Raw genomic sequence first — 213,525 nt, forward strand, 5'->3', positions numbered from 1 at the left:
TGTATGTGTGTGTGTGTGTGTGTGTGTGTGTGTGTGTGTGTGTGTGAGAGTGAAAAGAGAGAGAGAGAGAGAGAGAAAAGGAGGAAAAACACGATTTATGGAACAAACACTTAAAACCTTGATCTCTGGGGTAATGGGACTAACCGCTCTCTTCGTTTTAGTCGAGATTCTAACTTAACGTGGCGTTATAGCAGAATCTGAGGTTTGTTTAACGGTGAAGAGCGTTTATTCCCCGGCACACTCTACGAGGGTACAGTAATTCCTCCTCGGCGGGAGTTATCAGCTACAGTTCAACACAACTTTCAACAATATCTTGATCAGTGATATTCTTCACAGCAGCACATACACTGTAAAAAAGTACAGACCCATTTAGTTATGTCCACTTATTTCTTATTTTTAACTGAACACGCTTATACAAGTTTTGGATTTTGAACTCAACTTTATGAGTTTTTGAAAGTTAAACTTGCATTTATTCATTGGGTCCACTATTTAAATTTTTTATCAGATATGTATGTGTTGATTGAACTTGGGTATGTAAGTTATCAGTTGAAAAAAATTGTGTGTGGGTACACAAAAAAATGGTTGCCTTTCGATTTTAAAATAACCTGTCTTCACAGCATAGTTAAAGCATGGACAGAATAAATTGATTATACACCGCAGATAAGTGATGTAGCCTATGCAAATTTCTACTAAAATATAACAAGTGTTGTGGCAAACAACAAAGCACTAGTGGGAGGAGGGAGTACCTGTCAAAGGCTTGTGAATTGTGAATTTGGCATTTCACTCTTCTCATATTGAAATGTACTTGAAAAGTACTTTTCAAAAGTCAAACAGCCCGCACACATTTAGCCCAACCCCAATCTACATACTGCAGTCAGGTGCAATTGGTTCATTGGCTGGTCAATTCCCATGATGCAAGGCGGTAAATAGAGTTGTGTTAAAATTTGCTGAAAAGTTTGCAATTTGTTTGCATTTTGTTTGAATTCGCGTTATTAAACGTGTGCTTGAATGTAGTGTTTTGTTGCCTGGTAATTGTCATTGTTGTGCTGGTTTACATTTGTAACCATGAGTTAAGTGACTGTTATGTTTGATAAGAAGAGCTGGAGTATTGCAGCATTAGACTTTGAGCAGTAATAGGCTTCCTTCAGCTGTTAATTCGCCGGTGTGACACTTCACTAGCCCAAGTGACGCAAGATCAGAGGCTTTAGAGGGACCCCTATTTTGCATGGGACCCTGGGGCGGCTGTACCCAAGCACCCACACTATCTCCACTATAAATGTGGTTATGTTATTATAACTTTAAACCGTGAGTTGTAATAGAGCAGAAAAGTATGTCTGTTATACTAGGCAAGGAAGGTTTCTTGCATTATTAAAGAAAGTAATTTATTTGTTTTAACTTAAAGTATGAAGTTAAACTAAGTAATTAAAAGTTAAATCAACTAAAATAACAACTTTAACAAAACTAGAACACTGTAGTTACATCACCCTCATTAACTTTAATTTCTAAGTTGAAACAAAAGCAGTCTTCAAGTTGAGTGAACATTCGATTTTCAAGGCTGAAGGTGAACTTTCATTTCCAAGTTAAACTACCATGGAATTTATTACAGTGTGTGATCTTTTAGTAAAAACATTAGTCTGCTTAAGTTGAAAGTATAAGTTCAATTGCTGCCTTAAAAACATGAGTACACCTAACTTGAAAAGACAATTGGTATGAATACAGTTAGTTGAAATTAAATGTAAAATTGTATGTTTGTTTAACAAAAAGAAGCAAGTTTCCTTGAATATACAATGTAAGATAGATGGTTGTTTTAACTCACAGTATCAAGTTCTAACAATAAATTATTATTAATTAAACATCTTCTCTAACTTACCTTCGTGAGTTGAAATAGCATACAATTGTATTTTTGCTTGACAAGAGGAAAGAAGTTTCCTTGAGTGGACAATGTAGTATTGATAATTGTTTTAAATCACAGTATCAAGTTCAAACAATAAATGATCATTAGTTAAACATATTCTATAATCTAACTTTGTGGGTTGAAACAACACTATTCTTAATGTTGGCTTTACTCACATTTTTAAGGCAGCAGTTGAACTTAAATTTTTAAGTAGAACCACCCTGATAATTTTTACAGTGTAGGACGCAGCGGTCCGATCACATATTAATGGTAAACAAAATAGCAATACCTTTTACTCATTAATAAACACCCTAGTTCTCGCGGCGAGTGGTGCGTTCAAGGAGCCGCGGCCAATCATAAATCCCGAACTCAACGAAGGTGTGAGAATTCGTCGTTGCAGTTCTCAAGCCCTCCACCAGTCTGCCATTTTCCTCATGTCTTGGAGGTACAATCTCCATTTTGGAGACTCCTTTGTTAGGAGTGAGGGGTCACAGGCTGGTGACTTCCCTACAGGCCGCTCTTTGACCTCAGGGGAAGCTTCAGGCCTCGCAGAATAGTCTTGATCATAACTGTTAGGTTCCAACAATAGAACACAGAAAATTTTTTGAACAGATAATCGATCACTATAAAATAGAACTATAAATTACTCCTGGTGTGGGAAATTAACACACATTTAAAATGCAATGTTATGGAAGAACCATTTCCTTCTTTTCACATCCAATATCCAACTAAAAAAATAAAAAAACAGGGAAAACAGGTAATGGCAATAAAATAATATATAAATAACAAATAAAAATAAAATAAATATAGCCTTAATGCAGTATAAAGATATTTCTCAAAACACACACATGCATCCCCACTAACCTGGAAAGTGTTTTAAACATTAACGTTAATACAGCGTGTCGGAGGAATACAGCTTCTCTGTTGTTGTTTTGTTTTCTTTTTTTTTAACACAGCGTCTCCTACAGCGGCCAGCGGGGCGTCGGAGGCAGAGGGACCACAGCGTTTGCTAACGTTAGCTTCTTGTCTCATCTGGGGTCTGATAAACAGTAAATTCATCAAAGTCAGTGTGCCCAACGCTATTTTCCGATAAACTGTAGCTGTCAAATTTCACGGGACCCGCGTGAGTGCGGTTTTCATGTTCCAGTTTTTCAGCCTCAGAGGGGAGAGAGAGAGCGGCTGACCGTTCGCCAGAGTTCAGTAGAGCAGACGGCTCTGCAGAGCCGTGTATAATTATGACTTTATGACATTTCATAAACAGCTGATTGAGCGGCAGTGTGCCGCTGCTACATGCATGTAGCGCAAACCCTGCATGTGCATGTGTGGTGCTGATGTTGCGCGATGTTAATCATGCGGTGCCCGAGTGAATTTGACCGGCATAAAGTCGGCATATGTCAGACTGACCGGCCGGTCGCCGGTCATGGCCGATGACGTGAAAATCGGCCAATTCCGGTCACCGGCCGGTCTATCAGTGCATCTCTAGTTGTCAAGAAAGAAAACAAAACGTCTTGCACCGTGCTACTAACAAGCTAATGTTAGCTCATCGGTTAGAATGGGCAAGTGTCTGAATATCTGGCCAGAGATGTGGACCAGCTGGCGGACGAGGCTGAGAGCAATGGGGCTGAGGTTAGCACAAGCAAGCGGATCGGCGTGCGAGTCAGTCTAGCGCTAATGAAACGGGGAAGCTGGAAGACCCGCCTGCCGTTCCTGATCAGCTAGCAACGGAGAGAGGGTTGTGAATAAGACGATGATCGGTGTCGGCAGTGCTCCACCTTTGGTAGGGTATGTTTGAAACGCAGACAACATGCTAACGCACATTTGACGGTATCACCGGGGTGAGAAAAAAAACCCGGAGCCCAACTCTTTATTCCCGCTGCTATTAAGCAGCCTTTAAGCAGGACGGGATGAAACAATCACTGAAGCAATTGGCATTTACATTGGCATATTATATTACATTATAATGTCTTATCTAGCCAAGGTGGAAGTGACACCTCCATAATGCACACATTTTATTTTTTATCATCCTATTTATTTTGTTTTTTTTAAGTTTCATAGCATAAGAGTGATTCATGCATTCATCTTTATTATTTGATATTATTAGATTACAAACATGCCTTACAAAGCTATTGTGAACTAAATATGATTGTTGAGTATTATAATAAAATGTCATTAGGTAAATCATTCTTTTCTCAGGCCTAAAATCCACACTGATTTTTCATTATATGGCTGTGAAGTTTACATTAAATTTCATCCTAGGTGGTATTATAAAGGTCTTAAAAAGTCTTAAATTTAACTTGAAGAATCCTGGGGGTACCCTGTATAAACCGTACCGAATGCAATTTATTATATATGTAATATGTCCACAATCTTTCACAATTTGAAAAGGGAAGGTTTTGACTGAGCGTGTTAACATAAAATAATAATAATAATAATAATAATAATAATAATAATAATAATAATACAATCATGCAATAGACTAATTTTCATTATTATTATTACCGTTGTGTAAGAGGGTCAATTGTGTTTGTGCTATGACGCACAGACAGCCTTATAGCCTATTTAGGTTTCACTTTTAATGACAGTAGGTTATGACTGTATGTTGACATAAAATAATCATGAGATTAAAATAGTCAACTTATAACTTTGCTATAAAATATTATTAATTTATAGCACAAAACCTGGAACCAGTTTCCTCGCATATTAGCGTCATGATTTGTGTGTGTCTAATGGTAACCACTATTTGGCAAGACCACTCGCCATCATTGATGCGTTGTTGCTAACAGAAGGCACAGACGTGTCTGAGATAGATAACACAGTGTTTATTTATTGTTATTGTAAAAACAAATTTTTTGTTTGAATTTAAATAATTAAAAAAGCTTTCACTGAAAAGTTATACGTGTTTCATTATTAGTAGACCTTGAATAAAAACAGTGAAGTCTTGCTAACTTGATTTTATAGATTTGACTTGGTGTTGGATTGCATATTAACAATAGAAAAAATTTCCCTTTAAACGCTTTTGGCCTGAAGTAATTACTGTGAGGTAAAGCCTTTTTACAATATGATTGCTGCAGTACAGCAATGGTTAGTCGTGGGATGGTACTGAAATATTGTTTTGTTTATCAGGAAAAGAGAACACTCGCAATACTCCCTTTACTTTGCTGTTTGCATCTTAATTGTACATTAAAAACCAATAGGGCGCGGACGCAGAAGGGGTGCTATCTGTATAGGTAGATGTGAACAGCTTATGATTTGGCCTGAAAAAAAGTTCAGTTAAAAGATTTTTTTTTCACTTTAATCCCTGTGTTCAGACGAATAAATGAAAAGGCTGAATAAACTTTACCGAACAATTGCATTTTTGATGACACGTTCAAATAGCAACCAGTGTAAAGTAATAGGAGCGCACACTTTATAAATGCGGCAAACATGGGGCGCCCTGTTAATTCACCTGGTAGAGCGGCACCACATGTACCACTGCTCAGTCCTTACCGCAGTGGCCCACGGTTCCAATCCGATGGATTGGTTCCAATCCGATGTCTTCCCCCCCTGTCTCGCTCCACCATTTCCTATCAATTAAAGGCCAAAATGCCACACAAAATTGTCTTTTAAAAAAATGCAGCAAACATGTCTGCAGTTCGGAAGCACTGTCAAGACTGTCAAAAAATGGCTATATATGTATATTCTCAATGGACCTTGAGTCTAACAATAAAGCAATCTATCTACAGTACTTCTCTGCTCCATGCAAGCATCAACAGCGAGAGACTGTTTTATCTCATGTCATTAATGAGAAGAATGTTGCATCACCTTTTCTGTTTTGGGTTCGAAGACAGCTTGGGATGCCGCAGTATTAAGAACAGATGAAGCCGTGTCTTGAAGCTTGTTGTTTTATTGTTTACTGTTAAACCACTTTACATCGTCTTTGCTATGTCTTTTTTTCTCTCTCACTTTTCCTTCACTCAGCAGCACACGTACGTTAGTTACTCCCCCCTCGCTCTGCTTGCTTAAAGTGATGGTTCGGAGTAATTTCACCCTAGGGTCCTTTGCACCATGACCTCGAGCCAAACAACCCCCCAGAAGCTTTTTTCACCTGGGTCAAACTTTGGGAGAGTTAGCGTGATCAGCTGAATAACTTAGTGCAGGGGCTAATGGATCCACGTTTGTATCTCGTAAATGACCCCACTAATAATGCCTGAACTAGTGTAGAAGATGGGTATCATTTTGGGCATTATTAGTGGGGTCATTTATAGGGCTGGGTATCGTTCAAAATCTTTCGATCCAGTGCCAATTTTGATAACTCAGTTTCGATGCCAGTCCCTAATGATATTTTTTTTGATACCATATGTTTTAATATCCATTTCAACATCAACAAAAATACATTAAACACAAAGCTTTTATTTTCCACCTTAACAGTTATCAAAATTAAAATAATTCTGGTAAAACTGCTCACTCAGAGTAACATTATTAAAAGTGCCTTGCCAACTCAGCCTGTCAGTCAGTCGTCAGGGCAGAGAAACCACCGTTGTGCCTGCTTGTCTAGTAAGAGGAAGTGTAACGTCAACAGCACAGCGACCGCTTTCGGCTCGCCATTAATGTCATATAGCAGCAAACGCTGTCTGCATGAAGATTTGAAAAACTGTAACTACACTTGAAACTAACCGTGACTCTCTGTAACTTCAACAAAACTGTTTTTTTTTACAGTTTACTCCGTCCGCACCACTTTTGGAACCAAAATTTGGCACCAAAAGATAAATAATTTTTCGATACTCATAGGATGGACTAATTTTTTCGGTGCCAAAAGTATCAACGTTCGATACCCAGCCCTAGTCATTTACGAGATACAAACATGGATCCATTAGCGCCTGCACTAAGCTATTCAGCTGATCACGCTAACTTGTCCAATGTTCGACCCAGGTGAAAAAAGCTTCTGGGGGGTTGTTTGGCTCGAGGTCATGGTGCAAAGGACCCTAGGATGAAATTACTCCGAACCATCACTTTAACACACTCACTTACCCCCTAAACGCACCTTGCCATTCTTGATATACGCTACTCACGTAACGAGGAACCGACTTTCATGTGAGAAGCTACTTTTCATAAAGAAGAACCTGCCACTTTTCCTGAAGAAGTAGGCCAGGCTTACGTCTAGGACGATTATTTATCCATCCAATTTTTTTGCACTCTTTTCAATGCACTTTTTGTTGTACACGTACAAAGTACGTTACATTCTTTCAGCAGTCAGTCATAGGCCTAATGTAGTTTGTTCAATAAGAGGGGGTCAAAGATGGCCAAATAAATATATTTTTTTATTTTACTCATTGTTTTTTAAGTTATTTTGTGCTTTGTTGGTATGTATGGCATGTCTGCTGGAATGTTAAAAACATGTTCATTGTTAAATAAATATATTTCGTAAATTGTAGTTTTGTAATTGATTTTCTTGAGCCTCTGAAGCCTCTGAACACTCATCCTTCATTTATTCATCCTTTTCTCAGGAAAGCCAACTGTCTACACAGGTTTCTTACACTTGATTAAAGGGACAAGGGATGGTTACAGCCAATTCTAAGTGTATTTTCTACAGTAGTATTGTACCTCTAAATCCATTATTCACAGCCATTTACTGAAAAGTTTCCTTTTGTTCTTTGGGGACCCTGTAGTGTAGCCGAAGAAACACTTATTACTTATTGATGTGGCTAAATACATTTTTACATTGGTCCATAATGGGAGAAACATTGAAAAATTTACAATATTTTTATTTAACCATTTCCTGTTTTTCGGCTTTGTAAATCTTGCTGCTAAGCAATTAAAACGGCAGGGCCCTCTGTTTGTGTGTATGTGTGTGTGTGTGTGTGTGTGTGTGTGTGTGTGTGTGTGTGTGTGTGTGTGTGTGTGTGTGTGTGTGTGTGTGTGTGTGTGTCCGGCTGTCTTTTGAATATCTCAAACGGTTCATCTGATCTACTTCACACTTGGCAGGTGTATTCCTTGGTACCCAATGAACTTGGTGTTTGGAATTTGGAGCAGTTTGAACAGCATTGGGTATTAATAAACTCTGAATTGTAAACTAAGTTGACCGCACAATAAAGTTTGAGTAAAGCATGTCTTCCGCAGCGGACTACCGCCAATTTATATGCCTGTTTGGAAAAGAATACCTCCATTAGTCACCTTTGTGTTTCTGACAGCTAGATAGCCTACTAACCTTACAACTGAGATTTTCTTCACTTCCCTCAACGAGTAGGGTTGGTTACCAAAACTTTTTTCCTTTTTCGTACTCTTTAGAGGTTAGGCGGAAAACACAAGACTTTCATAGAAACAGGTGTTAGTGTCCCAGGAGTACTGCTGAAAGGGACCAGTGTTTTAACCCAAACCACAAACTTTTATTTATTTATTTTTTATATAGAACGGGACCAGACCCAGACTCAGTTGCTAACTACCCGCCTTTTAACTTCTAAATCTACTTGGGCAAAACTGACTAATTTTTAGTAACGCTACATTACTATAGGCTTATGTAAAATATACTTATAATTTTATATACTTATAAATAAAATATAATTTGATATTTTGAATTTGATGTTGCATGTGGATAAAAGATACTATTTAGCTGTTGTTTAACCCTGTCTAGCATGCAGTATAATGTATTCACATGCACCTTTAATATACATTCTGCATGTAAAAGGAACCTTTATTAGCCTAAGTGATAGTTATTAACGATGAACTATAATTCAGCAGAGATTAATTTTAAGGAAACAACCTTCAGTGGCAAATTAAAAGCAGTGCATTATACAACATTATGAGAAAATACATCAGATAATTTTAATGCTCACTATGGGGCAACATGAACAAATAAACTTTGGCTTCAGTTGAAAAAATATTATACAATAAATCCAACAGTACCTGTATAGTGCGACAGAAGAAGGCAGTAAGCTACATTATGAGTAGTGAATGTGTGCAAACTCCCTCATAGTTTCTTAGCCAAACAGGCTTTTTTTCTGGGAGCCACACCATCACTGCAGGGGATGAAGTGAGAGCTCATCTTTGAGCAGTCATAAACTTCAGACACACAAATCACACAAAAAGTTTTAAAGATAACAGAGACATGTACTGTGTACAGGGAATTTATATGAGAACTCAACAAAAGTTTTACATTATTGCCTGCATAGCTCTTACAAATCAAATCATTACAAAAACATTTCATACAAAATATGGAATAAAATGTGCTTCAAAGGATAAGGAAAACACCATAGACTGTATGGAAAACACACATAAAGACAGATGCTAGAATTTGGAACATCAAAAAAGCAGAGAGGATTTAAAGTTATTGAGAGTAAATAAATTCCACTCATATGCTACTTTATAGGTAAGGTTGAATAAAATGTTTGCAAGATCCAGGTTTAAAGGTTTCTGGTTTTCGTTTAGGTGAAAGGCTGGTGTATGTTCCTTTTTAAATGAAAGTGAAAGTATTTCAGTTGAACACAGCCACCCCCTGTTGTGTAATCTCAACCAAGTGAAGAGAGATCGAGGAAAGTTTACAAACACCACAGAAATGGTTGTGAAGGTTATCGTTATAGGTCTACGTGGTGAGCGCATGGAGCTCCACCTGTGCGACACTGAGGAGCAGTTGAAGAGCATCACAGTGTTGCAGCTGAAGGAGAAGATAATGGAGAAGGACAGTTCCTCTGAGCCTAGGTAGTACCATTTTGGATTAGCCAAGCGACATACACATGTTGAGGATTGAAATAACCACTTGACACTAACAGGTTATAATGCCTAAATCATACAGTTACCATTAACGTTAAGTTGCTATCCATTAAACAATGGGTATCGGAGCCATTATGTGGGTAGGCCTACGAGTCCTACCCCCCTTTTAAAATTAGTAGTTTAGACCCCCCCCCCACACACACACTTTTACCATGTTTTTGTCAAACACATCAAGAACATTGGTCTTTTTGTGTCAGGGCTTCCTTATGAAATCCATTCCGATTGCTTATTGAGAGAATGCCCAAATTAATAAAACTCAATACCACATTTACTCTCATACCAGCGCGCATACATACACACACACACACACACACACACACACACACACATACACGAGCAACAGAGTGCCACGGTTTGAGAGACACAGAGGGAAAAGAAAGTGGAAAGTGTACTACACGCAGTGTTTCTGAGTTATTTATAGCTTTCGACCCACCCGAACCTGTGATATGTTTTAGTAAGCTGAATCCGCCTGATAGCAGTGTTATGTGTGTTAAAAAGTGTGTGTAACAAAGTCGCCAAGATAACGGGCTATAACATAATCTTTGAGACATGGACCTCAGGTTCTGGTGATTCTAAGTAGTAGTAGAAATGGTTGGAAGATGAGTGTAGTTTATTGGAGCATGCATAGGGGCACTTTGACTTTGTTCTCTCTACTTCACTCATTGATTTGATAACATTAAAGAAATGAATTGTAAGTTTGTAATTAATTGTGTGTGTGTGTGTGTGTGTGTGTGTGTGTGTGTGTGTGTGTGTGTGTGTGTGTGTGTGTGTGTGTGTGTTTGTTAGACTTGCAACTGATCTTCGAAGGCAAGCTGCTGGACGACTCCGTTATGCTGTCTGAATATGGACTCAAAGACCAGTCAATCATTCAGTACAGTTGACTATAAGACTTCGGGGAGGAGGTTGCGACCCAGCAAATGATGGAATGGGTGACAAGGGAGGCAAAAACCGAAGTATGGAAGTACTAGTTAATTGTAAAGAGGAAAGTAAATGCAGAATCTTCTGACTATTGTGCCAACATCAGCAGGTGTTAATGATAATATAAATTCCTTCTGTTAAATATAATTTCCAGTGCACATTCTGTTGCTCTGCCATAACATCTTCCAGTACGCTGGAAATGAAATGTTTGATATATTGAAATACCGTAAGGATTACAACGCTGCGGATTAGGTTTAACCACCTAAGCCGGCCTAATCACGACATGTTAAACAGGATTGTGTTCAGGTGAGGCTGTTTATTAACATCCATTTGAAATGTAAAAAATAAAACAAACCTACTGCACTTCTGGTCTGTATTCACTTGATGCGTGGGTGAAATGATAATAGTACTATAGCTTGCAGCAAAGTCCAGCCATTTGTCACCTCACTGTTGTGCAGTGTCACCAGCTAGGTTGCTAGAAGACTGTATGGATGTGCAGTGTGTGGTTGTTAGTTATTAAACGCACTGACAAGCCCTTCTTGTTGTCCTGTCTGTGGCCAGTTGGTTTTGTGCGTTTGTTGCGGTGGGCAGAATGATAATACAGAAACGTGCGACTAGAGGCTATTTGCTGGAGCTTATCAGATGACTTGTACAGACTGCAAAACCTAGGTTAAAAATCGCAAGAGTCTCAGGAAAGACACATTTGGCTGCATTGTTTTACTAGACTAATCTCAGATATTCTAGAAAAAAGTAACATATTTGCAGAGTGTACATGAATGCTAAAACTACCAGTGGGTTACCAGTGGGTAAAAAGACAATGACCAATGTAATTACCTGGAGTGTGTTGTCAGCCTCATTACTGCATGGGCTCAAGGAATTAACAATCACCGCTTCTTTTGGATACTTTTTTTTTGTTTTGCAACATTATACTATAACTACTTTAACCAATGATGATAATAATAATAGTAATGATTATCCAATTTCCATAAGATGTAGCCAACTTACTAAATAGATGAGAATTCTGGATAGTGTAGTGCCCCAAATCTTAGATAGTGTTGATCCAATAGCTTTTACATATCAGCTTTGGTGATATAAGGGTGCATAATGCTTTGTGACAGCTATGAAATAAAGTAAACCCAACCCTGCTGTGAGCAAGTATTTATCTATAAAGCCTTACATTTTGATGGCACAAACATTCAAAAGTGATGACAAGCGCTCTCTTTTTTTCATCTTTAACAAAATATAATTTCATGCTGGATTAACTACATATTGACCAGGAGTAAGGAATAATCTATGGGCACAATTGAAGCCCCTGGGCTTGAAGATCTTCATCAATTCAGAGAGAGAGAGAGAGAGAGAGAGAGAGAGAGAGAGAAAGAGAGAGAGAGAGAGATTGACTTGTGACCCGAGGACTGTCACATGCCTAATCTAGACACATTACTTCTGACATTGCAGTATACATTGCCTCAAATTAAATTCCACTATTTTACATTTGAATTGCTTTATTACCATGATAATTCAGAGTGTAGAAAAGACTTACAGGTCTACAATGGTAAGACATCCCTGCATAAGCTCCAATGTAAGAGCACAGACAGCTACAACCAGGGCGTGAAAAGAAACCTGCAATCATTTAGCCAGTCCATCTTTTAGTCAGTTCATCAAATCATCTACTGTCACATCTACGTATGATATAATATAGACCAGTGCTTGTGACTTGGACTCTGACTCGTCAGACTGCTCGCTGTAACACTTTGCATGGGACTTTACTTAACTTATATGTTAAAGGCAAAAAGTTGATGAGATTTGGTAGCCCAGAGCAGTAAATATCAAAAGTGCTGCACATGCAGGTTTGCTGTTATGAACACTGCATGAAAAATTTATATTGTAATAGGGATGGACATGCCAATGTTTCCAAGGCCTAAAAATAAATGGTCGCATGTGCACCAGCTGGCATCAACTCTAAATTCAGATTAGAGAAATTAGCCTATCGCTATAGAATTAATTACATAAAATGAGTAGCTTAATAGTTTTTCTGCCTTTATATACAGCAAATTAATGTTACTCCCTGCAGCCACACTGCTGATTCTGATGGATCTGACATATTTTTAATGTATGTGGTTCAATATGGTTGCAATCTTATATTATGGTACCCAGGATTATTAGAAATACTATACTGGCAGCACTTTGTTATACCAACAAGTGTTGCCAATGTTGCCAAAGCCTGATATTATCAAGGCTTACATTAAGATATTACTTCTTTAGTCATCTTGCCCAGCTCTACCAGTGTGTTGTATTGAGCTGGAAATGAGCCATGAAGTTAATATGCACACACGCGCTGTAGGCCTGGACGGGGTTTGTGCTTGTTTATTTTTAAGGGTGTGCAGGATCGACCAGGCGGGCATGTGTTGGGGTAGAAAGCCAGGAGCAGTGACACACTGCTGTGTTTCAAACAGACAGAAACACACCACTGGGCTTTATGCACCATTAAATCTATTTAAACATTTGCTTTCAGAGTTCTCAGATGATTACTTGACAGAGAAAAATACATTGATTTATAACTCGGATTTGCCACTATTGACATCAAAACAAAGTATTTTGTGCATTATATTTAGAAGGAAGTCAACATTAATAGACCCATAAAGCTTGTTTTTTGACTGATGATTTGATAATGAAGACTAAGAATAATTTGAGACTTGTCTTTTATGACTTGACTTGAAAAATGTAAAACTGCTCTGATATAGTGTACTGTAGACCAAACATTTATTCATTTTTTGTCCTCAGTGATATCCTCGAGGTACTGAGAATGAAATCTAATGGGCTTTGACTTCACTGTATTGGGATTTTGGCGAGGGTATGGCAGCTGCCATGCAGGGTGGCATTGTTTGGAGCTTTCTGTCTATGTTGTGTCTAGAGAGCTCTGGCTCCCGGCCCAGAGATGCTCAGCACAACCTGAGCAGTGTTGGTTGGGGTTCCGGGGGGTGACTGATTGAGCACAGATTGTATTTATACTCAACCACAGCATGCATGTACAGGAGCTGATGCTTCAGCAACTTCAGGAGACGGACAAAATGAGATAATTTTTCATTACTGAAGTTAACAACCGGCGCCTCGTTTCCATAACAAGAAATCCATTTTGGTAAGAAACACTTTTAAAGACATAAAAAAATGACAGAATTGGTTCTTTGAAATGTAACATCTGTATTGTTACTGGCATTTTAGCAGTTTTGAATTATTCATGTCTAAATTTGAGGTCAGGCAAGCAGAGAGCACAGTCTCTTAGCCATCTGCAAAATGTTGCCCTTCTGATTTAGTTTGGTTTGGTGATTTAAATTTAAGAAAAAATGAAAATAAAGGAAAATTAATTTAACTTCCCCACTTGATAATTATTAATCAAATTTGTTTAAGGGCAGCCTCAAGAGTTGTTTGTGTGTGGTGATGGTGCACAATACTGAGTAAGGCTAATCTAAAATGACATACTTGGCTTTGATAACTGCTTTTTCTACCCATTGCATTTATTTTGGCTTAAAACTGCTTTATTGTAATGATGAAGTGTCTTATTAACAGCAGAAAGTAGCGCTACTCGTCTTAGTCGATTAGTCGACTAATCGGTCTAATCAGGGACTAACATTTCTTTAATCGATGAGTTATTGTTTTATGCTTTTTTTATGCTGAATGATTTATTTACAAGAAACGTATCGGCACATCTCTGGTCAACACCAGATTGAAAGTGGTGCTATTGCACAACCTTTTGTGGAGAAACTCAGTTTGACAGGTCAGTGGATTACTAATCGATTAGTCAACAAAATCATATAAATGTTAGTCGACTAAGAAGTTCTTGGACAGCCCTAGCAGAAAGCCATCTACTTAAGACATAATTTCAATGCCAAGTTTTTTGTTGCTAAAATATAACCCGGTCCAAACATGACAGGAAACAAGAGATGTTTGAGTTTGTCTTCACAAACTTGCAGAGAACAATTTAATAAAAGCAAAGCACAATTCTCTTTTTAAAGATCTGTATTTTATGCAAAAGAAAGCACTTGCCTCTGCTATTAAGCATGATAGACAATCAGGCTGATTGCAGTGCTACAGAACATGCTATGCTGCGAATTGAGCTATCTCAAGTTCATAATTGCTTCACTATGACATCTGAATTCATCACTTCTTTATTGACATGTTCTGTTACACCTCTCTGTATTCCTCTGCATCCGTGTGGTTGCACAAAATCATGTTGATAGCTCGAAGTCTACAGACATTTTGCACAGTAACTGATCATGACTGGTGATGGCACCGCAAGAAGATGACGAATATGGGCAATTAGCATACCTCTACCATCACAGCAAACAATTTTCACGATCACCAGCTGCTGCCTGCTCGCGCGTACACCTGTCTAGCTAAAAGTCACACGCATGGTGTAAGCCACAGTGGCAGTCCGTGGCTCTGTGCCCTCTGATTACGCCTAGTTATCCCTGGGTTTCTGCTGAGCTGACGGGCAAAACACACAGGCCAGATGGTCAGGGCCCCGAATCAGGACTTAGAGTTTACAAGGCCACTTCCAGAGCTACTATACAATGTTAATAAAATGGATCATTTATTAGAAGCTGTCTGTTTTGCATCAAATTAATGTCTAATCAGTCCCAACACTTACACTGTTAAATGGTATTCCCTTAATATCATCAACATTACCTACATCCATTATTAATAGTATTGTAAAACTATAAGGAGTTTTTTATTGATCAACCGATTGTTACAGGCTTGAGCAAGGATGGTATCAGATAAATCTTTTTTTATAGACGATAACATAAATATTTAGTTTTATTAGTGTCAAGGTGAGCTATTATTCTGCACTCTAGTCACTCTGCTGTTGTAAACTCCTCTAATTGGTTATAATGGGAAAAAGATGGTTGCCTAATCAAATTTATGATAGTATTAAGTGGGGGTCATGACAAAGTTCAAGTTCTAACCAGTTCATTAGAGAGTAGAAAAAGGTTGAATCCTCTGTTGACTTTACATCACCATGCAAAAAAGCAAAAAAGTTCAATTATCACAATTTATCTTTAAATACTTAATGTCTTTTATTTGCTCTAATAACTCTTACAAGCTTGAAAACAGAGTTTTCCTCTCAGATGTATCAATAATGGAAGAACCATACAGCAAGTCTCTCTCTCCTGACTCCAGAGACTTGAGACTGCTTTCCTTGAGAAATAAAGGAAATCATTGGCATCTAACAGCCCCGGGTCAAACTCATCAACACGTCCTACATTGATGAAGGGGGATCTGAATGCTAATGAAGGTGTCCTTGACTCACTCACATCTAGTTAGGTTATCTGTCCTAAGATCATTTAAGAGCAGTTTGACATCACATTTGCCAATTCAATGCAGCTTTCTTTAGGAAGATTTTTCACTGCCCTGTTTTTTTTTTTTTTTTTTACCTCCTGTGCTACATTTCATTTTCTGCTGTGTAGTAGGGCTGTTGGAACGAATTCCGAAAGTCTAACATAATTCGAATAATAAAAAAAATGAATATTATTCGAATGCTGAAATTACTATTTGAATGTGATTTTTTTTTTTTAAATAAATATGTTGGTTAACGTTAGCTAATCTGCCTCTTCTCGCCTTGGCCTACCTTTTTTTTTTCTTTTTTAAATTGAAATTGTTTATTTAAGAGGATAACCCCTTGAGATGAAGCATCTCATTTTCTATGGGATTAGTTTTGTGACTTTAATTCCAAGCAAAACTTCTCAAGTATCAAACAAAAAACACTAACTCAAGCAAAAAAACTGTCACCTCAAAGGTAAAACTTAAAACTTGCAAACAAAACATTTGTGTAGTTGTAAACTATTGGTCTTTTATTTGTTTGATATTATGTCCTTTTGTTTACAGTTCCCTCTGATTCTTTCTCAATGATCAGTCTTTTGCTCTCTCCATCACGTTTGCAGTCATGCTCCCAGCTTTCTCGTTTGCGCTCCCTGACTTTTTGCTTGCGATTCTGACACAAACATCTCGCGTGGGCGGGTCTTACAGGGGTGCGTCCCCATTGGCTAATGAGAGTTAAGGCGAAAGTTTGAGTGACAGCTCAGCCTCGGTGCAGGTAAACTAACGTTAGAGACAGAGGGCTAGATTTACTAACACTAGCGCAGTTTGCGCTGCGTCCGTTTATGCGAGTTCGGTAATAGCGCACGCTATGCTTCCACAGTTTGCGTAGTATTTATCAACCCTGACACCCATCAGGCAATCAGCGTCGTAAATTGCGCTGTAGCAAAGCGGTACTTGTGCTATGATATGGCTGAGTGCAGACTGCGATATTCCCACTGCTGATGCTATGACTGTTTGAAATGATCCTGATGCCAATATTTGTAATGTAGCGAGGAGTTTAACAACTGCTGGAATGGGATGTGAACGCTGAGTGGGAGATTCAATTTCATCTTTGATTTCTTCCAGTAATTCTAATATTGCATGTCTGCTTGATCTGTAACGCTAAATGATGTTGTGTTCACTGACAAAGTGTGATTCTTCTGTTAAAAATATTTTCAGCCTCGCCTATGTCTTCGTCTTGCTCAAATTGCTGTTGCCATTTCACCAGCGGCATAAAGGTCTACGAGGAAACTCGATTGCGGCTGGTTTAAAGAGGCGGAGAATTCCCCCCGCAGAATAGAGGCGCGCTCTTACTGACAGTCTTTGTAAATACCACGGAATATATAATTAGGGGCACTTTACGCTTATCCTCCCACCTTTTTGGGTGGAACTCCCACTTTCCCCACGACCCTCCCACGAACGCATATTGAAAGCGCAACTTGTCTCTTCTCGCTCATGTGGCAGACAATCTGCGATTTTACCCAAGTGCGCCCTGTTTGTAAATAGCCCGCATCGGTTACGTCCGTCTTTGCGACCAATTAGCGCCTGGAAACAGGCGCAAACGGCTTGATAAATCTAGCCCTCAGAGTCTGGTCTGGAGGACACACAAGCCACTCCACGGGGGATTCCTACAAGATTAATAAAGTGTAAGTATTATTAATATATATATTATCTGTGATCTACGTTGCAAGCATGGTTACTAGACATTTGTTGTTTCGTTGTGTTAAGTGACTAGCTAGCTAGCTAGTAAAGCTTTTTTAAGTTAGCATTTAACATTAGCTATAGGCTATACTGCTAACGTTATCTAAAACTTGTAGCCACCGGCTACCTTACTGAGCTAATAATTTACCATGGGAATCATGTATTCTTCGTGAGGCCTTACTCAATGGAGCTGTATTAATTATCGTCTTCTCTCTGTAGAGACCTGCAGGACCCGAGCAGAGCTACGCTCTCCCAGGTAACCTAAAGGTTAGTAACGTAGCTATATTATGGTCTATTAGGAAAAATTATTATCCAGCTAACTACTAATTGTTGGGGTTGCTATTGGCCTGATAATACACAATGCTAGGGTATTGGTTAAGTTGTACAATGTAGAAGCTGTGAATGTAATGTATTATATCTAGAGGTTGACACATACTGTACAGTACAAATGCAGTGTTAGCACTGCTTAACTGGTTCATCTTTATAGTTTTGTGCTCATCTGTACTTTCCTAGTTATGACAAAGACTGGCTATTCTAACTCTAATTACATGTCTTCTGTTGCATTTGCAAGCAGGTCAGCATAAGGAAAATGTTCATAGTGTTTTTAAAGCCTACACATTTGCTAATGGCTACTTAAAAGCAAGTTATTTTAATGGTAAATCACACAACCTTGGAAGCCTCAGTTATCAGTAAGAACTTTGTTACCATTTGATTTGTGTAAGAAACTTTGTTATAATTTTCTATCACAGCTCACATCGGGCAGCAGGCAGTCCAACCAGGAGGACGTGGAGCAGCAGAGGGAGAGGAGCCTTTAGTCTCTCTGTGGAGGAAACACTGTGTGCGTAGGCTTCAAACAGCCAGGGTATAGACCAATAGTGTATGTATTGATCATATTTTGCTCAGATACTCAGTTAACACTTACAATAACCTTTTTCTTAAGTTTTCATTGGTGTACTTATAGTTTCTTAGTCCATTGTATGCCAATATATATCCTACTACAGTATACTGTCCTGTAATTTAATTTGTGTTTACATTGTCTTACTGTAATTATATTTTAAAATGCACATAATATATATAAAAATTTTTTACATTCACCCTTGTCTGTTTGGTTCATTATATAAAACAGGAAATAAGGCTGAGACTATTATAATGCTTTATTCTTAGTCCAATATAAAACTTCACATACATAATGGATATTTGAACATATTTAGCTGGGGCTCCGGTGGTAGAAGAAGCTGGAACTCAGTGTCAGTCATTATTTGCAGTACATCACAGGTCAGGGTCAGTTTTTCATCACCAACAATACACAAACATACTGAGTAATTGGGTTATGTATATATTTCACATATTCAGTTTCACCTAAGGCAAGCTGTATTTCTCTGCTGACTTGTGTCTGCAACAACACTTCTGAGGGTGGTGCAGGAATATCACACACAACTCCTGGATGCCTGCGATCATCTGGTCTCCTGAGCTCACTGATGGCCCACCGCTCCAGTCTGGACAACAGCCTTTTCTGCAGGACAGTTCTCTGAAGGGCTGGGATGTGGCTGTAGTCCTTCACTTCCTTGACTTCTTATTGTAAAGCTTGAAGTACCTTATTGGATGATAAAAAAGTGTTTGAAATTAGCTCAATAATAAATAATTGTAATAAAGCCTGCACTCTAGAAACATTTTTCTAGCTTTCTGAACACTACTGGAACACTTATTTCTGGAATATTATTGATCACACTTTCTAGATTCCTACCTCCACGTTGACTACATGTGTAAAGTAAGATATGGCCAGCCACCAGGACACATGCACATCACATCAAACCATAAGGATCACTAAGCAAAGTATTTGTCAAGGGCCTGGTGTGTTAGTTAAAGTACATAGTTTGGACAGTAGTAACACTATGCATTAATTCTAAATATTGTTGACATTTACAGCGCTAAAAAATACAAAAAATACGTCCGTTATCTGCCATCTTAAGGTAGTGCAAAGAAAGAACAGTGTGTACAGATGGAACATTATCTAATGTATGTGTCGAACACTATATATATTACATTCACAGCTTCTACATCGTACAACTTAACCAATACCCTAGCATTGTGTATTATCAGGCCAATAGCAACCATAACAATTAGTAGTTAGCTGGATAATAATTTTTCCTAATAGACCATAATATAGCTACGTTACTAACCTAAGGTTACCTGGGAGAGCGTAGCTCTGCTCGGGTCCTGCAGGTCTCTACAGAGAGAAGACGATAATTAATACAGCTCCATTGAGTAAGGCCTCACGAAGAATACATGATTCCCATGGTAAATTATTAGCTCAGTAAGGTAGCCGGTGGCTTTTAGATAACGTTTGCAGTATAGCTAACGTTAAATGCTAACTTAAAAAAGCTTTACTAGCTAGCTAGCTAGTAACTTAACACAACGAAACAACAAATGTCTAGTAACCATACTTGCAACGTAGATCGCAGGTAATATATATATATATATATATATATTAATAATACTTACACTTTATTAATCTTGTAGGAATCCGCTGTGGAGTGGCTTGTGTGTCCTCCAGACCAGACTCTGAGTCTCTAACGTTAGTTTACCTGCACTGAGGCTGAGCTGTCACTCAAACTTTCCCCTTAACTCTCATTAGCCAATGGGGACGAACCCCTGTAAGACCCGCCCACGCGAGATGTTTGTGTCAGAATCGCAAGCAAAAAGTCAGGGAGCGCAAACGAGAAAGCTGGGAGCATGACTGCAAACGTGATTGAGAGAGCAAAAGACTGATCATTGAGAAAGAAGCAGAGGGAACTGTAAACAAAAGGACATAATATCAAACAAATAAAAGACCAATAGTTTACAACTACAAAAATGTTTTGTTTGCAAGTTTTAAGTTTTACCTTTGAGGTGAAAATTTTTTTGCTTGAGTTAGTGTTTTTTGTTTGATACTTGAGAAGTTTTGCTTGGAATTAAAGTCACAAAACTAATCCCATAATTTTCGAGGGGGTCCTCGAAAACAATGAAAACAAAATGCACATGAAAACAAAATGCTTTTGTCATGTCACGTCTGATGAACAATAAGTTAGCGGGAGTGAGAAACACAAGGCACTGTGAGGTCTTAAGATCACGGAGCAATAACTTTAGTACGAGGGGGGGAGGGGGGTTACAGGCAGCGGCTGGAAATCTGAAGAAGGATGGGAAATGGTTTAAAGGCACCGACACACCAACCCGATTATCGTCCGTTGGACAGTCTGGCGAGGTCAGTGACTCAAGTCTGTTCGGTGTGTTCCGTGCCGTCGTCAGTCGAAGGAGCCGCCGGCCTTCATTTGGGCCGATTTGACTTGTTGAATCAAAGGCGGGCAGACAGACTCAATGACCAATCTGATTGGTGGAGTGCTGACCCGGAAATGACAAGCGGGATGAGCATAACTAACTAGTAACTAACGCCTCTCAAAATCTGACGAAAATATTTTAAACTGACCTTTGTCGATCTGAAATGAAGACAGAGTCAGCAACTGCACGGCCTATTTCTTGCTTAAAATGTTTTCAGAAACACGTTTCGGTGAATTATTTTCGTAAAATATGAGATCATATTATGAACGAGCCGCCACTATGGTCTGGCTTTGAAATTCGTGAGAACCCAGACCCACGTGACGCGTTTGTCCAGTCAGCTGCCGGTTTTCATTTTTTGGGTGACAATGCAGATTAGCACCACCTGCTGTTATGGAGACGTATTACGTCTCGCGCACGTGCAGAACATACTCTCAATTCGGAGTCGCTTCGGTGTGTTCTGAGGCACTTTTTTGACCAACTCGGGGAGTCAGTCCGACGGCCTTTTCTGACAAAGGTTGGCCGTCGGGTTGGTGTGTCAAAGCCTTTACATGACTTTAAAATCAACATCCACAGAGCCATGCTTACGTTATCATTAGTTAGCTTGTTCTTGTTTCCTAACTACATGGCAAGTTATAGTAATGTTAGCTTAGCTGGGAGCTTCATTGAGACATGTTAGCTGCCCTACAGCCGTCAGAGTTACCTTCTAACAGCTGTATTCTCAGTAACGTGACAATCTGCAAGAAACAGGTTGCTTATATATCACTAATATAGTAGTGACAGCACCATTTGCTTAGTTATTAATGTAGTTAACATCGTGGCTAACACTATTGTTTTGGCTGTGCTTTCTAAGATGATGTCATTGTGCCACCTGAGCACAGTTATTCTTTACAACAGAGCCGCTTCAATACAATACAATTCAGTTCTCTGTTGATTTTGGTTTGTCGCTGTGTGTTCGTGGTGGAAAATGTAAACACAGCGGCGTGCCAAAAATGAAATGTGCCATGAAGTAGATCCCCTTCAAGGCCAGGCTAATGTTGGAAGTCCCTCTAGTGGACAGAACGTGTAACAACAACCACATACTGATAATGGCATTGACAATGTATAAGCATGAGTAGTGTAGTACATATTAATAACAAATATTATTGTTGTGTTAAAAATAACACATGGAATTCGAATGGTATTATAGAGGAAGATTGACGGCTCTACTGTGTAGACCTAACTCAGTAGTCAGATCTAAAAATTTTGTTCACACTGTTCAAATGCTTCAGCACCAAAATTGCAATTTGATGTTCAAAACACCGAAACAGTTGAAACAGTTGCATACAGCATGTGTGTTCAAACTGAATTGTATTTGAGCATAGAACATTGTTTTTAGCCTTGCTAGCTGTGTGGCTCTATGGATGGCAGTGTTAGTCTGCTGGTCGGTCAGTTGGTCTGAAATGTCTTTTTTTTAACTACTGTATTGGTATGGATCGCCATGCCAATTAGGAACAAGATAACTTGTACTTAGTACAAGTGACTTAGTGATGACCTGACTTTTTTTTTCTAGTGACACCATGAGGTTGACATTTTTGTTATGTAGTGAAATACTTGGACAACTATTGGATTGCATGGGACTTTGACTTTCCATGGTACTGAGCGAATACATCTGAAAGACTTGTGATCCCTTGACCCTTCCTCTAGCACAACAAACAGGCCAATATGTTAACTTATTCAATTAAAATATCTTGACATCTGCTACATGGATTGACACAAACTTTTGTGTAGCCATTTATGGTGCTTTACATTAGCATGTTAGCATTGTCATTGGGAGCATGTTAACATGCTGATGTAAGCATTTAGTTTACAGTGCCACTGGATTGGCTTAGTCTCGTTAGGTTACAGTCCTTTCAAAACCTCTTTACACAATCATTTCAGCTCTTTAGCTAGTACAGTAGATGTGTGGAATGCTTTTAACATCCGAAGCTTCTTCGTAGGCATGTGCTTACAGTATATTCCTACACAGTCATCTATCACACTTGCCATAAACTGCACTCAGGCACACTTAACTATCCTCAAAGACCATATGATGCCCTTCATCTGGGTTGTGTTTCCTGTGTGTCCGTAAGGAATGCCCATCTCTGGAGAGCCACTCAGACGATTCTCTGTGCAGGAGGCCAGCAGAGCGTGTGATATCTCCCTGAGGTGCTTTGTCAGAGAGCTATTAATAGGTTCAAGGGACATCCACCATCCCCCAACGCCCAGCACTCCCACCAACCTACGCCCCATTCGCAACTGTCCACACATGGGCGCACCTCTCTGTTGGCGTGCCCGGTGAAAAGGCGATGGGCAGTCAGGCATGATGCTGTGTTTAGACGAGAAAGTCTCCGCATGGTGAGAGACGCTATGCTCCTTCCCTTCAGGCAACAGGGCTTTTATTTTCTCTTCAGAATTTCAAGAGGCTGTTCAACATACAATGAAGAGATAATACAGTGTAATATATTACAAGAATTATCAGGTCTATAATTGTGGCCACGTCAGTGTAATTTACTGTATTTCCTATTAAACAGTAAATTGCTCTTACCGCTCACACAGACTATTAACGTTTGCGGATCTAATATCATCGGTCAGACTGATGATACAGCACATACAGTATCTCTTGAAATATGGATGTCTAATAAAACATCCCATTTGATCACTTCTGTCTCAGTGTTCAAAAATTGGTATGCAGCCCACAACTAATGTAAAGCAGGAAATAAACTGATGACATATTCCCTTTTCTCACAGTTTGTACAGTTCCCCTCAGGCAGGTAATATAGTTTGTCAAGAGCCACTAAGGAAATCAAGGTCTGTGTCCAAAATGCAGTGCAGTTTTTGAATTCCCATAACTTGTAATGTAATGTGCAATATAGCTGCGTACACATTCTTCCTGCACCATTCACACTTTTATTTTTATAATTTTTTTTTTTTTCAGTTATTATATTTTCATACAGTGTTCACTGATATATCTGATGCCCGTGTGATTCACGTCTGTTATGTGTCATGAATACGACGTCTATATGTTTAACATCTGTTATGTGTTTTTTATATTGCCACAAGTAGCCAAAGGCAAAGCTCCACATGTGTGGCTCATAAACTTTTCCAAAGTCCACTGACGCAAACATGTTATTAAGTGAGTACGTTATTTCCATTGCACCTATTTACCAACAACAGCAGCTTGACTTAGCTGGGTAAGTAAATGTTTGTCTTTCATTTTCAATGTCACCACAACAATAGCAAATAAGGCACCTGAAATGCCTTTTGAAATAGCATTAAAACTGATAAACTGATGAAGGTTTCTAGACACAATTTCCCCGGGAGCCCCCCTCCCCTGTCTATGTAAAATAAAACCGCTTGCAGTCAGTCAATTGTTGAAACGTGGTCAAACCATGAGACAGAATGGATCCATAAGGGGAATTACTGCAAACAGGATGAGGGATAAAGGCAAAAAGTAAGAGAGGAGTGAAAGATTAATCACGGTTACCCTGCAGCCTTTTCACCAAACCAGCCCAATGGTTAGCACTGTGGCCTCACAGCAAGAAGATTCTGGGTTTGAATCCAGGTCGTTCCGGGCCTTTCTGTGTGGAGTTTGAATGTTCTCTCGATGTTTGCGTGGGTTTCCTCCGGGTGCTCCGGTTTCCCCCACCATCTAAGTACTAAGTTCTCCAGTCAGTGCCCTTGATCAAGGCACTGGCTCAGATCTGGAGTTGGTGCCCGGACGCTGTAAATGTCTGCCCACTGCTTCCTTGAGGGATGGGTTAAATGCAGAGAATGAATTTTGCTACATGTATGTGTATGTGACAATAAAGTACCTTTACCTCACCTTTAACCCCCCGCCCCCCTACCCTCTGTCCCCCTGGACCCAAGCTAAGATCAGTGCGCTCAGTTTGCATTTCACCTACCAAAACCCACACATCACTAACTTCAGCCTAAAGCACATCAAGGTCAGTCTATGTAAAGGCTTTTAGCATCTCCTCAATGTGTTTCCATATGTCAGTAAAACATTCAGCACCTTCAGAGCTTTCAGCTGAAATCATATAACATACCCTAAATATCAGCCGTGCCATTATAACTCTTAACTGGATGTCCCTTCAATAACACAACAAATGTCACCCTGAGTCATCTGTTTACAAAGTTAATTTATTGACCGTAACATTTCTGTTCTGTAAATTTCTGTTCTGTAAATTTCTGTTGTGCTTTGTAAGAAAATTCTTTCATTAAATAAGAATTGATTGGATGTCGCTTCTGTTACTACCTGGCATTTTAGTTATCAGTAGCCATATGACTCATAATCTATGAAGTGGTATTCAACTGTCGAGGGACTCCATCCCAGACTTGTTATAGTTGGCTCAAGAATATATCTAATTCATCAGAAAAATGATTGGTAATGCGATCAGGAATTTGTATCTATGAAATCTGGTGTTTCTGCTTTTCCATAATGCTGCATTCCATTATAGTGTTATCCTGTGTGTGTATCAAATCTATAAGATAATACATTTTATATTACCTTTAAACATTATACTGCTGTGCAAGACAACACAATGAAATTATGATGGCACTCCCTAATACAAAAAATCAATAAGAGCAGAACTCAATGTGCAAATACACAACAGCAGCATACAATCCCACAGCAACACAAGCTGCTAACAAGTATTAGTAGTAGTTTGAGAAAGTAGTATAAACAAGCACGCCATATGGACATATTGCACAAAAGCGAGTTCAGTTAGTGTGGGAATGGTATGTATATACTGTGTGTGTGCGTGTGTGTGTGTGTGTGTGTGTGTGTGTGTGTGTGTGTGTGTGTGTGTGTGTGTGTGTGTGTGTGTGTGTGTGTGTGTGTGTGTGTGTGGTCATGGGTGGGTGGGGTAGGCATTGTTCAGCAATTTGACAGCTTTAGGGAAGAAACTGTTTTTCAGTCTTGTGGTGCATTAATGTATTGTCCTGTATCTCCTGCCAGAGGGGAGCAGTTTGACGAGGTGGTGGGCAGGGTTGGATGATGTTGGAGGCCTTGCACAGATAGATGTCCTTGACTGCCGGTAGCTGATGCATCCAATGATGTTTTTATCCGTCTTGATGACCCGCTGCAGAGCTTTCTGGTCTTTCCTGGTGCTGGTTCCTGGCACCCGTAAAAGTTCACGAAAAGGTAAAAGTTCATAAGAATTAACCTAAAGAAAACGGTTCATCACTTTCCAATAAGACATGGGCAGTGTATTCCAAACTACAGTAGGTTGAAAATTGTCAGATGGGCCATTAAACTGCAGATAAAGAGGTCCTGCAGGAGGCGAGGTGTTCAGTCATTACTCATATTTTTGGAGTTGTGCTGTATGTTACTTTCTTTACTTTGGAAATGCATGAACATATGTTGAGTTACTGTGTTATTTTGTTTTGCCTTAAGGCCCTGGTAAATCTGTGCCAACTACCTTCGCCTGAATCCAAATTTAATTGAGCAAATTCTGGCCTCATTTCCTGTGAAATCATGTAGTCTCATATGGTACACACCACTGTTTAAGTCAGTGCCCAAAAGCAATTACTGCTGCTTTTCAAAGGCAAAATATTTCTTCACGTGGAAATCATAAAATCAGTTGTGATGCTGAGCAAAGCGAGAGGAAGATGTATAGTTCTTTTAAGTAAGTCTTTCCAAGAACGATCTACATAAGTGGATATTATCTGAATACTAATGATACATTACGGTGAACCCATGGAGCACAATGGAACACGACTCCTTGACGCGGTCAGTCCACACGATGATGAAAATCAGCGACTCAATAATTAAGTGTATCAATAACACAATAAATCAAAAAATATAATTAAAATAGTCCATTGGAATACAACCATCAGTTGATCATTGCATAGGCTAAGGTTAGCCTAATTTGTCAGTGAGAATCTGTCAGTAATGACAATATTAACCTTGATATGCTCTTCTCGAAGTCCAATTAAGTCTGTGTGATTGCTCATATTGGTACTGCATGTAAATCAGTCGGCGCTTTCTCTGCTTCAGTTTTTCATACTCGTGTGTGGGTGAAGGACATTGTAATTACAATCAAACTGTATTGCATCACACTTGGGTTTCATGACAAAACATAATATCTGAATAATTTTTCATGTATTGTAGAGTTTACCTCAACGTTTTCCCAGATTGTTGTGTACCACAGCTCAGGTCAAGTACTTTCTAAATGATATCATCACATATATTAAGGGGTGGGACGCTCCTTAACCTCGCCACTGTAGACTGGTGTGTTCTGGCTTGTTTTGGTTGAGCTTGACTACTCTCCTGAATGACACTGTTAACAGCCATGTTGCCATAATAAGCCACATTTTTCCTACATATTCCTCCTCAGAGCGAGCTGGTCGCTGTCTATCTGGTACCTGTCTGCTCATCAATCTGTGCCTCTGTAGTTATAAATCAATCTTCCGTCTGCAGAGCACAGACACTGAGCCTATTGGAGGTACTGCTAAGATTCAAACAAGTCAAGCAAGAAGCATGGCCTTAGTTTAATAATGTCACTTGTTTGAAAAATAAATGTCTTTACAGGTTTTGTCACATAAAACAAGCTACTGTAAACAACCAGTGTCAAAATATGTAATGTTTGATGTGATGATAAGATGCTTTCACTACATCATACCATCTCATGTCAGCAATTTAATTTAAAACGCATAAAGTTGGAGGAGTTAAACAAAACAATTTGGTCAAAATTGAAGCAGCTGAGGTCGTACAGCAAAAACACTACCCTTCCCACAATGCAACTTGATAACATCTTTTCATTAGACCCTCCCTACTTGGTAAATGCCAGGGCATATCCTCAGTCTCCTAATAAAAACAAGTCATTATATTAATGGAAGCCAATTGTTGCTGGAATTTATAATTACTCAAAGATGATTTCACTTTATTATCTCTTTAAAGAAGATCAGTTGTACATTTATGTAGTGGTATTGCTTGCAGTTGAGATATGGGAACGGATCTGGAGAAGCTGTCCGTGTCTATTGCGCCGATGGTGTTGCATAGACCAGCAATGGGATGGAATCCTCTCTTGGCTGGGACCTCTTCTGCAGGAATTTTACGAAAAACACTGAAGAACAGTAGTTACTGGATGTAACGTTATTCAGTTCTATGAGTAGGAGCAAGTTATACGGGGCCTGGTCGCGGGCGTCGGATGTGACCCATGACCAGATTATCATAGTTCATAAAAAATGCAGCGCAGTGACAACACAGACATTACATACACCAGACGTACGGTATGTAACACCGATGACCTGCCAATACGCAAGTGTGCTCTTGAGTATGCCTAGATTTTGTTCTTACCTAAGAATAAATCCCAAATAAGAAAACATTGATGAATGTCAGAATCTTTGAGAAAACAGCGCAAGTGGGTTTTAAGAAAAAAATGTCTTCTCAAGAACGGTTGGTGAATGAGGCCCAATGACTTTTCTTTGTAATCCTATGAAAGGGGAGCACTATATCAAGGAGAAAATGAAAGACGAACATGAGTCAAAAATTGTGAAATTGTGGAAATGGTCTCAGGAATAAAGGGGTTGACAAAGGGGGCATCCATTTCAGAATAGGCCCTGCTATTTTCATTAATGTCTAAAGAGGACAGATTGGTAGGTGTGAAATGGGAAGGCACGGGGCAGCTTCATGCACGTTTCCATTCCCATCACTCTGTCATGCTCGTTTCATGGCAGACTGAGGCTCAAACCCATCAGCGCATTATCATTCAAGTATAGCTGCTGTCTGAATCAAGGACATGGGCATTATCATGAGAATGAATTGCCAGCTGACATCAAAGAAACACAGAAATTTTTCACCACCAACACGCAACCTTTCTCACTTTTCCCTCTTTTTAAAAAAAAAACGTGTTTCATGAGGTTTTGCTTTTTATACTGTGGTTTCAGCATTGGAAATTGCAATACTTGTCCCAAATGACATGCACTTACTGGAGAGGCCACACCAGAGTTATTCAATCACATGTGCAGTAATAAAATCTATTCCACATTTAGATGGATGCAACTGTGGTATTACTAAACCTATATACCATCATTTGGCTGAAGAGATGCTGTTTGATGAAAAAAAATGTATATTGGGCACCCTGGTATTCCAGCTATGTGGGTGGGAAATGCTCTTCTCTGCTTTCAAGCAGTTTCTCTCTGAGAAAATGCACCCCTGTGCTGTTAGACATGTAAATGTAAATTGCAGGTAGGTGGTTATGCTTTTCAGTCCTCTCTAGCTGCACACACTCCATATTAGAAGACCACTGCCACCTAGTGGTGTGATTCAGATCAAAAGTCCCAACTTCTGTGTTTGCTGCATGAGTGGCTCAGCTGACTAAAGCTCAGTTGATACATAATTATCACATTATTAAAGTCAATTTAAAATGAGGCTGTGCATTGCTTTAACAGTATTTTACATCTACAGTAGGGTGTAGTAGTTAAGGCTGTACATTATAGTTATTTTAAATGGTCTGCTGTGTTTTTGTTAGTACAATAAAGAGCATTATTTCTTAAATACACCAATACTGTTCTGCCTATCTGCTATTGTTGCCTTGGTACTGCAGTAATATGACCATTTCATAATAGTTCTTGACAGAACATGTTTTATAGGGTATAGTGCCATAAAAGCAATAATGTTTAGGGTCAGTGCTTCAACTCTCTCCCCCCTCACCGCCTATATCTCTGCGTGGACGTGAAATAAAGAGCTTGGGTGTGGGTTCATGACTCTACAGATTTGTGAACTCAGGAAACCACTCAGCCTTTTATGTTCATCAGAGTAATTATGTTTTGTTGTGCCCACAGAAGTGACTCACAAAAGAAAAGCTGCATGTGTTTTAGCAAAATTCAGGCACACAGGCGCACACAAAACAGACGTGCACATCTGTGCTCCATCCAAATTATTATATCAGGTCAGGCAAGTGTGAGTGTAAAACAAACAGCAGACTGAAAGTTACTAAGTATGGAAACATGTATGCAAAACATAAAATAGTTTGATTCTCATTCATCTCTGTTTAGTGAAGATATAAAGAAGTATTTAGAAATAATGTTTTGAAAATGAGAATACAGATCAGGGCCCTATAGAAATAGCAGTACATTGACAAATACAGTACTTTTATACACTGCCAATGTATACAAAAACACACACCGAAATCCTTTAACACACTGAGGCAGGAATAAAAAAAAATAAAAAAAACGAGAAGCAATATAACTTTGCAAAGACACAACTCATAAATTATACATGACAGGTTATTTCCTTTCATATTTTAACTACTCTGTTGACACTTCACAAGGTACAGTAGCAATGAGTTGGTTCAGTGGCTAGCAACAAAAATGCTTCAGCTCTCAACTACAAATTGTCTAGGAGTGCAAATATTTTTGATGATTACATTTCCAACTATTGAACATTGTTCAGTAAAGTGCATCTGCTCAATAGCACAAAACATATTTGTCAGTAAAAAGCTTAATAAACGGAAGAAGCGAATTAGAAACTACGGGTGCACATTTGATCTCTCATTGAGAAAATAAAGGTGCAAATGCATCACTCAGCAGAAGAGTTTCTACTGTGAGCGAGTTCAAGGCTTATGCTTGTTGCTGAAAAGAATGTTCTAAATGAGGAATTGATTGGCCATTATGAGAAACCAGCACTCTTAATTTGCTTGTAGAAATGTGTCAGAAAATAGATTTGCATATATATTACAAAAGCTTCAAGATACAAGCAGTTTGGGAAGAATTCAAAGCGGCACAGCTACAAGATTGAATTACGTACTAATTGAATCCATCAGTTATTTTGGAATAGTCTACATGAAAGATTGTATTGTGTTTCTGAGTGGCCATGAAGTTGATGAAATAACTAATTTTAGACCCTTTCTGGCTGTGCCTTAGCTTTTGGAGCTTCCAAAGGCATCTTTTGGAATTATTATAGTATTTGTTACATTAGTATTTTGTATTGTTTTATTAATGGGATTACAACAGATTTTTGCAAACATCTGAGATTCCTTAGTTTTGACAGAAACGATACAGTATCTCTCCCTCCCTCTCTCTCTCTCTCTGACTCTTCTCTCTTTCCATGTTTCTTATCATGCTCTCCACCACGCACTGTATTGTTCAGCTGATGATGAATGACCATGGCGCTGGAAGCCAGAATGAGCTCTCGCTGAGACCACACGAATGCCACACTTTCAGTACCTCTCCAGAAAGATTCATTACAGTAATTAAAGTTCTGTTTTCTCACATTCTTGCACAGAAGTCACTCCTCGCAATCATTCCAGATTCTCAGCAGAAACAAAGCCTGCTGTAGTTCTCTTGGCGTAAGAAGTGGGTGGCTAGACTGTTTTTCTATTTTTATGGTGGTGGACATCACCATCTTGGATAATCAACTCCAACAGATTGCGCTCTGAGGAACAAATTGCTTCATTTAAGCATGAAAATGATTGAGCAAAAGGGTGACAAACACAGTGGAGTGCATTTATCAAAGCTGTTTACACAAGACACAAATCACGGCTGCTGGATCCACTTGAAAATTGCTTTGATATAGTTACAATTTATCATTGACATGTATTTACTGAAAAACAAATCTGTCAGATGGTAGTCAAGATAGATTCAATATGTCAATTATTACCACAGAGTAGAATTACTGAGAGGTCTCTTGTGTGTTCTGCTCATACTCTAGCCTTATAGTTCAACGCATAAGTTCTCCACATACAGTAATCAACACAAGTTTTGAGAGAGAGCTGCATTACACCCACACCCAGCTGGATATCAGTTTAATTTGACATGTTCTGTATTTGCACACAGATATTAAATGAAGAACCTGGATAAATAAGTGGAGATAATATAACGTGTTCCGATGAATCAATGCAGGGTAAGAGAGAAAATCAAGAGAAAACTACTGTAAGCATATAGATATATATACAGTATATATTTTTTTTCATCATTCAGAAATCACAGCATTGAGTTTTACTTTACTTTTTTACTTTTTATTTGTCATTTTGTTTGGATGTATCCATTGTCGGCTCGACTTAGCCGCGGTGCCCCGTCCTCCTTTCTCCATTGCAGATTTAGTACCGACTCACGCGTGAGGCGAGCGTGGCTGGTCGCCAAAGCGATGACGCAGGAAACTGCCGTGACCTAACACAACACACACACACACACAGAACGTCGAAGGTTCATTGTTTTTGACACATTTTGGCTAAACACACGCAGGCTAAACTATTTAAAAATGGCGCGTTTGTTCAGGACACCCCTGTTTGTCGCTAGCAATGATGATGCACTGATTAGTGACGATTCTCTCTGACCAATCAGTAGTCTGCAGGTTATCACGTCACCTTTTGGTATCGACTCAGCTCGCTTGGAACCTCGACGGAGGTAGCGGGTAGGGAGTTAGCAGGTACCAGGGACTTTTTTTCATAATGGAAAACCAAAAAAGGCGAGTAGAGTCGAGGCGAGTCGAGCATGTACCATGTAATGAAAAAACGCAGATTTCTTGCTATGGGGCCTGCATGTCGGTGGGCCGACGCATTTTTTGTCTCAGTGCAAGTAATTAGGTTGTTTTTTGTTGGCTCACTTTTACTCACAACATGCTAACCGGCAACATCGGATTCCATTCACTACGCTAAGCTAACTAGCGGCAGCACTGCCGGTGTTGCACCGGACTAAAACAATGCATGCACAAAAAATGCGTTGGCCCACCTATCTACAGCTAGAGGAGACCGTGATAAGCCCTATTTCAACAAACGGTGGCGTATCCCTTTAAGCTCTCATGCAATCGTTACGCTTAATGTCCTCGTTATCAGTTCGAACTTTAATACTGCCCGTGACAAAACCTGCATGAAGGAAAGTGTGTTTGCCTATTACACTTTCGTCTTCAGATTGTATCTCGGGGTGGGGGATACCACTAGTTGATGCTGTGATTTTGGTAAGGTGTCTACAATCACTCTAATTGTTGTAAACATATAAATACTGTGGTGACCCCCGTGCGTAATGCTGCATGATGGCACTGCTGGCCCTGCATGAGGAGTATGCTAATGGAAGAATCAGGAGAAAAGGAGACTTCAGGGACCATGATGATGACTGGCTAATATGCCGATTTAAATTCCCTAAAGTTGTGCTCTTGGATCTATGTACTGAATTGGGTCCAGTAGAGTGGGCAACGCGCCAGAACCGTGCCATCCCGGTCCAAATACAGGTACTCGCCACTGGGGCAACTGGCTGTTTCCAGAGGGAAATGGCAGACAGCTAAATGTTTTTTTTATATGTAGCCAGGTGAACAAGGGTTACACAAGGGGTTTCTCCTTAAAAAGTGTTATGCAGTTTGCTTGTGGGATTAGTACTGTAGTAGCGTTCTTTTTCCCTCAAGGGGGCATTGTTATGATATGAGTAGCGGGTAAGGCAAATCGCGCGTTAGCGCCTACTTTTGCCGAGACACCAGAAAAAGGAAGTGGCAGTACCAGTAGGTGACTGACTGCCGTGGTGTGTATTTCTGTTTATGTGTAAGGTAAATATCCATATAAATTTTGATAAAATATGGAAATGGTTATAAGCGTTAGCAGATGAGATAATGATTAATTTAGAAGACTTAAGGTTGATGAATGATGATTTTGTATTCCTGACGATTTCTGTAGATCTGTAAATGGGTTTTGTGTACATATCTCGGCCACGCTGAGGTCAACACTGAACAGCGGGGTTAGCGTGAGTAATGCTAAAGTACATGTATAAGCAGAATTATCTCATAACAATGAGTTTAAATCAACTAAATAAGCTATGTCCATTTTTATGTTTTCTGCCTAATTTAGAGGGGAGATATATACGTGTTGAAATCCAGGTGTGTGTGTCTTGGAGCACAGGCTGCACACTGGAGTGAAAGTGAGTTAATTATATTTTTCTGAAAATTGTTTCTGAATTGTAAGAATGTTTGTGGGAGAATATGTGGTTAATAAGGTATTTTTATATTTCTCATGGAATTGAAGTATTTTATTTAGAAGTGACTATGAGTTGTGTGGCTTAACAAATGTACTTAACAAATGTTTTTTTTATTTTCTTTATTTAGAGAGCTGTTGTCTAGAGTTAGCTAACGTCTGAGGTTCAATGAAGTTGAGCAATATAAGTTTGAGCCTGAGTACTGTTGCTTGGGGTAGCCCCTACCAGTGTTCATCAGCTGCTAAGGAGAACTGTTAAAGCTGATGGTTCTGTCAGACAAGGAAATAGGAAAAAAATTCTCATTCTGTTTGGTTGTAATTAGGGCCCGAGCGCCGACAGCGACAGCGGCGAAGGCCCTATTGAAACTGAAGGAATTGTTTCTTTCTTTCTTTCTATTATTTTCCCGTCAAATGAATTGGCTTTTTGAGGGGCTTAATATATTCAAAAACTCACCAAATTTGGCGGTCGCATCAAGTCTGGTGAAAATTTACGTATTTTAAGGGCTTCGGGAATAGGCGCACAAAAATGGCTCGCTAGCGCCCCCTAGAAAGTTAAGAAAATTGAGCCCCTGCAGTGCGTTTAACGTAGACTCACGAAACTTGGTACACATATGTAACATGTCAAGATGTACAAAAAACTTCATTAGAGACATACCCTAAACCCAACAGGAAGTCCGCCATTTTGAATTAAATGTTCGAAATTAGTGCGATTTTGGCCATTTCCACATGTCGTACTTTAACGAACTCCTCCTAGAGATTTCATCCGATCAACTTCAAACTCGGTCTGTGCCATCTTAAGACGTTAAAGATGAAAAGTTGTTAAAAGAAAAACTTTTCGTCATGGGACGTGGCCGTGGCGGGGCGGCCATTTTGTGCGTTTCGCCGCCGAAACAGGAAGTGGGTGTAACTCGAGTGTACATTGTCCGATTACCTCGAAACTTTTCAGGATTCATAAGAGTCCAACCCTGAGGACAAATAAAGGGTGATATTTACTTAAAGTCATAGCGCCCCCTAGTGGCAACAGGAAGTAGGTCTAAAAGTCAAATTGCTATACTTTAACGAACTCCTCCTACAGATTTCATCCGATCAACTTCAAACTTGGTCTGGACCATCCCAACACCTTAACGATGAAAAGTTATCAAAAGAAAAACTTTTTGTCAGACGGTGTGGGCATGGCGGTCATTTTGAGTGTTTAGCGATGAACAAAGAAGTTGTTGTAACTTGAGTGTACGTTGTCGTATCTGCCCGAAATTTCTCACGATTGACAAAGGTCCAGGCCTGAGGACACCTACAGGCAAAAATTAACTTTTGGTCATAGCGCCCCCCGCTGTCAACAGGAAATGCGCCTTATATGACAAACATCATCCGATTTACATGAAACTTATAATGTGTGGTCTACATGTGATACTGAGCAGCCCCCTATACTTTAACCACGCCCACTTCCTCAGGCCACGCCCCCTTTCATAACATTGAAACCGTTTAAGGTATACCCTTGTGTGAGGTATCATTGAACTCAGCAGAGAGTTCCTTATACATTGGTCATGGTTTGGCCCGCCCCTCTGTGCTTAGCCACGCCCCCATTTATAAGTAATGACCCGTTTCATGTAGACCCTTGTGTGAGATATCATTGAACTCAGCACAGACTTCCTTATTCATTGGTGATGGTTTGGCCCACCCCCTATGCTTAAGCCACCCCCCCTTTCATAAAACCTTACCCATCCAAGGTAGAGTCTTGTGTGATGTATAATTGAACTCAGCAGAGAGTTCCTTTTTAATTGGTGATGGTTTGACCCGCCCCCTATGGTTAAGCCACGCCCCCTTTCATAACTTTTGACCCATTTAAGGTAGAGTCTTATGTGAGGTATCATTGAACTCAGCACAGACTTCCTTTTTAGTTGGTGATGGTTTGACCCACCCCCTACGCTTTTGCCACGGCCCTTTTCACAGCTAATGAACCGTATGACGTAGAGTCTTGTTATTAAAAGAAAAACTTTTCGTCAGATGGTGTGGGCGTGGTGTGGCGGCCATTTTGAGTGTTTAGCGATGAACAAAGAAGTTGTTGTAACTTGAGTGTACGTTGTCGTATCTGCCCGAAATTTCTCACGATTGACAAGGGTCCAGGCCTGAGGACACCTACAGGCCAAAATTAACTTTTGGTCATAGCGCCCCCCGCTGGCATCAGTAAATCTGCCTTATATGACAAACATCATCCGATTTACATGAAACTCAGAATGTGTGGTCTACATGTGATACTGATCCGCCCCCTATAATATGACCTCACCCACTTACTCAGGCCCCACTCCCTTTCATAACATTTGAACCGTTTAAGGTAGAGTCTTGTGTGAGGTGTCATTGAACTCAGCAGAGACTTCATTCTTCATTGGTGATGGTTTGGCCCCCCCCCTATGCTTTAGCCACGCCCCTTTTCATAGCTAATGAACCGTATGACGTAGAGTCTTGTGTGAGCTATCGTTGAACTCGGCGGGGAGTTCCCTTTTCATTGTTGACGATTTGCAGTGTCTGAGTGCCGCGCGAATGCACGGTTGCAAGGAGTGGCGTCCGCCGGTAACCCCGACGCGCGCAGAGGCGCTCAGGCCCGTCCATCACTGCTCGCAGCTTTAATTGTAATTTTATTAAATCCTCAAAGATAAGAAAAAACTCAGTATTAACGTTGTTCTTTATCAAATTCAGTCGGGGAATAAAAACCCACAATAAAAATATTTAGGGCCCGAGCACCGACAGCGGCGAAGGCCCTATTGAAACTGAAGGAATTATTGTTTCTTTCTTTCTATTCTTTTTCCGTCAAATGAATTGCCTTTTTGAGGGGCTTAACATATTCCAAAACTCACCAAATTTGGCGGTCGCATCAAGTCTGGTGAAAATGTACGTATTTTAAGGGTTTCGGGAATAGGCGCACAAAAATGGCTCGCTAGGCCCTAGAAAGTTACGAAAATTGAGCCCCTGCAGAGCGTTTAACGTAGACTCACGAAACTTGGTACACATATGTAACATGTCAAGATGTACAAAACACTTCATTAGAGCCATACCCTAAACCCAACAGGAAGTCCGCCATTTTGATTTCAAAGTTCGAAATGTGTGCGATTTTGGCCATTTCCACATGTCGTATTTTAACGAACTCCTCCTAGAGATTTCATCCGATCAACTTCAAACTTGGTCTGTGCCATCTTAAGACGTTAAAGATGAAAAGTTGTTAAAAGAAAAACTTTTCGTCATAGGGCGTGGCCGTGGTGGGGCAGCCATTTTGTGCATTTCGCCGCCGAAACAGGAAGTGGGTGTAACTCGAGTGTACGTTGTCCGATTACCTCGAAACCTTTCACGATTCATAAGAATCCAACCCTGAGGTCAAATAAAGGCCGATATTTACTTAAAGTCATAGCGCCCCTAGTGGCAACAGGAAGTAGGCCTAAAAGTCAAGGTGCTATATTTAACGAACTCCTCCTAGATATTTCATCCGATGGACTTCCAAACTTGATCTGTACCATCCCAACACCTTACCCTGAAAAGTTATTAAAAGAAAAACTTTTCGTCAGATGGTGTGGGCGTGGTGTGGCGGGCCATTTTGAGTGTTTAGCGGTGAACAAAGAAGTTGTTGTAACTTGAGTGTAATGCGTCGTTAGCTCTGCCCGAAATTTCTCACGATTGACAAGGGTCCAGGCCTGAGGACACCTACAGGCCAAAATTAACTTTTGGTCATAGCGCCCCCCGCTGGCATCAGTAAATCTGCCTTATATGACAAACATCATCCGATTTACATGAAACTCAGAATGTGTGGTCTACATGTGATACTGATCCGCCCCCTATAATATGACCTCACCCACTTACTCAGGCCCCACTCCCTTTCATAACATTTGAACCGTTTAAGGTAGAGTCTTGTGTGAGGTGTCATTGAACTCAGCAGAGACTTCATTCTTCATTGGTGATGGTTTGGCCCCCCCCCTATGCTTTAGCCACGCCCCTTTTCACAGCTAATGAACCGTATGACGTAGAGTCTTGTGTGAGGTATCGTTGAACTCAGCGGGGAGTTCCCTTTTCATTGTTGACGATTTGCTGCATCTGAGTGCCGCGCGAATGCACGGTCACAAGGAGCGGCGTCCGCCGGTAACCCCGACGCGCGCCCGCGCGCGAGGGCCCGTCCATCGCTGCCCGCAGCTTTAATTTAATTTGTGTTCGGTCTCATCCTTCTTGAGCAGGCCACATATATATATATATATATATATTTATATATAATCTTCACCTTTATCACTAAGGCTTGTTTGGATATAATATATAGTTCTGTTAAATCTTATCATATAGGTCTGATATATCGAAGCTGTCCCGAGTGCCGTAATGCCTGCCGTTTTGGAAGATATTATTAATAAAGGTAGTCTATAGGTCAGGTTTCCCTACACTGTGCGACAACAGGCTGAAATTATAATACAATTGGCAGCAATTCCCGAGCGTCTGAGAGTTTTTTTGCTTTTTCTCCACCAGTCGTCATGAATCACCAAACACATCAGAGATCGGAGTGTGCTTTTGTACACCTCAAATCACATTCAGGGATCAACAGTGATGTCACAGGGTCCTGTAATACCCAGGTATGTCACTGCAGAAAGGTGAGAAGTTAAACCATTGGAAGTCAGCAAAAACAAATATTTCAGGAGGTGTTCAGATACTCCTTAAAGAGACTGTCCTCAGGAAAACATTGGTCTTTCGTTCAAATGCTTAAAACCATTTATGTTGCATTTTCCTGGAAAGCTACCGTGTTGCCGATAACGACTGTACTATACCCAGAAACCAGCAACTGTGGATTACTGACATGTGTTTACTTTCAGTAACAAAGGCAGAAGGAGAATGTATTGGTATACCACCACAACACTCTCGGGGAGGCGGTCAGGGTTGATGGTTTGGTCAACAATGTGTATGAACTTGGGTAGACTTTGCTTTCCATCCCATTTCTTACCAACAACAAAACATCAACAAAGGCTATTGTTACCCATAAGGATGCTTTCCTAACCTTTACCACAACATTTTAGCTGTCTAAACTTTGCCATAGAGGTAACAGAACAGAATGTTTTCTTTTCAATGCGACATTTTTGGAATGGTCATATACTGTAGACAATGAGGGCACTGACGGTCTACAGTTGTAAGCTCTTATATCATGAAAGAAGACAAACCCTTGACAAAAAGCTGGACAGATCATTGATCTATTCCCTTGCTTTAAAAGGCGGCCTTAACACCATGACAAGCCCAGTGTGATCATTTTCCCATTATGGCTGCATTAAGTCCCATCAACCACACATCTTTCTACTCTCACAGTATACAGTAACCATAAAAATCGTTGGAGGCCATCTCAAATCAGAGATGATGGTTTAATCACTGGAGAATTTAGCCTGCTGCTCCCCGTTTGTCTTCGACCTGATCGTCACGCCACACAATTTTTTTTATCTGCAGTTGGTACACTTGAGAGATGATTATAAAAATGTGTGAGGAGTCTTGGTTTCTTCTACCTGCCTTTGTCCTTGAGGTTTCCAAAGGTTTTACCGCCAGCCCACACAGGCAGACAGCCCAGAGCCTGAATCCATAAGAATTTACATGCCAGCTATAGAGACGCTGATGAAATGAGACTGAAGGTTGAATGAGAACTGTGCTGCAGTGAATCTGCTTTAAGGGCAGAGTTGCTAGATAGATTCAAACATTTCAACCAACCGAGACATCTACAGTTTGCAACAGCACCAGTACACATTACTGAGTCTGGTAATTGCTGTCGGACAAGGACTCTTCTGTCTGATAATTAGTTCTTTCAGTGGGACAGGAGATAGGGCGGCGGGAAAGAGTATCTGGCTCCAGTGCATTGGGGAAAAAAACATTTAGGATAATCTATATACTGTATTGCACAATTCAGTTTTGTGCATTTCTCAGTCATAAAAATCCACACAGAAAATACATTTCATCCATGTATTCCCTTTGACTTCACTACGATGACCATATCATGTGGTCCACTCACTTAAAAATCGATATCAGTTTGATGCAGTAAACTTTCTTGTTTATCAGAGCTTTATTGAGAATTTACGACCATCTTCTGCTCGAGTGAGATTTCATACAACATTGGCTGTTGGGAAAAACAAAAGCTTAGGAAATTGGCAAGGAGATCAAAGAATGAAGTCTGTGATTTGAAAAGTAGTGTGTATGCTTGAGAGATTTCCGCACAAGTCTCTTCATTTCCCTGGAAGCAACATTAAATCCTATTCAGCCAGGCCAGACGTATTTTTGGGATTTTCGTCCAAACAAGAATTTGGAGACAGCCCAATAGTAACCCTCATCAGGATTTATTGGCTCTCAGCCAGTTAGTTTTAAGGTGCAAGATGATAATCTACTCATTAAAATTAGATTCATCGTCCCAGACACCACAGATGGCACTAAATGCACACAGTGCTAGTTTCTTACATTAGAAATGCATAGTGTTTTTTTCCCTACAGCCTTTTTTTCTCTTATGGGGTCTGAATGTTTTGGGCTGATTTAGGGTAAGGATTAACTTATGATTTATTCATACTTAACAGCACTCTGGTTATATTGACTTTCATGTTAAGTTTACTTCAACTATAGAGCACAGCAGTCATACTGTGTAGCAGCCTTTCATTAATAAACTTGTGGTATTAATATATATATATATATGTGATTTTCCTGGATAAGAGTGATTAATAGAGCTTGTAAGTATATTGACTGTTAGAGGAATGTCTTAAGTCTTCAAGCATTTGTTCACCACTGTTTGCCTGCCTTTGAGCTTCTAAGCTAGCCTGAACTTCTTATGCAAGCGGCATGTTTTCCACAGAGTGTTAATGGGCCTCAGGTAGAAATCTACAGGCCTGACACAGTACCATTTGTTGCCGAAAATATGTGACACTGAGCGAGACTGTGTTTCTCTCAGACCTCCGTTGGCTTAGCTATAAATTGCTTTTTGTGAGACCCAAGCTCCATTACCCTCGGTGGAAAACTATCTCATGGAAGGAGTTGTCACCTTGAGGCCGATCTGTTCTCGCAACTGACTGACAGCGCTCCCTCTCTCTGTTTGTCTCTATTCCTCTATCTCCATTTTTCTATCACTTCAACCCCTTGCTCTGCAGTCTGTTCAGATCAAACTGCTCCTGCAAGCATCTCTGATTTTCAATCAATTTCAGGAACAGCACTTCTCACTGTTGTATGCCTGTCTGTCAGTCTTCAGAGCACCCACTGCTGGAGGGAAATAGAAGCTCAATCCATCAGAGACACACTGATGGCATTCACCATTTACATACAAGTTGGAATAATAACACTTCAGGACCACTGCCATCCCTCCTCCCACTCAACGCTATTTTAAGTATACTGTATTTCTATCTTGGTTGAAAACAACTAAAAAGCAAAGCAACTGATATGAGTGTTTGTATAATGAGAGGAATTCATCCTCTTGTGTCTTCAGCATGTATTCACTTATCACTGCATGTGATATGAAGTTGCAGCAGTGTCCAGCTCTGTCCGCTCAGTGATCACATCTCTCCTGCAGCCTGATTAGATGCCATGTGAAGAGCACAGTGGCCCTTGATGCATTAGACAGGCCTGTTCATGCTGACCAATTATCATTATCAGATCGCCTGCTGGAATCAGTCAGGCAGCAATGCCAAACAAGCAAGCAAACAAGCAAACCCTGATGAGACTCAAAAAGCACAGAGAATTTAAACAGGTTCATAAATTGTACAGGTGTATTAATCAGTCCCTCCAGGATTCCGCAGCCTTTTTTTTAGATTGTTACGGCCCAATATGCCTGCCGGAGCTTTTGTAAAAAGTTGCGATAAAAGTTGCGATGTCTTTTGTATGTTTGTTGCAATGAAGCTGCAGGAGACAGTGAAAGTTGCAAAAAAAAGTTGCTTTTTTTTATATAGTTCTTTAAAAATGAAAAATGAAAATTGTTTTGGGGAGAATAAAATTACTCTGGGCTGAGATTTCATAGTAACCTTACCAAAAAGGCTCAGGATGCTGCAAATGTTGGTATAATATGAAAATGGCCGCGCGACAATAACGGGATGGCGAAGGTTGGGTTAAGGAAAAAAACAATGGGGAAAGGACACCTCACACGCCGGGAGATGGCCGCAGGGAACGTGCGACAAAAGTCCAGAATTGTTTGACCCATCCACCACCCCAACCAACCTCCTTATGCGGATTTTCGGCATTTCATACTACTCACTACCGTAGTCGTGCTGTGACCACGACATATGCTTCCCATTTAAATACATTAGTTTACATTTTCGTGCTGGCCACCACGACAAAAAATGACAAAAACGTCCCCGTGAACACGTATAAATAGATTTCATAACGTGACCATTTCACAAGCTGCCATGAGACTGGGTTGCTGAACCGGGAGAACGAACCGACTCACTCCTGTGTTTTTACCTCATTCGTGCCGGCAGCGCTTTGCTCAAGCTGAGTGCGATCGGTGTATCCTCCATTGTGTGTAGCTGGTCTTATTCTGCTACTGTGTGTGTAGTAATCTAGCACATTAGCGCCTCCACTGGAGTGGTGGTAGAATCAATCAGAAAATGGGTTACCTCGAGCAGGCTACACGTGTTTTTTTTCCCATTGAAAACGTAACTCCAAGTTTTCCAGAAGACCGCTGTTCCCAGCAGCAGCAGCAGCCATAAGCCCGCCCACCGACTCTATACACGATGTGATTTGCCTGACTAGAGTTGTTTTTTTTTTCAGCTCGCAAGCCAACGGAGAGTGCCTAGACCCCTCTGGCTGCAAATTAAATTTGCTGCCACTAGGGTGTGTCTAGATTTCTAGGCTATTGCAAATGCAGATTTTAAATAGAATTTGAGCAGACTTTTGCCATTTGTATTATGTATTGCCCTCTCCACCTGTGTCAGAGTCTGCAACAGCATGCACAGTGATAAGTAAATACACATTTGCTCACACATGACAGCAACATCATGCACTGTAAATGCATTAAATCCAACACCGAATCACACATTTAAATATCACTGTGCTCTTGTAATGGAGGCCATTTTTATATGTTGCTTTTAGGTAATGTCAGAGTAGTTAGCTACTTAATCAACCAGACTGTGTCACATTAATAAAGCCCCACAGAAGTAAACACATTAGTTTTCCACTCTCATTAGGACTATTTCTGCACTGGTAGAGCGGGAGGAAGCTGCTGGGTAATGACTTGTAGATCACAAGGTAATAAATTAGACACAACCTAGAATTAACAAACCGCGATATTTCATGGACAGAATATTATCACTGAAGGGTGAATACATATCCCAGTCTCATCAAGGTATTTGAGCAAAAGCACCTTGTTTGTTTTAAGGAATGAACAAGAAGATTGGTGATGAGGCGTGGGGATAAGATATGAATAATTACTAGTTAAAACATAAATGCTGAGGTTGGAGAAAGCATAAATATAAAATGTTATAAAAGCAAAAGAAAGCACTGTATAAACACTGGGAAAGAAGAGAAATATAAGGTCATGTCCCATCCATTTGTCAAGTTCGTGCACAGTAGCTAAAGATTTTAAGTTTTATTAGAGGCTTTATAATGAGAGGAAAGGGATTATGAACTGAATCCTTAGTAATTGGGTCCACTGGGGGGAAAGTCTTAGAAACAATAAACTTCCGAAGAAGCAAAAGTCAAGGTGATTGGACATTGATGTAAGACAGGGGAAGAAAACATGTTTACATGATGAAGGGATGATGCTGCATTTCACATGTTGCACAAACTGTATTTCTGTCCCTGTTACCCAAGAGCATTACAGGTTTCCCTTTTATAGTAATTTGCAACGCAGAGGAAAGTCAGTCCTCCCCTCTACCTTTGCCAACACCTTGGTCTTTACTACCCGTCTGCCATGAATGAGACGTCCTCCTCCCTGTGCGTAGTCTCCCTCTACCTGAACCTTACTGCCTCCTCTAAAGTTGTGCTTCTGGTCCCTGGCTTTGGCTTGAACCTCATCATCCTGGTCTCCCTGGTGTCCTGTCTGCTAAGCCGGCGAAGCAAAATAAGGAGCAACGTGGCAATGTTCATCCTCGGAAGCACCTGCTGCAACCTCGTCAACCTGTGCCTGTGGCCCATGACCATTCACTGGAAGCATCACAGCCACTGGCTGCTTGGCTCTCGTCTGTGTGAAGTCATGGTGAGCGCCAAACACCTGACGAGCTTCGCCGCCTTCCAGTACGTCTCCTTCATTACCTTCTCTCTTTACCTGACAGTGGTATGTGACTGCAGGCACCTGGTAAACAACAGGGTTTTCCTGTCACTGCAGCTTCTGTTACCTCTCCTTCCTGTGGGGCTGAAGGACCTGACCCTCTGGTTCCTGGGCCGCCACGTGTATCACTTGGATCCTGTCAACCTCACTTGCTTCTCCTTCATTAATGATGAAATCATGAGGGTCCTTTTGCTGGTCAAGACTGCCGTGTTTCTGCCCTTAAGCCTGTATTTCTACGCCCACATTCTACACACAATCATCCAGAGCGCTAACATGATGCACCGGAGCCAAAAAGTCAACGTGCACCTGGCCAAAGTGTTCAGCCTCATATCACTCATCACCTTCACAGCACATGTACCTGGTAAGGAATTGTTGCTTTACAGTTTCTGTGGGGGTATCTTTGACTCATAAGTTTGACGTAAAGGATAGGTTCACATTTTGAAATCAGTCAGACAGCAACACAATATTCACATGTCCATATGTACGTTAAAAGAGTTAGTCGCTGTGATTGTTCGTCTGTGCTTGCCGTGAAGAGATCCCTTCTTACAATAATGTCCAGATTTTACTGCTGAAACCTAATATTAGCTTCAGTAAATTAAGTCCCCCATTACATACATGAAAATCACTTAAGAGAGAAGTCTCTTTAAAGCAAGTTGGTGAAGAGGGCAAATCACAGCAACCAGCAACTCTTTCAGTTTACATAAATGTGAGTTTTGAGATTGACTTAAATAAATGCTTTAACAATAGTTTCTAATTGGAAACCTATGTGAAGCAATTACATATTTGGAATACTATTCTGAAATTAATTAATTAATTAATTAATTAATAACGTACTGTATACATACAAATGTTGCACTACTGTATTTACCTTTAAGTGCACATTTTGTAACAACACAACTCCTCAAAGACAGCTTTGTATATATGTGTATATATATATATATATATATATATATATATATATATATATATATATATATATATATATATATATTTACATATATATACAAAGCTGTCTTTGAGGAGTGTGTTGATAATATATATATATATATATATATAAAACTTAACTTGTTAAACTGACCAGGTTTGGAGGAAGTAACTAAACTCTAATCTCTAACTAATCTCTAGTGATGAGATGCAGAGCTTCCTATGTACAGTGGGTTGTCTTTTCAAAAGCCTAAAGGCTATTTTCAGAAAAATGAGCTAGGACTTAAGACTGCAGTTTGAGACATGAGTTCGATTTTTATTTTTATAAATGATTGAAAAATTTGATTTTGTGTAATTAAAAATACGCCTTTCCGCTGGCTGGGTAAAGCAAATCTGAACTAGAACACACACCGTAACTTTGATTAGTTTTTCTTTTTTTTCTTCCTTTTTCTAATAAAGGGTGCTTAATTATACTATTATGAAAGGTGATACAGGCCTTTACAGTGTATTAATATACATTTAAAGATTACAATGGTTTTGAAATACTTATTTGTGGTTCTATATCACAAAATATAAATATAAACATTTAAGACATTGCAATAATTACTAACCATTGGAATATCATGCTTAATGTGCTATAGGTGCTGTGTTTGCGCTGATGGAGCACCAGTCTGTGTGTCAGGAGATGGTCAGAGATTTGCTGCTGGACCTGCCTTTACTCTCCAGCCCCATAATCCTGCTCTGTATGAACAAAGAGCTGAGGAACCAGTGTCTGCTACTGCTGCAGCGCAAACACACCGACCACCATTTAGACAGAAAATCAAGCAGCAAGACAGACGAGCAGCACAAGAACCTGTCTACGGGAGAAACTGACACCAGTCACTACTAATTCGGAAGATTTTGATTGAAAGGTTTATGAAGTCAAACTGTTCATGATATGCTTAGACTACTTTATATGTTTACATATGGAAAGATGTTGAGATTTTGTTGTTCCCCATTAACTTGCCTTCCAATTTTTAATAGAGATGGATATATGTTGAAGTAGAAAAGAGAAACTGCAAATAAATGTATCAAAGAACAAGTAAATACACCGTTTTTTGTATTCTGTGTGTGTATGTCTGTCTGTGTGTGTGTGTCTTCCATATTTGTTTGCCCGTGTTTATTGGTGTTTGTGTGTATCTGTTCGTCTGTCTGTCTGTGGGTGTGTGCGCACGTGTGTGTGTGTTTGTGTGTTTGTGTGTGTGTGTGTGTGTGTGTGTCTTGACTGTAAATTCACCTCTTTTAGAGTCTCAGTGAGAGCAACATTACTGCCCACGTGTCTGGGATCAATATATCTGGGTTGTAGTGTTTCATATGCTCGTGCCTGACCAATGGTTACACAGTGACATCTCGTGGTGATTCACTAGATTGCATTAAGTTCAACACAGGAGGCGTTTGATAATGAGTAATGGGTTAAACAATTCAGAAAAGTCACTTTGTTCGCCTATCTTTTTCACCAACTGACATCAATTTCCAATATCTACAGCAGTTGCAGCACCATTAACTTGAATGAATGAATGAATGAATTTATTGGTCGTAACCAAAGGGTAGGGTCAGAAGCTTCAGCTTATATCAGGCCCCCCCTTCTCACATGTTTAAGAGTAACAAAGAAATTGTCAAGGAAAAATTGACAAGACAAGAAAAATATAAAATAAATTATACAAAAAAACTAAAGAACATATACACTTACCCAGATAACTTTCTACATACATGCATACATACAGTGTGTTTGTATATACATACACATACACTTACCTACATATATACATACATGCATACATGCCTAAATATACCCATAAGGGTCAGTACGTATGTACGGTACATTGCCACCATATGGTGAATAATATCCTAAATAATGATGATAACCATAATGATAATAATGATGTTCATCACCATTATCAACATTCTCACAGAATAATACTACTCAATGTCTATACTTATCTAATGTCATGTCTTTGAATGTAATTAGTTTCAACCTGTGATCAGGCTGGACTTTATTACTTTGAGGCTATGAAAATGATGAAATATAGAAATTGTGGCTAAAATTAGCATTGCATCAACAGTAAAAGTGTCTTTAAACAATTCAAAAAGGAACCTATATGCTGGATAAATGCAATTGAAATAGAATGTGATATTCTTCAAATAAGCAGGCTCATTTCTGCTGTTGAGTACCGCTTATAGTCAGTAGGTGATGCTGTCTGCTCACATTTGAAATCTGATCACAGTAAACCATGAATGACTGAATAATGTTCATTAATCTTCATGATAGATTCAGTAAGAGGGATGCAGCACTCGATAATGAATATGCATATGAGCTTTCTCACCCATGATTTAGATAATCTAAGCACATATAAGTTATGTATTTCCCGCAGCCAGTTTGCCTTCATTTCCAGGAAGCATCTCCAGGTCAGCCACAGCATGGAGCTCCCACCACTCAACCTTTAACCCTGGTAATTTCCCAGGGGTCACCGCTGCACGGAAGAAGCATATAGGAAATGGTAATTACTGGTGTCTCAGGCTACCCACATATTATGTTAACTAGATGAATCACAATTAACATATTACTGAAATAGTCTCATGTTTTGCACAGTGGATATCTGGTGCATTGCAGCATTTTTTTTAACACAAGCAAACTAATATGACAAAAAGGGACGGCTCATGTATCGGATCATATTTACTGCATGTAAATGTAAATGTATGGAAATATTGTGGGATAATTAGCATGTTTTAATAACACTTGAGTCACATCCTCATAATGCATTGATTTTTCTCTGACCTTAAACAAAGCACCATCTACACACATGAACTCATTACCATGCATTAAGCTATATGTTAATTACTGTTATTGTTAAGTTAGTCATTATCATAAAGTGTGTGTGTGCATACAAGTGTTTTTTTTTATTTATTATTTTACAATTCCCCTTCATAACAGCAAAACTACTTTATGTAAAAGTAACCAACTTGAACAGAGATGCATTTTCAGTAAAAACTTTCATGTTAAGTCAACTCATGCTGCTATCGACTATGTTGTCCCAACTAATTACTAAGACCGTTTTTAGGCAAGTATATAATTAAATTAAATTTCTCCCCTGTAAGGCATTATATAAGATCTTTCCTTGAATCAAAGAATCATTTCAGTCTGCAGCAAGTGTCTTCAGTTGCCTAGCAACACCAGCCCTGGTGCGGACTAATGCTGTCTGGTGTGTGGAGGTAAATCGGGGGGCAATCTGATTTCAAAATAGGTTGCATGTAGGCGGGGGTCAAACTTTGCTGGTGCTCTAGGATAGTTTTCCCAATCGGTGCAGAATTCTTTTTGTGCTGTTCATCTTAAAAAAAGGGGGAATGTGGCTCACTAGGGGAAGTGCACTGCAATTAAAATAAGATTAAGAGAATATAGTCCAAGGACAACAAAACAGATAGCATCTAGTGATGGGAAAGTAATGTTTAGCTGCTGACTATGTAGGCTAAAGCTTACAAGTTCCCCCAAATGGTGAAATTAACCATGCTTGCCACCTGAGCTGCCAAGTCCCCAGGCAAGCTGTGGCTCTGTTCAAAGCATGGAAATTTGCTTTGTGGATTGCAGCCATGTCCTTACTCAGTGGTATGTATAATTGCAGAGGTGGCTCTCCTACATTCACATGTGAAATGCAAATGCTTCTAGCGATTGTTCTCCCAGGTTTCCTGCTTCTTGTCCGTTACGCTTCGCTAAAACAATTCCACATTGCCTTCAGCAAATCAGCTTCTCTTTCGCACTGCTCCCTCTGTTCTTCAGTTCATTAAAGTTTCATGCCAGATTTTTTACTTTGATAACATATGCATATTGTATGTCATGCTGCTGAACGCAGGTAGCATCACAGGGGCTGAAACAGTCTGAAAAATGTCCACATCCCTTACACCTGGGCTTTGTAAACTGTCATATGTTTCTGCAGTTTCCTTCATATCTTTACAGATGTGCCACTGCAAGTCATGACACACTTTGACAGCAAGAAGAGACATTTTATTTTGATGTTAAAAGTCATCCATCCAACCGATCAACCGTAATGAAAGAGCCTGTTATCGGATACGCTGTTTGAATTTCCATAGGTTGTCATACTTCCCATCCTATCTAGGGATGACAGGCTGCATTTCTAATGTACATGCAATCTGTGATGTACAATCTCAGAGTTTTGATGACGAGAATAAAGTATGAGGAATTCTATATTTAAACAGATGGGAAATGCAATTTCCCCCACTCGACAACCGTATGTTCAGCGTTTTCCGTATAGATTTCTAATCAAAGACTCAACTAGAATTGTATGGGTGAAGGACCATCTTATGAAAGTGGTTGCACCTCCCAGATCATTTTCAGGAGTGGTAGCAGAGTTCTGGATAGTATTTAATTCACGGTTACCCACTACAACCCACCATCTTTGGCTTTATGAACTAAATTACAGCTGATTTACATCAGTGACACAAATCAATACAAAAATAAAAGCAGACCACATAAAAATATAAGTTTTTAATAATACAACATTGTGCACATCTCTAGACTTCCCAGTGTAGAGGAAAAGTAGAGCAGTATTGAAATGGTTAACAGCACCCTGAATGTTTAATAATTAGATAAAATAAATTGGTGTTTATCAACATATCGGAGGCGAGGCCTGACAGGATAAGTAATTTGATGCTGTCGAACTCAATGGGAAGAGTCCCAGCCTCGCTCTTCTCTCAGTCTCACTTTATTATCTTTTTTCTAAAGCTTTCTGATGCATTTGCGGGTTCTCTCTTCTTGCCCCGAAAAATCACTTTGTCACATAGCGACGCATCATTTCACATGCTAAATTTTTAAAAAGTGGAACTGGAAATCCTTTCTCAGCATGCAATATCCATTAGGGAGAAAATTATTCATATGATTCCCCCTGCATTATTTATCGCTTAATGAAGAGAAATATGTGCCCCTCACGCTCTCACCATTGTTATCCGCCAATACTTCTCAGGATTTCAGGTTTTTCTCTTTACAGGATCCCACTGGGCCTCCACTGGATAATCTAAAGTGAGAAACGACTTTTGATCACATAGTAATGGGATTTAAAGTGCCCTCATTCCTCCATCACCTCTGGAAGATTCACTTCATGGAGGTCCCATAAATCTCCTCTGTAGAGGTTGCTGGGGTCTACGTCGCTGCTTTTTACTACGCATTTGCTTTTTTGTGGGATTGTGGGGAAGGTTTCTTGGCCGTTTGGTCGGCAGACACGTGAATAACTAATACAGTACCAAAAACCTACACTCACCCTCTCTACTCTCCAGATCTCTATGTGCTGCACCATCTCTTACTGATGCACTGCAGACCACCAGCTTGAAGAGTTGAGATACAATACAAAACACGGGCAGAATGTCATTTGCAAAGACAGAAAAATATCTTAGAGCAACATCGGATGCATTTATTCTGGAGATAATTGCAGTCGCTGACAATAACTGCAAAGCATCAAGCGGATATCTGTATCAAATACAAACTATCATAGGGTGTTACAGTCAAGGTTGGCTTGACTGTGTGCTGGTTGGTGGAGATTTTTGTCGTTGTGCTGTGCAGCGGGAGCAGATGGAGCCTTTGCAGGTGGGAGAATCAAGCTTCTGTTCTCAGTAGAAGCAGGGAGAGGAGGGCCTGTATGTCTGCTGCTTGTATCCAGCCCCTCCAGGGTTCCCAAATATCACAGTATCGAGGGTGATAAATGGATCTGCAATCATAACACTAACCAAGTTCACGGTTGAATGATTTGGTCACTCATTTTTTTTTTTGCCCTTTTGTACACATTTAAAGCTTTATTGTGTAAGAATTTCTCCCTTTCTAGCCCCTCCCATTCCGATCGTGTTTTAACTCATATGGTGGCCTTATTATTCCAACAAGTACGACTTCGTCCGTATGTTCATTCCAGTGTAATAATAGTTTTACGTTTTCGTTATTTTGGTACCATTTCATTGCTAACATCAGCTATAAGGTTCCCAAAAGAATGCAAGCTAATGTTGGTAAAGTATCAGCGTGATCCAAAATCTTCAACAGGCTTTCAAATCTGCCAGCAGTCGCGTATAATCTCTCCCTGGCATTCGTCACGGTGCAACTGAGTGTAAAAGCGCGAAACGCAGAGGTATGTCCCTCTTTGGCTAATGTATTTTAAAGATGGTGGCGCCACATGGTTCATGATTCTGAATTATACATATATATATTATATGTATAGGTATGTATGTGTGTATGTATGTATGTGTATGTGCATATATATATGTATATATATGTGTGTGTATATGTATATATGGGTACATACTGTATGCGTATATGTATTTTTTAGTTTTGTTCGAAATAAAAATAAATGAAATGAATTGAAAATGGCAGATTCTACGCTTACGAGAATACTTTGATTAGTTGGTGGAAGTAATTACACATGAATGAGCACATATTGGTGAAAGAACAAAGTTTTTTTGCTAAGAATCAACTCAAAACATTACACAATGGAGCTTTAAACAGACTAGATCATAATTCTTATACAGGGATCCTGAGGCTCTTCTTTTTTTTAAATTGTGAATCTTGTGTAAATGACATTTTACGTATGCGAACACAGGGCTGTATATGTTTGTAACGCATTACAGTTAATGCAATCAAGTTTGACTGCTTGTGCTTACATGTTTGCAAATTGAGGTAAATACCAGAGACGTAAATGTGCAAGCACTGACCTTTTACCACAAATAAACAATGCTACCGATGCTGCAGGGTTCTCCACGGCCCGCAGCTTTTATGGGTCACAAGGAACACTTAAATCTGTATACACATGTAGAAAACACTAATGCTTTTGGCGGGAGTGTGTGGTTAAACAAACAAAAGAAAGATGAATAACTTTAACTCGGTTAGAGAATGACTAGGTTTTATTTTGTGTCAAATTATCTAATACATTCTATATATATATATATATATATATATATATATATATATATATTAACTGTTGTGTGGTTGTGAGTGCTGGACGTTGCTTTATAAGCTGGCCTCTATTCGCCCTGTCCTTTTCTTTTTCCAGCACCATCCTGTTACCTTTGTTTACGCATCAGCCCTTGTGGTTTTTTTCCTCACTTTGATAAATAATTGACATGCTCTTCTCCTTTGATATGTACTTTAATGCTTTTTTTTCACCAACCTTGTAAAAGTCTGCACTCATAGTGCTCCTTTTCCTACTGACTTTAGAGTGCACATCCGCACAGTCACTGATTCCATGGTGACAGCCTCTTTAATTTAATATTAACATACAGTTCAATCATGTTTTTATTTTCAGAAAGAAAAAGATAAACATGAAAACACAAATTGCGTGCCTGGTGTGACGCGAGTGTTGCTAATTTCCAAAAGCAACAGTGGATAAGTGCCTTTCTCTTAACTTCCATTTGTACCTGGTACACACATTATTGTCGGTACAAAGGCCTTTTTATGTGGTTGTTTCGTAGGATGTTGTTAAACCACATACTGCACATCTACAGCTCATAACATTTAGTGTATTGTTGACAAAAGTTATTGCCTGCTCACCGGAGCCTCATTTATTGTATGCTCCAGGCAAGAAACATTTCAAAGGGAGAAATTGTCTTTTAGAAAAAAAAAATTCTTTCTTTGCTCTGGCAAGTTCTGTATTTTTAATAGAATCGCTTGACATACACACTGCATACCCTCAAAACGGTTTGAGTGCAGCATTTGAAATGTTTAGATTTTCTCATTTTAAAATCACATTAAGGTTTCAGAGTCTGGGGAAGAATGTATTATTTAATTAATATCATAATAATAATATAATAAGAGTTATTCAGTATTATGTGAATCTATCTATACTGTACGCACAGACATTAGTACATTTCTACGGGTTTATTTAGCTGTTAACTGCATTTAACTGCTGAAAGTATGGCAACAATATTTTTTCTTTTTTTTTTTTTTAGAGAAAGCTGGCCATTTAAATGAGTAAACAATGGAAATAACCAAAGTGAGAAAACGAAGTGTGAGGGACTAATGCTTTCTCTCTACTTGTGAGACCTTACTTACACTCGTCAGTTGGCAGCACTGACAGGAAACCTACTAATTACTTCCCTGTAAAGCTGTCATTACTACCATGACTATGATAAAGGGGGGGAGATGGGGGGGCCACACAGCGGATACAATGCTTTATTCTCCTTTTGTATGAGGAGAGTTGAGAACCCATTTTGAACATATGATTGAGTTTTAATTCCTCGTACAGCAGAAGGAGACCTACGTTTAGGTCCGGAGAGCTATTGAATACCCTCAATGTATTCCTGTTATCTGGTGTTTAATGAGGAATATAATGCATTCAAACATGACATTGCACACTTGAGGAAATCGCCGCAAGAAACAAGAACGCCAACTTGCAAAATTTTAGGAAGTATAATCGAAAAGAAAAAAAAAGAACTGCTTTCCACTGGCATCTTTTTCTGCTTATTACAACTCAATGAAGACAATTTGACACAAAAGTGATTATGCATCCAGGCTAGGAAATGTGAAATGGGAGCACCAACGGGACGCAGATTCATAAACAGGCAGTGAAAAGTGATATTCTGTTGAAATGCAAATTCTTTGAGGGTTTTGTTCCAGAGGCATGCAGGGTGAAATTGGCCTTTAAACACATTGGCATACTAATGTCTTGAGGAGCCTCCACCTTCAGCCCGCTCGGAATAACCATGGTGCTATAATTGACTCGTAGTTTACAATGGCAATGCATACATATTCATCAGAAAGAATTAGACATTTCTGTGCTGCAAGGTGTGTCTAAGAGTGTGTGCAGGTATGGAGACCAAAGATAGACTGCATGGCATTATGCAGTGTTAAATGAGGGTTAAACTTTGAGGATCTACTGTAAGTATGGTGGCGGCAGCGCTGCTAACCCCTGCAAGGTTCAGGTTAGTTTACTTTGACCCCCGGCTGTTTGATTTACTACACATGCTGTTCATTTCCCCCTTTTCTTTCTCCTACCTTTTTGTTTTTCTTGTGAGATAAGTTCTATGTATTAAATGAAATCAAACAGAAGAAGTCAAATGGTTCTGTAATTTACAAGAAAAAAAGAAAAGATAAGAGGGAGGTCAAAAAATACAAGCTTAACTTTGTGTAGGATAAAGAATAATCATCATGCGACCGCTCAGATGTATCTTCTAGCTTTGGGACCACTGTTTTGATCCACAAACATTAACCTCATGTGGACCATCTGGTTAAGTCAGTACTAGTCTATATCCACGACGTTCCACTTCCGGGATTGCTCTGGTGCTGCCGGAAATTCCCCCAGATCACGTTTTTTTCGGCCGGATGTCCGTTACCTTCCGCTTTCTTTGTGTTGGAATTTTAAACTCCGGTAGATTTATGAGGACTATGGTTAAAGGTGCCATAGGTAGGATTGTGAAGATCCAGGACTTAGCCAAAAAATTTGAACATCAACAACTTCTGAGTCCCTCCCCCCTTTCCGCTAAAGCCCAAAACGGTCTCCTAAGCCCCTCCCCCCACAAGGGAGAGCTGTGCACGATAGAGCGCGTGTGAAGAGGGGGGAAGGGGAGGAAACCTATTTGCAGCTCGTGCGCGGGGAAGGGCTAGAGGAGGAGTGTGCCTGAGCAGTGATTGACACGCAGTTAGACACCCCACCCCCCCAGCCCTGATTGGTGCATCTGAACAGGGAGCTGTGGATTTTTGAAAATCACACTACAGGCTGTAGGTGGTGCCAGAGGAGCCAGATTTTTTTTTTTAATTACCTGCTTCATGTACTGTAGTTCTATTCGAACGTAGGGTCAGTTTCAGCAAATATGACAGAAAGTTAGTTTTATAAGTCTTACCTACTGAATCTTTAACTGCACCACAGATCTCTGCAGGGTAAATCCAGACAGTTAGCTAGACTATCTGTCCAATCTGAGTTTTCTGTTGCACGACTAAAACAACTTTTGAACGTACATTTTCCACCAAAACAAGTTCCTTCCCGAGGCTATTTTGCAGCGGCACCATGGCTCTGCCAGGTGCTTAGCGCTGCCCAAGACAATTGTGATTGGTTTAAAGAAATGCCAATTAAACCAGAGCACGTTTTTCTCCCATCCCGGAATGCTGTGTGGACTGTGGAGGAAGGTCTGGCAATGCGAGACTAAGTCAGTACTATCTTTTAAATTTCTTCCTTAAACATACTTTTAGCTGAGAGTTTCTCCTTATTTTAATTTAATTTTTTATTTTAATTTTATGGTCAGACATTTGTTTTATTATAATACTGAATGATTATATAATTTTTTGAATTTGCCACCTGAATCATTTGTTAACTTTGGTTTTGAAGAGTGCTCTATAAATACAGATTATTTTTGTTGTTGTTAATAACACAGAAAGAACAGGGTTTTATCACCTTTTGAGTGCTGACACAGTGAGCTACTTATACCATACCATTTAGCTCGAAAAGGTAGATGTTAATCAATCAAGTGTCATACACTATGGGGTCTGTGTTGTAGTGTGCAGGCTGCAGATGCATATTTGTTTCAGTGAGTCAGCTCTACGATTGGCATTCAGTTGAACTCCCTGCAGGATTTTAGGCAATAAATATGGAAATCTGAGCATGAGAGCCAAGCTCTTGTCTAGCTGCTTTTGCCTATTGCACAGTTTAGTCAAGTATCACTTCAGCATAAACAGACCGATAGCAAACAGTAAGATTGGAGCTTTCTCAACTGGCAACAATTTACTTCAGCATGATCACTTGGAGAACATTTTACACATACAAAATTAAACATTTCCAATTTGCGCAATCCTGGTCACCTTATTTTTTCAGTAATTATACATAGCAGATATGATGATAGGTACAGGAGACAGTGAAATCATCTGTGCACAGTATTTAGCATATTAGATTTAGCTCCTTTTAAAGACTTGTGTAAGGAAAAGACCAACAAAGCCTGGGGCGCTTGGCACAAAAATATCCCTAAATCCCCTCTCCCACCCTGAGCAGTGACACATGCTGTGACTAACCCTTTTTCCCGCGATAATGGCTTAAAGATTATTGTACAGAAAAGCATGCCCTAATAATAAATACAGTGGGGTAGTAAACCAGTGAAAAGTGTGTCTGATGAAGACATTAGTATTAAAAGCAAGCATCAACAGCTTGATTAAAACTCTGTGTTTCCTCGACTATTGGGGTCCCGGGGAGATCTCCTGATTTTCGAGGCTACCTGGGAAAGTGCCTGATGTGGCACGCTGTAATCAGCCTCTGCCTGAGACCCAATCACTGCCAGAGGAGACTATCAAAATACCCTAACTGTGTTCTGAAAGCACAAAAAGCAGTTCAACCAAGTTGAAAATGGATGTTTACGAGTTTATGATGAGAGCGAGAGATGTACAATATACGCAGGGGGACTAACGTGAGTTGATTGTGGACATGAACTGTGAGTAAAACCTTGAAAGTATACCAACGCCATCAAAATCCCCTGACTGCCAAGCTGAATTTTCTGACATGCCTCTTTATGCAGTTTGGAAGAGAGGATTTGAATTTGAATCATTAAGCTAATGTTTTTTCTTCTTTTTAACCTTGCTATCTTAGGATAATTTAACCACCTTATTTTGAATTATGCACTTTTCCTGTGGACTGTTAATAGATCCTTAACATTTCATGTTTTTTGTGTGTGCCTTTGTCTGCGTGTACTGGGCTGTCTGACAGCCATCGAGATAAATTAACAGACAACTTTTTCAGCCAAGATTGTTGGTCAAAGTGGAAATCTTGGTTAGTTTCACAGCGAGATAAGGATGTAATATGAATAAAGTTCTAATCGTTCAAATTCATGACAGGGACAGTGGTTGCCTAAAGGTTAGAGACGCAAGCTTGTGACCGGGAGGTCGTCGGTTCAATCCCCAGACCGACAGGATAAAATCTGGGTGGGGAAAGTGAAAGAGCAGTGCTTGTCCCTCCCTCATTACCACCACTGAGGTGCCCTTGAGCAAGGCCCCTCCAACCGCTCCAGTGGAGCTGGTCAGTGGCCAGCGGATCAGACTGTGGTTGTACTGAGCAGCTTCCAGGTATGAATGTGCAACAGTGTGAATGTGATCAAGGTGTTCCTGCAAAAGAGAGGTTGCCTCTCAGTGAACCTGCCATGAATAAATAAAGGTTAAATAAAAAAAAAAAATCTGCCCCCTTTTCACTTCCTCTTTTTAATATTCGATCTGCAAACCAAAAGTTGAAAGGTGCTGAGTAAATTGGTCACGCTCTGACAAAGATTATGGTGTTGATCTTCTGGGTTATGCTTCAAAAAGGGAAATAAACAGGCTGCAAATTACTCAAAAGAAAACAGGAAGTATTTTATAGTTCCCATATGAGAACTAATGCTCTGCACTGGACAGCTGTTCCAGATAACTGACAGAAGCACTAAACCGAGCAGATCAGGAGATCCTGATTAATTTGTAACCGGTTCAACTAAAAATACATGCTGCTAAATTCTGCTCTGGCTTTCTGTGCAGTGATTGATCCTGTAAATGACCTAGTGTGTACATTTGTGACTTTTTATGAGTTTGTCAGTGTCATTTGTGTATCATAGTACTTAACAGTATTGGTTGTACATCGTTCTTCATATGATGTGCTTTGAGTATGTTGCATAACCATTGAAAAGAGATATGAGATAAGATATCATTCTGTATTACATACAGAATGATATCTGCAGTACATAGTTCCTATAAAACGTTGTCACTCTTCTTGTTTTACAGCATTGAATTAAAGTAAATTTAATGTGGCTTTTTGGACACCGATCAACAGAAAAAGACTCTTGTGTGTGTGTGTGTGTGTGTGTGTGTGTGTGTGTGTGTGTGTGTGTGTGTGTGTGTGTGTGTGTGTGTGTGTGTGTGTGTGTGTGTGTGTGTGTGTGTGTGTGTGAATTACATATAAAAACAAAATACATGTCTGCATAAGTATAATAGAACACACCTAAATCATCACTGGTGCAGCCAATGGGTTTAGAAGTCACAACATTCAAAGTAAATGGAGATCCACTCGGTGTATCTGGAACGCCTCGTGCCTCAAGCAATGATTCAATGTTGTAAAACATTAAAATAAGACTTCCAAGGTGGGTGAATATGTTTTCTAGGCGCTGTATCTATACTGCAAACATTTAATACTATATTGTGCAACTGCAAAATACAGTAATAACATCAATAAAACTAGTTGACCCAGAGTTCTATGGGGTGGGTTGCACATTCTGCCATAAATACTATTTATGAAATCCATTCCTTTTTTTACCCAGCGGCATCTGTTAGCTGTCTGTTCGAAGTTAGCTGTGCCTCGTTGCCCTGTCTTTGACAATGTGCCCCACAGGCACTGTCCACGCCTGTCTTTTTTTTTTTGAGTATGACTGTTACTTGATTACTTTTGGCTTCCCTCTATATGTGGATAAAACAAGGCGCTAAACTACAGGCTTCAAAAGCAACAACAAATGGACATTAAATACAGCAATGAAGTGCCTCGATCAGTTGTTTTAGCATTAAACAGTGTGAATGAACTGTGAATGTGTCACCTTCCAGACTCCTGTCTCTCCTCAGCGCTTTCATCCCTACACAGAGCCTCTCTTCGTCTTTGGGGATTCAAGATTTATGATTGTATTTTTGAGAACCCATTTGCCCAAGTCCTTTGAGAGCACCTGACCACAGAACAGCGTGAGCCAAGGGCTTTATCTGTCATCACTGGCAATTTAAAGCTGCATTCTCCTGCTCATTATGGGCCTGCTTATCAAACATATTAATCGTTTCACAAGAGATATCGATTTTAATGATTTTATTAGAGTACAAGCTGAAGTAAATTACGAGCTTCTGGGGAAAAAGGAGTTTCACGGAATAGACCTACCAGAGGCTACAGTTCCTGTACCTTTATTAATATATTGTTTTTCACAATGTTGCGGTAAAAGCCACATTTAAATTGCTGTGCATGAAAATGTATACTTTTACGAGTCCTATCAAGGCGAAGCATTTTTCTATTAACAATTGAGGACACCAGCACAGAGAGACACTGAGGCAGATAGATGTTGCAAAGAAAAATGCTTACTCAAAGCCACAGGTGTCACAAGACCCAGGCACAAGGCCGAGCTTGAAACAAAAAACTCTGTTGCTAGATTAACAGGCCAAACTCTGCAGGCCTATGCTGTAAATGCAAGAAGTAGCAAGTGTAGTCGTAACCCTAACAGTGATTCTAGGACCAAATAAGTCTGACAACAAGTAGACAAGGAGCTCAACCAGAAGGCATTCTCATAAACTGAGATCAGTTTTTGGGGTTATTTTGGTGTCACGAAAGATAGCTCGCTTTTAAAGGGGTTGATCTCTATGGTAGTCTAAGCTGCCTGGCCACTTAGCTTAGGTGAGGTAGAACAGAGACCAACATATAGGAAAAGCCTGCTTTCTATCCAATCAGTTCTCCAGAAAAACTTTATAATTCCCTCAGGACTCTTTTATGGATCAAGGCACTGCATTCACATTAAAGTGACAAGAAGCCTAGAGCACTGCGCATTGTAAAATACAGCATGAGAATCACTTTGCTTCCCATGATAATTCATCAGGGATGTAATAAATGTCAGATCAACAGGCCCACTCTTACTATAAAACATGTGTTATGCCCACTGTTGCCTTAATGATGGGAAGTAATAAAGTAGAAAATGTTTTTGTTGATTAAAAATACCACGGCGTTTTTTTTTCTGTTGTCGTTTCTGGTTTCCCCCACTAGATGTCCACTTCAGTTCTGTTTGCAATTCGGGTTCAACTTAACCAGACTCTCTTTTGCGTTACCTGGCTTTATTAAACCAGACATTGTGATGCTAACAGCCAGCTCTGTCTGGCTCGTAGGCCAGTTTCATGAAAAAGATTGGGGAGGGTAGCAATCACATGCAGCATTACCGGTTGAATTATTGATCCTCTTGTGAAAACATTGTTGTTTCAGCAGCTGGAGAAATAATATGACTCAGCTGGGTAAATGATGAGCACATAAAAACAGAAGAACAATAATAGTTCAAATGAATATGCAGAAGTAGAGAGGTAATTGAAAGCTGTTGCATATCAGGTAAATGGGATTTTTTTTCGTGATTTTTTTTTCCTTTCCTTTACAGTGCAGCTGAAATTATTCTTATTAGCTTATTATTTATTATATAGAGTCATGGTCATCAGGATGTCAGGTATCTTCTTCACTGTTCTGCTGACTCTCTCGTCCTGCTGGCCTGTCTTATTTATTCATCTTCCCCTTCTTGCATCTTGACATTCCTCCCTTAATCTTGACTGTACAGTATTTGACAGCTTTATTTTTATTTTTCTTGGTGCTCTGCTTTTCTACTCTTCTGTTCATCGTGTAGTCTGTGTTGCTATGTACCTTTTATGCTTCACGACTAGTGTTGCCATCATTTTTAACACACGTCATTTTTATGTACTTTTTAACATCTGGCCAGAGACAACTGAACATATTTGCCATTTAGGTCTTGAGATAACCACCTTGTTTGCATTTTTATTGTTCATTAATGGCCATTGTCCATAATTAATAAGTTAAGAAATTCCTGGCAGTGTATCCTTGTTTTGTGGCGTAAAAATACTTAAAGGTAGGAGCAGTTTCACATCAGTCAACTAAGAAACTAAATCATTTTCAGATATACTCAGTATTGCACCCTAAAAAGTGTTTTGTGTCAGTTCCACCTGTTTAAACTATTTTACCCTTATGGGTTTTGTGTGCAGTAATGTTGATTGATTAGACTTTATTTAGCAGGCTATTTATTTTCTTTCCTTATAAATCAATCTTCCCGTATTCCACTTAATAGTTTTCTGATCCTCAGATGTGACTGTTTTCTTGATAAATGTGAAGATGGTGGTATTTTCCCACTGATTCATTTACCACATGTGGGCAAATGGATTTAGGCTTCATGTACAGCAAAATGCAAACTTTGGAAAAAAATAGAATTAAGGCGCCATTCCGTGTTTTTAAGCCTACATTTTGACATTGTAATGCTGCTCACACTCACTCCTATTATTCTCCAGCATGCTTTTGACCGAAGCCATCCAGTCACCTCAGGCACAACATTCATCTGTTTGCAACTGAGCTGACACTCTCCTTGAAAGAAAAATGGACTTTGTGAGTATGAGTGACTCGCCTGTTTCCACCTGTAAAACTGCACACACCCTGTGTATCCCGCAGTAGGTGTTAAAGACCACTTTTAGATACTCTTGCGCTGTTCGTTTGGTTAGTTTGTTGTGTGTGATTATGCTGAGTGTCTTGCTGCTTTCAGACAAAGTTTGGCTCATTATGAATACACAAAATACAGAATCTAGCTAGCAAGTTCATTGAGCCTCTTACTAAAAGATGTATTATGGCTGCCTTGCATTCAGGTTTGTATCAGTGTCTCTGCTTCCTTTATGATCTATTTTCTACGGGTGAGTGTTAAATGTCAGCTCTAGCATCAGTCCCTTGCTCTTCAGTTGTGACACTAGTTAACATTGAAGTTAAGTGGTCTTTACACAGAGTGCCATGCACAGGCATATAACGTATATGCTGGTTTTTATAGCTGCATTAAATTACCTCTATTTAGACCTCAACCGGTCACTTATTATTCCTTATTTATTGTGGCATTTATTTAAGCTGCAAAGCAATGATGTTATTTGCATTTCAACTCTCCTCAAATGCACTTACTTTATTTTAATCACGAAGAGCTTTATTTTCACTTGATCTTGATAAAGAATGTGTTAACGATGAGGCACATTTAAAAGGCTGCTATTCAAATTCACAGCGAAAGTGGTGTCGACTTTACTTATAGAGGACATTTCAAAACATATACTGTTGACCAAAGTGCTGCACAGCTTCAGTAAACGGATGAACACATAAAAGACAATATAAACATGAGGACACAAGGACAACAGAGGAGCGACGCAGGAAGACAAAGCACTGATGATGCAGTATTGATCTCAATTGGATTTGAAGGCCAAGGAGAAGAGACGGAATTTTCAACCTAGATTAAAAAAATGTCAACAGAGGGAAAAGACTTACGTGGAGGGATAAACTGTTCCATAGCATCATACGGCTACCGTGGCTCTTAAATCACGTAGAGTCATAACATAGCATTCCAATGAACACACTGTAAATCCACATTCGCAAGCATTTGAGATCTGTTTGCATAAAAACAATTTCATTAAGGAGTTTCAGCTGTGATTATAACAGCATAAGGTAAGCTGTGAATAAGGTTTAATGGGGACTGCTGCAAAGCCTGATGAATGAAGCTCAGCTCCTGTTTTAGTCTCTCAGAATGCACACAGGTAACCACACTAATTACACACAAGTGTAGTTAAGTGAATGCCCTCTTTATTAGGCTTACATATAATCATTTCATCAAATGTTTAAAACCCCTGATTGTCCCTCACAAAAGTGCATGTGTGATCTGTTTATAATAGCCTATAAGTAAACTTTTTTTTTATAGGCTTAGTCTTCTTTCAATAAGAGTTGATTGTTAATGGTCATGTCACACCGGCACTTATATTTCTTTCCATTACTTTGTTGGCTCGTAGAAATCAAATAAAGGTTGTGAAGTAGCTTTAATAGCCTTGAGGTAATTTATTAAGTGAGAAATGCAAGATCAACCACATCCCTGCAGAAAAACGATTCTTCTAACCAGCCTATTCAGCATTTAAGGTAATTTTGCATTGCCTCTTCATTCATTACTTTTATCCAGCCTCATAAAAGTCCCTGCTCTTAACAGTTTGTTATTTTTGTATCTTAGTAGAATTTATTGTTTTTTAAAAAAAGGAGATTCCTAGATAACCCAATTTAAAATGGTCCCCTAGGACCAAGCTCCCCTATGGAGAATGATGCCTTTTTAATAGGATGATGTTTGTGAGAGACAGTGAGGTGTGGGTGGAAAAAAAGGCTTTTTGATGACCTGTCAAAGACGGCAGAGCAGAGTTGGGAGGCATAAATCTTCTATCGGCTCCTTCTCATGTATGTGCCCTTGGTTACCTAGTAACTCTCCTCTCCATCTCCAATCGGCGCTCCCGAATATTCAGCAGGGATCGCGCCGCGCGCTCCCGCGAAGCTCGTGTTGAGCCGGAGAGTCCAGGCAGAAGCATCAAAACGCACCAGGACTAGGAGAGCTTTCCGCTGGAAAAAAAATAAAGCAACAACCCAATAACATGGAAGAAATAAATTAAAATGAGAGCGGAGTGAGGATGATGAGAGACGGCACCGCTTCACAGGAAGGTCATTCCCGAAAAACATAAGCAGTGCGCACACTACACATTGTCCCGGCTTTCTATTTTCAGAAAAGCAAGGCATGGAGGGATTTACATCTCGACAAGGCAGGTGAGTCATTTCATGATAGTTGACGAGCAGCTGTGTGCGTGGTTGAGTGAGTTATAGTGGGGATGCAGGGGAGACGGGCACATATCGGGCTACTTGGACTCCAATTATACGACTTGTATTCTTTTCTGTAAAGATGAAGAGTGGTATTTTTGGGATGCTACGTCGACGCAGCGCAGTACACCGGCACGAAGCACGTATACTTCCAAAACGCATTTGGATTTTTGTGACTTGAACGGACTACCCCGAGTCTCATTAGAGGCAGGAATGTGGACGCTGGATAATTGTTTGTGTGTGTGTATGTGTGTGTGTGTGTGTTTCAGTGCCGTATGTAACATGCAGAAAATAAATAATGTGATAATTGTTAAGGGCACTTGTTACTTGGGTATAAAGACATATTGTGTGCGTGGAGCAGTGAAGCGCAATCTCTCTCTCTCTCTCTCTCTCTCTCTCTCTCTCTCTCGCTCTCTCGCTCTCTCGCTCTCTCTCTTTCTTTTTGCACTCCCTTTAACGCAAATGAAATAGCCCGGTGACTTTAACGGAAATTAAACAGAAGAATTAATGAATCAAATGGCCTAGGATGACGTAGGATCTTGTTTTTTATAATGCCAGTCGGATCTGGCACTAATTTGTAGCAAGCTATGTCCATCTGCTGTGGAGCAGGATGATCTGCCACAAGCATATGGGGATCCCCATTTTCCTTTTCTTTTCTTTTTTACGTTTTGCACATGAATTGATTCTATATAATAAAGCTCGCTCAATTTGGATGCTTAATTATAATGCTTAAAGTTCAATTGGAGTTTGCCTGGTCAATTAAGGATATTTCTTTCTCAAAAAACAAAATCTTTTATTAATTTGGTGCTTCTATGTATTATTTTCACTGAAATTCTTTCTCCTATCTATAAATCTACCTCTTTTCATCATTGATCTTCTGACCTTTTCCATGACTCTGCTAAATTCTTGTAGTAAACAACCTCACTTTCCCATCTCTGCAATTCCAGTGACAGCTGTAGAAACCACATGCACAAACTGCTTGTGGAAGACGAGAGTGTGAATCCAAAGTGCTGTGATGATCCTGCTGGCCCCGTGTGTCTACTTTCTTACCATCTTGAAATTCCTGGACACATGGCAGACGCTTAAAGATAAATAGTGTCACAATGGTAGAGAGAATAATTAACTGTGAGAGCTGAATCCCAAAAAGGGACGAGGTAGTGAAAATGTCAAGCAGGAGTTGTCATGGTGATAGGTTGAATAAGCAATGTGTCCCTGAAACCAAGCATTTAGGAAATGATCCAGAATTTTATTTGGCATGCAAACCACACTATTGATGAAAACAGCCCTTAATGGGTGATAATAACGCAAACGCATAGAATTCCTAGTTTTTTGTTGCACGCATTTAAAGACCACCCTATGAAATTTGATTAGCACTCTTTGGATTTTGACTTGCAGGCAAATTGCGTTCATTTATATTGTATGTGTGTCTTCATGATGAGAAGGATTATGCTGCTGCTGTGGCTGCTGGTGAATCCTCTCTCTGGCCCTTTAGAGCTTTTATTCCAGTCCAGCAGAGTGCTATTTTTCAAGTTTCCTGCTGTGTTAATATCCATTCTTCAATCGTTTTCTTTCTAAAATGTTCTTGGCTCATGCTTGAGCTGTGCAGCCATCATGGCAGCTAAAAACAGAGTTTTGTGTTTCAGCTGTTGGGGAATAATCACTAAGAACGCTGCTTCCTCAATGTGTTCATTAGCTGGATGTAGCTTGGACTTGAAGGTCTTTGGGCCATGGAGAAGTGGTCGACAATCACTGACATGCGCACACACAAACGCACAGCATTTCAAAGTGCAACATTGAGTCTATTGTTTACCCTGTGAGTCTCAGGACTGCTCAAGAAAAGCTCCATGAGACTCTCTGTCTGCTGAAAAGGTCAGCAAGGCTTCGTCCTGACCTAAAGTGAATACACCTGAGTATGTCTTGGCCTGACTTAACATGGATGAGGCGCTCATTGGCCCGAGAGGCCTCTTGTTCTTTAGCTTTCAGCTCCTCTTTCCGCATGCTCCCGTTATTGCTCTCACATCCAGCCCCGTGGACGGGAGGTGTGCGGGCGCGCGTGCTCCTCTGTGTATATGCAGAGGTGTGTTGTTGCACATATGAGAAAGGCTGCGGAAGGTTATTTTTGTTTTCTAATATCCTTCATTGTGTTTGACGTGTTGTCTTGGAGCAGCAGGAGCAGGAGCTGAATAATTTCCCAAATGGATACCTCTGACCTTCTGAAAATATGTCCTATCGCTGCCTATCCCACACCCGAATAAAAGCCTGTCATTGTTCTAGCACTGCTTTCACTGCATCGCAATGTCATACACAGGAAAAGAAAAGTAGTTGTGGGGAACTTGCATTTGATGTATATTAGTTGTCACTACATTACTAAGCAAACAAGGTACACAGTGACATTGGCCTTGATGGCTGATGCTCTCAAAGACACTGTAGCAATATCTTACAAAGCAGACTTCTTATAAACTAGACATGTTCTGATAAAATTTTTTCGATACCAGTGTGTTTAATATATATATATGTGTGTGTGTGTGTGTGTGTGTGTGTGTGTGTGTGTGTGTGTGTGTGTGTGTGTGTGTGTGTATATACACAACCGGTCAAAAGTTTGGGATCACTTAGAAATTTCCATTCCACTCCATTACAGACAGAATACCAGCTGAGATCAGTTGCATTGCTTTTTTAATCAGGGCAGCAGTTTTCAGATTACATTATGTTTTTACATAATTGCAAAAGGGTTCTCGACTGTTGTAGAAAGAAGTGGCTGATCTTTAATGCAATATCTACATTGCCCATTATCAGCAACCATTCATCCAATGTTCCAAGGGCACATTCTGTTTACTAATCTGATATCATTTTAAAAGGCTAACTGATAAAACATGGGAGAACTCTTTTGCAATTATGTAAGCACATAATGTAATCTGAAAACTGCTGCCCTGGTTAAAAAAGCAATGCAACTGATCTCAGCTGGTATTCTGTCTGTAATGGAGTGGAATGGAAATTTCTAAGTGACCCCAAACCTTTGACTGATAGTTATATATATATATATATATATATATATATATATATACAACTATTTTTTTAACAGCTGTACACTAATAACACTGTATGGATGTAATATGATTACTATCATTGGGAATGAATACCATAGAACTTTCTTCTATTAGCCAGTCAGTCATAATGGAAAAATAACTACTTAGAAGTATATTTTTTTTCAGGGCTAATATTTGTGGTATCGGATCATACTGTACATAGACTCACATACTCGCCGATACCAGCATTTTAGGCAGTAAGGGAGGCATTTCCCGATACTGGTATCGGAACAACTCTGCTATAAACTATCTATTCTGTTGGTGCAAGAGAAGAGGTTCATTTAATGAAAGAAGTCAGTCGTTATTACTACTTAAAATGTAAAGGATTTAAAGTCCTTGAAGTTTTTAATTAGCCTGAACAGTCTTAGTGCAGAGAGCTCTGAAACCTATTGGGGCTGTACTTTAAACCCAAGTCAAACTATGTGTCCTGACGTGTCAACTAGGGGTGTGCGATATGACGATAGTAGATCTTGAACAATTACAATGTCTCCACGATATCTGCCTTTGCAGATATATTGTTAGTATTGTGCTACAGTGCATATTCTATCAGTTGCAACTCTAAAGGGCCGTCCACACCAAGAACGATAACTATAAATACGTGGTTTTAAAAATCGTTCCAACTCAAGTGGATGGTGGAGCCCACACCACAACTATAACGACAACGGCAGTGGAGAACGATATCGTGGGGATCACTTTCAGAGCGATTTGATGAACGATAGAAACGCAGAGAGCCAATAAAAATCCATCTGAATTTACAACACGGCACGGCGGAGGGAGTCACTGCGGCCAGATTTGTTTCACACAGGTGGTTAGTGGCGTGACTTTTCCCCTCGGTGGGGCTACGACCCTTTAGCTCTGTGTATTATTAAACATAAGTACTTTGAAAGTATTTCTCATGTCACAGAAACCACAGAGAGTGAATCTTGTGTTTTAGATGTGATTATCATACTGTCGCTGTTTTTGTTCCAGTGCTCTGCACAGATCTGACTCTCCGCTCTCATCCCCGGCTCTGTGGGATGCAGCGGTGTCGGCGCTCCGGGGACTTTTTTGGATCATAAAATGTACCCAAATTCACAAATACGTAGGATATTACTAAATACATTCCTGTAATCATACGTTGCAACGTCTGCTGTGATGTATTATTATCAGCTTGAGCGTGCAGTGCGCGCTTGACGTCGCTGTTTGCGGAACGTTATCGTTTAACAGTGTGGATGCTCACATCGTTAGAGTTATGGTTATAGTTCTCGTTCTTGGTGTGGACGGCCCTTAAGGCTCCAGTGTTTCCCCTGCTATATAAAAATCTCCTCAAACGCAAAAAAAACTCACCATCTCTCCTTTAAGCAGCCAGAGCCGGGGACGAGCGTGGATTATAGATTGAACACCCCCAGACATTGCCACCGCTAAGCACTCTGTTATTGGTTATTGGTCGTTTGACAACTTGTGGTTTCTGTACTGTTCAGTAACTTTCAAAATAGCCTTAAAAGCCAGCATGAAAAGAATCGTGATAAGTACGTGGATCGTGATCCTGCCTAAAAAACAATCGTGATATGATCTTTTTGTCACATCTCCCTCCCCTTGTGTCAACTTGGCTCCTTCCTGCACTAGCTTTCCACACACATTGTACAGATGTACAGTGACTAATGAAAGAGGATACACTTGTCTATTCATATTTGCTCAGGAGGATGCGCTTTCATCATCATTAAATCACACCTTTTGTGACAGAATTACTGAAAAACACCCAAAACAAGTGACAATTCACTAGATACACTTGTGTCATATTTGTTTTTAAAATTAATAAGACGTATTTGATAAATCTGTGAAAAGATGAAAGAGTCTTTGTTTGACTAACTAAATGGTTTTGGCCTGAGGCACAAAGATACGCCTCAAGTCTACCGCACATAACGTGTTTAACAGAGATTTTACATTGTTCATGGCCCAAAAACATCTCCCCTGACTAACAGGTTTTCTTGCCAAAGACCAATGTCTGCTTAGTAAACAAGATTATTTTGGACATCGCCATTCTAACTACAAAGCAGATGTCACACAGTATGTCTCCACTCACTGTCTGCCAGAAGTGATCTGTTTATTATTTATTTATTAATTAGAAAATGTACACTCAATAATACACAGACATAGGGCAAACCCTGCTGAGTTAAAATCAGGGAACTGAATATGCAGCAGCAGTGGGGAGCTATTTTCGATTGTTTTCCTTTTTAAAAATGCATCGCGTTGAGAGAGACAGCGAGAGGTGGAAGACTGCCATGATAAGAAGAGATGCAAAGCTGTACTTTACACTTACAGTACATAAGCTTAGATTTGGGATGAAGCTCAGTTCATTCATTCATGTGGAACATGCAAACCACATGAATGACCTTTTCAACTCTGGCGTACTGGAATCAATCCACTGAAGCTGTGTATGCAAGTTTGTTTGCATTCCGTTGATTTTACTTTGTGAAAATGTCACACTTATTTGCAGACTGTGATTTTGCATTCTGCGATGTCATTTGCTTTCCACGTGCACATACGGTACGATATGACAACGAACGCTCAGATTAATGTATAGATTTCTGTGGTCCTGCTGCACTTTGTGTCCTCTAAAAGTCCACATCTGCACTTGCCAGCTCATTTGAATTTTGTCATTCTGTCCTTACTTTGTAGCTGACAGGGGTGAAGCCCTGCCCGTTTGTTTTTGAAAAGTTCACCTTAATCCATATGATTCAAATTGCATTTTACTCCGCTTAATCCACCCTGAGAATAGACAAGTGACAGGGAATCAACAATTTATAATCCCGGGGATGAACGTTACTGTCCAGGTAAAGTGAATGTGGCAGAGTGTGCCTTTTCCCCCGTCAATTCCCCAGCTTCTTATTCAACCAAGCAATCGCTAAGCCCCTTTCTCTCCTCATTTTCTTAACATGGATTGAGTATTGTGTGGGGCTGGCAGGACACAGAAGTGAGGGCCCGTCTAATTCATGGGGTAAATTAGTGAAGATAAGGCCTGAGTCAGTACCTCCAGCCTACCATAGATCCCCCGGGGGCAGGCTCTTAAGGAGCTTAGTAAAAGCCTGTCGTATGAAGACATGACATGGAGCTGGCTAAATGGCCTACGTTGGAGTGTCTTCCATCAACCTAATATTCATATATGGGTCACTGTCGTTCAAGCTTTAATCCCATTCAATTTATTCATTTTTGGTTTTTAATTCACAGTTTTAGGAAAATAATGTAAGAAAGGGGACATAGGGTGTATTAGTGAGGCTCTAATGCATTGCGCACTGAACTGACAAAACACTTAGGCCCACTCATAGGACCATGTTGTGTAAAAGTCTGTGCCACCAAATCAATAATGAATGCTGGTTTACCCGTAGTAAAAGAACAAGGAAGAACTCCTCCAGAGTCACTGGGTCACATACACTGGGGGAACAATTAGAGGCTTCCTCGCGCATGTTTTGTTCTTTTTCTTTTATCAGCTGCGCACATTTCCCTTAATTTTTCTCTGGGGTCCAGCAGCATGTCTGTACAGCTGTTGAGAATTTACAGACACCGGTCGCAAAACTCTTTCTCAGCCAGAGCTATACAAAAAGGCCGTGTCAGGTCCTGGTGATGTATGTTGGGCCACGTGAAGTGGAAAGCATGGTGACAGATAGGACACCAGTCTTGCGGGTGTGTGTTAACCTCATAATGCTGACAGATTACAGATTTAAATATTTTAAATCTCACAGAGCACATGCTGCTGGTGATGAAGAGAGTGGAAATGACTGCAGTAATGCAAGAGATTAATAGAGATCCTTCCTCACTCTCTCTCTCTATCACACACACACATACACACACACACACACACACACACACACACACACACACTCTCCTCTGAAACTATTTGGCCATCGTATACTCACAGACCCATGCGCCACAAGTAGACTCTTGAATTAAAGTTTCTTTATACTCATTTGTATAGTCACTTCTTTTCTCTCTCCTCTTGCCTTTTTCACACACCCACACACACACACACACACACACACACACACACACCAATAAACAAAGGCAAACGAATATGGAAAATTTTTGATTATATCTAGATTTAGCCAAATTAGTGCTGACATTGAGTCCAGCGTTTATTTCTATCCTCTTTTTTTATCTGCTTTAAGGCAGACTCTCCTCTTTTCCACTTTTCACCTGTATTTGTGACAAATGTGAGTTGTTGAAAGCTCTGGCTGACTGAGATATTGCCTATCAAGGTTTTATTTTTCCATCTCACTATTTTAGTTACTTAGGATCCTGGGGACCAAATAAAAAATATGAAGTGTATCATAAATGTAAAGCACAGGATTGCAATGTCTCAGTCAGCCAAAGGGTCATTGGTTTGTCCCTGTCCCCTAGGTGGACTATGTTGTTTTTTACACAAGGCCATAGCCAAAGTTTTAGAAATACTGAGGCAATAAGTCCAAATTCTCCCACTGCAACCTGCACCCTCTTAGAAAGTTTTGACAAAAAAAATATTAGTTATTTTCTTCTGCATTTTCTTTCTTTATTTGAGTATTTTCATCTATTTGAATGTTGTTTCAATACCTTCTTCCTAATGCCAAGGGTACAATTGGTGGAGAAATACTAGGGTTTTAGAAACCCCCAATTCCCCAAAACAATAGATAGGACATGTCCTTGGTGTCCTCAGTTGTAGCTACGTCTCTAGCTTTACTGATGCTCACATTTCCTCCCACATACATGCAAAATAGACTGACTGGAGACTCTGAATTGCCTGCAGGTATGAATGTGAGAGTGTGTGGATGTCTGTGTGTTAGCCCTATAATGAATGTCCACCATATCCTGTGGTAGTTGTAGTCTCCAGTAACCTTAATAGGGCCACGTGAGTATAACAATATATGGATCAGTGAATAGTAAGCATCCATATCTAATCAGAGTCTTTTAATAGAACTGTGTTGTACAATGTGGAAGCTTTTTTTTAATGTGCCTTTATGACATTGTAAACCATCTACCTTAGTAGTACCTGCTTTGGGATTGGTTTATTTTGGTGCTTACATGTAGACCTGCTCCTGACTGTAGTCTATTAATATCTTGCCAGCTTGGCAATGCTTCCCGATAGCCTTTGAGGAAAGAGAAATTCCTCCATCAAACTCAGGGCCCATCTGTGCTCATATTCCTCCCAAAAGGAGCCATCCTCCACAATTATAGCATTCTTCCAATGATACCATAATCATGCCATCACTCTGTGTAAGAACAGGCTCCAGGAAATTGGCTTGCTATTAATCTGACAAAATTACCAAGAAAGGAAATTAGACTGGGGAAGTTTTTTTTTTTTCTGGCATTGATTGTGTTTTAAAGGCAATATGCACACGTTGCATGTCTCTTGGAGCGTAAATAATAGAACATTTAGCTTATTGATTACTTTAAATATGTGAGCGTACATGTCAAGCTTTAAAACCCATGCTCAAAAAAGTTTATTTGACCTAATATGTTCTCTTTGAGGTGCTGCAGTTCATTACATTGATACGGATCCAGATTCACCTGAAAATCTGGGTCACTACAGAAATAGCCTTGTGGCTTACTCTCCCAAGACGGAAGCTCTGATAAATTGGTGGCTGTAGGTCACTATGACAATGGTTTGAGTGAGAAAGTGAGGATGAGAGCATGAGCTTGACATTTTGATGAGGTTCTTGTTAGTTTTTAATCTATAAACAGTTTTGTTTCTGAGGAGTTTGATGATGTGGGCGAACACATAAGACTAGAGGGATCCTCTAGGCGTTTTTCTGATCCTTTAAGTAGCACAGATTTGAGGGGTTTTGCTAAAACTGCACAAGTTATGCGCTCAAAATTCATAATCGCATATTATTTGTAGAATGCTCTTACTATGTGGGATGCAGTTTGAACCGTGATTATTGGTATACTGTATTTCCATGGGCTAAAAGTACTTGTGACATTTTAAATACAACTTGCTATATTTTTTGGGGAATCCTGCAAAGTGACACGTGTTTTGTGTCTTGAGTCACTACAACAGGAAGGCAGATTTTGGGACGAGAGTCTTTAGAGTTGTAGTTTCTCTCATAGGTCCTTTTAGCTGCACCCACTGTGAATTTCGGCCTAGTTTAAGTACAGGTGTTGAATGACATAATAGTGGTGGGCAGTTCAGTCCTGAAGCTAAAGAGTGAAATGATACTGTTGGATAGAAATGGTTCTCTGAGAGTAGCAGGAATGGAGCGGGGATCAGAGAGGATAAGAGCAAGGACAGAAGGAAGAGTAGAGATTGAAAGAAAACAAGAGGAAAACGGTTAGGTAGGAGAAAGGTAAGCCCGGATAAGCCGTTTGACATGTGAGCTCTGGGCTGGAGAAAGCCAGTCAATGAAAAATCTGCCAAGTTTGTTTTATTCATGCTGTGGACAGCTACGGCTTCACCATCCATTTTTTTTACAGCCAAACACAAACAAGGAGAATACAAAAGCTACCAACTTGTATTCCGTGCTCCCTCTTTAATGAGAAGATGTTTCTATTGAGGCAGATCTCTCTGCCATGTTGAATATGACTAAATGATTCAAGCTTTTCTGACACCCCAGAATTTGCTGGCATTCTCATCTCTTATTCTCTTTAATCATATCCTCTTTCTATCCAAACCTGCTTCACACACATTGCATGCATGCATTTAAAATTCTACAGAAGCCCCAACTCCAAAGTAAACAGCGACAATAAGCATTTATTGTTGAAGCTTTTTGGTAGCCTGGCACCAAGTAATATGTTAACTAATGGGATGTCGAATGGAGTTGTTTGCTATTGCTGCTGAAGAATAACAATTCACCAAACAGGATATTGAATATACATTCTTTGAGCCCCTTCTTGATTTGTATGACCAAGATATCTCCCAAGTCTACATCTGAAATAAATTATTGAAAGGAAGACCTGTCTATTTTACATTGCAAAAGGCATCAGCACTGTAAAATACATTTCAGAAAGACTGTCAAACTGCCACACATAATTTTACTTGATACTTGATGATTGGTTGTAGAAAGAAATACCAAAAGGAAAGTCATTATCCAGTATGCACACTTACACGCTGCACCCAAAGACTCCTCAGGGTTGATTCTAATGATACCCATGTGATTTACCCAGCAGATCCATGATCAGTGGGTAAAAAGGAATCCACAGCTGACCTAATAAGCCATATCTTTGCCTTTGTTTCCCACTGTGCTTTTGGAAAGAAGACATTAGGAACTATGAATGAGGAAACCTTATCACAAGAGACGTCGGAAATGTGACATATTTCCTGGGGGATAATTGTGCTTTATGTCTCGTTGGCCCACTTTTCCTTCATATTGATGCTTTGCTGCACACGAATGACAAAACAGCTGTATCCCATGTAAAGGTCTTTTTTAGTCAAATCCATTAGCAAAGGTTCAGAGCAGAGGACTTGCGAGCAGAATATCCTCCATTTAGGAGATGTTTACTGTTTGTGTTTAATTATTCGGCACAGTGTGAAAGGACTTGTCGAACTGGGTTAAAATGAAGATCCTCAGTTTCCCTTTTAATCTGAGACTTGCACCCTATACCCACGCAAAAACACAACGCTGCTAAAGATAAAAAGCGAGCAATACAGTAGAGCACGGATATAGTGGTGAATGGCTCATAGAGGATATTTATGTAATCTTGGGGCACCAGGGCTGACTCAAACCCGACTCAGAGCCGCTGTTGCAGAGAGAGGCCCAAGGACAGTAGCACATTTTCTAAATCCCTGGTAGACACAGAAAGTTAAGACAAGCAGTGTTGCAATAAAACAAAGCCCAACCCATTTATCTGAGCATCCCACACAACCCCTGGCCCAGATTTACAGCCCCGGGCATCCAGAGCTTCCAAATCTTCTGGCAGCCACTGCCGCAGATATTGATAGGAAGAGCGAGAATCCCACCAAGGAATTCTGAGCTGGAGGGGCTAACTTCCCAAAACATGAGCTGTCCCTTAATGGTTTAGAATCAAGCACCAAACGTGTATGATATAAAATTTTATGTACTATAATCACATTGTAAATTGGGATAAATTGCCTCCCATTGATTTTTGCTCTTTCTCTGAACTTTTCTAGCAAGTATCTTTTGCTATGTGGCATTAAGAGTTTATAGATTGTTTGATAAAGCCAGGTCTTTGATGAGCGTTTGTACCCTGCGGAGACAGAACACAGCCGCTATTCCATCAAGCAAAATGCCTGTTTGAAAACAAATAAAAACAGACCCTTTCTCATCATTAGATCTAAAGCACTTAATCCTGCACAGAGTCGGCTCTCCTCTTCAACGAAAAATCTTTTCTTTGTATCCATCACATATGGATTTCCTTCATGGAGAATGTCTGCATACCAAGTTGCAGATGCTTACCTCTGGAGTCTTCATCATGATCAGGATCATGACCCTCTTTAGGTCACCCCAAGGGTGTGTGTATACAGATACTTTTTAAATTATTCACAAGATCAAAAAGGTAAAAAAAAAAAAAAAAAAAGGATTCTAGCGCTGAGATAGAAAAGAGAATTTGTCGTATTAACAAAGGCTTTTGTTCCTGAAAACTTAAAGCATTGCAGTTTGCTTCTGCCATACAGACAAGCTTTGAATAAATAGCCGGATTCTATTCCTCCTGAGTGAAAAATTTCAAATGATTTATCTCACCATTTTTTCACTGCCAACTCATAAAACATGAAAAGGATAATACAAATCACCCACACACACACACATAAACTGGAACTGAGACACACCTACACAGGCCAGTATTTATGATAGCCAGGCTTTCTGTTCACCACAGGGGTAAATATTGGTACTAGTTGACGTGCCATTGTGGCTCTGGGGGCTTTGCTTTTAGTGGGTATAAAAAATGCGGGAAGGCCTTGTTGTCACATGAAATTTTACAGCAGGCATGGAGGCACTTTCATTGTTGCGTTTGTTTCTCTCAGAAGCTCCAAGGCTCTTCAGCTAGAAAACAACAATGGCCTCGTTGTTCCGTCTCATCTGCGTCCATGCCTGGTAAAAGGAACATAAAAGTCTCTTTCCCCTGCGAGCCCCTGCTAGTTGCACTGGTATCGGCACAGTTCAGGCACAGAGGAATAGTTTTCAAAGTGTCACCGTTTAGGGCATGGTTTGGATGTCAGCAGCTAAATGAATAAATAATGTGCCCTCAAGTTACGTTTGATGTAGTGGGATCTGATCTGATGTGACTTTTCACTCAAGGTAGCTAACATCCAGATGTTCGAGGAAAACCCATTTTTTCCCCCTCAGGTTGCTAATGAAACATGGAGAAGGGAGGATGTTTACAGTCGTTCCACCGACAAAAACATTACAAGGAATCTTGAAACGAGGCAAATGAGAGAAGTTGTTTCGTCAGAGCGGAATTCATTCAGAAATGTTGCACCATGTGTAAGTCTGGATGCATAATCATGGGGAGTATGAGTACATATACTGTGTCTACAGTATGTGTTGTCATTGTTCTGGGCTCTTTTGCTGCAAAGTAGGCCCAGAATAGGAAGAGAGATACAGTAGTTCACAGTGTGTGCTGTGTGCAGTTTTTGAGGAAGTGCAGACAACCCGAGGCCAAATTGCCTGCAGTGTTTGGACATGGCCTACTTCTAAGTGTGCAGTCATTAATGTGTTCTTCTACTCTGTTTAAAGTACACAAATGGGATTTTAATTCACGCCCAGAGTTCCGTATGCAGAGTGTCTGTACTGTGTATTTCCATCCCACTAAATTCAGTGCTGTAGTTCACCATACAGTAGTGTATATACTAGGGGTGTAAATCACACGTTTTATCAATACAATACAATACAATATTGATTCTTAGGACAACGATACATTCACTGATATCACAAAGTCATTCAATTCAGGGACCTGTTATCAATACAAGGATATTAGCGCATTTAACAGTCAGTTACATTTATATACTGTACAGTATATTTATAAAAAAAACAACTAAAACTACTCTTTTTAATAAAAAAGTGGAAATTTCAAAATAAACATGCATCTTAAAGATGGCGATATCTGAGGATTGAAGCGATATATCGATCCAGATTGATTTATCGTTACTCCCATAGTATATACAGTACATATGATACAATGTCATGGATGTTTAGACAGTGGTGACATCCTGTATGTGTGGCGCCTTGCTGTGTAACCTTGAGTACCCTCAGTAAGCCGCAGTGTCTGAGGATGTGTGTGTGTGTGTGTGTGTGTGCGTTTTGTACCGTAGTGGCCTACTCTTGTCTCATGGACTTTGTAGAGCCTGTGTGTGTTTGAATAATGTCCTGCAGGAGACACTCTAAGTGCAACGTCTAGGACTCAGGCGTCAGCAGTAATATCAGGGCAACCTCTCCTCTTTGTGCATTGGCATGGGGGATATTACAGCATTAGAACTCATGAATTATAGCCATAGTGTTAGCTCAATGTCATGGGACATACAGTAGAAGTGTTGCTGGTACCACCAAGGCACCAAACAAAAGCTAGAAAAGGAGAAATGGGGATTATGAAATGTGTTTTAAGTATATCCCTGTGCATAGTGTTTTTGGACTGTTGTGATAAATTTAAGCCAATTTCACTGAATAATGCTGTATTGCATTAGGATGCCACATTTGTCACAAACTGTTGTGAGCTTAAGGCTGCTCTCCTGTTTGATCTGAAGGCTGCTGTGCTATCACAGTGCCAGGTTCGACTGAGTATTCTGTATCATAGTAAAAGGATCTGTGTGTTTCCCAAAGACAGGAGCAGGAAAAAAGAGAAACCGGTGCAATAACAAAAGATGCATTACCTAATAGATTTGGCAGAAATACAGAGTTCAGGGCGGTCTGATAAAGCTGGGTTACAGTACTTTAATCAATCACTAAGAACACAAGCCAATTTAGGAAGAAGCCTGACATTCAAGATAGGCTTTCAGACAGGATTAGAAATTCTGAATGGAGAGTAGACATATCTGCCAGGGTGAGCCGAAAGGACTGTTGTCAGGGGACAGTGTTCCCTCCTCCATGTGTGATATTGAGGCATGTCTCTGTCTCACCCACTCACACAACCAGTCCCACCCCCCTTTTATATTTGAAAAGTCACATCCTGTCTTCCTGGCCTTGCCCCTCAGTTACATGAATGCAGATGAGTATTCGTAACAAGACAGCGTTGGTCGCCTCTGTTGTTTACTCTCTCCCTTCAAGAAAAGGCACTGTCATTTAAAATGTCCCTCGGAGCTCATCATCATCTGGAGTCTCCGGTCTTGCTAATAATATCTAGAATGTTAATGTGAACATGCAATGAGCAGAGGCTGCTTCTCTAAACAGACAACTGGGAGAGTCACTGGAGGAAAAACAGCTGCTTTCTTTGCCTACAGGACATCGTTCTGGTGTTGTTTTTTTTACCTAGCTGCAACAAAAATGTTGCCTGTTTATCTTATCTTGAACACTCAAATATCTGGACACCACAATCTTAGTTGAAATGTAAGGATAAATCTGACTCTATCCTCAAATTTTGAGATGAATGTATCTATTTTCCAAAGCTTAAGGATTCCCTGAAGGGACAACCTAGCCTTTAGCTTCAGCTCTGCAGCCTGGAATCAATGGGGGAAACAGCCAGGGGCTGTGATGCTGCTGGATAACTGTGGTGATTGATATCACCTCACTAATCCCTCCACATCTCCTCTAAATCCACCTGGCTGTTGCTCTGAATGAGCCTGTAATGTGATGACTTAAAATGCTCAAAAACACATTTACATTTCCGACTGTCATATTATTATTTAAATTTAGATTATTTCTTATTGAAATGAAAGCAGTCAGGATTATATTTTTATTATATTTGTGATTAACATTCTTAGATCTGTATTCAGGCTTTCTGATGCCATACAATATCCTGTGTTTAAGATCGGATTACATTTCACAGCAAATATTTCTCTTAAATGTCAAATAATGTATGCCACATAGTCCTTCTGGATATTAAAGTGCTATTTATTTCTTAAACACCTCTTATTAATGGCTGATAGAGGCCATGTGGCGCGGCATGTGTTTGTTTGGTCTTTGTTTACGCTGAAGATGAAGGTCACCCCCTCATTAGTGCAGCAGCATCTTTTTTGATGTTGTGATATACATAGTAATCAAGTGTGGCTCACTTCGCTGTTTACTGTTGACCTTTACTTTAAAGCACATCACTGTTGGGTCACTTTGAAACTTAATTATGCTACCATGAAACTCCAGGCATCATGTACAGTGGACAGACCTCATTTAGTCTGTTGTCATTAGGCTGCAGTAACCCTGTGCTCCCTCTGTAAATAGGGCCCACACCATAATGTTTATGAATCCATTATGGCTTTTTTTTCTATGTAAGAAAATACACGCTGAGGGTTTTGCTGTGTCAAACTCACTCGTGTACATCCCGGCTTTCAGCTGTGTATTCAGAAATCCTGCTTGTCACACAACAATACAGTTTGGCACCTCTCACTTCTCTGCAACTGCCATGCATTTGCATGTCAATAGCATCAGTCTACCACTGTGCTTTCGGCATTTGTGAATACTCTGAAAGGAAGCCAGGTAGTGGAGGTCTTTGAAAAACAAACATCAAAATAATGTGTTGGGTGTTGCTGCCTTCATTAACACGTTATTTTCTCAAAATCCATCTTAGCTCATTTGATCATCAATCACAATTAAGGACTCATTTAGAAGTACGACTCAGGACAGTTTTAAAAGTACATGCAGCATTTTAAAGCACATCCCTCACGGGAAAAGGCTACACATTGTGATACTTTTAGATCAGATCAAATTAATTAATTCCCGTTCTTACATTGAGTTTAACACCATATTTTACCTGAATGTGGAATATCTCTGTGTTTGCACATTACTGTAACTGCTGCAAATGCTAAGGCACCTAATGCATTATTAGCTCATTAATTTTATGGGCAGCATCTGGGTCATGTCTCTGCTTGGTATATCTATTATTCTGTGGAGCCCTTTCAAACCAAATGATAAAGTTGATCTTTCATTTTTCCCTGGGAACTGCAGCCTACTTACCTTAAATTAAAGCTGTTATTTAGCTTAATAGGCCATGGAAAGATTCATTTTCTCAGCGTACTTACAGCACATACTGTACATAATGGCACACACACATAAGCACACAAATGCACGAGGCTATTACATTTTGCAGTCAAGGCCCAACAGCTTTCATTTTATTGTTAAAAAATAAAAAAGGAACAAAATTAATTCACATTCTTTTGGACAAGTTGATCTGAATTTTTAATCTTCTTTTAGTCTGCAGAAACATAATTCACAATGCAGTGGATGAAAGTGGTGAATTACATGCACTCAGTGCAAGGCTTCACTGCTTTTTGAAATGGTGCATAGCTAAGTGTTGTCCTCAGGATGATCAGCTCTTCAAAGGCCTGGCGTTGTATGGTTGATGAGGATACTTCTGTTTGTGTTTTAGTTTCTGTGGGGGGTGGGTGGGTGGATGGCAGGGACATTACAATTGCAATAATTAATCTTCTGCATTCCTAGCAGTATATGTCCACCAAATTGTCACATTACTGCATGTAAATTACCCACATAATCCCAGTTTTAGATACACACTTTGTGCTATTCACTGCAAAGGCAATGAAAATCCCATTATCATGAGATCCATTTCTCTGGCCCAGAGGAACTCTTTTGTTCTGTTTAAATAATTGCCCTCCAATGTGGGTTACCCTTAGTTGCATATCTACATTTGATATCGGCTCTGCAAATGATTATTCAGGCCAAGGACAACTGCATGCTCTCTTTAACCCAGAGTAAAAGGGTCAATACTAGCCATAGGAGCTGATCCATCTAAGATTTTGTAATGCCGTGCCAATGAACTTGGAGCCCTGATTGTGAGAGATCAACTCTCTGTTGTAATTACCAGCCAGACCTCAATTAACTCACAGCAAACCCTCAGTTCAACTCTGTGTTTTTTTAAGTGTTAATAACTGCCTTAAGAAAAATGTTTCCCCCACTCCCATCCCTGTCAGTTCTTTGCTGTTGTCAATTCAGCTGATCCACTTGGATCAATGTTCAATGCGCTGCATATTGTCAGATACATTACTTAAAATTACATACTTTAAGCATTAAATACAGAGTTTAAATAGGAAATAAGCCATTAATCCCAAATGGGATACTCTCATTAATCTCAAACCATAATCAATCAATGTAAATGTTAAGCGAGTTTTCTTCTCAGGCAGTAACTCTAGATAACTGGTGGGGAGCTCCATGACAACCAGCATTTCGACCAAGGAGTACAGCAGGAGTAATACACAGCAGTTCCCATTTGAAGTCATTGTCATAAACTTTGATTTGCTTTATATACGTAGTGCCATGCCAGCGCTGTTCAGGTTCCTTGCACTTGCCTGAATTTTATTAGGGATGCATCCCAGAAGGCTAAAAATCCATCCTCCTTTCAACTGTAAGCCAGAAATTGATGTTAGTGCTGCCATGTTATACGTGCTGTCCTCACAGTGGAGGAGATGAGAGGAGCTGTTTGAAATATCTGCTGAATTCTCCTTGGTATGCTCGAGTGTATCCTCTCTAGGAATTCAATCCTGTTTCACATGTGCTCACCAAGTCCAATCAAATGACATGAGGTGAGGGAGCAGATGAGGGATGATATGACCAACAACTAGGAAACACAACATTTAGTAATGCGTACATGGAATATCTGATTCAGCTGATCACTGACACTTGTGTGATAAAACGTGATGAAAATGCTCTTTTGGATAATTAGCCGGTCATGATGCTGAAACACAAAGAAGCCATAGAAATTCTGGACTACTCTTCTTTTCTTTTATTCTTTTTCCCCTCTAGCCTCTTATGAGCAATAATTTTGTAAAAGTGGTGTCAAAAACAAAAAGAACAGAAAAGGAAAACAAGACTAAGAGTCACTACAGCCATCCTAGTGCCTCTGTGAGTCTGTACTTTAGAAAAAGCGGTATTTTGAGTTAAATGCTATAACTCAGCATGCTAATGCATGTTAGCAAACTAACATTTGCTAAAAAGTACAGCTGAAGCTGATGAGAATGTCATTAGTTTTGCAGGTATTTGGACATAAATCATAAAAGCACATGCAAATATTGGACGAATCTAAATTTTGACTTGATGATCATGCTAGATAAAAAGTCCATGATCACTAAAGTTATTACAGTTCATGTGGGGAACACAAATTTCGGTGCCAAATTTTCATGGCAATCCATCCAATAGTTCAAGATATTTCACTAAAACATTTTACTGACCAGACTGGCATTGCCACTCTGATAGCCACACTGGTAGTGTGGCTAGAAAAAAAAACACCAAAATTCATAGTATATGTTTGTGTTATACTAATGCTGAGAACTAGGCTGACTGAGTATCAGTACCGAAATAACCCAGTACCAAAAAACCAGTCAAACAATACCTGCATTTAAACCATTAAGCATTTTGTGCCCAGATCTTTAAAAAAAGACTATTTGTGTTCATTTGGATAGGGAGGAGTGGTGGTGGCATTTTACGCACCTGAATGCTTCCATTTACATGAAGGGTATCAAATGAAGTAGGAAAAAAAGGTATCAAATAGAGTACTCTATTGGTATCAAATGAAGTACTCTATTGGTATCAGTATCACTTTAAGGGCCCTATTTTAACGATCTAAGCACATGTTTAGGCGTGTTTAGGGCGTGTCCAAATCCACTTTTGCTAGTTTGACGGCAGAAAAAAGGGTCCGTGCGCCGGGCACATGGTTCAAAATGGTTGTACTTAGTGTCTTTATTAATTCATCGTTTTTTTGGGAGCGTAACATGCAATAAACCAATCAAAGTGTCATCTCCCATTCCCTTTAAAAGCCAGGAGCGTTTGTACCTTGGCGCATTGCTGTTATGATGGCGGATTTGCACAGTAATATTTTTATTTGAAATCTTTTGCATGTTTGTGTGCTGCTGCGCTTTCTTGTGTGTGAGTGTGTAACAAGCATAGTGTGCGCGCTGTGCATAAGCCTAGGCACATTTTACTAATTAGCTGTTAAAATAACAATAAAATGCTGCGCTATTGACTTTAGACCAGGTTTTTGTTGGTCAATGGCGCGATCACTTCCTACTGCCTCAAGATAGCAATACGCCAAGAATGCACCTGAACACACCTCCCTGTAAGACCAGCACACCCATGGGCACAAAGATTTAAGCAGGTGCATTTGCTATGTAAACGACGTGGACGCTGGACGGGAAAATGACAACTGTGTTGGTCTTAAACTAGCAAAGACACTTGTGTCGGGCTTTGCGCTGCGCCGGGTGCAAGATAGGGCCATATGGGTACTTGTATCGTAATTTTTTAATTGATACCCAGCCCTACTGACAAACAAAATTGTAACAACATAGGAAATGGTCTGTAATGGATGATTTGAGAGGCGTAGAATATTGCCAAAATTGCCCTATTTTACGTAGACTTTCCTTTTTTATGGTCAGTGGTATGGTTATTTCTGCAAACACAACAGAGGCCATCCTTGACTTTGGAGCTGTGTTGGCAGGGTGATAGAAATTGCATACAAAACACTTTGTCAAGAGAACAGATCCTACCCTGCAAATGGCATCCGTGGGAGGGTGGATAATGAATATGCCATGTGTAAAGCCTTGATGTGTTTACATACGACTAGATTAGAGACAGACCCAATACTTGCCCCTGCGGTTTCTCAAAGAATCCCTGTGGGCTACTTGAGCGATTAGCTACTTTGAGTATTTTTCAGTAGGAGTGTCTAGTGGGACTCTGCAGTGGATCAATAGGAGTTAGGATGATGAACTGTTGGGGAAATTTCTTTATTTATAAGTTTTTTTTTAAATGTAAGCTCCCCAGTCCTTTTCCATCTAATTGAGTCAGTTTGCTTGATTAATATCCCTATACCCCCACAAATTGTTTCACATATCGTATTACTGCCTTAACTGCATCTGACACTCAGAAGCATGCACACCCAGTCAAGAAAAAAAGAAGCAATATAGATGTCGGGATGGGCCCACTGCATCCATTTGCAGCTTACTTCTAGCTCAAAACTGTCCCTATCATTTTAGTCACAAAGAGCAAACAGTTGTTTCAAGCACCGTCAGCAGTTAACAGAATGGCCATTATTTATTTGCTCCGCAGCCACAGTATTCATCTCAACATGTACTCACCTGGAATCTGTCTTTATTTGGCCTGCCAAGCTCACCTCTCCATGTTTCTTTGGCCGTTTGGCTGGTAATGATACTCACAGCAGCATTTATCCAGCAGCCAGGAGATGGGGTGGAGACACATGGCTTAGCAGGCGGCCACAGCAGCAGCGCCGTCATTCCTCACCATCTCCCTTTTGCTCTTTAGAAATATGTCAGCATCACTGCGGTGATTAGCAGTCTGAATGTGCTGCGTCTTTGTCCTTGATTTAACGCCAAATCTCCTAAGTAATAATGACTGCACAGGCTCTGTGTCTGACGAAAAAAAGCAAAGGAAACGAAGAGTAGGCCCTCATCCCTCACCGTAATAGTTGTACTGGTTCCCAGCAGGAGCCTTATGAAGCCGCAGTTTGGTTTTGACATTTTTTTTATGTTGTTTTTGAAACATGCCAATCTCCGTGATTTAATATGGTGGGCTGTTGTGCGTCAAGCCCCGGAGCTTATATACAGATCATGCATGCGAGAGGAGACGTGCAGTATGTGTGTACATTCATTATTTATTTTGCTGTGTTGAAATCCATGTTTACCTATGTGAAATAAACACGTGCAAGCAGACAATTTATAGATTTGTTTTCCACATTATTGACACGCAGAGGCCAGAGAGCAATCCTATCATAAGCTGAGCCTTCGCACTGATGTAGATTGGTATCTTTCTGGAGCACAAATGGAAGGTGAAGACACTAAATTAAGTTTTTTGCCGTTGCCTCTCACATTTTAATGAGTTCAGCTGAGGTAACCGCCCGGGTACATAGGTTTCTGTCTTCTGCTTCCTGTCTCGTTGCCTGTCTCTTATCGTTTCTATAATGGCACTCTCAGCCTTTGTTATAATGTAACAGCACCAGAAGCATTTGTAATCAGTGATTACACTCTCTCAGGTCGGGACGGCTCACTTCATTTAAAGTTAGATGTTCCAGAGGACTAATGCAGCTTTGTGAATACCATTGTTGCAGTCTAGCTACTATAATAACAGAGTAGGGAGAGTCAGAAACTCTATCTACTCAGAACTGTTATTGGTTCCTTTTTTAACAGAGTCCATTCAGCCTCTCTCTAAGGGATGTCGGGGCGTAGGAGTACATTTGGCTCTGTGCTCAGACTTTTATTGCGATGCCGAGATCTCTCCGGTGTAGGAGAACAAAGGGTCTTCTACAGTAAGCGTACATGGCTGTGGGCTCGGACCAAAATAAAGAGGAATAAAGTCTATATATTTTCTTCTAAATATGGGATCTGTATGGGGACAACTCCCATGTTGTACTGTTGGGGTGCTTTTGAATATTGATGAATAGGGATTGGACTGGCAGAATTCAACATGTCCTATTAATCTGGGACCGGAGAATTGGGGAGGGTGGTGTTTAACGGCTTGTACCTGGTGAAGTGCCGTCTTGCATTAAGGGCTAATAACGTCCCTTAGACTTAGCACAGCACCCCTCTCTCCTCTTCCTCCTCCTCCTCCCCTCCCCCCCGCCTCCATCACCCCAGTTGTATTTATTATGGGCTGCAAGGCCACGGTGATGAGACGATCAATATTTCTGGGATGATGAGGGAGAACTCATGCAGTCTCTCTCTCTTTCTCTCTCTCTCTCTCTCTCTCTCTCTCTCTGTTCCTCCCTTGGCAGTGCTTCAGCAGGTAGAGAGATCAAAGCAGAGAGGACCTCTGAGATGCTGTTGGAGGGGAGACTGATGAAGTCCTCTGTGCTGTGTGTCCTCTAAACACATACACTCCATCACACTGTCCTATGTCCTTGCTATGTCCTGATTACAAAGTTTGACCTGATGTATTTTATCTCGGCAAGAATTAGTGTTATCACACTTATTCTGCTGCTGTGTGCACAGATCTAAACATAAATGGCCTCAGTTCAACTTGAAATTCAAAATGTTGTATCTGTGGGGAATAATAAGGAGCCCTTTTGAAAACTTCCTTTCGGGCAGATATCTTTCTCTGTTCAGTGAATAAGTATGTGGAACTTTCTAAATGGCTAATAAATGTGATTAGTTTAAGATGGTTCAGTAGGGCTGGGTATCGTTAAAAAAATGTCTATACCAATACCTTGACTTTGATACCGGTTCCTAAACTATACTTTTTTCAATACCAATTTTATTAAACAAAAATAAATTATAACATTACATATTACGGCACAAATCTTTCAATTTATTTTTCAGCTCCTACTATGTGAACTCTGTCTCTGTGTGCCTCCATGACCTGTAACGTTAGACAGCCAATCCCAAACATGATTAGATCTTGGTAGAAGCATGCTGGGTGCTTATTGGCTCACTGACGCTGATGAGATTTACTCCTTAGGTATTGTAAATTGGGTATTGAATGATGAGGCATTTTTTTTCAATTCTCAATACTTTAGAGGCAATTCGGTCAGTGCCTAAAAAGTATTGAAATCGGTACCCAGCCCTATGGATCAGACATGTAGGCATAAATCATCAGGTGCTTGTTTATGGTACTTTAATTTTCTGACTTCTTTAATTTTCCAGAAGTGTTTTCCCCCATTCTGTGTTCTCATTTTAAAAAAAAATTTTAAACTATATCCTCAATGTTACTGAACATAGAAACAAAGGACTCTCTCAGCTTATGTAATGATGCCTTAGGTTTATGTTATAGCCATCGGTATTTTAACTTTGTTTCTGAGATATCATGTTTTGTCTGTAATTATGGCATAGCGGACAGTTCTAAATACTACAATAACCAAGATTTTCCGCCGCCATTGCCATGGAGAAGAGGCAAGTCTGAGGCATGAATCGGAGAAGTAGCAAATTGGCGTTACAGTGGAGAACAAAACACGGCGCCATAGTTGCGTTCAACCACAATTAATCCAGATGTTAAAAGTGATTTTTTGGTATATATATATATATATATATATATATATATTTTTATTGGGGCTTTTTGCCTTTACTGGATAGGACAGCTAAAGACAGAAAAGTGGGAGAGAGAGGGGGTCGACATGCAGCAAATGACCCGGGTTCGGAATCGAACCCGGGTCACTGCTGTAGCAACTGAGCATTGGTACATGGGGTGCACGATCAACCAGGTGAGCTACCAGGGTGCCCCAAAAGTAAATTAATTTAAGATTCAGATTGTTTTCAGTTTTCAAGACTGTAATCATTAGCTTCCACCCCCATTAGCCACATACTGTACATAACAACATTTTAGGCTTATCAGTTTTACTGATCTACCAAAAATAGGTTGGACAACATTTCTATTTATAGAAATGGAGAGGATGTCAATGGGGTGGGCGAAATATTAGAACTACTTCTCAGTATAATGTAAAATAATTTAACAGCACAACAAACTACAGCCTCTGAAATGACAATAAAGTTTAATCAACAACTCTAAAACATTTAATGCATGGCTGTTAGCCTATATTAAACAGAATTAGGTTTAGCTAGGTGTAGTTAATAAACCGGCAACTGAGTGTATTTTATGACTGGTTGTGGTGTGTGGTGTTTGTAGGTGTTTTCTTGTTGGGCTGTGTGTATTATTATAAAGGTCCATCTAGGTTTCACTCTAGCTTGGGTTATTAATGTTGTGGTACTGTATGTAGCACTGGTCGATGCTATGGTCTTGTATAAAAACTAAACAGGAATGAACTTTTAACAATATAGTTCATATAGTCTTTGAACTACGACGGCATTAACATCTGCTAGGTTTTTCGGCTCATACTACAGGGATCCTACTGAGCAGGGAGGGACTTGTCAGTGTGACTTTTCGGCATTTCGAAGCCTTTGCCAGCCCTTGGCGCCCAGCAATACATGGCTTTTAGTCCCTAGATTGGATATAGATGGCTTTTCATGCATTATCATTTAGCAGGTGCTCGCTGTGCTGGAGTCTCGAAGCAGAATTGTCCACCACACACATTTCATTTGCACAAGTATCAGTGTAGGAGAGCTCAGTATTTACAAGATGTACTGTATGTGAGGGTTTCCATGTACAACTATCACCGGCAGGCTTCCCGTTGATACACGTCTGCAGCAAATGGGAAAGCTGCCTAGTGATAACAGCACCTCCAGGAACGTCAGGATTGCTTTTTCTCAGTGGTTAGTGGCCCTCCGGCGGCTGCTGATACATTATAAATCATTTACACAGTCATTTTGGAATGCAATATCCTCCTCTAAATGCTGGCTTTTCTTCTCCATTGTTATTAGAGTGAATACTGCAGTAGGCGCACAAGGCAGTAGGGGACCCTAAGCCACCGAAATTGAAAATTGATCAGGCAGTGTGAGAAGTTGTTGTCACTGGCACCCCTGGATCACCATGGGACTGTTGATTAGCATTTACAGCGCTGTCACTGGAGGTACCTGTACTGCCTGTAGCTACATCCTCCTTTGGCCCTTCTCTTGTTCATCCCGAAAAGAGATCACTTGTAAGAGCAAACAAGGAAGATGAAATTTGAATTCTACCTTCTTCATGTCTGTTCAGAAGGGAGTTACCACACATGACATTTTTTATCATATTATGTGCCTGTGTATGACTACTGTTGGGTTTTAGCAGTGCTTCTCCATTAGATGGCTACATGTTTTTTCAATTGAAATAATGGGGGGAAAAATCCACAGATCCTTTCTTTGCATATACAATTCAAAGTTTACCTGAAGCTGATATGAAGGTTCTGCACTCAGAATTAGTCAAATCAAGGGGGTATCTTCCAAAGTCAGTCTTTTAGTAAAAAAATCCCTCTTTTTGTTACAATCCTTCACTTCCACTGCAGCATAACAATGAACCACTGTCTATTAAAAGTGAAATTAAAAAGACTGTAACTTTTGACCATACCCACTTGATTTGACTCAATCAGACTGCAGAAACCTCATATTAGCTTTAGATAAACAGATACAAGTTTTTTCACAGCCCAAGGACTGTGGATTTTGTGCCCCATCACTTCCATTTGAAGCATATGAGGGGATCTTTTAATCAGTATGAATTGTGACAACAAGCAAAAACTGCATCAGGGTTTATGTGGGCACATGGCATTTAACCTATCATTTAATTATTAATGGAAACGTTGGCCTTTGAAGTAGAGAATAATTACCTACTGCCAGTTGATACCTTTCACATTTTACTTGTTATATTAGCATTATTAGGCACATCTTGAAAAGTTGCCCAGCAGTTAATTGCAATATCCAAGTCAAAGGCAGGTTCTTGATTATGTGGATTGATGATAGCACTGAGAGCTCTGTCATCTTTATGTGATCTGTTTTATGTCATACCAGAAAGGGACTCCACAAGTCAATAAAAATGACTTGACTAAAAATGAGAGCAAACTGGTGGGCTGTCAGGGAAATGTCATTAATTTTCCTGTCGTCTTCCCTTGCAGTACGGGATAGAAGATCTGACGAACGGAGAGAGGACGGTGAATAAGGACCTCGCTGCAGAGAGGAGCTGCGCAACTGTGACTGTTTCTCCTCGTCTGTAAGCCGGCGGGCTCCGGTATCACAGCTGATGACTGTCCCTCAGGTGGCTGGACTGCAGGGCTGAGTGGGAAGTTTTTGCTGTGGGGGGTTCCCCGGCTTGTATGTTGGTCACTTGCAGTTGCACTCGCTCACAAGGACCATGTGGTTTTCTCCAAGGAGAAGTCGTCTCCCCTCGCAGAACTCGCACGGTGCCCACAGTTGCACTTTCAATTTCAACGTCTCCTTGTGGGTGGTCAGTTTTTGTTGGTGCTTCGTGGCTGTGAGAGGTCAGAACTACCACCCCACTGTGAACACGCAGTATGGGAAACTCCGAGGGGTGAGGGTGCCCCTGCCTAGTGAGATTCTGGGGCCGGTGGACCAGTATCTGGGGGTTCCGTATGCCGCCTCCCCAGTTGGAGAAAAACGCTTCATGCCCCCTGAGCCTCCTTCCTCCTGGTCAGGGATCAAGAACGCCACTCACTTTGCTCCTGTCTGCCCCCAAAATATTCACAACGCTGTGCCAGAGATCATGATGCCTATATGGTTCACCTTCAACCTGGATATAGTTACTACATACATACAGGATCAACACGAGGATTGTCTTTATCTAAACATCTATGTTCCAACTGAGGATGGTGAGTGCGTCGAGTAAACAGGATGAAACCAAACCTCTCCTCCTACTATTCTGTCTCTGCCTCCTTCCCGCTCTGTCTTTCCTCTCAAATGTTGTGTCACCTCTGTACTTTGCGCGGAGCATGACCTGTTGTCTGGCGCATGCTGTGTCTGTGTCCATCATCTCAACCTCCCATCTTGACTTGATCTTTCATTTAGTCTTTTCATCAACTCTCCCCTTCCATGCCACTGTTAGAGGTTCCTCTTTTGATGACTAAATGACTTATTAATATGAATAAGAAAAAAAAAAAAAAAGAAAAAAATCTAATCATACAAGAAGCAGATTGGAAATACCTGGTGCACCTTCCTCACTGTCTTGACTGTTCTGGGGATATTAGCCATTAGTGATTAGTAGCCTGCCTCATAAGTGAATGATCTACTACAGTAGGGTTGGTGAAATATTCGGTCTGGTACATGAGAGGCCTGTGGCATCAGCCTGACCTATGTAAGACCCTTTACTCTTCTTGCTTTATCCTGTTTGTCCTTGCACAAAGCTAAAAGCAAGAGCAGGTTTTGTGCAAAAGGTAAACATAGATTGGGCTCCACCATGACTAAAAGTCTCACAAGTTTTAGATTTCTAGATGTTGACTCTTAAATAGCCCCCATTATTTCACCACTTGAAGGAGACCCACACAGGACAATTAATGGGCTTGACATGTTAAGTGCTCTGATAATCAAATGGGCAATGTCAAATAACACTTTCACTTTTCAGATTACAATGTGAACTGCAAAACTTCAGAAAATCTAGCCTATCTGCCTGCTGTGTGGCTGTAATGGGTCTTAAATAGAACTGCATGTGAATATGGGCTTCCTGTGTCCCAGAATGCAGCAAATTCATTCCACCATTTTGGAATATTTCTGCAGCGACACCCCAGTTACTTTCTCAACAGGTCCTCTGTTGTTCTTGTTGTTGATGATGATGATGACCGGGAAGGGGGGAGGAGGAGGTGGAGGGAAAGAGGGTGAAGATGGGGGTCTGACTCAGTCTGAGTTGTTGCATGTCACGTGCAATCTTTTCCCAGAGCTCTCTGTTATTTTGTAGTTTTTCCATTCATTTTACAGTCAAAAGAATATCCAAGGAATGTGCCAGGAAACCCAACAAGAAAATGTGTAGAAAAGGAGGTATGTAAAAACAAGAAAAAGAAAGAAAGAAAGCCAACACGGAACGAAAGAGGATTTGAAAGAGTGAAAGAGAGAGGAGAGTGATGGGTGCATCCTTCCCAAGCCGCCAATATCACCACCTATCAACTCCCAAATCAAAGTGATAATTGGGATGAACGTGGGACTTGTGACTCAGATCAACCTTGACATGAGTGTGAGAGATGAGTGAGTGGTTGTGTTGTGGTGTGTGTGTGTGTGTGTGTGTGTGTGTGTGTGTGTGTGTGTGTGTGTGTGTGTGTGTGTGTGTGTGTGTGTGTGTGTGTGTGTGCCGAAGTGTGGTGAGAGAAAGTAGTGAAAATGCAGGTCCCTAAATAAATAAATAATGACGCTTTGGCAAGCAAGTGTTCATGATGTCCAAGAATAACGTATAAAATATATAATTTTTTTTTTTACATGATTGTATGAATTGTTCATGTTCAAGTGTAATACTCTTCAATTTAAATACAACTGTAGATTAAATCAGAGGCACGAGTGCTGCTTTGAAATACTAGACGATAAAATTTGACTTGGTATGCAAAGAACTTTAGTCATGTTTCAGACGGCTCTGACAGCACTTAAGACACCAGCTTATTGGAGGTATTTGTCAAACATGACACCTGAAAGCGTCGGAGCCTCAGCCGTTGATTAAATTTACACTAAAAAGTGGAGGGCCACCTCTCTCTTAAATTTATGATTCACAATTGTTCAAATAGGGGGTGGTGGGGTGTTTTATTGGCATGACAGCTTTCATCCATCCATGTGGCAAGTGCGCAAACACACAGCCACGGGGAAACGCAGTCCAATTTCATTAGCAACAGCTAAAATCTCACTGTTGGTAACAACAGAGGGCTCATTTTCTAAGCCTGCCTGAAGGCACTAGAGGACCTTACGAGTAGCCTTAAGACTGTGATCATGAGCATATTTCACTCCACATTCAGTTTCAGCTGGGAAACCTCTTCTGCTGATTTCCATGGAGGCAAGAGGCAGCTATTGGCCTCACTCTCTGTGCTCGTACATTCTGCTTTGCTAAAACCAATTTTGTTAGAGACAGACTGGCCCTTCAGGCACTTCTGCTTCTGAATTAGTCCCAGTTGTGGAATATACACAGAAATATCTCTTTAATATTCCCTTTCCACTTGGAATTTTTCAATTATCTTCCCCATATTTGGTAGTAAGAAAATGGTTTATCATAATCATCATTTCATGTGTTGGTTTTGTGACACATTATTGTGCAGAAAGATGATTGTTGCAGAGTTCCTCTGTTGCTATGCAAACTGTTTTCATTTATTTCAATTGCACCGTTTTTTAAACTGCTTCTACTAATCTTGGCTTATGTTGAATTAGCAATGCAAACAAAGCATAATGTATCTGTCTTAGGCAATGTAGAAAGCAAGCTCTGAAGCATACTTTGGTTTTGGTTAAATGTTTCCAACAAATAAGTGAAATTTAGAGTTAGTACAGTTTAACAGTTAATCACTTTCCTCATTAAATATTTTAATTAGTGTCATTTCAATGGTTAAATCTCTACCATAAAAATTGATAATCATAATAATAATAATAATAGGGGTGTTTTCGTTTTCAAGTTTTGCAGTGCTTTCATTTGAGACCTGTATAATGCAGTAGAGTCCTACACACCGTGCATATTCAGAACTAATAACACCTAAGAACACTACCAACTTTACAATCTGTATCTCTATGAATGTGCTTCCTCTGAAGGAAAGAGTGATTCATTTTAAAAAGAAGTATGGCATTTTACTCTTGATGAAATGGTTGTGTAATTGTTGCCAAGCAACAGTGTGCAGTTGTGACAGGAGCAGAGTAAATGGTCCTCTTACCTAGCATGAAGCACCTTTGTTGCTTATACACCTGTGATGCTTATCAAGTGAGAAATATACGTCACCCACAAACTTTGTAAAATGCATCACACGTGATCTGAGTTCTACCCTTTTTCCACCAAAATTATGGTGTATATGCAGGTTTTTTAAACTGTAGTGTGCACCAGCTAAAAATAGGCGATAGACTCCTTTCCCATTGCCAGTAGACGAGTATGCTTGTCTGTTTTGTAGTGTATCATGTTCAATGTCATGAATGCGCCATAAAACAGGGTTAGTAAGGGACCGTTCGGTATTTATGGAATGGACCACCAGAGGAAAATAGGGGAGGGTCATGTCTTTTTATTCTTTGTTGAGGGGAGGGTCATCCAAAAATTTTTAGTCCAGAGAGGGGGTTACCCAACTTTTGTATTCATAGAAACAGCAACATTTCAAAGTGGCTTGTTTGGTGCATATTTATCCATGTAGCTCTCAGTCTCGGCCCCACTACCAGATGGGTCTGAGTTTGCTGGTGGCTGAAACGGGTAATTGCATTGTTTAAAAAATGAGTGGAATAATTATGCCTGGCATGACCAGATATTTTATAAATATCTTAGCTATATAACACAAAACAACTAAATGGTGGTAGGTAATACATCTGATTTCATATGCTGCTTTAGTAAAAAAAAAAAACATTTCCTGGCTGACGATGCGAGCAGCAGGACGTAAAAAACGGAAATGAATGTTGCTAGTCTGGACATCTTACCATGCCAAGGTTGCAATAAAGGTTTCCTAAATGCCACATTTTTATGTCAGCTTACTAATTGATTGTGGGTTTTGTAGATTTGGACTTACGTTTATTCCACTTTGTTTAAATGGCGATGGAGGAAGCCTAGTGACGAGTCCATAGCAACCAGTTTGTGTGTTGAATGTTACCCAGAGTGCTTTGCTGAATGGTCTCAATGTTTTATTGTTTTATTTCATGTGAATACTAGTTTACTAGAGGAGTAACTTAGTATTTGAAGTAATGCAGTAATGCAGGAAGTGTGCATTTAGTTTCCATGCTTATTGTGTTTCCACAACAACGTTAGTGAGTAAATCTACTGAAATGGCCACCACACCATAACAAAGGAGTGGGATGCGTCAGATGAGAATGCAGAGGTTTAATCACATAGGTCATTGTATTGTCATTGTATATTTTTGCCAAGCGCAAACCAGTGCAGAAGAATATTTTGGGCGGAAATCGGCAATTTATGCGGCGAAAGTGCGGCATATTTGAAAAACTGCGGCCCCCGCATGAATATGAATGCAGATTTTAACCTTTCCCACTAAAGATAAAAGCCAGATGTTAGTGGGTATTGGTGGTTCTTTTGGCCATTGGGAAAGGGGCTCAAGATTCTTCTGTTTTATGACAAGATGCTGGTATGTGATGCTTTGTACAGTGTATAGCTTGTGTAAATCTTGAACACAATCTTAAGTGAGTTAGCGCAGTATAATTCTGTTTTCAAGAAATAATTCTCATCTTACAAGAGATTGAGAATTATTGAGTTAAGTATGCCCTATAGATCCTGTGCCATCACGATCATACTGCAATGTGCAAGGAAATCACTTAATGTGCTGATATCAAAGATGTGGCTCATTTTCCTACATTAAAGTGGAGGAAGGCCCTTTAACTGAACAGTAGTGCCCTGACAAAAGATCAGAGACGGGCTCATTTAAAAAATAATGGAAGGCTCAAGACAAACTAATAGCACATGCTCCTGTTTTCAGAATGGTTGTTATTCAGAGCTAGGTTGTTGTGCGGCTAATTTTGGCTGTGCAAAATCAACAGAGCATTGGTCTTTGTTCAGAAACAAATTGATGTTTACACTGACTAAAATGCAATTTAGAGACCGTCCCTTCTTTTACTAGAGTAGTGCAGCACTTGTCCAAGATGTCCGAGCAGGTAGTCTATTGTGCAAGATCAGCACCGTAGGCCACTGCTCTCTCTAAAGTGGCCTTACAGTGTGCACACAGGGCACAGACAGAGCAGCAGATATCGGCGCCTTGGTTATAGCACTCGGTCATTTTCTCTTCTCTGACTCAGAGTGAATGGAGTGAAGAGGGATAATGGTGTGCAGGGACACAGCTAAGCACTATTCAGCCTCAAAGTGCTAGATTGGCTTGAGATGAGTCAATTTTGCGAGGACAAACCCTGATGAGGTCAACCTTTATCTTTAAAAGAGGTGTATATTGTTAAATTGATTGTCAAACTTTAAAAGAGATCTGTAAAATCATCCTTTTGATGAGATCCTCATTGAGGCAGAGTTCTGGTGATAAGGTGTGCTGCAAGCTGCCTGTTTATACAATATGCACATTATTGTTTACGGGGTTTTACAGCACTCTCTTTCACCGATTGTAACCCACTTGTAAAAAATGTCCTCAGAGTCCTTTACAATGGTCTCTCAGAATAACACAGCTTCTGAGAGACACTCTGAGATCAACCTCCCTGACTCCTAAATTCCTCCCTCATCATGAGTCATTTGAGATAAGTGCAGTGAAATCTGTTGTACATTTTGGCTTGATTTGGACCACTCAACTATCATTCTTATGCAGCCCTCACAGGCAGCAGGCTTCCATGTGTTACGCAGCCCGGTGCCAGTACTGAAAAGCCCAATCAGTTGCCAAACCTGTAGATTAACTACCCCAGCAGAAACATTTTTTCCTCTTACCAGATGACCTCCATATGCTGGAGAGCTGTGAAAACTGCGAAAGAGCCCCAATCCTGGTTAGACTGCGTCTGGGCCATGACAGACAGTAACACGCCATGGTAATCCCGTTGGTTGGCCAACTCAACCCTGCCTAGGGGAAGGAGGGACTGCTCCCTGAGTGCTGCCGAGGAAATCTGTACGCCAACCAGACAGCACAAAGACTTTCCAAGAAGACAGGAACAAATATTTGGCTTGTGTGATTTGAAAACAGAGTAGATGTCAGCTTTTGTTTACTTTTACTTCCATGATCTTCTGTGGTCATCTATCTAGGACAGTTGATGACCCCAGCGAGTGAAGGCTGTAAAACCAGCTAGAGGCAGATCCAGTCACACTGACTTGAGATGCAAGACGCGACCTAAGCAGGAAGTCCCTATTCAGAAGCCTCCTGCTGCTGTGCTGCCCAGCTTCCCCAGTCAATCCAAGGCTCAAAATCTCTGTTCTGTTCTTTGTTTATCCCAAACGAAAAAGGGATGAAGGACACAGCCTGTGGCGTCTTAAAGCCCCGTTAAAGAGGAAAACACAATTTATTTTTTGCTTCTGGTATCTCTGTTTGCTTAGACCAAGGCTCTTGAACCCTTTAAATTTCTCCTTTAAGTGGACTTAATCATTCAAACCTGTGTTTTTATCAAGCGGCAACCTCCGGTGCTGAAAAATTAAGCCGACACAGAAGTGCCAAAAACTTCCTTAAATGGTCTCTTGAGGCTGTCTCCAAAAGCCAGTCAATCCCCAAGGACACACTAGTAAAAAACTTTACAGCAGAAATCAACATGTTTTACAGCCTGGCCGCAAAGATGGTTTTGTTTTCGGGGGTTGAATTGTTTTATAACTCACGCGTTAAAGTTATATTAAGGCTTAAAGTTCTCCATAATTAAGGGTGTGCCACTTTAAGTGACAGGTGGGTGCCATCACAGGAGAATGTAGGCTTGATTCGGCCCACCTCAGCTCCATCCACGCTCCACTTCTTTTGCCGGAGCCACTGGGAGCCGCCCACTTTGAGCTTCAATTTGGCTCTTCAGAAACCTATGGGTGACCTCACAAAGACTTCGTCCACATTTTTATACAGTCAAGGGGTTTTATGGCTGTACTTTAAAATGCATCGTTTTATATACAATTTTCTTGCAATTCAGGCTAATATATTGAATATCTTTGGGATTGTGGCATTAGTATTTGGCATGGAGGTTAAAGGTGCTCTATGCAGTTGTCTTTTAAACAAACAAAACAAACAACAACTTATGTATACATTTACAGTCCTTCCAGAAAAACGCGGAGTTTTTTTGTGATTGTTGCGGGCAAAAATCCTTGATTATGCGGCACGTTTTCTTAAAAAATGCGATGGAATATGTGGGATATTTATGCAATTTTATGCGATGAAATTGCGGGAACTTGCAAAAATTGCGGGAACTTGCAAAAACTGCGGTTTGATGAAAAAGAGAAGAAAAAGTGATTCCCCCAACACCCTGCTTTTTTTAAACTTAATTTCCAAAAGTAGTTTACAGATATTCAGTCATTGCAATAAGTAAACAAATAAGATACAAAAATATATACAAATAATATAATATTAAAGTAAAAATAAAAGTAATAGTCTAAACAGAGGGAAATAAAAGATACAAAAGAGACAGACTTTCAAAAATCGTTAATAATATAGACAGCAGGAGCACTTAAAGAAATTTGAGTAGACATCAGATATTAAGACAACTTTCTTATTGGACACCAACTTAAGAAACTCAAAGTACATGTCAAATTCAACCTCCAACACCTGCTTTTCGATGATGTTCACGTCGCGTAATTACGTCACTTCATAATGTTCCCATGGCAACAGGGGAAAATGGCTTCTCTTGTGTGAAGTAAATACAACATTTTTTCATCTTTCTGTGTGCTAAGATATATGTGACTTTTTTGCAACGAAAATGCGGGGATTATGAAATCTTGCAAGCACCGCATATTTTGCGCGGAAATCAGCAATTTATGCGGCGAAAGTGCGGCATATTTGAAAACCTACGGCCCCCGCATGAATATGCGGACTTTGGCTGATTATGCGTTGAATTATGCGATCGCATAATCACGTTTTTCTGGAGGGACTGCATTTAGTATTTTTCGCCAAAACTCATTGCATAGCCTTGAGGTTCAACACAAAATTTGAGGACATTTCTTGGTGTGCTACTGCCAACAACTGTGTTGAAGGCTACATACCTTAGCATTGTTCTGACTTTCAAAGGCTTTGAATCAATCTAAAATCAGTAATAATGCATTCAACTGTGGTGCAGCAGTTACTTAAATAACTGTTGTGTCTTTCAGAAGATTAAGAAGCCTGAACCCTGGAAAGTCTGGATTGTTTTTTTAAGGTATTTGTGCAGCGTCGTCTTTTTTTTCCTAATATAGGGAATAAATGGTTCATTAGGTGTCCAGATCAGATGTAAGAGACCCCAGTGTGCAAGGCTGCCACTATACTCAGAAGCCTGTGGTCTCTGTTAAACATGTCTCTTTCCATTATCGAGCTGTAGACAGGAAGAAAGACAACTTGGCTTGTTGGTTTTTTTATTTTATTTTGGGAACAGCTGAAGCGCAGTGTGAGTTTTGGCTGTCCTTTACTGCAGGATTACAGCCTCCTTAACCTTTTAGCTGCATTCTCCATCATTCTCTCTTATGTGTCCCTCCCAAGCTGTTCCTTAACCTCTACACTGGGAGAAGGATTGAGAGAGAGAGACACACAGAGAGCAGAGAGACAGGGGGAGAGACGGATCTGGGCACTCTGAAAGAGAAATATGGCCACCTGAGGATTAGAGACTGAATATAACTGCTCTAAATTGTCAAGGCTGCAACATTTCACATTTCACTAAGTCCCTTTCCACATCCTGACCTTTCTGATATTTAACTCTAAGGCCCATCTATTGTCAGCGAACCTTTTTCCAGCAAAGGCAAGGCAGTTAACATTTAGCCCTTCCACGATGTATTGAGTGAATTCTGGATTCATTCAAGTAGTCTCTAGAGGCTGAGAGCACTCTATATCTGTATGTACGTATGTGTGTGAGTTTGTGTGCATGCTTGGATTTATTCATGTAAAACTCTACAGCCAACTACTAAACTGTCTTTTGTTTGCAATTCCATCCTGCTCAAATGTTACATACCAATAGCCTTTATGTAACAAGTAAGCCCATTAAACATCTTTTAACCTGATTTGATAAATGCGACAGGTTTCTATTTTACTTGTCAAGGAGCATGAATAAAAGCTGTTATTAGAGATGCCGCCTGTTCTAAAGAGATCCAAATGTCGACTCCTGAAGGCCGGCTATGCAAAGAAACTCATAGTTTTATTTCAATGTCACTCTCTTTTGCTGCGGCATCACATAAAAAAGCAAGGTCAAATATAGGCTCGCTGAGTCACTGCAGATGTCACATGTTTGCAGCTCCTATTATAGATCCAGCATTTGACACACACAGGCTCACAGACAACACAATTCAAAGTGACAGAGCTTCCCTGTCGACACCTGCCATCCAATCTATGCCTGTCTGAAGCATTATCACTCAATAACATCACTGTTTTACCATGTCAACGGCTCAGTGAATGCTGGAGTAATGGCAATCACTAACAAGCCATAAAGAAGCCTGTTTCAGCAGGTGAAGCATCTTCGTTTGAAACATTTTTGTAGGCTCCGAGAGACATGACATTTGAGAGCTTAATGAGAGTCACTTCCTACACAAGGAAGATGCTCCTCACTGACCTGGTGCTGCTATGAAATTTGTTCAGCTTTAAATTGCCATACCTGACAAACTCTGATACTAAGGCCATTTTTAGACTGACTAGCACTTGAAACAACGCATGCCCCTTTTTCACTTCAATTGAGATCACTCCGCTGGCAGCACAGAGGGCTTCAGAAGTATACAGGGTCTGAAAAAGTGGAGTCTGGCTCCACTTTTGCTGCACCAATATCCGACACGGCACTGCGTTGGCCAATCAAATATGTGCAAGCGCACATTCCAGGAAGTACTTAGTATTTTGTAACATGAATATTTCTGCTCATTCTCTGGCAATTGTTGCAACGAACATTCCATAGTTGTAAAATCCAGTCTCATAGTGAACCGCTGTAATTTGGCGTCTGATAACGAATTGAACTGATAAATGATGGTATTTTATGGAAACCACACATCCCCATCAATGTAGCCCCTTGCGTTCTATTAAACAGGGTTGTTTTTTAATTGAATTATTAAAGTGGACGTGCTACAAAATTCTGACCAATTGAACAATATCCACATGATGGGTTTTCTACCATTTTCTATCATTTGGCTTGATTGCTATTAAGTAAAGGGAACACGTGCACAAAAAGCCTTTTATACTGTATGTTGTTAATGGATTATACATTTTGATTACATTAGCAAATGACTGAAGAGGATGCGGCTCTCACATTACCCTTTGCAAAGGCTTATACAAAAGCACAACATTCCGTAACAACTTCCACAACTGGCTGTATAGTAATATTAGTCCAAGAACCTGATACTGCCAGACAGGATGAAACAGAAGAAGTTGTACTAGTCATATGATTACGTTTGCCTGTCTAAAGCTCATATAGCAGCCTATATAAACTGTATAATTCTACAAATTATTAGACTGAACAAGGTCACCATGCAGACTGTGGAATCAACTAATTTAAAAAGCTTCTCCACTTTTAGAGCTTGAATGTAATCAGTAAATGTCAAGACACATAGCCTGTTACATTATGCAATATATTGTATCTATCAATTAACAATGGATGAGGTGTTCAAACATGGCGGTGCATTTATTTAAAAAAAAAAGCTCTTTAACTAGCGCCTATGTCAAAGAGGTTTATATCGCTTCTGACTCGCCCTGACTGACAGGCTTGACCTTATGAATGACAAAAATACTATTTTAAATACTTTTTAAGTAAATATTAAATGTAACGGTTGACATTGTGATCATTGAAAAAGTATTTGGGCCTGAGTGCATCATGTGACTTATTTCTTTTATTTCACCGGACACTTGTTTGTGGATCATCCTCCAGGGACCATGAATATCCATAGCAAATGTAATGGTAAGACTATAGCCTTGAAGAAAAAGTTGAATTTGATTTAAGGGTGGCAAAAAATGAAAGATCTTGTGATGAATAAAGTAGTCCAGGGTTTTTCCCAGGACATTGTTTAGCCATGGAGGCAACCAGAACCTGACGCATCTCGTCTCATGATTAATGTAGTAAGTAGATGACGGCTTAACATCCACATGATGTTGGAACAGCTGATGTTACTTTTAACACTATGGGGACGCTAGACATTTTATGGAAATCGTGAAAGCTTTAGTAAATTCCATGACAGTCAGCCCATTATATTTTGATCTTAAAGATGCAGTACGGAAGCCTTATAAAACTAACTTTCTGTCATATTTGCTCAAACTGACCCTATGTTTGAGTAGAACTACGTGAAGCGGGTAATTAAAAAGAAATCTGGCTCCTCTGGCACCACCTACAGCCTGTAGTGCGATTTGTAAAAATCCACAGCTCCCTGTTCAGATGCACCAATCAGGACCAGGGGGGGTGTCTAACTGCGTGTCAATCACTGCTCATGCGCACACATTCTCCCTTGTGGGGGGAGGGGCTTAGGAGACCGTTTTGGGCTTTAGCGAAAAGGGGGGAGGGGGGGGACTGAGAAGCTGTCTAAATTTGTATTCATAGTGGCCGAGTGATGGCACCAGAGGAAAAGTCCAAGGTCACGAAAACATTTGAATTTACTGTGTCAAGAATTGCTCAGGAGAAAAATCTGAACTGACACTGTTAAGAGATGAAAGGTCAGGGTATCACCAAAATTGTAAAATTCTCCAAAAATACCTTTTAAAAAAGAATTCTTATCAGAAGATGATGGATTGTTGAATGGATGGACTGATGGGATTGACCCACTGACTAACCAGCATTGATATCCTGAGGCCCTGCTACTAGTGGGCGTTAAATATGATTATACATTGACATCAAACCAACCAGTAGGTTATGATAGGCCTTGTTCACATTTGTACATGGTGTGCAGGCACCCTAGGGGGCTTGATTTTCCTACTAACATGGCACACAAGGACAACAGCATATTACCTACTGTTTAGGGCAAAAAGATGAGCTGAAGCACACATCACTGAGTATACATGATACACACAATCTTGTGATTTATTCAAATCTCTACCAGCTCCAGGGAAGTTATTATATTTAATTTGCCTTTTTACGGCCTCCTAAACTGGATGCCAAAGTTAGAAACCGATGTTAAGCGCATATTCCAGAGAGAATAGAAAGTCACTAAAGTCTTGTTTAAACACACAAAAGCTCTGCTCATAAAGCCATTTCCAAAATCCAATTAAAACCAATCAGAGTTCTATGTTGTGGTTGTTCATTTTTGCAAAAATCCTTTAAGCTAATAGTGCTTTTACCTAAACTTATAGGATTGGAATCAGAGGGGTCTCCTGATAAATCTAAGAACAAAAATCTGAAACTGCCCATGGTGTATGACTCTGCTCAATAAGCTATTATAACAGTGGAGGTGTGTTTAAGTTACCTTCTGTAAGGTGTATTTATTTTTTTTGGACCCAGTGTAGTCTTTTTTTTATTTGTATACTATTAAAACATGTTTATTTTTCTCTTATTGTATGAGTGAGTGTTAACAAGAAATGCCCTTGACACATTTTCTGATGGAATTGTGTATTTAAATTAACATGTTATTATTCACATGTGGTTTCAAACACTGCTTTTTACTGAATTTCTTCTTTTTCCATCTGTGTTTCCAAACATGCTATTTTGAATTTCCCTGTGCCTCTCTATGTCTCTCCCTGCTTCAATAACAGGGGCCCATGCAAAAAAGCAGGGTGAGGATTTATCGGATAACGACGGTGATGAAGATGAAGGTATTTTCCATGGTGAACAAAGATGGTGCATGTTTTGTTTTTTTTGTTTCTAGAGTTTTTTCTGTTTTCTGATCACTTGGTTTTTATGTTTGATTTATTTTTGTTTCTAATTGTAAATGCTATCATCAAGCACCCCTGTCACATTGCAGTCTGTAAAATAATGTTGTCTTTGATCAAATGTTTGAGTGTGAGAGAGTGAACGTGAGGTCTTCTGTTCCTAAGCATCAACATTCAACCGTTGAGTAGAGTGTTTGGCTTCCGAGTCAGATCGGATCTAGTAGCTGTCTAGATAACCAAGCCCGTGTTGAGTCATTTTAATATCTCACATAGTGACTGAAGCAACTGTTGTTACAAGGGTACAGGCAGTGGTGAGAGCCTCTTGTTAAGGTGTGGCCACAGCAGCTGTATTTGTGGCGATAATGGCAGAGGGGAAGTGGAGCAGCAGTGTAATATCAGACTGTTCACCAGGTCTGCCAGCAGATTTAGATGAGGAGCGGCAGTTCAGGAGTGCTGCTGTAGAGGATTAGAGGCGAGAGGTGTAGAAAATGGGAAGTTGCTGCTCAGCAATCACATTGTTCACTTTCCATATTTATCTTGGGATATTCCTGGCTCAGGGTGGATCTCTGCCGAGATTAGAATGAGAGACGATTCTTGTGCTGCAACAGAAACGGCTTAAGTCTCTGAATTTGAATCAAACCCTTGATATTGCCCCGCCCTCGTCTTCTTTTGCCACAGTAGGGCAGATGATGCAAGCATGATTTTTGGTATCAAGGTTAAGCCCTTGATTTCTACTCTGTTTGTTGGACATATTAGATTTTTGCACGTTTTGTGTATATTTGGTGAACAAGATTATATGTTGGAGCGAAGTGGTTTGGGACCTTAGCCCATGTTTAGGGCATATGGACCTCCTACTTAGCAGGAAAACTGAGATGTCACGCCATATCCTTTCACTTACTTGTCTTGAATGTTGGCACAATTAATGCCAGCTTTGCTGTGGGTCCTGAGTTGGGTTTTAAACCCAGCTGAGGCCGACTGGCCAGGCTTCTTTCCAGATGTTTAAGGGTTTGTAGTGAAGCTCCTTCCTCTTTGCCAGTGGACTCTTCTTTCACAGAGAAGCCTCACACTGGCCTTGATCACAGAACAGGAAGCGTTGCCATGGCACCACTTTGACACACAGGTGTTTCTTCATTCAAGCCCAGGGCGAGCTGTTGCAACTGAAGCCAAACCTTCAGTTTTCTTCTTGACTGCGTGTATACGTGCACACGTGTATGTTTGTCTTCCCTCAAGCAAGCCCACATGCGTCAGTGTGTGTAGCCCTAAGTCCGTTCAAAATTGCTGAGAAGTGCCGATCCCTTTGTCTGGCAAGTCTTTGCATGCGCACACAGTGGCTTGGTCTTCAAGCTGTTGTGCAAGACTAGCCTCACTGAAAATGTGACAAGTCTATTCTTTACTGAGCGCAACTAATGCTATTTACAGAGCATCGCCGTAGAAGCACAATACGGTCCCAGCAGAATCTCCGCCACAGCACTGTAACTAATGCATGTGTGACAAAGTTGGCCATCAATCCCTAAACATGATCCAGAAGATTTTCATTGTTCTGGTGAATGTGTCTGTTTTGAAGTGCCATGGGCCAACACATTAAAGCCAGTGTTCAGAGACAGCCCTCTGTAATTCCCCCCCTGTTACCTCTGTGAGAAAAAGACTTAACTTCACTCCTCACTGAAGGATGGTCGAGTACACTGCACAAAATACAAAGTCCTTGTAAGCTGTCTTACATACTACTGCTCTCACAAGTGGCTGCACTATTATTGCGGGTAATAGCAATCTCCTTGTCTACAGTAAATGTAATGCAAGCATTACCAATGAAAATCAAACATTTGTATTCAAGTTAAAGGCCAAGTAGAATCAGAGCACACGCAGAACTCCCACTCTCTTACTATTTAGCTGATGCGCCTCTTATCCACAGATTCTCATTCAGTCCAGAGAGCTGCTGTCTCATCTGGTTTCTCTGTCTAACCCCCTCCATCTCTCAGTCTGTTCATCCCAACATTACCATGCTGTCTCAGTTGGCAGTCTGTCTATCCTGGGCTTATTCCCTCCCTCCGCCATATTTGAGCCGCCCTCCTGCCTGTTATAACCCTCCAGACACAATCTTATATTCTCTACGTTTTATGTGAACAATAAAGGATTTCTCACATTGCCAAAGAAATGTAAGTAACATATGTAATGGAGTAGTAATATTTAAATGTACAATAAAAAGTCAGTGGAACAGACAATAAAAACATTCAACTGAGACGAGGAGATAAGCAAAATGAAATATGTAGGAGAAATATAATGACCTTTTTTTTATACTGTATGTCTCTCTCTGTCCGCTGGCTGTCCCCGAGGCTCCCCCTCTAAGCCATTCAGTCTGTCAGTCCCTTCCTGTGTCTTTCTATTTGTCCCTCTGTGTGTCCGCCTGTCTGTCTGAGCAGCAACAGTCAACCCCCTGGCACCCCCAAAGTACATTCAAATTCTACGCAACACTTCCTCCAGCAACACAAGTGTGTGGGCCAAGTTGCTGTGATTTTCAATCGGCCCACAATCAAGACTCAGTTTTACAGAGGCGGTTATTGCACTGTAAAAAAAGCGCAAGCTTTCAATCACCTGCTGTTGTTAGATAAAGGTGGTCATGTAAGTAGAGGAAGTCAGGTTGTGTAGGAACTAAATCTCCCAGATGGAACATGGCAGTGGTGCAGAGGTACTGTGCCCAGTGTTAGGCTGAGAGAGGCAGCGTCCCTACTGCACCCCTAGAGTGTCTCGCACCACTGCTGCCTCGGCCCTCTCCAGCTGAAGAAAAAGGGATGTATGTGCATGTCTGTCTGTCTTTGGCACTCTGAGACTCTAGCTCTAATCAGGAGGAATGCTTCCACCCAGCGTGAGGGTGCACACACTCAGACATGTACACTCGCATCAATTAAACCAGTGAAGCATGCACACACTTATACACATAAACAATGCTTGCTTCCAAGCTCTAGAAGCAAGCACGGAATAGACAACACACACACATGCAGACACATACCCCCACCCACCCAGAGAAGCTCTCCATCGTTGGCTGTGCCAAGGAGCAGAGCTGAGCTCCACCTGCCTGGGTATTACCATTAATTCCATTGCACAGGCCTGACTGGATCCCCATCCAGCAAAGCCCTCAGCTCAGCTCAGGCAGGCTGGAGACTGGCGAATCGACAGTGGGGGTAATTCACACACCATTCTCTCCATTCTGCCGCTATCCTATTCTCTGTGATGTGGCAGGGTTGAGGAATCATGCCCCTTGAAGTCCATTTATGCAGAGATATTTGGAAGGCTGCTGCTCCTCAGCTTCTTTCCAAGATAAGCATTGCTGCTAATGACTGATCCACAATGGCATCATTGGAGCCATTTCAAAGGATGGAAGACCCAGACTGTTGCTGTCATCTATTTCCCCCCTTCGGCCACGTAATAAAACATGTAAAAGCGTGCTGCTTTTGATAAATCTAGAGAATGATTCAACAGCAGAGACCAGCTTTGACTTAATTCACTTTCCTTATGCAGTGCTACAGCACGTCTGAGGTGGTTTGTGCTGTGTGCTCTTCTGTTATGCGTTTATTGGTGTTCTGTCCTCAACCCCTTCAGTGGGTTTGTACAGTATAGCATCAGCTTTTGTGGCTTGCACCAAGGACAGCAGGCTTCCCTGAAAGACTAAAGGGTTAGTGTTCGTTCACTCAAGGAGTAAGCAGCTGTCTGTTAGAGATGACAGCACCTCTTCAGCCTCCTCCTCTCATCTAGATCCAGGCTAGCTGTAGGGGGCTTTGGCTAATAGCCTTGTAGGTTTCTCACCGTGTCTTCTCTTTCATTTTACTCAGCCGGCGTCTATCCCCACCTCTCTTTCCTCTCTGTCCTCATACACACCACTTTCTGTCTTCCCTGTTGCCAACATCATATTTAACACACCAGCGAGGGAGCAGGAAGTCACCTTCACTCAAAGGTTATTCCTCCCATTGCTTTTACTGTAGCGATGTCAAGACGCATAGAAGAGGCACACACATCTCATTTTCATATACCCAGTGCTATGTTCAGATTTTCTTTATATGCATAAGTCATACCTCAGTTGCTCTCAGAAATGTCAAGTGTTGTGGAGAACACGTTGGAGTCTGACATCCTCCAACTGTAAGGTGCTCTTTTCCTGCCCATCCCATCACTCCTGATCATGTGCAGGCTCTGAAAGTCCACTGGCTTAAAATAGCAACAGCTTTGCAACAGCAATTTTTTCTTTGTGGTCTCCTTTCCCTGTCTTCTGTGAGTCCAAAATGGAACATTTGTTACTGTGTGTTCCTTCACTTCAGGCTTTTTCCCCCCCCCCTCCAAGGCCCAGTCACACACAGTGCTAGCTCATTTAATTCAGTATAAAGGAAATATTAAGCAGACTTTCGGTGACATTCAGAATACTGTCAGTGACTTGTACGACGGCACAAGCTGCTGTATAATTTGGTGTAATTACACTGCCTGTTTTGCAAGGAGCTCCCCAGTTAAACTAAATGCACTTCTTAAATGTGAACATGGCCAGTAATGGACTTGTCATGAGTGAAGCGTGAAGCTTGGCCTGACAAGAGCACTACAGTAGGGTGCATGTCATGTCCTGCCACATCAGGATATTGTCACCCCCCCCCACCTCAGACCTCACTGATAGCCGCTGACAGCCACCATGTTTCACCAAGTGTTGACACAGTGAATGCCACCGACACTTATCTCCACTTGCCTTTGTCCTGTCCCACTCCAGAGTGTCAAGGCCGCTTCTGGGGGCGCTTAACGTCAGATATTATATATGACTGACTGTTTTCGATGGAGTGAGAGTCAAAGGACAAAAAGGTGGAGGTACAGTGGAGGGAGAGGAAATAAGATGGAGGCGGAGGGAACGAGTGCTCACAGCCCTCCTGATGGGTTTCACTTGCAGCAACAACGCTTAGAGGCTCAGTTCAGGCCTGACTCATGCCTCCCACTGACACTCCAATCAGTCCAGAGCCACCGTGATGCACCTATGAAAGGTTGTGCTCCTCGGGCTTGCTAAAATGCATGCCCTGTGATGTATTTGTAGGTATGACTGCCCAAACCTTCTATTTAAGCCGGTGCAGTGAACTGAAGGCTTTTTCATTTATTTATTGGCGATTTTTTATTCATTTTCTCTACTGTGATACAATTATTTGCTGTTTGTATGATATGTGCTGGGAGTGTAAGTCCCTGTATTGTAGATGCTGCATGATCTGATTGAGAGAAATATATGAGAAAATGATGTGTTACATACATACGTATATATTTCTGTTCAGTTCACTCTTCATTGCACATCAGCTTTCATCTGCATTTCTATCACGCACAGATTTCTTTATCATCATGAGTTCATTTGTTTCTTGTTTTTTATTTTTTTTCAATTCGTTGTGCATGTGAGTTTTATTGCAAATATACCAGTCTGTGCATTAATGAACCTATCTCTGTTTCTTTTCTAGCACAGAGCTCTGTGCTACATTGTGATGCTGTGAATATTTCTGTTGATGTAATGATGTGTTTGCCTTGGAGAAGTTAGTGAATCAGGAGGCAGCTTTTTCGAGTTAGTCACCTGTTACACCAGATTGGGACGTCTGCAGCAACCGATAAAGCTCTGATCTGATTGGTTAAAAACAGCTACTCACCTTATTACCTCTAGTCATTCCGTGCTGCAGCCCACATGTGGATGCATCTAGAAAGGATTATTATTTCTCATTTTGAACCAAAGTCCCAATTGGGATCTGTTATATTCTCCTCTGACACAAATCAGTGTCTGTGAGAACTGTATATCACATCTGTGTGACACCCCCCGCATCAGATCAAGTCAACAAATAGATTAGAACAAGTGGAGCTGCAATGTTTTGTATCGCTCTCCCTAAGCCATTTAACTGTTGTCATGGAGACCCGATGTGAATCAACAAAAGAGGTGACTGATAACATTGACATGACTAATCTCTTTTTCTTATTTCTGCCCCCTGTTCCGTCTTCCTCTTTGCCATTCTCCTTGTTTCTGTGGCCTATTTGTTTGAGTACCTTGTGTAGGATATGCTGTTTTTCTGCCTTTCTACTGCCCCCTCTTTTCCTCTCTCTGACTGTACCTTTCATGCTTTCTCACCCCATGCATCCCCCCTCCCCTTGTCTAAGATAAGTGTGTGCATAGAGAAGTGTCAGCTATAAATCACATTTCACTGTGTAGCCTTCTCAGATACCAGCAAGATAAAGAAAGACATAAATAAGTCCACATCACATACAAGTTATTGCTTTGCTTTTAAACGTAACAGGGCCATGAATAACCAAGGGAATAACAAAAAAAAAAACAACAACCTGTGAATCAAGGCTGAGCTCTGCTATGGGGTTTACAGAAAAACAGTGTCTCTACAAAATGCATTTAAGTAGTTGTCCTCGGTGTTAGGCATGCTAATGTGATGGAGTGCATAACAACGAGCAGTGCCTGCAGATGGATGCAGATTGGGCTGTGGAGGATGTGGTCTGCGATTAGCTGTTCTTGAGGATTTTGAATTTTGGCTCTCAGTCACCATAGCAACCAGAATACAAGACAACCCTTTTAAATCTGAGCCCATTGCTTTCTCTCTTTTTTAGATTTTTCCCTCTTAATTTTATATCTTTATTCCTTGCTTTCCTTTTTATTTTTCTTCCTTTCTTTGTTTCTATCTTCCTTCTCTCTCTCTCTCTCTCTCTCTCTCTCTCTCTCTCTGTCTTCCTCACTTTTTGCCCTCCCACCCCTTCTCATTCTCACCACTCTCAGGGCTTAAGGAAAAAAAAAAAAGAGAGGCAGGGAGTTGGACAGAGATGGAGGGAAGGCGGGAGAGAAACAGGGAGAGACAGGGGAGAGTCTGTGAGTGAAAGCGATACAAAGTGAGGGAGGGGAAGGCGAGAAGCTACACAGAACGCGGGGGGAGCAGGAGTGAAAATGAGAGAGAGTTTCTTGTCTTGTCTCCCAGCTCTAGCTAGCCAGCCAGTAATTCAGTCTATTCCTCAAACAGAGGCTTTTTTCTTCCCTCTACCTCTGGATGTGCTTTATCCGGCTGGAATGTTGCTCCAGCTGGATATCAAGCCCTGCTTCGGGAATAGAATAAACAACATTTTACCAAATTTAACTGCCTACAATGCCAAGCAAGACTGTGCAAATAAATTGTTGCCCAGAGATAGGCCTGTGTAAAAAGGAGGTGCATGGTAGCATTGTTTAATTAGCCGGTGCATTTTCCCCATCACTGTCAAGCCAGATTAGCCTTCTCCCTGCTTAGGAGATGTGTCAGAGTACCTCTCTCTTTATTCTCCCTAATGGCTTCCTGCGTGTGTATATTGGAAAGTGGGTCTGCCTCCTGGAAGGCAACGGGAAACCAAATGCAACCCTAATAGTTTGGTTTATATCATAAATATTTTATATGGTAAAGGACCAATTACTATAATGGAGTTGAACTCAACATAATGAGTGGACATTAATTTGTTTCCCATAGAGCTGACATGTAAGGCTATTGCCTCCATTTCTATTAGTAGGCCAGCAGACTGTATCCTTACAGCTGGTATCTGAGAGGTGACTGTCAGCTTGTCTGTTTGTGGCCACCATGCTCTGTATCTGCTGTATCTGAATCTGAGCTGACCCTTGATCGGAGTGGGTGGACGACAATGTGAATGTGTTAATGATGGCCGCTCTTGCAGACATACGAGATACTGGGGCCAAGCCTGTGATGGTCTACATCCACGGAGGATCCTACATGGAGGGGACTGGCAACATGATCGATGGGAGCGTCCTGGCCAGCTACGGAAATGTCATCGTTATCACTCTCAACTATCGTGTCGGAGTCCTCGGTAAGCATCTTTCCCTTTCCTTTTTTTTTTTTTTTTTCTTTTTTTTATTTCACCTCCTCCTTCAAGGACATTTTTCTGTGCCATCTTTATAGGGCAGCTAGGTGTAATGAGCACTGCTGATTGCCACATACACTCAAAATAAGGCTGAGGGAAAAACACTGGTTCCTGTGCTTCTTGTTGATGTGGTGCTCGTGTATCAAAATCACAGTAATTGAGTGTGCTGAATGTGGGTTTGTTGTTGTGACTGGGGTTTAGAATAAATTAAGAAATTATTGTAATAAGGTTGGGAAAAATGATGAGATGGGCGTGATGCTGGAGAGATGGAGAGGAGAAGAGTCTGTTAGAGAGAACGAGGGGTTCTCTCTCTGAGTTGCATTTGGTTGCAGATTGACTCACACAGCTGAATCCTCTTTCAGACACTGTGTGTGTGTGTGTGTGTGTGTGTGTGTGTGTGTGTGTGTGTGTGTGTGTGTGTGTGTGTGTGTGTGTGTGTGTGTGTGGGGGGGTGAGTGAGAAAGAGAGAGAGTGGAGAGGCAGAGAGAGAGAGAGCAAACGAGAGGGAGAGAGAGCTCCATGGAAACAGCTGCAGCAACACAAAATGGAGTTTGTTAGCACACTACCCAAGCTTTGTACCTTTTCCATCCATCTCTCTGACACAGCTGATTTTCCTCCTCACAATTTTTTTTTTGTGTTTACTGACTACAAACACTGAATATAACAACATACTTGTTAAGAGTATTGCCTCAGATTTGGACTATGGCTGGCTGCTGTTAACATAAAGGAGTGATAAAGTCTTATTCTATGTTTCCTTTGGTCAACAAATCCCATAACAGATCTCAAAACCTACAATTGATAACTCTGTTTCTCAGTACTGTCAGACTTCTCCATACTGTATGTTGCTCACAGCTGCAAGTGTATTGGTTCTAAGTGAAGATGTAAATAATTAAATCTTCACAAGTCACAAATATATAATTCCATTTCAAGCTCCAAGTTCAAGTAAGTAATTTCCTAACACAGCTGGGAACTATAGTTTTTGGCAAACGTTACTCAAAAAGAGGTAAATATTGCATTTGTTGGGGACACTTCAGCTGCAGATTAAATAGAGTATTTCTAAACAGCAGTACAATGCAATGTAACTCCAGCAGAGAAGTAGTAGAGACCTGACAGTACTGTCTACAATGCAATATCTATCTAAAGTTTGCTAAAATCAGCTAGCATGAGCCACTGGTCATACGAGACCAAGTAAGACTCTTGCAGCAAAACCCTGAGTGAAGGGAATTGTGTGTTTTATTACTTATAAATATTTTATTTGGAACGGAATGACTGTGCTTTTTCTTCCTTTTTAAAGTTCATAGTATCGCTTTAGTATTCACTGGTGTGCTAGTGAGTATTTATTTAGCTGTATCAGTGTCTCCCAACACAGATGTATATGGGCACCATAAGAGGTCACTAAATGAATCTGAACGGTCACAGGATGATTAACAAGATAGGAAAGAAGAAGGGAAAATGGCTGCTATGTTAAATTTCCGCAGTCTTTTATTTGTTTTTGTTAAACATTGAATAGTTTTACCTTTTCGGGCATCTACAATGTATGAAATATACAATCTCTGATGAGGTGTCATAACTAGACATTGCTTTGTTTTAATGGGCCAATATTGTAAAAAGTGAGATTTCCCTCTTTTTTTTCATTATAAAGCATCTCAAGGTGCTGTATAAATACTGTGAAAGTATCAAAACGCTCAATCCACAGAGAAATGCACACAGCCCTTATTGAGAAAGGGTGCCTTTAAATGATCCGTCAGGACTTCCGCACAGTTGTGATGTCCCAATTATACTATATATAGGTAGAAAATGGCGCTACAGTGCCGTTAAAGTCATTCCCCGGCTGCAATGATGGTGTAGAGATGCCAAGAGCACAGATGCAGAAGACCTGGAAACATCGACCAATCAGAGCAGACTGGGCTTTATTTATATAGGTGGGTTTAAAGAGACAGGCACTAAAACGGAGCGTTTTAGACAGGGGGTGAATACAACCATGTAAACATGTTCTGCTAATAACCCAAAATACAAGTATGAACCTGAAAATGAGCATATGTTCCCTTTAAGGGATCAAAAGGCAAAAACATTAAAAACATAAAATATGACCAGCCTTATCCTAAAGGCCCTGAAACACCAAGCCGTCTGCCAGGAACTACTGGCGACGAAGGCTGCCTGTGGCTTCACCTCACGTCAGCTGTCGTCGCCTTTGTTTTGGTCAAAAATTACAGTGTAAGAGTACAACCGACATCTCTCGCATTCAACAAGGGAAACCGGATAACATTGCTATGATACCCAAAACAAACAGCGTTTGTTTGATCAGCAGCAGAACGGAACAGAGCCTACGGTCCCTCTGCTTCACTCACTTCACTTCACTGTTGTCTCTCGACAAAGAAGTCTGCCTACAGTAGGAGCGGAGTGGCGCGACGGCCGGCTGCTTGCTCGTTAGCCAACGTTAGCATGCTAATTTCACCCACCCAACATGCCTTCATCATACACTGGTTACAGAAAATTAGCCAAACAAAAATGTCACTCATCTGGCAATAGCAATGTGCTTTCCTATGATGAGAGCATGTGAATTAAACATGAAGTACATTTTACTAATTTAGAGGCTGGCCGGCTGGCTAGTAAGCTAGCTTGCTTGCTAGGGGTTAATTGTTAGGGAGAGAGAGAGGTCTATTACGGTCTTAATTTAAAATATCACGGTATAGGATATTAGTTTATTAACATTAGTATATTTTGTAATGTGTAGGTATGTAGAGATCTTTTAAAAGACATGTTATTGTTGGAATAAACATACCTACACAAGTAGTTATGTATATCTTGTTGTACATTTGCCATCTTATGGACATAATGTGACATTTGAACATCATTGTTGACCAGTTTTGACATTTCTAATGTGCATATGATTGATCTAATGAGATAAAAAAATTAAAGGAGCCTTGTGTGTACCTCTCACAGTCTGTTTTCATCACAAGTTTTCAAGCCGAACAGCCAATCAGATGAATTGGCTGTTCGACCGACGAAGGCCGGCGTGCGGCAACGGTGCGGGACACACCGCACAAACTAGGGCGACGGTTGCTCACCGTCGGCCTAACTTGGACCAACGGCTGACGGTCGCCTTGGTGTGTCGGGGCCAGAGAGCTTAATGTCAAGAGCAGGAGGGTGACTGAGGAGTGGTGCCTTATCCTCCAGGACATTGAGATGACTGGTGTGGTTGAATCATGCAGACACAACTACATTCATCCTGAGACTCTTTTTTATTTTTTTATGGAGATGAGAGTGCTACGGCCTATTGATTTTGCCATCATTGCTCGCCTTAGATGCACTGTGTTTTCCTCTGTCATTTTTGTGGAATTTTGAGCGTTGTAATTAGCCTTCGGGGTGGTAAGGTAGTAGGAGCACTGGCAGTGCATGCTGCTTGGTGCTGCTGCCGCTGGTTTAAAGCTGAGCACGTAGACCTAATACAGATTCTTGATCATATTTCTTTCATGGCACTTCAATTATGAGTCAGATGTTTCTTCACTCGCTGCCACATTTCGCTAAATGTCATTTAACATGCATGCACACACACACCCTTAAACACCACATAGTACTGTAAGCATGTGTGCGCAGCTAGTATTCACACAAACAAACACACAGTGAGACACAAACACAAATAATCTACACATACAGATGTGGTTTTGAGCACACACACACACACACACACACACACACACACACACACACACACACACACACACACACACACACACACACACACATTTATGCACAGACATACACACATGCACAGTTCGCAAAGCAGCTCTCTTGGTGAGCTCCCCAGCAGCCATTCTGAGAAATGAGCAGAGAAGAAGTGATGCATGTAGTTGAGCGATAATGTCCATCGCTGTAGCATGGTCTGATAATCTCCCCATGGTACAGCTTTAAACTGTTATTACAAACATACTCATAAACCAAATAAAACCAAGGCCGGAGAGAAATCAGACCATGATGCACTAATTAACACTAAGCTGTCTGAAGATTTTCAGTAATAAAGTTTGAATTGCAATACTCAAAACATGAGAAATTGCAATTACATGTATTTATTTTTTTGCAGTTTTTTTAGAATACAATTTGAGCATTAATCTTGTCTAGACAGCATTAAGTGGAGTAGATTAGCTGTTTGTATTGGACACTGTACATTAGCCACTGCACACAGATTTGAAAGCTCTACACTTGCACTGTAACATCATGTCATATGACAGCTACTGTACAGTAGATGAGCACAAATACTTCAATTTTTACTTCCTCGGTTTCTTCAACTCAAGTACTGTCCAGCAGGACTCCCTTCATTTAAATAGTTTAAGAAGAAAACAAACTGTAATTTAGATGCCACACTGGGTGACGCAGTTACATGTAGAAATGCAGAATAAATAAATAAATAAGTATTAATGGAAAAAATGAAAGCTCATTTAATTAGGCTGCTTAAAGGGATGAGGGAATAATGGAGGCAGAGAGAATTAGACAAGATAATGAGTTTAAAGCGAAAGCAGACAAGGCAACAAACTACGCTTTCTGACACTAATATAGCTCTCCCACCATCCCAGGGCAATCTGAATATGGCATTAATAATGCAGTAAACACCTTTGAAATACACACAACAATCTGAAAACTAACTAATTTCACACAAACAATAGGCCCAAAATATTCAGTAAACAACAGCCCTCACTAACAAATCATTGAAAAACATTTTCCCCAGCAAATTTCAACAAATTGGACAGCACCAAAACCTTGGTAAATGTCAGCGATGAACGTTTTATTTATCTTTTGCATTAATTACATTTTCGTTCTTCCATTTTTGTAGCAGCTCTATTTCCAGCTTTACAGGGCTTTTCAACAATTCACTCAAATGAAGCAAAGTTATTGAAAGATGGTGCTCAGTGCGTTATGAAATATAGATTTAGCGTTTGTTTGGTGTTTTTCCAAAAGACAGGCCGCAGTGGATGTAATCTATATTTCAGCGTGGTTTCATAATATGTGCATGGTGGCTTTAGATTCCGCAGTGAAACACAAACACTCCCAGAGAGAAAAAAGGAGAGGAGAAATACTGTGGAAAGACGAGGTAACATGGAGACCCAAATGTGTCGAGTCGCTGCCACTCCAGTTGCAAATAAAGAGGAGTCCACTAAGTTTCCAGTGCCGTTCTATCATCCCCCTGCAGCTTTTAGCCTTGCGCTGCTGAAATGGTAATTATTGCTTCTAAGGGTAGACCACAATTCTCCCGAGGCTCCATTTGGAAACTTTCATATCCGAACCTTTCACTATTCTGATGAATGAGAATTAATTTAGATTTAATCTTTAATTACTTATTGATCCACGTATGATTGTCACTAGATGAGATATGGAGAATAGAGTCTTACACTGTCCGGACTGTCCTGTTCGGATTTTTTACACTCTGCTCGGGGCAGGGGACCTGAAGAGCAGAGTTTGTTTGCCAAAGAGAAACAGTGTTGGGATTTCTGCTCATTGGGATGTGTGTGTGTGTGTGTGTGTGTGTGTGTGTGTGTGTGTGTGTGTGTGTGTGTGTGTGTGTGTGTGTGTGTGTGTGTGTGTGTGTGTGTGTCAGAACGTGGCGCGCGTGCATGTGCCTAGTTGCCGCGCCTCTCTAATGATGTGTAATGAGTCCCAGTCAGAGGGGAGTATCTTGTATCACTGCTCTTTACAAATATAATTACTCACTGGCTCTCCAGAGCATGTCAATTTCCCAGTCCATTGCGAGGGGGAGGGGGGGGGGTGCTTAATTACTAGTTTCCAAATGCATTAAAAATTAACAAAGGCTGCTTCTCTTGCCAAAACTCAAGGTTAGATTCTTCCTCTCTTCAAAAAGGAGAATGGTCAAGTACAGTCTGCACTTGTGGAGAGTTTTTCACCTTCCACAGGGTTTAGTTGTGACCTCTGATGTCTATCTCCTATTATCTCTCTGATCACAGCCATTTTATAGTGGGACCGTCACAGCTATGGACTGTCGACTCAGTCCACCCAAGTTATTCAGGCCTTCAAAAGAATAGTTTTAGATCCAATCAAAATAACCTAAACCCACTGTATGAGTGTACGTGAGTGCAGCACTGAAGCAGTAGCGCAGGTGATGTACTGTAGCATTGATTTGTTCAGTTGTCAGAGTTATTCTGTGTGGTAAGTGACTCTCTTATGCCCCGCTCCGAAACTAAAAATGGTGTCTGTTGGTAATGTAGCCAGGGATTTGGGGAGCAGAGGATATGTATGGCTGTGTGTGAACAATATTGCAGAGCAAAAGATAGTCTATCACACAAGTTTGTATAGTTGTTTTTCACTGACTGAAGAATTACTGCTGAGTTACACTGAGAGCTGAACAGTGCAGTTTGCTCATTGCCTCCTGACTCAGACACTGTATTCTTCAGGATGTTGGTTAATTAGTCATACTATATGATTTCATCTGGATACTTCCTTTTTGAGGTTTAAAACCATTGGCCTCATTTACACTTGTCATTTCAAGTGTCTTTTATCCAAAGTTCATAATTTAATACAATTGTTTATATACATACTGTATAAGCCTCTCGGTTGGCCAGATCACAAATCTGATTGCCTGATCTGCCGTGTTTATCCCGGACTACAGGCACATCAGGGTCGGCCCTCCTCCAGTCCAGAAGCAGATGTAATGCACCTGAAGCTGTTTGGTAACTGCCAAAAATAACAGAAAAAGAATAACGTGTGCTCGTTAGCAGCTCAAACCAGTCCCTCTTGAATGCATCTTGGATGAATTGGACACTTAGTGTCCAAAACAGATGAAGTGACTGAGTGTAAGTGGGGTCTATGTTGTTGTGGTGTATTCCTCTTTGATGCACAATGCTCCTGCTTCCATGATTTTATTGCATCGCTTTCATAAAATGAGCATGGAAATGACTTTTTTTTTTTGTTTTACTGCGAGTACATATGCAGGATATAATCTGTCTGGGTGCATCTCATTTGTCACATTGGATGTCTGGGATCACAAAAATCGCTCTGTGAGTTACTACGGAATAAAATTTGGGATGACAACCTCCTGTGTGGCGAGAGTGAATTGACTTAAAATAAAGAGCCTCCCTCAGTAAGTGTTCCCAGTCTCAGTCATTTCGGTTATCATCTGATATATGAGCTTGGCGCCGAGCGGAGCAATTCTCAAACAGTAGGTGGAAGAAAAAGCGAAGGCAGAGTAAGTTCTCTTTGTCTTTTATTATCAGGAGAGGAGCTGAGATGGATATTTACTTGCTTTTATTTTCATTTGGATGAATTCATCCAAATTAAGCAGGGAACAAAAACATTTATTCATCCTATTAATGTCAGGGAGTGAGGGATTTAAGTAATGGTTTTCATGCTCCAGTCTGCAGCAGCTTGTTGATGCTGCTCTCCTACAAATCACTGCCAGGAAATTAACTCTTAAGCCGCTCTTGCCAGACACACTGCAACAAACGTCTGGCTCGGCAAGACAGGGCCGAGATGGGGCCTATTGTTTCTCAGTGCTCGGCTTTTCACAGTCCAAGAAGATGTTTCCTTTCTAGCTTAAAACTCTTGTAAAGTATTGATTAAAATTGAAGGGGAATAACACTGAGTAGGACTCAGTCCCTAGAAATAATGTAGCCATTGTATCAAACAGCACTTCCACAGCAGCAACCTCAAATCTTCATTTAGGATGATTTTAAAATATAACACTGCTCAAGAATTTATAGGTTGTCTTCTTTTCATGAAATTGTTTTTGATTATGTTGTTTGTTGAAAAAAGGACATTATAGTAATGAATTATTCCTATATTAAATCCTACATAAAGTAAGTTCTCAGATGCAGTTTGCGGCACTGCGGTTTGATTAGCTCACAGCTCAATCTGCACCACATCCAGAGAGTGTGCCGTTTCAAATGCTGGAGACCTCCCTGATTGAAAGAATTTAGTCGGTTGTTGAGGTATGGGAACCAATCAAGACTAATTGTGTTTGCACACACTGATGGGAATGTCCCAAATCTGGAACTTCCAACTGGGTGTCCTCACAGAGTTGCCTTCATGCATTATTTTTTAAACAAATAAACAAGACATTGGTTCAGCTTGTTCCTGTTTTGAATAACATTAGTTCTGTCAATTTAGGGGTGGTTGGGTAGGTAGGTTAATGGAGGGAGGGAGGCAATCCCCCCCGATTGCACCATTGCTACATTTTTATGTGTGAAAAATAAAGTCAGATTGATTGATTGATGAAACAATATAAATAGACTGACATTTTGAAGCTTAACAGGCTAATATAGTTGAAGTTATAATCCTTAATATTTTCAGGAAATCAAACCCTGTTTTTGATACTACTTATGGTTGGTATATTTTAGCAATAGCCATTCAATGAATTTACATTCCATAATTACCTTGCTATATAGCATATATATATATATATATGCATATATATGCAGCGTACGCCATTCAGATTACCTACACACAAACAAGATTTACCAGAAATAATGCAAGCATGTAATCAAGCATTACTGTTCACTCTCCTGCAGTCACATCATAGTTGTATTATTTAACATAATGACAATGCAAACCAAGTAATTCCTACAATAAAAGCAGGCATGGGAAATGCAATGTCTTTGAACGTAGCACCGACAGCAATGCGACCACAAAACAAGACGTCGTCATTTCTGCCGTTTTTTTGTTGTTGTTGTTGATAGTTTTAAATATCGTAAGATAACATGACGTTTTGCATATTGGATATTGTGGCTCACAGCTGTAGATAATTTGTTTCATTCAGTTTCATTGGCTACATCTGCAAAATCACCTTACTTTACTAAGTTAGAAAGAGAAATATGAACACAGTGAGGCAGCAGAATAAAAGTAGTCTAATAGGTACTCCTTTTTTATTTGCCTTTGATTACTCAGAAAACAGTATTCGGGCTAATTATATGGATACTGACTCAATTCCAACTTTGACATGGTCAGCCCAACCCCACTGCTGACAGACACAATGCTTAATTAAATTTTCTATTTGCCATTGCTATGAAGCATAACCAGTTGTGATATGTTGAACAGCTGATATATGAAATAGCTTCAAAACATTTTGAGGTACTGTTTCTTTAAGTCTAACCACCTGCTCAGAATAATCATAGCAGCGTTGTGTAAAGATGTTCTACACTGAATGAACAACAAATCCCCCCCTCAATGTTGTGACTTGAACTCACATTTCTGATGTATTTTTAATGAGCATGTGTCCTTCTTTTTCATCTTACAACAAATGGAAACAGGAACAAAGCTCATTATATTTCATAAGCCTGACATTTCAGAAAACTGTGACATTAAGAAATCAGTTTCTACGGTACAGTAATGATTTTCGCTATGCAAAACAAGCTGTGCTGTAGCACTGCCCTGAGATGAAAACACGTTTCGATGATCGCAGTACTCCCACCAAAACAGTAAATATGCATTACAAAGACATCAAAGAGCTAACCCGACAATTGCTTTCATCTGGTCAAGGGGTCCTCTGCAGCGTCTCATGTAAAAATGGAACACTTCACCCAAAGATGGCAATATGAAGTGCACAGATGGAACGGCGGTTCACTGAAGGAAAATGTCGACCTTGTGTCAGTTTTTGTGGTGGAGATTCTTTATTGATGGATGTTTGACCTTTACTGTTTGTGATGGAAGACGTGCTTCTTGTGAACTTGCATCCTAAACATGAGTAAACATTATTCTTATTCAGTTGCAGGGAAAATTGAAGGTTTTGCGAATACAGATATGAGTGGCTCCTCAAAGACAAAAGACTAATATGTAGGGCTCCCAGATGGCTCAGTTGGTGGAGCGGGCGCCCGTATGTGGAGGTTTGCTCCTCGACGCAGCGGGCCAGGGTTCGACTCCGACCTGCGGACCTTTGCTGCATGTCATTCCCCCCTCTCTCTCCCCTTTCATGTCTTCATCTATCCTCTCAAAAATGAAGGCTGAAAATGCCCAAAAAATAATCTTTAGAAGACTAATATGTACTGAGCAGCTATCTCGCTCGCACTGACATGGCATGGTACAGCAACAAGAGATGGCATTTCCTCAGCACAATCTGACCTAATCCTGATTCAGGGGAAGAGCTGCAAATTCCAGGTATGCCACTAGCTGGCAATTTTTTTTTCATATTTTCAAGTAGTCGTTAAATTGATTGTATTTGAGTGTGAGACTCAAAGTACCCAACAGGCTATATAATGCAATGCATGCACAGTGGCAGGTGTTGCCAATGCAGTCATTAAGCTATTCTTTCACCTTTGGTTTTTGTGGCAGAGGCTATAAACTTGCACAAATAGTTTTGTGTGAATCCCTGGCTGGCCTTTACCTTTGCTTTCAGAGCCAGATGCCCTCTTAATAGCCACACCAGTAAATCCCTAAATATATTCACAGCAACAGGGGCTTTTGTGTGACCTGCTATACTTGGCCGTGTTTGGACTGGTTTATTTCCCAGCAATTGCAAAATGACCTTGGTTTCTCAAGGATATAAATTGAAGGTCCCCTCAACCTTTAATGTGTCATTGCATAACACATTAGCTATATAACATCATGACCGTGGAATGTGTAGCTGTTATAATTTATGTGTTACCGTACCCCCTGGGTCAAACTAAACTACATAAATACTGAACTAAGATTTCTGAACATATCTGAAAAGTTCTAGACTCTAATAAAACAGTAAATGGATTAAATTGCAGCACTAAATAAGGCAAAATCATTCACATTACAATCTAAAGAACATTGAGGGGCACAAAATGCCAGATAAAAAAAACATTGCAGTCTGGGTAAATGGAACTGCAAATTACTGTTTTGTTTCTCCACTCAGATATTGACTCCTGGACTGAAAATCAATTAAATGAAAATTGCACAAAGTCTTTGAACAAATATCACTCTGTCAGGAGATGGCACAAGCAAGATATATATTGTATATCTGATGGTGAATATTTGTATTTCTGAGACTTTTATAACTTTAGTCTATTCCCAACTTGTATTGGGCTTCTTGTTTATGACTCCTGAAAGATCTATCTGTGGTGATTCATTGCTTGAATGCTTTGTTTTGCTTTATGCTTTGCTCTAGGAGGGAGTATGGGGCTTCTAATGGCAGCATTGCTTTTCTTCTTAGTGCATTTGTCCTTGAGGGATTTTTAACTTCATAACCAAAAAACACACAGGCGCTTTTTCTTCCTCAGGGCAAAATGCGTACAGGTAACAGCCTTATCGAACAGAAGCCAGCATGTACACCTTTCAGGTGAGCCCAGTGCGGCATGTTTGATCATTCAGAGAAGATGGAAAAAAGTGTGTGAATCTAAAACTCCCTCCTTTTTTAGGTTCTTATTGCTTCTCAGTAGCATTGTGAAGGGTAGAAAGGGGGAGAATTAAAGAGCCGGGTACAGCAAGCGGAAGGGCGGAGGTTAAGATTTGTCCATCATCAGGTGCGTCCTGAGACAGGAATGATGTGTGTAAGAAGATATATATTGGCCAGTCAGGTAGAGGTACTTGCTTCTTGTCTTGTAGAGGCATTAATCATAGCAGTGGCCAAGCCTAACCGCCAAGGTCAGCAGTCCTCATATGTGTGGGAGGCACTTTCCACAGCTGCCACCACAAAGCACTGCTGCAGAGGGGCTAACAAAGGCAGGAACAGGATCCGGGATCTCCCAAAAAGGCACCAGCCAGCACCTATTTGATTGGATCAGATCATAGTGATCATTTGTCACTATCAAAATATGTGCATTTTGTGTAATATTAAATATAATCTGTTCTGTCCTTCTTATATTTCCCAGTGAAGTTGATCGTAAATGGCTTGTTTGCCTATTTTGGATGCATTTTAAATCCGATAAAAAAAATAAAAAAAAGATTAAATTACACTGACGCATGTGAGTTTTGTGGATGTGAGCTAATGTTTCTGTGATTTTAATTGTTTTGGACAGATAAACAGAAAAGGTACAGTAAGCACGCATTTTATTACTATTCTCTGTTGTGTTGATGATTGATTGATTGGGAGGGTGATGATGAGTATGATGGTGATGATAATTAATGCATCAGGCCAATTAACATATGTACTGTAAGCCCCACAGCTAAGCAAGTGGGTGATTATGCTGTGAAATGGTGAAATAAGTATGGCTAATGAAAGTGTTTGTAAGTCCCATTGATGTGGGCATGATATGTGCATATATTTTTACATGTTACTGTAAGCCCCACAGCTAGTGGGAGTTTTTGATGTGTGGTGAAATTAGTATGGTCAATTATAATTCCAACCGTTGTGGGCATATAGTGTTTACTGGGCTACATTCTCATGTCAGAAGATGCAACAATATTTCTATTGGTTGCGCGGCACATAGTGTTGTTTATGTTAGTTCGTTCTTGTTTGGTTTCTGGTGTTGTCTGTGTTCATGACTTCTTTTCTTCCCCTGACCCGCAGGCTCAGCAGCCTCTCTGTGTTGTGGCACTTCCTGATTTACAATTTAAGCACTGGGCAGGAGGCAGGAGTCTGAAGAGGGTGAGGAGCAGAGTTTTGAATTGACAAGGTGAAAGTAGGAGAAGAACGGGCAGGAGAACAAGGTTGGATTAGTGAGGACCCCGGGGCGCGTGGTCGGTAAAGAGTGCCACTTGAGGTGGTAGTGAAGGAGATTGCTAAGCAAAGGTAGGTGGACATTTTTGGGATTAATGGATTAAAGTGGGCAGCACAGCTGGGGAGGGGGAGCAAAATAACAGTGTGTGAGATGCACTTGTAAAGCGGGTGGAACTGCACCAATCAGAGGGATGAAGGTTGGGAGGGACAGTGTGTGAAGGAGGTCTGGTCACAATGCTTTTAATCACACCTCTCGAGTAGGAGTTTGGTATTATTAGCATAGGACAGAGGTGAGAATGAATGCCCATTTAGGGAGAATCGTGACTGCTTAGAGCTTTGTGAAAGATGCCAGATGATAAAGGTGCTGTTAATGTAGCAGAATACAGAGCCAGATATCCAGTGAAATGCTTATACTTGAAAAAAAGTATTCACAGAAGGACCATAGTAAGCAAATAGGTGGCAATATATCCACGACAAGTTATATTACTTGTCAGGCTAGCACCATCTCTTTCCTATGAGAGTTAATTTTATAGGGCTATATGGGATTTTGAATGTGTCATAACCCCAAGGAGGTCTGTCAAATGTGTGGGAGGGCATTTCCACACTATTACACTATGAAAAAAATATAATAATTTTCCTTACTGTATGAAACAGAGATGCAATACATCCTTACATTCTGTAGTAAACGGAGCTGTGGCTGCAGTCCAACTTAGTCCAACTTCATCTCCTTCACTATTTAGGAGCCTTGATTGGTATAAAATTGATCCAAGTGGGATTTTCCCACCATCTCCTTTGCCCATTCTTTTCAACCCCATGAACAAGGAGATACTCTGGAGGGAAATGTAGAGAATTAGAACACACTGGAAGGGCTTTGTTGTAGTAAGCCAGTGTACAAGGAATTTTCAGGAACTGCCTTTGCCTGACTGCCTTCTGCTTATGTAACTTTTGCATTTCATTTCCAGTGTGTGTGTGTGGCGGGTGGGGGGTGGGGGGTGTTGTCTTTACTCTGTGCCTGTCTGTAGGCATCTTTATATGAGCCTGATAATTGTTCTTTTTTGTGGAAATGTAGCTAGAAAAACTGAATCTGGCTTCTAGATTATTTGTCCGTACAAAATTAACATAGGCATTTTAATGACCTGGTGCCCCTACTGGAAGGACAAAGCTACACTAAACTGCTAAAGGGACATATTGTGGTTATGGCTGGTACATTATGGTAAAGGTATAGCTATATTTAGGCAACTTTAACTACTGCTTAAGGTTAGGGAAATATAGTACTCTTGGTTAAAAGGGACCAAGGTATTTTGAAGATTTTGAAAAGAATTACTAATGTGTGTTTTCTTTTTTTTCAAGGTTAGTACTGGCTCCTTTAGAAATCAGCTTCAAGGGCTAATGTGTAAAACTATATGGGAATAGTGGCTAGTCAGAGAGAGTTAAAGTAACACAGCACAAGCACAAGAAATCACATTATGGACAGCGACACAATAAATCGTCAAGAACAATTTAAAATGACCCTGTAAAAATTACCTAAAATAAAAAAGTTTTTTCCTAACATTTTCAAATTTCTTCCACTTTTAAAATTGCAATGTAAATATAGCTTCTACATCATCAGCAGGCATTCAAAAGTCAGATTATTTTTGTTTGTAGAAGTCAGTTTACATATTGAGAGTACAGTCAGTTTAACAATAACACACTGTGTATTTTCAGTGCAATGTTGCGCAACTGGACCCGACTACAGAGAACACAGCATATGCATAATTTCTGACTTCAAACTAACTTTATATTTATTTTCTTTACTCGAGCAAACAAAAGACAGGAAAATCTACTGCCAGAATGGCCAGACAAAACTAACTGAAGTGGCCACAGACAAAAGACACTAAAATAAAAGAAAACTCTCTTAACGAGGCAAAATGTCCTGAAGTGAATGAGGCTTGGCGTGAGGCTTGGCTTGGCGTCACTGAATCTCCAAGATTCAGTGACTAGGATCTGGAACAGAAAGGTATATATAATGAGAGTGGCAGCAAATAATGTGGCCGATCAGCCAAAGCAAACTATTAAGCATCAGTCCCCGCCAACGGGAATCCCATTAAAGTGAATGTTGGTAAACACCCTGGACAGCCTCAGATTCAGCACCCTGGATAGCGGTCAAGACTTTCAATGATTAGGGGCCCTATAGACCTTTTTCACGGCAGACATGTTGACATGTCATAGCAGGAAAAGCACAGGTGTATTCAAAACCGTTAATGATGGCTGCATTCCACTTACGAGAGACCCTGCTATAGTGCATGCTGACTCACTGAAATAGCTTACTGGGACACTTCATGAAATGCAGCCATCGTTAAGGTTATCAATTTCAGCTCTGCTTTTCCTACTATGACAAGTCAAAATGTCTGCTGTGAAAAAGGTCCATTGTACTTGCCTGTATTATTCTTATTCTTCCTAAGAAATCCATGTTCCCATGCACGAAAACTCACCAAACTTTGCACGTCCAGTCCTATAAACATAATCAGTGCGATTTGTGTGATAATTGTCCTGACAGCCATCTAAAATTCTAAACTTTAAAAATACATAACAAATCAGCCGTTCGTGCTACAACGTCGCAGCTTATGCCAAACTGTAGCCCCAATAGAACAGAAACTATGATCTGCTGTTACCTTGTAGCAATTTTGAAGTCCATTATTCTACTTTTTGCAAAAACTGCAAAACTTCTTAAACCTCCCACGTTTGTTTCAGTTGACACCAAATTTGGGCAACTTCAACTCCAGACTGTTCTCGACAAAAACAGTATTGAGATTTCCGATTCTTCATAAATTGAGCCCACAGTGCTTAAACAAATCCTGCAATTTCTTCCAAATTAAATCTTTGATGTTCATGGAAAAAAAATCACAACATCCGAAGATCACTGTAGATTTGGTGTGCGAAATGTCAGAATTCTATCTCAAAAAGTGAATTGTGGTTTTGTGGCCTCATCTACGCATTGCAGTCAATGCAAAATAGAGCATCTTTAAACATCAGTTTGGCATTCATTGATCTTTGTGAAAATAAATTACAGGTATTTCTATTTTGTCTTAACCAAGTACACAAATTCTCAGAATTTTCTAATGGCAAAATCATTTTTTACAGCAGTTTACAATTCAGCATTTTCAAGTTCAAGCACCTGGTATTGCAAGATGATCATACACATATCTAATCAGGCATTGTGCTGTGGACAACCGCCCTGCATATTTTACAATTCATTTAAAAATTACATATTTACAGACCTGGATGGAGATAACCTGGGAAAAAAATCAAGGGTAACTTATTAAAATGCCATCATAACATGCAAGAAAGCTTATTGCATGCACATGGCCTGAGCATGTACACATGTGCCTGTTTGTAGGAGTCTGTACAGGGCAAGTCGAGACATTCCTATAATGAAATGGAAATGTTACCCTCAAAATTAGCTATTGATACTGCACACGTTACTACTTTTTAAGCTTTTGTCACTTAATTTGATTTGTTGTTTATCAGTGGATTTAATATGTTTTTTCGAGGATTTGGTTCTCCAGCAAAAGAGCTTTGTTCACCACAAATACGACTTGCAGTTCTGTAAATCACACTATCATAATAAAAGACTGTGATGATGGATGATGAAATGGTAAATATTGAACCAGCTATTCAATTTTAGACAAAAAAAATTGCAAATTGCAAATAGCAATTTGAAATAAAAAGTTTTTGTTACAGTGTACGTTCTGTACTGATTTTCAAAAACTGTGCACAACGCAACCTAATCAACAGCAGGGCTTAATTGAGATTAGTCCATAGAACAGGAAGAGGCTTTGTTCCTCCCAGGCAAAAGAAGTTCAAGGGATTCTTGTAAATATCATGCAGGACTGATGTGAGTGTCAGGTTCTGCTGAATGCCAGTTTTCTCATGAATAAAAGCAGCGGAATGTGTTGATAAATCCTGAATGTCTTGTTGGAGTTGCGTGGCTTGAGGTGTTGGCTGACATTCTCTCTGTGGAGCTGCCTGTCAAAACGATGCTAGGCCTCTGGAGCGCTGTTGCTGTCTCTTTCCATGACATTTTTCAGTGGTTGCACTTGAATATCCTGCCTCTCTTCAGCAATATGATTGTAAGACAGAAAATTCACTCAACCTCACTTGCATATTGTACCAGGATTCCCTCCCTTATATTCTGGGGTCTCATCTGCTCCTGTTTTGTCTAACAGATATGAGCCTTGCTGTGTTTTCCCATATGAAACTGTATTAGTTTTTGTCTTCGCTAACATGACGTAGCAGGCTAATAAAAGCATCATTAAAGTGTGTATCACATTGCAGCCGCTCCAGGAATGCTTGCCACAGAGTAGCAGCTTTCATCCGGTTCTGGAGAATTGTGGGTCCTGCTCCCATATATTGGCCAGGAGACCATGTGAGTTGTGACCCCATGCCACTTGTCCTTTACACTCACTGGCTGCATGCTGCCAAGTTGACCTTTATCATTAACCCTGCTGCGTGCTTGTCATTTGAAGTCTTTATTATTCACGCTTCCCTTTGGGTATATTGCATACCAGGGGGGAGCATAGAGGAGGGCTGCAGAGCTAGTTGGCACATTTACTCTCAGCAATTATAGCACTTATAGCTGCTGCTGTGAGAAACCAGAACATTCAAGCACAAAAAAAAAAAAGATGTACAAAAATGGTGTGATGTCTACCCAGTAGTCTTGCATTGTCAGACCTATCTCTACAGCGCTGTAGAGTAACGTGTGGCTACTCCACAGATACATTCTGGGATAGGAGAAAGGGTTGTTTGCTTTTCTTTAAACCAATCACAGCTATTTAAATTAGCTGGATATATATCTATCTACCCAGTTACAACTATCTCTCCTAAATGCAACACACCAGTAGAAAAATATGCTCACTTTGTCTTACAGGCACACATATCCCTCTTTATTACTATACATGCACTGGCTTCAGCACAATATTGTACCATGCTTTGCAAAGAATACAATACAGACAAACTCAAACATCCACTCCACATTTTTTTATATTATTGATTAGTCTCATCATCTCACCATAGTGACAGTTTCTTTCATACAACAGCATTTCTTGCATTTTTTAGACTTTGATGTTTAAAGCCCAGCCAGACGAGAGGCGTACACACTGTGGCTGAGGCGCTGTTGATATTCTTTGGACACTCGTCTTTATCCGCGGCAGTGTTAATCAGCAGCCATTCTAATTAAACTCCGTTTGCACTTGAAATGCTTTAAAACATGTTCAAACACTTCTGAACGACAACTGTTTGATAGGACACATTGCTGCTTCCGTCCTGCTCACAGGTGATAAGAGCAGCGTGTGCAAAAATGAGTCGGCAGGGATGTATATTAAAGTGCAGATTGTCTGCGTGTTATCAAACCAAGTCAATCCGCGTCACTCACTTTCTCTATGATATTTTTTCATGAATGTTTTTTACCCCGATCCCACATCCATTTAGTCTTTATCACAACTATTTTCATTATCATCCAGCCTTGCCACTTGCCTTCACTCAACCTGCCAAGTCAGCAGTCTCCCACAAAAAGTAATCCGTGCCTTTACTGATGGGCTGTGATAAAGCTCTCATCGTTTCAGTGCTACAGCAACGGCTGCAGAACGTGGCAAACAGGCAGTTGACACCCTAGTTCTGCTCTGTCAACTATTCAATTTGAACAGAACACTATCAAAGTGAATTCTCCCAAATTACTTGATGATGTTATACATGCAATTACAGTGTTTTGGTGCGGCTATTATCAAGGCATTTCCATTTGTAGGTGGGGAGGTGGAATATCAACTTTGTACTAGCCAAATGATACAGCTTATGTAGATGTGCATACTGTTTGCATGTGTACTTGATTGTAGTCCTGTCAAAGCACTACCAGCCCTGCATACCATGTTGCATAAATGTTAGCCAAAGGACAAATTACCAAACATGTTCACCTCGCAGAATTTCCCATCATTAAAAACAGAGCGGAGGAATGCTATTTAGATTACGAAATGGAAAAATTGCAAATGCATTTTTTTACCCTCCTTCACCCTGTCTGAATCAATTGAACAAACCGGCATGATATTTGATGGCCTGTGAGCTCCAATTATTAGAACAATATTATGGCTGGGGTAAGTCAGGGGCACTCTACTGGAATTCCAATAGTGTTTGGAAGCTATTTGTATTGGCGTTAGTCCTTCAGGGGCTGGAGAAGGGCATACAGCTCAATAACTCAATTCTTAACAATTAGCCCCTGACATGTCCCCCAGAAAACAGATAGAGAGGACTCTAGTGGATAATATTTTCCAAATATAGAGATAATTGTTTCTAAGCCCCAAACAGCATTGTAAAAGAAGTTGTGGCTCCGTTTTCAAATCATACTTGCTCGCTGATAAGATCGTAGTTTATAAGTGCGTAATTCTTCATTGCTCAGCTCTTTAGGTGGCTTTTATTCTGTCGGCATCAGCAGGGATCTCATCACAAGCACCGGCCGCTTCTCGCTGTACTGTAAAAAAAAAAGAAAAAAACCCGCTGTTCTCCAGGGTCACTAATTATCAACAGCACAGTTGCAACATTTCAAATGGCACGGACCTTATCACTCTCAATTATAAATGTATTATACTGTAATCAGAAGGGCTCTTTGATCAGGGACCAGATCTCATCTAACTGGCCATGTGCCTGCTGCCCCCCACCCTCCCCCTTACCTTCCCCTCCTCGGAGCACACCTCCTCAACCGTGGACCCAGCAGAGAGTGACCGTGGACCAGGGCCGACCTTGCTGCATCACCGCGGTCTGATGTTATTAGATTGTCCAGGAAGGAGAAAGGTTGAAAAAGCATAGGCAGTCCACCTCGCATTCATTTGGTCTTCGGTGCACTTTCAAGGGGACAGGGCGTACAAATTGAGCTGTCTGAAGGTGTTTGACTGTGTGTGTGTGTGTGTGTGTGTGTTTGTTTGATGTTTGCGTGTGTGCAAGCACTTGTGCGGCGCAGCCACATAAAACATGACGCGCAGACAGATATGGAGGTGGCATTTGGAGTTGCCTGCTCAAGAGATCGTACTCAGTCAGGCTCTCCTTTGGGTCCTGGTGGGCCATTCACTGTGGTCTGATAGTAAAGAGGTCATAGCTTTGTGAAGGAAGCCCCAGAGGCCAGCTAGAACAATTAGAAATATGTGTTTCTGGGTCACTGGAGCACAGTTACAAGTCTGGTAATGCTCTTCTATTTCCCGACAGTAGAGGCAGAGGAAGTGGCTTTGCTCTGGCTTTTGTCTGATTTGTGATGTGATATATCTGTGCTGGAAACACAAGGCATGCTGCTGCTTTGTTTGAACTGGTTTACATTTGCAGCAATCCCATAGATTCTCAGGCTTTTACTTGATACTGTATATTCTAATCTTGCTCTCCCCAACTCAGCAGTCCTTAAATCTGTGCTGCAAACACAGCAGTGACAATACAAATGCATGAGCTACAACGAAGAGAAGCCTAATGTAAACATGCCACCATTTCACATGCGCAGTACAGCATGTACCAATATGAGTAATATTTCCACAATAATAGACCTCAGTATTCCATAAATATTTGATGAAATCAAAAATACAGAGTCTGCAGACTATACTACACAAGAACACATGTGTAATTTAATTCATTGTTGCTGTAACACTGCTGTGAGTCTAATGCTTTCATTGGAAGCAAATTGCCACGGGCTATATACCTCGCTCTCTCTGAGGCAGCATATCTGGTGCTTAATATAGCAGTAAACAAGTTAACAATGCTTGACAGGGATTAAAATGGATATGGATTCCTGAGTGGCGGAAATCCAATGACACAGATCATATTAGTTCAACTGTTAAAAGTGTCAGACCATGTAAGCTGAATTCAGATTTTAAGTTGCGTGTCACTGTTGTCTCTTACTAATACTCATACTTTCCTGAAATGTCAAGATCACCAGAACTCCATTTAAGAGGTTTTCTCCCAGCATACCTGGCATTTTCCCGGTGGGCCGACGCACTTTTTGGCCGAATCGGCAATATAATTGTTATTTTTTTGGCCTCACCGGCCCATAGAGAACTGACAGCGGCCCATTGGTTAATTGTCTTTATTGGCACTGGCCTGACCCAATCAAATCCAGGAACCCCCTTCCCCACTCCCGGCCCTGAGATATGAGCTGTAATAGTTATGCTTATGCTGGAAGTTTAGCATCCACGTTAAAATGGACAAACATCCACCAAAGCGCAAGGGAGGTGCAGGGAAATTACGGGAGAAAAAGATTAAGAATCTACAGACGGATGCCTCAAAATGTGCCAAAATTTCTGACATGTTTGGGGCTGTAGTAGCTGCTTCAACATCATCAGCGTTACCTGAAGTAGAGGAAGAAGGAGAGGTGGCTGGCTATACAGAGAAGCAGAAGCAACATCATGACAGGTAAGAAGCTGAGGAGGAGGAGAGTGACCAGGACCTGGCCATGGGAGCGAGATGGAAGAGAGAGTAGTTGACGACGTGAATTGTAAGAATTAATTAATTATTTAAGTGTAAGATCAACAGATTAGTCTTGAGTTCCATCTTGAAGGATCCAAAACTATCATATGAACGCAGAACACTAGGCAACTCATATCATAGAATGCATGCATATTTTAAGAGGACTGTCTGCAGGTGAATATGTCTGACCAATCACGGTGGGTGTGGGCCGCCTGGGCCAAAAATGCCAGGGCTGATTTTTTGTCCCAGTCCAGCCCTGCCCGACGACAATATATGGAGGATGTTTCACCTTTGTATTTTTCTTCGTGAAATATGAAAGGGCATAGGCGGGATGAGTCACGCTGTGCCTGTGATCCGTGGATCCCGTTGTTATTTATGAGTGAAAATATGGAACGATATGAATTATCATAAGTGGTATAAGGGCTGCATCAAAACAGATTATCTCCTGACTCAATAATTTTGCAGGGTTGTATCACACCAGTCTAGCTTGATCATCTGCCCCCATCATTTAAGACATGAATTGTCTCCCCAGCTAGAGCCAGCTATGATTTGGTATCCCAGTTCTGGCATCTAAATGCGTGGCCTTCCTTAGGGATCATTTTTCATGCAGGATTATAAAATGCTGACTGCATGCTTTAACTTGCTGCATTTGCATTTTAATGTAAACCCCCATTTATATGTACTAACAATACCACGGTGGTCAAAATGATAATGGTAATACCAGCAATTGGGTGAGAATAAATAGTTTGGAGGTGGAAAAAAGGCTTTAAGCCTTTTAAGAACAGCGAAAGTCCCATCTTTATGAGATAGAAAGGTAACACATTTTTCTGTGCAAACAAGTCAGGGTCCAGTGTCATTTGCTGGTGGCACCACTGCTCTAATGCCCATTTCTCCCCATGTTGTAAAGGGCTAAATTAGCCTCCTCTGGAGCCAATTTAGCTGAATTAAGGAGCTTAGAAAGGTCATACTTACATTTCATTTGAACTTAATAGACATTGCAATAAGAGTGCTTTTCTGTGTTTGCCTACACCAGCAGCAGACACTTACAAAGTTAATAGGACCAAATATTCATTATTCCTGATCCATCATCATCCAGAAGCTTTACAGGTGGCCGGTGCAAAAGTCTCAGGTATTCAATATCATTGTGGCTTTTGCCCAAATTAGGCCTCCGATCCACTGTATGTTTGGCCACTGAGCCACCTCGTTAAAGTAAATAATGAATGAATTGCACGGGTAATTATGAAAACTCTCACACTGCTCACAAGCGGGACTAATGCTTCTGCTGGTTTAATTAGAGCAGGAGCCTGCCACTCAAGGCTGTTCCTCATGCCAATCCTGAGGACAGAAAGGTGGATTCTCAGGCTGGGGGAGATAAGACTCAACTCAGGAGCTCGGTATGGAACAAACCTTCCACCATTGCACATGCTACTACAGGTAGCAGGGCTGCAGGATTTTGCGCCACAGGTAGGGATGTTACTGACAGTGAGCCACAACTCACAGACAGGAGGAGCAGTTAACCACCTGTCTCCCAACATGGGAGCTATTGCAGCGTAGTTAACCTATCAAAGACAAGAGGAAAGTATTGTCATCAGCATATGTCTTGATAGCACCATAGAAAGCATTAGCAGACATTATAGCGTATTATCCATAGCAGTGCCAGTTAGTGGACACTGAAGTGAAGGAATAGATGTGGGGTGGCAGAACGGGGGATGATTTGATCAAGACAATTGGCTTTATTTCTGCTCTGCACCTGCTAGCTGTTTGCTGCTGATGCTATCATAGAGCCAGAGGGGCTACTGGTGCATTGACTGAAACAAGATGTCCTGCTAATAAGATTCACAGTCCTTCCTTCCATTGGAACATGTCTGTTTCCTTCCCATTATTGGCATTGTTGTTGGGTCAGTAATCCTCCCTCGCAACCGCTAGGTAAACTGACTCTGAAGGATACAGAGTTAAAGTGTGTCAGCTCGGAGATGGCGAGCGGGGGCCGTGAGGCGGGCAGCGATGCTCGTTCAGGCCGCAGCCACACTGAGGAGGGGTGACATTGGCCTTGACTATCCAGAAACACCACAAAGCAATCTGTATAATGAGTGTTTTCCCCTCTGACTGAGATGGCTTGTCATTCCGTTCGTACGTCGTAGCTCGATACATCCTCCCCAGCTCGAGTCAGCCCTCTGAAGCCTGAGGGGAGAGGAGAAGACAGTGGGGATGACATAAACACAGAACGAGATGAAGTGTTCACCAGGGGGAAATGGAACAAACTCTGTATTTAAATGAAATAAATTATCACATTGATTCAGTTGCTTTGATAATACTATTGCAATTACAGGGTAACCATGTTAACTAAAATATGAGAATTTAGTGTTTGAATTAAGTTTTAATACAATTCCCTCGGCACATTTGGCAGAAATTTGCTACACTTATTTATGTCCTTGGTGTATAACAAATGTCTGAGCTCATGTTGTTGTTTACACTATGTCTGTTTTGAGAAGTGTGAAGTTTGTGCCCTAGATAAGCCCATAGGCTTATGCAGCATGCAACCTCTGTTCAAATACATGAACCCATAAACGTCTGCTATGGAATAAAGCAAAAGAAACTCAATTAAGGGAAGAGATCTGGTGGGGATAGCATCAAATTAGGTGACTAACAAGCCCGGTAATGTGGAGCATATAGCATTTTTCATCTATAACACTCAGAGGTGTCCTTGGAAAATGGGGTATGTTGTGATGCTCAGCTGATAGAGAGGGAGGAGAGCATAGCTGCCGGGGCAGGGGTCATGTACGAGTATGGTGACAATTTCTTCCGACAATGTCTTGTCTTATTTTTGCTTCGTCAGCACACTCCTTAAAGCAAGGATGTCGTATTTAATCAAATTACCTGCGAGAGCTGCTCCTTCCTTTATTAATTTATTGAGGCGGGGTGAGGGAGCACGGATGAGCTCCTATGGGATGAGTGTGTTTGTGCTCTCTGAAACGTGAACCAGAGAGGGCTGATCTAACAGGAGCTGACAGTGGCAACCGCCCTAGTGCTCGGCTGTGAGAGGACCAGTCGGCTTTCTCGCTCGAGCCTCGTTAGGGAAACAGTGAGAAGAGTCATCTGAGACTCCGAGACAGGAGCTGGGGCTAGTACTGCTGCCGTTCAGAGAAAAGGGGATCAGGTTTGACTGTGTATGTGGAAGAGTTTGGGGCTCAGATGTTATATTAAGCAATGGTGAGCAAAGCGGGCTCTTATCCAATCACATCTCCCTGCAACGCTGCTGAATTAGTGCTGCCAATGAACCATAGAATGATTTATTTGTGGTATAATTATATAGCTCAAAGGTGGAAAACTCTAACCTAATTGTCCATCAAAGCTGATTTTGTCAATGAAGATAAAACGCAAGCAGTTAACAAAATGTGGCCGTGATGGCACATGCAGGAAAATTAACAAGACTGGTCTGCTGTTCTGTCTCCACACCACCTCTTTCACTGCACTCTCGCTCTGTGCTTTGGCCTTCGGGCACTCAGGTGTACAGTGCATCTGACCAGCCTATAGGGCACGTGGAACAAAGCCACGGTGACATTTTATCTGACGGTAGCTCCTGTGGGGCCTGAGCCATGCTGCCGAACTGTCAGGCAGATTTTCAGCGCGATGAGGAGGGGGAAGAAAGCCAAACAAACAGAGCCCTGGCACAATCTCCCATCACCAAGCCGTGCAGACGAGCACAGGGAGACATCCCTGGGGATCGCAGGAGCTCGAGATGAAACAGAAAGCAAGATCTAACCTTTTTGTTGTTGCTGGAACCTAGTTCTACTGCTAGATTAAAGGGAAGAACGGCAAAGTGAAATGAGAAAAAGGAATGACTTTGGATGTTCGAATGTGGAGACCCTTACTGGAAACAGGACTTCAGTACCAATTGAAAGGGAAGAAAATAAAGCAAATATTGTCATCTTTTGTAGGACATGGGTACAAGTGTCTTTTGTATAGTGCATGCCCCTTGTGAAACATGACAGGCACACTCCCTCTATTGTAGAAGTGTTATGGTAATCATACACACTATTTCAAAAGCTTTTCATACATTTTTCATTTCCCACTGTTCTCGGGGTGAGGGAACAGGCATAGCTCATCAACAAAGGAATATGTGAAGCCAAGCAAGTGAAGCACCCTCTCAAGGTAGAATGTAATGAATGCTGCACATGTAGTGTGAGTGGTTTCAGTTTCTGTATGACAGGAAGACATCCAACTGCCAATATCGACATATCAAATATGTCCAGCATTGGTAACAAACCATATAACCACAGATTCATATTCCCAAATCAACCACTTTGATTGCCTTTTAAAAGAAAGTGGCATTCCAGTTATATATCTTTAATCGAAGTTCACAGAAAGGATGCTTAATTTATTTAGATTTGGGGGTGGGGGGACATTTTAGTCTTTAATAGACAGGTGTACACAGGAAAGGGGGGATGACATGCAGCAAAGGGCCACAGGTTGGACTCGAACCCTGAGCCACTGCGTCGAGGACTGATCCTCTGCATATGGGTACCTGCTCTACCAAGTGAGCTACCCAGATGCTCAGGAGAGCTGTTTAAATGACACACACCAGTCTGATAGAACATCTGTAACTACAGAGCTACTAAACATGCTTATTTGTCTTTCTCCAACTTCAGATTTTGAGGAACCTTTAATGTGATAAATGCAGATATGTAGTCTAATTATATCTTCGGCACGATGAAGTTCCTCCCCCACTTTTCACCCCTCTCTATAGGGTTGGTATTAACCTCCTGACGCTTTCGTGGGCAGATTAAGAGATACCCACCACTGATGTTAAGCTGGAAATGGAGCTGGAGCCCCTGGAGTCTCTGATCAAATCCCCAACTTAGCACTCCACTGTGCACTGCGTAGCCCAGTTCAGCCTCACATGGCCCAGTCTGCCCTAGCTAATACCAAAGTGATCCTCTTGCACCATCCTCCTAGTGTGAAGAAGAAAGAGGATCCCAGTAAATGAAAGGCAGAGATCAGATGGAGAACTAAGGGGGAGAAAGCAGAAGAAGAGAGAATGTGTGGGAGAAGTAAGATGGTGATTGAGAGGTAGTTTAACATAGAGAGCTCGGAGGAAAGTCCACAGTATAGTGAAGTCCTCCGATGTCAAAGTTCACTCAAGACGGGAAGGAGTTTGAAACGAGGCTCACTGCCTCCAGTTTGTGGCATCAGACCTTTGAAAACAGGGCTTAACACTTCTTATATAGGTGACAGGCACTTCAAAATCAGCCCTGGCTCCATTTGTTAGTAGTGTCAGGCTTTTAAGAACAAGGCTATAAACAGCTAGTGCGGAGGTGAGACCTTCTATTCCTGAACTCAGTTTGTCAGCACTGCTGCTCACTGTGATGGCTGGTACAGATCTTATACCTCTTTCCACATCAAAGTAAATGCATACCATAACCATTGGCCCACGCGACTGCTCTCATTGCTATCGTTCTGGCACTTCATCATATTGAAATTGTGGGAAAACACAAGGGCAGTGCCAAATCTTTGGTTCGTAAACACACCCAGACCCTCTGCCAGTTTCCACTGGCTAGTGTGCTGGCCGTAGACCTAGTCAGTGCACTTGGCTGAAAATATGAATGGTAATGAGTGACTGGCTGCTGGGATTGAAAGCAAAAGTGGTGTCATAATTGAGTTAGATTAATTAAACAGTATTCTTACAGATCAGTGCATCTTGTTAGAGGGCTGTGCTATGGGTTGGGGCACCAGAGGGGGTGCGTTTGTGGCCAAAGTGTATGTGTTTGTGCGTGTGTAACCTGCAGATTGTGGGTTAGGTGGGTTGTTGTGTGAGGAACTAATTGAAATGAGAGGCGATGTGCGAGTCTCAGCCAACATGGCCGGTCCATTTGTCAGGGTGACATCACTGCACTCACACCCCATCCATCTCCGCCCGGCGCCACAGAACCATGCTCCTCCTGGTGATTAATATCCATACCTCCCTCACCACACTGCATACACTCACCCCCTCTGAGCACTCGCACACTGCTGCTGCTGCTCCACACATGCACACCCACAAACAAATACCCACACACACTCTGTTGGAAGCCCTCCTCTTCACTTATGCACACAGTAGCTGCGTACTCACCCACACTCAGTACCATGGCACTCCCATTTACTCTCTCATACACACATGGCTGGAGCCCAGTGCACAGCCAGTCACTCACATAAACTTCCTAATTGTTCCAAACACAAACTGTCCTTGCTCTTTGGTGGCATAGACATTTTATTGATTCTGGTTCTACTTGCTTATTCCAGTTTTTATTGAATCATGGTTAACATTCTTATATTAGTATAATTAATATATATATATATATACAATCATGAAATATTAAATGAAGTTAACTGTTCACACAATACAGTAGTGTGAGCTATTTAAATTAGCTGGATACATGGTTAAACGTAATTTGCTGTTGCCACTGTATCACTGTGTTTATTTTGTCCATAACAAATCCCTGTCAATCAGTCCCAAAATGTCCCAGTTAGATAGTAAATGCAGTAAACATATTCTTTGTAAATCTTTACAATCATCATACCCAGAAACAACCCAGAAGGCCTGCGTTGTTGCACGATCAAAATTTTCTTCAAAACTTGCCATTTTCAGTGTGTAGCTTGCTAGCTCAAAGTTTGTTGTTTCCCTAAGCGGAGAACTGCAACACACAGAGAGCAGAAGGTGATGGATGTATGTCAGGCAATTATCCTGGAAAAGTACTTCCGTTGATCCAGACTACTGTTACCTAAGATGGACTTTCCCCATGTAATCATTTTCATGCATTGATTTAGAGCTGCAACTAAAAATTATTTTCATTTAATGATGAATCTGCATATTTGTATCTTAATTAATAGCTTAGTCTAATAAAAGAAGAGCATTTTGAAAAATGCCAATCACAATTTGCAAATGTCATCATATTGCTTCTGTTCCCCAGTCAACAGACCAAAACTCTTCAGTAGAAACAATTCATGGCTGGTCTTTTCATGAGATTTGTTTAAAATAAAAAAAAATATCACCAGACCTACTAACCTTTTACACTTGTTGAATGCTCTTTATGGTGTTGCATATTGCAAATACTGTGCATGTACTATGACATATGCGTAAACAGCGATCTTGTTAAAAGCGGAGCAGGTCCAGACTTTGCTTTTAGTATGTGATAAGCAGAATCAAAAAGCATGTTTCCTAACAAATCCTTGCTTCTTGTAAATTTGGAGCCTGTTCCAAATCAGTACACAATTCCATTGGCAGCAGCGGCACTTTTTGTAGCCAAAAATATTTTTACCCTTCCGAAGACAAATAAAACATCACTCACGCAGTACACATCACAGTGATAAACCTCAGGAAAACAGATGTTCATTTAAATTGCTGCCGTTGATTTACAACTAAAGTTGGCAGGGCTTTACAAATGAACAAATATAAGAAGACAGGATTTACAGTATCAGTAATAAAAGCTGTAGAATGGGCTGCTTGTGCATATTTAACAAGTTTTTGTAAGGAAGGGTCAACCAAAACTAGAAACCCCAATTCCAATGAAGTTGGGACGTTGTGTAAAACGTAAATAAAAACAGAATACAATCCTTTTCAAGCTATATTCAATTGAATACACTACAAAGACAAGATATTTCATGTTCAAACTGATAAATATTCACTCATTTTGAATTTGATACCTTCTACACGTTCCAAAAAAGCTGGGACAGGGGCAACAAAAGACTGGGAAAGTTGAGGAATGCTCAAAAAACACGTGTTTGGAACACAGTCATGATTGGGTATAAAACAGTCCCTCCAGGATTTTTGAGATTGTTGCAGCCCAAAATGCCTGACTTTGCGGGAGCTTTTGTAAAAAATTCTGATAAAAGTTGCAATGTCTTTTGTATTTTTGTTGCAATGAAGTTGCGAGAGACAGTGAAAATTGCAAAAAAAAGTTGTGAGTTGTTTTTTTGTTGTTGGTATAATTCTTTAAAAATCAAAAGGAGACTTATTTAATGGGTGAATAAAACTACTCTGGGCTGAGCTTTCCTAGTAACCTTACCAAAAAAGCTCAGGATGCTGCAAATGTTGGTATAATATGAAAATGGCTGGTGGATTTAAGACAAAAAATTATAATTAATAATTAATAGTGAATGAATCAAATTTGAGCATTATGTGTCAGTGGCATGTTGATCTTTACATTGTTAGTTCATTTCCTAACCTGGGCTGGGAAACACATTCATACGGTTTGATAAAGTACTTATTGGACTTTAACTTATCATTGCACTTACAATAACGAACTTAGCTGTCCTCAATTTAGGTCATCCTGTAAGTCTCATCTCCCATTTTTCCTGCATCCACCGTATTTGTGTTTTTTTTTTTTGTTTTTTTTTTTTTTTTTTTTTTTTTTTTTCGAAAAAAAAAATGTGTGAAAAAGTCACGCAGTCACGGGGGAAACTGAGCAGCGCCCCCCGGCCCGCAGCAAGCGAACAGGATTGAAACAGCAGCAGCTTTCAGCGACTTTAGAGTGAAAAAACGTTAGAGCGTACATTGATGTTAAAATGTATACAGGTTGGCAGGATGGTCTTTTGCTGTACGTTTTGTTGGTATATGTGAGATGTTCGAGTCACACACGTCTCGTCTTCATATCAGAAACAAGGAAATTAATTTGGTGACGTACTTGTGTTACATCAACCCGTTCTCACTCCCGCTTGGTCAGTGGCTCTCAGTGTCACATACTGATGCGAAGTCTGACACGTGGGACTGCTGTGATTGGTTGAAATCGCGGGAAACGCCGGTTATTGGTCAAATTTGCGATAAAGTCGTGGCCGGGTTGGCTCAGTGGTAGAGCAGGCACACATATACTGAGAGAAAAAAAAAGAAAAGAAAATTGCAGTAAAGTCGCGGTGATTGGTTGAATTTGCATGCATTTTTGCGATCCCGACATCAAGAAATCCTGGAGGGACTGATAAAAGGAGCATCCCCAAAAGGCTCAGTCGTTCACAAGCAAGGATGGGGCGAGGTTCACCACTTTGTGAACAACTGCATGATCAAATAGTCCAACAGTTTAAAAACAACGTTTCTCAACGTACAATTGCAAGGAATTTAGGGATTTCATCGTCTACAGTCCATAATATCATCAAAAGATCCAGAGAATCTGGAGAAATCTCTGCACGTAAGCGGCAAGGCCGAAAACCAACATTGAATGCCCGTGACCTTCGATCCCTCAGATGGCACTGCATTCAAAACCAACATCATTATGTAAAGGATGTTACCACGTGGGCTCAGGAACACTTCGGAAAACCATTGTCAGTTAACGCAGTTCGTCGCTACATCTACAAGTGCAAGTAAAAACTCTACCATGCAAAGCAAAAGCCATATATCAACAAGACCCGGAAACACCGGCGGCTTCTCTGGGCCCGAGCTCATCTGAGATGGACTGACGCAAAGTGGAGAAGTGTGCTGTGGTCTGATGAGTCCACATTTCGAATTGTTTTTTGGAAATCATGGACATCATGTGCCAAAATGCATTCAAAGTTATTGTTAAATGCCCTTGTTTGTTTTTGTCATTTAACAGCAATTTACTTTAGTTATTACTATATTATTAAATCATTTCATTTTGACCATATGGCCTTAGCAATAAACAAGCCTTTCTTTAATTTCGCTGACTGTTGTTTAGTACCCTTCTTTTTTTTTCCTTTTTTTTTTCCTTTCTTAAAAAGTATCGGTTCAGGCACCGTTTAGGCACCAGCACCGTTTTAAAAGTACCGCTTTAGCACCGGTATCAGAAAAAACCCAAACGATACCCAACCCTAGTGCCCACAGAATGGGTAACTTGCACATCTGTGAAGGCACCATTAATGCTGAAAGGTACATATAGGTTTTGGAGCAACATATGCTGCCATCCAAGCAACGTCTTTTTCAGGGACATCCCTGCTTATTTCAGCAAGACAATGCCAAGCCACATTCTGCACATGTTACAATAGCGTGGCTTTGTAGTAAAAGAGTGTGGGTTCTAGACTGGCCTACCTGCAGTCCAAACCTGCCTCACATTGAAAATGTGTGGCACATTATGAAGCGCAAAATACGACAACGGAGACCCTAGACTAGCAAGAATGGGAAAGAATTCCACCTACAAAGCCTCAACAATTAGTGTCCTCAGTTCCCAAACGCTTATTGAGTGTTGTTAAAAGAAAAGGTGATGTAACACAGTGGTAAACATGAGCTGTCCCAGCTTTTTTGGAACGTGTTGCAGGCATCAAATTGAAAATGAGTGAATATTTGCTAAACAAACAATAAAGTTTATCAGTTTGAACATGAAATATCATGTCTTTGTAGTGTATTCAATTGAATATAGGTTGAAAAGGATTTGCAAATCATTGTATTCTGTTTTTATTTACGTTTTACACAACGTCCCGACTTTATTGGAATTGGGGTACGTAAACTCATTATGGCCATACTCCAACCTGAGGAGTTGGCCTTTGAAGATCCTCTAAATTATGACCTTTCTGTCCTACTCTGCTCCACTGATGTGCTTTGATAAGCCAGTCTCTGATGTCCTCCAAGGCGCATCACTGCACAACTGCCCCGTCCTGCTGGGTGGTGTTAAACTTTCTCACCATGCCCTCAAATTACATCACCCGGGCTTGCTGTCATGTTTCACATCATGCCTTTGAACTTGTTCTGCCATAGGCTGAGATGTGAGGCAGAGCACCTTGCATAGTGTCCTTTTGGTTGAACAAAAGATGGAGAGTATGCTGTAAGAATGTATATATTTTTTAAATATCAGACTTAAGTAAAGGCATATTGTTGTTTATGGAATATCTCCCCGATGCATGTTCCTCCATGTGGAACCAAAGCGCTGTTAACCTCACAGTTGTGACTCTCCAACACCGGCGTCTCTCTCTCCTTCTGCGGGAGCATGCAGGCCCGCCTCCGCACCAGCTGTGAGATGCAAAGCTTCCCTTAATGTAAAAGCATTTCGCTGTCTTTGAGAATACACTGTCTGTGCTATTCACTGAAAGGAAAGATTGAGCGATACAGAGAAGAGAGAAGGTGATAAATAGCGGAAAAAAAGATGGAGGCAGAGACGGAGAACAGAGAGACACGCTGAAAGCAGAGGAAGACAGGAAACATGACAGGGAGCTGGAGCAAAGGAAGAAATGGCAAAGGGAGGGTGGGAGAGAAGCAAAGGGGAGAGAAAAAAAAAAAAAAGAAAATCGGACAGCCGCCATAGCCGATGTGTGATTGATTGAGTGGCATTCAGATGCCAGGGGTCATACACATGCAAACTGCTCATTTGTAGCTGCTGCCAGGGCTGCTGTTCACCAGAGCCATTGAATAGTGTCGCCTGACCACCGGGACACATCACACAATCAGATTAAGCAGCCCCGAAGTCACATGCAGGACAACCAACAGCTGCCATGTGCAGCACCAGCGCTGACTTACAGTATCTGTTTTTAATCCCTGTCTGCTATAACAGGCTCTTGTCTGTCTATAAGAGATCTGGGTTTTAGGGACTCTGATATATGTCAGATGAGCTTTGGTTTTAATGCGGCACAGATTTTCCCTCTTGACATTTTGTTGTTGTTTTTTCAGTTCTTTGTTACACACAAACCACATTTTCCATTTGAGTGGCTCAGTCTGTATTCAGCATCACAGTATGCATGATGCTCTATCTTCAGCATCATGCATCAGACTACCCGACCACCTTTTCAGAGCACAGTATAGTTTCAGCGTTGGTTCATGCTTCACACGCCGCATCTCTCTGTGTCATTGTGTGCAACTGAGACGAACATTCAGGCGGAACCGTTTGGGTTTCTGTTAGTCATCGGTCTGTTCACATTTTCAGCAAAGACCTGCAGTTTAGCGAGCAAGTTATCATTCAGTTTGAATTCACCAAGTGTCGAGGGGCGGGCCCCTAAAACATCGGCTGACTTTGTTGCCATTCAAAGCGGTCTGATATTTCCTTTAATTATTGATTCGTAGTGAGGCCAGCAGGAATCAGGGGCTCATACATAAATTCTTTTTCACAATTTTCTAGTTTGATTCACGCAGTATTCATTTATACGAAACTGGTAATTTGTAGGAGTGATAATCAAAAAGTTTTTTTTCCAGTCTTTACTTTCTCTTGCACCGGAAACAAGGTTGTGGTGTTGGGTAAATGGCCTTCAGTGTCCAGGCTACCATAAAGAGGCTTTCTTGTGCTTGCCTGCCTTTCTCTCTCTCTCTCTCTCTCTCTCTCTCTCTCTCTCTCTCTCTCTCGCTCTCTGTGTTTCTCTATCTCTCTCGCTCTCCTGCTCTCAGATCAGACTGCACTCTCCAGCCATGCAATTGGGCAGCGAGCTGTAAACAGGAGCAGTACATTGATCCAAGTGGCAATCACCTTCATTCAGGCCCACGCCCCCTTCCTGCTCCTTTCCCTTCACCCAGCCTTTTTTTTAATGAGTCTCGTCGCCGTGCTGAAATCTTGACCCCAAAAAAAAAGAGGATAAAAAATCTTGTGGGAATGTCTCCCTGTGTGGAAGATGGACCGCTGGGTATGTCCCTTGCTCATCATGAGCTCGACACACACAGGCCCTTTATGTGGCTGTGTGGAGTGTGGCCCCCTCTTCCCTCCTCTGCTTCTCATCCACACCCCAGAGGCTCCCATTCAGCCCAGGCCTGGATGGGGGGAAGTTGAAACTCTTTTGTAGTGGGGGATTCTTAGAGGAGGCTGTCAAGGCCGCGACTGTGTGGGCCTTTATTTCCCCAGAGAAGAGAAGGGGGGAGAAACGATAGAGGGAGAGGGCAAGAAGAGGGAGGGAGGGAGTACCAAAGGAGAGTTTGGACACAGATGGCCTTGTTAACGGGCACCCTCAAAGAGGGAGAGGATGAGAGGGAGAAAGAAACAGGGAAAAGGCGAAGTAAAAGCGAAAATGGATCTAGCAGTAAGCCAAAAAACTTTCCCTCAGTTACGTCACCACTGTTATTCCCATCCTTCCCCCCCCCAGCTTTTTTTTTTTTTTTTTTTTTTTTTTTTTTTTTTTTTTTTTTTTTTTTTACACACATTCCATTATCTAGGAGACCAGGCTAAGAGAGATGTCTGGGGTCAGAGCGATCATTATCATCACCTCTTTCTGCTACACTCTGAGTTATAGCCCGCCGTATAGGAAACAGACATTTAAATCATAATCAATAGAGCAATATCAATGCTGAGAGGCATAGCTAAATGAAATCACTGCTGTGGCTCAGGAGGAAACAGAGACGCTCAGTGTAGACTGAGAAAGGCGCGCGCGGTTATTGATAAAATACCATCAAGCCGCAGAATACATTATGTGGCATCACGCTCAACGCTGGCCTTTTTGGGAAAATAAACTTTCTGTCTTTGATATTCAGGCGATGCAATGATTGTGGCTGGTCTGTGAAAATGTGTGGAATTGGAAAGGTGTTGGATTTGTAGTGATCTCCTGGTCTCTGCTGCTCATGTATTGCTTCCGGCACGTTGGCTGAAGCTCAAACACTGCAGAGAAGAGACGCTGTCATGCTGTATACACTAACTGAGCCTCTGGTCATGTTAAAGTGACAAGGATGTCTTAGTTTCTCGTAGGGGGAGCCGCATTACATACACAAAGGTTTGTCCAACAAGGACGATGCAAGGCGACAGGTGCGAGTCCGACCTGACCTGGCTGTGACCGGACCACAGCCGCTGCTGCCACTCCGCCTGAGATCAGGACTGAATCTCGGGACTCTGTGCTGCCACACGGAGAAAATACCAGGTCTTCATACAGCAGAAGTGCAATACATCACTGTCAAGGAAGAGCAGCTTTGAGTCAGGCCAAATTACAGTTCTAACATGCAGAGAAAGAGCACAGAATCACTGTTATTAACGTATACAGTTTGTTTGTGGTGAATAAGGAACTATCATGCAAATTTCATGTCTAATCCAGCTGACATGTGGACAGGTTAGATTCCATTTTTGAGTATCTTTCTTTCAAGCGTTGAGACAATTTGAGTTATTTGTTGGCATGACCTTTTGCAACTTATATAACCTGTTCTCTCGCTTATTAAATATATTTTGGATTTGGCATACATGATTCAAGGTTTGACTTAAATGAAGATCAGTTATAGGATTTCTTTTCTCCAGTGTAGTTTAACTTCAGGGCATTTCTACGTTTCTTCATGTGCCTATTTCCTTTGTCTAAACGAAACGCTTTACACTGAACCAATTGGAGCTTGATATACAAAACAATCTCAGCAAAAGGCGCTCAGCAAACCATATACGACATTGGTGTTCAGCCTGAAGGTGTAAAGCTTGGGCTTCGCCTCAGTTACTGCGACTGAATTGAAAACAAACATCCCACATTTAATCTACAGTTTGTTCCAGAACTCACAACGGGCAACATTAATACTGTAATGTCACAGAGAAAATTAAATTAGCACAAATTGATTTGTATTCACTTTAATTTCAAAGTATCAGATCAACTAAAACTATTTAATGATTGTTGAATGTTTGTAGAATTAACTTCACAGTGTACTCTAATTGTGTGTACTGTTTGTGCCAAAGTTAATTGGTCAGATCATTTAAAAGAGAATTTGCATATCGATTTGAACACAAGCAGCTAACAAAGATGGATATAATGTGATTACGGGTTTTGTAATTAAATGCTTATTGTAAAGCGGCACCTAGTGTGTAATAAAAATCTCAATTGATTGTCAGGTTGAGTAGCACAGTCAAGCACATAACCAGCCTGACCAAGTAGTTCAGAAGCACTGAGCTGCAGCCCAGAATCCCAAGGTCTTGTGTAGGAGGGAGCTGTGAACAGATAGTGCACTGCACATCACGGTTCATGTGCAGCCAAAGCCCACGCACGGCTGATGAGACGGGGATCATCTGCTACTGTAGATCTGGAAATCTATAACCCAATCCCCGGTGAGTAAGGAGGTTTGGAAATGTAGATAACTCAAACCAGTGACAAAGGGAAAGTATATGTGTCGTTATTTAAACAGTCCATTCCTCCACCTTATTCTAGTAAAGTAGAGTGAAAGCGTGAGGTCATGCGTAGGTGATGGATGTAAAGAAATAGCCAGAAAACTAAAAAGACCAAAACACCTGCAGAGCACAAACATAACGTCAAATGTAAAAAATAGAAATAACCATGCATAAAAACAATTACTTTGCTATCTTAATTGCTTTCCAAAGAAAATACTTTCTGTCACCTTTCCAATTAAAACATAACCAGCAGCTATATTAGATGTATTTTTAAATGGTGCCTGCAGCATGTCTTGTTGTCTAAGATATTGGATTCAACCTCTACATTTTAATGACCAGTTTCATTTATAGATGCAGAGGAATCACAACAGCTGAACAAAAAATCACAAAAATATGCTTTATTCTGGCAGCTGGGGATCCAACTCTAATGATTTACATTTTTGTCATTTAGTAATGCCTCATATTACAATGCCAAATGGATCATGTTTGCTATATCTTTTCAATTAGGCTAACAGTTGCACGGAATCTCTTTTTCATGCCGGTCTCCTGACATTTCCCAACCCATCTGACATACACTTGGTGAAGTGTGAACCATTTCGTAAATGAGGGTTATTCTGGGAGAGTCATGTCTCCTCTCTCTCCATGGCACCCGGGAGAGGGTTGTAAAAGCTGTTGTCCTTAAGTTATGATGGAACACAAGGAGGAGCCGCAAGAGGAAAAGAAAAGAACAAGCTCTTCAATTGAGTCCTCCTTTCTCCACCTTCTCTCTCTCTCTCTCTCTCTCTCTCTCTCTCTCTCTCCTCTCTGTCTGTGCATTTCTGTTCCTCTGCCTGTCTCTTTCACTCTCTCTCTCTGCATGTGCCCTGCTGCTCTGTCATCCTCAGGGATGCGTCTGAAGGAGACCATCTGTTGATCCATTTGTCTCCTGCTTTGCTTCCTGTGCCACCGCCTCTCTCCTATCGATGATCAGGCCTGGCCTTTCCCCTGCCCACCCTCTTTGTTCCTGCCAACAGGCACTCAGCGAGAGGCGGGTGTGCTGTTGGGGGTGGGGCAAGAGGCTGTGCCCTCTGCAGCCTCTGATTCAAACAAAGAGAGAAAACAGGCATGGGCGGACATGCATCCTTTTTGAGGCCAGCTGCTTTCTAATCAGTCTTTATCTAAAGTGAGCATCGCTGTGCTGACCCGAGTCAAAAAACACACAGATTTATTTTTTTATGTTTGCATTGTTGATATCAAAACTATTCCCTTTCCCCCCTTAGGACTTAAACCCATGCTAGCTTATCATTATATGGAGGCATAGACCATGAAATAGATGTTAGAAACAATGCTGTGATGATGAAGGACCATCACTGGAGGCTTGCGAGCATTCACAACCAACGCATTTATTGCTTGTGAAGTGTTGCCACTAAAGAGAAGGGGGGTCTTGGTTTCCACACACATCTCCTAGCTGTCACCTCGCATGCATGTTCAAGGGTTTGATGGACACTGAGTCCACCGTGGGGACTTCAGGGATTGCTTGCCTTTGATCTTCTCCCACGACTCTCGATTACCCATCATTCTGCAGGGCTTAGGCCCTGGAGAGCAGCTGGAAGAGGGTGGTGTGTTAATATGAGCTCTGATGTACCCAAGAGAGACTCACTGTCCAACTCGAGACATCATATTGCAGATTACACAGACACGGAGTGAAATGAGCACGGTAGTGCTTGTTGTGAATGTTTAGACTGAAAGTACGTGGGACTTGAGAGTGTGAGAGAGAATCGAAATATGTCAGAGGAAGGTGGTAACGCTGATAGGATATGTAATGAGGCTGCAGTCCATACCGAGGGGTTTTGCAGCGTCAAAATGATTGTAAATCTTATTATCACGTCTTTTTCCCTCCGTCTGTGGTGTTTTCATAGATTCCTAAGGTTTTCATCAGGACTGCTCGATATAGCCGATGATGGGTGCTTACCCGGGGAGAGATGCCATTGATTTTCCATAAGGTGCAGATGACATGTGGTCACACGCGCTCCTATTTTACCAACAGCCGTGTCATCCAATAAGTCATGATTTCCGCGGCGAGCTGATTCTCCTGACAAAATCGGGGTGGGGTTAGTCACTGCAGATAACCTTTTATGCTGCAGGTGCACATGAAAAATAGAAATCTGTGGCATATTGCATGTGCAATTTAGAGACTATCTACTTTTTTATTTGGCCCTGGCTAACTTTTTAATCTCTTAATATATGTGTATGTGTTGCAGGCTTTCTCAGTACGGGTGACCAGGCTGCTAAAGGGAACTACGGGCTCCTGGACCAGATCCAGGCTTTAAGGTGGATCAGCGAGAACATTGGCTTCTTCGGAGGAGACTCCAACCGCATCACTGTGTTCGGTTCTGGGATCGGCGCTTCCTGTGTCAGCCTGCTCACCCTCTCCCACCACTCTGAAGGTACGGTACAGCAGAAAAGAGGGGGGTGGGTGATACAGCTGTAGAGCTCATGCCTGCTGGTGTGTGGGCTACTTGATATTAGAAAGTGGCGATGCAGCTAGAGAGTTATTGAGTAATGTATTCTACTGTACTGCACAGCATAACGAATGATTTAAGAAGCAGGTGTTTGCATTTAAATGATTGTGATGTTCATTACCATCCGGAAATTGAAACTCCACGGCAGATTTCAGACCACATGTGGGTCTTGATGTACTTTGCTAGTATCCCTCTCCATGTCAGAAATAGACATGTAGGTATAATGTCAAGCAACTAAAAAGGGAAATGTTGTACCAGGGAGATCTTTTTAGTGGCATACTAAATGACACACACACACTGTTGTCTTTGTAAGCAATGTTGTTTATCTGCTGGCTACCTTAGTGCTACTTCATGATGATTTATTGCCCACGTTGGCCATGTCTTTAATACTAAATGCAGCATGTGTGTACTGAACCTGGACATCCCTCATACTCATGCTCCTCTAATGCATCATTGAATTAAGATGGAGCCTTAGTGCTCATATGGTAAGTTCTTGCTGGAAGTGCTTTGGCTTATGTGAATGAACTGTCCCTTTTGAGCTCAGTCCATGAATTGCACCCTGCAGAGCCGCATGGACACAGCATCATCATCCTTAACCTGGGATTATGACAGTCAGTCACGTATTCGTCCATGCGTTTCCAAACAAAAAAAAAAGCTGGCTGTTTGTTTTGCATTTAATTGATTGTGGTGTTGTGTAGCAGTACATGACAGGCCATCAGGATATGAAGGTGTTGTTGTGTAGCAGTGTTTATGTTTTTTTGTTACATCGTTTATGTGGTGGTAATATTCCAAATGAGAAATCTTTACATTCAGCCCCGCTCACACAGCCTGCTTGTGAACTTGTTAACAAGCGAAAAACATGCTGCTTTGGACACGCATGGTTGGAAATGTAACAGGGGCATTTTACTGTACATTACATACAAGTAAATGATATGAGAAAGCAGTCTTGCATGAGATAAAGGATTGGTTTAAGAAAAATACTTTGGTCAGGAAACTATTTGTGGTGCCCAACCACCACACACACACACACACACACACACACAAGCACACACGCAAGCACACACACACACATTTCTCTTTCTTGTCACTAGGCAGAGTAGGATCTCTGTTTTGGATTTTCTGATAAGTAGACCGACATGCATTTGAAAGAGGTCATTTGAGCTGCTCTTTTTTGGTCCCTATTACAGTGCCAGGGATTGGTGATGTGTTTTGCGTTCTCCAATTTGCATTAAAGTGTTACTAATTGCCTTGATTTCCTCCGATGAATGATGACTGCTTTTGGATTGAATTTTTACCATAAATGCCTTTTTTTATTCATACTCCATAATGTTACGCTCCATGTAGCATGTTATTATACTGCCAGTGAAACCATCTCCTCTGCCTCCCAAGTAAATTGGATATTACCGGGTCTGTTTTTTCCCCTGAATGGAAATGTATGCCCCACTGATGGGATAAAAAAAAAGAGCCAGCAAAACTTGAGGGATCCTAGGAAATTGAAACAGGAAGCCTTCTATCACGCCAGGACTCTTGCTGCGAATGTTACCAATGGCAATCAGATTTCACACAGTCTCTCTCGGAGCACAGATTGTTGTAATTATATAAAGTTTAGGACTGGAGTGGGCTGCAGGATGTGACAGGAAATACAAGTGAAGAAATGTCTTTTTGCACCTGCTTTCACAGCCTTCGCTGTACTCTACCCTCCTCCTGTCCCCATCCTCCTCTTTCTATAGTCTTAACTGTTGAGTTGAAGACTAGTAGGAGGTTCTTGTTGCCAAGACAACGCAATAAACAAGAAAGGAATCAAAGTGTTTGGATCAGCATAGCTGTGAAAATTGATGTAAAAATCTATAATCAAATGAATTATACACTGTAGCAGTAGAACACCTGGTTTCAGGTGGCCTCTAGTAATGGATTTGTTTAATCATTTCCTATCCATGTTAGCAGACTCAGGAAGAGAGTTTTGTATTGAGATTCCTACTTTAAATTAAGTCAGGAAACAAAGATCGTAAACAATGCATCATGGTTCCTGATTCCTGACTCGGCTCGCAAATTAAAATTCACACTCTATGCCTAGAAATAGAGGCAGTGGTGTCGCATTGAATGCGGCGTGTTTGAACTCAGGAGTAGCATAAATGAAGTAGGATATGATAACATAGCATAGGATTCCACATGTGTCTCACACACAAACATTTCCCTATACCTGCTGCTCGGATGCAGGGTAACGAGGCCCAGGTACAAAAGAAAAAGTAAATCAGTGATGACACACTGTTCTGGAGCTCCCTGGTGTGTCGGTGTATTTAATGACAGTATTCCCACTCTTACTGCACACAGTCTGTCATCACTGCCTACAGTGCATAGACTTTCCATCTAACAGAGACTCCTTTTATGCCTGTTGGTGGCATAGTGACAACTTACTTCAGATGCTCCATGCTCCTCCTGAAGCCTATTTAATAAGCTGGATCGTCCTATATCATCCTAGCCCTTTGGCCTCTCTCTTTCATTGCCTGCTCCTCTGGCCTGGCCTTGGTGGCGTCTCCATGTGGGCGTGCCGAGGGCTCCAGTCAGAAGGTACATCCATCAACTCCTCCCCATCTGGCCTGCGTGGAGGCTGGCCTGGACGTCCTCTCGTGCGGGCTGGATTTTTTAGACCCCGGTCCCTGCCCTGCCTCCTCTATCTAATCTCTCACTGCACCCATCTGTCTCCCTGCCTTCACAGACAGTAAAAGCATGCAAGGAACACACGCTTTCTCTCCATGTGCCAGTGTGTCTCTCTCCATTTCCCTCTCTCTGGGTTTCTGCTCCCTAGTCTGCAGCATGTGTGGTGTGTTGCTATTAATAATATGGCTGCCTTGTCTGCTATGTGGCACCAATCTAGCCGCACATCTGAGACTTTGGAAGCAGAATGGTCATTAAAAGCGCAGTCCCTCTCGGCAGGAGAGTGTTTTTGACCAGCTTATTAAATGTAGCTCAACAGTTGTGTTCCCACAGAGGGAAATCTCTGTCCCCATCTTCTTCTTTTTTCCGGCTTCAAACAGAAAACGGCTAAAGAAGTTCAGAAGCAAGGACATTAGCCAGTCCCATGTATTATCTATCTGGCATCGCACAGGCACTAATTGAACATGCAGATTTGGCTTTTGCCTTATCTTCTAATAATCATTATGATATAAAAAGTAAGATGGCTTCTCTGCACATTAACAGAATACCAAGTAGCCAACGACTCAGACACGTGTATTTGTACGTATATCTCTGTCGATATATCTGGTTCTCCCTTCACAACCTACAGAAAACATACTGTATATCTACGCAGATGTATCTTTATCAGTGTACGTAGCCCGGCTGTCCATGTTTGTGCAGGCTGGTGCGTCTATTCACAGAGCACACATGAGGGAAGGGCTGGTTGTAGAGAAGCTGAAGGTCGTTTGGTTTCTTTTCTTTTTTTTTCTCTTCCTGTAAGCAATCAGGATAAAAGCTCCGCTTCTGAGGAAGTGCTCCCCTTTTAATGGAACGTCTTGGACATTAAAGACAGCTAGTGTGGAGGATCCTTCATGCCAATGTCAGCTCTCATTTTTATTAAGACTTCTGGGTTATTGAGGACCATAAATGTGCATGTTAAATGCTTGGGCTTTATTACAGCAGTGCAATGAGTACCAAGGCTTTTTAATGCAAAACACCACCTGGCAAACACTGAAACCCCTTGAACCATGAGTATTAAGAGGGCAGTGTGACAGGTACTCGGTTTTCAGCTGGGTAACAAGTTTTTAAATCCATTTAGTGTGAAGGATAGCAAAGAAGGTGATTAAGTGAAGAGATGCATTGTGGAATGTGTAGAAATTGAGGATCAGATAGATTGAAAAAATCAAATGGCGTGGCAGGACATTTTTCTCAACTCAGATCTGAAATATTAACTTTATTAATGGCTGCTCTTCATCGTGAACTTCTTGCTGTGGACTAAATTGTATCATTCAAGCAGTCTTGGAAAGGATGTTGCTTGGACATCATAGGAATTGATGTATTCCTGTACAATTTCCTTCAGCTGATTGGGTGAGAAACTAGAGCTTCTGTTAGAGTGACTTGAGTGTGATGCCATGATTACAGTGAGGCACAAACTGCCGAGTCCTTTATGTTCAAGTATGTGCAGTCAGTAAATCACCTGAAGGCAAAATGGATGGCAAAAAAAAGCTTTAATAACATGGACTAAAATGGCCCATACTAGCTGAGAACATTTAGAACTGCTGATAAAACAGAGTTGATACATGTATAATCATACATTTGATCTGAAATTTGAACTTGATAAAGACTTAATTAAACAAAAACTGAATGTTTAGCTTGATTTATTTATTAACTTGGTGATAGTTATCACGAATACATCAGAAGTAATCACTGAGTTTGCGCTGGTCTCACTTTCTTTCTTGTGAAAACATCTGTAGTAGTGAGTGTTTCTATCATCTACACCCAGCAACACTCATCACAGTTTTGTTATTTCTGTTAAAACACCCTTTTCTCCCGCACCATCACCCTCCAGACTCCTTTCTTTGTACTGTCAACAAAACAAATACTTTATATAAAATGATACTGATACAGAGGGAAATAAAAGACACTGTAAGTAGAAGAAGTAAAGAATTATTATGAGAATTTATACATATTAAATCATGGGTTGAATATTTCATAATATGGACATGGACCCCAAATAAAATCATATTTGCAAAACAAAAAGGTTTTTCTCATGTTAATCATATCAATTGCTTAATTAATCTAAAATGTGCTTCACTGGTTATTAACTGGTTTTACACATTTGAGTAAAGATGCCATACAAACAGTGTTGGGGCTGATTCTGGAGGGGTCAACTAAAGTAATTTCTTTTTTAAATATAATTTCAATGTGTCAACCCTCATATTTTGATTCCTGGGGAAGATATTTAATGTGTATTTAATAAATTGTATTTAATGAAGGTCTTTTAGTAAGTTCCTTTCCTCCATAGTTTCAAACATACTATAGACATACTAGATTCAGTATACGAAAGAGTTATGTATATTCATACATAGTACTTTTAATGTAAATTAGTGTGAGCACTATATAACGTTTAAAGGTCCCAGGCATGAACATTTAACTTTATGAGGTTTTTTAACATTAATATGCGATAGGTGTAAACCGAGCCCTGGGTATCCTGCTCTGCCTTTGAGAAAATCAAAGCTCAGATGGGCCAATCTGGAATCTTCCCTTTATGACATCATAAGGTGAAAGGTTACCTCCCCTTTCTCTGCTTTGCCCGCCCAGAGAATTTGGCCCGCCCATGAGAAAGAGAGAGATATCATGGCTTGCAAACAAGTGAAGCATGGCAGTTAGTCAAGGCCACACCCCCACTCTCCACCTTGACCCGCTTCTCTCCTCCTGAATAGCATTTAAAGCTACAGACACAGAAATAGCACATCCTAAGGAAAGCTCATTGTGGGACTGGCTCTAGTGGCTGTAATTCTGCACCAAGGTTGAATTTCGGGAAAGAGACTTCAGATACAGTATTAGGGGACCAATAAGGCCTATATAAAAGCATCCAAAAAGAAGCATGTCATAGGACCTTTAAAGCTACTGTGTTTGCAATATAATGTGTAGAGCTAACATGTCTGGAGATGATTGTCGACTAATCGATGAGTCCAGAGGTTTGTACTGTTTTTCCCACTTTCCCAGAGTCAGAATCTAATTAATGCTGTAGAAATAAAAATGTTCACGTATTTGGTGTAGTCTGAAGTCATGTCAAACAGCAATATTACGCTGTCTTGGCGTGTCCATGGCATCAAATAACATAATCATGATCCCATATGCATCCAGGAATTGAGAGAAACTAAGCAAGTAAGCTAAGTGGGGGGTTGGGGGAGGCACCTTTTTCCAAACTTTGTCTGAGAGAAGGTCCAGTCTCGGACTTAAAAAAAAAACCTGGATTATGCAATTGACAGAAAATTAACTGGAAACCTTTTTGATAATCAATAAATAATATTAGTAATTCTTTAAAGCAAAAATGGGCAAACATTAACTGGTTCCAAAGCAACAAATGTGAATATTTGCTGGTTTTCTTCTATAGTAAAGCTAATATATTGTTGTCTGTTGGTTGGACAAAACAAGCAATATGAATATTTCAACTTGGGTTTTGGGAAATTGTTAATTATTGTTATTATTGTAAATTATTTTTTGAGTATTTTCTGATTTAAGGGACGAAAATGATCACTTGATCAACTGACAAATGAATCGATAATTCAAATAATTCTTAGTTGCAGCCCAAAACATGTATCAGCCCTTCTTTATACATAACATCTGCCATGAAGGGGTGACATATTCTTGACTCTTTTAATACTTTCATTCAAATTGCTTAATATTTAAATCTTGACTCCATCTACATGACATCACACGGCAGGTTAGGGAACAGACCTCTTCATAAGGTCTTGTCTGGGCCCTCTTGTGATTTCACTGCACAAATCAGTGCAAATAACTACTGGGCTGTTTCTGGCATGTATTTACCCTCGCGGACCTATGGAGGAAGGAAATAAGACTGACAACAAGGTTTATTGGACCTCGAATCAATCTGCCTCTGTCAATCTTGCTGATACAGTGCTGTTGTTGTGGGATTCAGAGCCTGCATTGCCATGAGCATCTAACCTCTGCTCTGACAATCATTTACCGTGTACATGCACGCTCCTAGTTGTCCTTAGAGGGAACAACACAAACACTGTTGTAGTGAGGCTGCTGGGAATTGTGAGGATGTGTTGAGCTTTGAGAACTTGTGTACTCATTCATTGCTGTATCTTGCGATATCGACAGGTAATCCAAGGCTAATGTAAATGCTGCTCCAAATTACCCTATCTTGCAGAGTGGAGAATGAGGCCAGCAGGTCATACAGATGAAGAGTTTGTGAGTCTTACTCTACATCACTGCTTTAACTGTAATGTTACATCTGGCTGTGACCTTTTGTAAATAACATGTGTGGGTTTCCTTTCTGAAACGAGACCCATGGGAGGTTGTCCCTGTGGAATGGCCTACAGGCCTGCACACCCCCACTCCATAATGCCCCTGTGCTGAGCTCTCACCGCACAGATTTGGAGGTGTGATCCATCCACACTTGGCGTCGACTTCATTTCTGTGGGATCAGGCATCATGTAGCAGCCTTCCATCTCTTGTGGTCTAGGCATCAAATAAAGGCACCTTGCATGAGCTGGAATGTGAATTGGAGTCACCGGGAAAGATAGCTGCATAACCACATTATTCTTACACGATTCAGCACCATTGTTGTGCAAATGCCTTGTGCTTGAGAAAAACCAGGGACAATTGTCGAAGTTGAATAGACCTTATTTCTGAGATGTCAAAGGCATTCAGCAACTCGACACTGTAAAGTTACCTGTGTGTTTGGGGCACCAGAATGCCTCCATCTCGAGGTTTGATTTGGCTGTTTGCTGGAGGATGTCTGTGCATCTCAGGGTGTGAAAAAGGCCTATGCGAGATGAGAGAATGGGGACGTGGCTTGTCAGGTACCGTATTCTTCCATCTCGATTGACAAGAGCGATAATTAAACCAGGGGGATGCCATCTCTGCGGAGCAAGAATGCTTGTATTTATTTACGCTGACTACTCGGCTTTGTTGTCTGCCATATAGTGTGGCTGTCATTATGTGGAAAAAGCAAACTGCTTTTAACAAGTGGCCTATGTGGCATTTTTCAGTCATTTCTTTGAATGGCAGTGTCTTTGACTTTGTATAACGGACAAAAAATGCTTTATTTTTTACAAAATAAAGATGGCGGATTACTCACCGACTAAAAGGTATTACTCTCTTTTGGACTCGTTAGCAATCGGAAACGGCCTAATTCAGGCAGCAAATAGGTTTTGTCTCTTCACTACTCAGTGTTGCAAAGACAAAATGAAGCCAAAGTTGTATTGTGCAGAAGAACAAGGCAGGGTAGGGCCTCCTGCAGAGTAATGTGACGTGGGAGAGGTGTTATTGGGCTAAAGACGACTCCACTGAGGTCCGATAGCCAGTTTGAGGTAACACTCTAGAAAATAATATCCAGTTGGGCTGTACATGAGAGTGAGGCAGTTTTACCTATCCCTAGCCAGAAGAGAGCAGAGGAATGAATAATTGACAAATGGCCCAAAAACAGTAACGGCAGTTCATTCAGGGAGTCCAGCCATCAGTCTGTCTCTGCTTGCAGCAGGTAGTTGAGCCTATAAAGCATGAAGTTATAGGTGTTAAAGAGCCGAGCAGCAGGTCAGAGAAAGAAGCAGGGGATAATGGAGTACTTTAGTAAATCCATGCCTCCATCAACCAAGGTAATAGCTCAGAGCGTTGCATATACCTAGCCCCAGATCCACAGGCGCATACGAATGGGCTTCGGCAGCTTGAGCGACATGTGGCACACATGGGCTGTCTCAGCAATATTCTCCAAGACAATACAATGAGACCCATCTGGTGATGTATCGCTGAGATTACTTTTGGAATCTAATCGCAGCTGATGAACGAGGTGGCTACAGAATATGTCATCTGTTGATGACCTGCAATCCCCAGCGAAGACGCTGGCAAGTCATTAGTTCTGGTAGGTGCCATCTATGAATCATTCTTGATAAATCATTGTCAAGGGCGCATTCATACACCTCCTAATGGACAGTGACAGTAAGATGTTGGAGGGGGAACAGTGGCTGCATCTCCTGGCTGTTCCCCTGCGTTCTTTATCCTGTTAGGCTTTAGATCAATTAAACCAATAGCTGCATCATACTGCTCCCAGACTGTCTCGTCTGTTTCCTCTCTTGATTGGTCTAATGACTTGATGGAGGTCTCCTTATGTCTGTCTGTCTGTCTTTCTGTCTGTCTTTCTGTCTATCCAGTTCCCCGCTACCTCGACTCCACTGCCTTAATCTCTGAGGCATTTTCTTCAGTTCCTTTTCCCTGTTCCTCACAGCAGTTTCTTTCTTTTTCCAGTACCCACCCTCCCACATGTCTCTCTTTCGTCTTCTCACCATGTCTCTCTCTCTCTCTCTCTCTCTCTCTCTCTCTCTCTCTCTCTCTCTCTCTCTGCCTCAGTCTTTCTCTCTCTGGCACCGGTGTAAAGCATCCATTATAGAGTGATGCATGGGTGTCTGTGTGAGTGGGAGAGAGGGACTTGGCACTCCTCCTGCCCCACCTGCAGAGGAAGCACTGACAGCTGAGCACTGGGGGCTCATCTCTCCCCCTCCGCCTCCACCCATCTCCACGTCTCTACTGACCTCCCTCCTCCTCTCACACCTTCTCTATCTCCCTTTCTCTCTCACCCTCCCTTTATTCCCTGTTGTTCCACACATATTGGCCCAATTTCTGCCACCACTCACTAGGTTTCCTTTTTCGCCATTTTCACATTTCATTATGTCTATCCATCTTTTCTTTTTTACACTGTCTGTTCTCTCTTTTTGTCTTTGTCGTTTTCTTCACTGCACATTATTTGTTTCTTTTCTTTTTTACCCACTATTGTAAAAGTGTTTATTCATTAGGCATTCCGCACTAGGCCACATGGCTGGCTAGATGTGTTGTTAAATAGACTGTTTCCCTGTTTGTCTGCCAGATGAACAACTACAGTGTAATTAGCTGAACTTTGCCCTTTAGTGATGACCACGAGCAGTCTGTGTTTGCTTGTTGTTGCTGACAGCTCACCTCTGTGGCCTGCTAGGTCATGCGTTCAGTTTCCGTACATCTATTTATCCCTGCTGAGGGAAAAGCACTCAATGCCGCTGCATGAATAACAGAAGGTACTGTGGAGCTGCCACACCATCTCATTCTTCATCAATTTGGTTTGCTTAACTTGTAATTTATATACATCTTCTGCAGCTGGAAGGGAACATTACCGGGTGTTTCAAGCTGTTTCGGGTGATGTTTCTGAAACGTCTGAATTATTTTTGAAATAGGAAATGTATGACTGTGTGCTCACTTAATTTTTGTATAACCGCTTCATCTACACAGAGAGGAAAGCTACTGCATGATTATAGGCATTCAGGAATATATCATTCTGTTTACACAGAACCTACTTGCTACAGTCTGTGCTTACAGACCGATTGATTTGGAAGGTAAATTGTTTTTTCAATGTGTAATAAGAAGTGTCGCATAGGAAAAACATCAGTCCAGTCACTTTGCAGTAGGACTAAGCTGGTGTGATTTGCTTGGTGAGAGCCTTGAACAATGTGATATAGAGAACGGAATTCATGAATGCCATCTGGATCCCTATCACTGACATAATGTGCTCCAAGTGCACACTATCTGTGAAGTGTGTGTGTGTGTGTGTGTGTGTGTGTGTGTGTGTGTGTGTGTGTGTGTGTGTGTGTGTGTGTGTGTGTGTGTGTGTGTGTGCGTGTGCACGTGTGTGTGTTTGTGAACATGTGCACGTGCACCTGCCAAGACGTTCAATTCTAGGCAGTGCAAATGCATTAGCCTTAGCTGTGAAATTTGCATAGTCTGAGCACAATGAAATCCCCAATGAGAGGAACTTTCGGCAAACATGCTGACGAGCAGAAAGCTCTACTATAAAGGGCCAACATTGTGCAACCTGACAAAAAGACTAAATCTTTAGCTTTTAGGCCCGCAAGGCTGTAATAGATTTTTAGCTTAGAGAGGTAACATACACTCTAGATCCTTTTCAGTGGTAAAAGAGAGTGACTCGCAAATGTGAATGCAGCTGTCAGAGAACAATATTGCAAATGTGCTATTTCACAACTTAAGGCAATTTTCTTCTCCTGGATAGGAAATTCTACGTTAAATTACAGTGCTCATATTTGGTTACTACAGTATATGGACAGAGAGGCTACCTGCTGCTGCAGACTGAAGAGTGAAAAGACATTAATGGAGTTTGACACTTTGAAAATAGCATCTGCATGTTACAAATTAAAGGGGGTATGTTATGCTCACTTTCAGGTTCATACTTGTATTTTGGGTTACTACTAGAACATGTTTACATGCTTTAATGTTCAAAAAACACTTTATTTTTTTATGATACTGTCATATTATACATAATAACATATTATGTCTGTATTCACCCCCTGTCTCTTTAATTCCCCCCCCTTAAAAAAAGCCAGTCTGATTTCATTGGTCGGTGTTTACGGGTCTTCTGCATCTGTGTTCTCTGCGTCTCTGCACTGTAATTGCAGCTGGGGAATGATTGTAATGGCACCCTAGCTGCACTTTCTCCCTATAAATAGCATAGTTGTGACATCACAAACTTACAGAAAGCAGGCTTATTTAAAGGCACGGTTTCTGAATGTGTGCATTTCTCAGTGGATTGAGCTATTTCATACTTGCACCATATTTATATAGCACTTTGACCTGCTTTATAATCAAACAAGACATATAAATCTCACTTAATATGGGACATGTAAGTATTATCTGAGGGGCAATGGTTTTTGCATGCTTTTAACAAACTTGCTTTCTCAACACATCATCCAACCGTGTGTGACAGCAAGAAATAATGAACGTGTGTAGCTTTGGGGTTCCTTTTGGAGATTTGTGTATTGCTTTTCTAGTCAGATAGAAATCTCACTATCTTCTGCCCAGAAAGAAATATCCCATAAATGCCAAACTGTTGAAGCATTAACTATATTACCATGGGCCACAGTGGCTAACCTTAGAGCTACAATTCAACACTTGGTGCAGCTGCTTAGCAGACAAAGCCTTCAATTTAAAGCCCTCATGTGTAGGATTTGAAAATGTCTGATGTTGGCAACTGCTGACTCTGATCTGAAAATACCACGGCCATGTATTTGTTCTGTGAATTTTCTGGTTTTTGTGAGCTGGTGTGGGTTCATTTTACAGTAAAAAACAAAGTGTTTTTAAACAGTAGCTATTTTATAAGTTTATTCCAATAAAAGAAAGAAAGAAAGAAAGAAAGAAAGAAAGAAAGAAAGAAAGAAAGAAAGAAGAAAGAAAGAAAGAAAGAAAGAAAGAAAGAAAGAAAGAAATAATTCAGTATCTCTCCACCGTCATTTTATTTCTTGTAGCTTGGAGAGGGCTTTGAAACAGCATTTTTAGACCTTCATGTTGGGAGATAAAACAGCAAAGCTTTATTTTTTGGGTCCATACTTTTCTAGGAAGTTTCCTGGAAAGAATTATGTAATTCAGCTTCAATTATAGGAATAATAGAGATGTTAGTTTAGGCAGTTAGAGTAGCTGAGTTTATAAGCAGCTGTTGATTCCCCATAAGAACTTCTCCATTTTAAGAATGGATAAAAACTGTGTAACAATTTTTATCACGATTGTCTTATTTTTCAACAAACAATAACACATACCATAAAAATTAATTTTTAAGATGCTGTGATCACATAGTACATCTACACTACAGGTTTTATTGTTTCAAACCTTTTGGTTAGCTTTCATTAAGGTGTTTTGATACCATAGGATCTCAGTAGAAACAGAATGGTAGGCATACATACAGCAATCAAGTAACAAGAAGAATAGTGTTGCCTACAAAATCGATGATGCCGGCTGAAGGCTTTTATTGTGAAGCAGCTGCAGGAAGTGCTGAGGAAGGGTTTGCTGACAAAGCACAGCAATGAAGTGGATCAGAAACCAGTGAGGCTGCTATCTGTTAGATGAAAGGTAAGACCAGGAATGTAGGAGTAAAACAAAACTCACAGTGTGGCTCCTACGATATCCATGAGCTAACAAATGCAGATTAAAGCAAACACTAAAAGGAAAGATTTTCCTCAAAGCTGTTCATGATGAGCAATTTAGTATTCAACATAGTGGCAGATGTAGTTGTGTGAAGAATGGACACAAAAAAAAATTGCAGAGCACTCGAAACTCACACCTGGCTAATTGCTGCAAAATATGAGTGTAGACTTTCAGAATCAGAAGCTCTGATGTAGCCCCACGTTCAGAACAGCTCTTCATTTAAAGCATGCAGCAGCCTTGACAGCTGAAGTGATTCCTCAACAAAGACAAAAAGAATACCTTCAAGAGTGCAAGTAAATGTTAACGCATGTATCATTTGAAGGTGACCTGGGCCCCTGTCAGACAATCACGCCTTTGACAGACTCGACATTTAACTAAAACAAATGCTGCGTCTTGCCAGCCAAACATAATGCTGTATCAAGTTTTTTATCAACTGAAAAATAGGCATCTCTCCTGAAACATTTCTCCTTGTTTAAGTGAAGGCTGTTTGGAGAGCACGCATCCTCTGCAGTATTTCAGATGTTGACATACCCAGATGGCATGCTACTAATCTTGATCGATGCCCACCACCGTGAACACCATTCACACTGTAGAGGATAATGAAATGTAGCAATGTAACATTTCACAAAAAATCATCACAGTCATCTGTTTATTATCCATTATGAAAGGCGTCATGGCTTCCGACGTCCTCAACTCGGAAAAACAATGCAAAGGAGTGTTTACTTTCCAAAACACAGAGCCGTGCAGGGTGCTCATAAAAAATGTCCGTGCTCGCCCAATGTGCTATTCTTAGGGTTCCCCTTAGAGCCACTATCTAATTGGAGCCTTGGTTGTCCTATCGGTGAAGCTATTCTCCACACAGACTTTTTTTATGAGGCCTGTGAGTGACTGAGAATCCCTGTCTGGGTGTCTGTGGCTGTTCTCCGCCCTGTCCCGGGACTACTCATCGTTCAGGGCTTCATTAGCCGGGGATGGGAGGTGGCAGCAGTGAGAGAACAGCTGTTTAGCTTACCACTTGCATTGTTAGCCAGCCTTCTCCGTATGCCTAACTGCCTAAATCCGTCCCCTAGCTGCTAATAGAATGCTCATTAGAAGAGGAGGGAGACTCGATGGGAAACAGCGCCACTGTGCTACAGCCTTACCAGCTTCCACTACTCCTCCTCTCCCTCTGGTCTCTATTAAAACGCTGTATGGAATAAACGTTCCCTCTGTGGATCTACTACCTATGCAGCCCACCTTGAACTCTCCCCCTGACCTCCTGGGAAAGACAGGGGGTGTATGGGTACCTGAGTTCTCCTCTGAGACAGCCAAACCGCCTCTGTGATACTAAAACATGGTCCTCACTTGCAGACGTACTGAAAGATACAAGATAACAAAATCCCAGAGGACAGACGGATGATAGCTCCTGCTTCAAACCCTGAAGACAGAAGTTTGGTGTGTAGGTTTTTCTTTTTCTTTTTGCAAATCCCCACACCAAGCGGTATAGTGCTAAATTATTCAAACACTGTAGATTGTGCTGCCCGTAATTTGTCAGTAACCCAAAAGCACCAGTCTATTTCTCTGCGTCAAAACTAAGGAAGCTGGCGAGGAGGAGGGACAGCTGCGACATCAGAGATGGCACTGTGAATACCTGATGGTGTTCATGGGAACAGCTACAGATCTGAGCCAAAATCACTGCACACCCGTCACAGCCAAAAGCCCCTGGCTGAAAAAAGGGTGGCCTATGTTTGATTAAGATTCAAACAGGAAAACATGTTACCATGGATGTACTTCATTGAAAAAACCCCGACCAGTAGGTAACATTCCCCATGCAGAAATGCAGGCAAACAAAGTGCACAGCGACATGAGGGGAGACAATGTGTGGTAGAACTGATATGCTCCAAGCTATTTACAGTAAATGACAGCAACTAGATTCTGATGTCATGTGGAAATGTACTCGGGGGAATAGTGTGCAAAGAATACGTATTATTCTCACCTGTGAATAATAATACCATATTGGCCAAAAAGAAGACGACCATGATAATAAGACAACTCTCCCTTTTGACTGTTTGTTGTTAAATACCTTTTTAAGATAAGAAGCACTCTGAATAAGACAAGGTGGGCAGATTTATACATGGTAAATCTTTTAAATTAAGTTTGGGGAACATAATGATATACACCATGAGACGAACTGTCAGAGATTCCATATTGTTATTTGACCATTGTGGGCAATGTTGCAAATCAATAAGCAGGAATGTTTTCTGTCAAATTGGATTTTTATATCATGTTTGCATCAATGTGATGAAGTGCCTTGGCTTGTCAGCTATTTAATTCACTACATTTGCCAAAAACAGATATTCCTGTCTGGCTATTTTATATGTTGTACTTCATCACAATAAATCAATGACAGTATAAAATATCATAAACCGTGATATTGGATTTTATCATATTGCCCATATATTTTCGCATTTGGATGAAATACAGAATATACTGGTAAAAAAAAAAGAGTGATTACATTTTTACTTCAATTATTTAAATCTAATGCAGTAAAAAAGAAAAAAAAACTATAGTCTACTGGTTTGAAAAAAAATAATCATAACTCAAGGTCCGCTTACTAGCTTTTCCTGGGGCTTTCAAACATTTTCATCAACAGATGGAGTTTGCTCAGTTGTCATGGAGATGGATCTGTTGACATGTGAGCTCAGTAGCTATCCATATGACTTTAGATCTGTGTTATATGAAAATCTACAATAGGCTGTTTTTTACAGCAGTCAGTAGAACAAGCACAGGTATTTCTAATGACAATAGGGATTGCTCTGTTTTGTTTAAGTGTCTCATAAGTCTTGACAGTGACAATACCAGGACCCTGAAAACAAAGCAGCTAAATGGAATACAGTCATTACTAATTTTATTGATTGCAAGTTTTTCCTCCTAGCTAATGTCAAATTGTCCTCTATGAAAAAAGAACACATTTTAATAAATTTGCAATAAACACAAAAATACAGACCAATGTTAGTAGCCTACCCCTTATATACCTTTAATCCCATGACTGCAGAAGAGAAAGAATAAAATAATACATACAAATATAAAAATTATAGCTGTAATATTTGACCTTTAAAACCCAAATTGAGTTGTTGCTGTTTAATGTATAGATACCTATTTCCCACATGCTAAGGAGCTAATCTGTGTGTTACAGACCAGACCTGTGTGTCATCTCTTTATGTGGTGGTGATGGAAGCTGACAATGACACATTCTATAGTAATGGCAATAGCCTTACCGATGCCACTCTGAATGTGTGCTGGAAAAGAATGTCTGTGGGTGAGATATGTGTCAAGTGTAGTGACGTTAGTTGCTGTTGAATATGTGTTAGCTTGACATTGAGAAAGTGGAGAAACTGATAGACGAGCACACACACACACACACGGCCGCATACACACATAACTCATCTCCACAGACCCACATCGATACTGCACAAATATGTACGCACTTGCACAAACACTGCTATACACATTCTGCGCACACACACACAAACACACACACACACACACACACACACACACACACACAGCTATGGCAGGTCCAGGCCCCTGGGATTGGTCATTAAAGGTTGGCCTGCGTAAATATTCCCCCCCATGCTCAGCTCACCTCAGCTCAGCTTCGCACACATGCAAACACACATGCAAACACACACACATACACACACACACACACACACAGGCCATGTGTATATGTAAGTCCATATACTCTCCCACTACAGGGGATGTCATGTGGCTACAGCTGTGTGTCCACTGGCACTGGCAGCAAGAGACACAACAGAGAGGGGAGAATATGGAGGAAGATATGGAAACAGACAGATTGCAGTGAAAGGCATGTTACCATGGAAAAGAGGACAAAAACATTAGAAAGGAACGTGTACACTCTCTCACACAAGTGTGATATTTTTTTTCTTTTTTTTTTCTTTAGTCCCTTCCACTGCCAACAGCCTGGTTTGAATGTAAAAGACTGATAATCTGAATTGTGACCGCTGAGGCATAAAGGCAACTATTGAATGCCTTTCTTACCTCAGCGAGGCAGTCGTATAGCTCCAAAAGCAGCACGGAGAGTTCACCAGAATGATGTGTGTGAATGCACAAGGACCCACACAACGTAAGCAAACAGAATGACGCTAGCTAGCATGGGCAGTATGCTCACACACACACATATACATACAGACACACATACAGACACACAAATAAATAGTGAATGAGGCTGCTGGGGCAAAGGACGCACTGCTCCTCACCATAGCTCAGCTCACGCTTGCTGCCCTTGTGCCGGGACCTCGGCCTGTCACTCTGCATTTTACTCCCTGCACCACCACTCCTCTGAAAGCAGCCAACACAAATGGGGATATTGAGGTGGTGAAGAAAGTGTCCACCACTACCCATTTGGCCTTTTCAGAGCTTGACAGAAAGGACCGGAGGTAAAAATACATTGCATTCTGTCCTGCCAAAATTGAAAATGGCTGGAGTGCTGCTGTGAAAGGGGAATGTATATAGTCCTTGTTATTAGGCCGGCTGCTCTGAAATGAGGTTGACACGGCGCCAGACATTGAGATGTTTTCTGTCACTCTGTTTTTTTTTTGTTTAATCTGAAATTCAATATGATGCATTAGCGTCCCAAATGAAGTCTGTACAATAGATATTAATTACTTGTCCATTACGGTTTGTGATGCTATAAATCTGTTATCAGCTGGCTACCCCAATGACTGAAATTAACTGTCACTTCTCAATATCAGCCAAGTCATCTCCGTGCTTTATTGCCTTCATTACAATATTCATTTCTTAAATGGTATCCTCATGAGATCGGACAGTAACTAAGACGTTGGCAAGCGCTAATACAAAACATAGATGTCACAGCATGCTTATCTGCACATAGTTGGTAAATATCAAAGTAAATGTCAGTGTCTGTATCAAACACCTTGCAAGGAATTACAATGTGTTGTGGACTTGAGGAAATAATGGGAGTGCAGCCATATCATGATCTGCTGAGGTCCATGTATATTTGATAGGGCCTGCCAGATGTGGCCTTGGATATGTGGATGTGTATCAGCAAGCAATCTCTCTTACTGAGCTCACAGAAATTAGATTTCATCTCAGGCCCCAGATCTAATACACTGACTTATATATTACTCACAGTTGCAGAGCATCATATAAGCCAATATGACCCTATAGAGAGGTGGCAGAGCTGCGCAAAATACAGTTTAATGAAAATGCTTTGAGCCAACTGTTCCGAAAGCCATCGAAACTTCTTAGACGTGGACTAGCTCGTAATGTAGTTGTTTCTCCTCTGCATGAGCATAAACTGTCATAAAGACTAACACTGCAAAAAGTGATGAATATGTGGTGTATTTCTAACCCAAAATTTCATTCAACCAAATCACAAACCAAAATCATTTGAGAGCCTTTGTATTGAGCTCAAGAACAGCACATATTGGAGATGAAATGGTTGCATGAGTCACCCAATGCATTGAGATGCCTGTGTCTTCCTCACAATGAATGCCAAGTCACAGTTAGCATGCAGAGTACCATTTTCTTATGCAGAGAGCCCTTGCCTGCTTTGAATACTCTCTAGGGACAATAGCACCCACAGAGGAATTTTGAGTCTTCTCGCTTATTTCTTTTCCCCTCCTCTCTTATCCTCCCATGACCTCCCATTTATTTCTTCCCTCCCCTCTCCACTGGTGACACAATGAGAATAGATGTGGACAGCTTAGTTCATCTATATGTCTGTCTGTTTGTCTTGCTAAGATGTATTTTCTAGCTTGTAGCGCAGATACATGTGTAGTCAGCACACTTTTGTTCAGAGGAGGCAGAAATGAAGGATCTCAGACTGATGAAGACTTTGGTCAACACCTTTTTAATCTCTATTATTAACGTCAACATCTCAGCAAGTCAGTGCGATTCTTAATCAAAATAAAAGAAAGCTAATTTTTGCAGCAAATCGATGAATGCTGAGTTCAGATAGTCTGCACAAATAGCTCTTAATTGTTGGGATTTCCAGTTGACTTGATTTGTTCGAGTAGATTTTCAGGAAGCCGCTGCTGCCAATGGATACACAGTACTAGGACATGTCATAACCCAATTGTCTAAACGTCCACTTACAGTAAGTGGCTATAGTGGCTAAAGAGCCTGCCACTGTAATTGACTCAATGGGAGTTTACAGTATGAAGCATGAGGCAGGAAAGGCAGACATAGTGCTCTCTAGGGATGGGCTGTTGTGACAGTGCTGCTATCCCTCCACTGTGTTTCTCACAGCACACAGTACACAGGCCACTCATACACACACAAGCGTACACACACTCAATAAATGCACAAACACAGCAGCCTTCCTTTGAGCAGGTAATTCCACAGGCAGGTGCAGGGATAACATTCGCAACGCCATCCCGTCCCAGGCCCGAGTTTCACTCTCAATCTTTAATGTGTGCCCAAGAATGAGGGCGAGGGCGACGCATATCCGTTCTATTTTTGTCCGCTGTTGGTTTGCATAGTGTGCTGCCTTGAATTAGAACGAGTTTGTGTGGCTTCTGGCTGCAGGGCTACTGGTACAATGGTGTGCACACAAGTGTCAGACGCTGTGAGAGAAGAACACAGAGTGACACAGGCACAGCTAGAAGAATATGTTTACACTGTTGGAGAGCCTGTGCCCAGCCTGGCACGCTCATGCCTTGGACAATAGTTAATCAGCCCGGAAGGCTGCTGCTGGTGTGACCACTGACCCTAAAAGGCATTGGTAACAGGGGAACTCTCTATAATAGGAAGGCACTCTACTTTTGACTGGGGCACAGGAATTACAGCACATCTAGGGGAGTATTTTTTTTTTCTTCTAATGTCTCCTCTGGTTCTGCTTCATTAATGGTGGTTTAGATTAAAAGAGTTGCTGATGTTCTTGGTCAGAAAAAAAAGCTTGCTGCCTACTAGGTGCTCTGTGTGTGGTGCCTAATGAGTTCCTGAATTATAAGAGCATGTGTATGTGTGTCTGTGCAGGTGTGTGTGTGTGTGTGTGTGTGTGTGTTTGTGTGTGTGTGTGTGTGTGTTTGTGTGTGTGTGTGTGTGTGTGTGTGTGTGTGTGTGTGTGTGTGTGTGTGTGTGTGTGTGTGTGTGTGTGTGTGTGTGTGTGTGTGTGTGTGTGTGTGTGTGTGTGTGTGTGGTAGCATTTATGTTGGTGTGTTGTATAGTATACATATGTTACATGTTGCCTGTAGGAATTTTCCATTACTATTTTCTGTGTAGCTATAGTAGGATTGGACCTCCCTGGAGAGACAGTTGATATTTAGAGGATGCACAAGTGCAGCTAAGCCAACATGTTTATGCTCTGCGTGTGCATGAACACCATGCACATTTGTATGTGAGCTACAATCAGATGTAAGCGGGGACATATCCTTTTCTGAACCAGACTCAAAAGCTTGTAAGCTAGTGATCTGCTGTATTGGAAGACTGTGAAAAGGGCCAGGGTAAGCAATAAGCTTCCACCCACCTCCTGCTTTTGGCCGAGATGTGTGTGTATCCATCTCAGTATCACCTCCCGTACCCCTACAGCTAATTTGTTTCTGTAAGAGTTAGGCACTTAGACTGAGGTCTCTCTCTCTCTCTCTCTCTCTCTCTCTCTCTCTCTCTCTCTCTCTCTCACTCTCTCTCTCTTTCACTCTTTCACTCTGTCTGTACTTTGCTCTGAATCCCTCTGATTCCCCCCAGGGGGCTGTACACCCCTTGCGATAATTTGTCTGTCACAAATGCTACTGCGCCCTCTCCGTGGCTTTGCTTGGCCCAAAAATGAATTTCAGCCATCCCATCTGGCTGTCACAGGCAAGATGTCGCCAAGAATAGAAGCTTCCCATCCTTCCACATTTCATGGCTGAATTGTCATATTTGTGTGTAACTTATATCTTTGACCCTCCCATGCTAGACATATTTTACATTACAGACTGATTTGTACTTATGGAGCTTTGCTTCCTTGAAGTGAGTGCACGCTCTGTCTTTGGCTGTCACTGTTTGCTGCATATATAAAAATGAACCAAGCTTTGGGGCTGCTATACAATGCAGATTGGGGTGTAAAACATGGTGCATATATTTAGACAGGAGTCAGATGTTTGCACTGTTACTACGCAGCAGCCACTTGCATAATTCTCTTATGAAAACCAGTTTCTCTGGGAGCTGAAGGCACTTATCATTTCCTCTCAGCACAGTGATCTGAAATCTATTTGTGGACACAGTAGGAGAAGAGAGAGGAAATCAGAAAACATCTTTAACAACTTGTCCCATCTAATGAGATTAGCAGGGCCGCTTACACAGTCATGACATGGAGATATACACAGATAACCCTGTAATAACTCATTATTCTTCCCATTTCGACATCGACGCCTAGTCAAGGCTCGCTGACAGTGTGTGTTGTTGTTGTGCGTACACAGCTATCAGGCCAATCTAGGCACTGCAGCAGTGTGGATTGAGCTCAGTGAATACCGCTTTGAATGCCACAGCACAAAGAGAGCTAGCAGTAGAAGGACACAGAGATAGTATTCTCTGCTTTTCAGAGGCTGCAGCGTTAGCAACACATGCATGCGTGCAAATGTAAAAATTCACCGTGCAGACTCTCTGTTTCTCTTGGTGGCTGCAAGGGGACAGGAGGACAGAAATCAATGCATATATTATGTGCATGCATGTGTATCATGCACATAAGATGTCATGAGAATTCACAGATAACATCCCAAAAAGTACAGGAAACAGCTGAAGAAATAATAAATGTACTAAAGGGCATTTTGTTGCCATGATTAAAGTGCATATGCAATCAATAATGATTCTTTCTTTGTTAAATCTTTTCTATCTTGGGGCACCTGGGTAGCTCACCTGGTTAAGCATGCGCCCCATGTACTGAGGCTTGCGTTCGATTCCGACCTGCTGCCCTTTACTGCATGTCATTCCCCCTCTCTCTCCCCTTTAATTTCTTTAGCTGTCCTATCAAATAAAGGCCTAAAATGCCCCCACAAACTGTATGTCTTTTATGGAATGTACCGAACATACTGCATGACTTTGTCAGTCACCAGCTGTCAGCTAAAGAAAAAAAGAGCCTAGTTGCACCCTGTCATTGTCCATCAAACACACTTTACCAGCAACTGCAGCAAAGTACTTAAAAGATGCTCTGAACATAAATTAAGTGTTTTTTTAGCCAGTAGTAAATGAGTGGATTTATGCCTATTTATGCTTGTGCCTCTGTCCGCTAGCACCTTAACTGGATCACATAGGACTTTCAAATAAATAGCAGCGTTATCCTCCTAAAAATGCCAGATCCAATTTGCTGTTTTGAACAATACAACAGTGAAGCAGCAAAAAGTTCAGACAGTCACAGAGAAGTATTTAATCTGCTTTACAGCGAACTACAACAGCGCTAATCTGAAATGTCCCGATGTAAACCCACGCCAATTCCTAGGCTGAAATGATTTCTGAGCATTAGTCCACAAATACTGTTCGACTCAGGTGTGGTGTGCGTGCCTGTGATTAGCAGCCAGGTTGCTGAGTTCAAGGAGGAGCGGTGGCCCTGTTGTGCTGTGCGTGCAGACAGAGGGAGGCCAGCGTGCACGTGATGATGAGGCCCGGAGTGTGTGGTATTGACCAGTGGATGTCACGTCGTGATTAGTAAGAGATATCACACTCGCCGGGCTCAGATGCACATCGATCCTGGAACCTTGGTACAGCCTGTCAGTGGGGTCATTTTTGTCCTCATCTTCCTCTCCTCTCTCTTCCTCTCCTTTCCTTTCCTGCCCTCTCCTTTCCTGTCCTCTCCTCTTCCTTTTTTTTCTTTTCCTCTCATCTCACCTCTCTAGGTTTTTTTTTAATTATTATTTTGTTTAGGTTTTTCTTTGTCTTGTTATTTGTTTTGGATTTATGTGATTGTGAATCTTCTCTGAAAATTGTCCAATAAAGGGACTCTGAAAACCAAAAAATCTCCCTCTCTCCTCTCCTCCTCTCTCTCCTCTCCCTCTCCCTCCTCCTCCTCTCCTCTCCTCTCCTCTCCTCTCCTCTTGCCTCCTGCTATTTCCCAATTGCTATCCTCTCCTACACTCATACCTTCATCTTTCCTCTGTGTTCTTCTCCCATCCCATGCTTTTTTTTTGTCTTTTTCCCTCTCTTCTCTATCTCCTCTGTTCTGCTTTCTCAGTCCCTCCCTCTTCCCTCCATCCACCCCCGTGGATCAAACTCTTTATCTGGCCTAAGCCACTGCCTGCAGGCAAGCAGGCAGTCTCCTCAGAGGCTGGAGCAGAAGACCGACAGCTTCAAACAACATTATATAGGGCTGGCATGAAGCATGTCTCACACTGATGGATGAAAACACTGGCCCCTCAGACACTGTCTCTATATGGACATGATGAAACACGAGCAGGGCAGTCCTTCTGTTTCAAAGCCCACTGCTCTTCACTTGAATGTTGTTACAACACCTCTCGGGATGTAAGAAAGACTTAACTTTTGTAGGAATTAGGCAACAGTTCGCTTTTGTGTTCTGGTCTATGCAAAACAAAACAGTCAGTTTCTGGGAGGAAGATGCATTTTCTTTGGCAGCTATGCTGTTAGATAATCTGTTAAAAAATCAGTCCAGGGTAAATCTGGTTCAGAGGAAACATATGAAGCCAGGTAACAAGAATAGTTGCAATCATAAAAGAGCAAGAAAACAAATCATGCATGCAATGAATCATAAGTAGTGAGTCCAATTTGGGCCATTTCATGTCATGTTTCATTTTTAATGTTTAAACAAACAAGTATGGCAAATAACTGCCTTTCTTGGATTAACGTTCACGCACACACACACACACATACACACACACAGAAACACTGCCTGGTAGCTTTTGTGCTCTAACTTACAGTATATCGCTGGAGCCCAAGGGAATCCAGAAAGCGTATTCAATGACGCTACTGCCTCAGAAAACGGCACATGGCCCTTTTCCTGATTCTATCAGCTCGTTCGTTCATTTGAAGTCGACGAGTTTGAAACATTTTAATGGAACAGAAAAATAATGTAGGTGTTGTTTCAGGGCTGCCAGACCAATGTGAAATTATCCATGGACTAATGCATGATCAGACCAGAGGCACTTGTGTTTAAGTGGATGCAGCCTGTGGTATTGTAAGCTGTAGCCATGGAGACAGCAGCTTTAACCCCGTGTTATGAGACTGCAAGTGGCCATGGGCGTACAATTAGACAAAATGTGTAAGTGTTCATCTCCCAGCTGGCTTTAAATATTTCAGGTGGGGTTAAAGCACTTCACATATCTTTATCATTTAAAACAGTAACAATGTGGATCCTCATGAAAGAAGATGAGAGTTGAAAATGGGGAGGTTGGGGGGACAGCACAGAGAAAGAAGAGTGAATGAAATGCTCAAACATAGGCAGAGCAACAGTTATTGAATGTGTCCAATTGAGTGCTAGCCTAGTTTGACTGTAGTGGAGAAATGTTTGTTACAGAGGGAGCTCTGCATAGTCCACGGGTCTGTGGAGATTTGTTTACAGTGAAGTGATGGTGGAGGTAAGATGGCTCAGAGGATTCAGGCTCTGCTGAACGCGGGCTTACGTCTAATAATCAGCAGGGAGGGACTCAGCATGGGCCCTCAGAAAAACAGACAGGGAGAGTGAGATGGAGAGACACCGAAAATCAGAGCAGAGGAAAGATTGAAAGGCGAGGAAACAGCACGTAGAAGATCTAGTAGGAGTTGTGGGGGAAAAGACAAAAAAAAGACGTCCCTGTGGCCACGTTATTCCTCTCTCATGATGGCTTTTATGTGTCTGAGAAGAATTTTGATAAGATTTTGCTGCTTTACATATTTTCTCCCCGATTAGCTCTTTAAAGTGATGTGGGATGTTGTTAAGAAAATGAATTACTGACCTATAAAAAGAGACTTGGCCAATTCAAACTTTCAAGGTCATGTGATAGACATCTTTGTTAAGATTTTCTTTTTCTTTTTTTTTTATGTGGATGACATTGTTGAGGAGGTTGTTGAGTGTTCTTTGCAGGATGCATTTTACACTGGCATTTATCTCAGGACCACACTGATAAAACTCACCGCTGATGCTTCAGTGATTTTTGCCAGCTGTTCCAGATTGCAAAGTACAGTCATTTATGGCGCTTACTGGCATCATCACCAACAGAACATCCCTGTCCATTAACACGGACTGAACACTCACACATGCATGCCCATAGTTGACACGTAATAGATTAGCAGTGATCCAAAACACGGCCGCGTCATGTTACTCTCTCTCCAGTGACGTGGCATTGGCTGGTTAATATCAGCATTTCTTTATGACCGTTACTGTCAAAACATGGCCTAAACCTGTGTGTTTGTCTGAGCCTGTGTGTGTGTGTGTGTGTGTGTTTGTGTGTGTGTGTGGTTTGTGGCTCTCAAACCTATGCCGTGGTCGTCATATCCCCAAGGTCAAGATGTTTTCCCATCTATCAGCGGTAAATTATCTCCGCAGGCAACTCAGCCAATCCAGGACCTAAACCGCATGCCCATTTAATGCGTGTCTGGCGAGGGGGCAGTGCGGTCGAGGTCGGCAAACCGCAGCGCGGAGGTGGCTGCGGAGCGGCGCGACAGCATTTTAGCAGGGACCCAATGAGTGATTACCTCGGAGCTCCAGTCATAATTCAGTGTGACCTCAATCTGCCAGCAACGCTGTGGTTTGATGGATCTGCTCACAATTTGGGTGTCGGGTTCTCGCATGTCAAACACCAGCAGATAATGATAGGGCTATCTGTTGCTTTTACAGGGTAAAACATGCAAGATACGAATGTGGCACACATGTTTATGGTGTTGCGTCATGCCCTTTCTGTTTAATTTTTGTCGGGATGTTGAGCGAGGAGTCGTTCACTGCGTAGATGTCAGAGTAGATACTGAAGGCAAAACAATGTCACAAATGGTTAACCCCCATCATGATGATGCCTGTCGTCTGGCGGTCTATTCATCATCTCTGTGTCTTATCAATAAAAATCTGCATAAATACACGTGCACGCAGGCACGTGCACTCGCAGACACACACGTACACCTCCCAGCGTGGATAATTAGTGGATTCCCTCAGTGGGTGATAGAGCCTGTGCTCTTCTCTCCTCTCTCTCTGACCTTCCCTAGTGAGCTTCCTAACACAGCGGGGCTCATCACACACAGCTCTAATGCATATTTATCGTGTCCGGTGACAGCTCATGTGCGCTAGATTTATACGTTTCTCAACAAGCAATAGTAAAGCCTCAGTCACTCTTCCTCCCTTTCATCAACCAAAAATACAGGAGATAAATCAAGCGTTGTCAACCTGGCTGCAGCTTCCTCAGCAGTCGGCCATCTGTGGGTTCAGACGGACACGAGACCAAGCCTAGTTGCATTCAAGCTGCTCTCCTCAATTACGGCAAACAGATTTGATATACGTATGTCTGTCAAAAATCCGCCATGGCAATCACAGAAGCTTCTCTGCTGGCAAACGTTTTCCTACAGCAACTTTCTGATCAAAGACTTTTAGAAAGTGGCTGTGGCATGGCTGTCTGCATTGGGATTCAGGACAGACTCCCTGCGCTATGACTGTCTCTGTTTGCACAGCACAATCTGAGTTGAGATGTGAAGAAAGGCAATACCACTAAAGAGCGAGGGGAGGATAAGGGAGGGGAGAGGAGGAGGAGAGGGGAGGGATGGCAGGATTAAGCCCCAGCCCCCCTCTCTGCCTCGGAGCGGCCATCTTTCATCTTGCGACTGCCCCTTCTAATGCTTTCAAGTGGTTGAAACCCTCGACATCTGCTTCCCCTCCCTGGGACACGGCACAGGCCAGCGTCCTGTAGAGAAGCACAACCACAGGACAGCTCGAAGGGCAGTGTCCTTTGAGCTGCCACAGAACGCTGATGGCTCATCCACGTAGAATGATGCAGCAGCAGAAAAAAAGAGGTTACATCTTAAACTCGTATTAAGACGTGGTGATATTTTCGCTGCCAACAGCTGCCACTTTCAGACCCAAATTCATTGTTTAAATACACAAATTGTGGCTCATACAAGTAAACACACTCACCACAGAAACATTTCACAGTTCACTCACCCAGACACATTAATTCTACTTACTACTTGCGAACAAATAAATGTAAATAGCTCCGTAAATAAACACTTCATCTTCGCCAAGAAGAAATAAGCCCCCCGCCGCCTCTGATTAAGACTACCAAAGTGATATATCTGGCACTTAAGTCTGCTGTTTACGTCAAATACAAAGACTTCAACACAGCCACCCACACTGATGCTGAAATATCACAAACTGAGTCTGCGTGTCTGTATATTTCCCTGCTAGTCTTTGTAGCTTAAATATGAAATTCTCTAATAATGACTGTTTTTTATGCATGCCATTTCTGGAGCGTTTCATCTGCTGCGGCTTTCAATATCATGAGTTCAGTGGTATTCCATGACTCTGGCAGCAAAACTGCCATGAGCAATAAAGCAGCACTGTGAAGTGGTAGGAGCTGTGTCTCTGATTTTCTCTGAGATCGGTAAAACAGCACTCGTGATTTCGGAAACCATGTCCGAACAGAATGAGTAGTGCTGTCAAGACGAAGACTGCGAGGCATCGGCGACGAGGTGATTGAGGCCTCCCCAAGACAGAGAGGGTGGTGTCATGTCACTTTCACTCTGCTGTCTGTAAGGAAGACATTTTTTTTCAAAGGAGAAGCAATTCAATTATTCCTTAGGAAATTATGTTTGTTATTTGGGATTTGTTCCTTGTGGAGAAAAGTCATTGTAGATTTCCTTCATACTGCACTGCGACTAAAATGTAATTTAGGAGCACCCCATGAGACTGTAGATTTGTTCGCTTCCGTCTCTGAACCCCCACCGCCCCCTTTAAAGCCCACCCCCGCACAAACAATGTAGATCCACGTAAAAGATGGTCTGTTGACTCTTAGTGCAACATGTGTCTATTTCTGTATAGAAGCAGGAAACCGAGGCGTTCTGTTCAGCTCCTTTCATTGTGTGCCACCATGTTGCATTGTATTGCCGAGTGCATGTGTGCAGCTCCGTTCCTTCTGCAAATGTAGGGAGTAGGAGTCTGGTTTTATTTATAGCAATCCGCCCACAAACTGAAGTATTTAGTGATCTTTTAGGTAAAAAAAAAACTTGCACAAGGCATAACTGATGCAGAGGTGTTAGTGTGTGTGTGTGTGTGTGTGCGCGTGTGTGCGTGTGCGCGTGTGTGTGTGTGTGCGTGTGTGACGACTGCAAAAAAAGAGCATCTGTGTCTATAATTGCAGTGTTTGAGGTTCATCCAAGTCAAGCTACCTTGAAAAGTACATTAACGGGGGGAGGGCATGTGTGCAGGGTTCATATATTCTAAGAACACTTACATCTTACTGCATTAATGCATTTCCTACATGGAAAGGATTTAATTATTTGGTCTAGTCCATCCTCTATTTGCGAGCCATAATGACAGCATCTGCTCCTGACAAACATACAGGGATTATAATCGAGAGCATATAGCGATGGATGGAAGGAGAGAAGATGACAGACATAGTACTGATTCCCTCCTCAGTCTGTGAGCTGTCTGAGACACCAGGCCATCTGCACATTCATTATCACAGCCATGATTCCATTATTGTTCTGTGTGGCAACAATGACTTGTTATGTCTGGCCTTTGTTATTCTTATCAACTACGTTGCTGACAGCCCCCTTTTGATCACGGCAGCAACAAAATTAACAATTATCATGTAGTATAGCACATAACTGAATCATCCTCCGTCATAGTGACACGCTAAACATCACCCTGTCTCTTCTTCCTGTGTCCTTGCAGGTCTGTTCCACAGAGCCATCATTCAGAGTGGGTCAGCCCTCTCCAGCTGGGCGGTGAACTACCAGCCGGTCAAGTATACACGTCTCCTGGCGGAGAAGGTGGGCTGTAATGTCCTGGACACCTTAGACATGGTGGACTGTCTGAGGAAGAAGAGCTCCAGGGAGCTGGTTGAGCAGGACATACAACCAGCGAGGTACCACGTGGCCTTTGGACCTGTAATCGATGGGGACGTTATACCTGATGACCCGGAGATCCTGATGGAGCAGGGCGAGTTCCTCAACTACGACATCATGCTGGGGGTCAACCAGGGCGAGGGGCTGCGCTTTGTGGAGAACGTGGTGGATTCAGAGGACGGCGTGTCTGGAAATGACTTTGACTTCTCCGTGTCAGACTTTGTGGACAGTCTGTACGGGTACCCAGAGGGCAAGGACACGTTGAGGGAGACCATTAAGTTCATGTACACAGACTGGGCAGACAGAGACAATCCAGAGACCAGGCGCAAGACGCTGGTGGCTCTGTTCACCGACCACCAGTGGGTGGAGCCATCGGTGGTAACGGCTGATCTCCATGCTCGCTACGGCTCACCCACCTACTTCTACGCCTTTTACCACCACTGCCAGAGCCTGATGAAGCCAGCCTGGTCAGACGCCGCCCACGGGGACGAGGTGCCCTATGTTTTTGGAATTCCTATGATCGGTCCCACTGACCTTTTCCCCTGTAACTTCTCAAAGAACGATGTCATGCTCAGTGCTGTGGTCATGACCTACTGGACCAACTTTGCCAAGACTGGGTGAGTAAACTTTTGAAAGTTATTCCAATTGTTAGAATTTTTTCGGTATTGATACCGATACTGCTTATGGGTATCGATACACTACAACTTAATTTTAATGAGTCAAAAGTATAACTAGGCGCACTAGTGTTCAGTATGCCCTTTATTTATGTTTTATGTGACCACGGTATTCTGTTTATTGTCCATCTGGAGGAAGAGAATGTGTGCATGACCTCTCAATCGATGGCAGGTTGTCTACCTCAGTGATTTTCAAAGTGAGGTCCTTGGCACTCTGCCAAGTAGTCGGTGAAAGGTTTTCAGATTCTTTTTTTTTTTTTTTTTTTTACAAAATGCTTCATAGTTCAACAAAATATTTTATTTTTTTCAACTATAATAGTGCATATATTACTTTCTAATCTAACAAATCTATAACTCTTAGAATCAAATCAAATATGTTTAATACACATCTATCTGTCTAATACAATTCTCTTGTGTTGTTCTTTCACATAACTATAGAAGTGTAATAAATGGACTATGTCTAATTATTTCAAGGGACATGCATGATCTCTAGTCCACCTCACACGTGGTTGGTACAGGAAAAATAACAAACCATCTTCTTCACATGTGTTGAGAGCAGTGGATGAATATAAAGTACAATAATAATATGTGCACAGGTAGTCAATTGCTACAAAAAACACATCAGATGCAAGGAAGCATTTAAAAATGTATGACATACATTTAAGAGCAGGGAGTTGCTTGATTTTAATCGTGCTAGCTAAAGTTAACATTAGAATTTAAACATGCTTTAAACATTTTGTTTACAAACTACTAAATAATAAATACTCAAATAACTGTGAGGGAGTGTTACCTTGACTTGAGGTTAACTCGCTGCGTTATTTTTAGTATTGAAGCCGGTTGCTAATTAGAGCCAGGGGTAATAGACTGACTGCCGTGATGGTGGAGCAGCAGCCGCTTTGGTCAGAAAGTCTACGGTGACAGGTGGCGTTAGCTGTGTTACCTTTCTCTTTGCTCCATTTAGCAAATTTACTCTTCTGAGCCTTTTGATCCGTCTGCTATACAGTTCTCAGAATGCAAACAACCGTGATGTAGTCGCACGAAGCAAAAGAAAGTCATCATTAGCAGACAGCTGTATATCTTGAGTCTAATAATAGTAGCAACAACACACATTCACACATATTATTAGTTTGTCTTTTAAATGACAGCAGTGCTTCAAATTAGTAAAACCGTTGATCGCACAATTACAGACTTGTTATCAGTCGAAAGCCACCCAGAGAAATCCTATCTCAGTCCTATTAAAAGGACGTCTGTGCTACAGAAAATAAGCCGCAGGAAAAGGAAGCTCTACAATGGATAGCATAGGACAGAAAAGGCATTTTTCAACACAGACATTTTTTTTTCCTGGACTTCCTGGGTCCTAGTCTGAAAACCTGAGACATATTGAATCTGAGGAAGATTAAATGTTCCTCCGGAATGTGTGCTGTGCTATTTGTGCTTGGCTGCCTGTTTGGGTTGAGTATGTGTGCATGGCCGCCTGCTTTTCTGTATACTTCTGTGTGTATTTCTTGGCTGGAAATACTATCTATGCTCTATTACACCGAGGCCCAAAAGACACAGACTTATCAGGGAGACATATCAAACTCTTGCCCTCGGTAGAATCGATTCCCTCAGCGTGGACCCAGTCGATCACCCGTGCTCTGCGTGACTCCAACTCCCCACAATGCTCAATTTCACCCCCACCCATCAAAAAGCCTGGCCATTTTGTATGACCACTAGTAATCATTTCTAACAACTGAAATTTAATTTGACAATCACTGTTACCAGAGAGGTATTGATCCCATCCTGAAATCTTGTTCTGTTTTTTTATCTGTCTCTAAATCATCTGCTGTCCAATCAGGTGGCATTTACATCTGGCTGATAGGCTGAGCCACGTGCCGCCGCCTCTGCTAGATCCTTGAACCGCTAATGGCAGACTGGTGCAGATGGACTGATGTCGGCTCCTCAAGGGAAGCAATAATGTCCATCAGTGATGCTCTGACTAAACAGCTGTCTCTTCTGCCTGGCAGCCATCTTGTGTCAACACATACAAGGCAGCAATTTGTAGATGGAATTTCTTACTTGTCCTTTTCAAAAATATGATCTGCCGTTATAGGAAAAGCAAGTGTGTTTAATTTTAATGAGAAACGTTTGAGGCCTCCAGGTAACGATGCACAGTGCTTATGTACTGAATCACTCACACATCTTGGATCTTGCAACATCAGCTAAATTAATTCTAATGGATGATGACAGCCTGCCCATCTTATCCACAAACACTCAGACTCAAAACAAAGCCATGGGCAAAAAGCCTGCCGTAATCCTGACCTGGCCTTCAACCTGACAAGCCGTAGAAGTCTAAAAACAAATTGCACTTTTACTCCTGACCCCATGTCAGTTTTGTAGATTGATTGATTGATTGATTGATTGAAACTAGGAGCAAACTGGTTTTAGATCCGTGCTCGCCATGTTACCGGTAGTATCCACCCGTGTGTCGCCTTGGCGTAATTCCAAACTGGGGGATTACTTGCAGACCAAAATTAGGCACTCAGATGGTAAAGAGCATGGGATTAGATGCCAGGATAATAGGAAACTCAGCATGTTGCTCCAAAGGTTAATTTTACCCCAGCCCAAGTAAAGGACTCTCCCATTAATACCTCGGGGGAGGGTGGGGGATATTTCTCATAGATTCTGAAGTTCATTCTCCTCATTTAGACCACACTAGGGTATATAGATCTCTCCTCCAACACCACCCAACCCAATCTGGCTCTAGAGGACATCCTTTTAATTAAGACACAGTTGAATTCCCTTTGCCTTCGTGGCCCGTCCAACAACCATCTTCCCTATATCTGTAAAGCAGCTCTCACTCCTTTTCCAGATGTTCATAATGAACTGACCCAGATTGCACTTCCTGCCCCCTCTCAAAATCGGCTGTAGAAACATGTGTGACACAATGTTGAGACACTTGTGCTGCATGTCAACAGTGTGTATCATAGCAGCATTCCCCCCAAAGCTCTTCCTGTCCCTGGCTCTCATGTGTCATCTTTACAGGGCAAATCCCTGCCCATGCGCTTTTTTTCCCTCATCAGTGTCAGTGAACCATAAAAGCATATACAGAGAGTGCATGCAGTCAAATCTTCTTAGTGTGTGTGTGTGTGTGTGTGTGTGTGTGTGTGTGTGTGTGTGTGTGTGTGTGTGTGTGTGTGTGTGTGTGTGCGTGTGTGAGTGCGATTGGTAGAGTGTGTGCTTTATGAGGCTGTTCTTTCCTGAGAGTTAGGGATGTTTCAGAAGCCGGGGATTTAACTCAGCTCAGAATAATTTTCCTGGCTGCAACATTTGTTTTACTATTGACAGGCAAACATTGCCTTCGCTTTATTGCCACAACAACTTCTTTTTGAACAGTTATTTTTTTTTTTTCAAAAGTTTTGCAACAAGTCCACATACTGCGACTTTCACACCTTCTCGTACACAAATACAAGCACAGCAGCGACAAAAACACTGCCAGAGCGCGTCACAAAAGACATAATGATGAAAAGCCCCAGAAAAGATCAATCATTATATATCATTAGTGCTATAAATACTGTGGTCCATCTTCCCACTACCTGTTTTTTTTTTTTCTTCCTGCTGGCTTGTGCTCATTTCCCCAGTTCCGTGTGCGAGCTGTGCCACATGCTGCGCAGGGTCTTGCTATGTAGTTAAAGAGCGCAGCGCTGTCATGTGTTGAATATTTTTCCTCATTCTCCTCCATCCTCCTCTCTCTCATTAAGCTATACAAAAAAAAAGAAAGTCTACTCATGTTTTACGTTCACAACATGAGCTAAAATATGCAGTATTGATTACTTTGTCTTTCCTGACAACGGCTGTCGACCAAACAAATGTAGATAAAAGTAACTACAGTGTGTCTGTGGTACATTTAAACAGCCACCGCTTTGATTTACAACCCTGCTAGCTAATTCTTTATTTTATTTTTTTTTGTTCTCCTCCCACTTTTCAATCGAACAGCCCTCCTCTGTAGGGTAAACAACGCGTATACATCAACTGTTTCTCCCATCTGACCTCATTCCCGCACTTCTTCAGCCTTTTTTTTTTTTTTTTACCCCAGCTGTCTAGTAGTTACATCACTCATCCTTGATTCCCGTCCTTGTCCTTTCTCCGGATTATCCCCGTTCCCAGCTTCCTTCGTTAGGGCCAACTCAACCTGTACCAGGAGTCCGTGAATGCTCGGCATTGTGGAGCAGCACAGCCCCATACAGCCATCTAGCTACTCCATTAAATAGGCACTCACTTGATAGGAGATTTGTAGCCAATATCCTGATTTGCATTAGCGAAGGTAAGGAAGTGGTGTGGCTTGTTAAGGGGCCTGGATGCCATTGATCGTTGTCCATGCTGTGTGCTGAATGTAATGAGAGGAGGGCGGCGGCGAAGTAGATCTGCATTACAGGTACGTTTTATGTTTTCGTTTTTTAAATAAATGGGTGTAAGTTATACAATTATGTTGAATACTTACAAATATAGCAGTTCAGAAGTGTTAGAAAGCTGCTTGGGAGAAAGGGAATGTAAGAAAGGTGTTGGGGGGGAAGGAGAGGTGTTTTGTTTGTTGCCACTCATCTAATCAAACAAATCAATAGCATCCATAATAAGTAGTGGTCCCAGAGTTATGACCTCCAACAATTCTGCACGCCCCAAAGTCACAGCACCTCGCCCTGCATCACTTAGCCTGCTGAACCAGAGGCTGCCATTAAATTTGAACCACACATCACTCAGCCCTCTGCCCCAGCGTGCAACCACATGAAGGGTAAAAGAGCACAGGCTGATAATTTGCCCGCTCAGTGCTGAAGTTGCCCCCTACAACCAGTACAGGCAAAGTCTACACAGAGAATCGAGCGTATTTATTAAACATTTACATCGAATGCAGGGAGAGGTGTTGGGAACCTTCTGTTGGAGTTAAAAAATTACAATTAGCTGCTTACTTTGTGTTACCTGGTAAGTAGATAAACAACTGCAGGGGGAGAATTTGTTACACAACATTTAGGACAATAACTAAAATCAAAAACAGGCTTCAACTCAGCATATTTTAGCAGCATAGCAGAATGAGCATCAGTGCCACTGAATTAATGCGTGTTCCTTTTTTATTTTATTTGGAGAAGCTATACTCTGAATTCAGAGACCCTGAGTGTAGTGAAAATAGATTCTTGTCTTCTGCCTTAGGGCACCTAAACGTGTCTTTTCAGATTTGGTAATGGCTAGGTCTATGATCATTCAAGCGCTTCAAATTACATCAGGATGAAAAGGGGAAGGAGGTACATGGGAAATGAAAAAAAGAAAGAAAATGATATTCATTCTTCCCCCTTATCTACCTTTTACATCAGTGCGTTCAGATAGGGCTTAGAATAGGTAATGAGCTCAGGCCCCCGTTCTGTAGGTAGAGCTGGGAGTCGTGTCTGCCATCAAGGTGCCGCAGCATCTTTTAGAAAAGCAGTTTAACACTTACAGCAGCCTTTTTTCATTTCTTGTATCCGCCTTCAGAGGCTCGTCATCATAACTACACAGCAGGTACTGCTTTGTGAAAAGGGACATTTCTTATGTTCTTCTTGTGTGGCCCTGGAGGTCATCACACCACAGTGCGTCACAGACAGACACACACACACACACACACACACACAGGTACACAAGCTGACGGACTCGAGACGAAGCGCGCACACACCAACTCCCAGTCAATCACGGATATAAACACATGGGAGCACTTAAACACGCATGGCAGGCCAAGGTTAGCGGGGGTCAGCAGGTCGTCGCGATGGGAGGGGAGTGGGGGAGGGGCTGAGGAGGAGATGAAGGTGATGGTTTATAGTACTGCAGCCATATGAACACATCAGAGGAAATCTGAAAGGCCATTAAAACGCCTGCTTTTATAGGTGTAATAATCCCTCTCCCCTGCCTGGGAGTCCAGCCACAGCTCCAATGACCATCCGGATTAAGTGGGAGGTCTGACAGGAGGCAGGCTATCAGCTAATGCAGGGGAGCTCTGAGAGCCCAACAGGACCACAAACATCACATTATACCTGGGCTGTTCATACAGTACAAGTCACAACGAGGTGTTTGCTGTGGAGCTGAACACACACTGCGAGCTCCAGAGGTGTTCAGCGTTTTATCACCGGACTGTAAGAATATTTAAATGTGAAATTATACGATGACCACAAGGTTTGAGTGTCAGCTGTAATTTTAGGCTATTCAGGCGCAACAAATGAACAGGGAAAGCAATACAGGCTTTTTTTTTTTTTAAATGTACCTCAGGCTCCGACACACCTTTTTATTTCAGCTTGCTAGATGTTTACAGCTTAAGATAATGTTCAACTTCAATAAGTGTTTTCATGAATCCATTCATTTTTTATTTTTTATTATCTCAAACGAAAAACAAATACTGCGCGGTGACTTCTAAAAGTCTTCGGTCCATCAAAATCAGCACATGGTTAATATCTAATCGCCAAGCTTCTCTTTCCAGCCTATTTAATTATATTTTGTTCCGTCTGTATCTCTTGAGTATTCAGCTGCTGCTAGTCTTCTGCTGACGTCACATTCATTACATCGTTTTAAAGTAATAAAAGCACAGAGACTAAACAAAATGTCTCATGGAGCTTACTGCGCAGTTCAGATAGAACAACTTCAAACCTTTTTTATTTATGTATTATCTACAAAGGGTGAACACAATAATATCTTGTGGAGCTGTTGCAAAAAAAATGACTGCTTTTGTGGTGAATTATGAGTTTTTCACGTTACTTCATTCTCATATGCATTCAAGGGGAGGACAAAATAAGACCTATAAAAGATATCTCAAGATTTTCAACAAAAAGGTTTATATCATCAGCTTTACTCTGCTGGCAGTATTCACTATAGAACTATTGTACTGGATTATATCGTACAGGTGTTATGACCACCTATAATGTTCCACACAGAATTCAGACACCCAGAGAACATGTCAGCAATGATTACGGCACTATTTTACCATGTTCAGATGGAAATCATAGCACAGCACTCAGGAAACATCATAAAGTGGATCTGGCTACATTGCATCACACAGTGCCGAGTAAGCCTTAGTACAAATAGAGCAGAGTAACCTAGTAGTCCTCACACCACATTGAGAAACAGAGCCGGAGCTCAGTTCACTCCCTCCGACTCTACAGCTCAGGGCAGGACATCAAAGCCAGCATGCAGCCCAAAGTTGAGCTGCAGTGGTAGAAATTGTTCAAAGGAATGTAGCCTGTTTACTATTGACTTTGCCACAATTACCCAAGCATATGTGTGTGTAATTAGATAAGGCAGCCAGTTGTTCTCTAATGCGGCAAATCAAATTAACTAAAGATGCCACATTGATTTCTTTGTGTTACCTAAATTATTCATCTTCACTTGCACTGAACCAGCCAGCCGGCCACCAAAGAGCTTTTCTAACTCCTCCACACCACCGCTCCCTTGCTCCCTGCGCACACCGATTGCTATGTGAAAAGATATCCAAGTAGCTGTTCAATCATTTTGCCGTAACAATTCAGCAACTCGTTCTCCCCTCTTTTCCCCTGAAAAGAGAGCATTTGCAGTGTTGTGGAAATGCAACGGAATTCCCATTAACGAGACGGCTCTAACCTCCATCGTTGTTGTCATGTGCGTGTATGTGTGTGTGAGAAAGAGAGGGGGAGAAAATTTGCATGCGTGTGTGTGACAGCATGCGCAAGACTACTGTGGGAATTCATGAAAGCATGCAGGCTGCAGACAACCACGTCTCAGGCTGCTCCATTGACGTCCTGTTCTCTGGCATGTTGCACACGGGGAAATCAATATGACCTTACCTCCACCACCCACTCCTTTGAAACTTAATTACTGATATTCAGCTACAAAGTCATCATAGTCTGGCTGTCAATATTCATTGGGGATCATTACAGGCCTAATAAAAGAGGTTATTTACAGGCTGCTCTGCTGACACCAGCCCAGGTCCAGGCCATCTCAATTTGCTTTACCCCCACCCCCCTCTCCCTCTCTCTCTCTCTCTCTCTCTCTCTCTCTCAGTCTCTCTCTCACCTCTCCCAGAAGCACTGACCTGAAAAAGAAAAATTGACAGCAGAGAAACCAACAGGGGAGAGGATGGAGGGTGAATTCTTCTGCCATGGCTTTTAATTCTCTTGGCTGTGTTTGGAGGTTTTTCAGCCCATGCCAAAAAAACACTGTAGCCGCCATATCCCTTAATCCCGAACTAAAGTGAACTTTTGCTTGCCACTGACATCGCAATCAGAGGGATATTTCATGACATTTAGAGAAATGTCGCACAGATCCTTACTTCCTTTCAACAACACAACAAACTTCTCTGTTCCAACATCAATGATTGTGTTTTCAAGGCCGCGGCGCCATTGTTCACGTTCGTTCACAGAAAAGTAATTTCCTCAGTACCAAAAGCAATAGCGATGGGCAGCAGAACTCCCACTCCTGACTTTGTATGGCAACAAGGCAACATGGAGCTGTGTGATTGTGGGAGATTGCTATATGTTAATTCATTTAATAAATCAATAGCTTCACTGTAATTGAAATGGTTGGTCATCCGGTTGTTGAGGCAACGTGTCAAAAAGCTGAAAAGTGGAACAGTGAACTCTGTAGATCAATAGAGGTACTGCATACAGAAAATCTCTCTCTCTCTCTCTCTCTCTCTCTCTCTCTCTCTCTCTCTCTCTCTCTCTCTCTCTCTCTTGCTCTCAGTCCTACACACACACACACACACACCCTTATATCCAAGCACACAAACGTGCCTCTGCAGTTCCCTCTTAGTGTCTTGATTAATATGGTCCACTTTACATCAGTACACTGGATGCCAATGCACACTGTGCTGCCTTCCCCGAGCAATTAGCAGAGGGGCTCCACCAGGGTTGGATTATCAACAACAAGATGCCTCCTGACGCGAGCCCTAAAGCCTGCTGACTTATTCATGTGTTTACTTTAAAAGCCTCTGCCCTGGTTTTTGTGGGTGGGCTGCATCAGAACTGAATTAAGAACAACATCTGGGCTGAGAGAGGATAGGAGAGATAAGACAGACAGAAAGGTGGCTGAAAAACGAGAGGGAAGGGGTCGTGCTGCATGGAGATCTCGTGGTAGAAATAAAAATGGATTGGGAAAATAAATTGATAGGAGAAATTAGTGTCAGCTGATGCCACAACATAAAGTGTAATACATACAGTACCACACCATACACACCTTGATCAATTATTAACTGCAGCCTGTTAGTGGCTGTTGTGGGTTTGTGCTGTCGCTGTTGTGGGTTTCGCCAAGCAAGATCAATAAATTCTCCACTGGTGGCTGAACCCCTTTTACACCGACATATAAGCTGTGACGGATACTGTTGTGTTTTCCTTGTAGTATTTCGATGTGCTTCGTATAGCCACATGAATGTGGGAGTATGAATAATTAAATGCACTTCTAGAATCTCATGTCACATCTGTCTATTCTCTTTCTGTAGGGATCCCAACAAACCAGTTCCCCAAGACACCAAGTTCATCCACACCAAGGCCAACCGTTTTGAAGAGGTGGCCTGGTCCAAGTACAACCCCCAGGACCAGCTCTACCTGCATATCGGCCTGAAGCCACGCGTGCGCGACCACTACCGCGCTACCAAAGTGGCCTTCTGGAAACACCTAGTGCCCCACTTGTACAACCTCCACGACATGTTCCACTACACCTCCACCACCACCAAAGTGCCCCCGCCAGAGACCACCCAGAACACCTTGTCCACCAAGAGGCCCAACGGGAAAACCTCCTGGCCGTTCAACACCAAGCGGCCTCCCATGTCCCCGGCGTACAACAGCGAGGACAAAGACTCGTGGAACGACGACGAGGAGACCGGGCCGCTGGTGGTGGAGAACCCGCGGGATTACTCCACAGAGCTCAGCGTCACTATCGCTGTGGGAGCCTCGCTGCTGTTCCTCAACGTGCTGGCTTTCGCAGCCCTCTACTACCGCAAGGACAAGCGGCGGCAGGACTCCGGCCACGGGCAGCCCAGCCCGCAACGCCAGACCACCTCCAACGACATTGGCCACCACGCGCCCGAGGAGGAGATCATGTCGCTGCAGATGAACCAGACGCACCACGAGTGCGAGGCGGGGAACAGCAACGAGGGTGCACTGCGCTTGGCTTCGCTGCCCGACTACACGCTCACTCTGCGGCGCTCTCCGGACGACATTCCCCTCATGACGCCCAACACCATCACCATGATCCCCAATTCCCTGGTGGGCATGCCCAACCTGCACCCCTACAACACCTTCACAACCGGCTTCAACTCCACAGGCCTGCCGCACTCCCACTCAACCACCCGCGTATAGCTTTAAGAAGGCCAGGGGCAGCCGGCGCAGGCGGGGGAGGAGGAGGAGGAGGAGGCGGCGGTGGTGGAGGAGGAGCAGGAGGATGAACGACAGAGGAGAGGATTGTGTTTTATAAATATCACAGGGAGGGGGAGGGCTGCGATGGGGAGGGGAAGGGCATGAGTCGGATTAAAACGTGAAGAGATTTAACTAGACTTTTACTACGAGGAGAGTTGCTGAGAGCTCTCTATGGATGTCAAGTTGTGCAGAGCTGCCAAAATCAAACTGCTTCCCTTCTCCTGATCCAGGGAGGGGTCTTTCTGCAGTGTTTTTTTCTAAAATAATCATTTTAAAAGCCTTTTTAAGCAGACTAAGGAGATATCAACACTTATCTTGAATTCATAACAAAAACAAAAGAGAAGTGCTTTTTATTTCCCATCCCTTCCTCCTGCGGGAGACACATTTCGAACAATGGCCTCTACGTCAATATTCGCAAAATGTTTTTAATTGCTTCTTTGTTTTGTTTTACGTTTCAATGCCTTACAAAGCTTGTTCTTTTTTGTCATTATTTCTATTCCCTGAGACAATTCCAAGTGGAGTGTGTTACAAGCCGATGAGACTCTAAGATGAGAGACTGAATCCAGGATGGAAACCTGGAGGATATGCAGATGTAGAGATTTTAAACCCATTTTGGGCAACTCATTTTTTTTTTCTTCTGTTGCGTACCAACACAACAGCCACACAAATGGTGTTATCTTTTTTATCTCGTATAGAAATGATTTGTCTGGGACAGCTCCTGTCGGGAGATGAGAAGGCAGAGATAAATACTATGTTACTGTGATTGTTTTGCTAAGAAAAAAGTGCATCTTTTACAGCCAATTTATCTGTTAAGCTATCTGATATTATCTCCACAAAGTGTGCACGTACACATGCTGCTTAGAGCACCTGTGTGTTTGTGTGCATGTGAAAATGATTTCTTGTTCCTTGCGCGGAAGCGCGGTTAAGGGGATGAGATAAAGGAAGAGACACATTGTCGGAACTTGCAAAAGCAAGAGTGGCGAGTGAGTGAATCTGTATGTGTGAGAGCGTTTCAGTGTGTGTGTGAGTGTGTGTGTGTGTGTGTGTGTGTGTGTGTGTGTGTGTGTGTGTGTGTGTGTGTGTGTGTGTGTGTGTGTGTGTCCGTGCACCTGTTTTTTTGTTTGTAGGTTGTATAATGTGTTTTTTTGGGGGGGGTGGGGGGAAGGGGGGGGTTGAGTACTTTCTCATGTTGTTGATTTTGGTTCACCACGAGTAGTGTTTCTGCTGCGTCTCTGGGTGTCTGTCTTTGCGAAATAGCACTTTTGTTATTTTCAAAGTTATATATGTCTAATTTTGCTTAAAGATTACAAAATAAATCTATTATTTTACGTGTAAGAGAAAAAAAAATAGCTAAAGATTCAACTGAACTAACTGACATGATTCCATTGACTTTGTAAGAGTTCCTCTTAAAAAGCAGACAGTGGCCTGTTTGCACTGAATAAACCTACATCAGTGCACACTTGTATTTCTTTGAATATATATATATAAATATGGGCATACATACATATATGTATAGGGCTTCTATGGAGATATCACTCCCACTTACAAAACAATTTAAACACTGCAATGCACCAACAAATAATTTGACATGTATTGTTGTCATTTGAAACATCCTAAGCCAAGACTTCTCTAGGTGTCTTTGTAAGAGCTCTATATGTATATGTATGTATAAAATATTTAATATTTATTTATGTATACCAGATGCATACATGCTGATTGTGCCATGTGCCAAATTAAAACTGTAAAAAATGAAGAATATAAAGTTTGACAAAACTTTTTTTCTCTCTTGATCAAAGTTCTTTACCCCCCCTTTTATGACTTTATTATTTCCCTTTTGAATGAGTTAAAAAAGAAACATTCTTGCAGCAAGTGCAAGTCTCCCCCCAGGACTTCCTCTCTACCTCCCTCTTCCTCTCTCCCCTCCTCCTCCTCCCTCTCTCCTTTTCTCTCGCTGAAACCTTTGAGAAAAACAGGCTAACAGCTTGGGGCCTATCTGCGTGCATAACTCCACATTTTACTGTAATTCATGCAAAGTAGTGCTGCAGCAATGGGAGATTGTGAAAAGATTGCCTTGATGTACTCACAATGCATCTTATTATATGTTATTCTCGGCGAGAAAACTGGAGTTATTGATTCTGCGAGTAAAATTGACAATTTTCATTAAGTATCTCGGCATAGCACAGATTGTCTCCAGCGCTAAAGCGAAGTGCAGTAATGTGACCTGACCAGTGATCCTAGATCAGTGTTGCAATTCTTAGATACTTCATGCACATAGACCTCAACATTTTTATGAAGTATTCCATAACAACTTCCTCTGGTATTAAATGATTGGAGACGCAGCAGAGCGAGAAGCCTGGTCTGGTCAGCTCATCACTGATCCTGCCAGTAGCAGAAAGAGAGAAGGGGTTACTTGAGGGAAATTGCTTTGAGACTGATCTATATGAGTCATCTTGTTTTTGCATATATGGGGTTCACAACCTAATCAGCCACCGTCTTCAACTGAGCCGCAGCCACCTGGAGCTGTCTCACACATACAGAAACATTTAATAATGTCTCTGTGTTTGTGCTTATGTAAGGAGTAGGTTATGCAAATAGTCAAACTTGTTTCATTAGCAATAATAGCAGCGGTACCTTGTTTTCGGACATGAAATGAACATTATGGCATTGATGGCATATTGATGAACAAAAATATTTCTAAATATTCCTCACTGCAAAATTGATGTGAACCTTTCATATTGGAATATGTCCTTAAAGATTTGATTCTCCTATATTACTTTACTAAAAAAAAATTTAACTCCTCTAACCATGCAGAAAGTTTGGGTTTTTCCTTGTCAAGGTTTTGAGAAATTAGTTATTTTTCTGCAGCCATACCAATACAATGAAAGCTGATGGAATTTAATTTGTGGTGCTAACAGCTTTGAAATATGACATTTAAAAAATAAATAAAAAAAATGTGACATCTATTTCCTGAAAAAACCTGTCCTTTCTAACAGTTTCTTTGGTAGAAAGTAGTTTTAATAAAAACTGTTGAGTGTTGGTTGACTGTTGAATGACTGTTGACAGTGAGGCCTGTGTATTATTCAGAGGAATAGAGACAAGTTGCTGTTGAATTCTTTAAAGCTACTATAATCAATATTTTTATGCTAACAATGGTTAAAATGACATAGGGGCAAACCCACAGATAGTTATCACTGACTCTGCAGTTCCCCTCGGTTCTACAGAGAATCTTACCATCTTTTATTAGCACATTGTTTTGGTTTATGGCTCGCAACTTTACATCTACCTTTTGGTTCTTTTCACTGCTCTCATAGTGTCGTTTACTTACGCAACCACTGTACGCTACTTGCCCAACAGCAAACAGCGGTCAGATAAAATTAGCAACCAGGTGATGAACATAACATTTAGCAGCTAAGGTAAAAAGACGGATACTTCCCTCAGGAGTTGGTGGAGAGCATAATATAGCTAAAATGGGAGTGAAATTAACTTACATCCATCTTATATGCATCAGGTAGCCAGAAACATGCATCTAAATAAATATTGCTCCTGAATGTGTAAATAAGCTACTGTTTGCCAACAAGTTCACCGTATCAACGAGTGTTATGTGGCCAAAAAATAAGCTTAAATATAATATAATTTTTAATGTTGTTAGCACCACAAACAACCATTCCATTTATCATTGATTCATTATTTATCATAAGCAAAGTCCATTCACTGATTAAGGCCATGAGATGTGGCTGAAAGCTGCTGAGGATTTATTTATTTTTTCCAAAATATGTTTTGTCTGTTGTTGTTTTGTTTGTTTGTTTTTGCTATTTAGGTGACCCGGACCTTTTAAGGCTGGATATGTTTCAAAGTAGTCCTCTCGTCTGATCTGTCTGCAGTGGTGGGAGGTCAGTTCCCATTGGCTCCAACACAGACACATACAGTGGCACAGGGCTAAAATTGAGTTGAGAGTGAAGTATCAAAGGGAAGAAATGCCATGGGAGGGCAACTTGTTTTTTGCCATGTAATTTTCCCATATGCTGTTAAAGCAGAGCAGATGTCACTGAGTATTGGCAGGGGAAGACCTGGTGGCCTCGGGGACACAGTTTGGGATACATGGCTCTGTGAAGAGCCACATAATTAAGTGCCGGACCAAAGGGGAAGACCATTGAAAGTGCAGTGTGAGAAAATTAGGTCAAACTCCTTTAGCAATCAGACACCTGAAGGCTGAATGAAATTAGCCCAAACTTCCTATGACAAGAATTACTGCAAGTAGAAAAATGGGACAGTTATGAGCGAGACACTTTTCCACAGTCGAGATTTGTTTGCAGTTCAGTGAGTGTGTTTTGAAAGTGACATCATTCTAGGGTTGGCTGGAATACCCCGATGGGGTTTGTGACTGCCTCGACAGCAGGGAAGACAAACCCAGCTTCGGAAATGGATGTGCCAAATTACACAGTGCCACCCGCTGGGAGAGAGCTGCAGGTGTGTGTGTGTGTGTGTGTGTGTGTGTGTGTGTGTGTGTGTGTGTGTGTGTGTGTGTGTGTGTGTGTGTGTGTGTGTGTGTGTGTGTGTAGAAATTGAGAATTTTATTTCTACCACAATGAACGTGTTGTTACCTATATTTCCTCTCACCCTCTCCCTCACCCTCATCTCTCTCTTCCTGTGTCTCATTCGTCTCTGCTCTCACCTTCTCTCCTCTTTGGTGCAGTTTTTTTTATCCTCCCTCACACAAAATGCAATCTGAGCAGCTCTACTTCTGTCTCACACCGACACAACTTGCCCATTTTCTCTTTCTTCGGCTTTGTAAAGTGCCATAATCTGGACTGCTCGCTCGTTTCCAATCATTTAGGGTCTAATTTTGTTGAGTTACTAGGTTTCTCTGCTGACTAAGCCGCTAATTAACATTACTTAACGGAACACAGAGTAGAATCAGTCACTCAACCAAAACTCTTGTAGTTTAAATTTAAATAGCTTGCTTTTCTCCAAAGGGAAATCATTCTGCTTTCTGTCAAAACATCAATACTCTATTATTTCCACGTGAAAAACACACTCTTGACAATTTTCTTTTGTACCCACAGAGCACAGACAAATCCCAAGCATTTTTTCAGGTTTTCCTAACAAGGACCATCATGCACTAGAGCTTTTTTTGGTGGCATCAAACCCAGATACTGTAACACATTTTTCACCAGAAACTAGTACTGATACAACCAAACCAATGGTGTTTGAGCCCAAATACATCATGATAATCTCAGTATCATTGTACAGATTACTAAAGATGCCCTGTTACTTCTATGTTTATGTCCATAGAATGTATTTATAATCTCACAAACTGGAGTAATCAAAATAAAATATCTATTCTTTCTGTATCTTATTGTGGTTCTCATGAATATAGAACGTGGCATTCATTTTCAGTGGGCGTGAGACCAGGAAGTTTTCTGCTGATAATAGTGTTTTGTATATTTTTCATCCTACAAAATGATTATAGAGAGAGCATCACAATCCAAGAGAGCATCTCTGTAAGTGCTGAATTTGAGTGCTCTGTTCTGCCAAAAAAAAAATATCACAAAGCTTTTGCATTAAAGGATAAGGCCGGCATATTTGATCTTTTATTTCATTATCAACAAATCCCACCAGTAGACCTAAACCAACAATGAATTTATCCTGCTAACAAGTACTGACTTTACAGCCAGATGTATCATATTCCTTTGTGCCATTGAACTCCTAGCCAAACAAGAGCAAGACTGGTGCATTGGGTGACATATTATTTAATTACAAAGAACACAGACAGCGTAGCTCTTTCCTCACAGCTCGTCAAACTAGCAAAGCGAGGAGCCACATTCCCCCAGCATGCTCAGTGACGTCTGCCCAACATGGAGCTACTGTCCAGAGAAAATGCTGCTGCAGTAGTCAAAATAAAGTAATACAGTATCACCCAACGGTGTGGCTGTTTTATGTGTTTTTAATGGGTTTTGGATGGCGATGGAGTTCTATGGCACAGGAGCATAAGCTACAAGCTGTGGCTGCACAGACAGCACTTGTTAGCAGGATAAATCCATTGCTGTTTTTTGGTCCTTTAATGGGATTTGTTGGCAAAAAGATAAAATAACATTAACATGATCCTTTAAATGCAGCTTTGGGTGCAACAAACTGTATTGCAAGAATGGAACAAGCTCAAATGTAATGTACTATTTAACAGTAAAAGGGGCTGGTTTGCTTTTTATGGAGGTCCAGTAAAGAACAGTAGCAGCCTATAGTTCATCTAGTACAAGCAGTCCCACCTGCCCCCGGCCTAAAGCTGCCTGTCGACTACATAATGATCCGCCCTCTGTAAGATGGATGGCCTGGAGATACCACTGAGGCTGCTGAGACATAATGCCTGCACACTCCCAGTGTGTGTGAGGGAAGTAACAACAGCAGGCAACAAGCACATGTTAAGCCTCTACAGGGTATCTATTCTGTTTCCTGTCCAGAAAACCCTGTTACCACAAGATGCTGCTCAACGGCTAATTTTTCCTACTTGTTGGTCCAGTTCTGATGGCCGGATTGGAGAAGAAGTTTCACGGAAAGATTTACAATTTTTAGGATGTTTCATTCCTACTCTAATTGCTCTCATTATTCACATCATTATCTTGCGGATTCAGAGCTATTTTTGCAAAGTCGTTCCTCGCTAGCTGAGGCCAGGCCCAGGCTGCTATCTCTCAGTTGCATCAGCTGGAGTTCACCATCAGATGGCAGTCCACTAATGCCTTTCTCAGATGTGGGTTACTGGTGGCAGGGGAACGTTGCGTCAGTGGACCTTTGGTGTCTGAACTCGCCGGCCTGTGCTGCTCTAGCACAGACTACAGAGGACTCCCAGAGGACTTCCAGAAAGTATCTTATCACTTAGATCACATTACAATGACTTTCAGTTGCACCAATTTGATCTTAAGTGCTAATCCAGGCTACCAGGCTTTTCACAGATCTTTCAGATCAAATACACTGTGAGTTTCACTTCAATATCTGAGCTTACTCCCTAAAAAAACGGCAGCCTTTTTTTCTGTGAAAACTACTGGAAACATCCTTTGAAGTTAAGCCTATTTTTGCCCAGAGAGGCAGAGACATTCATTCATCAGTGATGCCTAAATGTTACTCTTGACTGTAGTCAGTAAGTGAATTCTCCAATTTTTTTGACAAATTAAATAGCTGTTACATGCAGATGGGTTGTTGTAACCCAAATAGACCCAGATATTAAAGGAACATGTCGACTTACTGGGACTTTAGCTTATTCACCGTATCCCCCAGAGTTAGATAAGTCCATACATACCCTTCTCATCTCCGTGCATGTCGTAACTCTGTCTAGCCTAACCTTGTTATTTGTACACGCTGTGACTATACAAATCACAACACGTAAATAGGAAAATGTTGGCGTTATTTTGTCACTTATTGGGAGCAGTAGGCTAGATGGAGCCGGATACCTCCAGGATCTGGGCTAAACTAGGCTAGCCGTTGGTGCGTCAGACAGAGTTATGACACGCACAGAGATGAGAAGGGTATATATGGACTTATCTAACTCTGGGGGATACGGTGAATAAGCTAAAGTCCCAATAAGTCTGTGTGTTCATTTAACACTTGATAAGAAAGTTTAATAAATGTCAGCTTTCATCAAATAGAAAGAAGTATCATCTCAGCCACAAAAATGGTTCATACCACTGAAAAACGTAGAAAGCACAAAGGCAGTCTGGGTACCACAGGCAACTCTCAAGTCTACTCTTGGATCTTTAATATTGTATACATTTGTTTTTCATTCGCTCTCCTGAAACTACTGGGAACATTTTAACAGCTGTAAAGATGCACTGAAACCTCCTTGTGTGACTGACCGCTTACTAGCTTTGTACATTACAATAGAACACTGTTTTTCCTGCCCATTAGGTAGTCCATGGCATTTGCTAAAACTATGTTCACTGTCACTTCCATTCACACATCCACATCTTCTCACAGCTGTTTTTTTATTCCCTATTCTCACAAGTGTTGGACATTATTAAAAGTACAGAGGTTCCGCATAATCCAAGAACAGCATTATAACTATATTATATATTTGAGCTCTTTGATCAACTCTATGTTGTTTGCTTGAATTCAAGTAAATTGCCTGTCTGAGTTGAAAGAGGAAGGGTGAAGTGGCTTCAAGAAATCCCCAGTCAGCAGTGATGTAATGGCTCATTTGAAGTTTAGGAAAGGCTGGATGAGTCACATTCTTTGGGAATGAACTCCTCTGAAAGTAATTATTCTGGTTTCCTGTACCATACAATGAGGTCTGGAGAGTCAGAGACCAAAACAGGAAATGACATGGGCCATCAGGTAGACACTTGGATTTACGTGACAGCAACCACAAAAATCCAAATAAGCCATTAAAATGTTTCCATTGCACTGACACTGATGACTTTAAAATGAGGGAGTAGTGATTTCTTTCCTCCTGAATGAGTTAAGCATTGCCTTTCAGATCTATTTCACTTAAAGATCCATGACATTATTCATGTTTTCTTATTCTGTGAACAGTTTCTTTACATTAGTAATTTTTGTAGCAGAAAAACAGGCCAATGTGCCTATTTGTGATAAGTTTACAAGCACACAAAATGCTGATTTTGCATCATTAAGATAAACTTTTCAATTAAAATACAAATATCACTCAAATAAGCCTACTGCTATGGTAGCAACTCTGTGAGGTTGTGCATAGCCCCATAGATGCTTTGATTCTACATGCTAACACCAGGATGCTAACATGCTATATTGATTAGCAGGTATAATGTTTACCATGATAGCCATCTTAGCTTTGCACATCATGCTATCATTTGCTAATTAGACACAAAAACAAAAAGTATAGCTAAGGCTGATGAATGTTAGCCTAGAAATCTAGACGCACCCTAGCGGCAGCAAATTTAATTTGCAGCCAGGGGGGTCTAGGCACTCTCCGTTAACTTACGAGCTGGATAAACCAAACTCTATTCAGGCCAATCACATCGTGTATAGAGTCAGTGGACGGGCTTATGACTGCTGCTGCTGGGAACAGCGGTCTTCTGGAAGACTTGGGGCCCTATTTTAACGATCTGAAACGCAAGTATGAAACGCAAAACGCAAGTAGCTTTGTGGGCGGATCTCGGGCGCTGTTGCTATTTTACCGGCGGGATAAATGACTCTTGCGCCCGACGCAAATCTAAAATGGGTTGGTCTGAAGTAGCTAGGTGTGGTTTGGGCGTAACGTGCAATAAACCAATCAGAGCGTCATCTCACATTCCCTTTAAGAGCAGGGCGCTTGTTCCATGGCGGATTGCTATTATGACGGCGGATTTGCCTGGCGCACGCCAGCGGGAGCTGCCGGTGCGTGATGCGGCAAAGTAATAAATGCCCGTCTTGGCTGGGTGGCAATGTTGCTGCGCCTCGGGGGCATCTCCTCAAGTCTGGAGAGGATTGCTGCAGCAATGCAGCGTGGGCCTCCAAACGCACCACCTGCACCTGTTGTGCCCCTTCCTCCTCCCCCCACTCCATCTCCGTCCACCCGCTCCATCAGGAGCGCATCGCGCATTACTCCCGGACCAGATTCCGCCGGAGTGTCCAATCCCACCGTAGTTCAACATCACGTCTCCTTAAGTCCTCTAATATTTCCTCATTTATGTCATCAACACATCCATGATTCATGGAAATTGTGTAAAACACAACAAGCCACAAAGAATGCTGCGACTTTTTGAGGACTGTAAGTGCCTCCTGATCTATCCAAACACATGAAGCGCATTTTCAGTAATATTTTTCTTTGTAATTATGTATGGTTTTCAAAAATGGGAACTGCTGTAGATGTGAGAAGTGTATGCGCTAGCAGTATACACGCTACATTACTGCGCCACGCGCCTCCTAAAATAGCATCTGAATAACGCCTACTGACTTTAGACTAGCGCCACTGACTTTAGACCAGGTTTTTCCTGGTCAGTGGCGGAATTGTTTTCTGAAACTGCAGAATAGCACAAAGTAACATTTGCGCCGGAACACGCCTTCTCTTTTCGCTGAACCGCCCCCAGGAGCGCAAATACATTCCCTAATTTACCGACGTGCGTCTGTGGAGGGAAAAGTCCGCTGTGCGTCGGGTGCAAAATAGGAATGATACATGCGTCGGTGTACAAAGGCAATTGCGCTGAGTGCAAGATAGGGCCCTTGGAGTTCAGCTTTTCTTTGAGAAAAGAACAAAGAACGGCACTGAAATCATTCTTAAAAAAGGAAGATGTGTTCGGAGTTTTGCCGACCGGATACGGCAAAAGTTTAATCTATCAACTAGCTTCGCTACCTTCTTCGTTGCTCTGCCTGATTGTAGCGCTATCCTATAGCGTGCAGAGGGAATTTGAAAGACAACCGTTTATCCCGCCCCTCGGATTGAGCTCCGTCAATGGTGAGTTCCCAGACCCAACATCTTGATGTGGGTCTGGCTTGTCAGGCTAGATGAATGTCATTTTTGTTGTGTTATAAAGGAAGTATTGGAAAAAACTGACATTTTGACCTGAGGATGGCGCTAGATGAAAAGTAAGGGGATCTCCAAGGTCAGGAGGAGAACACGAATGTCGAAACTTTTTAGTTTTTGAGACATTGCACTCAAAACCAAAAAATGTAAATCTCATGGTGGTGCTGGAGGAATTGTCGTGGGACCAAAACATTAGTATACATGCTCTGGAAATCATGAATGTCTGCACATGGATTATCTGACAATGCCGTTAGACTGGGTTGTACTTTGACAAAATTTCAGACTGTTGTACTCGGTCGTTTACTGTCCTGTTATGTGATGATATCAAAATAACTGAAAAATACATATTTACATGAATATCTCCCACACAACTTTGAAGTGGTGTCATACATGAGATATTTCACACTACCAAGTCCTTTTATGGTTCAAACTCCTCGTTCTGCCTTTTGGGGGCTTGTGCAAGAAAAACAAAGCAGTGATCCGAGTCCTTGATCCGGGCTCAGGGACTGGCCTCAGTTACGCAAGACCCATTCAAACAATTCAGTGTGTGTTACTGTGTGTGTGTTAGTGTGTATGTGTGTGTGTGTGTGTGTGTGTGTGCGTGTGTTTTGGGGCGGTTGAGCCAGCTAATTCCTTGGGAGAGCGTTGTTAGCCTGGACCATTTGGAGAGCTCTCAGGGGAGAGGCGTTGCTCCGGTCTCTCATCAGGCAGATGACAGAAGACTGCGTGCTCTGCATGCTGCACTCATCTCGGCCATGATAGCTTGCCTGCACAGGCCATATCTCTGCTTCATTTACTCATTGTCTGATGATAACAAGTGTCTCCTTTCTGCTATACTCAATTACATCTTCATTAGCTTGCTAACTAGCTTAAAACAAACCAGCATTGCGTGTAGAGATTTTAAGTCTATGTGACATTTATTACCAAGATGCCTGAGTCTATAGGTGAGGGCTGAAAGAGCCTCAACATGATATTTATTATGTCTTCAACTCTCAAGACCATTCACTGTCTCATCATAACATCAATTCATTTTAATTTATCAACTAATGAACTCCATTCATTCATCATTTACTCTGTTATCTAAACAAGGCGACTGACTGACTTATTGGCCTCTTACTTTGGTGCGATGCCAATCAAATACTGGAATCAGTAATTAGCTAAACAATGGGGAGTTGTTCCCATAAGACCAACTGAGATAGTACATCAGATCCCACTGAAGAGCAATCTAATGAAAATCATACAGTATAATTAGCTGCCGGCGACTTTTCGTGCACAATGAAATGACAGCATGGATTAGAGAAGGTAAGTGTGGCAGCAATGTCAAGTACCAGACCGGATACAGAGCTGCAGATCTGAGACATACCGTTACAAAACCACCGTGGGACACAGAAAGTCAAAATTCCAATCAAATGCCTTTCACTTTCATCTGTACTACAATTTTACGTTTCCTGCATTCTTGCAGTTCCTTGCCTGTCTTTGAAAACAGGATGTGTCCCTTCATTTGAGAGGGAAGTTCCATCATGTGAAAGTAAACTATGTTTGTTACCATGTTCAACAGCTGGGGCCTCAATCAGTCATCCTCGCCTTTCTCTAAACAGAACTGACAACACAGGAGGAGCAGGTTACTTTATACCACCCCTGTGTATTTTCCCTATTGTTTCCCTATTCCCTACTCATTTTCCATTTAGTCTATGTTCCCATTATTCATCTTTGCTCAGTAATGTGACATTTTAAGCTAATTTGCTCTCACAACTATACCCTTCTCTCCCCACACCAGTGCCAACTCTCGTCCCGGTCAGCAGGGTTAAATAGTTGGCCAGAGTTCAAAGCAGTGAACTCTCTCTTCAAAGTGTCTTTTAATGAGACATAAACAGACATGGAACAGAATGATGTCCAGCCTTCCTTCCTTTGGCCACTGCAACGGACATGATGTCAAGAAGCAGGTCCACCCAAGCAGTCCTACTACAATATATCAACAGGGTTGGTGGTATAGATGACAGGTCACATCAACCAGTTGTATGGGAATTTTGACAATTCAATAAACTGCTGGTCCATGACGTCTGTTTCTGAGAGGGCAAACATTTTCCTTGACTTTCATCACCCTAAAACCAGAGTCTGTGTGATTACAATAAGCTGCGCAGCTAAATACTTCAGAGATTGTTGACGGTTGTAGTTCCTCATTCAACTTCATTCTCAACTCAAATCTGGCAGCTCCTCAGCAGACTAAAAATAATATTGCATACTACAGCTGGATTATGCAGCTGATGTCACTCAATGTAAAGTCACAAGTGAAAAATCACAATTTACTAGCACAACATTCACCTTGGCCTTGTCTGTTTCTCTAAGCTGTGTTGCTTTGACAACAGGGAGGTGACACCTGTAAATGGATGAGACTCGGTGGAGTGAAATGACAGAGGCATATAAACAACCGTTGGTGGAAAAGTCACAGAAAGAAACTGCTAAGATGTTCTTTTGTAGGCGACCCAAACAATGCAAAACAATTTCCTTCCTGCACTTCAAAGCTTGGATTTGTGGTAATAAGTTAAAGCACAGTCAAAGCCCCTGCAAAAAGAATTACAGCACAAAGTCTCAATGAGCATTGTTTCTCACAGCACAACAGATGCACTTCCTTTTTAAGCTGTCGTCACATGGTGTCTGAGCTAAATTTGTGGGTTTCCTGATTTGGAGGCAGAAGTGAAACTCAAAGCATAATCAGAAGAGACAAACAGGAAGCAGGTACAAACTAAGTCGAATGGGTGAAAGGCTCCCAAGGCATGTGGCGTGACAAAAGCAACAGTCAATTTAGGGGATAGTGAAGGTTTAGACACATTGGATACAATCTGTTGTCAGTACTGTCAGGAGGAATTTTTTTTGAAGTGAAAGGCTTTCAACCCTGTATTGAGAATCAGATGCGGCCAGCAAGGGCAGCGATGTCTCTGCACAGAAGATTACATTTAGTTTCATATATCAACCAAGAAAAAAGGAAATGTATACGGAATTCAATCAAAATGTAGCTTTATTTAGATGTGTATTCATCTGTACAACAATTTATATATATATATATATAAAACATAATATTAACAAGAACTGTACACTGGAAATGTCAGCACATAAACTATGATTGAACTTTTGATATTACACAGCAGATCTGAACCCCTTGGACTTTAAATTAGTTTGAAACTAAAGTGCCATCTGTAATTTCTAACAGCCACCTTTAAAAAAAAAAATATATATATATATATTTTTTTTTTACTGGCATAGTACTTATGGGGATTTTAAATGTGGCACGAACATGCTTTGTTTACTCTGGGCAGCGTTTTCTCGTATGCCCCGGACAGATGGAAGCTTTGTCTAGTTTCAGGAATATGTCACACATCTCGGATGCTTGAGGGACGTCATCTTGCCGGCTGGACGCGGCGTCGCCAGGGGTCTGACGGTGTTCTTGCATTTTGGAATGCAGTGCCCTTTTAATTTCTGATGTTAACCTTTTCCCCTGGAGCAGCCAGGGGAGCTTTTGCTCCCTCAGATCTGCTCTGGTGTAGATCTGCCTGTCTGCTCGGCAGTAGCCAGCCATGTTGCCCCTGGCCTGTTTCCCCCCGCCCCCCCTCTGCGTGGCTCGCTTACTCTCTGTTCACATCTCTGCAAAAGATAGAGAAAACTACAGAAGCTCAGGAGCCAGTATAAAGAGAAAAAGCACAGAGGCATATTAAACAGACACACAAACATGCACTGACTAATAGATGAGCCTTGTGAAGATACAGGGGGAGTTACGATTTATTTGTAACATTAATTCTCTCTGCGCCAAGACCAGTGATAGCAGCGGATGCATGTTTTGTTCACACACACACACACACACACACGGGCCTCTGAAACACCACTGCTTTAGTGCTGATAGCAGGATCATGGTGCTCATGTAGTCAAGTATGCTATTATCACTAAAGGTTGTGTAGATAGTCCACCTTAGTCCCCAGACATGGCATTTACACACAAGAGGTGCTCAGAGACTACTAGGCACTCTGTTTTTCAATGTGTAACAAACCCTGCACTCTATCTGGGTCTCTGCCACCATTACACACTGCAGCCTGCTGGCTTGAGTCAGCTTAAGTGCAAAAGGAATAAAGAAACTATTGGGGTGGGGGTAATTGTCTTAAATACGCACCTGCTAGTTCCCGGTCCAACATGTCGATAAAACTCTCAAGTTCCCTCGTGTCTCCCAGCTTGGCTGCAGGAAGAGGACAGAAAGAAAAGGAATGTGAGAAACGTGGCCCAGTTCAATGGCATTTCCTTTGAGCCAGACGCTAATCTAAATCACAGAATTACATATGAATCAAACTGCTTTTGGACTAGCAAAACACATTTTCAGCTGCTTTTTGTTTTTGTTTTTTTTGTTTTTTTTTACACACTGAGATGAGGCTGATTTTAAGCGCAGTAAAAACCCAGACAGCTTGATGGATCCCACCAGGAACTCTGTTGTAAATATCTTCAGGTATTCTGGGTAAACACAGAGTGAATGACATCGTCTTTGTGTTCATCCATTGAGATTTAACAGTAGTCGTCTGTGCATCTACATGGAACGAGATGTAACCGCTCTCATTCATTTACACACACACACACACCTGAGCCAGTCTCCCTGCTACATAACAGCACAAATAACCCCTGCAGGAGACTTGGAAAGAGGAGGGAGCAAGATACCACAGCAGGGGCTTTGTTGTGTAAAAACAAAAGAGCTCCCAGCCTGATGTAGAGGGTTTTTGTGTGGCTGAGATAGTGATCAGAGCAAAAGTGATAGTGATCACTGTAAGAACGAGGGCTATCTGGATGGAGATGGGCTGATGGGAGTCTAGTACCTTTCGGTGCCAGCGTTATGCCTGCTGTGTGAAGCTCCTCCTCGCTGGTGTTCAAACTGTTTCCCAAAGAAGCTTCACTGCCTGGGGGGGGGGGAGGCGAGGAGAGGGTGAGCACAGATAATAAACAGACGACAAGCACTAAGGCATGCAAATGATCCAACAAGAACAATGACACATTTTAACAAAATGCAGGAGTTGCACATAATGATAACAACATGCAAAATGAAGGTGAGCGCATGTTCACTGCTGTTCACAGCTTACAAACATTAGGGAGGGCCAAAATACTTTCAATAATGACGACGCAGGGGAGCAGAAAAACACTCTTCTTTTATCTTCTTTTATCTCATAACTATCGACATACGCAGAACTACGGCAGCAGCAACGACGACAAAAAACAACAACAGACAATTACAGAAGTAATTGCAGTTCATTCTTGTACACAGCTATTGTCATGAGCAAAAAGCCACTTTAATAGAAGTGTACTGGGATGTGTCCTCTTGTGCCACTAATTTCATGAAAATGAAAAAATAAAAAATTAAATATGTGTCAAGCTGCAGTTGTTTGGGCTGATAAAGGGACTCAACGAGCACCCATGGGGACTCCATACAGCATCACTAATAATGTCCTTCTTTCCCCCACACTTTGGACAATAAGCAAACATTATCTTAATCACAGGAACATTGTTCTAGTGTGACTCACTGTAATCAGAGTCCTCGACTCCGCTGTCGTCGCCCAGCCCTGTGCGACTTTTGGCCTGCTGCAGGACGTGCTGGTAAGCGTGAGGTTTGCTTTGAGAAGGGGCCTTCAGCTCCTCCACCACATCCTGGAACTCCTGCAGCAACTCGCCCAGCTCTAAGTCTGTGGAAAATGTGACAGCAGTTGTGAGAGAAACCACATTATTCCACTAAAAGAAAATGTTAAGATCATATCAAGTACTGGAAAAAGTTACACTAATACATTTTTTCAATAGTTTCTAAATAAAAACAAAAAAACTTCTTAGATCTTGGATATTTCTGAATATAAGAAATGATGGTAACACGCTGCTTGAAGGTATCTACATAAGAGAGACATGACACTGTCATGACAGGCATGACACATGAACCCTAACCATAACTAGTCATGACAAAAAGTAAAGTGTAACCGAAATTACTTACAACACAATTATCTTGCCAACAATGAAATTAAAGCTAAAAGCCAAAACCTGCAGTTGAAGTTTATGTCAGTGGGTTTTTATCAGATAACTTGATGTGTCATAATAAACCTAACAGCCCATGAGGCAAATAAAACCTCTAACAGCCTGTAAAACACCTGGTCTGCTAACTGGGATACATACATATTACAATTTAAATCTAAGTTTTATGCTTTAGGCTGCAATAAAACACCACTTTTGTCAATTTCTTAAATAAATGCAATTTCTTCAGTAAATAACGGAAGAATTTCATGAATATGATAAAGCTTTCACAGTCCCATATGGGGTATAGGAGTAATGCTAGTAGGTTGCAGCAAAAAAAATAAAAGCATATTAAAAAAAGGTCAATGTTTGGGAAGTTATGCAAGAAAACAGCCTTCATAAAATGAGCTTTTTTTATGTGTGTATATGAAAAAATATACAGTAGATATGTGCCATGTAGCCGGCTCAAAATATAACAGATAAGAGAGCATGAGTTAGAAAATGTGTACAATTAAAGCATAGCAGGCTACATGATTTCCCAAACTGCTCATGTGTGTGATGTGATTTATAAAAAGGATTAAGGAAAAGTGGAATTTGAGGAGGTTAAAATGTTGAGGTTTAAAGCCTCTATGAAAGCATTATACAGGCGTTAGCTGTACAGGCCTAGGCTCACCATCACTGAATCACCATTTAAAACTAATGGCTCAAGTAGTCGTTAGACTCACCTGCGGTAACGGCTGAGGTCATGCTGGAGCAGTGAAATTAAAAACACCACCGGGCTGCTGCTGTGCGTCTGGGTTCAGAACGGTTTAACGCTGACAAGCAGGAACTGTAAGTTTATTATAAAGCCCTACCCACACACACACACACACACACACACACACACACACACACACACACACACACACACACACGCTCAGCTAACGGGACCAGCCAATCATGTTGCAGAAAAACCTCAGAGGTCTACTGTAAATGGAAAAAAAAAAAGTGGTCGGAAAGTCAAAAGAAAACCCGTCCGCAAAATGAGACAGACTGAAAGAAGCCGTTACATAACTACAGGTCGACTCGAGGCACACACACACACACACACACACACACACACACACACACACACACACACTTTGAAATGTTACATTAAAGAGTTGAGTTTGAGTGTTTTATTTTAGAATAAAAACGGGGATGATGATCAATCGACAAACGTAGTGTGCGTCAGCTCGACAACCTATATAAAAAAAACAAAATCGCCATATTTTTTACATAGCAACATAGTTTTTATTGGGTGGATTTGTACGTTATTGTTCTTGATTCTGGGTGAGGTAAACGTACTTGAATAAAGGGCACTTTTAGGTAGAAAGTGTCTTTTTGACAAACTTAATTATAATTCTGAGCGGTGCAGTACTCTGCTCTGTCGACAGAGGCCCCTCAAGTGCAATTTCTGTTCAAACCACCAAAGAACAGCTGTATGCCTACAAGTCCGTGTGCCATATCATGCCATTATTAGTAGCTGTGCAGAGTACTCTGATCCTTCTACTTAAGTAAAAGTAATACCATAGTGTAAAATACTCCATTACGGCAAAACTGAGGCCTATGATACATTTGTGGGCTAATAAACCTTTGAGTAACCTATATTATTTTTTATGTTTGATTTGTATTGTGTAGCATTTTAATATGTAGCTAATCAAGTTGGGGTTGACTTTAATTACTTAATATAGTTTAATCTATTTTACATTGTACATAAAAAATTGCCTTCATGCAAGACACAGAAGTCATAGGCTTATTGAATCATCATTTCTATCACTCACACACCAATCACGACCAAATTCGACACACTATACTATGACTATTTTTGACATGCTATACTATGCATTTTTTACAACATACTACTATGACATGCTATACTATGCATTTTTTACGACATACTATGACATGCTATACTATGCGTTTTTTACGACATACTACTATGACATGCTATACTATGCATTTTTTACGACATACTACTATGACATGCTATACTATGACATTTGACATTTTTTTCAACATACGATCACTTTTTTCGACATACTATACTATGACTTTTCAATATTCTATACTGATTTTTTCGATATACTATACTGTGACTTTATTACTTTTTTCGACATACTATACTATGACTATTTTTGACATACTGTACGATGACTCTTTTTTTTCCAACATACTATAGGGCCTACTATTACTATGCCTTTATCTACATACTATACTATGACTTTGATCACTTTTGTTTCGACATACTATGACTATTTTATCACTTTTTTCGACATACTATACTAATACTTCATTACTTTGACATACTATGACTATTTTTGACATAATATACTACGACTTTTTATCTTTTTTTTCGACATACTATAGGGCCTACTATGACTTTTTCCACTTTTTTCGACATACTATGGCTTTTTTTGATACTATACTATGACTTTTTTATCACTTTGTTCAACATACTATACATTTTTTTTTACCCTACTATGACTATTTTTTACATTCTATGACTTTCAAATTTTGATATACTGACTTTTTTGACATACTATACTATACTATGACTTGTTATATTCTATACTATGATTTTTTTCAACATACTATACTATGACTTTTCTATCACATTTTTCGACAGACTATATATTACTTTTCAATATTCTATACTATGATTTTTTTTATATACTATACTGTGACCTTATCACTTTTTCGACATACTATGACTTTTTTTAACATATTATGACTATTTTTGACATACTATGACTTTTTATATTTTTTTTCCGAAATACTATTCGACGACTTTTTAATCACTTTTTATCACTTCTTTTCGACATACTAGGACTTTTTTTTAAGGTTTTTTTGGGGCATTTCCGCCTTTAATGCTATGAAACGGGGCAGAGAGGGGGAAGACATGCAGGAAATCGTCACAAGTTGGACTCGAACCCTGGACCTTCTGCATCGAGGCATAAACCTCTATATACATGCGCCTGCTCTACCAATTGAGGTATCCTGGCCATCTATGACTGTCTTTTTTTAATTTTATAATTTTTTTTTTAACACATATTGTGAACATGTGAACTTCCTTCCTTGCTTACTCTAATTCACATCCTTCATCTATTTCCCACTTTTCCAACTATTCATACTGCTTCAGCAGCTTTGTTTCATACATTATTGGTGTTCAACATTTCAATGAAATTCATACTAATTAAAACCACTCCCACTTTTCCAACTATTTTCACTACTTCTTGTGTATTTAAGCCAGCAATGCAGTGTAGCTTCAGCTTTTCAGCATTCACACGAATTTTCTGCAGGAAATGCATTTTCTAGTTTATAATCATGTTCCCATGTGAATGCAGCAAGAAACATGAAGCATTGTTAACACGGTTATTGGTGTTATTTATAAAAGATGCGTTGTAGGGGCGCCTGGATAGCTCACCTGGTAGAGCGTACGCCCCATGTACAGAGGTTCAGACCTTGCCATGGGCTGGTTCAGTTTCGACCTTTGCTGCATGTCATTCCCCCAGTCTAAGCTCGGCTATCAAATAAAAGGCCTAAAATGCCCCAAAAAAAATAATCTTACATTTTAATAAAACAAAAAAGACCCAGAAGACAAATCTGAGAGGAAAAACACATATTCAGAGACAGTTAAAACATTGGAGAAAAAAAAAACTGGTTGCAGGTGTGCTAATAAAGACAGGTGTGTAAGCACATTTGGTAATGGCACATTAATCCTGTCCCGTACCGTTTAGGAGGCAGGCTATGTACACAAGCCTCATGCTTACTCATTGTTTATTATTTAGCAACTCTTGAGTTGCTATAAAAGCATGTATTCATACCATGCAGGTAAACCTGTTGTTCTGACTTCTCCTGTGTCAGCCTGACACGATAGGTAAGTGTTGTAGGAGGGGCATGTAATGAATTATGCCTTTAGCTGCACAGGTTTAGGTTGCTGCCTCTGTCCTCAGCGTTCACTCGCTGCCGGGGGAGCTTGGGTAACATGTGTGACGGCGATGGGCCATGGGACTCCTGATAATATGAACTGGGCTGGACTACTGCAGGTCAGTGAGTCAAAAGCAATGCAAGGATTATCCATTCTGAGGGTGTCTAATTACTGTGTCAGTGTTTCAGATTGATAGAAAAGGAGTAACTTAGTGTAGCTGTAGAGGAACCGAGGAGTTTTGGGGCTACATAGGCTATATAAATTATTCCCATTCAGAGCCGCTTAAAAAAAAAACTGCAGAAATATATACAAATGTGATTTTTATTTTTGTAAAGCCAAACCCATGCTTTGCTATTTACTTTGTTTTTTTGTGCGTGTTGGGTTGTGTAAGAGTAATTGGTTGGAGATAAGTGAGGGGCATCACATTACCTTCATTGTGCAGTTGGCTGCTTTCAAAAAGGGGTCATTGAGGCATGAAGTTTAAACCTTATCACCACCAGGGAACCTTATCACCACCAGGGAAAACTTCTATACTATGTCAGTTTCAAGTGCAACAAAAAATAGCCAAAATAAAAAAAATGCTGCTTCTTTATAAAAAAAAAAGAAAAAAAAATTACTTTCTCACAGTTTGTTTCTTCTTCCATCAGAATTTGCTGGTTGTGGTCCATCTGCAGCAGATCATATGTGGTTCTGTCCGGTTTTCTATCCCAGAGGAACAGGATCCTGGTATTCTGGTGGGCTCACTTAGTAAACACTTTCCACCTCCTTACCAGCTCCTGACCCAGGAGTATCTGTGGACGGACAAAAACACGGGGAATTTCTACACCACTGAGCAAAAGATGGATCGCGAGGCCCTCTGCCCTGAGGAGACAAAAGCTGAGGAATGCATTATTTTACACAATGCTGTCGTGGGGCCCTCAGGAGACCTTATACAGTTCCCTGTGATCATAGAAGACATCAATGACAATGCACCTCATTTTGAAAACAGTGTAATACACCTAAGGGTGTCTGAGGACGTGACTGTGGGGACCAGTTTCTTATTGGATGACCAGGCTCAGGACAGGGATGCCGGACATAACGGCAAGCTTCATTACCAGCTAAAAGATTCCGCTGGAGTTTTCAGTTTAAAGGTGGAAGAAGACGAACCCGTCATCCTGTTGGTTGTGCAAACAGCTCTGGATAGGGAGACTCGGGACCTGTATCAGATGGCGCTGGTGGCCACCGACTGTGGCTCAGAGCCTTTAAGTGCTACAGCAACTTTAATAGTCACAGTGACAGATGTTAATGACAACTGTCCAAGCTTCAGCTCTGACAGCCCCCGCAGTGTCACCGTCCCCGGAGACTCCCCAAAGAACATGCTGGTTGCTCAGGTCAGAGCCACAGACCCAGATTCAGGTCCGAATGCCGCCATCGTATACTCCCTCAGTCCCAAAGTGTCTGAGCGGGCCAAGAAGCTCTTTAGCCTCGACAGCCTCACTGGGTACATCAGACTAACACAGGACCTCCAGAGTGACAACAGCGAGGAGCTGCTGTTGAAAGTGTTAGCTAGCGGCCATCACTGCCCCCCAGCAGACTCTCAGGTAACCGTAACCGTGCTCCCCAAAGTGAACCAAGAGCTGACGTTCGAGATCAGGTTCATAGCAGAGCATCAAAACCAGACTGTGGTGTTACCAGAGAACCAGCCCCCCACCGTCTTAGCCGTTTTAGAGCTTCATGGTGACAGCAGCTTGAAAGGCTCATCTCTTGCCATTGAGAGCGAGGTGCCTTTCACCTTGAGCCAACAGAATGGCAAATATCTGCTTTCCACATCAAAGCCCCTAGACTATGAGATGAAAAGCGAACATCATATTTCTGTGGTAGTGCATGGGAGATCAGCCGAAGGATCTGTGATCACTCCTTACAGGCATGTGATCCGGTTGTTGGTGGCAGATGTCAATGATAATGCTCCGCAATTCCTCCAGTCACACTACCAGCTGGAGGTGGAGGAAAACAACCAGCCAGGAATGTCACTGCTGCGTGTCTCGGCGTCAGACGCAGACAGTGGATACAACGGCAGGGTGACGTACAGGCTGGACAAACGCACGTCTACCACGTTTAACATTGACCCTGTGACAGGTCAACTGTCAGTGTCAGCCTCTCTGGATAGGGAACAGCAGGGTGTACACAAAATCACTGTGTTTGCACGAGATAGCGGCTCTCCTCCCTTGGAGTCAGTGGCCACAGTATCCATTTGTGTTCTGGACCAGAATGACAATGCACCTGTTTTTCTAACCCCTCACTTCATCTTTTTTATCCCCGAGAATGTACCACCGTTTGCCCAGGTGGGGAGGGTTGGGGTGACGGACCCAGACGAAGGAGAGAATGGGAAAACGGAGTTGTATGTTGTAAACAGCAGTGAACCTTTTGTTGTGGATAACACCCAGGGGACACTGCGCACCACCACCCACTTGGACCGCGAGACAGACGACCGCTATGAACTCTACCTGCTTGCTGCCGATCGTGGGCACCCAGCCGCTTTGACTTCCACTGCCAGGGTAACTATCTTTGTGGAGGATATCAATGACAACCAGCCAAAAGTGATCCTTCCCAGCAGCAACTCCTCATGCCAGACTGTCTCTTCGGCAACCATTGCAGGCACCATAGTAACAAAGATCTATGCCGTCGACGAGGACTCGGGGCTGAATTCGGAGATTACATACACCGTTGTGGCGCCGAAGCCAGCGCAAAACAGCAGCCCCTTCCGGGTGGATTTGATGACGGGGAACATCACCGTAGCTCAGCAACTTCTACGGAAAGACCTGGGAATGCATCACCTGTTCATTGTGGTCAGAGATGGGGGGAAACCAGCTCCACTTTATACCACCGTCTGGGTTAATCTGTTGATCAATGAGAGCATGGGGCCCTGCCACTTAGACAGGGCGCCCACCTGGACAGGGACAGCTGACTTGGTTCAAACCCCCTCAAAGGCCCCCATCTGTGAGGTGGAGGACACTAGATCTGCTCAGCTGACACTGTTTGTAGGCCTGGGTATGATGCTGGTGTCCACATGTTTGCTTGCGGCGACAGCTGTTTTATACCTGAAGCAGAAGAGAAGAAGTCTACAACAGAACAAGCGGGGACACATTGAGGAGAATGAGATTCCACTCAGGCTCAAAGACAAATATTACTCTGATGACTAACAGAATAAAGCAAGCAATGTGTGTAATCCTCACTGGCACTTTGTCAAGGATGAAATCAGCCTGTGAATTAAATACATTCTGAATATTTGTCAAAGGCTTCTTGCATTTTGATAATCAAATTCGGTGAATTATTCTGATATAGTGTATTCAAACACTGTGAAATTGCGACATTCTGTGGAAATAAAGCGGATATATTTCCTGATAAGCTGCCAACAAAGCGTATAAAAAGGTGATCTGATAAGTGAAGTATTTGAAGTTACCAGCAGGGACTTGTAGACAAATACGCAACACTGTAATTTGACACAGGTGATGTGTACAGTACTAGCCACTATAAGATAAAGCTCATCACAGCAAGGCATTGCTAAAATACCAGTATTACAGTCACTATCTTTAGGGATTATTATCCATCACGCCTGCAGTGGGAAGAAGACTGAGGTAATGGTCCACTAAGTTGATTGGGTCTTTCTCAGATTTCCGACTCGAGAGCGATGGGGAGTCTAAAAGTATTTAGACACATAAAGGGGTTTAATGTTCCTCCGGTGGGGAGGTGATGAAAGTCTCTCAAGAAGCAGCTCTGAGACGACCGCAGGAGGCGGAGTGCAGCTGTGGACAGGTGAGAGGCGGCAGAGGAGAGGCACACCACCATCTCAAGTCACAGCCTCACACCTGTTACCCGATAGCGCCACTTCTCACTCACAGAGCTGGATCACACCCAAAAGGTAGAAAAACCTACTGTACTGCACCCAGTAACCCAACAGCTTGTTGTTTTGATGACAGATGTTTGGAGCGAAACCACACTGCGTTCAAAGAAATCTTTAAAAAAAAAGGCACTTGCTCTGATACATTTGTAAGCTGCAGGAACAACTGAGATATCAAAACCAGGTTAAGTGATGCATAAAGTATGAATGAGTCAGGGTAAAATGTGTTTACAAATCTGTGAACACACAATTACACAAAGAGGGCAGGCTAATTGTCTTAGCTTTCACAAAATAAAATGCTTTGTGTTGTCCTTGCGGTATAATAAACTATTGAGCAATCCTTTCGAGATACATCTGTGTTAGAGGAAAGGAGGAAAGCCACGAGTCAGAGGTTGTAAAACAAAATGTACACCCACCTGGTTAGTGGAGAACAAGGCTTGTATAACACGAGTGGTGTTTCTCTGAGGATTTATGAGCTAGCAGCTCCAAAATAAATAATCTAAGAGAGTTGTACTGTGACACTAACTACAATAACAGAGGAAATAAAAGGGCCAAATAACAAAGTGTCAAATTAAAGAAGCCTTTTAACATAAGGAGTTACATATTGCGTTAGATTAAAACATGTACAAATTACTATTAAAACCTTTGTGGTTCAAAAAAGACATTTTTTTTACCTGGTTGACAAAATGTCTAACATCCTTACAGATTGGATTGTTGGAGCATCATGTTTAAATAGATTCTTTTTGACAAAACTGACTTTTCTCAAGAAAATGAATAGTATTGTGGGAGACAACGTATGTGCTTGCTACTGTAAAAAAAATAAAAAATAAAAATGCTATGGCAGGAGAAA

General features: G+C 41.3%; 3 protein-coding genes across 5 annotated transcripts; 2 read left to right on the forward strand and 1 right to left on the reverse strand.

Annotated features, from left to right (window-relative positions):
* The first annotated feature begins 63,265 nt into the window (after positions 1-63,265).
* nlgn3a (neuroligin 3a) lies at positions 63,266-189,443 on the forward strand. Of its 2 annotated transcripts, XM_039813766.1 has the most exons (8): positions 63,266-63,333; positions 88,941-89,651; positions 90,751-90,810; positions 102,213-102,272; positions 110,007-110,156; positions 148,427-148,612; positions 177,147-177,936; positions 187,454-189,443. In XM_039813766.1, exons 2-8 carry the CDS (start codon positions 89,177-89,179, stop codon positions 188,310-188,312), a joined length of 2,580 nt encoding a protein of 859 aa, XP_039669700.1. In that variant the 5' UTR covers positions 63,266-63,333; positions 88,941-89,176; the 3' UTR covers positions 188,313-189,443. The 2 variants fall into 2 exon arrangements, with proteins under 2 accessions (XP_039669700.1, XP_039669701.1); XM_039813767.1 differs by lacking the exons at positions 90,751-90,810; positions 102,213-102,272.
* A 12,379-nt stretch (positions 189,444-201,822) lies between these two features.
* Positions 201,823-205,719, reverse strand: si:dkey-27i16.2 (regulator of cell cycle RGCC-like). 2 transcript variants are annotated; one of them, XM_039814454.1, is made up of 5 exons: positions 205,575-205,719; positions 204,378-204,536; positions 203,679-203,759; positions 202,991-203,053; positions 201,823-202,470 (listed from the first exon to the last, which is right to left on the reverse strand). In XM_039814454.1, exons 1-5 carry the CDS (start codon positions 205,594-205,596, stop codon positions 202,463-202,465), a joined length of 333 nt encoding a protein of 110 aa, XP_039670388.1. In that variant the 5' UTR covers positions 205,597-205,719; the 3' UTR covers positions 201,823-202,462. The 2 variants fall into 2 exon arrangements, with proteins under 2 accessions (XP_039670388.1, XP_039670389.1); XM_039814455.1 differs by lacking the exon at positions 203,679-203,759.
* Positions 205,720-208,757: 3,038 nt separating this feature from the next.
* pcdh20 (protocadherin 20) lies at positions 208,758-212,179 on the forward strand. The gene is made up of 2 exons (XM_039814453.1): positions 208,758-208,916; positions 209,446-212,179. The coding sequence occupies exons 1-2, from the start codon at positions 208,773-208,775 to the stop codon at positions 211,975-211,977; spliced, it is 2,676 nt and encodes an 891-aa protein (XP_039670387.1). The 5' UTR covers positions 208,758-208,772; the 3' UTR covers positions 211,978-212,179.
* The last annotated feature ends 1,346 nt before the right edge of the window (positions 212,180-213,525 follow it).

This window comes from Perca fluviatilis, chromosome 10, assembly GCF_010015445.1.
Source record: "Perca fluviatilis chromosome 10, GENO_Pfluv_1.0, whole genome shotgun sequence".
Lineage (NCBI taxonomy): Eukaryota > Metazoa > Chordata > Actinopteri > Perciformes > Percidae > Perca > Perca fluviatilis.

What these genes read in the sequence shown, in the direction of transcription:
- nlgn3a (XM_039813766.1), top strand. Translation starts at nt 89,177, where the DNA reads ATGTGGTTTTCTCCAAGGAGAAGTCGTCTCCCCTCGCAGAACTCGCAC. An exon ending in CTATGTTCCAACTGAGGATG is followed by an intron (nt 89,652 to 90,750) that starts GTGAGTGCGTCG and finishes TTCATTTTACAG; the next exon opens with TCAAAAGAATATCCAAGGAA. An exon ending in CCTCTCCCACCACTCTGAAG is followed by an intron (nt 148,613 to 177,146) that starts GTACGGTACAGC and finishes GTGTCCTTGCAG; the next exon opens with GTCTGTTCCACAGAGCCATC.
- pcdh20 (XM_039814453.1), top strand. Translation starts at nt 208,773, where the DNA reads ATGAATTATGCCTTTAGCTGCACAGGTTTAGGTTGCTGCCTCTGTCCT. An exon ending in ACTGGGCTGGACTACTGCAG is followed by an intron (nt 208,917 to 209,445) that starts GTCAGTGAGTCA and finishes TTCTTCCATCAG; the next exon opens with AATTTGCTGGTTGTGGTCCA.
- si:dkey-27i16.2 (XM_039814454.1), bottom strand. Translation starts at nt 205,596, where the DNA reads ATGACCTCAGCCGTTACCGCAG. An exon ending in GACCTCAGCCGTTACCGCAG is followed by an intron (nt 204,537 to 205,574) that starts GTGAGTCTAACG and finishes CATTTTCCACAG; the next exon opens with ACTTAGAGCTGGGCGAGTTG. An exon ending in AGTCGAGGACTCTGATTACA is followed by an intron (nt 203,760 to 204,377) that starts GTGAGTCACACT and finishes CCCCCCCCCCAG; the next exon opens with GCAGTGAAGCTTCTTTGGGA.